Source organism: Onthophagus taurus, chromosome 11 (assembly GCF_036711975.1).
Source record: "Onthophagus taurus isolate NC chromosome 11, IU_Otau_3.0, whole genome shotgun sequence".
NCBI classification, from domain to species: domain Eukaryota; kingdom Metazoa; phylum Arthropoda; class Insecta; order Coleoptera; family Scarabaeidae; genus Onthophagus; species Onthophagus taurus.
The window spans coordinates 15,640,195-15,917,223 of record NC_091976.1 but is presented as its reverse complement, the minus strand read 5'-3'; the positions used below and the strand labels follow the sequence as shown (position 1 = coordinate 15,917,223).

The following is a 277,029-nucleotide window of genomic DNA, read 5'->3' as shown; positions in this document are numbered from 1 at the left end:
AGAAAAATACAATCTTTATTTCATAAATGTGTTTTATTTCTTCATAGCCCCGGTTTCTACTTTCATATACATATGTCCTAAATAGTTAGTGCTTGTTTGATAACTTGGTAATGCTAGGAGATTAAGTTAAGTTCAAATTAATTCAAAAACCTCCTACTACTACTACTCCTACGACTAAGGCGAGAAAAGGGTCGAACTTAAGAATATAGATGGCGACAAGGAACGTGTGTACCGCCCTCAGAGCTGGAGCGTTGAGATACCTTGTCATGAAATTTTAAAAGTATCAAAGACTGAAAGAAGAACTAAAGATAATTCTGGGAGACATAAACTCAAACATAGGTAAAGATATCCGCAGTTTAGATTCAGGCCATGATAAAGACCTGATAAAGAAAACCTCAAGAATGAGGAAGTTTGATAGCGCTAAATTAAGAAGTGACGAAAGGGCAAGGAAAGACTTTAAGAGGAAACTACAAACGAGATTGGAAGGAAGACAACGGGAGGAAACCGGAATAGATGAAACCTGGGTTGCTCTGAGGGAGGCAATATATACAGCAGCTGAGGAAACAGTTGGATATGAGAAGAAAGACGAGAGTGTATTGATTACTTAACAATATACTGAAGCCATTAATATAAGAAATGAAGCAAATAAGGTCGAAGGATGCTGCAAAGGGAAACTAGAGTGATGTTGTAGGAGGAAAAACGCTAAAACAAGAAATACATCATCTGCTTGGCGAAGTGTGGGAGCGAATGCCTAGTAAGCGGACAGTGAGCACTTTGATTATGCAGGATGTCCAATTAGTGCGAAATCGGACGATATCTCCTTACAGGGTGTCGCTAGAAGAAAATGTTTATACACTACTCTCCAAAATTATCGCACCACATAAATTATGCATTAAGTTTAAAGGTATTTTTTTTTTGAATCAACGGATGGATTTTGATGATTCTTTCTTCACGGTATAGGTTGATTTTTAAAGAAGAAATGTGTTGCTGGTTTCTGACAATTGTCAACGTTACTTACCCATATACGGGGTGTAAAAAGAAATTTATGTTTTTTCTTCTAATTTTGCAACACCCTGTGGAATTTATCAGAAAGAACCGCTACATTTCATTTACATTACGTTAGAATGGCAACCCTTCTCTACATTTTCGTTCAAGAATCATCTCGATATCTCTTTTATCAAGGAATATACACATTTTTTAAGTTTGACTTAAGTTTGTTGAAATACAGCGTGTCCCGTATCTTCCGCATCAGAGCATTATACGGTTGTAGAATACATTATTCTGAAGCGATCTTTCTAATAAAATTTTTTCGAAATGTTTATAATAACCGCACATATTTTATTACATTTTTGAATTACCCTTAAAATTCGACATACTATTTGTTAAGCATTACCTATACCAAAATTTTACCGTTTTTGAAATATTCGACATTTTGTGAAAAAATCTCCGTCTGCACGTGTCTATAAAAGAAAGCATACCCATTTTATTTAAGACCCTACAAAGCAAATCTTTTGTAGATTATTAATGCATAGTTACAGTAACTTCATGCCCCTATACAAATCTGGTAACCTTCTACAAGGTGTTCGTAATATTGTACTGAATATCAGAAACTTGAAATAGCTATATCTCATTTTTTTTAAATGGAATGCCTCATATTTTTTTATCTTAAATTATTCGCCAAGTAATAAGGTTTCTTTTTTACAAAGCATGTCCTATACCTATTTGTAATAGTTATCAAGTTATTTATAAGACAATATTAAGCCTACTTCGCAAATCGGAATATCTCCAAAACCGTTGAAGATAGACACCTTGATACCTGTATAAAACTGAAAGGCAATTAAATTTTACATCCAGTTATGCAAAAACTGGTATATTGTTCCATTTAATAAAATTAAGTTATCCATGATTAAAAAGTTCGAAAATTACAGGTCCCTACTTAAGAACTCTGTAATATAAATGCATAATTTTCTCTTTTATTGTTAATCCAAAACAGAAAACCAAATATTTCTAGCTTTCACAGTTTCGGCAATATTACCAAATTCATAAGACGCTGCAAATGTCATTTTTTTCGAAAATCGTCATATAATTCAAAAACGATACCCGTTAGACCTAAGGTATCCTTAACAAACTACCATTCAGTTATCTATGCTACCATTGAAATTTCACAAAGAATCCAAAAATGCAATAATATACAGGATGTTCCATTTAAAATAACCATTTCTGGTAGAAGCGGAAGTCCGCCATTACTGAAACTAATTTTAAAATATTTATTTATTTACTCACACGGGGATAGCAACAGGACATAGTCCCACATAAAAGCTACTCCACTGTAATACATTTTATATACTACAATAAATTGTATGAACACAAAATTGAAAATCGATCAATTAATTAATTAATGGCCTTAAGTCTTAAGCATATGTGATCAAATCAATACAAGGCAGAACTCAAGCCGCTGCAACGAGATAATGTACTTAAAATCGGAGCACGGAGCACGGCATTACGAATAATTTGTTTGAAGTTGTGCGGCGTGACGGCGAATATGTCCAACCCAAGACGGTCCACTGCCCATGCGAAGTATTGGGGAATTTCTATACGAATTTGTCGGCGCATAGAACAGAAAGTCATAGCGCAGCCGACGAGGGGGAACATGCAGATCAATGCGTGAAAGAAGATAGGAAGAATCACAGTAACCTGTGACCAACCTGAACAGAAAACAGGCATCACTGCAAGTTCTGCGCTGCTGAAGTGTGGGCATAAGATACATTTGACAGGCAGATTGGTAATCTGTATAAGGATGCCGGAATTTATACGAGAGATACTTCAGAAACCTTATGTGAATCCTGTCTATTCTGTTAATGTATGCGTCGTACTGAGGGTTCCAAGCTGTACTGCCGAACGATAAAATACTATTATTGTCTTTAAATATTTAAAGACAATGATACTATTAACTAAAGCATTGTATAAAGAAATAATAGGTCTAGGGCAGCAAAACGATTCAGAAGAGCGCATTACAAATCCCAGCATCCTATAAGCTCTGGCCACCACTGCGTCAACGTGTTGATCAAACAGTAGTTTACTATCTAAAGTAATGTCCAGGTCTTTAATAGTGTTAACTCCGCACCGGTAATCAAATTTAAAGAACTGCTTTTTTCTCGTGAAAGTAACAGTTCGACACTTCGATATGTTAAGTGACAAATTATTAATCTCACAAAAATCATAAAATCTGTTCAAGTCATTCTGAAAGTTAATACAGTCTGAAACAGCAGCAACAGGAGAAAATATTTTAATCTCGTCGGCATACATAAGACATCTTGAGGTAAGTATGTACAATATGATTCGATTTAACTTTAATCTGAAACATTTTTTGAAAAACTCAATCATAATTCGACTATGGACCGAGGCAACTTAGGTGGGACACCTGTATTTGAGTAAAATACTATACTTTGTCTATGACTATTGAAATTGATTCCATAAATTTATTTTTTTGCTAACTTTGAAGTCCTCTAGCGGCGAAACGAAGCAACTTTGGATATAGATAACTTAACTTAAATCAACCTATTTTGAGCCAAGGAATCTGTGGTCTTCCGTTGGTACACGCATTTCGGAGACACCTGTATATATATTTTTAACATTTATATTTGAGCTAATACATGCATAAATAACTACATTTGTTACTCGAAATACTCCAAGACAGCAAAGCGAAAGGAAGTTACTCTGGTGAACCATTTCTTTATTTATTCTAAATTGTTTTTTAAATAAAAGAAGCAATTTAATTAGTTTTACTTTAAACAACAAAAATTTACCTTTTTCAGCCATTTTATGGACAACCACTTCAATGTAATTGTTTATTTTCGAAAATTCACATTCTTCTTTAACAATAAAGTTGATTGAATATTGTTGATTGCAAATTTTATAACAAAATAGAAACAAATTTCATTTTTGTATATGTCATTTATGCACACAGTAGTACCACTACATTTATAAATAAAAAAATAAATAACTAGATTTTAATGAACGCTGCCTAAATATAACCTTAAAATTTTGACAAATACCTTTCAAAACAATCCTAAATCTTTATCAAATCAAGTTAATTAACAAAAATATAATAAAAAATTTCATCTTCCGACGATTCCTCTTCCCATACAACAATGAGACGACGCGTTGGAATAGGAGCAATCCAAAAGGAACGTCTTCAACAAGAAAAATACAAAGATAAAGGTAATGAGATCCAAGAAAATCAATTTGAACAAATGAGTAAACAACTAGAGGCATTTCGGGTTAATTTAGAAGATTTCGCTTCGAAACACAAGAATGAAATTCGGAAAAATCCCGAGTTTCGTCGTCAATTTCAGGAAATGTGTGCCTCGATCGGAGTTGACCCTTTAGCTTCTGGTAAAGGTTTTTGGTCCGTACTTGGAATTGGCGACTTTTACTACGAATTAGCTGTTCAAATTGTTGAAGTATGTTTATCAACTAACCATAAAAACGGAGGATTAATAAGTTTGGATGAATTAAGAACGAGGTTGATTAATGCGCGGGGTCAAAGTAAACATCATCAAGAAATTTCTAAGGATGATCTTTTAGCTGCAGCTAAAAAATTAAAAATTTTGGGTAGGGGTTTTAGTGTATTATCAATGGGTAAAGGACAATTTATGGTGCAATCAATCGCCGGAGAATTAAGTTTGGATCATACAACTTTGTTACAATGTGCTGATCAAAATTCAGGGTGGGTTAGTGTTAGTGTCTTGAAGGGAAAATTAAGTTGGAGTCAAGAAAGGGCGGAGAAAAGTTTAGAATTTATGTTAAAAGAAGGTTTAGCTTGGGTTGACCTTCAAAGTGTTGAAGAAAAACTTTATTATTTTCCTAGTTTATTTGTTGGGTGTGTTAATGATAATAATTAAATGATTATTAACTGTTTATGCAATGTTATAAAGTATTATTTTATTTTTTAATTAATAAAAATATGCTATTTAATATTAAACTTGCTATTAGCTCAACTTGCTAGAATCAAATTAACTTAATTTTTTTGGTTAATAAACTTTATTTGATGAAGTGAGTATAATGAAAACAAGAATAAGTATGGATTAGAAGAGTTTCAGTTGGAAATTTAAAAAAAATAATTTAGTAATTCTTCAAAAATGGAGTTCTAAGGAATGATCACTCAATCTAGCAGACAACCATCTAATATTAAGCACGCCTCAATATGATTAAGACTAGCTAATCAATTCTAAGTGCAGTAGTCTCTCCATTTAAGCAGTATTTTTATACACTCATTCATTTTATTATGGTTAAAGATTTAACACGAATAATTTAGCTTAACCTTTGAATAGACGCGTATGGGACTGGCAGTCCCATGCCTTATCATTTCTGTAATTACGTAAAAACTATTACAGCTACGGCTCTGTGGATTTTTGAGATCTCAAAATGATGTTTTAGGAACCCTTTACATGAGTTTCAAATGAAGGCTCAGTTTTATTACTTTGTAAACACTCAAACAATGCCGCGTACATGATTTGGGACTGAAAATCCCAATGCGTGTATTTACGTCTCCTTTTTTCAGCGAACGTTGATCTGGTAGTTCACGCACATATTCGGTAGTTTTATTGTTTAGATATCTCCTTTTTATTTACGTGTTAGTAAATTGTTTAGTTGTATATTTCTAATAAGTATCAATTTTATATAAAAATAAGAATAAAAATATATCGATCTGTTTTTGTGTTGCATTCATGCACGTATCCGATGGGAATCCCATGAATGGTGAAATATTTGTTTTATTTATTGAGAATGCAAATTACATTACAATTTAGGCGAAAACGTCACTATTGATGAGATGCTTCCAGCATTTCGTGGTCGTTGTGGTTTCCGGCAATATAACCGTCAAAGCCAACAAAATATGGTATAAAAATCTTTTGTCTTGCTGACGCAAAGCTTTTTTATACTGTCAACATGGAGATCTATTGCGGCCAACAACCTGACGGACCTTACAAAAATAGTAATTCTGCGGAAGATATTGTCATGCAAATTTCAGAGCCAATTTATGGAAGCGGAAGAAACATTACCGCAGGCAATTGGTTTACAAGTTTGAAACTTGTAAAAGCTTTGGAAAAGAAGAAAATATCATACGTTGGAACTGTCCGAAAAAACAAGAGAGGTTTACCACCAAGTTTTGCTTTGCCAAAACGTAGAGCACAGTATGACAGCATTTTCGGTTACACAAGAAACGAAACCCTTGTCTCCTACGTGCCCAAGAAGGGTAAGACTGTTGTATTGCTATCCACCTTGCATACGTCAAGCAATGAAGTGGCAACTAACAGACAACGGAAACCGGAAATTATCGAACACTATAATAGTACAAAATCTGGAGTGGATGTAGTGGACAAATTGTGCGCTACATACAACGTTGGTAGAGCAACAAGGCGATGGCCGATGGTCATCTTTTATCATTTATTGAATGTAGCAGCGATAAATGCTAGAATTATTTTTTTGGGCAATGGCAACGAATATATTTCAAGACGAGACTATCTAAAAAAATTATCTCTCAGTTTAGTTTCAGAACAATTGACGAGGAGATCGCTTATTCGGTCATTGCCAAATGAACTGAAAACCATGCTAGCAAAGCATAAGCCAGCAATACCAGACGACAACAATCAACTTGGAACAAGTCGAAGATTTGTCAAAAGGAAACGATGCGAAGCTTGTTACATAGAATCGAAGAAGGACGCCAGAACAACCTTTACATGCGAAAAGTGTAATAGCTATATATGTTTGAAAAAACACGTTAAATCAATTTGTCAAAATTGTCTTGAAGGTAGTAGTGAAAAAGACGTGGATAATAAAATAAAGATATACAACAAATGTGTTCGTACCCATGTGTTTTACAAATTATTAAATGTTAACTTTGATTCAAGCTAGATATTAGTTGCCTTTTTATACCCTAATATTTTCAGGTTTCAAATACTTTAATAAACCAACTTTTGCTGTAAAACATTTAATTTATAATTCAAAGTATGTATAATATAAAAATTGAGCTGTTTTCTGCTATGGGACTGATAGTCCCAGCGCATGTATTGGCATTACGTATAGAGGCGCGTCTACCCAAGGGTTAAAGCTAAGTTTCCACATGCATGGATTACTGGCGCCAGTACGAAGGGAGTTAAGTGACGCCAAAAGTTGTTTCCACATAAATGTTATAATTGTGTACTGGCACAGTCATCAAAATGGAGTCAAGTGATGTACAGGATGTCTAAATTTCGATGGGTTTGCAGGGTATCTCAGTTATTATGAAAGATAGAAAGTTGCGGCTTTCGCGAACCTGAGAATCCAATGGTACACGTAGAATTTTTCTAATCATCACCGTTTTTGAGTTATAAAAAGTTAAGTATTTTAGAAGTTGAGTATTCACTATTTGAGTTGTGTTTATAACTCAAAAACCGTGATGATTAGAAAAATTCTACGTGTACCATTGGATTTCACGTGAAAAAATCTATTAGAACCCGTTTTTACTTTTTTACTAAGTTTCCGGATAGCCGAGATACAGGATGTGTCTGAAAATCGTAAATTTTGAAACACTCCCTGTATATCAAACACGAAGAGGGCTATGAAAATTTGGTTTGGGCCATTGCAAGTTTCACAAAAAAGTAGCTCAGGTTCGCGAAAGCCGCAACTTTCTATCTTTCATCATAACTGAGATACCCTGCAAATCCAGCGAAATTTGGACACCTGTACTTCGCGCTGTCATCAATATGGTGCTCCAAATGTGCTCCTTGGAACTGCACATGTTATTAACAAAAAAAAGCGAAAACATAGTTGCTGGGTTAGATCGTCGATTGCACGTGGAAATAACCTGGGTGCATCTAGTACTTTAATTAGAGAATTATGCCATGAAGATCATCAAGCATTTTTTTATCATTTAAGAATGACTAAAGAGAGTTTCATGTTTTTATTGAGGCAAATATCCCCTAAAATACAAAAACAACATACGCATATGAGCCACGTATGCCTATCACAGTAGCAGTCCACTGAAGGTGAAAAGTAATAATCGGGGCACACCCTGGGGGAAGGAATCTCTTAGCTCCGAAAGACAAGAGGTCCAGAGGCTCCTTAACCGGGCCAAGACATTAGGTGAATGGGAGAAATATAAACAGGCATTAATGAATTACACCAAAAACATACGTAAGACAAAAAGAGAGTCTTAGAGGAGGTTCTGTGAGGGAGTGAAAGACACACCCAGCAGTGCAAGAATTCACAAGATTCTCGCTAGAGATCCGGCAGTATCCCTGGGCTCACTTAAGCCGCCTGACGGTAGTTTTAGGTACTCTAGCAGAGCCTCGTTAGAACTTCTCATGCAGACTCACTTCCCAGGAAGCTTGATGATGAGGGCTGATAATGCCACAGCGGGCTGTTCCTGCAAGCCAAAGCGTCCCTCAAATACGGATTGGAGTGTGACTAGAAAAGTCGTCACTTGCACATCCGTGGACCAGGCGATTCAAACGTTTAAGCCGTTCAAATCGCCTGGAGAAGACAATATCTTTCCTGCTTTACTACAGCAAGGAAGGTCATTGTTGTTGCCAATTTTGGTAAAAATTTTCAGAGCGAGTGTCGCCTGGAAAAATGTACCGGCAGAATGGACTAAGGTAAGAGTATCTTATATACCCAAAGCGGGCCGTTCGGTCCCTACTCCTAATACCTTACACAACTTAGTTGGTAGAGTATCCAGGACGCTGCAGGATAAAGAAATCTTGGTTTGTGCGTTTCTGGATATAGAGGGAGCGTTCAACAACGCAATACCACAATCTTTTGAAAGAGCTGCTCTTGACAGGGGAGTGGAAGCAACTATAGCGGGTTGGATCCGCAATATGCTTGATAGTAGAATAGTTTCTACTTTACTCCACGGTGATACGATACGCTTCAGGCCGGAAGGTGGTTGCCCGCAGGGAGGGGTGTTATCTCCCCTGCTTTGGTCCCTCCTGGTTGATGATCTGATTGCGATAGTCGAAGCCGTTGGTGTAGAAATACAAGCTTATGCTGATGACATTGTCGTTATGGTCAAAGGAACCTGTTTATCGTGGATATCTAAAGTCCTCCAAGTGACCCTAGATACCATTTGCGCTTGGTGTAAGGGAAAGAACCTCTCAATAAACCCGCAAAAAAACAATTATTGTGCCCTTCACCAGGAAACGAAAGTTGGATGGACTAATCCGCCCAACTATCCAAGGTGAAGAAATTCCTTTCTCAAAGGAAGTCAAATATCTAGGAGTAATCCTGGACAAAACCCTGTTATGGAATGGACATTTGCAGGGAGTTTTGCACAAAGCTAGACTATCCTTGTGGACTGGTCGTAGCCTTTGTCGAAAAAATTAGGATCCTACTCCTGAAAGACTGTACTGGTTCTATGTGACTGTGGTTAGACCTATGATCACATACGGAGCAGCAGCCTGGTATAGGCAAGACCGACAGACTTCAGTTATATTGGCAATCTCTGGTGCGAGAAGCACAACGCCAACTTTCATTTGCATATAGAGAAGGTGGCTAGAACTACCATTTACAGATTTAAGTAATATGCTCAAAACTGTTCCAACGTGTCCTATCAATGGGCTGCGGAAGACATTTCATACATTAACAGGAAGGATTATCATAGTCTACTATTACAAGCAGTAGTAAATGACAAAAAAAAATTTATTGATGAATTTTGTGGTGAGTCGGGCTCTATGCGTGATGCGAGGTTTTTAAAAAAATCGGAAATTTATACAAAAATAACTGAAAATCCCAATGAAATAGGGGAATCCTTTTTATCAGGAGATAGTGCATATCCAAATATGCACTATTGATTGCCAATAAATTGAGACATCTCTTTCTCAGAGTTTCTTTGATGTAGGTCCCAGGTCACTCTGGTGTCGCTGGCAATGAAGCGGCAGATGAGCTAGCACGAGAGGGCAGCGCTAAAGCGTTTGTGAGGTCAGACTATGAGCTGAAGAGAAAATTCGTCTACTATAGACCAGTAGTCACTGTCAAACCAGGGAATATTTTATTACTAACTAATGCTCATAGCAGCATTAAAGGTCTAATGGGTGTCTTTACTGGGCACTGCCGATTAAAGACACATCCCAACTTGTTGGGACTAGCCATCGATGCTGAATACCGACTATGTGGGGAGAACAAGGAGCCGTTTGAGCATGTTTTATGCCGCTACCCTGCTGTTAATCGCATCAGATTCTGGTTGATGAACTGATTGCGATAGTCGAAGCCGTTGGTGTAGAAATACAAGCGTATGCTGATGACATTGTCGTTATGGTCGAAGGAACCTGTTTGTCGAGGATATCCAAAGTCCTCCAGGTGACCCTAGATACCATTTGCGCTTGTTGTAAGGGAGAGAATCTCTCGATAAACCGGCAAAAGACAATCGTTGTGCCCTTCACCAGGGGACGAAAGTTCGGTGGACTAATCCAAGGTGAAGAAATTCCTTTCTGAAAGGAAGTCAAATATCTAGGAGTAATCCTACACAAAACTCTGTCATGGAATGGACATTTGCAGGGAGTTTTACACAAAGCTAGACTATCCTTCTGGACTACTGGCTCTATGTGACTGTGGTTAGACCTATGATCACATACGGAGCAGCAGCCTGGTATAGGAAAGTCCGCCACATTTCAGTTATCAGTAAACTTTCACGAATTCAACGAGTAGCTGGATTGGCAATCTCTGGTGCGATAAGCACAACGCCAACTCTAGCAATGGAGGTTCTGCTTGGTCTATCTCCTCTTCATTTGCATATAGAGAAAGTGACTAGAACAACCATTTACAGATTTAAGCAATATGCTCAAAACTGTTCCGACATTATAAGCTGCGGAAGACATTATAAGCACAGATACTGTGCTATCAATGCCGTCAGATTTGGCGGTATCACTATCAGTGATTAATGCTCGATACCAGATTGTACTGCCTGAGCGGCAGTCCTGGATCGAAAATGAAAAGACAGACATTTGCTTGTACACAGATGGATCAAAAACGCCTGAAGGGGTCGGAGCAGAAGTATACTGCCAGACACCTCGAATTAAGCAAGCTTACAGGCTGGATACGTACTGTACTGTATTCCAGGCGGAAGTATTTGCTATTGACATGGGTGCTAAAATCCTTCTTGAAAGAGGGGTGAAGAACATGACAGTACGAATTTTCTCAGACAGTCAAGCCGCTCTCCAGGTGCTGCAAGCCGTGAAAACGGTGTCGGTTCTGGTTAATGATTGTAAGAGAACATTAAATACACCGAGTTGTTATAACAGAGTTTCTCTGATCTGGGTTCCCGGGTCACTCTGGGGTTGCTGGCAATGACCGGCATATTAGTAACATCCGAAGTTCGACCTTTCCACTCTACACACTGCATTTTATTGTTAAGATAACTACGAATCATTTGATTTGGTAGACCTCTTATACCATGATGTTTCTTAAGTTTATTCAACAGAATTTCATGTTGGACGCAATCAAAAGCCTTTGACAAGTCACAAAATAATAAGTGAACATCCTCCTTTTCGTCAAACGCACGTGCCACAACATCAACCAAGCTAGTTAGAGCTGAAGTGGTCTTGTAGACTTTTGTCCCCGGTAACCGTGCTGAGCTTCATTAAATAATTTGTTATTTTCCATATACTCAATAAATCTGCTTTTTAATAGAGATTCGAAGATTTTTGATTTTATAGAAATAGGTTTATAGTTTTTATAATCATCTGGACTATCCGATTTGAAAACGGGGACCACTTTAAGTTCATCAGGAAATGTGCCGTTTGTAAAGCAATAATTCACCATGCTGGTAATGGGTATAGCTAACACGTCAATAACATTCTTAACAAGGTAGGTTGAGACATTGTATAAGTCACGGGTTTTCTTATTTGGTAGGGAAAAGACCGTTTGGAGAATCTCGTGTTCAGTAGTAGGCTTTAAGAAGAAGGAGAACTGTCGACTTCCGTTCAACATTCTGGAGACAAGTACACTGGGATTTAGAGTGGGACCAGGGATAGTTTCGACTGTATGTACTGCAACGCTGGAGAAATAACTATTGAAATTCTGAGCATCCAAACTGGAAAAGTAATTACTGTTGTTTTCTTTCTTTCCTTTTAGATTTTTGTTTATCAACTGCCATATAGCCTTTTGTTTATTGGTCGCATTATTGATGACTTCGACAACATGTTTTTGTTTTTCAGGCATGACCGCCGAACTATATTCTCTTCTAGTATTATTGTAAAGATCATTCACTTGAGCGTTCTTCGTTACTCTATTGATAGTACATAACACATTCAAACGTTTCTTAATTTCTTCAAGAAAGTAGTATCCCAATGCTATTTTATTACTGTTTTCTCGGGAAAAGCCGAAATAAAATATTTCATAAAGTGGTCATGAAAAAACGAATATTGCCGGTGTGGAAGCAGCAATGCCATTTCACACCAATGTACGCCCTCCAAAAGTTGTCGGAATTTGTAAATATTAGCTGCATTAATTTTTCTTCTAGTAATATATTGTTTTTTCTTAGTTTCAAATACATCCAGCAGAGTGAATAGTTGGGCCAAATGGTCTGATAGATGCGGTTATAATACAGATTGTTTCTGTATTATAATCCATTATGAGAGAGTTAATAAAAAATTGATCAATATATCTACTTGTTGATTCCGTAATTCTAGTAGGTTCTGTAAAAACATAACTTAAATCAAACGAAAGCATATCTGTATACAGGTGTATCTGAATGACGTGCCCAAACTTCAGGGGGTGATTCTTTAGGCAATTTTAAAGGTACTTTCTCATATAAACTATGAGCGATTTCGACTTCCCTGCGGAGTTACGCCCCTTCAAAAATGGCGAAAAATGTTGGTTTAATTTCTTTTTCTCGAAAACCATAAATACCAGGAAAATGAAATTTGGGAAATTAGTATGAAAAAAATAAGGATGAAAATATTCTAAAACTCTTTTTGTCTCTCTGATGTTCTTCGAAAATTTAATAGCTTCTGAAAAAAAAAATTAATTAAGCAAACTTTAACTATTAAACTGCAGGGTTGTTAATCGAAAATTGGAATGAATTTTTAATGAAAAAAATCTTAGTTAAGCTAAACTTATTCCCCATATTTCATTTATGAGAGTACCCTTAAAATTGCCTAAAGAATCATCCCTGAAGTTTGGGCACGTCATTCAGATACACCTGTATATTGCATGTTTTCCAGAATTGTCAGAAATAAAATCGACATTCCAATCCCCAGATTCAAATCAAGTCCAAATTTATGAATGTGGGGGTATAAAAAATTAATGTTAATGAAGTGTGAATTAAGTTTATCGTATGAGAGATTTTAATGAACTTTTAATCAAAAAAGAAACAACAAATAAAAAACATTTATTTACAAAATAGAAATATCATCTAAATTCTTTTTACTCTCACTTCCTCTATTAATTTCCTGTCTTCCTTTTTCCTGTAAATTAATTAATTCACCAACTTGAGTCTTACTATGTTCTCTTGACACGCTGGCGATTTTTTTAACATCAACACATAAATCGACAAGACGTTCTTTGTATATTTCCACTTGTTGTTCGGAAGCAGACAATTTCCACGATAACTCTTTATTTCTCTCTTTTAAATCCTTCGCTTCACTTTTAACTTGATTTAATCTAGTTTCAAGTTTTATTATGATATCTTTAATCTCATTCTTCCATTTCAAATTAAAATCAATTTGAACTTGAAGTTGATTTTGTAAATCACGATTAATCGCTAAATTTGTATCTTCTATTTCACGAATTTTATTGGTCCAAATTTTTTCTTTTTTTCTAATAATTAAAATTTATTAATACTCATTTTAAAGTCTCTTAAGATATTACTTATAAAAAAAAGAAAAAAGTAATTAAAATACACGTACATGTCGTTTAAAACAAATTGTTTTTTAAGCTCATCTTCCAATCCTTCCATTTTACGATTAGTATCGATAACTTTATTAGCAATTTCCGTTATACTTTTATTACTAAAATCCAATTCATTTTGCAAAGTTGTTACTTTTGTCTCTAAAAGTTTCTTTTCGGTTTCCTTTGTTAAAACTTCACGTTCGTATAAGCAAGATATCTGAGTGAGATCGCTTTTAACCGATTTATTTTCTGATTCCAACTGGATGTTTCGCGTTTCACTCAATAACTACAAATTAAAATGAATTATTTAAAAATTACTTTATTTTATTTCAATGAAACCAATTTTTGAAACGTAGTCTCCAAATTCTTCTCTAAAATCAACAATTTATTCGATACTTCAACATCGCTTGTAGAAACTTTGGCTAATTTTTCTTCCATCATTTTCATTGTTCGTAAATGAAAATCATTTTCTGTAGTTTTAGCTTTTAATTCAGCCTGAGCCGAAGTTAATTCGCATTTTAAACTGTCTATTTTCTCATTGTATATTTCGTTATTCGTTTTAATATCTTTTTGATATTCTAAATACATGTTTTCTAATTCTTTTGAATGAAGTTGAGACATTTGACCCATTTCCTCTTAATAACAATTAATTATAATCGTGATGTGAAAGAAAATAATAAAGAATCCTACCTTTTAATTGTTGTTCTCTTAATAAAGCAGCATCTTTTTCATTTAAAGCCGCTTCGACAACATGAACAGCTTCGTTTACTTTCATTTTTGATTGAGTTTCTTTGATTTTTAGATCATTTATAATTTGTGCGTTAGAAAAAATTTGTTTCTCCATTTCAGATTTTTTTTCTTTCATAACATTAAATTCCGACTTAGTTTTCATTAATTTTCCTTCAAGGTTTTTAATACTATTCAAAGACGATTGATAAAGCACGTTTAATTCATTAATTTCAAGATCCTTTTTATTTAAAGTTGTCCTCGAAACGTGTTGAACGTCAGCTATAGCTAACTCAGATCGTAAAACTTCCATTTCAAGTTGTTTTGCATTTTTTTCATATTTAATTATAATCTGAAATTGTGTTATAAAAATAATAAGAATATAAGTTAATTTTTTTTACCTTTTTAACTTCTTCTTTTGGCACAAAACCGTGTGTTCTTCCTTCGTAAAGTCTTAATTCCTCTTCTAAATGATCAATTGTTGATAAAGAAGTCTTCCAAAGTTCCATTGTTGAGTCTTTTTCAGCAGATAACATATTTATTTGATTTTTTAAATTTTCTATTAATTCCTCCTGGGAAGTTTTTTTATTAGAAATGTTGTAAATAGCTTCGTCGGTTTTTTGTAATAAATTCTTTGTATAAGACGATAATTGTTTATTTTCCTTTAATAACATAACAACATCATTTTTTAAAATGTCTTGTTCTTTCTAGAAAAATTATAAATCATTAAACATATATTAAGGAATAATTACAGTTTAGGTTGATAACACCGAATTTCCCAAAATAACAACAAAATGTATTCCAATAATATAAAGACTGTTAATTAATTACCATACCTGTTGTCGTCATTGCAAGTATGCAACCAAATACGCAAATCACGTATTGCAATACCAATACTGTGATACTGGTTGCATACTTGATGACGTCGGGTACGATAATTAATTAACACCGTGTATGTATCAATAGTATTATTAGAGTTAATGTATGTTTAAAACACTGAAATTTAGAAATTCTTTTCGTCATCCTAAGCCGAAAATAGAAAAAAGCAGAAAGACAGCAATCTTATTCAGCGGGAACAACACCCTCCACTTCCGCTCTAGGCACCAACCGAGCTCCCCCAAAGATCTGACTCGTCATGAGGAATATCGTAACAATGCTAGTAATGCAAAGATAGTGATGCTCGTAGAAAGGGCCAGTTAATACCATATCAGTATAAGGTTGGTACCAAACAACGTAGCGCCTCGGTAGCAAGCGACCTCGGTTCACTGAAGTAGGGTATATTGATTTTAAAAGTAAGTAATGTAAAATTTTATATTTAAATCAAGTGTGATCATCGCGTAATTACACTGTGCTGCAATATTTTTGTACAGTTGATGAGTTAACTGTATTTAGTTAATTTTGGGTTACTGATTTCAAATATGCCTTTCATTTTTCTGTAACACGTCAAGTTTTTTTTTATTCAGGTGTCTCACTGCTGCTGGGCACAAGATTTTTATTTGAAAAATACAATAAAATTTTAAAATTTTCTTAAAAATAGCGATGTTAGTAACAATTTCCGGTGTATCCGGAAGTGGTACAAACATGACACTACCACTAAAAGGTAGATCTCTTTACCTTATATTAAGGTGCCAAACATCAAATTCATTGCATCTATAATTTCCCTATAAAATCCTAAGTCGTTACAATAAAATGGAAGGCATATATGAAATCAGCAACTCAAAATTAACTAAAAACACTCAACTGATCTACTGTACACAAAAAAAAGTTAAAGTTTGCAGCACAGCGTTATTTATACATTATGATTATTTACACTGTTGGAAATAATTCACGAGCACACCCCTACGTAATCTGAACGCGTGAAGATAAATCCATATTTGCGGAGCATAAAGGTTTACTGTAGACGAGTTTATTCAGCGAGTTGCGAGTTTTTCTGTCGCGGCATTGTTGACTATACAGGGGATTGCACTAACACCCGAGCATCATCGCATACGTCACGAGTGGGTCGACGCTAGACGTTGGTGGGTTGCCCAGTGCAGGGACATTTTGTTTTCCGACGAATCAAGATTTTGGTTCGGTGGCGAAGTGGTGAGCGTCTACTCAAGCAGTGCGTGCAAGAATGCCCTATTCACCGCCAACCGAACATTATGGTATGGGGTACGATTACACATGGTGGGCGTACACGTCTGATGCGTATACAGGGTATACAGCAGACAATAACGGGTCAACGATACATAGATGAGGTGCTTCCCTACGTTGGGCGATGCCCACGTCTGCTATACATGCACGACAACGCCCGACCGCACATCGCGCGTTTTGTACAGACCTTTGTGGAAGAGCACCGTATATGAATACTTCCATGGCCAGCTCGATCTCCGGATCTGAATCCGATCGAACATGTTTGGGACATGAATGATCGGGGACTTCCATGTTATCCGGCTCCCCCGGTTAACGTTGAGGAGCTATGGAGCCGAGTTGAGACGGCATGGTTGGCCATTCCTCCCGCTACAATACAGCGACTTATCGACTCTATGCCACGTCGTGTAGCGAAGGTACGCGCTGCTCGCGGGGAATACTCTCGCTATTGATGTATCCCCTCCCAGCAGAGTTGCACCGTTCTCCATGTGAGGATAAGTTACACTACTCTAGTACTACTTCCATACCAAATTTTATTGCGCTAGACACGCGTTCAGATTATACAGGATGTGCTCGTGAATTATTTCCAACAGTGCATTATACTTCGACTATTTTACTACAAAACAAACGTGTGGTAGGCGTAAACAAACGTTGAGTAGAGAAGCGGCCATTTCAAATTTAGTTGTAACATTGGGGCACATAAGTCTTCTTACGGTCTCCTGCGCCCTAAAGGTGGTTTCAAATGTTCTGCACCACAGTGGACGAGGGCTGGATTCAATGTCAGAATTGATGGGAATGGGCAAGGGTGATGGAGGACGATGAATATATAAAATAAATATTTGTTTTTTAACTGTAAAGTCCTTAAGTTATGTGATTTCTTCAAACACTATTACCAGTTTTTTGTGAAAATACTGGTTAAAAATTAATTAATAACATTGACGAATTAATGACACTGGGGATGTACTGGACCAATGTGCACCAGCACACTGGGGCAAGTACAAACTATCAAAAAAACGACTATAATTATTTGTGGGTTTAACACACTGAACCATATGATATAACTGTATTATTATTATTGCTGCCGGGCTGAGGGGAGCGACTTCGTGATTTGTATGGTGCACATAATCGTCCATCTGAGCAAGCCATCCGTCGAACTGTTGATAGATTTCAAACCATATACTCTCTAAATGATGCAATAACACCAACATGTCGAAGGAATGTGCGCACTGAAGAGAATATCGCCGCTGTAAACGAAAGTGGAAGAAGATTCAAATTTATCGATTCCGTCCACTGCGTGGAAAATTTAGCGCAAAGATCTTGGTCTACACCTGTTTAAAATCCAGCTAGTGCAGGAATTAAAGCAACGAGATCATCATATTCGTCGTTCTTTCGCCGATTGGACTCTAGAGCAGTTGGAAACTGATCCGATGTTTTATCGCAAAATTGTGTTCAGCTCATTTTTGACTTAACGGGTTTGTTAATAAACAAAATTGCCGCATATGGAGTGAAACTAATCCACAACAGACCCTACAGACTCCATTACATCCAGAAAAACGCAGCGTTTGGTGTAGTTTGCACGCTGGTGGCATCATTGGATCTTATTTTTTCAAAAATGGTGCCGGACCTCGCGTTCCGGTCAATGGCGATTGTTACCGCACCATGATCAATGATTTTTTGTTTCAAAATATGGATGACATTGATCCGGGCGAGATGTGGTTACAACACGATGGCGCTACCTACAATACGGCGACCAATCAAAATTTGGCGATAAGTTGATTTCGAGAAATGGACCTGTCAATTGGCCTTCAAGTTCGTGCGATTTGGTTTATGCTGATAAACCAGCAACAATTGACGCCTTGGAGGCCAACATTGTTCGTGTTCTTCGTGACATACGGCCAGCAATGTTCGAAAAAGCGATCCAAAGTTGGACGTCCAGAAAGTGCTTCGTCAAGAACAGCCGCGGTGCCCATATGCCCGAAATCATTTTTAAATGTAAGTGCCATGTATTGATCTTTCTAACAGAAAACATTTTTCGATTAAAATTTAATTTTTTGTGATATTTTTTTTAATTTAAAGTTCTATCGGGCTTAAAAAAACACCCGTTATTAAGACATGCTAAGCGCTGGATTTGTGCCAGCCGTTGTTGTGCTGTCTTATGTTTTGTTTTTGGCCACCAAACCAGTGGGGCGTAGGCGACCATGGGTCTGATTATTGCTACGTAGTCCCAATGAGCCATTCGTGGTTCTTTCCTAGTATCCCAGTTCCTTCCTAGGAGCCTGCGGCAGATCTGGTTAGCCACCTTGTCTAAATGTGAGTTCCAGTTTAGTTTACTGTCTAGTATTACCCCTAGGTATGTAACTTCTGTTTTGAGGTTAATAGTTCTCCTTCAATGGAAAGTACTTTTAGTTGTAGCTTCCTTCTCCGAATGAAAGGGACTATTTCGATTTTATTTGGATTGATGGTGAGCCCATTGCTTCTGCACCAATATAACTATATTAACCCATTGCCTGTCCATTTAAACTACTAATGTTTCATACGTAAGTGTGTATATCATATGTGATGTACAGGAGAGGAATGCATATCAACACAAAACACATTGTAGCGTCTCGGTCGCAAGCGGTCTCGACTAGTTCATACATATTCTATAACATAAATTAAACAACAATTTACTGAATTTTTACCGTCTTTTTATACTTAAAGCGTCCTTCACACAATCAATATATATTGTCAATATGGCCAATAAATATTGACAAACTGTAATTGTCTCAGACTATCAATATTTATTGACAATCTACTTAGTTTTGCGTTGGCACTCAAAGATGTCATGTCATGTTTACATGTGTTAATGAACCATCTCCGGGGAGTTAATAGCACTTTCGTTCATTAAAGTATATCTGTCTGAATTCATAATTATATAATCCGTAATATAATCCTACTAACGTAGGATTTTCAATATCTCTCTCAGACTGTCAATATTTATTCCCAATATATCAAATATTTCCGTTTTCATCAAAGCATCCCATCAATATTTTTAATATTGACAATATGTCAATCTTTCTCCTCACACGTTCAATTTTGTCAATACTCAGATATTGACAATTTATATATATCGTGTGTAGGGCGCTTTACTTGTCGATGTTACGTCTCGAGTGCAAGCTACCTTGGTTCATTAAAGTTATGGTATTTTGCATCCACAAATGGTATGATCATGTATGGTTCTACAGCCCGTATCGAGCCTTGGCCTCCCTCAGCTTCTGCCTCCGTTCATCTCTGTCCCTGGCCTCTCTCCTCCAACTCCTACTCCCGACAATCTCCCTAGCATCCTGGTCGACTGCTTCCTCCCATCTCAATTTCGGCCGTCCCCTCGGTCTCACTCCCTGCATTCTTCTACCGATCAGTAGTACCGGCACTCTTTCTTTTCCCATTCTGATCACGTGGCCAGCTCATCTTAGGCGCTGGAGTCTGACGAACTGTGCCAGTGGCGGGTCTTTATAAATTTCATACAACTCGCTATTGTATCTTAATCTCCATTCACCCTCCTCCCGAACTGTCCCAAATATTCTCCTCACGATCCGTCTCTCGAAGACATTCGCGCTTTCTGTCGACTTGAGTCAGCGTCCCAATAGCATAGCTTACAATTGGTCTAATGATTGTTTTGTATATACACAGTTTGATTTCTTGGTCGATATCCCTAGTTCTGAATATCCAGGTCTAAATCCATAGCCAAGACTGTTCTCCTTCTGACTTTTTCTTCCTGTGTACCCCGCCCAGATAATTCTACCCCAAGTTATATAAAGTGAGGCACCGCTTCTATGTTGTCATCTATGTTTTTCCTCCTCTGTAGCAGTAACTTTGTCTTCTCCGTGTTGATCCTAAGCCCCACCGCTTCAGCACCATTCTTCAGCTTTCCATACGCCCACTCTGCCGCGCTTAGTGTTCGGCTCATTATGTTTATTTCGTCCGCATCCGCCGCCAACTGCACTGATTTGTTGACTAGCAAGCCTGTCCTCTCCAGCCCTTCCTTATTACATATTCCAGCATTATTCCAGGTTAAAGAGGGTGACGGCCAGCCCATTTTCTGCTTCAAACCCTACGATACCTGAAACACACGCTCTGGTGCCCGTAAGTGTGCTCTGAACAAGTTGTATCAACTTTGCTGCGATTTCAATGTGTTCCATGATCTTAGACAGCTGTTGTCTATTAATGGAGTCGTAAGCCTGTCTAAAGTCCATTAATATATTATACACGTCGATATCATATTCCCAGGCTTTATTTAGTATCTGCTTAACGGTAAATATTTAGTCTAAGGTGTATCTTCAAATTCTAAATCCTGCTTGGTACTCGCCTATGATGTTTTCGGCAAAAGGTTGCAGTCTTTGGTTCAGGATATGTGTGAATACCCCATTACAAATTGTATAATGGTATTAACAATATTTTGGTAGAAATACCATAATTACGGTACATCTGGCTTTTGTTTTCTCCTCCCTTCTCATGTTACTATTATTTAAGAGGACCCTGTACCTTTTAAATTTTACCTTCCTTGCTTACGAACACAAAAAATATATACTTTGTACTTCTGTATATCAACATAAACTGTAAACTTCTAGAAACTTAAAAAAAATTATAATTACCTTATAATAATCTAATTGTTCAGTTAAGGTTTTGATCAATAATTCATAATCTTTAATTAACGAAGGAATATCCCTTGAAAAATAAAATTAATCAAGAAAACTGATGGAATAAAAATTCTTACTTACTCCTCAAGTACCACGTCTTTGGGTATTTTTTTAGAATGTTTTTCGTCGCCTTTCTTTAACTCATTGTCCATCTTAAACTACAAATTTTACCAACAATTTTGAATTTAAAATGTGACACTTTACCGCCACTTTTAACACGAATGACACACAAAAAACGTTAAGTTTAATCATCCAACATCAAAATCGTTACAATTCTTATTAAAAATTATTAATAAGAAAATTATTTTACACGACTGTTAATATACTCATAACGTAAAAATCTACACTTCAGACCCGTACAAACACAAAGCAGGTGTGTTTTTAGATTAAAAAATCAATATGTTCAAGAGAAACATTTCGAATGGTGCTTTAAAACCACGTTAAACGGAAGAAAAATTTTTGTGAAATCTATTTAAATGGAGTAAGTTTAAAAGATTTTCGTTAATAAAAATAAAAAAGGTGTGTTTTAGGGATTCCGTTTACTTGGATATTAAAGATAATCAATGGCCCATTATCTATAGGGACGAATATAATGTTAAATTTTGGGGTTTAGAAAAATTACATCCGTTTGATTCACGAAAATGGGGTAGAGTATATCAGGTAATTAATTACATCAATTTTAACCTAAAATTAAATTAATTTTCTTTTAGTACTTAAAAGAAATCGAATTAATCAACGATGAAACGGTTACAACCCCAAATGAAGTTAAAAAAGAAGAGTTATTACATGTACATTCAAAAAAATATTTAAAAACTTTACAAGTAACTAAAAGTATTTATATCAACATTACATAACCTCACTTTTTGTGTTTATTTTTAGTGCAGTTTTAAAGTAGCTTTAATAGCGGAGTTAGTACCAATAATTTTTGTGCCAAATCGTTTCGTACAAAATGGTTATTTAAAACCAATGAGGTATCAAACTGGGGGCTCTATTTTAGCTGGAAAACTTGCACTCGAACGAGGTTGGGCCATAAATATAGGTGGAGGCTTCCATCATTGCAGCGCTACCAAAGGGGGTGGATTTTGCCCTTATGCTGACATCACTTTATTGATAAAATTCGTTTTTGATCACTATGAAAATAGGGTTAAAAATGTGATGATTGTGGATCTTGACGCACATCAGGTAAGTTTGAATTTTAAATGTCAAAATGTAGAAATACCAACTTAACCGGAGTCTGCTACTAATTTTAAAGTTCCTAGAGGTGCTTCAACAAACTTGGTGGTACCCAAATGCCAAACGCAGTCATGCAGCACACCGCCGTACCTGTTTGTCCTCTCTCAGCTGACACTGACACTGTACTTTTGACACAACTTTTTGGCCTCTTGGTGCAAAAATTCTTGGTATTTTATTGGGAACATTAGACATTCCAGTATCACTCATATTAAAAATTCGATAAGAACCGGCTTTTGTTTTTGTATAGCAGTTGCGCAGGTTCTCAAAAAAGCGGACTTGCTAAACTGCATTTTTCTGGATATCTTAAGGATAGATTATTCCTAGTTGCGAACTTTCTAGTCCAGTTTTTTTCAGCAGTCTTTTTCTCTTTATTGAAACGATGGGAGATATTGTTCATTTCGGCGTACTAGTATGCTAGTAGCATAACATCTTTTATAGTTAAGCCGTAAAATCGTTTCTCCAGTTCTGGTACATGTTCAGCAAGTTCTTCTTCCATCGCACTTGGCCAGAACTGACATACCCACATTTGATACCAACTGTGGCTAACCTCGGAATTATAAAAGCTCAGGTACAATATTGCCAACTTAGATTTTTAGTAACTACGTACTTAGAGCCCCATACACTACATTTAAAAATTTTTTATTAGAAAATGAAAATATTGACAAAAACAAACTTATTTTTTATTCTGTTGCATTTTTTACCGGTGTCGCTTTAAATGGCCATTTTAATATATCTTGATAAAAATTGAAGTATGGTTCTTCAATATAAGGAAGCATTTTCCTAAGATGTTCCAATTTGAAAATCAAAATTGGAACTTTATCAGCATAAGCATTAGTTGTGGGTATAGTTCCATAAAAATTAAGCAACTTCATTAAGGCGTTTATTAGCGATACCTTCATCATATATATAAAAATACCTTTGCCCATTCTTACAGTTATGAATACTGAATAGATTAATTGATAACTGAGTCAAATAGAACATTTCTTGAATAGATATTTCCGGCAAGTGGGCGTTTTGCATGAAATTGAAAGTTAACACCGCCAAATCGTCACGAGTTTTACACTCAGCAGTAGAGTTCTTCAACGATGTGAAAAATTTATTTGCTCATTGTTTATGTATCATCAATTCAGCAACTGCTGCACGCTTGGCATGTTCTCCTAAGGTTGAACTTTTTATTTTTATATTAAGTTCTTCACACTTGGAGCATGTTACTACTTGAGGACGACCAAAATGTAGATGATTGTAGTGGTCATGAAGATATTTAACATACTAACTGTAGCGGATACGAGTATTTTTATGTTTTTTTACGGAAAGATTATACATAATTTTCGGTACGTTTCCGGTAGTAACTGACAGTTTGTTGCAGAAAATGACTATCTACTTAGATACTTAGTACCTTTCTGCAATAAACGAAACATTCTCTCTCCACAATAAATGTTAGAGACTTACATACTGAATCATACTTCCTTTCTACACCCAACGATAGGTCTACAACAAAATAGTACGAACATACACGTATCTCAAAATTGTCAAAAATGTTACTTAGCCCCTTTCTGAACGATTCAATTAATTAAAAATCTTGATAATCGTTTTTTAGGGAAATGGATACGCTAAGGATTTTATAGGAAACGATAAAGTATATATTTTAGATGTTTATAATCGAAATATTTACCCTTGCGACAAAAAAGCTAAAAAAGGCATTGCTCGGATTGTTGAATTGGATAATTATACTTCCGATTCAGAATATTTATATTTAATAAAACAGTAAATTTTCAAAAAATTATTGGATTCAAAAAAATAATAATATCCTTATTTTAGAAACCTAAAACAAGCTTTAGATGAGTTTAGACCTGATCTAATGGTTTATAACGCCGGAACGGATGTTTTAGAAGGTGATTCGTTGGGTCGATTAGCAATAACACCTGATGGTATTATACAAAGAGATGAATTAGTTTTTCAAATGGCTCGTGATGCTTGCATTCCTATAGTTATGTTAACCAGTGGAGGTTATTTACAAGAAACGGCTATCGTTATCGCTCATTCCATTGAAAATTTGCATAGAAATCGACTCATAGTGGGACCTGATAAGAAGTAGAAGTTTTTTTCAAACAATTTTGAAATATATAATATTTTACTTTTTTAGACGTTTTAAATTAAAATGTAATTTGTGCCAAAGAAAATCTCAAATAAATTTAAAGAAAACTAATCATTAATTTTATTTTAGCTTAATCACTTTGTCTAATTAGTTTATATTTATACATGGAGGTAGCGATAGGACAAGTTCAATTAAGAGCTAATCATAACTATAGTACATATGTAATTTAACAAAAGGTACTACGTACAAAAACAAAACTAAACCTATCTGGGTACAAAACAGAGTATGGTGCTTCGAATAACACGTCTAAAATTGTTTGGCGTGAGGGCAAGTATGTCCAACTTAAAACGGTCTACTCCTCTTTCAATCCCCACGATTGGAGAATTCTTATAAGAACTAGTTCGAGCTGTTGGTGCGTAAAATAAGAAATATCGTAACCGACGAGGAGAACTTGCAAGTCAATCCTTGAGAGAAGATATGGGGAGTCGCAGTAACCATTGACCAACCTGAACAGGAAACGAACATCACTACAACATCTACACTGTTGAAGCGTGGCCTTCACGTCTGTATAAGGATGACGAAATCGATAGTAAAGGTGTTTCAGAAACCTAATCTGAACTCTCTCTCATTACATATCGGGCTTGCACCGCGACCCTATGGATCTATTGTATCTCGATAGATAACGTTATCAAATTTCACCGTGCAGTTCAATGCTCTTAACGAACATTAAGACCTTGCTCGGTGAAAAGTCATTCAGATCTTTTGGGGAGATAAACTGCGATCGAAAAATCGAGAATCTGATACGATTAACAGCAGGGCAGCGGCATAAAACATCACATTTATGTTCGAAAATTTCCTGGAGAAAGAGCGCCTTGTCCTAAAACTTTATATCGAATAGTTACAAAATTTCTGGACTATGGTAACGTGGAGGAAAAAAAAAACGAGCACGTGCAAGATCGGTTACGAATGAACAGAATAAATAGCTGTTTTAGCAGCTGTAGATGTTAATCCTCATGTAAGTTGCCGTCAATTGTCAAAAGATTCAGGCATTTCGCTAACGAGTGTACAACGGATTTTGAAACTTAATAAGTTTCATCCATATCATGTCTCTCTACACCAACAATTACATGGCGATGATTTCGAAAATCGTGTGCAATTTTGTACTTGGGCTATGAAAAAATTAAGATTGAATGAAAATTTTTTCTTCAATGTACTACTTGCCGACGAATCCTCTTTCACCAATCACGGCCAAGTAAATCGTCATAACATGTACTACTGGTCACATGAAAATCCTTGTTAGCTAAGAGAAGTTGATCATCAAAAACCTTGGTCAATTAATGTCTGGTGCGGCATTATTCGCAATAAAATAATTAGACCTTTTTTTATTGATGGCAATTTGAATGGCAGAAAGAATCGGAATTTTTTGTTGAACGATTTAACGGTTTTGTTGGAAGACCTTACTCTGGAGCGAGGACTTGCGCTATGGTATCAGCATAAATGATGTCCATCTCATTATGCTTTAGCCGCAAGAGAAGTTTTAGACGAAACGTTTCCTGAAAAATGGATAGGACGTAATGGACCGGTGAATTGGCCACCTACATCACTCCACTTAACTTCTCCCGATTTCTTTCTTTGGGGTTACCTCAAAGAGAAAGTTTACAACCAGGTACCAACAACACCAAACGATATGAAAAACCGTATCAGAGCAGCTTGCGAATCAATAACTGAAGAAATGCTTGGCAATGTGCAGAGAACGTTTTCAATGAGAATTCAGAAATGTTTAGAAGTGAATGTCATCATTTTGAGCGTTTAATCGATGTATAAAGGTAACTTTATAAATTTTAATCAATGTTCTAAATTCTAAAGTGATTTCAAAAATGAAGAAGAATTTTAGTACTATTTTACGATTAATTAAATCGTTTTTTATTAATTAATTTTTTTATTACATTTTGAAATATGTTGTTTTATTTTTCTTATTGTAGATATCTTCATAATGCAGAATTAAAGAAAAAAAATTTTTAAGCTAAAAATACTTAGTTTGTTAAGTTGTTCAAGACGTTGAAAGAAAAAAGGATATGTGCGATTTGAAAAAATTAAAATGACGTCAGAAGGGCTTTTAGGCAACCCTGAAAAAAAATCTGCTCATGTGTACCCTGTGCCCCCTTTTCACCAAAAAAAGTTTACTTGAAACTTTTTTCGATTAGAGTTTTGGTTTTCGAGATATTTGTGGTACGAAATGTTCACAGCAAATCCCTGCTCACTTGAATCGACCAGATGAGGTTAACGATTTCTTTATTGATTCAGTCCCTTCTTTGAACCTTGCAACGCGTTTCAGTTTTAATGACTTACCGCCTTTAAATTTGATTCAAACTAATTTTAAGTTTGTCTTTGTATCCGAAGATGATGTAATAAAAGCTATTTCCTTAATTTCTTATAGAGCTGCCGGTGCTGATAATATCAGTGTGAGTATGTTGAATATGTGTCTTCCATTTATATTACCCTACTTGACACATTTACTCAATGTTTGCATTGAAACTTCGGAAGTACCTGACTGTTGGAAGTTGTCAATTGCGGTTCCTACCCCAAAAAAACGTGACCCATCTGAGCCTAAAGATCTGCGGCCGATTAGCATATTGCCAATTTTATCTAAAGTTCTGGAAAGAATTATGTTTAATCAGTTGCATCAATTTGTTCAACTTAATAATATTTTACCGAAGCATCAATCTGGTTTTCGTAGAAACCATAGCTGCGGTACTGCCCTTCTCAAGGTAACTAATGATATTTTACAAGCTCGAGATAAAGGATTATGTACGTTGGTAGTCTTGTTGGATTTTAGTAGGGCTTTTAATAGTGTTTGACTTGCTTGTGGAATTGTTAAAGTATATTGGCTTCAGTGAATCCGCTTTAAACTTAATTGAAAATTATTTAAGTAATAGGCATCAGTCGGTTAGAATCGGTGATGCTTTGTCTGAATTTCGCTGTTTGAGCAAGGGTGTACCACAAGGTACTATTTTAGGGCCTATTCTATTTTCTTTATATACATTTCAAATCGTTAGGGGGTTAAATCATTGTGAGTACCATATGTATGCGGATGACTTGCAGATGTATGTTTCCTTTGATCCACGCGACTTCGCGTTGGGTATTACGAATATGCAAAAAGACCTTGATTACATTCATAAACTGGCTCGGGAATACGGTCTACATCTTAATCCGAGTAAATCCAATGCTATACTTTTTGGAAATTCCGCTATATGTAATGGTTTTCGGGAAAGTATTGATTTGCTAATTGATGGTTGTAACATTCCTTTGGTTAGTGAGGTAAAGAATTTGGGTATGATTATGGGCAACAGTTTTCGCTATAAGAAGCATGTCTCCAACTGTATATCCAGGGCTTATTATCATCTGAGGATGTTGTTTCCTCATCAACACTACCTTGGTATTCATCTGAAAAAGGTGTTGTGCGAAGCCTCTGTTTTGGCTCAATTCACTTATTGTGCTGAGGTCTACCATCCGTGCATTGACGTTAGCGATGTAACACGTATTCAACGAGTACAAAATTCGTGTCTTCGGTATATATATGGAATTAGAAAATATAACAGAATATCTTATAAACTGAAGGATGCGGGATGGCTAAATATGTATCATCGTAGGAAAGTGCAGTGTTTGTGAATATACCATAAAATTATAAACTGCAAGGAACCACAGTATCTCTACCAACTGATAACTTTCCGAAATGATGTCCGCCGAATAAATACGCGATTTCGCGGAAGACTGTCGCCACCCTTCTATCCTTCTATCGCTGAAGACACTGCAGCTAAAAAAATCCTAAAATCCTAAATCCTAATAAAATCCTAAGCGACCTTACTCAGATTGAATCTTGCTGCTACACAGGCCCTTCCACCATGCAACTGGATTCATTTTTACTACACTGGTCCAGAAGAATCTTTTTGCCCACAATTCATCATTTGATTTATAATTTGCCAAATCTGCCACTACATCCAAGTGCATTAACTGGGATAGGTTGTGTATAAATTCCATGGCGTCTATTTCCTCCGACGCCACGGTGACAAACTGCTTCGTTTAGAACAAGGATTCAGAAATGCAGCGGCAAGATCAATCGGACTTGTAGCAAATTCCTTGTGATTAAATCTTTGGTGTTAGGTATTATGGGCTTAAGTCAAAAATTTTACTTTTCCACAAAATGAGTTTGAAAGTTCTATAATTATTCGTAAATCGCATTATTGTTTTATAGAAGTAACAACAGCACCAATTCATTACCGAAATGGTAGTTGATAGCTAGGTTACAACATTTAAGAAAAAAAATGAATATTTACCTGAATTTGGTTGACTTAAGTCTTCAAGACCCTCTGATTAATAATTACCTGTATTTATTTTGTTTGACGTAAGGACTTAAGTCAAGCAGAAAAACGGCGCTGAGTGATTACATTTTTATTCAATAACAAAATGTTGGAATAATCAAAATAAAGTATATACACGAAACAAAAAGAATAACGACGCCAGCGTCCTTAAGACCAATCCTTAAATGTCTTCTTCTTCTACTTGTTCTATCAAATCGGGATCATTATCAATGGCAGTCTCAGAAGTTGGTAAATTTTTATAGAATTCGTGGAATACAGGTGGTACAAATCGTAATAATGCACACAAATCGTTTTTCTTATCAACCGAAATTGGAAGTGAACTTCTGTATCTTTGCTGGAGTGGATAATTCTTCAAGTTGTGGAGTTTTCCCCTTCTTAGGAAACTTAGCACATTAAAATCCTCAGTGTCGCTTAAATAGTTTTTGTAGTGTACGACACCTGTTTCTTTATATTGAAGCCATTGTACAAGCGGCCACAAGAATGGTTCACCAGATACATTTTTTTCGGCATACCAATACAGTCTTTAGTAAATGAGCAAAGTCAAAAAATTCGTTCTTTTCCATCTCATGAACCTTGAACTGGTTCTTTCTCCCTGTTCCCCTGACCAACTGGAACCAATCGTGTGGGTGGAAAATAGGTGTTTCAATTTTTTTTTTCTGTTTCTCTATCATGGAGTGATCGATGTCACATTCCATGTGAGTATGGCCTGGTACTAGGAACTTGTGATTGATTATAAGATAGGGAAATTCACTTTGCACTTTTAAGAACATGGCAGCAACATGACTATTTTTGTTCTGCCCTCCACATGTGTCTGAGTACAATGTGACTTCAGTTACGGAATCAGGTAATTTTTTAAATAGCTATATAAGCAGGAAGCAATTTGTTTGCCTCCCCTGGCAGCTAAAGCCTCGTGCCACATGTAATGCGTTGATTCGCCAGTCATGAACGGTCAAATTATATGTCCACAATTGCCTTTTGTAAAACGCTACCGAGGAACCAATAAACGGTGTTGGCAAACATTGATGGAGATCAAAACTATAGCATTTTTTTGCAGAATTGACTTTAGCTTCTTCTTTGTCTGCTTTTTTTGCCTCGTATGCTGCATTCGCTTGTTCTTGGTGTAACTGTAGATCTCGTTGTACATGGAGCTTCTCTTCCACATTGTTCGAGTTAGTAGCAACCTGTACTTGCATATGAAAGGTGTCGCATTTAGAACAAGTATCCACGTGCGGTTTTTTAAATGAGAGTTTCAACTTATGAAATTCTCTCTCATATATTGTCCTACCAACAGGATTGTTTCTTTCTTCCTTATATAAATCGTACATAATTCGCAAGTTTAAATGAGATGGAAGGTACTTTTTGTCATTCGTGCGTCTGGTATAATGACTTTCATATGAAGGAAACGATTTAATGTGTGCTACTACTGCATTTATTTCTTCCTCCGTTTTTTTGTTTGCGGAAGATGTTTTGCCTCTTCCATCATTTGTAGTAATACCAGAAGTATTCTTCGTTTTATTTCTGATAGCCATTCTAATAAATTTCTCTTTTTCATCCAAAGTCCTGCAAAAACAGTTCTTGCATACAGAAAACCTCTTGCCATTTCTTGCCACTATAACGTTTGAAAAATACGTTGTACTTTAGAAGAGTAATAATTACCTGAACGTCCTAGAGCTAATTGCACTATACAATGAACACTAAATTAATAATAGACTGAATTGCCAAAGCATGTTTGATATGAAAGACCTAAGTCAATTTAAGTCTTTAGGAACGTCTGCATAGTTTTAAATTGGTTGCTCAAAAGGGCTTATGTCAACTTACGATTATAATACCGTACAAGATAAGACGCGTTCTGATTTATAGCCTATAGACCGGTTTAAAATAGTAGCAGCAGTTGGTGTTAGACTTAAGCCCACAATACCAATCGAAAGGGAAAAACAAACTGACTTAACTCTGTTACTATATTGAAAAGTGCCATTTTGTGACTTAAGCCTTTTATACCTGACACTAGAGAAATGTCTTTTGAGTTATTACATCTTCTTCCTCAGATATGCAAAAATTTGAAATGTTCAGAGAGTGCATTGTGCATTTTGTATATCATCGGGGTGTTTGATTCTTGGGTAGTTATTAGTGAAACGATAGGATCCAGAATGTTACAGATTTGTTCCAACGACGTTGCCTTTTCGTGCACAACTAAAGTTTGAAGACTGACTTTGTTGGATATTAAGAATTCCATACAGTAGAGATGGCTTCCCCAGCGCGTTTTATATTCTAGTTTCAAACTAACTTTACAGTCCTTCGTTTCGCTTATTTCCACAAGTAGAAAAGATAAAATTTGAGATTGTTTTATTGCGTTAACTATGTGTGTAGCGTCTGTTACTAACTTCTGTATAAGTGGAAAATTTAAGATATCGTTGCACAGAAGATGAAGAGTAGGTATGAGCCATGCAACCCAGTGGTACGATATGAGTATAGTCGTCTTGTAGATGCCTGAATGATTTTTTCATATTAGCAGCATTGTATCCGATTACCACAAGGAACTTTTCGACGTCAAATTTATCAACAATCTTCTTTATTTCACCCTTAAGATATTCTGCTGTGTGTTAGCATATCCGCATATTCTGTATCCAAAAAAGTTGTGGATAATTTCTTTCTAGTTGGCAAATAAAAAATGTTTTAGTATCAATTTTAAATCAACGTTCACCAGTTATTTTCTAATCTTCCCTAAAAATATCGATCAAACTTTTCTATTGTATGTAGTTGTCGTTATGGAAATATACAAAATAAATTTTTTTGACTTGTTTTGGTACACATTTTTTGAAAACTTAAATGGCACCTAATCAAGATGATAAAGGCGCTCCTGTTCAAACTCCCAATGCCGATTTATCAATAATAATTCCAAACGATGATTTAACCTCAACGTCATCATCAAGCGTAAATGTACCAGAAGAACATTCGATATACGAAATTGTTGAATTACCCCAACCGCCAACACTAAAAGAACTCATTGTAAGTTTGTTATAACAAATACTAAATTATAATAATTTTGTGATTTTTAGCAAAAATATTGTGATTGTAAAGATGTAAGCAACATCACTAAAGTAAAATTAATGGTTATAGCTGTTGATGTTGGTCTTCAACATTTACATCATCACGTTCCAATGTTAACGGAATTAATTTTGGATGGAAGCGTGTTGGTTTCTTTAAGGGATTTGGGTTGTGCGTTGAAAAATTTAAAAATTTTGAGGGTGAATCGCTGTGGTTTGACTGCTTTGGATGGAACTTATGGGTTTGATAATTTGGAAGAGATATATGCAGCTAAAAATCAGTTGCTGGATATTTCCGAATGCTATAATTTGGTAAAATTAAAGGTTATTGATGCTAGCAAGTACACAATACAATTTAAAATAAAATCTTCTATTTTTTATAAATTAAAACAAAAATTTTAGCAATGTTTTAAAGGATATCCAAGCTTTATTCTTTTTGAGTCTTTGCGACAATTTAAAAGAATTAACTGTAACGGGGAATGAAAATATCGTATCTCACAACGATTATAGGAAGGTTATTAAAGAATTAATACCACAATTAGAAATGTTGGATGGAAAAGAATTTAGTTTTGAAGAAAAAATTAAAGCAAAAATTAACAATAATAATAATAGTACTGCTGGACCGGTTTGTAAATTGTGTAAATTTGAAATTAATTTTACGAATGTATTTTATTTTTAGAGTTTTCTGCCTCCTTTAGAAAGACCGAAATCAACTCAAAGCGAAGTTAATACTAGCAAAGAAGATTCGTTTTCAGTGAATTTTCCACCTAGAGCACTTTCAGGAAGTTCCCAAGGAATCTCTTCGGCGCGCGAATCAAATTTACCAAATTTGTCTAGCGTTAGAAGTCATAATAGGACTATAAAAGGGAAAAAAGTTCTACCAGAAATTAAGAAAAAATCTTGAAAATTCAGTTTTATTTTTGTATTTGTATATTTAAATGTATACTTTTATTTTTAAATATCATTTTGAAAATTTTTTAAATTGGCATTTTTCAGTTTATAATTAAAAATATCCTTTTAGTGAATTGTTATTAAAATAAGTCACAAAAAATGGCGATCGTAAAGCTACATGAGATTGTATCGAAAGCTAAAAATAGTGTTCAAGTTTTTAAATTGAAGGAAGTAAGTAATTGCAATGACTTAAATGGTTAAGGTTGCAATTAACTCTGTGCTGAATTTTTCAAATTTTTTCTTCTTGTTTGTTGGAGTGTGTTGTTAGCAAGATCCTGCAATATCTTGTGTTGGTGTAAGATCATTCTATGCGATGTTACCAGCTGAGTTGCAACTTCTGTTAGAAAGAATTCCTTCAATTCCATGCTGGATGCAAATTTTTCCGTAGAATTGAAGAAACAACACCAACGTTCTTTTTTTTGGCACAGAGGAGGAGAAAATGCATTTTCGTACGTCGATGGTACACGACGTACGACTAACAGTTCACTATCCAGTAAAAACTCCCTCTCTCTTCTCCGGGACAACCTTTAGGGTAGCGGGGAAATACAAGATGCTAGATGGATAACATCCAACAAGTCCATCTTTCTTACAGATTCCGACACGTTCATCCAATCTCCTCTTAAGTAGGCAGGTATTACAAGCAGGTAGATAGAACCCAGCAAGTATCGTCCCTGGTTTAGGTAGGTTTAAAATCAGATAGCAATAAAAACTTAACTTCCTTAATTCTCTTGGATCCGTAGGGGCACCCCTTTCGGCATCTTCTTGTAGCTACATATCAAACTACCTGTCAAGTGTGTCCATTTCCTTTTCTTCTGAACCAGAACTTGGGTCCCCGCACCTTTCCGCGGCTATTATACGGCCCACAATAGTTTATAATGTTATTGGTCCAACCTCGATAGCCAGTTTGTCCCCAGCCATCCTCCATCTATTACAGGTGAAGAGCGTGTTCTCTGCATCATCCACTCTGGCGTCAGCGTAAGGGTATGAAAGACAGTCCACATTTCCGATCTTCCATAGCTAGTTTCGGAAGTAGTCAAAAATTGCGTGATGTATAAGATTCGCCGTTCACCGTTCTTTTCGCATCAGTTGACCTTGCTATAGCATTGGCTTCATAGACATTTTTCCTTTCGGCAAACAGGAGATCTATGGAAGGAACCTCGGCAATCACCAACACGGCTGGTGCGTACACAGTTCAGTATGTACTGGCCGTGCGCAAAGCGCCTCTCCTCTACACCATGACGAGTCTTCTACAGTTGGCAAGTCCGATACCCCAAACTTCACAATCATACAGCATGATCGCTTTGATTTGACACCTCCATCTGTGGTTTGTTCCTGATTAAATCGTTAAAGTGATAATAGCCGAGGTCATCTTGAGGTGCTACATTGTACACCATTAGAGAGATAGTTGCTGGGGTCACTTGCAATCGAGGCACTAAATTTTACTGGCTATTAAGCGAGGTGCTACAATCTCCCTAGACACTACATTATACGTAGTCAGAGAGATATTTATAAAGACGATATACTGTACAGTCGTGTTCACGGGAAATGCGTACCGAACGTCAAGAGCTGTTGTGTGATGCGACATGTCGCTTACCTGGCCGGTACCGTCACAAGTTCCTCTCCACGAGCTTCGTGTGCGTTCGGCTCGGCTCGTTTAGCCAGCGGCATGTCGGATCTCACAACAGCTCTTGACCTTCTGTACGCATTTCCCGTGAACACGACTGTACATTGTTAAAATGCTAATAGTCGAGGGTGCATTCGGCTGAGGCGCTACATTATACACCATTGGAGAAATAGTGGCCGAAGCACTCCTCTTGCGGTCTTGAACCGTTACAATCTACACCGTTATAAAGATACTGACAATGAAAAGCTTTCCACTGTCAAAATCATAAAATTTCAAGTTTGGTGAAACATAGAGGATATTGAGATTTCATAACGGTAACGATAAAAGAAGTATAAGAACAGAGTAACCCCTTCGGGTTACACATCTTAAAGGGATTTTTTTACCAATTTTCTGCCCATTTCATAGGCTGTAATATTCCTTGTAGGTTCATATAAGAAATCTTAGTTCTAACGTTAATAGTTTCTGGGAAATATTTTTTAAATAAGTTTGTAAGCCGCAAACGATATATATTATATTTGTCATAAACTTAAGATATTCTTATGTAGCCATTACTGATATAAAAAAAAAACCTAATGGAAGGTTGGTCCAGAAGCGTTGCAAATACTATTTCAACCACCAAATATTGACATGAAAGCTTCGGCTTCAGACAAACTAACTTATGATTTGTGGAGAAACGATCGAAGAATTTTACTTCTTTCGATAAAAAAATTGTTAGTGGAATTAGTTATGGAACGAAAATCAGTAATAGAAAATCAAACTAAATAAAATATCCATAAATATGGTAAAAAAAAGCATGGGTTGAACAGTTTAATCAAAATTCGCAATATTTTAACACACATCATTGTCATTAATCACACTTATCGAGTCGATATCGGCGCTTGTTGCATGCGATAGAAATGTCAGAAACCTAAATGACCGATATCGCCATAAGCGCCTTTTACACCAAGAGTTTTTTCGACAGTTTTGGAGCGTACGTTTGGAGCGCACACAAGCGTGCATGTTGGACCGCGCTCTTGGAGCGTCCGCTCACGGCATATTTATTTATTTATTTACGTATACAGTTGGACACGGAAACGGGACGAACCCAAGGTACCGTGTCTCAAAGATAACAATAGAAAATATAAACGATCAAAACATATAGAATTTACTTATATAAAACTAATTATTGTGATCAGCTTTACACGCCGCAATTATCAAACGTTTAAACGCGCGTAGCGAGTCGCAAAAGACATCAACCCCCGCGCCACGATGTAAATGGTCGCATGTGCGCGCCATTCTCTTGACTTTTTCATATTATTTATATTTTTCGTTAATCATTTTTTTTTTGTATTATAAAAATACAGTAGTCGTAGCCCACTTTTTATAATTAGTTTTTTTTTTTAATATTTTGATTCACAACAACTTGCGCCCGGTGAAATCAGCCTTTTGATGGTAGAAATCTACTTTTCTGACATCCAATAGGCTGATTCTCATCACAAGTAAGCATTTGCCCAACTCAAGATTTTATGGTCTCTTAATTAAAACATTGGGCAAATAATAACATGATAAATTCGTCTAATATTTAAGTCACAAAACAATAACTCTTACATCTCAACATTATAACGAGATAACGAATCGACGTTGCCACACATTTTTCCAGGCTTATAAACTACCGTAAAATCTAACGTTTGTAAAGGAAGCGCCCATCTTAATAGTCTAGCGTTTTTATTACTCATTTGTTTTAACCAAGTCAGAGGACAATGATCTGTTTCAATAATAAAATGAGTTAAATATAGATACGGTTTTAATTTATTCACTGCCCAAACTAATGCAGCACATTCTAACTCACTTGCACTGTAAGCTTGTTCTCTCTCAGTTAGCTTTTTGCTTAAGTACAGTACAGGGTATTCTTTATTGTCGTCATCACGTTGGGATAAAGTAACTCCCATTCCTCGTTTTGAACAATCAGTTTGTACTATAAATTTTCTTTTATAATTGGGAGCTTTTAACACTTTACTACTAGTTAATTCTTGTTTTAAATTATTAAATGCGTTTTCCTTCTGTTCATCCCATTCAACCTTGTTTTTGGCTCCTTTTCGTAAAGCGTCTGTTAAAGGACTAACAATTTCTGCATAATTTGGTATGTAATGGTTATAATATCCAGTTATCCCTAAAAAGATTCTAATATCTTTTTTTGTTACCGGTCGTCGAAATTCTTTTATTGCAGCTACTTTTGCTTCAGATGGAGTTCTATAACCTTGTCCTATTTTATGTCCTAGATAAACAACTTGAGCTTTTCCCCACTCACATTTCTTTGCCTTTATTGTAAGACCTGCCTTATGCATAGCTGTAAACACAAGTCGCAAATGTTTCAAATGATCTTTCCATGTCCCGATCTGGATGTGGAAGAGTATATACAACCAACATCACAGTATTGGTATTACAATAGACAAATCGCATATACTGTGATATTGTTTGCATAGTTGCAATGATGACGTCAAGTATGATAATTAGGCCCCGTTCACATGACAATGATCTGACGCGCGTTTTTTAAACTGAATATATAACTGTTATAATTAACTGTATATGAGAAGTGTTCTGGGTGTGAGGTATTAGAAGTGGAGGGCTAGAGATAAGTAGGAATGGAGGGGCCTGATAAAGTAGGCCAAGGCCCGACATCAGGCTGTCGCGCCATAGAAGAAGATCATTGCAGTATTATTACAATTTACTTCTTTTCTTTTTTAAATATTCATTGATGTCAATGAAAAAGTAAAAGTAACATAAAGATTTACTTACGAAACTTATATTTATACCATAAAACTTACAAATACAAAAAAAAACATAATTTTCGTTTACATATCCTCTGTATCTGAATCAGAATCCGCCTCAATAGCTTGTTTTGCAGACTTCTCAGCTTCTGCAAACACATTATCGGGAACTCGTTCGTGTCTGCCTTGAGTTTCTTCTGAAACCCATGATAATTCCAGTTCAAAATTTTTATCCTTCAACTCATCATGCACTAAATAAATACTGAAACCAAAACAATATGATTAACAAACACAATACCCAAAGAAGATAAATTTACATCCTAGCAGCTTCTTTTACTAATTCTCGAGTTGTCATATTCCCTAACTTTAGTTTCTCAACTTCAGTTTTTGCTGATTGTTTAGCTTTTCCAATAGCACATCCATAATAACCCTTTTAATAAAAAAGAATTCATTAAAAACGCCAATTTTTTATTTTTTGTTTTGTTCTTACATATGAAACTCCTGATGGGTCAATCATATACATTTGGGGGCCATCTAATCTATCCCATGATCCCATAATCACACTACATCCATAAGGTCTTACAGCGCTGTATAATGTATATGCATGCATATACATACTCACACGTTCGTTTAAATATTTTAAAGGGACATTAACATTGTATTGAGCTCGATAATTAGAAGCCTCCTTCCGTGCGATCTCAACAATCTGCCTAGCATCAGCAATAAGCCCAGAAACGGCCATTCCAACATGCGAATCAACATTAAAAACGCGTTTGTTGGCACCCGCTTCGTAAAGTTTTGAAGTCACCAATTTTTCCACCGCGAAAACAACCCCATCCTTTCCACGGAGACCAATCGCAGTTCCGCTATTTTCCACAGCTTTAACTGCGTATTCCACTTGGAAAACGCGACCGTCCGGCGAAAATTGCGAAGCCGAAAGATCGTACTGCAAAAAAGTGAGGTTAGATATAGTGTTGTTTGGAATTAATAAGGATTTAAGAGAATTCTTTTAGACTTACTCCTGTTCCAATTGAACTCATTTTTGGGGTAAACTATAAAAGTGTTGTTTTATGCAAGTTTAAAAATGATTTGTAAGAGAATGATTTGCAATTTGGTTATGTACCGCTGTTTGACAAACGAATCTAGGAATTTTTGGTTTTAAAGGTTGGTAACAAATTTTAAATATTTCTATTTTATCAAAAAACATGGTTATATATTAAAGTGTTATTACTATTTTAATTAATTGTACCTAAAACTTTATTATTATTAATCAAATTAATGATTTTATTAAAATGTTGTGCTTTATTTTGAAAGTATTTTTTACGATTTTAATGTTGGTACTTGGTGGTAGTAAATCAAATTTAAAATGATCCACTTTATTATTAAACATTAATTATAAATAAATGAATTAAATTATAAACATTTCGGTACAATAGGCATACACATATTATAAAAAGCTTTTTTATCCCAAAATTCAACACCTTTCCACCCACAATAACCCTTATTAATAATTTTATCTAAATCTTCACCACCAACATAATGAGGATCTAAAATCAAAAACTTTACGTTTCCATTATCATGGTTGCAATCAACCCCCAAAATAGTATGTGCCAAAACACCTCCTCCTTCACAAAAATAAATACAAAATCAAATTAATTTAATTATAATTTAAAAATGAATTTTACCAATCATTACTGGGGATCCATTCGTTTTAAAATGAGTTAACAACTCTAAACCAATTGATCCCATTTCTGCTCCAGAACTGCATTGAAGGACTTTACTGGTTATTCCTAAAAGTGTTTCTAAGACAAATCCCACTTCCATTGAACCAATCCATTGTTTTGAGCCAATAAAATTTGGTGGTTTATCTCCAATATCTACTAAACACTTTTGGATGTCTCGATGGGTTGGAACTAACTTAGTAGAGTATCCTTGATGATTAAACCAGGAAGCGAGGGTTTGCAACGATCTATAAGCGCAACCCCAACCGTTATCATCCATTTTTTGTTGAGAATAATGATAATATTCGTAGTTTCCTCGAACTACAGCGATTTCACCACCTAAAAAAAAATTATTTTAAAAAGGTAATATTAAATTAATAAAAAATTTAAGGTAATAAAAGAGGGTGAAGTGGGTAAGAAATTTATTATTTGATTTTTTTTGGTTGTGGTTAAAAAAGACGGGATATTAAGGTGATGGGTAAACTAAGGTCCATTTTAAAAGAGTTTTTCTATTATCTATAAAGAAGAAAAAAATTAAACTATATTTAACGTTTAAAAAAAAACCCAAAAGCCCCTTTGAATAAAATTACCATTGTTTGTGTTTTTGACGCTTAAATGAGGACTAATTAACGGAGAATCATCTTCTTGGTCGGAATTAAAAATGTATCGATTTCCTCGTCTGAAAAATGGCATTGTTAACGGTAATAATAATTTATCTTGAATAATTTTTCGTTCTTGTTCTAAAAAAATTCGTCAATCATAATAATAATTAATCATTATTTTTGTAAATTGTACCTAATGATTCATCAGTCTCTCCTTTTCCAAAAACTCTAGTAACAAAATGTCCACATAAATTAGGATAGAAATGATAAATTTCCGGGTAGCTAATTTTGGAAAAGTCTCCTCCACTTTGTTGGAAATATTTTAAAATGGTTCTTTGTAATAAAAATAAATTTCTAAAACAACTAGCGACTAAAATTTCATACAAATTTTTTACGGGGAGTTTTTTGTGAACCATTGAAAGTGCGTCCAAGTTCAAAACCATGTTTAAAAGTTCAAATTTTTCTAAAAAAAAAAGTATATAAATACTCAAAAATACAGATATTAAAAAAGAAATAATTCAAAATTCCAAACCATGTTAATTTAATCTAATTTATTAACAAAAAATGAATTTTAATAAACTTAAAAAAGACTGGAATAATCATAATCCATACTTCAGCAAAAATTTAAGAATTATACTGGTGAAAAACCAAACTTAAGGGAATAGTCGGGAATACTCTGGTCAGAAGGTTAATTTGCAAGAAAAAGTCTAAAATTGCAATAGTTATAAATTAGACTTTAGCAAAAAACAGGAATTACATTGTTCAAAGTCTACATGAAGTCTGAAATTACTGTTCAGAGAAAACAAAAAATTGATTATAAACCAAACATGATTTTTCATGGTAATACTTATGTGTTCAATAAAAGAATGCGAAGAATATCAACAAGAAACCAATGGACTTGTCTTGTTATTGCACACGACAGGAAATCACGAATACGGAAACTTTGCCAATGCAGGATAAGCACAAAAGCAAAGTAACAGCTGCAGAAATGAGGTACCGGGTGGTAAAAGATCCGTATAGATAATAAAAAGATCTACTGCTTCTAAAAAACTAAATACTGCTTTCCGAAGACTAGATACTGCTCTGGAAGATTAAATACTGCTTTCTGAAGACTAGATACTGCCGACAGGTCTAAATATAGCATCTGGAACACTAAATACTGCTTTCTAAAGACTAAAATTGCTTTGTGGAGAGTAAATACTGCTTTCTGAAGACTAAATACTGCTGACAGGTCTAAGTACTGCAAAAGAGAGATAAGATATTGTTGGAGAAAACATACATAACGTTGGCAGAAGACTAGATACTGCTTCTAGAAGGCTAAATACTCCTTTCTGAAGACTAGATACTTCCGACAGGTCCAAATACAACGTCTGGAACACTAAATACTGCCTTCTAAAGACTAAAATTGCTTTGTGGTGACTAAATACTGCTTTCTGAAGACTAGCTACTGCTGACAGGTCTAAATACTGCAAAAGAAAGATAAGATATTGTTGGAGAAAACATTAAAAAGGGCACCCCTTGCACCCCCCGGTAGCGCCGCCTCTGGTCATTAAAACAGATAGCAACTCGTCACCAACATAAACCTTTCGGCAGCGAGCGTATTTCAATGTGACCGAACAATTCTCTCAACTCGTTGGTTCCGATTCAGTTTGCTGTATTAATTGCAACTTGAAGAGATTTCTGTAATGTACAACTCAGATTATTAGGAACTTAATGTTATTTGATGGATACCGCAGTGTATTACTAACATTTTAGTACATTTTGTTTTAAATAGTTAAATAACCACGGTAGCGCCCAACCACGGTAAGTACCCAATCTGTTGCTGCTGATATTATATTTGATAAAGGAATTGGTTGAAGTAATCCTTTAAAATATTAAGTATTGATTCGCTTTTAGTGTCGATATTCAAAGTTTTTGCGAACAGCACTTCTTCGTTCATAATAAAACTAACATATACTAATAATAATGCTTTATTGCTATGTAAGGTTGACTCATCCAGCTATATAGAGCTATATTTTATTATTTCATCAATACGCCTTTGAACTGTCTTGTTGCTTAAAGGAATTATTTTAATGATGTCAGATGCAGGTTTGTGACAGTTCTTAAAACTTCTTCAACGGCTGACAAAATCAACTGTTCTGGGATAGTATGCGTTTTTCCTGAGTTTGCTATAAGTAGCGAAATATTGTAAGGCGCTCGCAAAGAATCATCATTTCTTTCTGCCGTCGGAGTGCAAGGACGAAATCAGGGCCCAAAATCCACCTTTTGTGGGCCCGAGGCGCTCTATATTGTTGGGACCCAAAAAAAGTCTAATATTACTCTCCAGAATGTTCGACCATATAATTGTCAAGAAGACAAATGCAAAATTTTCTGTTTTTAAGAAGAGTTGAAGCTTCACTCTTACTTATGGGTTTTTCATATTCGTCATTTACAAATGTTGACAGTATATCACTAATAGTTTTGTAATTTACAAATAAAATATAAACAGAATCATGGCGTGCAGACCAACGGGTATCACTTAAACGCTTGGGAGTTGGGTTAACTTTTTGTGCTAATTTTTACCATCTATGTGTAGACGATGAAAAAAATTATAAATACCTTGCACTATATTAAAGTAATTAGCAACTTCTAAACACGACTTACATGCAAAATTGAACACTAAATTTAATGAGTGGTTAGTACAGGATACATAAATAGCGGCATAAATATTTTCCAGACATGTTGGCTGCATTGTCATAGCTCTGTCCACGACAGTTTTGAATGCTGAGGCTTAATTGTTCTAATTTACTTAAAGCTGTCTCTTGTTAACAATCCGCAGTTTAATGAATCCTACGAATCGTTCTGATATTTGTCCCTCATGTTCGTATCTTAAAATTAGACTAAGTTGATCACAATGACTTACGTCTGGTGTTGAATCGACGATAATGCCAAAGTATTTGGCTGCCTTAATTTCACCACTGAATGTACTTAACATTCTATCTCTAATTATTTCAATAAATTCATCACATATGTGATGAGACAAATAACTAACAGAACCTCTTCCCTGATTTATAAATCGACGTAAATGTTCTGCCAAAAAATCGTCGAAGTTGGCAAGGTAAACTAGGCAACTCAAATAATTGCCTTTGAAACGGCTACCTATATTTTCGCACGAACCTCTAAATGGTAATCGTTGTCTTGAAAGAAACTTTACAGTGGCTAGTATACGTTCTACGACTTTTCGCCCAAGGTTTATATATTAAAGGTTGTCTAAGTACCTATGCTGCAATACTTTGATTTAGTTTGTGGGCGAGGGGCAAGAGCAGGAGTGTTTCGTGACGTAAGCGATCACGGATTGCGCACGCAACCTCATGGCTATGTGGTGCTCCGTGCATTTGTTTAATTTGAATTGCTTGGCGGTATTATTTTCCACATGTGACGTAATGCGCAGTATGATTGCGTACGAATCTAGACAACCTCTTATATATAAACCTTGCTTTTCGCCAGTAGAGTTCTTCATTTTGAATTTGATTCTTTAATTTCATATCTAATGATGTTCGATGAGCAAATCTCACCATTGACTTTATATGCACTTTAGATTCTTCATGACTTTTTAAAGTCTTCGTAAGACTTTTCCAGTCAGAGTTTGAACTCGCATATAAGAGTCTCGCAGTGAAACAGTATTTTATTTTCATTTGTTTCTTCATAAATCAATAAATCAATTAACAAGTACAATCAAACGGGGTTACTTGAAACATTTTTTTAGCAGTTTTAAAAGATAAAAACCTTTACATATTTAATTTTCTTGATTTTCTTATCGGACGAAAGCCTATGCAATATCAAACCAGAACCGGGCCCCTGTGGGTGCAGGGCCTTGAGCCACGCGCCTCAAGCGCCTACTGGTTAATCCAGCCTTGGACGGAATGAAGCCAAATTTCAAATATATACAAAACCTGTAGCGTTAAAAACCGAAAAGAAGTTAAAATGACGCAATTGAATGCCATGTTTTTGAAAAATGCCGAAAGAAGAAACATCGCGACACTGACAACGCTCAAGAATACTCAAAAATAGCTTTTCCCATAATCAACAACCGTGTTTAAACTGTTGGGTTGCGGCTAGACATGTATGTTTAACCGTGGCTAGACATTAAACCTTTATCAACAACCTTGGTATATAAAAAATACAATCATGCATTCATTTATCAATATACTAATATAAATACTATACCAATATACAACAATATACTATACCCTAACTGTGTTTTAGTTGGAATAAATCAATGAATCAGTCAATACTGAAATTATGAACCGATCACTTCCTCGTATTGTCTCATCTACACACTGAACAAAATGATCAGTTGCCACTCTTCCGCCCTACGTCCTGCTTCAAAGTTACATACACCATTGCCGCACCTTGCTGTCACTCATGAATGTTTTTCCGTATACATTACTCGTTCATCGATGATTTTCGGCTGCAATGCACCCCTCAACATGCAGAAATCGAATGACGGCATACACTTCACACTTTGCGGGAGACTCTATTGTTCGAGGCATGTTTACTACTCACTCAGAATCGACAACTGCGACCTGACGCGATTAATGGGCATACTAAAGACACTCCGTAATACAACTACGCACAGTGAAAAAAATAGCCCTCATAGCTTCAACTACACATTAAACAAAAGGTGACCACCATGCAGCAATACTTTTTGAACGAGATGGCAACATTTCCTCCAATACAAATTGTATGCCAACAGTAATTTTTACTATCTAACTCCTTTAGCAGTGTTGCATTTAAAGTTTCCAACAATTTCTGGACGAACACAACAAGGAGTTTTTGGCTATATTCCGCACCTTCCTTGACGTAGCCCATTGAGAGAAACGGAACTCCTATCAGATATATACGTGTTGTATATACTGCAAGTAGGTCCCCAATTGAATACAATGAAGAACCAAAATGTCAAATTAACAGAGTAAGAGCTCCTGCTTTAAGAATTAAAATTCGATGTCGGACACGTTTTAGAAGCACAGAATGAACTTTCAGTATTCTTGTCGAGAGAACCTATTCTTGAAACGACCTTGATTGATCTAGGTTCTGATATTGACCGGATGTTCTCATCATCCATCTGGTAATGATCTAGGACACCATCTGATATTAACGCCCTACTGTGAAAAACTATAGCCTAACGACGACCATCTGGTCATAACGCAGCAAATGTACTTTCTGAATGTGGACCATGTCGAATCCTTCACAGAGAATTCTGTAGTAAAAAATGGCAAAGGCTATCCTGAAGAAGCAGACCAGTAGTTAGAGTTGGACGAAGAAATGAGACGACATACACTTTTGTTCTTATGCTAAACACACTAATTCCAAGCTGCTTTGGAAGCCCTACTTGGTCTCACACCACTCCATTTATGTATACAAAAGGAGGCAGCTTCAAGTGCCTTATTGTAAACAGTTTCTTCAATCAAGCTGATGCAGGGTAACCTCAGAGGACACCTCGAAATCCTCATGGACCCATGTCTAAATCACTTGATTGAAATCAAAATGCACCTTATACCGACAGAATACAATTTCAACCAGCCGTATAAGGTCATATTTAGAAGCAGGGATGATTGGGCAAAGGGTGGGCCTCAACTAAAAAGAGGAGCCCTAGCCTGGTACACCAATGCTTCAAAGACAGTTAGATCCGGAGTAGGCATGGGCACCAGTGGTCCACATAGCCACATTAAATTGCCCCTCAGCTCGGACATAACCATTCAAGCAGAAGTTCTTGCTATAAACTTCTGAACCGCTTTGAACCTACAAAAGGGACAGAAAGGTGCATCCATAAACATTTTTACAGACAGTTAGGCCGCCTTAAAGGCAATTAATTCAGCCTACACGATCAGTGAGTGTACCAGCATGTCACTCTATGGTGGATTCCAGGTTACAGCAACATTCAGGACAATGAGGACTTTGCAACGACGCAAATCGCAAATGTGTAATTGCGTCGCCAGAGGCCGTCTAAGACACAAAATTTTCGATAAAGCTCTCTTGACACCTACCAACATATAAGTACAAGACCTTGAGGCAATAGTAAGGTTCACCTACATCTGCCCTAAACTTTTGGAGGGCTAAAGTTGCAATAGATCTTATAGGTGGCGGTAACGAGGGGGGTTGTTCCCCTCAGCCAGACAGCAATAATCATGATAACACATTAAACGCCATGATAAGCATGATTACTTTATGCCTGTGATCTATAGGGCCAATTGAAGAATACATTCTTTAAGAAACAAAGTTAATAAATAACTTTTCCAATGTGCTTTTCTACCTTATACAAAGTCCAGTGAATATCAGTTTTAATAACATATGAAGCAAAATTAATAGCTAAAATTAGTTTATGTTGTTGCCATCTATAGTCTATGTGGTCTTTGGTATATTTCCAGATTGTCTGAAAATCAAACGAATTTGGACCATCATGGATTTTAATGGAGATAGAACAGTTGAGTAAGATGTTTTCTTTTTAGCTTGATGCAGGAATTAATGATAATCAATATACAATTAATTATTTTTTGTTTCCAACACTTTTGTGTAATTTCTCTGCATTGTCTAAGCTTAATTTGGTCAAAAAGTGATCAACATTTTATGCTTTGGAATTCTTTTAAGACATCTTACATATTTAATAAAGAAACATACTTTTATCAACCTGTACAATGGGTGCATGAACTCTTCTTTGTTCCCCATTTAAATTAGAAGTAACCTTATTAAACATAGTTGCTTCAATTACATCCTAAAATCCACAAAGACAAAATTGATTAAAAACCCAAACACCAAAATCAATTGAAACAAATCTTACCAGTTTCAAAACATCATTTAGATTTTTACTTTTACCTTTACTCTCATCTAGAGATGTTAAATACAATTCTTCAACATTACATTCAGTAAAACTACCTGTAACCCCATTTTCAGCATCATTTCCCAAAATGAACACGTTTGGTTTTGAAAAATAAAAAGCAACCATTCCATTATCAATGTTTCTTTTTAATTCTACTAAACCCTCTTTAATACTATCTTCATCTGGATTACACACCAATGGTAATTGGGCCCTCAATCTTATGTGCATAAAATCGGAATAAAGTTCGTAATCTTTTAAAATTTCAACTTTAGCTGCTTCCAATTGATCGTTTACGATAAAAAATGATTCTATTTTATTATTTTGATCAATAATAATTTTAATATACAATGGATTATCCGTTACTTGAATATTGGTCAATGTATTCTCAAGTTTTTTATGGTCAAATCCTCCTAGTGAGGTGTTAACTTCGAAAACACCACACAGTTCAATTTCTGTAGGAAAATATGGGGCTGTACCAGACGTTTGATCGTTATTATTAACAAATAAAGAGGTTATACATTGAGTTTTATTGTAAAATACTCCGTATAAGTTTCCTAAGCATGGTTCTTTTACAGCTGTTAGTCTCTAGAGAAGAAAAATTAAAAAACATATGTTTGTAAAAGTCAAGGTTATGTTTATAACAATTTTTTGATTTTCGTTTAAATTTTTAATTAGAGATTTAGAATACTTACAGCTACGACTGCTTCTGATAGTTTTATCAATGGTTTCATTTTTTGTTACGATGTTTACTTGAATAATTTAAAAGCTGTGAGCGTTTTTGAAGTTTTTTTTGACATAACCTAGAAATTAAATTGGGTGTATTAAAATTAAAAAAAGTAATTGATTTTATCGATTTAATTAGTAGTGTCGATTTAATCCTCAGAAGTAAAATCTCAAATGTTTAAATTTACATTGTAAAAAGAAAATTAAAAAAGAAATTTGTATATCGTAAGTTTCTTTTTCACCAAAATCAGATTGGTAATAGTTCTCCAACATAACCTCGAAAAGTGTCTTATTTAAAATTTAATTCTATTTTTTCGAAATTTTATAAAAATACATAAATAATGGTTCAATTGGTAAATTTAAGCCTTCTTAAAACATTCAATATGTACAACTTACCAAAAAGTCTTTAAAAAATCATCACCTTTGTAACTAGGTTAAATATAACCTAATTGTTTTCACATTTTAAAAAATGTTCATTTCTTTTTATATACACTAATATATACAATTTGTAAAAAAAGACTTAGTAATTATCATTATGTATAAAAAAGGGAGGAGATTTAAACTTAAAAAATAAAAAAGTCAGTTCATTTTTTTTAAATACACTAATTTTTATGAAACATCATACATTCTTCTTTTCCACCTTCGTTTCTTCAAAATTCTTTCTTCACCAAATCAATTCTTTCCATCCTAAAAAACTAGTCTTGCTAAAAAGATTTCGGCAGTTTTAAACTAATTCGTATTTAATACCAAAACTAGACAGAAATCTACTTCTTAAACATCCTAGCCACATACACATAAAAAAGAATATTTCTAATTCTTCCTCTTTTTTTTTACTTAGTTATTCAAGATAATTAATACCTATAACATATAATAGATATAAACGAACATTACTTAAAAACTAACTCAATCTTCTTTGACTTCTCATTATTATTTGTTTAAATTCAAAACTCTATTTTTTATGTAATTTTTGTATTTTCAAAAGTTGTTAATGTCTGGAACGATGAGATTCGTCCCTTCGATCGCGTTCCCTTTCACGATCCCTTTCCCGCTCTGGATCACCTCTTCTTGTTGAGTCTCTTTCCCGATAACGATCGTCATAATAGCCTCCTCCACCACCACCGCGTGATTTACTTGATGGTTCTGCATTTGGATCAACAACTTCCGGTGGTGATTTATTTCGCGATCGTGATACTCGCGAAGAACTAAAAAAAATTAAAAATAGGTTTATATAACTATTTATATATCAATATTAATTGTATTAATTGGTAGGAAAATGCAACGATATTTATTTCCTGTTATGTAGAGTAAGTCAAAATATTTCCACTAAATTTATTTGTTTTCGATTTTCATGTTCTCTGTTTCAGATAATCTATGTGTACCTTGAAAACGATACAACATGCAGAGTTACTGATATAAATTTAGCGGACTTCTGGAGATTTGCTCACAAGAACCATGAAGAACCACAAAGAACCTTGGATCATACCAGAGTTATAAAACTATTAGGACAAGATAAATATAAATCTAACAAGACATTAAACAACTACATCAACCAGTTTAGCTAGAAATGGAAAGTCACCTATATAGAACCCAAAAATAAATCTGCAAAATGCTCTGAGCAACAAAAAGGGAAATAAACGAAACACTGGCTCAAAATAACACATTAGCGGACAAAGAAAAGGTGACGCCGAAGATTAAAGACTAGAGAAAGCAGATGTCTATGACATAATACAATTCACAACGAAAGAAGTGGCGCTACAGATGAAACAACTAAAACAAGGCGAATCACCAGGTTCAACCAACATTACCAATCAGTTGCTGAAGTGGGGAGGAGAAAGCAGAATAACTCATAGAGCTGTATAATAAAATACTGCAGGACGTAGAAACTCCAGAGACTCTTTAAGAAAGGAACATCCTCAGGCCTAGAGAATTACCAAGGAATTTCCCTCCTAGACACATCCATGAAGCTATTTTTCCATGTCCTGGAACACCACATTCTGAAGAACATAACAAGTTAGGAACATAATGTTTTGAAACAAACAGGTTAACAGTCGACGCGATCTTCGTAGAATATAACAAACCAGCATACATACTTATGTTTTATAGTTTTAACGAAAGTGTTCGACAGGATACGACTGCAGAAAAATAATTATAAGAGTTGAGGCGTAAGGGCGTAAGTAATAATCAGACAACTTAATATAAAAAATATCACCACAATTAAAACAAACAGTCAAGATCAGGTATCATACAAAAAGTGCGTAAGACAAAACACCGATATAAGATGAGGGAAGATTAAGTAAAAATCATATGCTACGCCGACGACGTAACATTAATTGCAGACACAGAGGATGGACTGAGTAGAGGATGTATAGGTTTGTTGTATTAGGTGGCAGTTTCCACTAAAGGCATTTAGCGGATGACTGGACATCGTCCATTCAATGTATATTTGAGAAGGTATCGACTGAAGGAGACGAACGGGATGTGTGTGTGAGTGTGGGGTGAGTGAAGACACCCTGCAACATATCTTGCAGGAGCCTCCGGATGGGAGGAGAATAGAGAGGAGATGAATGGAACTGGTTGCCGGTAGGAATTGTGTTTGGTTATGATGAGGAGTATAGCTGGTTGGTAGGAGGAAGCAGTGAGCGGCCTTGGGGGTGGTTAAATGTCTTAGCATCCACATGGTGACGTTAAGATTATTATAAAAGGAAGGATGACTGGCAGACTTTCAGAATATAGCGGAAAAAGCAATCTTAGAACTAACTGTTAGCAAAATAAAAACTATGGTAATAGTTAGAAAACTGTGCAGATGAAAATTAGAAGTGAACAGCCACATAATAGACCAAGTAACTGACTACTCTTATTTAAACATAAGTTTGAAAAACTCAAGAACAACGTGAGAGCGTCAACAAACCAGCCAGAATAAGGAGAGCACTAAGAACTAAGGTCCGTCCCAACGAGATGTGTACCACTGGAAAATATAGTTAACAATATAGTTATAGAAAACATAGTTTAACATAAACGTCTGATATTAACGGCACAGCCTGCGTGCTGGAACTGCCATTTCACTGAAATCAACTTAATATTTCTTAATACAGACTTTCATTCGATTAGATTTACCATTATAACCTTGCTCTCTTATTCTTCCTTATTCGAACCTAGACCTAGATTGATACCTGTAAATCAATAGTGTACGGTAGGTTTCACGCCTTAGACTTTACGAATTTTGACAAATTTCATGTTCATAATTTAAGAAAAACGAAAATAAACTATTAACTTTAACCATCTGTATCTTCGTTATTATTAACAATTAGACTAAGATAAATTGGGTTAAATCGTAATAATTTAACGTAAGGAATTCACCGTTACCCTGTGTCGCATTACTAAAGAATCAGCCTGTATATTGATGTATTTACGCTTGAAATAAAAAAAATCTCGATGTTTCTAGAGAGTAGTTAATAGAGAAGAATAAGTAAAAGTTTTAGTTTTTGAAATATCTTGAAAATGAATTAAAACTAGCACTATCACTACAACTAGAATCTTTTGAGTTAAACCGTGCGTCTTTTGAAAAAGTGTTTGACGTTTCGGATGCCATGTTGACGATGAAAATTATTTATTTATATATGGTATCGGTGCTACATATGTTTCGAGATAATTTATCTCGTCATCAGGCACGACGTCAAGAATTTACTACAAACAGATCTCGATAGTATCATCATTCAAGTGGAAAGTCTTTTTTTTTAAGTTTTTTAAGAGGGATGTTATCAAAATTGTTTCTTCGAAAAATATTGTTGAAGTTATGAAATCAAAAACTACCATATTTAAAAAATATACAGCTTTGTTCAAATAATGCTTAAGAAACCATATTAAATTGTTAAATTAAAAAGTAAAACTCAACAAAAGGTTGGAAGCACTCACAACTCAATGTGTATGTAAGTGTTAGTTCAATTAACACTGGCCGTGAAAGCCTTCGCAATTATATCTTGAAAATTGTCGAAGATATGACTGCTTTTACGCTGCAGAAACGAGGCTTTAGTTCTTTATTCGGAAACATAAAACTGCAGAAAACACAGCAGAGTTCGTCAATCGGCTTATTGAACATGATGAACACTCTATCGAAAACCACCCCGGATCCGCTGACAAAATGGAAGAGGATGTAATAGTTGAAATGTTCCAACGATCCACATAAAGTGAAATACACTACCTACATTGGTGATGACGATAGCTAAACATATAAAATCGTTGTAGCTGCAAACACATATGGATATAGTGTGTAGGAGGATATAGTAATAAGAAAAAAAAAGAATGCATTGGGCACGTTGAAAAATGGATAGATAATCTCGTATCCACGCAACGTGAAAAAAAAAACAAAAAGGTATTAGTTGAAAAGATGTATTAAAACTCACTGCAGAAGTGATCAGTGACTTCCTGGTAAAGATTGCTGGTGTAAATGGCACCAAGCAGAAGTGAATAATACTTTAGATAGGACTGACTTGGAAATCACATATTAGTTGCAAAATCAAAAAAGCAATAATTGTACTGATCCAGTGTTGAAGGGCAATCGGGAATACTTGAGAATTAAATCCGAGAGTTACAATGTGGATCTACACTTCTGGGATAAGACCCATGATAGCTCACGGAGCCAGTTTGGTGCTCAGCACTAAAACATGCATATAGGGCTAAATTGCTGCATCAATGGCAACCATTGGCCTGCCTGTTAATTATGGGCGCCATGAGATCGCGATGAAGACTATGCTGAAGGTGCTGCCACTAGATATTTTTATTAGGGAGGTGGCCATGATGGCGTTGCTTCGATTTCGATCAGTGGACAACAAGCAGGTTGTAAAAATGGGAACAGTCCAAAGCGAGCCCTGCAGCGAGATTGTTCGTAAACAACCCCTCCTTGAAGCTCGCACAGGCTATATCACATCTACTTTCTTAAGCAAGACACACTTTAGCATTGAAATGATATCCCACAGCAACCTAACCTCGGGTAAAACGCTGTCCATCTACACTGGTAGATTAAAGAAGATTGGAGGCTCCGGAGCGGGAATTTTCTCGCACGATCTCCAGCTGCACCTTTCCATTTCGCTTAAGTCGTACTGCACGATTGCTCACGCCGAAATAACTGGTATAAAGATAGCAGCCAATGTGATCATCGACTCCAAAAAGGTTGGCAGAAACGTTGTAATCTGCACTGATAGCAGACAGGCTTTGCTGGCGCTTAGTAGGCATCGAACTACATCATCGTTAGTGAACTCCTGTCGGCAATCACTTGAACAGGGTAATGTTTATTATAACGTCACGATAAAGTGGCGAAAAGGACATATCGGAATTAAGGAACACGATCATGCGGACAGGTTGACGAGACGGGCGGCTAACAAGTCACCGGTCTCCCCTGAACTGTTTGTACCGCTAGCTTTTAATACTGCATCAAAGCTGATCAACTCCATCTCCCATCGAGCTTTTTGCGATAGATGGAATGAGACAGCAGTAGGTGCCTTTGCAAAGAAAACTGCTCTACCCTGACCGGAAGAGATCGACTCAGTTCCTAGGAAAATCAAAAAGTGACTTGGGGCTCCTCACCCACTTCCTGACTCTACACTGCAGGTTACGTGATCCCTCTGTAGAGGGTGTGAAATGGAAGACGAGCCGGTAAATCATATTGTTTGTGACGTACCTTTCTGTTCTATATATAACGTTCATTAAAACATTGGGCTGGTTTTTTCTGACCTTTGAATGAATTTATTAATTGTAGGGATGTACAAAGGGCCCGTTGGGGTATAAATGCTGTAAAAGAGTTCACCTCCATGTGAAACTACATACATACATTAGACAGTTTTAAGTAGAAAAGATCACCACTTTCTGCAGAAGTTCAAAAAGCTATTAAACCTATTTACCAAGATGTAACATCAGAGGATTTATTAGAATGGTATTTAGGAAGAAACACCCAGAATAGCAATTTATTATTCTGGCCTAAAGATAGTTCGGTTTGCGACGTATCTAGCATTTTAATGAAGGCTTTGGGTATCAATATTTTTGTTCCGTTCCGAATGGCGAGCATCAGATGCCACTAAACAGACAAGAACAGAAAAGAAGAAATTAGATGTAGAAGACCCTGGAATTTCTGACTAAAGGTAAATCACAATTTTTCATTTTATCACATTAATAACAGTATTTAAATTTTAAAGATGTTTTAATTTTTTTTCAAATGTGTTAGTTCAAGCTAGAATCAATACATCAGTGTAATAATCGTTTAATAAATTATTAAAAAATGTTGTTTCTGTTTGAAATATTTTTGAAAGCTACCTCAAATATGAGTTGAAAAATATAAAAAGATAACTCTTGTAAAACAATTTCTTTACAGCTAAAAAAATTCGTGAAAATGATCTCCAAACGTAAATATAATAATATGAGCTGTATAGAATATTGAGTCACATGAAAAATGTCCAGTTGCAGGAAAATTTTAATCAATTTTAAATGTTGCTAAATGTCAAGTCATGAATTTGGCATGTGTGTATAAAATTAACGTCAACTATGATGTGTTAAATAAGCAATTTTAAACATACTTATAGGATACTTCATGGAACTATCAGAGGCTTATGAAATACATTAATTATGAATAATTTTAACAGAATATCTCTCAATGGTCAATCACAATAAGTAATAATGTTAACATAAATAATTAAAAATACTAGAGCATAATTAAAAATAAAGTATTAAAACAATTAACTGAATAGATGAGGGAAAAACGCTCATCAATAGATGGTAGGTAATTAATTAAGAAAGGACAGTTTTAAAATAGTGTTAAATTTTTTCAGAATGTTTATAATAATTACAAAGGCTTACACAACATTCGATTAATTCCTGTCAATTAATTGTATGATAAAGCTATAGTTCGTTTTTTTCTATAATACTTGTCAATGTAAATTTTTTAGGGTTTCTGTTGGTATTATCTACGACCCTTGTAAAATATATGTTGTTTTCCTGATTTTTAGTAACATTTTCAGTAACTAAATAGTTGAGGTTAAAATACCAATAAATTTTTAGATAAATACGATTATAACGAAGTACATATTTGTTGTAAAAACGTGTTACAAAGTAATTAAATAGAACAAAACACTTTTTCTAGGTAAATAAATGGCAAATAAACACCCCACAACATTTTTTATGCACCTTTTCTTTTTGAATAACGAAACTCAAACGTCAGTGTGACATATTTATTTCAAAACATGATAAAACAAAACTCACTGTTAATTTTGCCAACTTTACAACGATTTCACAGGTATTATAGAAAAAAAAAAATGAACTGTATATGTGATCACTGATCAGATAAAGTACCACTTCTGTTTGCATGATCTAATTGAAATTTGATATCTGAATATTTTTCGTAATTATAAGCACACATTCAACATACTAATCAATAGTTATATATAATTTCAAACGAAAGTGTATATGATAAAGGTTTGATGTATTTAGGTTAAGTTTCAATTTGTAAATTGAAGCCTCTTATCGCTGATTTGACTATCATTGCATAAATAGCGTCTCTTTTATAGTCTTGATATGATAATATAAAATATTCAGTTTTGTACAAAAAATACTGATTGACTAAATTAACCAAATTGTATTGTATAGGAAAATATTTGGCTTTATACCTGTAACATTTGATTCATTTAAAAACTCAAAATAATTGTGAAAGGAATTAGTATACATTTTAGTTTCTACCAAATAATTAATTCTTACCTATCTTCAGCATCTCTATCACGATAATCCCTTTCTCTGTCTCTTTCACGATCTCCTCCACGACTTCTGGACCTTTCTCTGTCTCTTTCCCTTTCCCTATAGCTGTCAGCATAATATCTATCCCTGTCCCTATCGCGATCCCTCTCTCTATCGCGACTTCTTTCTCTGTATCTAGAAGGGGATCGATCTCGTCGTCCTCTTCGATGTCGATCTCTGGATCTCGATCTATCCCTCCTTCCAGAACTGTAACTCTTATCCTCAACACCTCTGAGTGTGTCTTGTAACGAACTAATTAAGATTTTACATCTGTCATCGTTCGCTACTTTTGACTGTTTAATCAGGGAAATTGCTGTCACTAGAGTTTCTATTGCGCTTGCATATTCACCAGCGGCGGCATCTGAGACAGCTCTTGCGATTGCTGAGCTTGAAACCGTTCGATTTCTAGACATGATATCCTCAAATTCCTGTTCGGAAATTTGTGGGTGATCGTTAATCGGTCCTGGATACGATTGCGTCATATTCGGAGGCATGTTATAACCGTGTGGCATCGAATTGGGGCCCATCGGAGGTCCCTGGGCCATTCCCGGTCCCGATTGCATGCCATGGTGATGGTGGTGATGGTTCAATTGAGGCGGTGGGGGTCCGCCGCCGCCACCTCCGCCGCCCTGTTGCTGCTGCTGTTGGAAGAAGGCTGGGTTTACGTGGGGCGCGGGGGGACCCTGCGGCGGATGGCCTTGTGGTGGCCCTTGGGGCGGACCGGGCGGTCCACGCGGTCCGCCCATTCCGGGCGGCGGACCGCCCTGGCCCACCGGATGATGGCCGGGTGGGCCCCCGCCTTGCGGTGGAAAACCGGGTTGCATCGGGGGCGGGCGCGGGTTCCAATCAGGTCGCGGCGGTCCACCCGGACCGGGCGGCCCGCCACCACCTGGTGGTCCCTGACCTGGCATACCCCTCGGTGGACCCTGTACTTGTGGCGGCCCTTGAAACTGCTAAGTTGAAGATGAACGAATAAAGAGAAAAAATTACCGAAACGCGAATTAACCTAATTTTTAAATCATTTCAAATTATTTATTTTTTCACTTACCATAGGTGGTCTAGGATGTCCAGGACCTTGCCCAGGTCCTGGTGGTGGTAAAGGTCCTCTCATTTGTTGTGGTGGCATAGGTCCCATATTAGGTCTGGGTGGTCCATTCCATTGAGGTTGTTGGAAACGCATTTGTTGACCACCCGGACCCATTTGAGGGGGTCCATTAAATGGTGGGGGAGGTGGAGGCCCACCTTGCATACGAGGAGGAGGTGGAGGACCGTTAGGGCCTACAGACATACCAACAACAGCATTCATGGGGCCTCCGTGGCGCATTGGAGAGTTCATTTGCATACGGGGTTGGAAATTCTGATGGTGGTGGTGATGAGGACCTGAAGGAATAGGATGGTTAGCTTGCCCGGGATGTTGACCGCGTGAGTTGGCGTTATTTGGAGGATTAGGGCGAGTTTTTGACTGACTTTCAAAGTTACTGAGAGCCTGTTTCGTAGGAAGGGTTACAATAGGAGCTTGCCCATGAATCGTAGTTTTTGGTAGACGATCCAAACATAACCTCATACTTGTTTCCGAACCCATCGAAATGACGCAAAACCCTTTTGATTGACCATTTGCGCGATGTTCAAAAAATTTTACTTCGTGAAAGTCATTTACACCAGCATCATGAACTGCATTTGCAATGTCTTGATCGGTTGTCCACTATATCATTTCAATGGAAGTTAATAATCTTATCGGTAATGTGAGATCCTTATTTAATGACTCACCCAAGTTAAATTACCAACGTAAAGTTGATGTCTTCTTCCTAAAGTTCCTGTTGATACATTATTCCCAGCTGGTGGGTATGTGGCCCCATTTGTCTCTTCTGCATTTGAATTATTTGCTGGAGGCGGCGCAGCTTCAGCCGCATCTCCACTTGGGCCACCTCCAGTAGCTGGAGTTGAAATAACATCATCATAGAGATCAACGTTATCACCTCCAAAATCGTCCTTAAAATCAAAAAAGGAATTAGTTTTACCAATAAATATTAATATTGGTTGAATATAACATTTAAAACGTCTTAATTTTGTTAGAAAAATGATGAGGTTTAGGTACCTTAAGGCGGTTAATGGTGAATTCGTTTTAGGAGCTAAAGAATTAGATGAACTGGTAAAAGAAGGTTAATTAACTTAAAGCGTACTTACCTGTGCGAAATCTTCTATATCATCAGCGTATAAATCCAAATCGTTCTCCGCCATTGTCCCAATACAAGAAGTAAAGCGACAACAACGTGATGGCGTCAGCTATGAAGTTAGGTTATTAAGAAAGAATGCCGGTGCCAACTTAAGATAATAAATTTTACTAAACGATAACAACAAAATTACTGAATTTATTATTTTATGTAATTATTTGAATTAAAAATAATACATTTTTAGAGTTTAATTATTATTAATGATTTAAAATCATTCTTTTATTAATTAAAACATTATTAACATTATAATGATATCAAAATTTATTATTAGTAGTTCAATAAAATTATACTACAATCTAACGTTGAAAAACAATTAAAATTAGAGCTAACACTAGCACTAGAGCTAAAACTAGTAACATTAGGGTTTAGCCGTCTTAAAAGACGCATGGTTAAACACGAATGTTTCTAGTTCTAGATCTGGTGTTAGGGTGTTAGTTCTACTTCATCAAGTGTTTGCCTCCTCATGGCACAATTGGATGTGTGGCTTCCACTACCCTTATGGAGTAAGGGAATTCACTAACTAAATGACACTCCAACGGTCCTGTCCAACCTATCGCATTGTGGCTAAGGACTTGCACGGAATTGTTATTATTATTATTATATTATGTGCTGAGTTCCAGCACGGGGGATTTGGCTTAACCACTTGGATCGAGAGGAAATAACCTAATCAAAAACCTCAAAGTCAAGGTGGAACGGCTTATGCTGAAGACTTTTATCGCTTTACAGCGTTAGCTAAAAGGGTAATATTTGGTTCCTAATAAACGGACTCTGGGAACCTCCCGTTTCAATAAAATCCCCTTGCTGCGGCATGCAGAGCTCTACCGTGGGCATTAAAACATTATGATCCTGGATATAGCCAAAGGGCATGGTAACCGGTCACCTTCCTATATTCATAGTCATAAAGTTATACCATAAGATGGGACTACTTGGCCACCCCGGGGCTACATGGACACAACGCATCCGTGTTCACTCCTGTGTCACGAAAGCGAGGTTAGATTATGTTTTTGTTTTCTAAAGGAAGTCACTGATTAAAAATGGAGCGCATGTAACACAAACCTCCAGGATCAAAATCCTACATGAATTACAAAGTAAAAGATTTGGAAAAGGCAAGGAGAAAAGCCGCAGAAAAGTTCAAGTGCCTCTGACAGCATTAGTACGGAAGATGCTTGAAAGGAATTTAAGACCCGTTGGACATCCAATTGTTTTAAGTCTGAGAAGCTGTTGATTTCTGAAACTTTGCCTGTTGTTGCGAATTAGGGGTTCCTCTTGACAAAGGCCGACATTTGAGATGTGGTGAAAAAATACCTAGATAAACAAGGGAGGCAGGTCAAGGTCTTCAAGAACAACAGTCCAGGTCCAGATTCCATCGATTCTCTTATCGCTAGAAACAACCTGTTTATCAGAATAGATCATCAAGCGATCCAGGTCGTCAGTCAACCGCGACGACACATTTTTTAACAACGCTAACCTTGCGCTTTCTTCAGTGAAAAGTGTAAACCTATATAATTATGATGTGTCCAAGAAGCCCCAACAACGGGGTTATTCGGACATCACTTTTTTGTATATTTGTTGTTGTTTGTATAAGGTATTTTCAATGTTTTATGATAGCCAAGGGCGTCGCCAGAGAGGGGCAGAGGGGGGCCACTGCCCCCCCTCGAGGTAGATTCGAAAAAAAAATTAAAATACAATAAATATACATCTCGAGTACTGAACAACTATCGAATGGGATGCCATATTTTGATCTGGAAACCAAGGAAGTTCAAGAAGAATTCCTCGGATTCGTCAAACTTGATGCTTTGGATGCGAAATGTATTGCAAAAGCAATAGATGAGTTTTCGGCAGAAGAAGATCTTGATCCGGACAAATGTGTTGGTTTAGGATTTGACGGTTGTTCGACGATGTCCGGGAAAGAAGATGGTGTGCAAGCAATCCTACGCAGAAAATATAAAAAAGCTTTGTGCTTTCATCAAAGGAAGGTACCATCAAAGATATTATTAAATTTTTTCAAGAATCAGTTTTGAGACGCAAATTGATACCAAATATTTCCAAGCTTTGCGAAACAAGGTGGAGCGAGAAACACAAAAATATTAGTGCTTTTAATGAGAATTTTCCTATTATAATGGAGGCCTTTGAAACCTCGTCACGGGAAGAAAATAAGAATAAATAACGCGACTAAAAAAAATAATTATCAGCTCCATGCAGCAGCTTCTAGAGTTTCGTTTATTCTCAGCTTTATTTTGATAGCCAAATACTCGGCTATGATGGCACCTGTGGTAAACTTGCTCCAATCCGTAGCTTTGAATGCAGTTAAGGCATCCCAGCACATTAGCTGCCTTTTGGAATTTATAAAAAACCACCGTAGCGGTCCAAAAACGTCACAAATGGAATTATTAGGGACGCTACTATCGTTGCAGAAAAACTTGGACTGGGAGAAGACATGAAATCCTTGCCCCGTATTGTTGAGAGACAACAACATCAGAACAATCACCCAGCAGCAAGTCCCTCAGAATTCTGGCGGAGGTCTTTAATAATACCATACTTAGACTCGATTATTAATTCTTTTGAAGTTCGCTTTTCTGAAGAAAACACCCCGTCATTTTCCTTATGTAAATTACACCCAGCTCAAATGTTAGACATGTCCCTTGAAGACCTCGTAGAAGCTGGTGAAGTCTTTTCCCAATTTTACAATTTATCAAATATCAACAACGAAATCGAACTATGGAAAAAAACTATGGCAAGATAAACCTGACTCAAAAGAATTAAGTGTTGTGGATGTCATAAAAGATGCCGACATTTTTTTCCCTGAAACGAGAAAAGCCTTTATAATTTTGGTCACTTTACCCTGCACGACATATACTGTTGAACGATCTTTTAGCAGCTTGAGGACAATAAAACCTGGCTTAGAAGCACTATGGCAGAATGTCGTCTCAATGGTCTTCCCATGATGAATGTGTATAGGAAGCATATTTGTGAAAACTTTGAGGGTTTTATTGATAATCTGGTTGACCAATTCGCGAAGAAGCCACGACAATTATGTTTTAAATAAATTGGTGTTATTTTTCAATTTTTTTGTCGTGCGCCCCCGTGGCCCACTGGCTGGCGACACCCTTGATGACAGCTCTATAATTCTGAAGGTTAGGTTGGTATGATGAACAAGTTTCTGTTGCCCTAACTTTATTTCTTCACTTTTAATCTTGAAAAATGCGCAAAAAACGTGTCTAAGTAACCCCATTTTACGGTACCGATGGCCAGATTAAGGGTCACAATGTTTTAAATATTGCTGCAATTATTTTGCATTCATATTTTTATTCTTTTGCAAAGAATATCAGTCATTTAATTTTTTTTAATATACATTAAAGATTGCGATATAAGAATCTTTTTTATTAAAAATATTGGAATAGTAACACAATAACAATTATTATGTTATTTTAGTCGAATAAACTCTTGCTGTGGTTGTGGCTCAATTAAGAATACTCATACTACTTGTTTGTCCTTCACTGTAGTAATGTTATACTTAAAACTGGAGACTCGGAAAATAATATGACCTTGTTGAAGCACAGCGAAACGTAACTCGAGTATAAAAAGGTGCATTAATGTGCTGTGCCCAGTGTTGTTGAATACCCGGGTATTTATTTTCAAGGGAAAATTCCCTGGATATATACCCGGGGGTATTTACCCTAGATGGGTATTTAGAGGTATTTATACAATTTAATTTAAATTGAGTTGATGTCAGTTTTGCAAGCATTTCAAGAATGCAGAGTCGATTATCGATACACCAAACTTATTTATAACATCTACAAGAGTACTACAATGACGGTAAAATTGCATGAAAGTACTGATCGAATACCCATTGGGCATGGGGTATGACAAGGCGATACAATGTCCCCCAAATTATTCATCATAGTCCTGAAGAATGCATTTAAATAACTGGATTGGACCCACAAAGGCATAAACATTGATGGCAAATACCTAAGTAATTTGCGCTACGCGGACGATGTTGCTGAACGACTTACAGGAGGTGTGTGCAAAAGTCGGGCTAAACATCAACGTTTAGAAATCAAAATTTATGACAAATAATAATAATAATAAAGATGTTTATTGATCAGATAAGAAACAAAATAAAACAAAGAGTAATACAAAGACAAATAAAATTAAGAAATTAATGAGATGTGTCTAAATCTGATTAAAGAGGGTCATGTCAGGTCGACCAAGAGCAATAGTCTCCTGATCAATCTGTTTTTCAAAGACGCTCATTTTGAATACAACAACAAAATCAAAAAGGTACAACCGAACGATTCAAGTCAATAAAAGAAAAACCAAAGCGACATGACTGTTCAACGGAAATAACTAAATTAAATAAAAAAAAATATTTTCTTTCCTGTCCTCTTCAAAAATAATAATAATAACAAACTAAAATCTATCATTCAACAGCTTACTCAAAAACACCTTAACTTTGCTCTTGAAGAAAATCAGACCAAGACCTTTGAATAAATCAGGTAGCAAGTTATACAAGTTAGGCATACAGTAAGAAAAACTACGTTTAAATAGTTCTGAGCGGTGGAGAGGTATCGTCAGTGTATGTTTATGCCTAACATTAATATTGTGTATGTCCGTGCGAAATTTAATCTTGTTATACAGGTAAGGCGGTTTCTTGAACAGGATAATTTTATGGTAGAGACACAAACAGTGTAGAGTTCTACGTCGCGTCATATTCAGCCATCCAATTTCCAGCAAATCTTGTTCCCAGCTCTAACATCAACAGCTCAAGTGGAACTGGCGAGTCATGACACGCGAATGAAGAATGAGCAGTGGACAAAACGGCTGCTTGGGTGGAGACCGCGAGCAGACAGATAAAATAGAGAAAAACTGCCTACACGCTGGACGGACGACGTCAAAAGAATGACCAACAATTGGATTCAGACAGCACAGGGTAGAAACGAATGGAACAGAATAGCCTATGTCCATCAATGGACGCAGAGGATTGCTTGATAATAAAATTACAAGTACAAAGATCACTAAAAAAATTCATACAAATAAAACAATAAACGCTAAATAATTTATTAAGTTTTATTCATAATGATTTGATCTAATCTAAATTACGACAGATTTCAACATCCATTTCATCTTCTTCTTCATTTTTTTCCCAATCTGTCATATTTTTACTTGTATCACTTTTATACAGAGTACGGCAGAATGCAGTCAAACGGGAAAAATGTTGTGGCGACGCAGTGGGCTTAAAACCTAAAACCATTCGGAAATGGATTAATAATGTAAGGGCGACAGGATCTACAGTTCCTAAAAACCCGTTGGGCGATTAAAAGTGTGCGAACACCCAAAAACTTTATGGCACTAAAAGCCTCAATTGAACTATTTCTAACCCGATCTGCGCGAAAACATGCTGCTGCACTTCGAATATCGTCCAGAACTGTAAGGCGAATCTTACAGTCAGACCTTCACCTGCACCCCTACAAGATGATGAGTGCACGGGAATTGAGCCCACAAGACTTTGTGAAACGTAGAGACGCACGTAGAATGCAATCCTAACTGCTGTTATCCCCGGCACTGTTGTGTGGACTAAAGGTGGCGATTTAGGACGTCATCGGTGGAATTTCGCAAGATATACTGGAAAGAGTGGCCGAAAGCCAAGGCCTCCACTTGGACGATATTACGTTTTAAAACATCGTGAAAAAAAACGGTAGTTTATGTACTTTTGAGCAATAAAACCTTTTTTTATTTATCTCGAACCGTTGTCTTACAATTAACCCTTCAAATCAGGGACTGCATTCTGCCCCACCCTGTACGTACAGTTTGGGTATTTACCCTGGGCCGGGGTAAATATCCGGATATATACCCATTTTATAAATACCTACCCACCGGGTATATACCCAGCGCCCATCATGGCCGTGCCATGTTTTATGGCATTCGGTTGATTTGTTTTGACATTTTCCGCCAACTTATGACGTCTCGTTGGTATTTTCTTTTTAATAGGCCTGGCTTTCGTCTAGCAAATGATATTGGCTGTACGTGAATTGCCTATTTTGTTTTAAATCTTAAGGCGCTATTGTTTCCGGAAGTATTTAAAAAACTCTCCCATCCATTTTTGGTTTTAATTGACTTTAATCTTGTAACAAACCTCTTAAAGCTTTGAGAGCTGGTACCAAAAACTTTATTGCTTTCTTTCATCAAATTAACTAGTGAGACAAATGAATCTTCACTTACAGTTTGTTCCATAAGGGACAACGATGTACTAGGTAATGAATCTTCTTCTAAATTCTGACACCTCTCCTAATAGCCTAATAGGTTTGATGTATTAATATGTTCTGACATGTTTTCTTAAATGGCATATGAAAACCCATGGGCTAAGCATTTTCTCCAAATGCACTTGATGAGAAGGTGCTACAAAAAGCGGCTATCATGAATGCCTATTTTCCCAACAATGCGGACGTGAAATCGATCGCGTTCTCAAGATCATTAAAGGTCAAAACGAAGGCCTGAACACGAACAAACGGAGGGTGCTCAAAACGACGACTGAAGAGTGGCAAGCCAACACCACAGCAGCTGAACCCAGTTATTTCTGGAACCTCCAAGGATTCCAACAAGGGTAAAAAAAGGCCAGGAACTGCCTAAACTGTCTGCTTTTGATTCAGTTCATCACTACGGATTTGGTAGCAATGTCACTGCCGACACTGGGAGTTACGCAAGAGGCGATTATAACCTCGGCCTACTTTGCCGCTGAATCAAACGTTCCACCGCCAAAGGAGGTGCCTTTGTAAGTACCTACCTTTACCAATACTTACTAAATTCAAATATAGATATCCCCAACAGAGATAACCAATCGACCTTTGTAACAAAAAGCAGATAAGAGGTGTTAGACATTAGTTTGGCTACTTCTCGACTCAGATCGCAAATCGCCTGTATATACCTATCACCTAAATCATTTTAGCGTATCATATGCATAGCGAATGAGGTTGATCATCAGCAGAGCTGCGACGTTGTCGGGCAACTCATTGGCGGCTCGTCGTCTTACGGTAGAGACTCGGGCCACATGGACCACATCACGCCACATGTAGTATACCACGCCACTGGTTGAATTTTAGACGGACAATCGGCCAAACACGTATTGAACGCTGCACCGCAGAGAACCCTCTCCAGATTTTGCATGGGCCAGCATTCAACCAGTATCGTTATGTTGCGGCACATCGATGTGCTCGATAGAAGCATGTTACTACTACGCTATAACCCGTTCGCTGCTCTATACAGATGGTGACATCAACAGCCCGAAACGTCGCGGCTCTGATCATCAGCGAGGTTGAAGAAATGAAAACTAATATTGAAAGCAGAGAGGATCTTGAAATACCCTCTATATAATTAAATGATATACATAAAGCATATTAATCAAATTGTTCAATAAAACATAAAAGAGCACGATTCAATGTGTCTTGGTGGAATAAGAACGTTGAACAACAACGGGTTATGGTTACAAGACTACATGTAAAATAAAGTCCGTCCTTCCAAACTCGTACACACGTCTATAGGAAATATCTAACGGAGTGTACCTTGGTACTCGAAAAGCCAAAAGAAAAACCTGACAAAGTTTCTGCGAAGGAATACACTCTGCTGGGGATATAGAGTTAATTGAGTTTTATTGGAATAACACGCTTCCACAAGTCACAGACAAACTCTTATAACTGAATCTGAGATTTTAAGCATCTTAAGGGGAATAAAATCTAACTCAACGGGTATTGATGGCATAACTGCTAAAATGATTGTTTTGTGTTGTCCCACTATTTTACCTTTCTTGTGTCACGTTGTTAACTACTCAATTCAGCATTCCGTATTCCCTGATGTCTGGAAATGTGCCTTGGTCACCCCAATCCCTAAAACTTCTAATCCCCGGGAGTTGAGTCATTTACGCCCTATTAGTATCTTACCCCTACTCTCCAAAGTGTGTGAAAGAGTCCGAAGGTAACAAGACGGCAATATTTTTGTAAATAAGTGGTGAGATGCATTGAAAAGATGTCAAACCGCCATTTTGGCTCGAAAACATTCTTCATGAACCGCGGTACTTTGTAAATCTAGGGACTTTACAGAACAGTAGTATAGCCTAAGACACAAAAGTTTCAGAAAGGGTTGCCTGACATCTACTGACATAAAGGAGCAAAAACTTAGAAGCAATTCTAAGGTTTGTTAAAGATCTATATCTGCCCTAAACCTTTTGGGAGCGTACGCTACAATAGATCTTATAGTTCGCAAAAATCATGTAAAATGTATGTCATCTAAAAAAAGCACTAAAACTAACACAACACCTATAACATTCGGGTTCAACCATGCTTCTTTTAAGACGATTTTTAATATTTATATTTATTAAGATTGTATTTATATTATATTTATTACAATTGTTATTATTGCCTGCAATATTTGTATTCATTGTTATTTGAAACAGCTAATCAACAAATGATAGTGGTAGTGCAAAATTAGAAATGTAAATTGCGCGTCCTGATGGTCTGCGCACGTGTATTGAAAGGTTAAATGAAGGCAAGGAAATTAGGTTTGGTTCGAAAAATAAATAAATAAATAAATATTTCAAAAACATTTATTTCTCGCATTCTAAGTAAAAACCGTAAATTAAATTACAACAGTTAATTTACGACTAATGTAATTTATGTATATTCGCAAAAATGATCGTTTAAACGACGCGCTTAAATAAAAAATACACTTTTTTCATTAATTTTTTTCTGTAATCATTTTTAATTAAATTAACGCTATCGAGATATATTTATATATATATTTATATGTATTTATTTACAATACGAGAACCGATTACGTCAGTAACTTACAGATTAAGTCTTTATAATTTATAATATCATTTCAATTTTAAATAAAATCCGTGTGGCATTTTCTTAATAATTTTTTTCCAATTGTTTCTAATTTAACATCGTCAAAGTTGTGTTCTTCTCACCCGTTAACGCCTTTTACTTTTAAAGGTTTTTTTTTATTAATTATAAACAGTGATACAACGAAAAAATCTAGAAGCTACAACTATTAAGTTTTTTTTGTACATTTAAAAACTGCTCCATAAAAAATCTTTTTTGATTTCATTCAACATTAAAGCAAAAAACGACAAAAAAATAATTTAATTTAATGCTTTAAATTTAGTATGTAGAATGTTCTCTTTAATGTCTTGAAAAGCTCACTTTCAATAAATATAATATAATTATATAATACAGTACATTCCATTTTTTGCTAGATATAATGTATTATTTTTTTTATCTTGTTAATTATTTCTTTATAATATGTTCAACATTTATACGATTTTTTTATATTTCGATATAGAAACTATGTACAACAAAAGTAAGTATTTTTTTTATTTACATGTTTTACGGCTCGGGTGAACGTAATTCTTGGCTTAAAATGTACAATAATTAAGCTATTTCTTTACTTTTTGAAAGTGTTTATTTTTTATAAATAGAAATAAAAAAATCGATTGAGATTAAATATTGCACGTTTATGTATTTACGTTTGAATGTATGCGTTATGCATGCGAGAGTATGTAGAATATTTATGTAATATCATGAAATTGGTAGCCATTTTATAAATTATCTAGTGTCAAATAAAAAAATTGTTTTATTCAGATTTGATTGAGTATTTTTAATACTTATTGCAATTAGTGCATTAATTTTTTGATTTAAAAGTTTTTGAGAAAAAAAATCAGATGTTGGTGGTTGAATATGGTGAACATGTTGTTGTTGTTGTGATTGTCAGTTCAATACTTGTTTATATTCGTTAAGAATAAAGTGTACAGTTGAAAGAGTTCACTGTGGTGGTGAATGTTAGGATATAAAGATAACTTAAGCTGTTTTAAAGATGTTTACAAAATCAAAAAAAAAAATCCAAGCAGCTCTTCATTGTATACATTTAGCTTGAAGAAAACTACATATTCCTGTTTATCCATTCTCAAAACAATGTTAGATAATGACCTTGACACAATTGGCACATTCCTCAAAGTGGACATTTCATGGGTTAAATAATAAAGTCAAACGAAGTAGTGCAACTTTAAGTTACAATACTGAACTTCTGCCTGAAGTCATAACTTTATCATGTTTTCCTGAAGACATTCTTGGCCATGCAGTTCAGATCTTGAAGTATCAACAGGACACCATGAGTAATTCCAGCAAATAATAATGACAGATTATAAATTGATCTGGATGATGAAAACTTTATTTCTATTTTTAATTCATGTTATAAAGATACAAGAGATATAGATGTATCTATAATAGCTTTTAAAGCTCTGAGTTCATAATGCAATATAGCTTCTTAAATTCTTAAGTTTGATATCTATCAAGTAATAATCAAGAATTTGGACTTGGGAAAAAAAGTAGTTCTGTTCTTTGACCATGTCTCTATGTCCATTCTATTATTTGATAAGCTAAAATGGGAGGTATCTCGTACGGTGCTATTATAGGGTGTCACAAAAGTCTGGGAGTTTCTTAATTTTTGTTGTATGAATGTGAAATTTTGCCCGCATGTTCATCTTATTGCTATTCCAAAAATTCAAACTTTGTTTATGATTACTTTGTGTGTTTTCAGGTAATGATGTCCCACGATTTTGAGACTGAGCCAGGGCTGGGAAGACTCAGAAGGAGTGCGGAAAAATCGGTTCAGGAAGCGAATTAGCATGGTCGCTGCGTTTACCTAAAAGGGTCATGCCATTCAGGTTATCGTTTGGGCCGAAGTGACTTCGACCGGGAAGACACTGCCGATTTTTATGGATCAGGGGGTTAAATCAACTCCCAGAAGTACCATGATGAGAAATTTCCACGTGCTCGGTCCGCGTTCTTGGGCATGAGACAATCACAACATCGAGTATCTCACCGCTACGTTCTCCAAGTGTCTACGGGTCTGTGTGAAGGTGATACGTGGATACTTTGAAGTTTGATTGTACTTTGTTGCTATTTAAACAAAATTTATGCCAAATTTTATGTCTTTATGTGGTTCCGTTCTATTTTTATCGACAGAAATATCGTGCTACCAGACTTTTGTGGCATCTTGTATAATAGTTAGAAAAAAGTTGTCTAAAAAAAGCAAATTTCATGAGTGGAGAGGGAAAAAGCAAGTGAGTACCAAAAAAAGTAGGCAACATTGGACGCAACCAATATTCGTAGTTGACTATGTAATAGAAATTAGTGGAATGAGATTCCCAAGCGTTAGCAGTGATAATGGGAAGGGGAGGGGGTACTCAGGGAATAGCATAAAGAGGTTGACTAGTCAATGGACGGAGTAAGTATTACTTGAGGAAAGAAAGCTGAAATAGACAAAAAGGAAGCAACTAAGATGTACAACAATTATGGAAGAGATGAAATAACAAGAATTGCTTGCTGCAACAAAAAGGAAAATAACGCATAAAAAGGAAAAAACAAAATGATGTTGCAGCAATGAGTTGCCTAGTTGTACAAGATGACCTTAGAAAAGAAAATAAGCAACGAATTTCCTCGAATTAAGCTTGGTGTTCTGGAAATACTTTAATTTCAGCAGTGTTTTTATGAAACCATTTAATTCAAGTCAAGGTTACTTCAAGATTTATACAATACCTTTCCCCAAATATTAGAAGATGTCTTCTTAAATAATTGGCATAACCTTTGGTTCGTTGCATTTTGAGATTTTTAAAATCGTTAGCATTAATGCTTATTTACATTATAACATTGTTAAACCATCTAACATAACCAAATATCTCACTTATATACCATGAAATCACACTCAATATCAACCCAACCCTAAATTGATTAACAAGAAATGTAACGCTTCGGCCGCAAACGACCTTGGCAGATTTTAAAGTGTTATTTAAAGTTATATCCAATCGAAACTGGTCAACACATATTATAAGGCTTCGGTTGCAAGCGACTTCGGCTAAATTTAAAAGGAATAATGTATAACTAAATTGGTTAATAAATAAAGTAGCGCCTCAACAAAAACCCACCATTTACTATCACTTCAAAAAATTCAAGTCTTGTTAATAAAGAAAAGGAGCTACAGGAAAAATACAAACTGAAAAGGAAAAGACAGTAATTATACGCACGAAAAGTATCTTTAAATTAGAAATGTTTAAAGTCTTTAGATGCAAAGTGTGTTAAGTCTGCTCGATTTACGCAACAATGACCAAGGATAGTGTTTCTCCGCAATTTCCACATAAGTTTTCATTTTATGAAGATGCTATAGTGTTTGATGGCAGCACAAGTTAATCTACTAGCATACATATGCCTACTTAAAAATAGGGTTCTTTGAGATTGAAAGGAGACAAAAATTTGACTTTAAAAGTTAAGGGTTAATGCAAATAAAAATTAAATAAAGCTGTTTAACACAAAACTTTTTGACACATTTGCATGAAAAACAATTAGGTTTTTTAATCTTTAAATAAGTTATGAAAATGGATGAAAATATGTCAGGAACACAGGTTTGGACATACAACAAATGTGTCACCCCTCCTTTGCATTAAAAATGATTCTATTTCCAATACAAAACATGTAATAATATGTACGCCATTTAATAATATTAATCTTCTAGTATTTGAATTTTGCATATTAAGTTTATGGTTAAATATAAGTGTGTTCGAACTGCTCGAGGAATGTAAATTGAAATAAGGTGACAATCAAATTTGGATCAAAATTAGATAAGGGGTTGGGTTGGACAACTTTCAAGTGAAATCTACTACTAAAAGAGATAGATCCAGAACATCTATGATGAAGTTTAATGTTGACCAGTATTTTTTGAAATCAACGACTATATAAAGATTTCCTGTAAGTCGTGGATATATAAAAATAAATTGTTTAATAACCTCCATAATGATTTTGACCTATGATCTCTGTAAATATCTAAATATTTTAGCAAAAAGAAAATATCAATAGTTATATTGAGAATGAAGCAGGTTTGATTAGTCATCTAACTATTTTATATTCAAAAAAAAGAACAAATAAACTCAGAGACCAAAATTTTCAACTTAATTCATGGGGCGAAATGATTTCAAATCATGACTAAAGTATTAGAGAGATGTGTTGTATTGGAAAGTCATAACCTTCGAAGATGATAATCAATTTGATGTGAAAACTATTTGGCCAAAAAAGAATTTTATGGGACTCCAGAGGAAATGTTACCATGCTTAACACGTTGACTGCCGCAATAATCACTAAAAGTCTATCCATTCTGGCCGGAACAATTTTAAAATTAAATAGGCATGAGAATCAACTGGTGCTTCTCATGGCTGGTGTGGAAATTTTGCCGTGCATCAAGTTACGTTTTTCCTGGCAGTCAATGTGTTAAACGTCTTGCCACTAAATTTCCTTAACCAAACAACATTTTCACTATTTTTAGTCCTTTTAAGTTAGTCTAAATGCGATTTTAGTGTGATATTGACATGATTCTACATTTTTATGATAAAATCTGACTAACCTTACTAAATAAGTTGAGAACTTCCGGTCTACTTAATGATGACAATTCTTGTAAACAAATATTCGGTTTAAATCCCTAAACTTGGGCTTTGAAGCTTTTCATTTTCTTATCATAACCTTTTATTAGTAAATAAAATGTTTTTGCATTTCATGGCGACAATAGTTATATTTTTGTTCTACCGGTTTCGTGTCTCAATTAGGGCATCTTCAGGAAAAAAAATGCCAGACAAAATTATGTAAGGATTTTTTTTTAATTTGTTAAGGTGTTCCTGAAGATACTTTAGATTGATTGCAAAATCGTTTTGTTTATTAAATCACTAAAAGATTAAGAACATTAGAACCAAAGACTAAAAAATTAAAACAATGATCTTTCTATACCTGTAGTTGAATAATTTAAGAGTGATGAGATATATAAACAACTAAAAATTGAGTAGAGTTTGTTTGATCCCAGTGTGATTGACCTCAGTCAATAGAAAATGAAAAAAAGTTATTATTTATGAACCTGAAGGTGCTAAGTAATATTTCTGTGAGCGTATTTCATGCATAAAAGTTTAGTTCAATACTTTTTGATTTTAATATGGTTTCTTCATATAATTATTTGATGGGACACAAATAACGGGTTTTATCTTTGGTTATCCAACTCATAATTGCCCAAACTTGCATATATACTGCATTTATTGGGTACAAAAGACTGGATTCCCCATTGAATGGAAAATTAGAAACTAACTCATGATTAGAATCAATCGTTTTTAGGTAAATAGAGGCACATTTCATCATTAAGTAGGACGCGACACCATTCTCCTATGCAAATGGAATGATAACAGTATTGCTTTAATAGTGACTAATTACTTAAACAGTTTTACCAGAAAATAAAGTTAATAGGCGAAAAAAATGTGAATATTAAACACCTACATGTTGTATAAAAATACAATGGGAATGAGGGTGCCAAAAGTGGTCTAAATAACGGGAAGTAAATCGAAATATTAAACGTTAGCAAACAATTGTGCAATTATAAATACCACGACAAATCATTGAAATTAAATTCAACTAAATTTTGTTGTTACGATTAAATGAATAAATTCATCATAAATTAATTTAGAATATTCAACAAGTATTAAAAGTACTCAATTTAACTCCAATTCAAATATGTTGTCATATAACACTAATATTCTACATTCTGCCCATAACATTTGGATGATTGTTTAAAAATATTTTTGTCTTCTTCTTTTAAGTACTTTAAAAATTAAATAATTCAACGTAAATTGACCGCTTAAAACGTTTGCTTTCTTTTTATTTTTTAATAAGATTAACCTTTTCAAGTCCATCTGGCACACTTCATCTCGTCATTATTTTTTTAACTCGTTATTCCTTACCACAAATTACTAAATAATTTTTTATATCGTTATTTTTTAACACACTAAACTTATGTATCACAACAATCGTGGAAACTTTAACCGCGTTTATTTTTTTAAAACATCGAGTCTTATTTTTTAACCCTCGTTTCATTTTTTTTTACTTTCTCATTTTTTTTCTTAATATTTTTTTGAGTAGTAGCGTTTAAAACATCTAAGTAATTTTCGATTAAATTAAAAAAAGGGGTGAGAACGTCGAAAAAATGTCCTTTGTCCTTTTCTTATCGTTTTCATTATTAATTATTATTTCATTCAACTAACCACACACTTTTTTTTTCTTTTCTCTTTCCTTCCTTCTCAATAAAATAAATTGTTTTCTTTTGGTTATTTAAAAAGGTGGTGAGATGTTATTGCCTACACTCTGCATTTAAAATATACGTAGTAAAAATCGATCGAATACTATTTTATAAAATGCAACAGGACGCTGAGCAACAACTACTGCTACCTCCTTTACTTTTTTGTCGTTGATCTAAAACAAAGGATAAAGGAGTTAACCCAAAAAATTGATTTAATTAATTTTAATTTAAGATATACATACCTTGTGAGTTAGGCTCTGGTAAATTTTCTCTAGGAACAAGGTGCATAACTGTTGTTTTACCATAGGGTAATCCTAATGCGCCCAAAGTAACGTTGCTATGTAAAAAACGACCTTGGTAAATCAAACGGAGGATTTCCGCTTTTGAAACGGCTTCTTGACCCCAATCTAAAACAATAATTTCAGTTATATATTTTTCTTTTAACAGCGATTTATTGTTTCGAATACAGGATGTTATAAAGATAGTGTGCTAATGAATATGTTATAAAAAAAAAACAGTTATTAAATAATATATCGAAATAATACTGATTTACAAGAATAACTTTGCGGATGATTGGGAAATGAGAACGCATTCAGAAAAGAGAGATAAGAGGTACGCATGGTATCAAGGCCAAAATTCAATAGCTTTACAATAGAAACTGTTAACGTATGAATTTAAAATTTGCAAAATAAATAAATATGTTTGCATTGAAAGTTTTGTAACCTAAAATTATTTCACACATATATATTTATATAAATATCCAACGCAAATAAGCACCGTATACAAAATTGTATAAATGAAAATTTAATAACAAAATTAATTGTTCAAACGTTCATTAATCTCCTCTTGTAGATTTATTATGAATGCGAATCATGTATGAATCAACGACATCAACTAAAAGCTGTTTTTTTTTGCATAAAACTCTTCAATCTTCTTCGCATGTTGGGGACACCACGATTCTTCCATCTTCCGGGTTTCTATTTACCACATGGTGTTTCATGACTCCGTACTGCTTCACTAGAATTTAATTCTCGATGATACGGAGGAATCTTGAAAGGTCATGGTTCGTATCATTAAGATAAATTGTTTATTACGTAACCAAAACTCAAGGTTTGCAGATTTTTATTAATTTGTTATCAAACAAATTTTCTTTCATCCATATGCATTGATAATTCTTAAAATTCATTTTAACGCGATAACCGCTATTTTTCATTTCCAGTACTTACAATTTGAAATACAACATCAGTCGAAGTTTTGTCAATGATAAGTGATGATTGGATGTATTCACCACAGCGAGATATATCAGGAACGATATCGAGAGAGCCCTAGAACTACAGTGTGGCCAATTTAAAAGCCTCATAAAATTTGTATTTATTGTCTGATTTTGACAAATCTTTTGCATTCCAGATCGTGTGTACGTTTTTAGGGGTGAAATATTGGATAAACATGCTAGAGATTTTTTACAAAATATCTGAGCAATTATGGATTAAGCACCATATAAAATGGATATATACAGGATGTCCGTAAAGTAACGGATATAAGCAATAAAATCATTATAAACGGTTTATGGAAAAATCACTGAAACGGGTCAAAAGATTTAAATTTTTTGCAATTGTTTGGTGTAGATTTTAAATTTCTTCCGCCATTTTTAAATGAGTTATGACGTCATCGATATTTTTTTCAGATGGCAATCCCCCATTTTTATTACGGAATAATGAAAGAGGATTTTTTTCTGAATCTAGTAAACTCAATATTACTATTGGCTACATAAGAAAATTTTCGAGAAAAATTACTTTAAAGTTTAACTACTTCAGATTTGTTGACATGATAAAAAAAGCAGAGTAACTATGGTAACCAATTATTTTAAACAATTTCCTCTTTAATACAACACATCCTGATCGCCAACTCCTTGGCCAAAGTATGGTGAGCCTAGCTGTGACTAAATTTAAAAAGAATTTTCTCGGAGTCTGGGCTACTAAATGTTTCAGGAGAAGTTCAATAAACCGTGGTTTTGACTGGCTAAGAAAACCCTCATGTTACATTACATTACATTGCATCGACTACATATCGGGTAGGCGGACTAACCAACCTTGCATCGCGACCCTAAGGATCTATTGTACCCCGATAGATATCGTTATTTCACCGTGCAGTCCAATGCTCTTAACGAACATTAATACCTTGCTCGGCGAAAGGTCCTTCAGATCCCTTGAGGAGATAAACTGCGACCCAAAAATCGAGAATCTGATACGGTTAACGGCAGGGCAGTGGCATAAAACATGCTCAACCGTCTCTGCTTCCTCCGCACATAGTCGGCATTCAACATCGTCGGCTAAACCTAACAAGTTGAGGTGTGCTTTTAATCGGCAGTGCCCAGTAAAAACACCCATTAGAACTTTTATGCTACTACGGGCAAGTCCTAAAATATTCCCGGGTTTGACAGTGGCGATGTTAATAAACACCTTAGCATGTCTCATTCCAGGAGAACTGGTCCACAGTAGGCGAAGTCTCTCTTCAGCCCACAGTCCAATCCTATATTTGGCCATCGCAAATGATACACCAACTGCTGGTTCCGGCCCCACAAACGCTTCAGCGCTGCCATCTCGTGCTAGCTTATCTGCCGCTTCATTGCCAACAACCCCAGAGTAACCCGGGACCCAGATCAGAGAGACTCTGTTATCACAGCTCAGTGTGTTTAATGTTCTCTTACAATCATTGACCAGAGCCGACACCGTTTTCACGGCTTGCAGCGCCTGGAGAGCGGCTTGACTGTCTGAAAAAATTCGTACTGTCATGTTCTTCACCCCTCTTTCAAGAAGGATTTTAGCACCCATGTCAATAGCAAATACTTCCGCCTGGAATACAGTACAGTACGTACCCAGGCTGTAAGCTTGCTTAATTCGAGGTGTCTGGCAGTATACTCCTGCTCCTACCCCTTCAGGCGTTTTTGATCCATCTGTGTACAAGCAAATGTCTGCCTGAACCAGAGAATTTTCATTTTCGGTCCAGCACTGCCGCTCAGGCAGTACAATCTGGTATCGAGCATTAATCACTGATAGTGATACAGCCAAATCTGACTTCATTGATAGCACAGTATCAGTGCTTATAATGTCTTCCGCAGCCCATTGGTAGGACATGTCGGAACAGTTTTGACCATATTGCTTAAATCTGTAAATGGTTGTTCTAGCCACTTTCTCTATATGCAAATGCAGAGGAGATAGGCCAAGCAGAACTTCCATTGCTAGAGTTGGCGTTGTGCCTATCGCACCAGAGATTGCTAATCCAGCTACTCGTTGAATTCGTGAAAGTTTACTGAAGTCTGTCGGACTTTCCTATACCAGGCTGCTGCTTCGTATGTTTTCTTGAAAAGCATATCCATTGCAGCGTCAAAGAGGAAACAGCTTCATGTTGTAGCACAAATTTTCACGATTTGCAGTTGGATGCACCGTCGCCATGTTCCTCTTATTCAAATGATTCAGATCATCATACTAATAGTTTAATATGCAACGCTGATTATTATTTTGAGCTGGAATAAAACAACATTTACTCAAAAAAAAACGTTTCTTGTTGGTATTTACAGTTATAGTAATACAACAATCAAATTAATGAGCGATGATTTTTTACGTTTGCATTCCAATAAAAATTTAACTGTTATTAATTCAATAACATTATCCGACAAGTGGTTATCGAATTACTGCATCGACGTGTTTGCGTTTTCTTTTTTGAAAAATATGTCTTCTTATATTTACTACGTCGATACTGTTTCAACTCAGTTTATGTTTTCGGAAAACGACACCTTGAACTTAAATATTTATAAGTAAAATTTAAAAAATTACAAATATGAATTGATTCCTTATAACGTGAATTATTGCCACTGGACGTTAATTCTTTTAAGTATGTCCGACAAATTAATCTACTTTCTCGATCCCGGACAAACAAACTTGGATAATAAAATATTTAACATGGTTAAAAAGTTCTTGCAGGTTTGTAACAGATCAAAAACTAATGAAAACAAAATCAGCATTAAAGGATGGAAATTGGTAACGTGTTATAAATATCAAAAACAATCAGACGACATAAACTGTGGATTTTATGTTATCTATTTTATAAATATTATAGGTCGCCGATGCATTGTCAATGACTTATTTTATAGTACTGAAGAATTAGATTCAGAACAATATCGACTTTGGGTGCAGACTTATTTATTAGAAAATTCTGACAACATTAAAAAGCACTGCCCTCGATGCGGACTCTATAATGAATCCAGATATATTAGTTGCAATCATTGCAAAAGATGGTTTCATTTTGAAAGGTGCTCCAAAGTTCCTACTAATATTTCATTTCAGCAAGCGTCCAGCCCCAGTTTCCTGTTTACTTTGCCCAACTTTTTCTCCTCTCTAAAATTACAATATTGTAGAAATCGTGTGTTCAAATAATTTTAGGTTGTAAACAAAATTAAAAACAACTTACAATGTGGTTCTACAAGCGCAACAATTTTTATAATAAATGATACAGAGTGTCCCAGAAAGGTGTACCACTCACTTGTACGATGCATGGGAGAAAACCCCGGATTATCAGGCGCCTAAACGTGGTGTTTAGTAGTGAAAATGACTATACTTTAAAAATTTACCCTGGCGTCCCTACGGTAAATCTGGGGATGCCAGAGGTAGGTTGCATACTACAGGACCTATTCGAATTATCTAGACTAGTCGCAGAGTGCGACACTCCGTGGGGTTTGAGAAAAATAATAATTAAAATGCATGTTCACTACTTGGTTGGTCAACTGTAATTTTAAAATCTGAATCTGTTGTGGATTTAAATCTGAAGCTAACTTCAGCCACATAATTTTTTTGATCTATGATGTTTCTTTTCAGCAGTATCCTCAATAATGGCAATTCCTATTTTATAAAAATAAAACCGTTCCTCAACTTTCCCCATTCAACCGCAGGTGGAAATTTTACAAAAATTTAAATACTTTAATAATAATTTTAAACTTTCAATATTGCTCCAAATTTTATTCAAGATTTTAGTAACAATTATAAATTTTCATTTTATATAAATACTAAGTATAATTTTTGTTAAAATTTGTTTTGAAACACGCAGTCCAAGAAATGACGTTAAGACCAAGTTTTTGTTAGCAAGGGTATATAAAAAAACCCGGATATGCTTTCATAACATTCTGAATTTTTCGTCAACATAATAGTATCGATTGTGACAGAATAATTTGTTGGTTTCGACATATTTAAAATTTTTATAATAAATTTTGAGTCGTGAAAACAAAACGCAAGTTAGCGGATTAATTCACAATACGATATTTTCTTCTGATAATAGTAATTATCATTTACGGAGTTTTCCGGATTTTTTTTGATCACGAAATAAAAATTTATTCGACGTAAAGCCTCGTTGAAATTGAGGTAAGATTTTCGTCATTCTTATTAAATAAAATACAATGCTTTTCATTATTTTTTTTGATGAAACTTAATATTAACGCATAGAATTTTCATTTGTCAATATAGACTTTTTTTCCACCATTTCCTCTGAAAGCGAATTATCATCTTCAAATTTAATCCACCGCCATCCAGAGGAATTAAAAGGCTGAGGATTCTGAGATCTTTCGATTTGAAGACGATACCATTAAGGTCAGATCGATTCGACGTATTTTTTATTATCCCTTTTTTCCCATTAAATACAAACAGACTTCGTCTAAGTAACAATATTATATTAATAGAATTCTTTTTTCAAAAAAAAAAAAGAAAACCATTGTTTAACACTTTATATATTGTCAATTCTTTAATTTTTTTATGAATCATTACTTTATGGGTATCAAAGCATTTTCTTTTGCTTTCAAAAAAAAAAAAAACCAATCCTTATATCGCCCTTAGAGTGTAGCATACTGATTTTTGACACACATACCAATTTGATGGTATCCAAAGCCTGGCGAATGCTAGGTTTTGTGAAGAGATTCACAGCTTCTTTTACAAATGTTAGTGCAAGCAAAGTACTGTATTTTGCTTTCGTTTACAGTACCCTTAACTATTGCAGTGTCGTTTGGTCCGCAAAGTAGCAGAAGTACATATCTAGGACACAAAGAATTCAAAAGAAGTTTGAAACAAATTATGTTTTAAATGCTCAACACAATACTCTGACTATGACTCTTCTTACAAACATTTCAGGATTATGACCCGTAGCCAGGCCATGTCCGTGGTGATGTACTCTTCTTTAAACTTCTATATTATACCTATATGTGATTCTCCTTCACTCCTTAGTGGTATTAATATGCATGTTCCCCCCGTTTATTGCGTTTTGAAGTTTTGTTCTTTAACCGACACCTCGAACCAACGCTTTCCAGAATTTCCCTATGCTTCGAATGGTGAACACTGGAGATAGAATTGATGCTATGAATAACCTCTTATTCTGCATACTGTGCCCGATTTTGCAATAAATAAATATTAAAACATCAGACAATAAATACTAATTTTATAATAGTGTTCGGCTTTTAAATGGGTCACACTATACAGTATGTCTGTAAAGTAACGGATATAGGTGATAAAATCATAATAAACGGTTTATGGAAAAATCCCTGAAACGGGTCTAAAGATTGAAATTTTTTGGTGTAGATTTCAAATTTTTTCCGCCATTTTTAAACGAGTTATGACGTCATCGATATTTTTTTCAAATAGCAATCAACCATTTTTATTAGGGAATATGAAAAAGGATTTTCTTCTGAATCTAGTACAGTCAATAGTAATATTGGATACATACGAAAATTTTTTACATACGAAAATTTACTTTAAAGTTTAATTACTTCAAATTTGAATAAATGATAAAAATAGCAGTAGCTATGAGTGACTATGGTAACCAATTATTTTAAACAATTCCCTGAGTGTCAAAAACTGATTTAGTAAACCTTCTTGAAGTGTGGTGGCGCGTCATCTTGTTGGAATATCGAACATGGAAGGAATGACATCGTTTTGAAAAAATTTAAACATCTCTTTCCAGTTAAGGTTTCCACAAATCTTTCGCGGATATTGGGTGTGCCACTTTCTTGGCTAATTTGGATGTTAGGTAGCTCAATACCGACAACTTTGTCTATTTACTTGTCCATTCAATGTAAATGTTCCTGCGTTGAAAAAATTATGTTTTTGACAAAGTCTTCGTCATCGTTGCAAAATTATTGTTAGAAAAACTACGATTCATTGCTCGTAAATAAATCGTATTTTGCGGGTTTTAAAATTTTGTGATCCGTTGATTTATTAATGTCTAAATTAGACCCAATACTTCTAGAGTAACATGAGGGTTTTCTTGCCCAGCCAAAACCACGGTTTGTTGAACTTCCGCTGAAACATTTAGTAGGCCAGACTTCGAGAAATGTTTCGAGACATGGCTATGCTTTTTAAATTTAGTCACAGCTAGGGTCACTATACTTTGGCTAATGAGTTGGTCATCAGGGTATGTTGTATTAAAGAGGTCAACTATTTCCTAAATCAGTTTTTGACACTTAGGAAATTGTTTAAAATAATTGGTTACCATAGTTACTCATGGCTACTGCTATTTTCATCATGTCAACAAATCTGAAGTAGTTAAACTTTAAAGTAATTTTTACAGCAAACAATTGCTAAAAATTTAAATAAACCGTTTATTACGATTTTATCACCTATATCCGTTACTTTACGGACAGACTGTATATCAATAGATGTCGACAAAGATGTTAAAAAGTATGAGACAAGCTGATGAGTAACATTTGGGATCAGTTTTGCCGTTTCGGTACAATTGTACTGAATTCAGTACGATTTCGTGGATAAAGTACGTGAAAGTAGCAATTCAGTACAAAATCCGTACATACATTTTTAGGGAATGCAGTACAACTTTTTTTAAATTTACCGTTTCGGATCTTACCACAATTTATTCAATCACAATTTTCAGTACTTCTTGCAACTTTTGTTTTACCTTATTACTAAAAAAAAGGTCTCAACATTTTTTTCATTTTCAGTACGAATTTTGGTACATTTATTTTCTTGCGTGCGGCAATACTGTTTGGGATAGTACTGGAGAGAGGTAAGTGATAACCTTAAAAAGTGTTACAGACAATATTGAAAGTAGTTAGGTACGTTGTTGAGCTATGACAGAGGAGATATCTAGGACTGAAAAAAGATAAGTGTGTTTGATAACCTTAGGACTTATCAATTGAAAGAAATTATGAAGGATGTTGCAAAATGTTAGTTAAGATTTGAGGAAGGTCAGAACAATATTGAGAAATGCCAAGGAGGATGTAGAAGAAAATAATAATAAAAACCAATGTTGTAAAGAGTATATTAAGGGATGTGCAGAGAGACATTGTAGGGTACCAAGGACAATGTTAAGGGATGTTCGAGATGATGCCGAAGAATGTAAAATCAATGTCGACAATGACGACATTGAGTGCTGTAAGGAACGATGTTGAGGGTTGTTAGAGACAATATTGAGGAATATTACTGATGTCAACGTATAAAGGAAATATAAAAGTATATTCGGGAACATATCGAGTAGTAAGAAACAGTATTAAGGGATGTTGAGTCTATGCTATGGATGATGTTGATCTGTGCAAGGACAATAAAGAAAGGCATTTAACACTTTGCCATCCGCACGTTTCACAAAAATTTATTCGCTTGGTGCCGGCAGAAAATTCAGATTACTTAGATCCATACGTAGCGAGCGACACCAATGTGGTGACGCCGGCCGTTGAGCGATACTTTTCGCGCGACACTACTGTTGTGTCGCCGGACGGTATAGTGTTAAGATAATGTTAAGAGTTATAAGAGACAATATTACGAGATATTAACACTATGTCGAGGATGACAAGGATGATATTGAGAAATCTCTCAGATAATGTTATCCCAATATTATCTGAGAGATGTGGAAGATCTGCTGAGGGACGTCCTGGCAGTGTTGAGAGTTATTAGTAAGACAATATTACGAGAGTTCTAAGTAATGTATTGTAGAATGTCCGGAATGATACTGAAGGAGGCTAGGGATAATGTTGACCTATGCAGAAACAATATAGAAGCACGTTTGAGACAATGTTGAGAGTTGCAAGGGATAATATTAAGGGATTTTCATCACACAGCTGCGATACTGTGTGATGTCCGGGACGATATTGAGGGATGCTAGAGATGATGTTGACCCATGCAGAAACAATATAGAAGTATGTTCGAGACAATGTAAGAGTTGCAAGGGACAATATTAGGGGAATTTGAGGCTATGTTGTGTAGCAGCTGCGATTTTGTGGGATATCCCAGACGATATTGAGGGACGATAGATTTGATGTTGAGGGTTATAAGAGACAATATTATGGAATGTTGGAGGCTATGTTGAGGAAGAACAGGAATGATATTCCCTAATGTCCAAGACGATACTAAGGAATGTCCGTTATGCTGTTAAGGGTTGCCAGTGACGATATTAAGGGATACAAATTAAGTTAATGCCAGGGCAATATAAATATATTTTCGTGGCGATATTGAGAGTTGTTTTAGACAGAGTTATATTCGGAATGATATTGAGAGTCCCAGGGATGAAATTAAGGGATGACCAAGACGAAGTGATGTATGCCAGGGACAATATAGAAGGATGCGTGGACGTTGTATCAGACAATAGTGAGAGTTGTTGGGGGACAACATGGATGATATTACATGATGTATGTCTGGGTCAATATGGAAGGATGTCTGGAAGTTGTATGAAACAATATTGAAGGTTGTTGGGGCACAACATTGATGATATTAAATGATGTATGCTTGGGACAATATAGAAGGATGCCTGGACATTGATGAGACAATATTGAGGATTGTTGGGACAACATAGATGATATTAAATGATGTATGCCTAGGTCAATATAAAAGGATGCCTGGACGTTGTATGAAACAATATTAAGGGGTGCCGGGTACGACATTGACGGATGTTTGAGACGATGTTGAGAGTTGTTAGACGCGGCATTGAGTGCGGTTCAAAACAATGTTGAGGAATAACTTCGTTCTTACTTCTTATTTTTGGCTGCTTTCGTTGTAGTTTAGTTTCGCAAAATTGTCTGATGAATCCTTTTCATCATAATCATTTCTAACATATTAACGCAAATGTTCTTGTTGTGTTTTAAGACTTGTCTCTCGTACTATTGTTAAGAGTTGAGAATCAAGCTTCTTCGCCCTTTTTAGTTACCTTCATCCGATTGCTCCTAAATTCATCTTTGGATACCTTCAATTCCATCCTCATATGATTATCATATTTCGTTTTGTGGGTGCAATTGGAAGTCTTTCGCAATCGTTCACTTCCAAGTATAAAAGAAGTTATGAAGTATTATCACACTCTAGTGTCGATTAATATGATAGTCCACTGCCGTGGTAAAATGTACGGTGAAAGTAATTGTAGGATAACCGAAATATGATTTGATAGAAGCACATTTAACATCCATAGTTGATAAGTCAACATCACATATGGTGACATAGAAGACGATCGAATCCACGCTTAGTGTTATTATACGCCAAAAAAAGAATCAGTGTGATAGTCGTGCACTAGAGCTTTTCAATTTTATATTTTGTTTCATATGCTCACTTTGTAACAAGGTTTGTATGTGTTTCAATGTAGGAGTTTAAAAAGGTATCTTAACCCAGTTGACAGTCTATTTATTTCACTTCTATTATGATTCTGAACAATATGATAATTAAACACTTCAACAACAACTTAATTACCACGTTCGCAATTACAGCAATACGATTTTTGTTCATAATTAAGAGTACCACTTGGAAATTTAATACTAATTCTCAGATATCTATATAAAGTGTCATAAACAAATTCAATCTAATATTTTTATAAAAAATTATTTCTTAATTTTGTATTCATTTAGCTAGTGTTCAACTTTTTAAACGTTCTGCATTTACAAACTTACCATCTGGCCAATTATCAAAAACGTGTTGAGCTATATCGCCGGCGGATTCGCTAGGACTGAACAAAAATTCCTTGGTTTTACCACTAACAAGGATGAGTCTTAAGTTAATCTGAAAAAAAATTTTAATTAGACAAAAGAAAATTCTAAACATTCTTTATCTTTAATTGAAGCTTATAATCTCTTTATTAAAGTGATATGCAGTAATTTATGGATAAATTAATCTCATTTCCGGGAAACTTAGCGTTGTTGTTGTTTTTACAATCTCAAATTTAAAAAAAATCGTATCAAGTTTATTTTTAAGAATTAAGAAATGATTTTTGGAGCAAATTACAGCTTACATTACATTCTCTTTTTTAATAGGATACATTACAATAATTGATAGGTACAGTAAGAATTCTTTACCACATGATGGGCTTTCCAGGTAATCGTTTTTTTAATCCATATAACGGTTCATCAAAAGTTTAATTGAAAAAATTGTAAAATTATTAAGTGTTTGCGTTTTATTTGCCGATTAAATTAATTATTAATTTTCCATAACTATTGATAGAAATTGTTACAATTTAGAATTAAAAGAATGTTTTAAATAACCTATTTTTACAGTTATTATGTTAGCTTAAAGATTGTTTTTCCAATTTTTTATTAGCTTACTTTAGCGAAAAACATACTTGAAAAACATAACATCATAGAATAATAAGTTTGTTATTTTTATGGCATTTTAGCAAAAATCATTTATTAACGTTAAGTTTTTGCGTTAAATCTCTTTGTTCAGACGTTATAAAATGATAATAAAACTAGGAACTTTATCGGAAAAAAGAAACAAAAATGAAATTACACATTTCTCCAATAATAGAAAAATTATTAAGTGAATTTGTCAAAAGTGAAATTATATTAATTCATCAACTATATAATTTGATCTTGGTTTTTACAAGAGTATGGAATTTAAAAAACATATGTCTAAAACAATGAAATCAGAACGGTGGAAGCGTTGGTTCCAAGCCATACCGTTCTGATTTTAAGAGATATGTTTCAAAAACGCCTAATATTGCTTAATTAATGGAATATGGAAGTGCTAAAGAAATATGAAATAATATCAAAAGACTTCATTTGATTCCGGACGAAGAGACACTGACCTCTAGAGAGATCTTTAGAATCCTGATCAAATAAACAATTATTTGTCCATAGTATTAAAGAAATTGTGATGCTTTCCCACGTTCCTAGAAAATATGTTATTGTATGATGTGCGTGCTTTACTACACGGCTTTGTTGTTCAATATTGTTTTATCGAACTCATATTCTAATTTATCTTATCTGACTTCTAACCGTGTCAATGAGGATAATTAGTATTGTTCCAGCGTGATCTAACGATTCTCGAAAAAAATATGAAAGTGGGTAATCGAGTAATCTGCCTTTCGTGGTGAATACAGTTGCGCAATTGCTATACTACAATTAGCTGACGAAATTCTGAAACACAGATGAGGCGTTTCTGTTAAAAGCTTCCTTTTTAAAGCTTTTAATACTGTTAATCATGTTTTGGGTAACATTTTCCTTGGATAAAGGGTGGGTTTTGGAGCGATGTGTTTATTGCATGATTATCTCAGTGAGAAGTAAAGATCGATGAGGAAGTTAAAGTCTTACATTATCATCCGCAGTAACCTAGAGAAACTTGTAAACATGTTACCGATATGATGAAAAAACATTTATAAAAACATTTTTTTATCTTTGAAAGTTTTTGGGAAACCATTCGGTTTTTGGAAAGCAGAATTTATTTATTTGCGATTTAATGTGTCACAAAAATGTTAAGAAACAAATACTACGAAACTGTCCACTTTAACAACTTATTGCGAAATCGTACGTCATCATACGTTTAAAAAATATTCTATTGCATGCCTAGAGGTAATTGAGAAATATCACTATTTTGTGTGTGTTAGTGTACTTTAAAAATATGTTATTGTGATCGCCGCTTTGTTTGGAGTTTCTACAATAATGCCTTAATTTTTTCAAAGTTCACCTTATGTACGATATTTTGCAGTCTAAACACAAGTGCTACCATCGTCCATTAAAATAACAAGCTTATGATGCAAGTGTAATAAAATATAAAGGATATATGGAATCCCTTAACAGATAATGTTTGCTAAGCCCATCAAAAGAGTATTCAAACTTTGACAAAATTTTCAAATGCAGACTTTATGACTGGCAAATAGTATAATTATGAGCAAGTATTATTATCCATACAAAATGATCATACATGGAGACAAAAAGCTGAATCAATATTTGTGATTAATTATAAATTATTCTTCTTTGGCAAAAGTAATACCACTAATAGACAGACACTTTTTACATACCACACTATATAGATCTTATTAGATAGCTTCATTAGATAGATCATCATTAGATAGAACGCAGGTATCCTTGGCAATACATACCTACAGACAAAACAAGCTCCCATCTTGCTAAAACCGTACATTTTCAAGTTTTTTCTTTAATACTGTAGAAATAAGTTTTTAATCATACTAACTTGCCGTACAGAACTCAGTTATGTTTTGCTGCTAAAAAAAATAATCCAATGCACAACAAACAATTCCGAATAAAACACTAGGAGCAATTAAAGTAGCGCATTGTTGCGTGCCGCTATGATTACAACGAACTACGCCAGAGTCTCCATATGGATGATGAAGCAAATGAAGTTTAAATGTAAAATAGTTGAGGACTGTATTAAACGTGCTTGGAAACAAAGTGCGAAGATCAATCGTTCGACGAGTGTCCGATAAAAGAACAACTGTATTCATAGATCTTGAAACCAGCTTACAGTTACTGAAAGGTGACGACAACCTGAACATACAAACGAAGAGAGCTACTTCAACCAGATTACAATCCAATAACAATATACGCTGGAAGTTCTATGAAATGGCAACATTGTTTCCAAACTGGAATCTGATTTGGTATTTTTACTACACAATCAAACAGTACCATAAGTTCTTTGTAGCTCACATCTAGGGCAATAGACCGCACAGAAGAAATCATTCATTTTTCGTTTTTTCGCAACAACATCTTTAACTATTCATCGCGCGTTCAAGGTTTGGTGACAAATACTTTGAATTTAAATCTCTGCTGGCAAAAGACAGAGAGGAACTTCATAATGCTGGACTTGCTGAGAGAAGAAAACTAAAACTTGGGATTAAATGAACCTAAGTAATACGAAATTGATGATAATAGACAGAGGCAATACTTTAACACAGGAAAATAGATTAGAAAAAGAGATGAGAAGACGAATAGAGATTGCAAAAGTTGCCACGATCAACTTGCCGAATATATGAAAAAATCAACAAAAATGGACAAAAATGGAAGTAGAACGCTTATATTCGCGAACTTCCTATATAATGTAGAATCCTGGACTATAAAAGAAGCCGATAGAAAAATGATCGGGGCTACCTATTCCCTTGATAGACAGACGCACTAACATATATATATATACTTAAAGAAGTTACCGAAGAATGGTTTGAACATAAAGGGTCTTTCATTAACCGCTTCCTATTTTTATTTTCCTTTGTTAAAACCTTATTCGTTTGAAAGGTCTATCAATGCCATTATGTGTAAAATAAAACATCGGGGAAATGTCCGCCGCGGCTTCGCTGAGTGGCGTGCATCCGAGATGTCCAATTTTTCATGACTCTATCGCATAAATCAGGCTGAATTTGCCCGATGACATGGATTATGTTGGCTCGGATTATGTTCTTTGTGGCTTATTCGCATAGACCTGCGACTTCAGAAAACCCCACAAGAAAAGTCTAAGGGGATCAAATCGCACGATCGGTGGCCAGTTGACATCCCCCCATGTGAGATGAGCCTGCCTTGAAATTGCTCGTGCAGAATATATAGTATGGCATGAGCTGTGTGGCATGTAGCACCGTCCTGTTGAAACCACATGTCATTGATGTCCATATCATCCAATGCAGGTCAAAAGAAGTTCGTAACCATCGCCCTATAGCATTCGCCGTTGACGGTGATGGCCTGGCCAACGTCGTTCTGAAAGAAATATGGACGGATGACGCCGTCAACCCAAAATCCACATCAAACAAGTCGCTGTTGACAGCGGCGATGTTTTCGGCAGATCTTGCGTTTTGTCGTCGTACAGGTGTTGCTTCCATGTTTACTGAACCAGTAGACTCAAATTTATTCACCACACTACGAATAGTCCTCTCGGTAAGACGATTACGATGACCGTAAAATGGGCGAAGCGTTGTCCGAACCCATTTTGATAAAACAATTTTATCATTTGCATGTGTTGTTGAACGCTATATCCGTCCATGATGATTTGGCAAAACAGACTGAATAAATCACTGCCAATCTGACAGATGTAGCTTCAGCAATATGGCCGCTACCAACTGTCACAGTTCAGAAGTCCCTAATGAAAGACCTTTATAATCAGAAGAGATGGAGATAACCTGGAAAAGTAATAGTCTAAGAAAAACTAAAAGGCAGAAGACCAAAGGGATGATCGCTATCGCTATATAACTAGGAGGCTTGGCCAGATATAAGAGACCCGCTTCAAGACGCATTTCAAGAAGCACAAGACCATCAGTTATGGAGGACTAAATTAAAAGAATGCACATAAACATGGAATCACTTCTCAGTTATGATAATGTGACGCAGAAGAAATTAAAAATTCCGGAAATAATTCTTCAACATCAATTAACGGTATTTATTACATGTAACGGCACTCTGCTACCCACTCAGTCTGGGTTTCGTCGAAAAAGTAATTGTTATTCTGCAACACTAATGGTGACTGGTGACATTCTTTCGTAAACAGATAAGGGAAATGTTACTCTGCTTGATTTTAACAAGCTCAATATCTTTAATCTTGTTCTTATTAAGATATATCTTCACTTTATTTCCAGTTTATTTTGATTAACGATAATTTAAATTTACCGCTCTTGGCGTTAATAATTTTTAGGAAAGTTTGCATTCATAGATTTGCAATTAGAGCTACATCTTAGTTTATTTATCGATGATTCAGATATCTTTCTAAAGCTTTCTATTCTTTGAGGTTATTATACCCTCACGGACCTTTTTCTCCTTTCAAATTAAAACAAACTTTATGTGATTTATTCGTACTTTCTCAATTTAATTAATTGATTCCTTCATATTAATTATTTTAATGTTATACACAACATGGTTTGAATTGGAAATTAGTTTAATTTGCGATGTGGAATCACAATTGTTTCTTTTAGTTTAAATTTTTATTGTCTTAATTTATTATTACTTAACTTCATTAAGACCTTTGAAACCAAGAAATTTTTTTATAGATTTTGAGAAAGAAGAGTGAAATACGACTACACCAATGTTTTTTAATCACTCTGGAGCATCTGTCTACCTTTTAAATTTATTAAAAAAATTCGATCCCCAAAGGAAAGTTTCATCGTCAAAGTTGTAATTAAACCATCATCTTTTACCTCTCAAATTTCTTCATTATTAAACTCCTATAATTTTAATCTCATTTTCTTCATTTTTTCAAAACCCTTGGATTACAAGGCAACTCTCAATTGATTACGGTCAAAATAACTAACACTAATTTTTTAATGAAACATTTTTTCTTATTAAAATTATTTTTTAAGTTACAGTTAATACAACTGTGTGAGTGTGGTATTTGGACGGTTATCGATCGTCCGGCTTCCTGATGGTTGTAGAGGCTGCAAAACGGCTCCGCCCTTCTGACCCACTGCTAAAATACTCGCCAAGTCGACAATATTCCATCTCCCAAGAGACAAATTCTATTTACTTAAAAAAATCGATGTAAAATAAAATTGTAAAAACAACATAATTAAAAAAATTAAACATTTAAGAAGAATTATTTAATTCGAGTCTACTTTCAAAGAATTAAAAATTATTTTAGTTGAGTGTTATAATGAAAAAATATTTATTGCAATAAAAAATAGGAGTTTTACTCAACGTCGTTTTGGAATTTGCGGTGGGATCTGTAGAGGAATGGTCTGATCCCCCCGAGGGAGTGAATTGTTGATCAATAAATGGATAGGAAAGGAGAGGGAAAGAGCTTCCCCGTTCCTCTTTTTCTACCACCTACTACGAACAGTTCGAAAATGAAGAACCATTTAAAGAAAGTGTTTAATAACAATTTATTTAACTAATTGATAAATTAAACGTAATAACACCTTCGATAGTCAAAGGATGGCACCTATTTACATGAAAATCAAACGGAATGGTTAATAAACGGGAGTCATGAATATTTGCAAAACGTATTTACATTTTACATGTATTCGCGTGTGTGTATAGTTGATTTGAGTCCAATATGTTTACTATTTGTGTTAACAAACCCGCGTAAATGTATAATATTACTTAAGTTGAACTTTAAACTCAATAATAAAAGCAAAAGTAAATTTTCGTTTCAAATTTTGTAACTGACACGTTGATTTTAAAAGGTTATTTCAGTTGGAGGTTTTTAAAACGAGACCATCCGGTTTTCTAAATTAGAAAGAAACTCTTGCGGTTCAATAGAAAAGCGAAAGCAAAACCTCTCTCCGCCCATAACATATCTCTCTACCTGAGTTGAGCTCAATTGTAAAGGTGGTTTTGGAGTTAAAATACCAATAGACTTTTGCACATTAATCACGTTTGTTGTCGTTTAACCAGAAAAAGAGGACAAAATGAAATTGACTATTGTAGAAAGTGACCGAGATTAATTTTTTAAGATAAAACTATTTCGTTTCAACAAATTTCTCTTACTTTTTTTAATCGAAATAAGATTTCAATAACATTTTATTTTCTGGCAACGTTTTGTATACAACTTACACGAATTGTAAGTTAAACTGAAAACAATTTAACTCGTTTAAAAGTCTTTAAAAGTTTTGTTGTTTGTTTAGAAACCTACAATCAGTAACTTCATCAATGATGAAATTATTTACAATTTTCCTATTCGGTGTTTTTGACGATTCAAACGCAATTTGTTGTTGAACTAACGCTAAATTATTCGCAGTTTACATTAGCTGTTTATATAATCCTGAATCGGTTGTAATTTGGTCAATGTTGCCGATTTTGTTTACAATTAACTCACTATGTACCCGCAAATGACCTCCATTTTGATTTTTCTAATTCTTAAATTAAATATACTCTGAGGATTTGTTTGTTGTTGATTTAAAATTATATTGTAAATAATAATTTCAGGTTATCCATCCACGCAAAAGCCCATTAAAACGCACAATGATTTATTGAGGAATGAATTCCGTATTAAGGTTATAAAGTTATAAGCTTGGTAAAGATATCATTATTGATAAAAGCTACCAAAAGGAATAATTATAATAAAGCTTGTGAATCTCATCATGTTTGCAGAGAATTACAAAACAATTCGAAGAAAACTCAGGATGTTTATAAGCGCTCCGAAAAAGATTTCCACGTTTTTGATAATTTATTTGATATAACACATGCTGATGCCCTTCAAACAATGAAAATAGAATAAAGCGGTGGAGATAAAAAATTTACGGAAAAGAGGTAGGTACACATAGGATATCAGAAGAAGAGAAGAAGCGACTTGGGTCCATGTCATGTACTTTTATACATTGCCCAACGCCGATGACAATTGAGAAATGATGTATACGAAATAATGATAATAACGAATGTGAATCGACTATAAGTATACGAAAAGAAAGTAACGGAGAAGATACAGGAACAAGAATCGGTTAACGGAGTAAACGCGAATATGCATAGAGAAACAATGGGAAAACATAAAACCAGCAGTGAAGGAAGCAGCAGAAGCTACTGTTGGTTTCAAGTACGGGAAGGAGCAAAAGGAATGGTTTGACGGGTAACTCAAAAGGGAAGTACCTGACAAGCGCAGAGTATATGGTATATATACGGTAAGACTGACCAAAGCACAGAGAGACAAATACGAGGAAGTCAGAAGAAACAAAAGAGCGGCAATAAATAAAAGAACAATTTCAAAACAATAATCTAAGGATAGAATATAGGGAGGTCAATATTTTCAAAAAGGGATACAAACCAAAAACTAGTTTAGGTAACACATGGTGTGGATCTTTGTTACCAATATACACTCAGTTCCAAAAAGAGTGACGCACTTGATTTTTGACCTAATTTTAATATCTTATATTTTTTAAACCAGTGGGCCGATTTTTATTATTTTCTTATTTTTTGATAGCCAATTCCTTTGTCTTTCAAAAAAAAAATTAAGGTGGAAATTTTTTCAATGACTCCTGGATGATAGTGGAAAAACTGGAACCATGTTTTTTTCCTAATTTTTGACTCACCCTGTGTATTAATCAAGTAATGGTATAAAAAGTGCTTACACCCTATATGAAAGACGTTTCTTTTATGAGCATTTTGTTTTTTTATTCATTAATTTATCAAAAAAAACTGAAATAAACTTATACGAATTTTTAAAAAAGTTTTATTAAACACTAAATTATAAACTGGGATAACTGCTTAATACAGTGTATTGCCTCCCCTAGCAACTCTAAGAGTTTCTAATCTAAGCGGCATACTGGAAATCAGGTTTCTTATCATTTCCATTGGTATACGATCCCATTCTTCCACTAACACATCTGCTATTTCTGCGAGGCATTCCTGAGGCCTCTTGCGAGAACGTACTCTTCTCAGTAATACATCCCACAAATGTTCTATAGGGTTCATATCGGGGCTTCTCGCAGGCCACTGTAATGTGGTGATACCCGTAGCTTCTAAGAAGTTTCGCACTATTACTGCGGTGTGTGGATAATGCCCGCATTATCCTGCATCAATATAAAATTATTGCCCACTAACTCTGCATGAGGTAAGATATACAGTTGTATAATGTCAATGTAAATTTGGGCCGTCATCGACCGCCTCACCGGAAAAACATGAAGGGGTGTCTTTCCATTCATTGACATCCCTCCCCACACCATAACCGACCCACCATTAAAACTTTCGCATTCTGTTATTAAATTCTGATTAAACCTTTCACCAGTCCTTCTCCACACTCTTTTTCTTCCATCCACCATGTTAAGGCAAATCCTTGACTCGTCCGTAAACAAGACATTCGACCATTCAGGAATATTCCATTCTCCATAATTTTGAACAAAATTTCTTCTAGCAGCACGATGTTCGGGCAATAATTTAGGACCTTTTGCAGGTCTCCTAGCTTTTAAATTAACTTCTTTTAGACGTCTACATACCGTCTGCTTACGCTAAATGAGTGGAAAACGAGTAGGTAGTATATGTCCGGCACACAAGAAAGGGGACAAACTCGATTGCAAAAACTTTAGGGGAATATCTCTACTCAGTACAGCTTATAAAACCTTCACCGCCATACTACGGAATAAACTGCAACCGATAACAGAAACCATAATAGGCCAATATCAAGCGAGCTTTAGACAAGGACGTTCAACAACAGACCAGCTTTTCGTGGTTAAACACGTCTTGGAAAATGCTGGGAGTTTGACATAGATGTATACCAGCTGTTGTTTGTGGACTTTAAGCAGGCTTACGACAGTATCCACAGAAAAGTTGTCAATATCATGATATTGACGCGTGAGCCTAACTATGAATGAATCCGCAGACTGGGTTAAAATACAAGAAAGACTAACTGAAGCTTTAAAGATAAACCAGGGTCTAAACAAGGATATGGATTAGCGCCGATACTATTCAACCTAGCACTGGAACATGCAGTAAGAAAAACGACAGTCGATGTCAACTCACATCTGCATACATAGTACCAATTCTGTAGAAACTAAAAAGAGGAATTCCATATTAAGCAAATCCAAAGTTGTGATGGATAATAATTTTACAGTGGCAGAATAAACCAACACGTTTCAAATTATCCAGTAGCTAGAAAATGAGCAAAAAAGCATCACAGCAAAATGTTTTTTTCACATGATGAAACAGGCACTTTGGAATGCCTTTGTATTGTACACAAAACAGATAGTTTCGATTACAAATTATCGATAAGTACGAGTATGTAGAAACATACCATAACCCTGAATTTTCATCAAAAAACGTTTCAAATAAGTATGCCGGCAATTTAAGATCCTCGCCGAAGTTCCATCACGCAGTTTTGTACGCAGAAAAGTGGAGCAAGACACGGAGCACTTAATTTTGCGATTTTGGCGCAGTTGCTTATGTATTGAAGTAAGAGTGCTTCAATAAGCCACTTCAGTGCTGAAGTGGCTTATTGATTTTTTTTTATTGATTTTGGCAGCACTGAAGCATTTAGTTACGCCTACGTCTTGACTTTTTAAGAAGTGTGCGCAATACGAAAATATTTTTGTAAAAAATTGGATTTGAGAACAAAGATTCGAATCTGAATGATAAAATACACTTCAAAGGTCCATTGTGCTCTTGGCATAACAGTACTTGTTGTGACTTTGACACAAAAATCCTTTTTTGCATGCCTTTTTTTCAAAAATTTAAAGTTAACTGAAGAAAAAAAAAATTAGAATATAAAAATTAGGTCCCCTGGTGCTATGCATTAAGCTGGTTGTTATCGTTACCTAAACTATGTGTTGAGTACCTTAACTGCGTTTTATGAGTAACCACGACATCAAAATAGATGCAATCTATTCAGTAAAAATATTTTAATTGCGTTCTCAGATTAAATAAAGCATCAAGATTTGTACTTTCTAAAAACATTAAAGGATTGCTAAAAAGACAAACCAATTTCTAAAGTAGTCTTAAAGGAAATTTTTCCCATCATTTGTATCATTTAACTGCATAAGTAAGATGTAGGACAAGGTTAACATCTTAAAAACGCGAAGATTTACCATCTCACATAAAGATGGAAAGTTTATCAGATTTTGTAAGAAGATATGTTACATCGAAGGAAAATATTTGCGCAAGTCATTTACATATTTATGTTTTTTATTGTGCTATAGAAATCGCTAGATTATTTTGAGTCAATTAAGAGGAAAACTCTGGTTTTTTCATCTATGTTTTGTGTAAGTACATAGACAATTGTATTGTGACTCTAAAAAAAAAACAGAAATTTACTTGTATAGAATTATACAAATAGTATATTGCACTGTTATTGAGAGTGTCAAAAAATAGTGTCTTGCAAAACTTGTCACTCCAGTTAAGCATTATTTGCATTTATAAGTTTGTTAATCGGAATAAGTACAGACCCTAGGATGTTATACGCTGCCCATGGAAGACATCCATCATCGCATAACACTATTCAATATCGCCTACAGTTCGAAGACCACTTTTGAAAATCAAGGTCTATGCAACACCTTTATTTTCAAAAGTGGTCTTTTAGGCAAGTTTAGTAACCAAATTATACTGAACTAGATTGGATTCAGGACACTGCAAATTTTGCAGAAAACGGCATAAGGTGGTGCCTAAACAAACTAAATGATTTAGAGTATGCCGACGACATATGTCTTGCAAACATGTTAACAACTATAAAATAGGAGAATGGTGCAGGCAAGTTGGGCTACAGATAAATACAGAGTAAACATTAGATCAATGCTCATCAACAAAGATAACGGTCAACTATTTACAATGTACAGCGAGAACATACAGGAGGTCGAAGAGTTCTGCCACCTGACAATATGGTAACAAAAGATGGATGAACAGAGGTGTACTTGACGCAGACATATGGAACACCTCCCAACGATGAACAGGGAAAGACATGAGAAGAAGTAAAGGTTCTAACTGAGGTTCACTAGCCAAATTGAATAAAAAAAATTAAACAGCAACATTCTAAGGAAGAAAAATATTATGAATCGATATAAAGTATTTTCTCGAATCTAATCCGCACTTTTCTTTACAAATTTTATATGCTCTAAAATCAAATGCGGTTTACAATCGGGTGCGGATTAAATTTGCAATCATATAGTTGCAATTTGGAAAATAGTAAAATAAAATCACATTATAACAATAACACTTTATTAAGGGTTTTAGAACGATATTTACATTTTGATGTATCATTTTCTTCCCATATTACGTCATCTTCGGATCTGTCCAAAGCATTGGTTATACAAAACTTCTTAAATGATGTTATAATATTGTTTTCAGGGATCGTTTTCCATGTGTGTTCCTGGTCTACGACTCCATACTTGTCTTAACTAAATTTCCTACACACCTCTTCTTTCCAGTGTGTAACTGGGAGGCATATCCAGATATACTGCCATTAAGCCGGCATTCACAGTTTGAGACAAATTGCAATTTTCTTGAAAATCATTAGGAACTTTTGGGAAATTGTAGTTCTGCGCCCCAACGATAACCCCATTCGGCGCATAAATCCCACAGTCCAACCTTTGCTAGTATTAAAAATTTTTTAGTCCCTCCTTTCGTTTTTCTTGAGAGAACCAGAAAACTGCCTCGTCAATTTCATGAAATCGTCTCTCCTTTAGCCCGGTAAATTTTTTGCACGATGCCTCACAGTCTGCAATAGCTGCCTTGTTTTTCCGCAACATTACTCTCATTAACGGCAAGCATTGTACCACCTTTTCGATTTCCTTCTTTTAACGCTAACTTAATAACATCTCTTTAAACTTCGCTGTATAGAAGAACCTCTTCGATTTTTGCTACTTTTTTCCATAATTACGCTGTTATATGTATAATTAAGCACACACCACGTTCGAGCTACTACGAGGACAGTATATGAACTGAATTCGTGCTAGGCATTACTATTTGTTTTTAAAATTATATTTATTTTCCAATTTCTTCTGGCTTGGTAAATTTAAAGTCTAGTCTAATAAAAACTCGTCGTAAAGAAGGTTTCTTTAGGTGCATCAGCAGGTGCATCAGCAGCCGTCAGTCAACGGAAAAAATATATATTTATAGTTAACAACAAGCATCGCATCGTTTTGGTGTTGTCGAATTGCTCAAAGAAAGACCCGGATTACATTCGAAAACTAAATTTTTTTACTACTATGCATTTTTAAAATCGGGGTGCGGATTAGATTCGAGTGCGGATAAGATTCGAGAAAATACGGTTACTACTTTCAATACAGAAGAAGATAGCAATCAATAAAATCACCTCATACAGCATTTTACTTACATTTTTACGTTTCAATCATCTATTGCTAATACAACTGAGATCATTAACTCAACTGAGATTTTATGAAATATACATATTCGAACATATGAGGGAAATTTTCACACTACAGGTTGTTCCAACAGTGAATCTAATTGGCAGTACAGACTTGCAGTAAACACATCGTATTATGTATGAAACGTCAAGGGATTAATTAAATTATATATGTAATAAATTGGACTGGTTTTATATCATTAATTTAACAAAATTAATATATTTTGAAAATATCAAATATTTTCATCTTAAAAAACGTTGACGTTTTAAACAAAAACTAGAACTAAAACACTGCACTAGAACAAGAAATTTTATTGGTTAAGCAGTGAGTCTTTTGACAAGTGAAAACAAATTGGATAAAAACTGTCTTTACTTTGAGGTCTTATATCGCAAATGCTTCGTTGGCCAGATATAGCGGATCAAAGTTTCTTTAAAATTAAACATTATCTGCAATAAAAAGCCCTTTTCTAAAAATATTTTCAACTCCACTGCTAATATTGTTAAACGGGCAGTATTTTCGTGTAAAGTGATCAATTATCTATCAATTGGTCTCTTACAAAACTTTGATTAAAGCAGTTTTTGCTTGAATTAACAAATTTTCTACAAACGTGTTTTTCTTAAAAACTATTGTTTTGATCAAAGTTTTGTAAGAGACCAATTGATAGATAATTGATCACTTTACACGCGTAGAGAGCAATGACGTAGACAAAATTTTTAAAAAAGTGCTTTTTATAGCAGATAATGTTTAATTTTAAAGAAACTTTGATCCGCTATATCTCGCCAACGAAGCATTTGCGACCCCATGTATATTAAGACTATTCATCTAAATTTTTCATGTATTATCTACTCTAGAAGTTTGTCAGCGGTTTTTTAAATCACTCTGTATACATATTTAATTGCGGCATGCGAAAAATTTCATTTTGAAAAATGGCTCGAACTATCAAGGAGCTTGACCACCCCTGTCTTATATCTTCCTATTGTATGGTTTTAGGCTAAAAAGGTTTTTTCAAGTAATCGTCGTCAATATCACGAGTGAAAGACCTTTCCGAATTCCACTTCCGTGACTTTATGTACTTAGTGGTAGCTTATGACGCCTTGAGTGGATGGAAAATCAACTTGATCTATTGCTAGTATCGGTATAAGTAACCATCGGAATATCTCAGAATGTACAAATATTCTACAGAAAGGAGGAATCAAATTTTCAAGTAATAACAACAACTTAATGGTTATAATGTATCATGAGGAGAAGTACCGCAGGTCTGTATTTGATATAACTTCAATATAATAAACTGCATTATATAAAATGAAGAGAAATTGTAGTGATATTGCAGACCATTTGGCCTGCATATTTAGTTCGATATCCCTATCGCAGAATGATCATTAACAGAACGTATATGCAGGTAAAATTTGTTACGAGTGTATTTATCTTATTCGCCGGAAAACCTACACATAAAGTTTAGACGGAAGTTTAGACTTTTATGATCTCGTGATATCATCCATGTTTAATCCTTAATTCAGTAGAACATCACGTCTTCTTCATAGGATTACCCAATAGAAAAATCCACTCCATTTCCAAAAGGAAGGAGGGAAAGTTAACATCACAAGAAAGCAATAACACAACAAAACCGCTGCTAAAATTCTTATGTTTGAGATCAGGAGAAAAATTAGCCTTTAAAGAAGTTCGTATTTTTACGCTAATAGGCCCAAATGTATCTAATAGCTTTAAGTATGTGAAATCAAGTACTTATTCCCGGAAGTCTATCGAGCGACATACTTAACTTTCAGATAACGATGACGAATAGTAAAAGGTGGGTATATAAAAATATTTGTTTCCGTGAACTCTAACACTTTGACACACCTTCAACGATTGCTATGATTTTCTAATGCAAGAAAAACTAATAGAAGTTTAATTTTCTGTTATTTCATAACTTTCATAAATCAATAAATTTAACTATGAGCTTATGTTACAATTTTCAATTTTAATAATAATGATGATACAAAAATTTCAAAAAAGAATGAAGGTATGAAGGAAAGAAGGAATAATAGAGTAGTTGAGCGCGTGACGTTTTCGAATTTTGCAATTAATTTTATTTCGTAGCATCAGATGACATTTTTCATTACATAACAATAATGCGAAAACGAATAAATTAATATTGTGTTGAAAATAGGTTGACTTTTCGGTAAAGAGCAAGGTTATAAAAAAGATTGCACATTTTGTATGTACCAACTACATTACAAAATGTAAAGAGAAAGAAAACTTGTAATAAAAAATTAAGGAAGTGTTGTTGATAACAGCGTTTTCATTCATTGTATTGACGGTATTATACAGGGTGTTACAAAAGTTTGGGAGCCTAACTTTGCGATGTTGTAACTTTGTTCGTTTTTGTTGTATGAATATGAAATTTTGCTACATTTTTTAGATAATGATGTCCGACATAGACCATACCACGATTTTAAGGCTGCGCCAAGCCGGGTAACTCAGAACGAGTTTCCGGTACAGGCATCCAATGCACAATCCGTCGTTATCGGGATATCGGTAGCATGGAGGATCGTCTCAAAAGTGGGAGTCCAAAAACTGCTGTGACAAGGTCCGCCAGAATTCCATAAGGAGTCTCAGAAAAATGGCTAAGGAGCTGAATATCAGCTGTTAATCTGTGCACAGAATCGTCAAACATCGTTGGGGTTTCGTAGCATCAATGTGCAAAAGACTCACACTTTGAGGGAATCTAATTCGCGTTCAGAGATGTCGAACTTCTAAAACGATTCACCGACGGAGCTCAAAGACATCCTTTTCACTGAGGAGAAGTTATTCACGATGGAGCAACATTTAACGGCCAAAACGACAGAATTCTGGCACGAACGATTCAAGAAGCGAATGAGCGTGATCGTTACATTTCCCAAAAGGGTCATGCCGCTCAGGTTTAGACCAGAGTGACGTTGACCAGGAAGACAACACTGATTTTTGTGGATAAGCGAATCAAGATCAACTCTCAGAACTACCTTGATGAGATTCTGATTAAGGAAGTGCTTCTTTGGAATAATTGACTGCATATGCAGTCGCTGTCCGCGAAAATGTTAAGGAATATGCTACTTCCTACAAGAATCTCGACAGACTGAAGCGCGCCCTTCAGAAAGCATGGGATGATCTCGACGTCGAGTAACCCTCTGCCACAGTGGATGCATGTGCTTCCGTTCTATTTTTATCAACAAATAAACATGCTATCAGACTTTTGTGACTTGTATACACCAAATTTGAAGCATCGTGTGACTTCATCGTTTACTTAATAGTTGTTTAAATTGAAGTTATTAAATTTGTTCCACGCGATATCAAGTTCAACATAAATATACTACTTTGAGGAAATATGATGAGCTCTGGGTATAAGTATTAAAGAATTAAATGTGTTTTGACTAATCGCAAATAAACCCAACTTCTCATCGATCAACTCAAAGCTTGCAAATATTTCTTTCCGTGGTTATATTAAAGAATAATGGTGAATGAATTGAAATAGAAACGATGAAAAACAACACAGAAAGGATAAGAATATGCGGATGTCATTGAAAGCATATCGATTAAAAGCTCAGATTACTGTCATCAACCCATTTTTATATCTGCAAGTGTATCTATGGTAAAATTCACGTGCGTGTGAAGTTCGCATCTCGTGTCAGTGCTGCTAATCACGCAGTCAAGCAGATGCCATCAAAGAGTACGTTAAACATGACTAACTTCTAAAAATAAAGACTTACTTTTTATATAAATTAAAATCTATCGAAATATAAAAGATATTAAAAGTTGCATACAAAATTTGAAATATCCTGAAATCTCAATTGTAGTTTTCGATGATAATTCTATTTGGGTGTACTTAAGTGAATTTAGATTTAAAATTAATTAAAACGTTATTTCATCAGCTGCAATCGACTTCACTTGTTGATTTAGCCAGAGCCATTCACGAAATTGTAGAATTTGATTGAAAATTTCGGCTAAATTGGATCCTTAATCTCGGTCGTTTATTTCGAGAATTTAGGTGGTACTTATTTATCAAATCGGATTGATCTTTATTTGCATAGAATAGTCGAAATAAATGTAGTAATTACTTAGTACTAATTCCGAGACATTATTATGATACTACTATCTTTGACAATTATGAAAACATTAAAGAAGGTTGCTATAGCATTCCACAAACCATTTGGCATGAGTTTACGGACGTTTAAAATTATAAATAAAGATTATAATAAAACAAATATTACGGAAATTTTGTCTCAACAAAGTGCCAAGAAATGAAGACTGCCAAAATAGTGGGTCGTACAAATGATAGTGATAACAAGAATGTTTTTAATGAATGAATGTGAGATTTTAATTTTTCACAACTGGAGAATTTTTAGTACTGTCGTATTGGTTATTCGCTATTGTTGAGTATTAAATAGTTATTGTAAAATCTTCCTTTATATGGATATGTAATACAGCTGTATTACTTAATGATGCAAATTGTCCACTTTATTTCAATAAAATGATAAGAAATATTAGATGATAATTTTATATAGACATGAGGGAGAGCTAATTTTAAGCGCCACCTGGTGAAAACTATTACCAGAAATACAACAATATATCGAAAATTAGATTAAAAAAATTGTTTTTGTCTATCCCAAAACTGATATAATATTTGATTACCAACCAGGAAGTAAAAAATTAAAAATAAAAGTCATTTTGTACCTTGTATCCGTTATCTGCCATTTCTGCAATTATATGATGAAGAAGAACGAACTCTTATTGTTTAAAAGGACAAATCAAATTTTGTTTCATGAAGATAAGTAGAACCCAGCTATCTTGGGCCCAATGTTCAATACAGGCTTTGCATGTTATAAGCAAGGATAAATGTGGAGTAATAAATGAGTAACACCTCAAGACCGGGGTTCAACTGGTCCGCCTGATAGCATCAGCAGTTATCCCGAGATAACCTCTGTCGTTGGGATAATCATCCACACGGGATATATAGACTCAGAGCAATCAAACGTGCCACGGAACAAGATGGGACAACAGGAGACGACTAGCGAGAAATAGGATAAGATTTGCAACATGGAATATCACATCCCTGCCGGATAAAGAGGAAGCAGCCAAAAAGAGAAGGAAATGATGGGACAAATAAAGAACCTAGGCAATAACAGGGAAGAATACAGGAAATGGGTTAATACTGTTGGGACAAGACAAAATAAGTGAGTAAGAAGAAAACTAGATACAAAGGCGAGAAAGGTTTTAAGAAGGAAGCGAAATAACGATGTGACTACAGCATAAAACCAATTAAATGCAGCATTAAACAAGGCAATGAAAAATAGAATAGATGAATCATAATTACGAAATATACAAACTTCTTTAACACGTCGGCTTTTTTTATGTTTACGCCAAAACAACCATGTGTACAACACAGACGTAGACCATTATTAGATAACGAACGTATGTGCTATTTCACCCACGACGTTGCTGATTTTTCTTTGGAATCTGATGAAGCAAAGCAACCAAATAATGAGCCACAAATAGCAGATGATGCAACACAGGAATACGATAATATAGAAACTAGCTCTGTTTTTGATGACCAGATAATTCTTTCCGCCTAATAATATGAGAAAATAGCTTTTTCGAAAAACACAGCAACAAAAAAAGAACTTTCACTAGATGACATCATGGTGTTGTAGGCACGGACGCCTAGCATTTAGATAGTACATCAAAAGGAAATGCCATAAATATAGCATCAAACTATATAACGCATGATTTGGCGTCAAAGCTTCTAAAGTTGTAATGAAGTTGATGAAAGATATGTTAAAGTGAATTAGCAAAAAAAAAAGAAAACAAAACTTAGTGTATGTTAACATTGAGGGCTAATCTTCGTAGGAATCCAAAGCAAATAACAGAAAAGAATTTAGGAAAGGGGAAAAAATATACCATTATTCAATGGAGTTGTCGAAGTAGAAAAATTAAAGGATAAACTGTTCGGTCCAAAATGCCTGCAGTTGATAATCAAAATCACATACAAGCGTGATATACCCTTGCGAATGTAAGACCATTTGTTGGTATAAAAAATTATTTATTATATATCATATGGTCAATTTGTACAAATTGTACCAACGATATGGTGCTGGCGCATGACTTTCGTCTGTTAGTAATATATGGGTATTTGAAGAGAAATTATTATCTCATGTAATTACCGAGCCATCTGCATATCGAGTTAAAATGTGCAGCATAAGCATTATATCAGAAAAGGGACAGATAAAGATGTTAGTAAAAGTGTAAAACGACAGAAATCTTGCATTTCTTGCGTAGAATGCATTACTTGTGTACAATTGAAGAAAAAGGAAAAAGGCAAACAATATACTGTACAATATACAATATATTGTGTAGAATGTTTCGATGAATATCACGAACTTTAAGGGAAAATTTCATATACTTATTTAATTTCTTTTGTACGAGTAAATATATAATGTAATTAAAAAATCTATTAGAGGTGGATCATCAAGTTATACAAATTTTCAAAAAGATGGAAGTCTGTTACAGATTATAGGATATCGTATCAAAATACACTAGTCACTATATTAGGTAAAATAATAAAGCCCTGATGTATTTGGATCGGAATTTGCACTTAACAAGATTATACAAAACTTGAAAAATTCAATACACGATTTATATATAGCTTGAAGTGACACGTGCAACACGCGATTCATAACCTGAATAATACAAGACAACTGTTGTATTTTGATAACCACAGCTCTTCCTACTTTCGGCATTTATCAGTAAAGCTAATTTACCTATATTAAATTAAGTATTATAAAGTTAAACATCTCCCTTAAGTATATTTTTAAAGTCTATATTTATTATTCTAACTCGACCAGTTTCCGGTTTAAAAATAGCCATCTTCAGGATCATTTAATATTTTCACATAACATAATTACTCTGTTGATGTAAACAAGATTTTATATTATATAAAACATAAACCGCTCTAAAGGTAATCATTAAGGTTGCTTCAAGATGCGATAATTTGGATTTTCACATATACATGATATATACCCACTTACGAGCCCTGTCACGTGTTATCTGTACAATTTTGCCTGTTGAATGGGTACAAAATTAGTTATTCATTGCAATTTATGTTATAAAATTAATTTTACATAATTGGTCTTATGATGAGTATTATTCAAAGTTGTATGATCTAACAACTGTGAACTTTGCAATTGTGTAAGAATGTGATTTGTAATGCATAGTTAAATCTGCATGAGTAAGTTTGTGGTGTATTTTGAAGGTAATATTAATTGGTTCTTTGTGAAGAGGAATATCCAAAATGATAATTGACGCATTATTTTTAATACTTCGAGTATAAATTTTAGATTGTTATGAAATGCATTAATATGTATTCATATTTCTTATTCTCCAAAAACATTGTTATTATAATTATTTAAACACAACTCTGCATGTTTGGTTTACCAACTATCCGCTGTGGGGAGAACAGCGCGTAGGGAAATTGTGTATATAGGTATGTATGTACAAACGTCTCCATTGTAATTACAAAAAGTATGTTATTAAAGGTGAATTCTTTATGGCGAAATTAGGTTTCAATAAAGTTGTTATTTACAAATGTAATAAAGAGTTGTGCAATTTGAATGCACGAAGCAAAGATGTTGAAATTTATTTCTCATAAAAATCCTAGGATTCATTCTTGTCTTGCATTTTTACCTGTATTTTAGACAATGTTTTATTATTACTCTTCAGTTTAATTTTATGGTCTTTTGTTCTTTTTTGTTTTAACTCTTTTTCTTCTTCAGCATTTAGCAGCTAACTATCTACTACCGTATCATTGATAGTAGATAGTATATAGTCTGCTAGTATTTCATCATTAGTGCCCATTAATTGTTTTTCATCAGTAAAAAATCTTGGTTAAAAAAAAAAAAATAGAAATAAAATGACAATATATGAAACACAAATATTGTTAAACGACACAGTAATGAAATATAACAGTAATACAATACACTTTTAAAAGACTCAAAAATTAACAATTGCGCAGCCAGCATAAAATTAAACAGTAATGTTGGCTTCAGCGAGAATCAACGTAATTTGTTTGCTGTACTATAAAAAAACTCGGAAGAGGATCGCTGAAACATGTTAGTGTCACACACAGCGAGCGAAATAAAATCTTTGTATTATTTAGTTGGTTACTGAGTATTTTAATTATGCACATTTAAATTAAAAATGTATAGCTCAGTGGTTCCCAATGTATGCGTCGCAACGGCTCGGGACGGCCAGACTAAACATGGAAGCCGATTCAGGGAGGCAATCCCGCAAACGCTGGCAGACAAAGCGGTCTGGAATAATAATAATCGATAATTCCAATAATGCGGTGTTTGCGAGTGTGTATCATGTATATCCTTCCTTTAAGCTAAGCTCATTATCATATCCCATTTCCTAAATAACAATCGAAGGTTAAATACTGAAGCAGAAAAGTAAATGATTTCTCAACAGTTCCTACTCGAGAAGCATCTCTTTGTTTCAATGTGTCGCTTTGTAAATTCGTAAAGTCGTAAGAAAATTAAAAAAAATTATCATTTAATAAGCATGAGTGTGATCAAGTATCAACAAGCGGTTGAGTAAAAGTAAACTTAAATTAAATTAAATATATTATTAATTTTGATAAAATTAAAAATGTTGGCTCTATTTTAATAGAAACAAACAATGAGTAGTATAGTTTAAAAGTTCTAAACCACAAGTGAGACACCACTTACTAACATGGGCAATTACACCTGTGGTTCACCTATACCTGCATTTAGATCAGAATTATGAATTCTTCTATAACAATCTTCTATTGGTTTTATCCATATAAAAGTTTGGGAACAATTTAACAACTTGACTTCTGAAACCAGACAGTGTAATACTTGGCTAAAAGTGTTGAAAACTTGTGGTATACCACGAATTTAATAGGACACTTGAAGCAGAAACACTTTAATATTTCCAATAGTGTCAAAACCAAAGATAATGATAGTGATCTTATGGATGTGCCTAGTAAGAAAACTGAGATAAGTAATGACGTAGGTATTTGTGGCGATAGCGCTCGCATTATGTCGGTGACAGCACAATCAGACATCCACAGCGCTTAAAATGTACTGGGATTTTTAGACATAAAATCTGAAAAGCGGTTAACGATAATGAACTTTAATAAATTCACAACTATCAGAAAACCACGAAAATATCACCCAGATTCTCTAGGAACGTCACCACTACACGTTGTGGTCATTCCTGAAACATAAATAAAAAAAAACCGTTGAATCGTCAATTAAAAAATCTTCAATTAATCTTAACGTAACGATTCATTTTGTTGAAAATTCTAGAATAATTTCTGCATGTTTGGGCGTTAAAGAAAACCGACTATATTGGTAATCAGTTATTGCAAATTTTAGAGACAGTGAAATTTCCTGAAGAAAACGTTGTAGCTAGTACAAAAGATTCGTAATGACTACAATGGTTTAAAAGAAGCGTTGGTGCAAGTGATAAATCAAAGAGAAATAAGAAACGTCTAAAATAACAAACAGAAGCAAAAATTCCAGGACTCCTCCTGAAATTCCTGCTTCTGGAAACATAGAACATTAAGCACTCCTGCTTATTGTCAAAAATGCATAAATAACACCGTATTTGAAACCGTCAATACTTCGGAGATGACTTCAATCGAGCTCCAATCCCTACTAGACGCAATTAAAATTCTGCAACTTCTGGAACGACTATCAAAAGAGCTATGTAGCTAAAACTTTGTGTTTTAGTAAAATAATTCCAAGAGTAGGTGCTTAATCGAAGAGTACAGAAAGTTGTATCTTAGCTATAGACCTGGGTAACAAAGGAAAGAAGCTGTGTTGAAGGAGCTTACAAAAAGATTTTCAAACATAAACAAAAATCTTGCCACAATTCTGGATTCCAGATTTTAAAAGATTCACTTTAAAGATGCATTGGCAATTGTCTTCACATTAAAATATTTGCGCGAGCAAGCAAAGATTGATTCTGGCGATGAACCGTCAATATCCGATTCAACTCCCACCAATAAATCCACCTTTAAATCTTTGGACTCACCACAAAACGTTAGATCATGCACGAATGACGACAAATCCAGGCAAAAATCCTTTTGTAGTGTGGGAAGAAATGAGAACAGTTTATCAAAACCTATATAAACTAGGCCAAAACTATTTAGAAGCATCCGCCACATCTCTTTCGAATGAAAGATTTGTCTCAAAAATTGAAATTGCATCAAAAGCTGGAAACAGACTGATTTCCAAAGAAGTTTCCAAATTATTACCATTTGTTTTCATTCTTCCATCATTTGATCATAGTTCGGATAATAAGCAAACAATAAATCAGCGGTGGTCCTCAGAGGTAAGGTATGTTAAGTCACAAACTCGAAATTGTTAAGGAGAGAGATTTGAAAATGACTTAATATTTAAACAAATACACATGGTGGAGATAACTCATTTCGCAAAAAATGTGACTTAACACACTTTACCTCTGATTGTAAAGGGAGAGATTTGAAAGTGGACTTAATGTTTAAACAAATACACATGGTGGAGATAACTCATTTCGCAAAAAATGTGGCTTAACACACCTTACCTCTGAGGTGTTGAAATAGTTTTCTGTCTATTTGTAAATCTTAGCAAAGTAGACTTTTTGTGTTTTATTGTCATATTGATAAATATATTATATAGCACCTATTATTTTGATTACTGTTTGATGTAGCAGCTATGATCACATATGTATTTTATGTATTATGTCCTTTTCTATACACCTGCACAGTAGCAGCAATCTTAGGCTACTCTAGGTGTGGTATTAGTTTTATCAAATGAAAATACTATGTTATTCAAGATGTAAAGACAACAAGCCTTAATAATATGGCAGAAAAAGTATTAAAATATGGGGAATCAAATAGACGACAACAAACTGATTACAATGTACTATGTGGATGAACAAGTTATATTGGTAGAAGACAAAATGAACCCAGAATATATGATTCGGAATTTGTATGAGGTGTATAAAATTGGGAGCTTTCAATAAATCCCAATAAAACAGAATATTTGGTCATAGGAGGAAATGGTAACAAGTAGTTTACTTGTCAATCGAAGCGATAAATATTAAAACCACCAAAGCCAATAAATAGCCAAGTGACTTAAAATCCGAATATAAAAGACGAAAAGTATAGGCATGTATGGTTCCGAACTATGGATCATAAATAAAAGAAGCAAATCAAGAATAACGTCGCTGAAATGGACGATGAGATGCTGTCAAAAAACGAGGATGGATCGAGTGAGGAATACCGATATTGTAAAGGAAATAGGAGCAAGAAACTTAGAAGCAAGAAACTTACGGTGGTTTCCGTCCAACAGATGAAGAATGAACGATGGCCAAAGAAAATGATAAACCAGATACCCTCAAATCGAAGAAAACAAGGAAGACCAAGGCGACCATGGAGAGTGGAAATTGAGGAGAATATGGAATCGAAAGGACTAAGTGAAAGCGACTACCATTCACTTTTAGAAATAATAAGCTTCTACGGTTGTGAAGTTAGCCATAGATTCTAGCCATAGATTTTAAAATCGAAAAATGACCGATCTTTGCAACTGAAAACGCAAATTAAAATTAATATTTGAGTTTACCACTCTTAGAACAACCCCTATACAAAAATTTACGGGGGGTGTTTTCATTTAAGGGAGTAAAAAAATCCCAAAGTTGTAAACATCGCGTGCGCTCGTATACTGTTCGATTAAAATCGAAAAATGACCAATTTCTGCAACTCGAAACGCAAATTAAAATTTATATTTGAGTTTGGCGGTCTTAGAATAACCCGTATACAAAAATTTACGGGGGGGTGTTTTCATTTAATGGAGTAAAAAAATCCCAAAGTTGTGAACATCGCGTGCGCGCGTATACTGTTCGATTAAAATCGAAAAATGACCAATTTCTGCAACTTGAAACGCAAATTAAAATTCATATTTGAGTTTAGCGGTCTTGGAATAACCCGTATACAAAAATTTACGGGGGGGTGTTTTCATTTAAGGGAGTAAAAAAATCCCAAAGTTGCGAATATCGCGTGCGCGCGAATACTGTTCGACCAAAATCAAAAAATCACCAATTTCTGCAACTCGAAACAGAAATTAAAATTCATATTTGAGTTTAGCGGTCTTAGAATAACCCGTATACAAAAATTTACGGGGGGGTGTTTTCATTTAAGGGAGTAAAAAAATCCCAAAGTTGTAAACTTGCGTGCGCGCGTACACTGTTCGATTAAAATCGAAAAATGACTAATTTCTGCAACTCGAAACGCAAATTAAAATTCATATTTGAGTTTAGCGGTCTTAGAATAACCCGTTTACAAAAATTTACGGGGGGGTGTTTTCATTTAAGGGAGTAAAAAAATCCCAAAGTTGTGAACATCGCGTGCGCGCGTATACTGTTCGACTAAAATCGAAAAATGACCAATTTCTGCAACTTAAAACGCAAATTAAAATTCATATTTGAGTTTAGCGGTCTTAGAATAACCCGTTTACAAAAATTTACGGGGGGGTGTTTTCATTTAAGGGAGTAAAAAAATCCCAAAGTTGTAAACATTGCGTGCGCGCGTATACTGTTCGATCAACATCGAAAAATGACTAATTTCTGCAACTCGAAACGCAAATTAAAATTCATATTTGAGTTTAGCGGTCTTAGAATAACCCGTATACAAAAATTTACGGGGGGGTGTTTTCATTTAAGGGAGTAAAAAAATCCCAAAGTTGTAAACATCGCGTGCGCTCGTATACTGTTCGATTAAAATCGAAAAATGACCAATTTCTGCAACTCGAAACGCAAATTAAAATTCATATTTGAGTTTAGCGGTCTTAGAATAACCCGTTTACAAAAATTTACGGGGGGGTGTTTTCATTTAAGGGAGTAAAAAAATCCCAAAGTTGTAAACATTGCGTGCGCGCGTATACTGTTCGATCAACATCGAAAAATGACTAATTTCTGCAACTCGAAACGCAAATTAAAATTCATATTTGAGTTTAGCGGTCTTAGAATAACCCGTATACAAAAATTTACGGGGGGGTGTTTTCATTTAAGGGAGTAAAAAAATCCCAAAGTTGTAAACATCGCGTGCGCTCGTATACTGTTCGATTAAAATCGAAAAATGACCAATTTCTGCAACTCGAAACGCAAATTAAAATTCATATTTGAGTTTAGCGGTCTTAGAATAACCCGTTTACAAAAATTTACGGGGGGGTGTTTTCATTTAAGGGAGTAAAAAAATCCCAAAGTTGTAAACATTGCGTGCGCGCGTATACTGTTCGATCAACATCGAAAAATGACTAATTTCTGCAACTCGAAACGCAAATTAAAATTCATATTTGAGTTTAGCGGTCTTAGAATAACCCGTATACAAAAATTTACGGGGGGGTGTTTTCATTTAAGGGAGTAAAAAAATCCCAAAGTTGTAAACATCGCGTGCGCTCGTATACTGTTCGATTAAAATCGAAAAATGACCAATTTCTGCAACTCGAAACGCAAATTAAAATTCATATTTGAGTTTAGCGGTCTTAGAATAACCCGTTTACAAAAATTTACGGGGGGGTGTTTTCATTTAAGGGAGTAAAAAAATCCCAAAGTTGTAAACATCGCGTGCGCGCGAATACTGTTCGACAAAAATAGAAAAATGACCAATTTCTGCAACTCGAAACGCAAATTAAAATTCATATTTGAGTTTAGCGGTCTTACAATTAGAACAACCCCTATACAAAAATTTATGGGAGGGTAATTGTAATTAACGTTTTTAAAATATATGCTTCGTTTTTGATTTTTTCTATTAATTCATCCTGAGAGTTGACTTGTGTAAACATGCACCTTTTCTTTCATGAGGTCGTCCCACACATAAAAATCAAGGGGCGTCAAATCAGGACTCCTTACAGGCTATGGAATTGGATCTTCTCTCCCAATCCAACCATCAGGAAACATTTTATTTAATGAATTTTCAACATTTTGGGAATAGTGTGCAAGGCATCCATCATGCTGGAAACCCACATTACATCTGTTTTCTAAAAGTACATGGTCAAGCAGGCCTATGAAATTGTTATGTAAAAATTCATTGTATGCTGCACTAGTTAAACCATCCGGTAAAAAATAAGGACCAATTAAATTATTTCCAATGAGCCCCATCCACAAGTTTAGGCTAAATTTTCTTTGATTGTTCATTTCCCTTGTTAGATGCGGATTTTGAATACGGTGAAAATGATTTAAGAATACAGTTCATTAATGGATGTCCGAGAATTGTTAAGAAAATCTAGTTACTTCCCAACGGACAGAGTACAACATATACTATCAAAACAAATTTTTTACTTCGGTCGATGCATCGGACTTTGATATTATTGCTCTCAGTGAAACTTGGATCAAGAAGAGCGTCCTAGACTACGAGATCTTTCCAGACAGGTATGACGTTTTTAGATGTGATTGATCTTTCCATAAGGGTGGAGAGATGTTACGGAAATATTCCGGAGTTGCTACTTCGAATATCATGATTGCCTCCTGTCCTATTGAATCCATTGACTTGAAAGCTGTACGGATTGACTTTAAAAAGACGAAATCGGCTTTTAACATTGTTGTCTGCTATTTCCCACCTGTTACACCTGGAGGAATGTATGTATAGTTACACCTTCGATTACATTGAATCAATGTTGGATATGTCTTTGGATACCATAGTCATGGATGATTTTAATATTGAAGTAATAATGACTTTCTGCAATTAAATAATGTAATGAATATCATTGATAGAACTCTTGATTTGATACTTGCTTCCTCAAACTTGAGTTTCAAATTAAACACTCAGACTTTACATTGGTACGAGAAGATAATTACCAATCGGCATTACTACTTACTATTGCGGTAATGGTGCCTACGCATTTGATAGCTCGAGATGTTTTCTTATCTGCCTGACATGTACGAGGCACTGCTTAATATCGACTGGACTCATCTATTTACGTTATCATCTGTTGAACAATACTGTAATGTTTTTTATGAAGCATTATACAACGACCTGGACGCTCACGTACTTAAATCTGAGGGCAAGCATGCAAGGTCGAAATATCCTGTATGGTATTCAATTAACCTAATAAGAATGCTTAGATTAAAAAAACACCACCATAAATTGTATAGAAAAATTCATTGCAGATATCATCGCACAAGTTTATGTCAAATCTCTGAGGGACATAAGAAAAGAACCAAAAAACGTTTGGCGTTTTGTTAACATAAGCAGAAACAAGATAATAAGATCTCCAGGCTCTCTTAAGTGGGCCGATGAAAGTGTGTCCGATTTGCCAACAGTAGTTAACTTACTTGCCGATCACGATTTTGAGGCTATGTACTGTCCTGCATCATTTGGTAACCTACTGGTAACGATCACGCTGTTTATGATAATAATTCTGTCACCTTTGGTATCTCCGAAGTCAGTTACGACGAAATGGTTGAATCTTTCAAAAAATTCAAGGCAAAGGCTACAATAATTGGCCTAGATGAGATTCCTACATTTTTAGTCAACGACTGCGCCCCTCTTACATATTTTCAACCTAATAATCAAAAACTCTGAATTTCCAAGCGCGCACGTGATATTCACAACTTTTTTGTATACGGGTTATTCTAAGACCGCCAAACTCAATTATGAATTTTAATTTGCGTTTCGAGTTGCAGAAATTAGTCATTTTTCGATTTTGGTCGATCAGTATACGCGCTCACGCGATGTTCACAACTTTGGGATTTTTTTACTCCCTTAAATGAAAACACCCCCCCGTAAATTTTTGTATACGGGTTATTCTAAGACCGCTAAACTCAAATATGAATTTTAATTTGCGTTTCGAGTTGCAGAAATTAGTCATTTTTCGATTTTGATCGAACAGTATACGCGCGCACGCGATATTCGCAACTTTGGGATTTTTTTACTCCCTTAAATGAAAACACCCCCCCGTAAATTTTTGTATACGGGTTATTCTAAGACCGCTAAACTCAAATATGAATTTTAATTTGCGTTTCGAGTTGCAGAAATTAGTCATTTTTCGATTTTGGTCGATCAGTATACGCGCGCACGCGATGTTCACAACTTTGGGATTTTTTTACTCCCTTAAATGAAAACACCCCCCCGTAAATTTTTGTATACGGGTTATTCTAAGACCGCTAAACTCAAATATGAATTTTAATTTGCGTTTCGAGTTGCAGAAATTAGTCATTTTTCGATGTTGATCGAACAGTATACGCGCGCACGCGATGTTCACAACTTTGGGATTTTTTTACTCCCTTAAATGAAAACACCCCCCCGTAAATTTTTGTATACGGGTTATTCTAAGACCGCTAAACTCAAATATGAATTTTAATTTGCGTTTCGAGTTGCAGAAATTAGTCATTTTTCGATGTTGATCGAACAGTATACGCGCGCACGCGATGTTCACAACTTTGGGATTTTTTTACTCCCTTAAATGAAAACACCCCCCCGTAAATTTTTGTATACGGGTTATTCTAAGACCGCTAAACTCAAATATGAATTTTAATTTGCGTTTCGAGTTGCAGAAATTAGTCATTTTTCGATTTTGGTCGATCAGTATACGCGCGCACGCGATGTTCACAACTTTGGGATTTTTTTACTCCCTTAAATGAAAACACCCCCCCGTAAATTTTTGTATACGGGTTATTCTAAGACCGCTAAACTCAAATATGAATTTTAATTTGCGTTTCGAGTTGCAGAAATTAGTCATTTTTCGATTTTGATCGAACAGTATACGCGCGCACGCGATGTTCACAACTTTGGGATTTTTTTACTCCCTTAAATGAAAACACCCTCCCGTAAATGTTTGTATACGGGTTATTCTAAGACCGCTAAACTCAAATATGAATTTTAATTTGCGTTTCGAGTTGCAGAAATTAGTCATTTTTCGATTTTGATTGAACAGTATACGCGCGCACGCGATGTTCACAACTTTGGGATTTTTTTACTCCCTTAAATGAAAAGACCCCCCCGTAAATTTTTGTATACGGGTTATTCTAAGACCGCTAAACTCAAATATGAATTTTAATTTGCGTTTCGAGTTGCAGAAATTAGTCATTTTTCGATTTTAGTCGAACAGTATACGCGCGCACGCGATGTTTACAACTTTGGGATTTTTTTACTCCCTTAAATGAAAAGACCCCCCCGTAAATTTTTGTATACGGGTTATTCTAAGACCGCTAAACTCAAATATGAATTTTAATTTGCGTTTCGAGTTGCAGAAATTAGTCATTTTTCGATTTTAGTCGAACAGTATACGCGCGCACGCGATGTTTACAACTTTGGGATTTTTTTACTCCCTTAAATGAAAACACCCCCCCGTAAATTTTTGTATAGGGGTGGTTCTAAGAGTGCTAATCTCATATATTAATTTTAATTTGCGTTTTGAGTTGCAGAAATCGGTCATTTTCCGATTTTAAAATCTATGGCTAGAATCTATGGCTAACTTCACAACCGTTAAAACTTGTACGTACATAAATATAGTAATAAATAGACCGAGTTGGCACCCAAATGAAAATCAAGGGAGCTTTTTAAGGATTATTTTTGGATATTTACAGAATATAAAAGCGTCTTAGTCATTTCCTTGCACAAATTTATTAAACAATTTTTCTGCGAGTTCATCAAGAGTGAAAAGCAGGATCGAAGCCATTTTTAAAACGTCGCTTTAAAACACACCATATGGCGAGTTAAAATCTCTTCTTTTGCAATTTTAAAACTTTCCGAAACCTTCTTAAGACACATAAAGTGCTGGTGGTCTTACGGTTCGTTTGGTCTTCTAAGATTTCACCTAAAGTGTCTCTTCCGTTTCTCAAGGTTTCAACAGCTTTTAGATTTTATTAAGAGATAATTTTTATGTTTTTTTTTCTACACCAACTCCTTGTATCATTTAGGTTTTTTTAAAAATAAACAGGATGTAAACCATACACGCGTAATTTCCGGTTAAGATATCATGTGAAATGCTCCTTGAATTACAATTTAAAAAATAGAAATCTAACTATTTCAGAAATATCTACTTTAAAATGAGAATTATTGTGGATATATTTATAAATTGTGTCATTCAGAGAACCGTTAAAGAACCCTATTAATCGGAAAAGCGTAAATAACATTATTAAGTTAAACTCTCTTCTATCATCAATTTCTAAGTGCATAAATGAGCTGTTTACGTAAGTAGCTTATTACGTTTTCTAACGTGTTCAATCGCGCTTGTTTGAATTTCCCTCATTTAAATTTTATAGCCAATTCAGTAAATTGTCCTTTAATTCTAAAATGTGTTGTGATTCTTAAAAGAAAGTTATGTATGCTATTAACTTTCTTTCATCGTTATCGATACCTACATTTTATTTTATGCAATATGAACCGAAAGAACTGTATATGTGAACCATGTATTTCTTATACCAATAAAAGTACTAAATAGCTAAAATATCGCATCGACAACTAATAAAGAGTTTCTAGTAGTCTCCTTCATGAATGTATTCTACTTTGACAGCAATATCACGATAGCAGCACAAGAAGTAAATACGTTTTTTTAAAGTGTGACATACTAACCTTCTTTGCTGTTTCCAAAGCAATTGTTGAAGAAATACTTGTATAGTCTGCTCAGAAACTGTTAACGAAACTACAATAGGAGGTTTTTGATTTTTGCCGTTTATGACATCAGTAGGATTAAGGTGTACATTCCAATACATAAACAGAAAGCGGCAGGAATTCAACCCTCACAAAACACTATGCAGAAACATGATGGGTCAAATAATTAGTGATATAAAAAAAATTCCTGAGAGCAATATTTTAAACTATAGATGAGTATCGAAACAGTGGTAAATGGGGATGAGTGCCAAGAAGTGGAAGTGCGTGTACAAACCCATAATAAGACCCATCATCACCTATGAAACATGAATTTTAACTCAAAAACTAATAAACGATTTTGAATTGTACCACCAGCTCAAGAAACCAGAGCTATCCAATTTCATCAGAATGCAAAGCCTAGAATGGGCTGGTCGTGTGTTGATGATGAAAGAAGACACTCGAGCAGAGAATTTTTAGAATGCTAATAAACAAAAAAAAGTTAATTAAAAATTTAATGAGTGAGACCGAAATGACGACCATAGAAAAGAAGGGGAACGACGGTGAATTGGAAGAAAAAAATCAAGACATAGGGAGGTAAATATGGAAGGACGTCAATGAAACATGTAGATTTTATCATACCAACAACACGAAGAGCTATACTCACAAGAACTTTGATGAGCTGTAGCTGCTTTTTCTTTCCCTTTCCAAAAAGGAATCTTGAAATCCGCACCCAACTAATTCTTGTGAACGCACGCAAATAATTTGGTAATTGTCCTCATTTTTCAATGATGAGGATTATGTGTTTCCGGCAATTAATTTGTTATTTAACACCATGCAAAGATATTCGAGATAACTTAGTATAGAAAACTCTAAGCTAGCAAATATCAACATCTCTACGCAGTAACATACGTAACTGCAGACTTTTGAAGAGACTAACATCGAGATATGGTGACGATATCAAACAAATATTGTCTAAACTAGATTACCCAATTGGCTAAATTTACCAAGTTGCATCTCTAACATCAAATTCAACATCTCCAAATTCGAGGAAATTCAATTCAAGTCCAATAAAGTGATTCCCTAATATGTATGTGTAGTAAGAGAGTATCACTGTATTCGACGAACTCTACGGCTCCCTATAACTACAGGGTGCGGAAACATAACTTCCTTTTTCAAAACTTAATAAAACCTATTGTATGAATCAGAAAATTTTTATTTGTTTTTTATAATGTAGGCACATACATAAAGTTTTTTTTGCACAGTTTTGAAGATCAAATCAGGTAGGTGACGTTCCCCATTATCCATACATTGAGATTGATAATTGAGATTAGAAGTTTTGGGAAGTGTTCCCTCAAAACAGCCATTGATGCTCTTGAAGTGTGAGCCGTTGCACCGTCTTGTTGGAACCAAATGTCCCCTAAGTCCAACTCATCTAGCCGTGGTGATCGCAACACTAAAGCTCTCACTGCCTCAATGTTCTCAGGTGCTCTAATGGGACTCCAATTCTTCGTCTTGTCGCACTTGTAGTTTGTGTGAACGTAGTGACCTACGTAACACCTGATTTCCGATCAGTCAACGACAGGAGCCAACGGGGTTGAATTTAAGCATTTACGAAAGGCGCACTGGGTTGCGATCACAGAATATCCGCTTGAAAAGTAGGCCTCAACGGAAAACGCACGCTCCTCACTGTTCCAACGCATGATGGCACCTGAACTTTTTCGGAACAAAACTTTATAGTCCACCCTCTCGAACGAGACCACTAGCGCTCCGCTACGACATCAACCGACTAAATGGCGCACATTTCAAAAATGGAAGTTGTTGTTGCTGCACCCTGTACATGAGGAACCATTTAAGGTATAACTAGACACTTAACTCAAACTTTCCTAAATTTTTATAAAGACGATCACAAATTAAATGAGACGAAAGAAGATTGCGTATCTGAAACCTGATTTGTCTTCGCAATAAGTTCAAAAAGTTTTCATACACGCCAAAGCTCCATATACTTACTAAAATGATAGAAGATGATTACGGCATAAAAGCTGTAAATGTATTACGAGAGCAAGGTACCTTATACTTACTTGATAACCTTATATTACTAAGAAAAACAAAACCCTAAGTTTCGAATTCGCTAACATAATCGCAAACATATCTGGGAATACCGATACCATTTTGAGTGTCTATAATATTTATGATGAAACTAAATTTAATGTATTTGAGTCTGATGAGAGAACTGTGATTTGGTGGAAGAAGAACTTGACGAGCACTTGACGCAAAAAAATTGTATGCTATTCTAAAACATGAAGGTTGAGCGATGCAGAGGTTGGAAAGTTGGTATTTAAAGATAAAATTATGTGTCAACCCAATATGTGCCTGAAAGTTCTGCAGGAAAACTTACATATAAGATTTCAAAAACTTAAACTACACAAGCCATTTATGTTCCTACAATCCAACCCAAACCCCGTCAAGAGAAGGACAAATTTTGCACAAGGGAGATAAACTGCAATAAACAGAGAAGACCTCGCTTACTTACGATGGAGAATCTATGACGTCTGATTAAGCTGAGGTATGTATATTCATCCAAAATTGGCTAACACATACCGAAGAGCTGCGACCGTATGTAACCTGGGCTAAAATGAGAATATAGGAGAATGTAAGATGTCACCTGATGTCTTGATATCAACCCAATACTGATCAATCACTATATTTGACTTCTAAACACTATGGAAGGTGTGCGTAATATCTGGATTCTGGAAACAATCATTACTGAAAATGCATATAAAAATTTGATTATGAAAACATGTAGATACCTGCATTGACCACAGTGCATTCAGTATCTATAAAATCTAGAGTATCTAATACCCATTATGTGTTGAAAATTGTAAGTGAAATTTATGATCATCTAAAATGAGAGGAATTGGGTGACTGGGATGTTGTTTTTATGAATTCGTGAAAATGTTTTAATATTTCAATAAAGAACACATTACTAAATCATCAGGTTTTTCATCATCATCGCCAATCCCTCGAGGGCATCCTTCAAACACCTTATCCGAACTGAAATATATTATTGATTAAGTATAGTAGCCTTTCATCCAATATTACTTGCCTAATCTGTTTAAGACCCTTTTATCCAACGTTATTAGGTGGATTAGAATAAACCCCGGCTAAATTATTAAAAAATTCATTAACGATTAAAATTTGTTGCACGTCCTAAACTGTTCACTTCTAATATTGTTCTAACTAATTAAATAATAATATTAAAAATATCTTTCAAACCCATTTGCATCATAAGCTCAGATATGAGCGGATTTACCCAATTATTATAACGAACTAAAACTGGAACTAACACTAGCACGATAACCTTCTTCAGAAACAAGTTTTAAGCGCGTCTTTCAAGACGGCTAAACCTGAATGTTTCTAATTCTAGTCTAGTATTAGTAATAGTTTTAGTTCAATACAAATGTATACAACAACGTGACGCAAACAAATACTAGATTTAGAATTAGAAGCATTTGTCTGTTTCATTCTGTCTTCCTAGTGATTAAAACATGCAGAAAAGGTAACTGTTTCAGTTTCCATGGTAAATTTGACCATGGGGTGTTGCAAGTTTAGGTAGGCTAGGAACTTCTATAGACGCTCTTTTTCATCCTGTCAGATCACAAAGGTGTCATCACGTAACGAAACCATAGCTTTGGTTTCCACAGACTCTTTCTTAATGCTTCTTCATCAACATCTCCATGTAGAATTTGGCGATTAACGATGACAAAGGTGATCCCATGGTTGCTCTTTCGCATTGCTCGTAGAATTCTCCCTTCTAGCTAAAATATGTCGATAAACAGTAATACTCAAGTCTTGGAATATGCTAAGGTAAACCTTCTAGAATAAGTTTCTGGCAAAGGCTATCGAAACTTACCGGGATATCCTGGGAATCCAACTTCATACTTTTGATTAATTCTACAAAATGCGTAGAATTTTTAACATATGACTTGTTTACTTGTAAAAGTAGGTCGATTCTTGGCAAGGATCTTTCCTAACTGGTACGTTGGAGAATTTATAGCATTGATAATATCTGATTTATGGATTTTGAGTAATCCATGAATTCTTGGTTGTTGTGCTGAAATTTCTGTAGATTTCATCTCCTTGATTTTCTTGTATGTGGCTGGATTCAAAAGGCAGGTTATCTTGTTCTCGTATTCTTTCCTGTCCATGACTACGTTATCATTCCCGTTGTATGCTGGTAGAACGATGATGTCATGATATGGGCCACTTAGTCTTTTCTTCTGAACGATGCAAATGGGTTAAGGGCGACATGAATAAGTTGTGAATTTCTCGATACTATATATTATCGAGGTTTGATTATTTATGCAGATTTGTAACCAAGTATATACCGAAGTATGTGATATTATGTAAATCATTGAATATGACTTTATTTATTGATTGTTGACCAAAACGAAATAATGTATTTAATGTCAAAATAGTATACCAACTTTCCAATTTAATTGTTTCCCAGTTAGAATTAATTAAATTACATGACTTGAAATCAGAACTGCCCATCAATTTTCTTTTTAATGTTTTAAAAAAATTCAATTCTAAACAATAAGAGAAAAGAAAATTCATCTAACAATTTTTAAATTTGAATTTAAGTGCATATTTATTATCCTCCGTCAATTTATTTTTATCATCCCTACAAACCATGTGACTCATACTAACATTAAAGACCCTCTTCGCAAGTGAACAATGACATTATCAAGTCAAACACCCTCATGTCCTTACTAATTTAATATACAACGAAAAGGACAATAAACTTTGTCACGTAATGAAAAATAAAAATGGAATGATTCATTCGTTTCTATTTTTCGATTTTAATGCGGCACCAATATTTACGTTTTTAAAATACGAGACAGACGCTGATTTAAAATGATAATTTTTAGCGTACGCTCGATAAATATTGCATTAGAAACTCTCCGTTCTATCCGTATCACGTTTAGAATATATTAAAATCTAATCAGATGTTAAGTACACAGATAAATGCGTTAACAATGTACCCAAGTTAAAAAAAACAATCTATTTATGATCAAATATTTAAAAACACCTCCTCTAAATTTAACGTACGTTCTTGTTAACTTGTTATTATCCGGCCAGATTCGAGTTATTCTTAACACAAATCTGTTTATTTGAATACCTCGTCGTCATGTTTATTTGTTTCAAATTTCGTTGTTTTCTGTGCGTCTTTTGAAAACAGTCAAAAGATAATTTTTCTTTTTCTTTCATTTTTTATGAGTCAGTTGAGAAAATGCGTTCTGAAGCGTAACCGAAGTGACTAAACTGATCGAATCCGGTGTTAACAAGGTCAAAAGTTGGAAAAGATCACATACACACTATAACCCACATTTCTACATCTCTCTCTCTTTCTTTGGCAATTGTGTTAACAGACTGTTCCTTTTTTGCGTTACAAAAAAAGGACGTCGTCATTCATTACAGTTAGAAATTACAGTTAGTACTCTCAAGAGGAATAAATGTTGCAAAAAAAATTATTTTTTTTTATCTCAGTAACTGTTTATGTTTACTATTTTATCTTTGCATATTTAAATATTTAGTTGTTTATAGATTGATAATATAAATGAGGTCAGATGTAAAAGGAGTAAAAAGATTATTACTCGTTGAATGTTTTTGTTGTTATTAACCTCTTGCTAATTGTGTTGCTGGAAAATGATTAAAATTAACGGTTATCAATTTTTATGCGAATTTTATGAATACGGTGTTGTTAAATTTTTTTGAAGAAATCAGACTGTTAAAAGTCTTTGTTTTTTTTCACAAATAGTTTCTATCTAACAAATTTAAAGTAGTAGGAAATAATCACAGTGACTCATAAGAATAGAAAGTTCAAGAAACATTGTAAACCTTTTTATCTCATCGTTATTACGCATACTTCATTCGGTGCTAATTAACTTAAATAATCCATTCTTTCGCCAAACAATGACTGAAAAAGGTAAAAACTCATGTTTTTTGTTTCTTCTCTTTGTACTTTTTTTTAGACATTAAAAATAAATAAAAAATTAGAGTTTCTAATTAATTTGATTTTAACGTCATCGTATTTATATCGTTGTTTATCCTAAACTCAGCAAAATTTCGTTAATAATTTAGTCATACGCGAATGATGCGACAAATAGTAGTTTAACTAGAATATCAAATATTCGGTCTAACTGTATAAACATTGAGGTAAAAGTTGCTCTAACAATAATTGTGTCAACAAGCATTCTGATTCATTTTCACTACGCTGAATCTGCATAAATAAAGCTGAAGGAATGTGAACTTGGTTTGCCTACTCATTAGTTTATCCAATAAGTTCGAACAAGGTGAAATAGAACATATATCCACGTACGATTAGCTGGATAGAAGAGAGCAGTTATATTATACATGCCAGAAAATGAGATAAAGTTTGAAAACTTGTCAGTGATCAAAGACAAAAATTGCAAGGTTGCTTAAGACTTTTAAGGACTTAAGGAGAAAACAATAGCAGAAGTTGAGAAAGATTTATTCGACACCATTAGGCATAAGGATCAGAAGAAGAAGCTTAAGACTTTTAAAATGAGGAACAAAATGTCTAATTCTTCCTAATAAAAGTGATTCCATTAAATCCTTGCAAGAATATTTGTCCACTCCGCCTCTGGAAGGAGCTGGGAGATTGAGTAGCCCAGCGACTACTAGTGCCGCTCCCAAGCCCGGATAAAGAAACAGAGTTAATAGGAGAAGCTAGCACCCTAGTTATTGTAAAACCAATACTCGTTCACAAAACTGCTAATAGAACCTCGCAATACATGATGGAGATAAGTAGACACAGAATCGTCATCTGCGCACTTTCGGAAGTAAAAAAGAAGGGTAAGAGTAATACCAAGTACCGGAGCTACATATTGTTTTAAGCGGAATGAGAAGATACTAATCTGTTGGAATGAGAAATTCGAGAGTTACATCAAAGAGGTACAATATGTAAACAGTAATATCATACACATCACCTTAAAGATCGATGGGGAGAGAACAAATTACATAAGTGTGTACGCTCCAGACATAACAAAGCCTACAAGATGTAATAGACGGACTCCCGAGAAAATCAAAACGGTCCGTATGGGTGATTTTAATTCTAGAACTGGAGATATCCCCATCCCAGGTGTAATGTAATGCTTCAATGAACACACAATCAACGACAACGAAAAAATGCTGATAAGCACATACCCTCAAAATGAGCCACGGATCAATAATACGTTTTTTGTTTATAAACAGCACCACAAGTTTACCTTTGGTAATATATGCAACTTCAGCTCGACAAACGATTATATCATAACCAGTAGAGAAGTTCTGACCAGCCAGATTCTAGATATAAGAACACTAATGCCTGCAAACGCAACATCAGAGCACGGCTTAGTTCTATACAAATACTGATTTAAGCCCAATCTCAAACAGAAACCAATCCATATAAAAAAGTTCAACATGGGGGACTCAACCAAGATGGTCTATTAGAACAGACTAAGGGAAAAGTATTTTGGAACCCAATTACAGAAAACGATTACCCAAACGCTGTATGGAATAAATTTAGGTCAAGAATAACCGAAATTACAAAAGGAGCACTCGGAACCAGAAAGGAGATCATAAATGGGAAAAGTATAAAACTTTTCAGCTAAGATGGAGCACGATTTGTACAGAGGGCAAAAGAGAATATGGAATATACTAAGAAATAGGAAGAAAGAAGTCAACGAAGCGATTAGCATACATGCAAAACCTATATGGTAGCCAACGGGATAACGGGGAGGATTTAAAACGAGAAGACCAAGAAGGGTGATGGAACAGCTAAATACGAACATAGAACGATAAAACACGCATAAAGACAAAAGAGGAGGTACCTATAACAGCAGGGTTCCAACAAGGCGACAGTATGAACCCATTCCTATTCAATCTGATTATGGACAAAATAATCTAAAGCGTCAACAGCGGATATACCAAAAATCTTTGAAAATCACATATTATGAGAACGACTTGCAACGATTGCTATTCTGTTGACTAAACATATAGAAATCTGAGGACAAGGCTGAAGCAATGGTGATATCGAAAGAGCCCGCCAGGTTCAGATTAGCAGTAAATGATCACCCCATTAGACAGGAGTAGCTGCAGAAATTTGCATCATAAGTTAGGGCACAAGTTAATAAATACTCTGGAATATCGTATATATATATCATATATATATATATGAAAGAGACATCGTATGGAGGTACATGTCCAAGGAGAGCAAAATCCTCATCTACAAAACAACAGTGCGGCCGGTACTGATTTATACATCGAAAACTAGGGCGAATACGCCAAAAGTGTGAGAGACTGAGTTCGAGGAGACCTGTCGAAAAGGTGGCACGAATGCCGTATTCAGCATCCTCAGAAAAGGCCTGATGAAGCAGAAAAACATCATAAATAAAGAGGAAGAAGAAAAAATACATATATCTCCAAGATTGAATACTGAAAAACTCCAGAAAGAAGTTTAAGAATGATTTATTTTATTCGTCAATCATATCTGATAAAGGTAGGATTGGTAAGATGCGACAACGCAAATGACTAACGGATCCATAGGTGATTTCTATGACGCACCAGTCGTGTATGATGTACAGAAAGGAAGACACGTCATTTTCCATGAGTGAACAAATTCAAACCGTCTAGCCTGCATTGAATCAGTTTCCGCAATTTTATCATTTCGTCGAGGTCGTTTCAGCAAATGTTGTGGTGAGCAAACGAGCGGTGTCTGTATTAGATTTAAATCATCAGTCCGATAAATTTTGTAATTTCTTCAAAAGTGGCGGGTTTCCATCTGTTTAATATCACATGATCAATCATTTCACGTTGATGCAGTATTTGCTCTGCATATCATCTATTTTACTAACAGGCTTATCGGCTTTTCGTGTAAGAATAACGAAAGCACTTGCTTTAACATCAGAAAGCAAAATCTATTAGAAGCCCAGCTTTTCCAGTGAACGGAAATGATTGTTTCCTGTTAGCGATTTTGTTCCACTGGATATTATCTAATGAATTATCAACAAAGTTCACTTCCTCTTCTTCGCTTATAGTAAGTTCTTCCAACATGTCCTCAAAGTCTTCACTTGCATATGATTACTACAATAAACATTTTGAGGATGATAAAGTCACTGATGTGCGTGTCACAACAAGTTACGTTCTGCCGATTCGTTCGGCGGCCGGATATGGGTCAGGTGAAAAACTCAGCCTAATCATGCTTGGCGACGAACGTGTTAAACTATGCATTTTCTGATAAAGATAATAAATTATAACAAATTCAGAGTAGATATTTTTTGTTTACACTTTTTTTGGTTGCTGTCAGTGCCAAAACACTGTATCAAGACACCTAGGAGTTCTCTCCTGTCCTAGAATAAAGGGAAAGACGTCCTCGCTGCTTCTTTAACCAGCTTGTCAGACTTTTCATTACTCACAATGTCTGTGACCTGGAACCCATCATAAACTAACTTCATTACCCCTGGCAAGTTTGTTCAGGTTATCGATACATTCTTTGACCAGTGCGGTTCATATTTGACCATACAAATTTTGCTATTTGTTTCCAAGTATTGTTTTCGTAGGTTATAGTTGAGACATCATAAACTTTGAAGCTGTTTCAATTAACTTTTCGCTTTCTAAAGCCGTAAATAACATTTTAAAACGCGATTCTTCGTACGCTCAATGCGGAAATTGAACACTATCTTTCCTGCTATTATTTGCCGGAAGCGCCTACACTATTCTTGAAAGAGTATAGAGGTCATAAGAAGCTTTTCCGTAAACTAACATTGAAGCATCATGTCAAAGAATAGACATAAAAGAAAAAGAACATCTATGTATAGGCTCTAAAACTATCGTAACGATAATGGGGTCAATCCATACGGACCATTTTCCCAAGCTATCTTGTAAGTAATGTTCACCAATTGACTAAATCTCTTTAGAGGAAGCTGTTAATTGATGATTTCAACAAATTTTGAACCGCTGCAACTTTTCTTGTGGACGTATTTCAAGGTGGAGGTGGAGCTTTATGAAAGGGACACATCAGAAAAGCAAAATTTATATCAAAAACAATGATTGATATGTTTTGAAATTATCTTTTGAGAGGGTTGAATCATTACTTTGTTACATCATTAGTCCTCGAATCTCAGCTTGTCAAAACTCAATGTTGATGGATTAAAAGTAAGCACATTTCTGCAAACTTTGCACTTAATCGCCCTGTATAAATTGAAAAATCAATAATAATAATAAATAATTCGTTGTTGTTGCATTAATAAATAGCACGTTTGATATTGCCAAAAATACAAGCAAAAATGACTCATTGCGAAGATTAGAAAGTAATAGAGGTTGTAAACGTTTTATCTCATTATTGTTGTGTACTTACCTTAATTATCTGATAATTAACTTTAATAATTCGTTTGTAAAAACAAAACATTTCTTTTTCTTCCATTGATGTTGTGAATAAAACATAAATCTTAATGAAAACCACAACATAACTTTGCACAAAGACTTCAAAAAAGAGAATGTAACAATTTCTTTGTATTGGATCCTAACCAAATTCTTAATTCTTTTGATGGTGTTAAATTATGCTTCTGAAGATGGTCTTTTGATTGAAACATGTAAAGTACACCTTCATGAAATGATTCTAATTAATTTTTTTCTTTTAATTAATTATACAATAAATATATCTAATTTAAAACACAAAAACACCGTGTTTGTTTTTGTATCTTTGCAATCCTCCTACAAAGACACAAAAAGAAAACTGTGAAGAGAAATTAAACTGAATTTTCAATTCTTTTGTGAGGGTTGAACTTAAGTAGGTCGACTTCGTGTAACGTCTTCTAGCAGAAGGATTAAAGTATACTTATAGAGTTATAAAGTGAGATGTAGGGTGCGGTTTTTAAACCTAAATTTAAGGCCCCCTTTCTTACCTTATCGGCGGGAATGTGCCTAGAAGTCATCCTAGAAAAAGAAAAACGCGGAAATCTGTTGTGGGTTTTTTCTTTTTCCTTTTTCCTCTTGTTTCGTTTGAAATTAATCCGTTTCTTGGTTGTTACGGAAGTTCTTCAACGGAGGGGGCCAATACAGGTCACTACACTACTACTACTCCGTGTACTCCATAGTGTGTCGGGATAAAAAAACGGCAAGAAACTGCACCCACAGCACTAAATTTTAACTGAATCGCGACAACATCTTCTCGACACGTTCTGTTTTCAACGTACGGCAATTTAATATCGTTTTAGGATGGATTCACTTAAACTTGGGGCCCTCTTTGCGATCGAATTCGACGATTTTTTAGTGGAACGAACCACAACAATGCAGCAAACAGACACTGAATGTGTGTGTGTTCTGCGCAGATGGACTTGCGCTCAAGAGAAAATCCAGGAAAGTTGTGGGTTTATAGAAAATATTCACTTTGATTATAAGCGCCATCTATTATTTAACACCGACAAACATCAATTCAATAAATACAATTAACCTCATTTTCTTCAACTCCATTCTTAATTGTACCAAAATTCATCATCAATCCTCAATATTTTAATTAAATATCGTATTCGAAACATAATTTTACATTAATTCATTAAAAACGACTCATTTTTTCAAAAAAAATTAATCTAATCTTGTCACTCATAGATGTCACTATTATGAATTAACAATATGTCAATTAAAACGTCAACATAACCTAACAAAATTCAGTGCAATCTCTCAAAACACAAAAAGTAATGTAGTTATTTTCGATATAATCGCACAAAATGAGCACGAAAGACGATGGTAACGTAAACGGTGATTGCACGGAAAATAAATCTGGTGATATCTTAAAAGATCTTAGCGTAAGTACTCGATAAATTGAACAGGTGTTCCACCCACACAAAAATCGTTTCAATTTAGGTTTAAAAATTGATAAATCCCTTTCTATTTAGGATAGGGTGGGTGCTTTATATCATTTTAGAGATCATTACTTTGAAACGCACGACCTAAAGGAGTCCGTCAATAAAACGCACGATGTCGAAGTAGAATTAAATAAAATCGTTCCCGTCTTCGATGAATACAAAGACTGTTTAGATAATACAACGCGTGCTAATTATTATTATTTACTTGGTAAAGCGTTAAATGTCGTGCCAAAATACGATAGGAAAGTGGAAGAAAATTTATCAAAATGTCTCAAATTAAATCCGAAATTGGTTAACGCTTGGAATGAATTGGGGGAGTGTTATTGGAAAAACGATAACTTAAAAGAGGCCACAAATTGTTTTAATAAAGCTCTATCATTAGTGAGTTACTTTTTAACTGTTAATTTTCCTTTAACATTTATTATTATTAGGGAAAAAATAAAATAGCTTTAAGAAATTTATCAATGTTAGCACGTCAAAATAGTTTTAACACCCAAGAAGAACGTATAAAAAACATTGAAAAGGGTCTAAATTACGCTAAAGAAGCTGTACAAATCGATCCACATGATGGTACTTCATGGGCTGTACTAGCAAATGCCCATTTAGCATCATTTTTTGGAATTACACAGAATCCGAAAACATTAAAACAATGTTTAAGTGCTTACAATCAAGCTGAAAAAGACATTGTAGCTAAAAGCATGCCGGATTTACATTATAATAAAGCAATAGTAAGATTTTTTCATACCCCAAATTAAAATAAGTAATTATTATTATAACAAATTAATTTTTAGACTTTAAAATATGAAGAAGAATTTAAATTAGCTTTGGAATCGTTTAACGAATCTTCTTTGTACGATCCTACGTGGGATCCTCCAAAAATAAAGCAAAAGCAATTAGTGAAATATTTAAAAGATGTTAATGAGTTGACAAAAACATCTGGTAAAATGAAATTAAAAAAACTTCAACAATTACTTCAATCAATTAATGAATCAAAGCAATTGGGCCCTTTTTCTGGAGGTAGCTACACATCTACTGTCACCGGGGCGACTGTTAAATTGAATGAAGTGAAATTAAACGATCTCCAACCTGGTTTAAATGAAGAAAAAGTCATTTTGGGTAAAGTTGTATGTTCGGTGCATAACGAAGATACTGTACCTTTGTAAGAAAAAGAATTAATAAGTTTAATTTTTTTGAGTGTGTAATTTTTTTTAGTACCTTTTGTATGGTGGATAATGTTGGAAGTTGTGTTGTTGTTACTGTTTATAATATAGCAGAAGGAAAAGGGGTTATAATTGGAGATTCTGTAGCAATTCCTGAACCTTATGTAACTGATGTTGATTTTGTATTTGAAGAAATGGTAAGGCTTTTTTTTATTAAATAGTTATTTATATAGAATGCTATAATTTCGCAGGCTTCAAATATTAATAATTATAAAATTATTCTGATTATTTTAAAATATAAGATATAAATTGGGTTCATATAATTGGCAGGTGATAACTAAAAATAATCATACCTCAATTATATTATTAGGAATTTATTGTTAGGTTATCATTTTAAAGGATTTTAATCAAGTGACTTTTTTATTATACTTAATCGATGATCTAATTATAACTATGATAAAAGTTATTAAAAAAATAAAACGTTTAAAATAAGTGAAAATTAATTAAAAAATAACCGTAAAAATAGCGTATCATTTTGATGTTTAAGACGACATTTCATTTAAAAAACGTCAAGAAAATATAATAAGTAATAATAGGTTTCATAAATGTCCTTCAATTAAATGGTAAAATATTCTTGAGCGAAATTCCGGTGACACGGGATTAATTCTTACTCATAACAGAAAAGTCGCATCAGATTGAGTTTTTGAATGAATTCAAATTTCGATTAAAAGATTCTCTTTTCAGAAAAGATTCAAATTCATTTAGAAATCCAAGACTGATATCGCAATAACTTTAGATCTATTTTCTTGCACTTGCTATAATAAAAAATATGGATTAGATTGATATCAAGCTGCTATTTCAAGTTTGTGTTTGCAATATTTTTAGAACTCAATTGACAAGTCTGTGACTGAATGATTTCACAACTCAAAGTAACAGTTATTGAAATGAAAATACAAATTATGACAGAAGATTAGTCATGAGTTGTTCAAAATTTTGAATAACAAACTTTTTAGGAAAAAGAACTAGCAATCTTTATAGTTTTTTAAAGAACTGATGCCGACATAATTATCCTAGAAGATCGAGAATGAGCGTTTTGCTCATTCGACGTTTTCATTAATTAGATCCTATAGACCCAAAATTCTTATAACAATGAATTTCAGATTCTTACTTTGCTTTTGTAATAGTTATTTACGATACAAATGCGGAAAGGCTCTCTTTTCACATGAGCATGCTAGTTTGCAGAACAAACGACCGAAGGGAGTGAGTGCTGCATTTGCGTGCGAAAAAATACTTTCCGCATGAGTATTGTACAATATTTTTTGTAACGAATAAAACGTCCCTGTGTGACGATATGAGTTGCATGTGGGGTTTTTGACAGGAAAAAATCAACCGAAATTCGAAACGTCAATATGGATTTTATTGATTGCAAATTGATTTTTATAGATTTTTTTAAATATTTTAAAACTGTGTTATCTGCACACGAAGGTATAAAACGTTCTTATTAACCTTTTCTTATAATCATGCACATTTGGTCATTAAATATTCTTGTTAGTTGCGGTAACAAAAAGCATTTGTGCAGGAAAACGCGTTTCCCGCACGTCCTCTCTGTGCGGGAAATAGGTATCTAGATGCTATGAGTTCAAAAAGTAATATTTCCATATCTGTTTAATCAGAGTAAGCATCGTCGTTGTATACAAAATCGACGTATTTTATGTTTCGGATTGTTTTGTGCTAGAAGGAGCTTTGTTGGGCGGAGTTTCTTGTATACCGACCGCATATGTTGTCAAAATGATTAAGGTATGTGCAGACACTTGACAAACAGAGAAATCTATGGTCAACGAACCATCTGAATCATCAAAAAATTTTCGGGTTGCGCATATCTTCCCATATTTTTGGTACGCGAGCAATGGAGCTGAAAATTTCTTTTGATGCCTGGCAAAGGTTCGACGATATATTTTATAGGTTTTAGAAAAATAGTCGAAAAAGTATATTGACAGACTGGTTGGAGACTTGCTAAAAAACAGCATCTTTTGTATGTTCAACACTTTTACATGGTAATTTAGAAAATTTGACTTACTGGGATATCATATGAAGAAAATAATTATGCAAAATGGAAGCGGAAACGTGATTTCCAATTTTATATTCAGTACTGTAGGAATGTGCTTTTAGTATTTCTCGATTCCCATACTTAAACTATATACAGGGTGTGTCATATGTCTGGAATATAGCCAATGACTTCGCCATTTGTGGTTTTAAAGAAAAATGTTTCAAACAAAAAAATTCTTTATTAATTGTGGCGTATTTTTTGACGATACTTGCTTGTTTACATTGTTCTTTGTTTCGTTGCTATGGCAACCAACATTGTTATTTTAAATGGGATGCATATGTTTTTTTTGCACATTTTAATAGAGAATAAATCTCTCTACGCGATGAACATATCAAATCATATGGTTGTATAACACAAAAATCGAGATAAAATGCGTTCTCTGAAAATATCAAATCAGCAAATTACAATCAAAGTAGGCGTCGAAATAACCAAACTTCACTTTGAGTGCGTTTTCTATCACCGTACCCATAGATTATTAATATTTGGATTCTTTGTCGTTCCCTTAATTGCGCCATATTTGTTTAAACTATCAATTTTTTAACATTTAAACTTGTCAACGTCGTTATTTCGGCGCCTACTTTAATTGTAATTAGCTGATTTAATACTTTCAAAAAACGCAACCATATGATTTGATATGTTCATCGCATAAAATATCGTTTATAGAAGTATGCAAAAAAAATATATGCATCCTATTTAAAATAATAATGTTGGTTAACATAGCTACGTAACAAAAAACAGTGCAAACAAGTAAATATTGCCAAAAAAATGCGCCATGATTAATAAAGAAACCTGTATTTGAAACATTTTTATTTAAAACCACAAATGACGAAGTTATTGGCTATATTCCAGACATTTGACACACCTGTATATTTTATATACAGTAATAATAACTTTTTCGTTTTTTGAGAGAGAAGAAGTTATAGGCCTTCTTTATTTTTCGTTTTTTTCGTGAATCTGAAAAAACATTCTTAAGGCAACTTTTTATGAAAAATGTCATGATACAACTAGAAATTAAATGGAAACACTTAGCGCACAAGTTACAGCCTCCTAATAAGATATTCTTTTTTATTAAATGAAATACATTGTGTGACATCAGAATTAATTATCCTATTTTTTGATGTGAAAATCGAATAAACGAAAAATAAAAAAGTTATAGGCAAAAACCGAAAAAGCAATTTTTTTGTTTTTCGGCAATATTTTAAAAAGTAAAACAGCTAGATCCAAAAACTTTGTTGAAAAATGATGAGCTCTAAGATACGCAACTTTGCCCCCATTTAACCATTTCTGTATATCTTATGGTTTCTGAGAACCCAATGGTGGGGGTCGAATTTGAATTATCCTGTATATGTATAATTATACAGGTTGTTTCATAACATATGCGCAGGACTTCAGGATGTGATATCTTATCCAAAAATTTGAAAAAATTTCTATCAATTACCTTCTAAATGCACCATTTTCGAGATACAGGATGTTGAAATTTAATAAAAAAAATCGTTTTTTGCGAATATCTCCAGAACCGTTTATCGTACAGAAAACAGCGTTTGTAAGCATTTTCAACTTATAAGAAGCTAAGTTTTGTGCGAGAAAAAATTTTTTTAAAGTCATAATTGGTGAAGATTTTGACCTTGGGGTAGTGGTTGGTTTTCTCCCCAACTTCTACGCCACTGGAAAAAGTACGGTTTTGAGACGCCCATTTGAACCGTCAATGTTTTCTACACAAAAAAGGTACTATAGGTCATGAGCTCTAAAGTTGGCCGTTTTCTAGAAAAATCAACTTTTATGTTGAAAAACATGGTCATTTTTTTGAAATAAAAATTTTATTTTACAATTAAACAAAATTTATGCAACATTAGAACAAGTATCAAAAGCAATTTGATTTTGTATTGATCAGGAATGTAGTAAACTTTTGCACAGGACGTGTCGAACTCTTAATGAGAGATGCCTAACAAACATAACGCATCACAAGGAAAAGTTAATAAAGATTTTCATAGTTACATATCGAGACCAAAAGAAACCGCATATTTCCGGTCACCAGTGATGAAGACAACGAAATAAATATTTTATTGTATTTTATTGCATTTCCAAATTCAATTTAATAACAAATTTATATTATATATTTATATTTTTATCCAAATCTAATTTTTGTTATTAATTTTTTGTTTTAATTGTTTCATTTATTTGATCTTCTGTTTGTTATTTTTGGTAAGTAAAAGCTAGTAAACTAAAAGATTACTAGCTAGTACAAATAATAATAGAAATAAATTAAAGGACAAACTATCAAAATATCATGGTCTTCTAATAACAATACGAACGGTTTCCTGCATGATTTGATAAATTTCCGAATATGACAGAAACTACAATAAATAGGTATAAAAATGTTTATAGATAAATTGTAGAGAATTAAATTCCCTTTCGGGTAGGCTAATAAAATATGGGGCGTTCCATTTAAAATTTTCGACTTTCTTGCGGTTGAACATGGAGAAACGGTAATTCAATTTTTGACCACGTGTATAAGATACTCCGATACAATAAATGATAATCTATATAATAACATCTGAAGAGTAATCGTGCCAATTTAGAGCTTCTTTGAATGAACGTTGGCTGGGATATGGGGTTTTAAAGAGCATGGTGAAATTTGCCAAAAAAAAATTAAAATCAAAATAACTCGAAAACGAAAGAAGCTAGGTACCAAAAATTTTTATGAAAGTCAACATATTTTTTTACTTATAATATGAAGGATCAAAAAATAAATTATACTCTGGTGATGACTTTTTTAAATGTTTATTTCTCTAAACTAGTTTCGGGCACAAGCCCTTCCTCAGTATAATTAGAACCTACAAAATTAACAAACAAAATATATTATAATGAAGTTACAAGTTTGTATGATTAAAAACAAAGTTTTAAGTATTATTTAATTAAATTGGATATATGGACTTATGTTATGTATTTTTATACAGGGTGTATCTGAATGACTGCAACAAACTTCAAGGGGTGATTCTTTAGTGAATTTTAAGGGTACTTTGATATATGAACCATGGGCGACTTCGGCTCCCCTAAGGAGCTACACCCCTCCAAAGATGGCGGAAAATTTTGGTTTAATTTTTTTTTCTCAAAAACCATAAACGCTAGGAATATGAAATTTGGGGAAGATGTTTAACTCATAATAGGGCACGTTTTGACCCTATTTGTACTTTTAACCTACCCTTCTAAACTACTAAACGTAACCACCCCCGTTCAATTTATGCCTAGATTTTTTTATGCAGATAGTAAATACATTTAAAAAAAATTTACATAGGTAGATGAAAGTATCCTAAAACTTTTTTGTCTCTCTAAAATTTTTCCAAAAACGACTAATTTTTGAGAAAAAAAATAATAAAGCAAACACTGCCCGTTAAACAACGAAGTTGTTGATCAAAAGTTGGAATGAATTTTTATTGAAAAAATCTTAGTAGGCTTTGTAATCTTTGTCAGAAATATTTTTGACGTTTAAATGTCAGTGTTTTTCTTACTATTATCAATGTTTTTCAAATAAAGTTCTATCGCATTTACGCTCGTTCACTCGACGTTTCACAATTTTAAATAAAACAATAATAATAGTAAGAAAACCACTGATATTTAAACGTCAAAAATATTTCTGACAAAGATTGCAAAGCCTACTAAGATTTTTAAAAATTCCGTCAACTTTCGATTAACAACCCTACAGCTTAACAGTTAGTGTTTGCTTAATTAATTTTTTTCTCAGAAACTATTAACTTTTCGAAGAACATCAGAGAGGCAAAAAAGTTTTAGAATAATTTCATCTATCTAAATAAAATATTTCCAATGTATTTATCACCATCATAAGAAAAATCTAGACAAAAATTGAACGAGGGTGGTTATGTTTAGTAACTTAGAAGAGTAGGTTGAAAGTACAAATAGGGCCAAAACGTGCCCTATTATGAGTTAAACATATTCCCCAAATTTCATTTTCCTAGCGTTTATGGTTGTTGACAAAAAAAAGTTAAACCAAAATTTTCCGCCATTTTTGGAGGGGTGTAGCTCCTTAGGGGAGCCGAACTCGCCCATGGTTCATAAATCAAAGTACCCTTAAAATTCACTAAAGAATCACCCCTTGAAGTTTGTTGCAGTCATTCAGATACACCTGTATATAGTGGATTCCCAGGTACATCGTATAATTCATAGAATTAAATCAGTGCTACATATGTTTCGAATCTAATGATTCTTCTTCTTTGGCACGACTAAAATTTAAGAAAAAACAACAGGAAATGACATACAGGGTGCCCATTATGTATGGAATATAGTGTATATCTTGGTAGGTATCAACTTTATAAAAAAACATTTTATGCAAAAGTTGTTTAATATTTTATTTACCATAATAAGACAGCATTCAATTGTTTTTATTTCAGAAAACAAATGAGCAACGAATAACATTTGAAGTTTTTTAAATAGCAATGTACCCTGTCGTTAGGCTCATTTAATAGAGATTTTTTTTCTCTTTACGATGCCGTAAAATTTTAGTACCCTTACATCAGAAAATTTTTGAAAAAAATGTAAAAATTGTTTATTAAGAAAATTTAACTAATAACATTAATCTAAATATCCGAGATCGTCAAGTACCTCGCAGTACCTCGAATTATTAGAGATGTACACTAATTTTTCGTTTATTTGTTTTATTTTGTATGTAAATTTAATTTACAGTAATAATTCGAGGTACTTGACGATCTCGGATATCTAGATCTGTTATAGATATCGAGATTATATTAATCTAGAAGATTAATGTTATTGATTAATTTTTATTAATAAACAATTTTTCCATTTTTCTCAAAAATTTTCTGATGTAAGGATACAAAAATTTTACGCCATCGTAAACAGAAAAGTAATCTCTATCAAATGAGCCTAAAGAAAAAATACATTGCCATTAAAAAAAATTTAAGTATAATTCGTTACTCATTTGTTTTCTGAATTAAAAACAATTGAATGCAGTCTTATTATGGCAAATAAAATATTAAACAAGTTTTGTATAAAATATTTTTTTATAAAGTTGATACCTACAAAGATATATACTATATTCCATACATAATGGGCACCTGTATAAGTATTACATAAAGAATTGGAGTTAAAATTATAAAATATATAATAAAGGTAATTTACCGTCAAAAATTAGGTTGTCTGATGGAACTGAACATTCAAAACCGTCTGTAAAACATTTAATTCTTAATAAAATCACAACGCGACAATCTTACGAAGAAAACAGGTATCACATCGAAGGTTAAAACACGATAGAATAAGAAAAGTGGAGTGCAATTGAGCATGTGCGGGGGTTACAGGTTTTTAAATTGATATTATTCATCGGGAAAATGTGTGAAAAGGCAGCTATTTTTATTTTTACAGGAAATTCAAAAAATGTCTATTGTTATTGGTATCAACGAAATCGTTCATTAGTATGTTCTTTTTGTTATTAATGTTAATGTGTAACTCTTCATAAAGGTCCATCTCTCTCGATTTTTTATATTATGCTATTAATTAATGCTATTATGTTAAGTAGTAAACTTTTAAATTACATTTAAACACAAATTTGTACATAAATCAAAGTATAAAAACATTATATTTGACTGAATTTGATTTTACGGGAACAATAACGAAAACACAAAACTAAATATGTACATTATAAGTGGTTAGCGAAAGCGGGAACAACTACCGAGCATCAAGGATGTGATACAAAACGCCAAAAATGACCTGTATTTTCATTTTAAAGTATGGAAAACTAGATATCGTTATAAGTATTGTGATCAAAGTCAAGTTAATTGAACTACATTAGGTCATCAAATAAAAATCTAATATCAGTCACAATCAGTTAATCTGATTTCTCTCTTTCCGGGTATGGATTTCTCAAATAGGTGTAGAGTGGTCTTCGAAGCGGGATGATTTGTTCATTAAAGTTAATGACTTCCGGATTATTTTTTATGAATCTATTGATCTCGTATGATTCGATTATTTCCATGAGGTTGCTTTTTTGTAGTTTATGTATTAACTTAACGTCTTTCTTTTCATCAAAATCGTGATTATTAAATAGGAGATGTCGTCCAAAATTTGACCTATTGCTGTTTTTGTGTTCTTTGATTCTCCGGGTCCGCGTAGCGCAAATTACTTAGGCATTTTCCATCAATGTTTATGCATTTTTGGGTCCAATCCAGTTGTTTAAATGCACTCTCCAGGACTGTGATGAACAATTTGGGTTCAACATTGTACCGCCTTGTTTTACTCGCAATCAGTAGTTATAAATAAGTATGGTGTATCGATAATCGACTCTGCATTCTTGAAGTGCTTGCATAACTGCCATCAACTTAATTTAAATTAAATTTTATAAATAACTCTAAATACCCATCTTGAGTAAATACCTCCGGGTATATATCCAGGAAATTTACTTATTAATCAGATTATCAACCAATAGCTTAACCAGATATATTGCTTTCTTATACTTGATAAGGAAACATCTCAATTCTCAATGACCTTTTATTTTAAATTTAATTACACCAATGCTATCCTTCACCTCTTCCTCAATACCATACATTTCATAAGATTGATTTAGTAGTGCTTAAGTCTATCTTGATTAAGTATGTGCTTACGTCTGTCTATTTCAAAGCCTCTATTATTTGTCAACTGCTTTATTGCAGACATTCGAACTCTTTAATACTTTTGTGAACAGCAGGACCAAGTATGCGTTGACGTTGCAATTAGTGCTAACCTCGCAATTTTCTCGCACACTCTCTTAACACAAGCTACTTGTAATATTCTAAATACATTGACGACACCATAAATCTTAAGAAGTATAAAAGAAAAGAGAAGAAGTCTTAAAAAGCAGAACCTACAGGTTAATTTATTCATGTAAAGTAAAATTGATTTTCTTGTAATCTGCAAGGGTTTAAGTAACAAGGATGAAATAGAAATTTATCATTGCTTTTAATAAAGAACATTTTTATAATGAACCAATATAGAATGTAAAATACATTATTTGTAACAGAATACAGTTGCTACAGTTAGTACAATTAGTAACTATTTCTGAATTTTATGCGTTAGCCACACACGCTTCATGTACATTTATAGAAATGTTTTCTTTAGAAATATTCGTTGGAAGAATTTGATTTGCAATTTTCGCAATGGAATCGTCAACATAGTCCTCAGCGTCTGTATATGATATTCATCCCTCGTGCCGTTTAATGGTCGTTAAATTTATACTTGAATCTGCCAATAAACATGTCGAAGATCGACGAAAGCAAAGAGTGGAAAATTCACTTGGCTTTGGCATTTCTAAATAAGCAGCAATTTTAGTAGGCATCTTTTGAAAAGTATCTAACTGGTTGAATTACTAACTTGATTTTGTCAAAAAACAACATTTAATTTGTTTAATAATATAAATGTGATACTATTTTATTTGGTGAATATTAAAAGCAGTCAGCAATATTGCAGCCTTCTTTTAATTTAAATTCTGATTAAAACAAATAAATCATTTGATTAAAATCGTGATCTAAATCAGCTTAATTAAGTTGATGTCATAAAATTCTTGAAAAACATTTTATATTTTGATATACTTTTTTAGGTATGAAAAAACTACACTTTTTTATGATACACAATAATTTATTTTCGTTTATAGCACATCGGTACGTTCTTAAAAATAAAAATTAATTTCTGATCCTTAAATACATAAGTAGTTACACTTTAATTTTCATCTAGGTGTTTTTGAATAACTATTTACATATTTCCCAATGATATTGTCTTAAAATTTACACTTGATTACAAAATTGGGTTCGCATCGATTTTCTAATTATAATTTTTTTAAATGTTTGTCCTAAATACATTCCACTTTTTATTTTTTCTTTCACATTAAAATTTATTTTTTCTAGGAGTATAAATTTCGATCGATTCGTGTGGAAACTCCATTGGTATTGGTTGTAAATGGTAAAAAACTGACAAGAGATAAACAAGCAAGCGTTCAAATGTCGATTACAAAGAAGTTTGAATAACAACAAAAGTGGTTATTATAATAATATCATTGTATAATGAGAGCTTCCAATGTGTTCTTTAAAAAAGTTATTACTAACAATTTTTTAATACCCTATAAAAAGATATTAATAAAAAAAATGAAAGAAATTATTTATTTAGATTTTTAGAAAAAGAGCTAGTTTGGACCAATAATTGTATTCCTAATCTTAATTAATATTAAATTAAATTAATAAACAAACACAATCACATCTGTTCGTAATAAACGCTTTTTTATATACGAAATAAAATAATCGAGTACAGTTCTTTCTTCCTTTTGAAAACTTTTCGTTCACTTCATTTTTTCCGTCTTCCTTTTTATTGTAATCCTGAGTTCATTAAATTTTTCACCGAAAAAGGACGGGAGAAAAAGGTAAAAAGGTTTTATGGAGGAAGCAAAATCCAGCAAAAAAAAATCAAACTTGTTTTTTTTTTATTATTCACTACTAAAAAATGATTATCACAAACACTTATCACATCCAAAGACGATTTTATCGATTTTGTGATCTTATCCATCACAAATTCACATCGTATAGGTGCAAAAAGTTAACCAACACCTCTTCGAACCACTTCCGTTTTGCTGGATCTTTAAAAGCCGGCGTAAGAGCTTTCATATCTAATTCGATGAGTGCTTCGTTTTGTAATAATCGATTTAATTCGCTGAGTAATTCAACGGAACCGTGTATTTTTAGTAAACTTGGATATGTATAGAAATAGTATTGGACTCGGAGATTTTTTGCAGCCCAATTTTCCACAGTTTTATTTCCGCTTGCAACTTTTACTTTTCCTATATGATGAGCATACCATGGACCAAAATAATTTGTTAACTCGGCGGTACTCATATTTGTTATTCCCTTTGTTTTTAAGCGATCTTTTATTCGCCGATAAATTGGTTTTTGATAAACGAATACCTGAAACAAACAAAAAATATATATATTAAATTTGCAAAAACAATAACTACAATATGACAATAACAAAGGGAAGCCTTAATATACGAAATTACAAAAATATTCAAAAAAAAAATTTTAAAACGACGTGTATTTTTAAACGTTGAAAATGAATTTATTTCGTTCGATTATTGATTTATATATGAGAAGATTTAAGGAATAAGACGATTGTCTTTGTTTCTAGACGATTTGAATGGATTTATGGTATAGATTATCGAAAATACTTTCCAAACAAGAATAAATCGCGTTTTCGTGAGGGGTTTCGTTATGAAAACGAGCCCATTCAAACGAAATGCCAGTCGTATTGAATATTTATTAGTGATAATCAATAATAGAGCTCAAACGGTTCATAAACTGATTGAACAAAAATAAAATGATATTTATACACAAGTATTGTGTTTTTAAAGTGTTTTTAGAGAATAATTGTCTTAACTCATTTAAAATCCGTTACATTACGGTATTATTTACACCTACATCTGCCGTGTATAGAGTTCTAAATGTTCTAATTCCCTGAACAGGCCCAATGTATAAAGTTCTCAAATAATTTCAAAGTTTCACATAAATATTCAAGTAGAAAGATGTTCTTTGAATTTTGCAATTGATTAAGTTATATTCGTTATTAATTCAAGGATGTAATAAAAAATTGTATTTGAAACTTTTCTTTATAAATAAATAATGTTTATGACCAAAAATTGTTAAATTATAAAAATGATCCTTTGATAAGGTAGCAGATAGTGAATTAAAAATGCAAGCAATGCTCTCAATACATATTATTTCAGAGGATGTATATTTAGAGGAAATATGCCCACCAAGTCAAAAACACGTTTATTTCTCGTAGAGAATGTTTGTAAAAACACGAGTATTTCAGTTTCTAGTTTTGATGTGTGTTTTATTTAAAATGTTATGAAGCGATAAATAGTAGTAAGTCCACGCGAACTATTCTTAAATTTTTTTTTGATTGAGAAAGATACTGCTAAAAATAATAGTCTTAAAAATTGTTAGTGAAAGAGTGTGTTAAGTGTGTAGGAGTGCGTTGAATCATGTGAAAATGTCAAATAACAGCGAAGGTAAATAATCTTGAATTAATAAATGGGTTAGGTTATGTCGACATTTTCATTAATATTTGAATATAAACATTTTAACTTTTTCAACACGCATTTAGGTAAAGTTGTACTGTACCTAGTGATCTTTTTATTTAAAATACCTATTTCATAAACCATCTTGTTTTCAGTCGTCTACTCCAAGGTGGTCTCCTATTAAATTAAAGGTCGTGATGATAGTTCTAAGGATTCAAACTGCTGTTAAACAAGCGACTGTCATTAACAAACTCACTTCCTTCGTCTGTCGAACGGACGTACTCACCACAGAAAGCTTCTGCTCCATATAAAACAATATATGGACCACTCACTTTCACTTGAAATACACCACCCATTTAGAATTAGAGTACAATTTTGAAACTTCGGTAAAATAATGCTCTATTATCAACTAAGAAAATGCTCGCAATACGCGCAGCTATGCATGCATTAACTCTTCTACCCATGCTCTCTATTAAGTGGTCGATGTCCTCCTGGGGTATATCGTTCCATGCAACCTCTAGATGGTGTCGAAGTTCATCCAGATTCTCAAGAGGCCTGGGTACTTGGCTTAGTCGTCGACCCATCATATCCCAGACATGTTCAATCGGCGACAAATCCAGTGACCCTACAGGCCAGGGCAAAATCTGCAATCCAACCTGCTCCAGGAACCTTCTTGTAACCACAGCAGTATGGGGTCTTGCATTATCCTGTTGGAAAGTGGAATTCTGTAACGTCTGCATGAAAGGTACTAACACCAGTTCCAGAACGTTGTTGATGTAACGACGTGCGTTTAATGTGCCTGGAATGAACGTAAGGGGTGACCTTCGTCCAGCACATATCGCCCCCCAAACCATAACCCCAGCTGTTAAGGCTGTGTGTCGTCGTTGAACGAACTCCAAATTCCGTCTTTCCCCTAAATGTCGCCGCACCCTTCTACGATCATCATGTACCCATAAACAAAACCTTGATTCATCACTGAAGACGATGTCATTCCATTGATCAACCCACCCTTGCCGTTTTTGACAACATGGAAGTCTGGCTACTTTATGGGGAGGTGTTAATGGAAGCCGAAGGTAAGGATAGTGTGAATGAAGCCCAAAGAAAGAAATTCTTTTGTACGCAGTTGCCATCGACAAGTGTCAAAGTTCTCGTCCAATCCACAGCAATCGACCTTGTTGTTTGAAATCGGTCCCTGGTAGCCATCCGCCCAGGGGTCGATCTTCAAGTGCGTTGCTTCTTCGGGCGGGTCTTCCAGCAGGAAGGCGCCTCTGAATACCTTCTTCGAACCATAAAGACCATATCCGAGCAACTGTAGTGTGGTCCCGATTCATACCGATAATTCGCCCCCCTATCAAAGTCATTGATATGGGCAAAATTTCGACGACGTAGCACTGGGGGCATTACAAGGTGTTTACTTGACAGTTTGACAATCAAATAAACTGACATTTTGTGATCAGAAATTCATTAATTGCTAGGAAGCAAAATATTGAAAGTTGGAGATAACAATGGTACAGGAAACATAACAGTTAAGTTTTTTCGGCGGAAACTTTTATCGTTTCTTAGTTGATAATAAAGCATTATTTTTCCGAAGTTTCAAAATTGTAGTTTGAATTTTAGTGGGTGGTAGATTTCATATGAAAGTGAGCATATTTATAAATTTTTCAAATAATTTACTCAGTAAAGGTAATGCAGATATTGGTCTGAAAATAATGAAATCGTAGCACCATGAAGTTATTACATTGTTGTGGAATACACAGTTGCCAGAACTATATCTAATATGTTCTGAAAAGCATTATTATGATGGTAAAATTATGTCAAGCCGCAGAGTGCCAAAGAAGTCATGTGAACAAGCTGTTTTGTCATTTGACACAGCGATGTGCATGTATATGCGGCACCCACTTCAAGTTTGGTAATAAAATACTATAAAACAGTGAGACAACCAAAAATATGTAAACGTTTATTTTTTTCATACGTCCGAGAAAGCATGGGCAAGACAGAATGAATATTGAGCCGTATTTGTTACAGAATATTTTTGCTTATTTTATCTATACGAACATAGACTGTGTTAATTAATTATCGTAACCGACGTCATCATTGCAAGTATGCAACCAATGTAGCAAGCAATATGACGTCGGTTACGATAATTAATTAACACACTGTATATTGCATATTGGCGAATTATACTTATAACATTTTTCGAAGTAAATGCATATTTTAATGCATATTTTCAATATATTATTTTCCAATAAGTTTCAATTTGACATAAAGTTACCGCAAAGTTACAGTTCTGTAAAGAAAACTATGGTAACAATGGTAATTCCCTATTCGGTCATCGGCCGGTGGATCTCCATTCTACCGGGTGATATATTTGCCGTAAAACATTTAGAGCTGTGAGTGTTCTTGTGTTCCTCGTGTGTGATAGAGTGATAGTATTATATATTTAGATTAGAAAAGAGTAAGTAGGAGTAAAAATGTGTTTGAAATTGTAGTAGTAGTACAAATTGGAAATTATGGTAGAATTATGCCGAAAGTGAAGTCGTCATTGTCAGGAAAATTATCCCAATAGATGCGTGAATATCCGGTATTCAAGACTGATGGTAACGTACTTTTTTGCTAAGTGTGCAACAAATCTGTGTCAGCCGAGAAAATATTGTCGGTAAAACAGCGTCTAGGAAGTTTAATACACATAGAACTGGAGAAAAGAAATAATGAGAAGTAAATTACTCAGGCTTTTTTGGTGAATGTTCCACATCCAATTCAAAAGATGTTTAATGTGCAGAAGATGTAGTGCACTAATTTCCACTGATATACCTCTATATAAAATGCGCATCAAAAAATTAGTATCGTTCCTAGAATCACACATAGAGTACAAAGTACCATCGGAAAATACAAATCGCACAAAATATGTTAAGGAACTTTACAAAAATACCATAAACCACAAACAGAAATACATGAATGGTCGCTTTTTGTGGACTTCAATCGACGAAACAACAGATGCAACAGGAAGATATGTCATTATTGGTATTTTGGATTATGATATTTAGTTGATAGCTAAACAACAATTTTTGTTTCATACTTGACAAAACGAATCATAAAACTATTGCAAAGCTTTTCGATGGTTCCATTAAGATTTTGGGTGACACTTTCAACAGAGACATGATTTTACTCCTTGTATCAGATGCTGCTCCCTACATGGTAACAATAACTCAGACCATACAAACGTTTTATCCAAAAGTGACACACTTAACTTGTCTTGCACACGGACTTCATCGAGTTTGTGAGCAAATTCGATGTATGTACACTAACGTCGACCGGCTCATCGATAATGTGAAGAAAGTATTTTTAAAAGGGTCATCAAGAGTAGCAATTATTAACGAAATAGTGCCTTACTCCACAATCGGCAACTACTCGCTGCGGAACATGGATTGAAGCGACAAACTACTATGCCACTAACTTCGAAATAATTGGGAATGTGTTTGATGCTTTAAATCAAGTGGACGCTGCGTTAATCAAAATTTCAAAGGACCTACATGACAATATGATAAAATCAGACTTGATTTTCATTGCATCAAATAATGGCTTCCTTAGCGCATCAATAAAAACATTGGAAACAGCAGGGCTTCTGCTTTCTACACAGGTTGAAGTAGTGATACAAACTCAGGACTTAAATAATGGCATAAATAGTGAAGCTGCTAAGTTAGTAAAGACCAAAATGGCTATGGTTATTTCAACAAAATCATGGTTTTTCTATTTTGAAAGAAATTTCTACATGTTCGAGTAAAGGATCCACAGAAATACCTCAGTAGAGCATTAGCATTTAAATTTGCACCTATAACTTCAGTGGAAGTGGAACGAAGTTTTTTAATGTATAAGAACGTTTTACGAGCAAACAGATATTGTAATTAAAATTTAAGCTAAATCTGTTTCTGTTTTATTTTCTATTTGTCTTTTGTGTTTTCTTCAATATTTTCTAATTCTCTTTTAGTTTTTATATCATTTTTCATTTACTTTGTTTAACCTCACCTACAGATTTAAAAGATATCCATATTTTAATATTTAATTCCAATTTTGTATAGAGCATATTTTCATACATAAGCAGCATATTTTGATTTTTATAGAACACTTTTTAAGCGCTCAAACTACCATTTTTAGAACATATTTTTGGTTACCCTACTAATCAGGCTATTTCGATCAATAAATAGTAGGAAATCGTTGTGCCGTCAGGTGTTAAATAGATAATGCAGTTAAGGTGCGAATTTAAAGAAATAGGAGATATCATATTTTAATAATTAACATGTGTCTTTCCCAAAAATGATCTTTCTGGTAAGGGAAAATTGGTTATTAACGCAGCATTTCGATGCAGATAATCAGTAGGCGTAGATCTGCTTTTAATCTTAGCAGCAGCGAGAAACGCATTTTTTTAAATTTGACAAGAGACCCGAACTACAATCATTTTCAAAACTAAAGCACGGGCATCAAATTTTCTGGACATTGGCGCCAGTAAGTAACACCTAGACAATTTGTACCACATCGCACTGTGTTTACTACGTGCACAACTTTTTTTCTGATATTACACGAAAATGCGAAACGATGTGAGAAAAGAAAAAATGAGTTGAGCGATACCTCATGAAAGGCCTAATTTGCGAAGAACATAACATCATTTACCAGAGTCAACACTACGTTGGCAAAAAACTAATTACAAGAAAGGGATCGAATTTCACATTCAGTGGCATGATGAAAAAGAAATTAATTATGTAATCAGATGGAATATGACATACTATTTTTGGTTTTTAGAAAATATTTTTGGTTTATTAGTACAGGGTCTAGTATTTCACATTCAGTGACATGATGAAAAAGAAATTAATTATGTAATCAGATGGAATATGACATACTATTTTTGGTTTTTAGAAAATATTTTTGGTTTATTAGTACAGGGTCTGTACTAATAAACCAAACATACCTCACCTACATAATCAACGTTTTGTTACTTATTTTCAGTAATATGTAAGTGACGTTAAAGCTAGGAATTTCCTACAACTTAACACGGAATCATCTATTTAGCAAATTTAAAAGCAGTTACCTAATAACCAGCATCATCCTGGTAAATAAACAAACACGCAATCATGAAATAATATAAAACTCTCAGTAAGGATAGGAGACAAACTTGGGCAAGTTACATTATTTTCTCTAAGAAAAATACCTTACCAGTTGGCAATAAAATGGTCTATATATTGAAGGTATCTGCAATCGTATCGTACGTATGGAGAATCCAGCGCGTTGGTTAAGGTTGAGTTGTGCGTTCTCGAACTTGCTCGAAGCAGGCTGCTATTCTGGTCTGGAGGTAGTTACCGAGTTAAAGAAGGTTTTCATTTGCATAAACAGTATATTCGAGCTTTTGACGCCTTAACAATCACAGTGAGTGCAAACCTTATTTTTAAAAACACAATACATTCACTATACTTTGTATATATTAACGTGTATACATCACGTAGATCACGTCCATTAAAAATCAGGTCAGCATTTGGCAACCATCTTTCTTGTTTTTTTTAGACCACATCATGAAGCAAATACTGATCTACTATCTATACTGATCCACGAGCATCAACAGAGATAATTATAGCATCGATTTAGTATCACCATGAAGTGGCAAGCGAAATTTATACCAATTTCAATCCTAAGCAGGTTCCTGGGTATGATCTCATCTCACCTATCCAACGCCGCAATTAGCGTCTGACTGGCACATTCAGAACAGTAGTAGTCTTAGAATCCCACTTAACTGGATGATTTTTTAGAATGCCATAGGAAAAGGCACGGGGTAGCGTTTTAGGACCGTTTATTTACTTATTTATGTGACTTGCCCACACACGGCTACGTAACCATAACAACATTCGATAATATGGCAATACATACTATTGGATAACAGTACAAGAAGCAAAACTGGAAATTCAAATTCAATGAGATGAAATCCTCCAACGTAAATAATTGTAAAATGGATGAAACACCTCAGTGTACATAAATAGTATTACATTGCTATATGCTAACACCGTATATTTTCTAAGCATGATTCCAATTAAGTGTATAGAACCAGATCTTTCAATCGATCTGGGTATACGATATTCAACCGTCGGGATGCGCAAGCGATAGTAACATTAAGACTAACCAAACGTGGCAAAATAAGTTACTACTGATGTTACTACATAACGACGCCTTTATCGATACCCAACGCACAGATTCAACAGCTACTTGACAGCACTCACTCATACCGTAGACTTAGGAGGAAAAAACCGTTCGAATAGATGCAGTGAGTGCGAAAAAATAGAGCACAGTGCGTGAAGTGACTCCTCGTATTAGCGTGTAAAAGTCTTTTAGCTACTGATGGACTGTCAGCCCATTGTTATTGAAAACTATCAAAAGAATTCTGAGATATAAATTGATAGTTGATCTTATTAATGATCAATTTTAATGCACCACAACATATTGGTGCTTAAAAAATAAGACCTTTGGCCATTGAAGATTGCAAAGTCGTAGACAGAAGGCAACAGTGGTTTAATTTAAGAAGAAGAATAATTAATAAGAAAGATAATTAAGTCCTTGATAAGATGCTAGTAAATAAGCTTCTAGAGTTCGGTGAAGTCGGAGATAGCATTTTATGAGAAGGAACATTTGGTCCAGACGCTCTATAATAGTATATTATCGTGTATTTGAGAGAATGAGGTGCAATAGTTGTTTAATTTGTATAATAGACAGCATTGTATATGAATAATGAGAGGTGCGCACTGAGACAGAAGTATGCAGATGATCCGATTATACATTTGAGAAGTGTATCTGCCAAGAAGGGAGAGATAAGAGAAGGAGTGGGAGGTAAACGCTAGGGTGGGGTATTGCTTAGAAAACAATTACGACGACTTAATTGAGAGGAAATATAAGAGGAAAGGCTATTTTTACATAAAAAAGTAGATGTAAATAATTCGGGGATTGTGGGCGGTAGGTAAAAGGAAGTAAAACCTGTTACATGCAGGAAGGATGGGAAACAAATGGATTTTGACAAGAACGAAAAGAGTGTTATGTGATAATAATAGAGTGGAAATGGAGTGTGTTTGGTTATTTGAGATTAGGGTGAAAGGGTGCGGTTACGAGTAAAATACAATATGAATGATTTTTACTGTTGTAATCATGAGAGTTAACATTTGATTCACCTTAAAAACTTTTCTTGTATCACAAAAAAAAATCATTATTAATTCAAATTCATATTTAAAAATATATAAAAAAAATTTTTGCGGTCCACATCATTTTTAGTTTCTATAGGTCGATTTTTAATTCATATTTTGTTGTGTTAAATGAAATTGTGTGTTTGTTCTGGTCTCAACATATTTTATATATAATTTTTTATTTATATATTCCCGACTAGATTAAAACATAACATTTTTCTTTTAAATTGTGATAAATTGTTGGTGACCAGTGAAATTTAAGAGATCCACATTGTTACTTCGCATAATTTACGATTCAATTGGGTTCATTGAAATTTACAATTGAATAAGTGATGCTTTTTTTCGATTAAAATTAAATTTATATGATCCAATAAAAAATGTCTGCTAAAAATCGCTTTAAAACTACCTTTTAAGCGAAAAATCTCCTTTTCCAAAGAGGTTGTTGGGTTGGATATAGAAAATGGAGAAAAGCTCTTGGAAAACCCGTTGGGGTGAGTTTAAGCACCGCAAAAGGAGAGAGCGCTTTTTTAAACCGCTTAGGTTATTCATCTCTTTTAATGACGTCGTCGTCGTTGTAGAGTCCGATATCTTTCGTACCTATATAGTTATAAGGGGGTGGCTGGCTCACTTTTCAATACGGACGGCTGGCTGAGCGGCAAACTTTATACGGCCCTCGAGGGGCCGCACTTTTCGAACTGGATCCGGAACTGATATTATGGCCATACCATCCATTTCGAAAGCCCAACCCAACCCCGTCGAACGAAACGTGGATCTTTTGCATTTTTATTGCTTTGACGAGCCACAAGAGGTGGCCGTATAACTGACGATTTTTCTGTGTAAACCACCCGGATATGCATATACCTCGTTTTTGAAGAATGTTCGAAATGGGATATGTTTATAAAAGAGTTTTGATAAAATCACTAGAGTGTTATGGAAGGAAGAAAGAAAACATAAAAGATATTACTTTGAATAAACTAAAACTAAGTTTTTTTCTAATAAACTAAAATATGATGAGAGCTTTAAAAGCTTTATGTGTCCACCTGAAACTCCTGGTAAACTGTTGTAAACTCGAAACTTTACAGGAGGATGATTCCGGCACATTAAACAAGAATTTACCCTAAATTTAGAGGTACTACCAAGCATTCTTCACGACTTACACTTAATCTAAAACATGAAATATTACTTTGAAAACGGGTAACATGTGCGCGAAAGCACATCAACGCTATTATATTTAAATTATAAAGTTGATGTGTTATAAAAAATTTTTTTTAAATATGCAAAATAATCAATTTTTATTTTGCAAACCACATCAAAACCGTCTCAACTCCATTACATTACGTTTATGTTAGAGGGTGTTTTTAAGGTAGCATCTGCTCGGGTAACATCGTAACAACCCTTCAAAGTACTAAATAAATTTTCTAAAGACATGTCATAAATTTCACGTTAAAACCAACCCACTCAAAGTGAAAACGTTATAAAACTTTCAAAATATCTTTTTAATATTTTAGATTTTAGAAATTGGGTTAAAATCGATGTTTCCCTCGGAATGATTTTCATCGTCGCTTCGATGGGGGTGGGGGGATTCAGTTCGTCTTAATTAATCGTTCAAATACACGAGGGGGACACAAACCGATATTGTTTGCTTTTGACGAAGGAATAGGGTTAGCATTTGGTGCTTTCGAAATGTTTGTGGAGTTAAAGCTCGAGGCTGTTTCCCGGCCAAAGAGGCGAATCGAACCAATAGAGACGACCATTGCTAAGACTTTATTTTGTTAAGGGATAAAGTTATGGGGTGAGGAGGTTCATCAAAACTTCCGATCAAGTCCCAAAACCAACCCCCTTTAGAACACCACCTGGACTAACTTCACTTACTGAATTTTAATTAGTCTAGTTATTATTCGAAACGTATCATTTTCAATTAAAACCAGATCTACAATACTAATATTAATACTTCGGAGATAGAATTTTGATTTGAAAAAAATGTATTCGTATTTTTTTAAATTTAATTAATTTATTTGAAAGCATAAAATTTATACGGTGACAAAGAAATACTTTTCTGATTCACTCTCGACAAAATAATCATTTCCATGTATAACAATTCGTGCTTGTGTTGGATCCATTTGTCCTTTTCCCCCCGGTGGTTGTAACGAACGGGGGGGTTAATTTTTCTCTTTCAACCCCCCCCCCATGTTTGTCGAGCCCTATTGTCTAAACGGGGGGTGGTCGTTCGAGTTCGTTCGATAAAGTTTTTAATTTCTCTTCTCTTCTCGCCTACGGTTTATCACGTGAAAACGTAGAGTTTTGTCCCGGAAAATTCCCGTATCTCGGTTAATTGGCACGTCATAAATTTAGAGTGGAAATAGTAAAACGGTTTTTACATATTAAATCACTTGTGCGTTTATATCATCGGGGAGGTTTGGCCTATTGCTCGAAAACTAAAATACGAGTTCTGTTATATGAAACTCGAATTTATCCCCTTTTGAAATTCGATTATAGTTAACTTGATCAATTATATTTAATATAATTTTAATAAGTTTTATGAAAATATTAAATAACGTCATAATATCGCTTTTTCAACTCATTTTAAAATGAACCGCTACATAATAAATCCATTTAATTGTAATAAATCAAAATGAATTAACGCTTAAATTTTAACATTTTACGATTTAAACGGGGTTTAGCTTAAACAAAAAATATTCCACTTTTCTCTTTTCTTCATCTTCTAATTTATCCTGGGTGGTTTTATCTTACGCCTCAATTAAGATATTGTAATGAGACAATTAACGCTCAGTGAAAGCGGGCAGACGATTTTATCGCAATCCGGGCACGTTAAGGCTAGATTATCTTCTCCTAAATTATGGTTTGAAAACGTGAGACGTTTATTAAGTGTATAACAATATATTTTTCTTCTTTAAACAATTACTCATTAAGAAAATATTATCATTTTTCAATGAAATCTTATGACATGATTCTAATATGAAGGAAGTAATAGTTATTGCATAGAAATAAAAGAAGAAAGTCGTTAAGATGTAATTGTTTCATCAAAAAACTCGAGAAGTGATGTCACAGCTCGTGTACTCGAGTAAGTCTGCAAAAGTGGAATTTCACAATTCTTGCTTTAATAAAGATTCACCTGAACAATTTAATTTAAAACTATTCGCTTTTCCCCCAATAACTTTTTTAACACTCCATCAATATGAAGAAAGCAGAAAATTACGATAACATTCTCGTTTTATCTCGGAAATCTAAACATGGTATAATATGTATAGGGGGAAGGAATTTATAATTGCAGTAAAAACAAATAGAACTGAAAGAGTATAGTTACCAATAACACTAGTAGATACTAGGGTAAAACATTACTAAGACCTATTGGCGAAAAAAAGGTCGAAATATGTGGATATAAGCAATACTATAATAAATGTACTGGGAGAAGCCTTAGAAATAGACAGAGAAATGTTAAGCCAGGCAGTCGCGAAACTGAAAAATGGAAAATTATGTTGTCCAGAACGAATAGCGATAAGATGTTGAAAAATGTAACAGAACAATTATTTGAAATAATAACACAATTACTTAATTAGTGTCTAAACAGAGAGTAAGTTCCAAAATAACAGAAAGTAGCCTATATATCTTCAATCCACAATAAAGGGGATAAGAAGATCAGCTCAGCAGGCTGTATGATAGAATACTTGGGGTACATAGAATGTAAACAAGTGTGAGAACGCATAATAGTAGATAATCAACAATTAATTAGTGTGGCTTTCGCTAAAAATGCTCTCTGGGACCAGAGAGATCCTCATGATTATAAACGAAACTTGCTCGATAAGTTATGGGATGCTTTGTTTTTTTCATAACCGCTGACATCAATGGTAATGAACCTATAACTTGCATCAGCAATCGCTTGTAGTACTATCGAAAAGATATATATAACATAGCCAGAATGCCGTCAACTGCACCCAAGCAATTCGGAAACTTCCATTTCTCATAGAATTCTTTAGCTGTGACTCTGAACATATCTTCTGTGGGTGTTTTCATATGGATTGGTTATAGTGCTTCCCAAATTGCTTTATAGCTTCTTTTACAACTAGTGTTATTGTGCAGTGCTCCATTGGAAAAGTAAAATTTAGACTATTAAATGTCGCTAGGTATCTGCACTATCATAGTTTTATGTCATAGATCTATTATAATACATATCTTTCATGAAAAATATTACAGTGTAATGTACCAAATACTATAATAGTTTAAATATGATCATATGTTCTCGTCAACAGAACATATTATGATATTTGGAACCAAAATGGCGTCTAACAAGTTTCAATGGACAGTAGCTGCCCCCAAATTATTAATTTTCGAGTACGAAACGAATGAAATGTTGTACTATGTCAAAAGTAATGACTATAAAAACAGAGGCAAGCATTTACTTGTTTATCAATCGATTGCTGAGGTTATAAATGATATTGTTGAAGCTTGTACAGCAACAGATGTAAGGAATGTAAGGAAGAAATCAATGGATGAATATAAGATTTACCAGTTGCTAAGAGTCTAAGTTTTACAATAAGGCGGTCTTCAACGCTAGTACTGTTTCTCAAATGTTATATAAATGTATATACTTTAGACGCCAAGAAACAAAAGCTCTTCTCATCCATTCCTACATAGTTCTCGTAATGTTTCGGGTCTTCACCTTTCAGTTCTCTTAATAAATGATTTTGAGTAATCTAATATAATTTTGAATTCCAAAATTATTACGATTTGCTACCCAATGTCTAACAAACAGACACCAAAAGCAAAAAACTGTTGTTCATCCATTTTGTATAATAATGTGATCACATTATTTGTCATGGCATTATTTCGAAAATATGTGATTCTCGAAGGTCAGTTTAGTGCTAGAAACAATAGTGAAAATTTACCAGGGAATTCATTTCAGGGTAATGTATTGGAGGACGGAATTGAAACTCTTAATTGAACGGTGAGCTTATTTTATTGTTGATTGTCCTATTGACAACCAACTGGAGAGTCAAGAAAAAGGAGCCGTAACTTCGACTACTGAAACATCTACACCACTGAAAAGAAGCGTCATGAAAAACGCCATGATATTGGAAAAACATTGTGTCAGATAGAGCAAACTAAACTAAAGCTGTTGGAAAATCAGTACTCTAAAGCAAAGAATGATGATCAAACCTGTTTCGTTAGTTTACTTCCTAACGTAAAACTATTACCAAGCGCAAATTCAAGATAAGGTATTAGATAAAATATTCTTTTCAAGATAAAAGTGTAAGAATTTTTATATGATCTCACCTACAACAATGAAAGTCAGCAACAACACCAGTCATAGTCAGCAACAGTCGCTGCTGATAGTACATAATGCAATTCTGCAAGAGTTGCAGAATTTTCCACATTATTCGAATACTCCGTCCACACCATCAGATTTAAGTAATGTCACGGATTATAGTAGACAGTCCCATTATTGATACTTTTTCATTGGCTTGTTACGTATTATGTATCTTTATGTATCTTATTTTATTGAAACGTAAGAACTCCATGTGTTAGGCTACTTTGTACACAAGCTGTACATAAATAAATATCCTGTTCTGAATAAAGTCGAGGTACAAAATGATACGTCAGTCTTCATGGGTATGATGAGATTATACAAAGAGATTAGATAAATTCAATGGGTTGACTATTGAAGATAGTTCTTTTGTTGATTAGTTTATGTTGTATTTTAGAAGAGTTCATACGAAAATATGAGTGATTTAGTACTTTGTAAATCTTCGTTTAAGCGATGAAATTCGCCATAATAAGGTCTATCTTTGTTTATATCGTCAACACTACAACTTCTTGTTTCATATTCTTGTAACTGATACCAAAGTGTTAATGATGATGTTTCCATTAAGAACAAATTATCTTTTTCTTTAGCAGCCATTCTGTACAGTGTTAACGCACGTGTGCAAGTGCAGCGTGCTGCGTCGCGGATGTCGACTCTCCAGTATGTGTGGTACTCGATGTCATCATCATTCTGCCCCTAAAACGCTTTGCTCTCTGCTTTGCTCGACTCTTTGCTCCACTATATACGTACCCTTACAGATCTGATGGAGGGAGAGATTGAGGAAGAAGAAAAACAGAAGTTGTTTAGAGAGGGATCATGCAGTGATAACAAATTTGTATGAAATAAATATTTGAAAAAGAAGCGTCACGAACCACAAAACTCATATACAGGTTTCCCAAAACTCCCGGGATGGAGTTATAAGTTTTGAACGAGTGAAGAAAAAAATGTGAAAATTTGGGGATTAATAAAGAGTCATAAAAGCTACATTATTAGATAGTTTAGAACTTCCATGGAATATGGAGTTTTTTTTTAGGGGATTAGCACCCCTACATTTTTAAATAGCAACCCCTGTCGAGTTTTACCTGGTTTTAAAGGTAATTAAAAGAGAAACACAACCCCATAAAACAAAACCCTATATCTTAATTCTTTCAAGAATTATCAGGGGTTGACTACCAAATGGGAAAATAAAATGTTTTCATGTTTTTTTGCACGTTTATTACGTTTTTTATAACAAATGTTCAAATTGTCGACCTTCTTCGGTTTCGCAATGACCCAAACGCTCATAAATGGAATTTTGAACCATCAGGAGCATATCCCTAGTGATAGTGGTGGTTCCCTAGTGATTGAAGTGACGAAAATCCACGTTTAATAAGAGCAGATCATACTCAGAGATCATAGAAAATTAATGTATGAGCTGGTATTACGGGAGAGAATGTAATTGGTCCATTTTTTATTAATGAAAATTTGGACGGAGACAGATATTTGCAACTGTTAGAAAATCAAGTGGTTCCAAGTGTACGTGCCGTATGATCTAATAGTATTGACAATAAGTGGTTCTAACAAGATGGTGCTCCTCCACATTTTAGTAGCGCAGTCCGAGACTTTTTAAGCAGCACGTTTCCAAACCGTTGAATTGGTAGAACAGGTGAAATTGAGTGGCCACCACGATCTCCTGATCTAACACCACTGGATTTTCTCTGTTGGGAGCTTCTGAAAAGTAGAGTTTATGCAACAAAACCAGAATCAATAAATGATTTGGAAAATCTCATATTTGAAGAAACCACCAATACCACTAGAGATATGCTCCTGATGGTTTATGAGCGTTTGGGTCATTGCGAGACCGAAGAAGGTCGACAATTTGAACATTTGTTATAAAAATCGTAATAAACGTGCAAAAAAACATGAAAACACTTTATTTTCCCATTTGGTAGTCAACCCCTCATAATTCTTAAAAGAATTAAGATATAGGGTTTTGGTTTATGGGGTTGTGTTTCTTTTTCCATTACCTTTAAAATAAGGTAAAACTCGATAGGGGTTGCTATTTAAAAATGTAGGGGTGGTCATTTCTTAAAAAAACTCCACATTGCACGGAAGTTCTAAACTATCTAAAAATGTAGTTTTTATGACTCTTTAGCGATTCCCAAATTTTCAAATATTTTTCTTCACTCGTTCAAAACTTATAGCTCCGTCCCGGGAGTTTTGGGAAACCCTGTATTATTCATAGACCTACCTGAAGAGTATGACAATAATAATAAAGTAGATTTCTTCAATTACTGTACGTTATCATTACAGTCCATGGATAACCGATACTATTAAGACTCTTATTGATTTGCGAAATGTAATAAATAAAATACAAATCTTCAAAAGATCCTACCCTTTTTATTTTATACAATGAATTCAGGAACTCCACCAACTCTACAATTCGACGTGAATGAAAAGGGTACCTAAGATTTCTGTTTTATAAAAAGGATTCTCGCAGGCTTTGGAGTGTCCTTAGATTGCTTGGTATATCTGGTAATAAAGGAAAGTCTATTCCACCCTCGGTAAGAGATGCTAACGATATAAATAATTACTTTCTTTCACCTCAAAATCAATCTGCTTGTGACCTTGATATTGCACTTTTATAGCAGTGGTAGATTATCGACCATTATAACAAATGCTGTTGCTAGTGATGGAATAACAAAGCAAATGCTTCTACTAAGTTCTCCGGTCATATTGCCCTATATTTACCACATAGTAAACTTTTGCATTGAGAATTTTATATTTCCTGATCAATGGAAGGGTGCTCTTGTCACATCTGTTCCTAAAACTAATAAGGTTTCTCAGTTGCAGAACCTTCGACTAATTAGTATTTTATCGGTACTTTTTAAAGTTATAGGTCCTTTTCAATTGAGTTTTCTATAATGATTTTTGATAAGACACTTCGTGGAGCGTTTTCTTAAAGCGTTCGATACTTTGCATCACCCGCTACTGGTTGCAATCCTTCGCTGGTTACACTTCAACATATACAGAACTATCTTTGCAACCGATCACAGCAAGTAACTTTTAATGGAGAGCTGCCTGGACAGAGTAGTGTCATGTCAGGTATACTACAGGGCTCCATACTTGCACCTATTTTGTTTTCGATTTACACTTCTTAACTGTGTTCGGTTCTGGAGTATTGTAAAGTTAACATTTATAAGACACTAATCAAGAGTCACCTAATATATGGATCGGAGACATGGAGACTAAAAACTCGAAATATGAATTGCGTAGAGGTAACTGAAATGGTTGCTCTGTGAAGATCGTATGAAAAGTGAGATACGAGAACATATGAGAACAAATGGGGTTGTAAGAGACAATAATGAAAGATATGGAGAGAAATAAACTTATATGGTATCCCCATGTATAAGGAATGGCGGAGGATAAATTACCGAAAAAGTAGTAGAGCGGATACCGTAGCAAAGAAGAGCGAGAGGAGAATTCAAGAAGAGCTAGGGAGAGGGAGTTAGAAGAGCGATGAATGACAGTAATCTCAATAAGAGCGAGAGCCAACTTTTTTTTCAAAACCTTTTATGAAAAGAGAACTGATTCACTGTTTTTATTCTACGACTGGTAATATTAGTGGTAATTTCTAGCTGTTAAACGACATTTATAAGTACGCTTGTGAACTACATCTTTGTAAATGTTGCGTATCTTGTGTGTTTATCTTTATTACAGTTCATTACTGACAGCTGTTTTACAGTTTTCTCTGAAATATCGTACGGTACACTAGAAATTCTTGAACACTTTGAAGATCACCGTTAGTGTATACAGCGTGTTTTATAATATATGCGCAGGGCTTCAGGATGTGATAGCTTGTCCAAAAATTTGAAAAAAAGTTTCTATCAACTTACCCTCTAAAATGCATCATTTTCGAGATACAGGGTGTTGAAATTTAATAAAAAATATCGCTTTTTTTGCGAATATCTCCGGAACCGTTTATCGTACAGAAAACAGCTTTTGTAAGCATTTTCTACTTATAATAAGCTAAGTTTTGTGTGAATAATTGGTGAAGATTTTGAAGGGGTATCACATCCTGAAGTCCTGCGCATATATTATGAAACAACTCGTGTAATAAATTTTGGTAATTATCGTAATGATATAACTGGATATAACTTCTATGTTATGAACCTAACAAGTTCACTTAACCGACAGAATTTCTAGTGAGCAAAATTCCTAAATGCAGTGAATATCATGAAATGCTTTTAACTAAACTCATATTTAAAGTCTTGGATAGAACATGGAATGTAAAATGTTTTCAATGTAACGACTGTAGTATTCAAATGACCGATAAATGTATTTCGAGAAATGTTAAAGGTCGAGTTATTAAAACATGCCCATATTCAATTATATTTTAACGTTAATTATAGTTTAACGTTCCAATTAACGACCATGTTTGATCACATATACAATACTTTGTATCTAACGCTAGTTAGCAAATTAGCGTTGAAAGCTGAGCGCGAAATCTGTTAATTTCTTTGTGATATGTTTACAATAGATATATTTAAATAAGGCAATGTTTGTTTCATTATACTGTCTATACCCTTAAGCAAAAACGTTGGCAGCTGCTGAGATCGCAACACAAACTTTATAGTGCTTTATAACATCGTCCTCAAAAATATATATTAGAAAATTCGATGATATTCCGATGAAGCAAAACGACGAGATTTCGAAGCTTGCGATGAAGCTACTCTCTAGTGGTTATATATCTAAGCAAATGGTTATATTAATCCAACATGTTTGACTCCTAGAACGCAGTTTTATCACAACCAAGATGTGAGAACTCTTCAACTAATTTCCAGAATCCAGAAAGAGAACGTGCAGGGATGAAAGGGATTAGTGGGTTAAAGATTCAACGGCTAAAACTTTTGATTGCTTGAAAGTGAACCTGCATTTCGCTAAGGCAGTTCTGACCTGTTTTAGCTTAAACCAGTTTGTTCGAATCCATATCATTCTCATGCAGAAATTATAACTGCAAATACAAGACGATTAAGTGGACTTGAAATTTGTTTGGTTAGATATTCTTTTCTTGGGATAGATCTAAACCTTGCATCCTTTTAAAGAGTAACTTTTAAGTTTTCATAATCTTACAGACCAGCGACCTCTGCTGTGTGGTTTCAGATTTGAGAATCTGAAATTAAGTTGCCTTTTCATCAAGATCAACGGAAGAAACTTTAAATATTTACAGGTTAATCTACAATACGTTAAGGCATAAACTAGAAGTCGATATTACCTGATATAACCATAACTACAAACATTAGACGAATTAGTGCACTTGTCTTAAAATGCAGCGATTTCTGTTGTATGATCCCTGTTCTAAAAATCCCAGGTGGAGAAAGTTGGAGAGGGGTCTTCGGCGTTCTTCCCAGGAACAAAATAATTCTTTTTGTAGCAGGCATGATATTTTGCCTTCAGTTAGTTTACGATACATCTTGGTTCAAAACACATACAATGAGAAAAGTGTGCCCCTTTTTAATTATTTGTGAGGGGATGTATTTGCTGTGTGTTTTAATGGAATATTCTTGTATAACTAGAAACTGAAGTGCGTATATTGAATAACTTTTAAACAATTCTAGAACATTAAAAAAAACCCTGCATCATGAATTTTGCATAATTACAATGTCTATAAATGTATGCTTTTACGTTATTGGAAGATCTTCCTTTCATACAGTGTAAATGAACAATGATTTCATTTAAACTTTTTTAAACTCTCTTTTGTTTAAAAGTTCAAATGCTTTGAGCAAATCGACAAAGGATACATTTGCAGGTGAGCTGATTTCAATGGATTTATCCTTTAATTGTTTCATAACGGATACAGTGTCAGTTTTGAGCGACCTTTTCTAAAGCCTTTTTGCTTTTCGGCCTTTGTAATAAGATATTCCAGCTTATTTTTTATTAAACTTGTAAACAACTTTATTAATGTATTTACAAAAGTAATTCCTTGGGTTAGTATTTTCACCTTTTTTAAATATAGGTATTGTCATACTGTTATGCTATTTCATTTGTATTTCTGATTGGCACAACACTCTCTTAAATAGCTGGGTAAACTCTTCTGCTAGCAGAAATAGATATCAGAAGCATTCGAGCGTTATATTTGCCCAGGTTTCACCTGTTATGAAAATGCGATTTACTGAGGAAAATCTACGTGAATTACGGGTCCTGTTCCGTAGCTCTGCTGATGAGCTCATGAAGAATGAGTCTTTTATGTCTCAAGTAGTTAATATTGCTAAGGAACGTCTAGTTGAGAGGCAACAACCATCTGAAGAAAGAGAACGAGTTACTTTCAAAAAAGTAGCAACTTGGAACAATATTCTCGTCGTAACAATGTAGTTGTTTGGTGTCGTCGAGAATAAAGGAGAAAATGTTGAATTTGTAATATTGCCAGAATTTATTATTATATTATTATTATGATTTGTAAGTGCTTGGTGTGCAGGAGAATGTCGACTCCGGATTGGGCTCTTTTTTGCTTAGACTTACCACTGTGTATAATTCTCATATATCGATCTCCCGTTCTTTATTCTTTTTTCGAAGATCGCACACATACATTGATATCATGGTTTCTCATTTCGATCATAATTTCTTAATCTCTTTCGTTCCAAGATGTTATGTTCCAACAGGCTAATCTTGTAATGCATTTACCACGCATTTACTTTCTCTCATCATCCTAGGCGTTCCTTCAGTGCTATGAGCCAAATTTAGGTTTTTATAGGCAGGGAGCTAACCTTACTTATAAATCCTTCTCCTTCGTCCTGACTTGCGACCGGCAGTAATACAGTTTTTAATAATTTAAGATATTGAACATCAGGCGGGCTTCAGACCAGGACGACAAACACAAGATCTCATTTTCTCCTTGCGCTGTATAACTGATAAGTGGATCAGCAGAAGGAGGTCTGCGTACCTGCCTTTCTTGGATACATTCTGCGTTTGATGAGGTGTCAATGCAAGAGGCCTGGAAAGCACTAGAGAAGAAAGAGACTTAGATGAAGCCATCTGGTCTGCGGGAGCGGTGAGGCTTAACGGAAACACCTCTACAATGTTCATTATGGAAAAAGGTGACAGTTACAGGGGGACAGTTTATCCCCACTGTTATTTGTACCTCTTATAGATGAAGTGGTAAAGAAATGCAAGAGAATAATAGAAACTTCGGTAGTCGGCATGCTCAACCTGAGACCGATCATGTGCCAGGCTCTGATATATGCACCGATCATAGCAGAGACTTGGAGAGGAAATTGCAACAGGCTATACTCGAGTGGTCAGAAACTCTAAAGGAGAGGAGCATGATGTTGAACAAGGCGAAGAACTTCTCACCCAGGTCAACAGCTATCAATATCTGACACGACAATCCACCAGACGGCTTACTGAACAGGTCATGAAAAGAGTGGCTACCAAAGGTTACTAAGCTTTGAGTCGGTGTGTGTTTGGAAAGGATGATATAAGCTAGAAGGCCAAGACAAGGGTTTATAAAGGGACATCAGTAAGGCTAATGCAGTCCAAATGAAATGCCTCCGGATATAGGGTTGCAGAAAAGACACGACGGGACAGAGTACAGAACAACCGTATTCGACAAGAACTCAATATGCAGCCTCTCATTCTCTCAATATTGAGAGATTGATTGATGATAGACAGCTGTCTTGGTCTGGCCACGTAAAACGAATGGGACAAGTGAGGAAACTACGGATGTACATCATCTACATGGAGGCCAGAGTACAAGGCAGGCGATGCATGGGAAGACGAAGAACAACATAGGAAGACTATCTCTCAGCTCAAGGATCTTGCTGGGGAGAGGGAAAATTTCATTAGATGGACCCGAGGCCATCCCCCAACGCCAAGATAGGGGCACACTGGGGAAGAGAAAGAGAGAAGGTTGCAAAAGATAAAGATAAAAACAACGAAAAGCAATGAAACTTCCAAACAATAATTAATGTATACGGTAGTTGTGTTCGAGAACACAGAGTTAATTTGTTGCCTACTAGTTCCAGAACTATGTGGCCTGTAATGTTTCAATTTCAATGTACATCGGATTTGATACCCATTTATTGTGTAAAAGTTAAAAATGTCTGTATTATTTTTGAATTTATTTTTAATCTTTTCTATAAATCCGTAAAAATAAAATTTTTCAGTTTATCAAGCTGATTTACATTAATCACTTGGTTAGGCAGAACCGGAGGCACTACAACGAAATGTACAAAACACAAAAACGACACACAGCACTTGATAAGCAGATTAGTATTTTTCGCTGAGTGGCAGTAATTTTTATTTCCTTTTTTATTTTTATTTTTTTTAACGAAACGCTGGAGGTTTCGCTTTACCCGAATCGAGTTCGTGAAAAGCCATTTTTTACATCCGGGTTTTCCAATCGAATCGCGTCCGATTGCTGCGCGCACCAACTAGTAAAAAAACTTTGCAACCCGGGCGGCAAGTAAATTATTGCTTTTGTCCGACTTTGGCCTTCCTTCCGGGGTTGCAATCAAACCTCGAACCCAAAAGAAACGGTTTAAGTAGAGAATTTCTCGGTAGAGTAAATTTCTACACCAGGTATAAAAGGTTGTACCTGGTGGTATCTTGGCCAATTTAACAGAAAAAAAGGGGGATGAGGAGATGGCGAAGAAAAAAGAGGGTTCAAATTGTTTTACGCTAGGTTTTTCTTTGTCTTTTCCATTTGGCAATCGTACTTTTCCCCTAAAAACGTAGCAATAGCGGTCAGTTCACCCCTCAAAGCCATACGTTTTGCCATTAACCAATTTAGGGGTTGTACGTTCGATGTATCGTTTCCCTCCCTTGGCGTTTCGTTTCGGCCAATAACGATTTATCTTCTTTCTATCCGGCCTCGAACGATGTTTTTTAACCTAGTTTTACCTCAATTTACGTGATTTCAAACATTTTTCGAATGTTACAAATTAAGGTGATTTATTTTTTACTTCTCTTTTTTTAAAAGGAGTTGCTAAAAAAGAAATCAATTTCTTAGAAGTAAAATCCCCGAGGTAACATACCACTTTCATAATTACTTAGATTTTCCAATAAGCTCCCTTGTGATTACTACAAAAAAAACTACAAGACAAGAATACAAGAGAAACACATTTTCCTAATGAAACTTTTTGAAAATAAACTTAACAAATATCTTTTATATTTTGAAGAAAATAATCTGTTTAAAATTTCCTTTGGATTTTATGAAATTCAAGAAAATATATAAAATTATTATTCGATATTAAATTCCAATAGATTTCGATTTGAATGAACGAGATGGAGATATCGATAGATTCCAAAACGTTCTCGATATGAGAATAGAACTGAAGCATGCAGAATTCCAAATTCTTTAGTTATAATCGAATGCTTTTAGTTAATTACACAACAAGACGAACCACGTCAAAAACAAGCGGATCTAATTATAACTATAGCAAATGAAATTCCACGTTTGTAACATGTCCAACAAACCTGCATGAAACATTAGTTACACAGTACAGTTTTCAAAAGTTTATAGCATAGTTTATAGTCTATAATGGTTATAAAGTTTCGAATTAATTTAATATCCGTTTTTAATTATAACTTTAAAATGTAAAATAAATCACTAAAACTATAAATTAAATAAAATACACCGAAGTATATTTAGTTCATAAAATATCTTAAATTTTGTGACATTGCTCGTTATCAAAACTAATACCCTGGAACATTTTCTCATAAATCAGCTATCACTCTTCAAGTATTCCATAGGATTAGTACATGAAGACCTTAGTAACGTCTTCTCAGCCACTTTTTAGGCGCATACACTCAAACCAATAATGAGTCTTTAATGCCATCGTCTGGTCATAAACTCCCAAATCAAATATCATATAACGATGGATTTGCATCAAATATGTAAATATTCGATACTATGGTCATGAAAATCTGAGTAAACACTTATAATATGCGTGATCCTTGTCCAACAGTGCAAAAGTGATAAGAATCGACGTAAAATGGCTTAGAAAAGAATGATAGGATAGGATAGGAGTTGGATGACAACCTGGAAGGCCGATTATATGGTGCAGGTATTGCAAATTAATGCTATATTGAACTTATCTATGTTTAATGCATTTTTTTCGAAACAGCAAATTTGGAAGTCTGTTGGCCGAAATGATACTTTTATTAATTTTTGATTCATTGACTTGAAATTTTTATCATATATTCAAAACTTCGACAGTAAGTACGTCCAATTTTATTTCAAACACGACATTTTTGCAAAAATCAATTAAAACAACTACTACGTACTGCTGCAACTGTTATCATACTATATTAAAATTTCTTTGGCGCATGATGAAGTTTCTGGGGAAATGCTGGGAAGCCGTCATTATGTTTTGTTTCAGAAAGGTCTTTTACCGAATTTCGATATGATGATCCAATTTTCATTCTTTCGAATGGTTTAAAGTGTGCCTCCAAAACTTTCCTGGTGTGAGTAGCAACGAAATAGGGCGGTTGGATTAGATAGAATTTTTTTTTATATGAACAGAAGTGATAATAGATCCCTTTGTTGATGAAAATGTTGAGTCGTTAAGCATTACTTCTACGCCAATACTTTAATACTTTAGGAAGTTAGGTTATGTTTCAAAGCATTTTATCGAACAATTGTAAGTTTCTAATAACTAGCGATCTAATAACTTTAATGCTTTAGGAAGTTGCTGATTCTCTATTCTGAAAGCGAATAGGTCACTTCGTTTTATAGCGAATCTTATCAAAAAGTTGAGTCCATAAAGTTTTTCGAAGAATAAACCGAATCCGATTAGAATCTTATATCTTAAGTCAAAGCAGGATCAACAAATCACAAGAAAAAATGAAAACTTGTAAAAAACACCTCTTGCAGTCAAAAGTTTATGCACACTTTCAAGGAACATACCTATGATACAGATATGTATTTCATAAGAATTCGTCACTACCAAAGCTTCAATCTCGAGTTAAAACTGAGATATGATTAGGTACCAACGAAGTTCGACATTAACATCAGGTGATTCACAGAATAATAAGTACGAACATTACTGTACCAAGTTTACCATAAGATTTTAAATATCATTTATAAACTTTAACAGTTATTCGACGGGTGTTCAAGAACATCTAATTCTACTGAAAATACTAACACATCTCCTAAAAGTAACCAACGATTAACATACATATTCATTTTCTTTAAACGACGTAAAACACATCAACGTTTTGTTTCAACACGTTTAGCTACCGAACATTGAAATATATCTTCTTAACAACAAACAAAACTTTCTGCCCAGTTTTACCCAGTTTTTTGAATTGTAAGTAATATTTGTCAAGAAGGCAGAAAGCACATGAAACTAAGTACTAAGACGACTGGTATTGTCGACAAATGTTAAAATAACTATAGTTTTAAAAATAAATGTTATGAAAGTTAAAATTTTTTAAAAATTTTAAATTTTTAAACTGTGAAATTTTAAGTAAAGAAAAAATGCGAAAAATCTAACAACAAAAATTTAAATCGGAATACAAGAATACGTCAATGTTGAATCCACGGAGCTGTACTGTACTTCGTATATGTAACCCATTATAAGAAGTGAATACAAACAGATGTGAAGTCTTTGACAATAAATTACTTAGAATATTGGAGTCATAGTCTCAATTAGTTTGAGAGCTTTAGAAATAGACTCCCAAAAGTTAATCACTGTCACTTATTGCGAATATCGGGTTATTCTACTGATCTATGTGGAGTTATGACACACATAGTATAGAAACACTCATACCACAGTCTTTTTCTTCTTCACGTGCCGCTTCCATTAAGAAAGTTGGCTAAAATCATGGCAATTTTTAGTCGATGTTGCTGCTCTAAACAATTTCTGAAATGACTGAATTATTGTACCACTATGTTAGATTACTCATCCAGGATATGCGCCTTCTTCTGTCCTGTATCTTCCCTTGAATAATAGTTTGTAAAAGTGAGTATTTCATCCCGAGTTACGTGGCCAAGGTATTGCAGTTTTCTGATTTTAATTGTGTTGACAATTTCTCTTTCTTTCTTCAATCTTATTAATATCTCCACGTTTGTTGTTTTGCTCAGCCAACCTATCTCAGGATTCTTCTATAACACTACATATGAAACGAGTCAAGCTGGTCGATATTATTTTTCTTAAGTATCCACGCTTTCATACCATATAAAAGCACTGAAACACATAGCACTTTAGCATTATATCTTGAGATGACCGTATCTTGAGATGGCTATGGTCGTTGCTGCATGATACGTTTTTTATTTTGTTGAATACAGTTCTAGCCTATCCAGTACTTGATCTTATTTCCTCCGTGTATTCATTGTTCTCATTCATAGCACTGGTTTAGCAGTGGTTTTGTTGCTCTAGATATAAGATTGATTTTGGATATATTTATGCTCACAATTCATGAAACTATCAATTATTTTGTAAGATTTGCTTTCGTTTTTTTTTAAATCTTTATTATTTTTTTATTATTATTTTACATTACAAAAATCGAAAACAAGAAACAAAATAACAGATATATTTGTAATGTCAGTTTTGTTTTGAAAAATTAGGATACATTGAAGTAAATAGAGAGGAAAATGTCGAAAACATATGTTATATTTCCATAAAACACCTTTTATAAGCTGTTCTTTTATAATGTTTCAGGGGACAATCTCTTTTTAAAGACCAGCAGTAATCTGCCATCATGTGACAATCCCATCGACCCTGATACTTTTCCTCCATCACTTTTAGATCCCGGTGGAACCGCTCTCCCTGTTCCTCAATATAATTTCCTAAATTATCCGGAAATTTATCCAGATGATTGCGGGATAGTGTAACTTGATACTCATATTTGAAATTTTCGACTACCAACACAAAACCTTTCCAAGCTTCACTTTCAGAAACAGTCATAACTTTAATAATCTGTGTCTTTCATCAATTGCCGTATTTGAGGACCATCAAATATTCCACCTTTCAACTTTTCCATACTAAGCTTCGGAAATTTTCTACAAATGTAATTAAAACAATATCCTTCCTTATCCAACGCTTTTACAAATTGCTTTATCATTCCTAACTTAATGTGTAATGGTGGAAGTATGATTTTGTCTCTGCTCACCAACGGCTCCCTTATTACATTGGCTTTACCGACTGTTAAAGAATTTCTTACAGACCAAACATCTTCTTCCCAATGAAGTTGCTTTGCTCTACTATCCCACATACAAATGAAGCAAGGGTATTTCGTATATCCACTTTGTTGACCAAGTAAAAAATTAACCATTTTCAAATCCACACAGATCGGCCATTGATGCTCCGAGTACTTAATTTTTTCGAAAACTAATTTTACATTTTCATATTCTTCTTTGAGTTTTGTTGAATGGGCAAATTTATTTCCATTGTGCAGTAAGACGCATTTAAAACTTCTTTTACAACTGTCAATAAAAAAGCGCCATTCAGTAGGTTTGTATTCTTTTAAACCCATGTGTAGAAGCAGCTTCGCGATATCATTACAGTACACCAGTCCTTCATTTTCACTAAAAAATTGTAATAACTCACTTCCTCGCGTTCTATGTTGCGAGAATTACAACATATTCTCGTATGTTGTAATTGTTACTGTTGGAGACAATAAATTTTATTCTTTCAATCTTGAGGCTAACAGTTCTGATCTGTGTTTTGATAAATTGAGATCACGTATTAAATCGCTGAGTTCATTTTGAGAAAATAACTTCGGCGTAGATGTTTCACCCTCCCATTCACTTCCAATAGTAGACTTATTAGTTTGTCAAGAAAAAGACACTAAAAACAAGAGCACATTCAGTGCTTGAAAGAGCACTTGAAAACATAAAAATTTGCAAAGATATCCAGGGCAACAAAAAAATTTTTTTTGTTGTAGAGCTGTGTAATTATTGTTCGTAAGTACTTGTACTTGCAGACCCTCTCCATTAATCCGCAGTTGTTCTTGTATCATTGACATAATCATAAATTTGGTCTTCTTAGTATTCAGAGTGAGTCCTTAGTCTTTACTTTTTCGTCGAGTGGTTCCTGTTGTCTCTCATCTTCAAAGAGTACCTAGATGTATTCTTCCCACTTGTCTAGGTTCTCCTTTGTATTTGGGATTATCTTACCATCACCCGTGCGACGATAGCAACAAACCTCCCAGCAACAAACTTTTACCCGTAATTTCCTATCTACTGTCTTAGCTAATATCTTTCTTATAATTAGGGATAGCGAAAAACTAAATGCACCACTTGAAAGCTTGAATCTTTCTCTATCTAAAACCGGGTTTTCGTCTGCCGATAAGTTGATATTAAGATCAATAAAAAATGAAGAACACCGCGCTGTACTTAAAATAGCTCAAAATTACCAAAGTTCAAGGCCTTGTGCAATTGTTATGAAACCGAATTTTAAAAAACTGTTATCACAGTCAGAAAAGGCGCTCCTTCAGCTATCTTAATCCGGGTTTTCGTCGGTCAATATCTATCGGCGTCATGCTTAAATCACCCTTAATGTCCATCCCTACACGCAGAAACGCTTAAATACTCTTCCTCTAAACAACTTTCTTATTTGATAGGGAGAAAACTCTAGAACCATATCTATCTTATCGGAAATTTTCTGCTCTTTCTAGTGGTGTATAACACGCGACGATCACGCGCTTGCACACGTACATTTTTGGCCAAAAACTGCTAAATTCACACGTTTTAGCCATTCTTAAACCCTGTTCGGGTCGATAACTTTCTTATATGAGCAGGAGAAAACTCTAGAACTATATCTATCTTATCGGAAATTTCCTGCTCTTTCTAGTGGTGTATAATACGCGGCGATCACGCGCTTGCACAAGTACATTTTTGACCAAAAACTGCTACATTAATACGTTTTAGCGATTTTTAAACCTTGTTCGGGTCGATAACTTTCTTATATGAGCAGGAGAAAACTCTAGAACCATATCTATCTTATCGGAAATTTTCTGCTCTTTCTAGTGATGTATAATACGCGGCGATCACGCGCTTGCACACGTACATTTTTGGCCAAAAACTGCTAAATTCACACGTTTTAACCATTCTTAAACCCTGTTCGGATCGATAACTTTCTTATATGAGCAGGAAAAAACTCTAGAACCATATCTATCTTATTGAAAATTTTCTGCTCTTTCTAATGGTGTCTTTTAATAACAATTATACACTTTAATTTAACAACAATTATTAATTAAAGTTATACAGGATGGTCAGAAATGTGCGTCAAATTTCCGTATCTCAAAAAGTTTATTTTTTTAAATGGCAACTCTACTTTTTTCCCTCACCACCGTATTATATGCTGAAAAATCAGGAGACTTTGTGATTAAATCTCATACTAGTAGAGTTACTAGTAAACATACTAGTAGACTTTAAATTTAGTTACTTTACCGTAGACTTTAAAATGCGCACACCCAATATCCACAAAAGCTTGAGGAAACCTTAACTGGAAAGACATGTTTAAATTTTTAAAAACTGTGCTATTCCTTCCATCCCGCTAATTTTGACCCAACTCAATTCCAACGGCAGTTATTCCAACAAGACGACGCGCCACCACACCTCAAGAAGCTACTAAATCAGTTTTTGACACTCAGGGAATTGTTTAAAATAATTGGTTACCATAGTTACTCATGGCTACTGCTATTTTTATCATTTATATAAATTTGAAATAATTAAAGTTTAAACTAATTTTTCTCGAAAATTTTCTTATGTAACCAATATTAATATTGAATGTACTAGATTCAGAAAAAATCTTCTTTTGTATTCCGTAATAAAAATGGGGGATTGCCATTTGAAAAAATATCGATTGCGTCATAACTCGTTAAACCGTTTAACGGGTAAATTATTTTTTCGTTTTTAGAAACGATTTAGTTATGGTAATGCAACTATTTGACCTTATTGATAAGTCGACGCTTCCAACGAAGACTGTACTAACTCAAATTTTTGGTTATTATTTTTGGTTTTTTTTATTATTTTAATTTTTTTTTATTTTTGGTTTTTAGTTTTACTTGATTTATCTCCAAAGTTCAAAATTTGAGTTAGTACAGTCTTCGTTGGGAGAACAATTTTGAAATCTATACCAAAAAATTGCACAAAAGTTAAATCTTTAGATCGATTTCAGGGATTTTTCCATAAATCGTTTATAATGATTTTCACTCAGGTCATCGTGACAGACTCTGTCACAAATGGGAGTTAACTAGAAACAAAAAAATCCACAACGTTAGTAGTTTTTGGCGCAAAACGTGTTTGTGCAAGCGCGCGATCGTCGCGTGTTATACATCACTAGAAAGAGCAGAAAATTTCCGATAAGATAGATATGGTTCTAGAGTTTTCTCCTGCTCATATAAGAAAGTTATCGACCCCAACAGGGTTTAAGAATGGCTAAAACGTGTGAATTTAGCAGTTTTTGGCCAAAAATGTACGTGTGCAAGCGCGTGATCGACGCGTGTTATACATCACTAGAAAGAGCAGGAAATTTCCGATAAGATAGATATGGTTCTAGAGTTTTCTCCTGCTCATATAAGAAAGTTATCGCCCCGAACAGGGTTTAAGAATGGTTAAAACGTGTGAATTTAGCAGTTTTTGGCCAAAAATGTACGTGTGCAAGCGCGTGATCGCCGCGTATTATACATCACTAGAAAGAGCAGGAAATTTCCGATAAGATAGATATGGTTCTAGAGTTTTCTCCTGCTCATATAAGAAAGTTATCGACTCGAACAAGGTTTAAAAATCGCTAAAACGTATGAATGTAGCAGTTTTTGGCCAAAAATGTACTTGTGCAAGCGCGTGATCGTCGCGTGTTATACACCACTAGAAAGAGCAGAAAATTTCCGATAAGATAGATATGGTTCTAGAGTTTTCTCCTGCTCATATAAGAAAGTTATCGACCCGAACAAGGTTTAAAAATCGCTAAAACGTATTAATGTAGCAGTTTTTGGTCAAAAATGTACTTGTGCAAGCGCGTGATCGTCGCGTGTTATACACCACTAGAAAGAGCAGGAAATTTCCGATAAGATAGATATAGTTCTAGAGTTTTCTCCTGCTCATATAAGAAAGTTATCGACCCGAACAGGGTTTAAGAATGGCTAAAACGTGTGAATGTAGCAGTTTTTGGCCAAAAATGTACGTGTGCAAGCGCGTGATCGTCGCGTGTTATACACCACTAGAAAGAGCAGAAAATTTCCGATAAGATAGATATGGTTCTAGAGTTTTCTCCCTATCAAATAAGAAAGTTGTTTAGAGGAAGAGTATTTAAGCGTTTCTGCGTGTAGGGATGGACATTAAGGGTGATTTAAGCATGACGCCGATAGATATTGACCGACGAAAACCCGGATTAAGATAGCTGAAGGAGCGCCTTTTCTGACTGTGATAACAGTTTTTTAAAATTCGGTTTCATAACAATTGCACAAGGCCTTGAACTTTGGTAATTTTGAGCTATTTTAAGTACAGCGCGGTGTTCTTCATTTTTTATTGATCTTAATATCAACTTATCGGCAGACGAAAACCCGGTTTTAGATAGAGAAAGATTCAAGCTTTCAAGTGGTGCATTTAGTTTTTCGCTATCCCTAATTATAAGGAAGATATCAGCTAAGAAAGTAGATAGGAAATTACGGGTAAAAGTTTGTTGCTGGGAGGTTTGTTGCTATCGTCGCACGGGTCTTACCATCCCTGTCTAGTAAAATACTGCTTTTATGTAGATATCAGTCATCATGCCTCGTTTGCAATTCCTCTATTTCCATACATTTCTTCATGTTTTATTGGTTCTTCAATTGTGATAACAAATTGTATATAAGAAACATATTCATGATACATAGATATCTATAGGGATATTTATGCATAACATTAGGTAAGATTTTACACTAAGATAAATCGTTCCTTTAGACACAAAAATAATTTCAAAATGATTACCCAAAGTTTTATAATATTTTAGTTCAACAACAAAATATTCCTATACTTCCTAATAGTGTATCTGAAAGCTTTGTGGTAGAATATTGTAACTTATTAATGTATATCCCATTATGAAATAATTTTTGGAAAACAAAGAAGATTAAAAATTTCCACTTACTGTACATTTATTTTTTATGTCCATCTTTAAAGTACGCAATTTGAGACATTTAAAAATTTATAACGTTTTAAGTTTTCACTCGCGCTATTTACTAAACTAAATATAAAATGCAGTTTTCGTCGCGCTTATCAAACTTTAAACGTTCCTGTTAAAGCTTTCGTCTATTTTCGAAGCCCATTCTCCCTGGGTTTTAGACGATGTTGTCTAAAACTACTAACTATATCGATACAAAATTCAAAGGGCTCGGATTAGTTTCCGGTTAAAACATGTTTCGCAGCTAACGTACCTTAATACATAAAATAATCGAGCTGAACGGGTGCTCGAAACGATCGCAAACGAACCAATTATGGGAATCAAGAGTGAAATACACACAGGCGAGATGAATTACGGTGGTGAATTAGGGACGAAATTGGTTAAACGGAACTAAATTAGGTTTTGCTTTTGTGCTAAAGCGTTCATTTAAACAACAATAACATGTAATCAAGTTATCATCAACAATAATTAGCCCATTTAATTAAAAAAGGAGTTTTAAAACAACCATTTGAATCAATCTGAAATTATTGCATTTAAATTAAAAAAGCACTTTTACAATGTAACACACTTTTTCGAGTAAACAGGGAAATTGTAGGTTTCTGTTAGCAATTTTCGTTATTGTAAAAGGGGAAAAGGGGAAACCGTCGTTCCATCTGACATTTTCAGCGATAAAACTGAAATATCCAAGAACTCGTCCTCAAAGGCAGCGACGCGTATTCTATTTAATAACGGTACAAGATTTTACAAAAGGAGGCGGCCGCCCGAACTCCTCCGCAAGAAGAACGAAGTAAAAAAAAAGAAAAAGGACAATTCGTCGACGAAATGGTAAAATTCAATGATCCGATAACAAGGCCGAAGAGGCGAAGGTTTCCAAGCGAACAGAGAAAATCGGAAATTTCTCTCGTCGAGAAACCCACCGACGCCGACGGCTAAAAAAGACTATAAAAAACTTTCAAGAAAGAAAAAAAACTTTATGAATAGTGCGAACGAAAGATTAAGGTGACAATTTTTTTAAACAAGTTTTAAACAACATTTCTTTGAAATTGTATCACAAAGAGAGAATAAAATTACCGTACAAAATACCGAGAATGGTAACATACAGAAAGGGGGCTGTTTTTTGCAATTACGACATCTGAAAGAGGGTAGAATTCGAGCTTTTCGTTTGTAAACAATTTCGCATGAAAATTTTGCCGGCTATTCAAACGTAAAGGTATGCTTTTAATTCGATCCCTATATCCATGAAATGATCATGGAATTTCATTTTTTTTTGGCCTTGGAATTAATCCATTCACCGGATTTAAAATCACGCTCGATAATAAAAATACAAGAAATCAAGATACAAAAAATATTTAAAAATTAATCCATCAAATACCCTCTAAATCACGCTTAACAATTAAATCTTAAAAACCACAAATAAACATGATTTATTTAATTAATTACATTAATTGCATAAAGACCTGTTCTATTCTCTCAACTAATAATGTTTGTTTTCGAAAACTAATAAATCTATTTAGAATGCTCCAAAACAAAGCACCGCGCACATGTTTAACGTTAATAAATCAATTTGTAGATTATCTAAATGGGTTTAAAACAAAAATTATGGTCGTCGAAACGTGTGTTTCCGTGCAGTACAGTTCAAAACTAAAACTAAAACACAGAAAACATAGAATTCGTGCCTAGGATTCAATAGATTCGACATTTCAATGCTTAATTTAACTCGTTTAATACTGTATGTAGTCGTTTTTCTTCTCGAAGTCATCTAAATGTTATCAAGATTCAACATTGATACAATCTTATTAGAACAAAATAAAGTAAAACTATGATTCGTTTTTAAAAGATTAATTCAATTAATAAACTTTGTTGTTATCAAACTTGGGGTTATCTTGTGTTATTTATTTTTGGTGACTTTGAAAATCTTTTTATTAAGATAATACATATTGAGGTTAATTTTGTCAATTAACAGTTGTTTTTAATTAAAAAAAAATAATGCGCAAAAAGAAATCTATAGGATGTTTCAAAAATTGTATAAAATAAGATGCAAAACTTAGTTCAAATGTGGAGATGGTGCAGAAGAGGTAATTAATATGAGAGAGCCAATATGGTTGAATCACAAACTAATTTTATTGTACTTGATGTATGGAGAGTGCTGAGGAAGCAGGTCAAAATGAAACAAATTTGGCAAGATAAGTTAAAAGATTCATAATTTTTAAAATTGACAGAAGAGATTGAGAGGAATTATTGAGCTGGGTTAAGAAGTGGTATAAAGGACAACAGTTTGGTCATGTATTGTCAATGTTGTGATAAGAAAAAAGAAGAGACCGTGGTGTTAATGGGTGAGAATAAGAAGAATATGTGAGTGGTAAGAAATGAAGATCTAGCAATTGAATATAATCCTTAATATTGATGGTGGAAGTCATAAGATAAAGTATATAAGAAAGAAACCTGTTATACTGGATATATAAAAGGGATGAAAAACGTTGAATAGCAATAAGGAACAGGTAGATGATTATTCAAACAAGTTTAGGGCAAGGGAATCTGTGAAATACATTCACTAACCCGTAGAGGTAAATTTGACGAAAAGAAGTACATAAGGGATAAATCGGAATTAGAAATAACATCTTACAAGGAAAACGTGGAGAATTGGCGAAGAATTATAGTGGAGAATGAGGAAAAAGACGATTTGAGGGACGCTGGAAGAAGATTGATGCAATGGTGTTGTGTAGGAATGTTTAATATGCATGTGTTGAAATATTTGGTAAAAAAGAAGTTGAGTTCGAACGCAGGAAAGTTTTTTTTATTGATTCGAACGCACCGTTTAACACGGTGCGCAGAGAGAAGTTGTAGGAGGAGATAAGATGGAAGGAGATTTATGGGCAGTTAGGGAAGACCAAAGCAATATTTTTTGGATGTCGAAGAGGGTCGTGGAGTTAAACAAGAAAGGTCCATGTGTCAGCTTACGTGGATAACATAGTTGTGGCGGCAACATCAAAAAAAGGGAAGTTTGATATTCAAAATAATGGAGATCTGTAAAGGAGGAAGGTAGAAGTGGAGGAGAGAACGCATATAAGAAAATTGACAAAAAGTACGTATAGAGTAATGGAATTTTTAGTTGGGGACAACGAGTATATGGAAGAGATATTTGGAAAAGGAAAGCAATATACTTTCTTCTTAGAACTAAGCACAGTTGCTCATGGTAAGCAGATTATTGCCTGAAGAACGTTTCTATTGTTTTCCATTGTGTTGCAAATTAAAGAAAAAAAAGGCGAAATTCTATTAGCCTACTGCAAACTAAAGAGGAGAACCTGCCAAATTTTGCAAGGATTGTGGGAATATGGCCAGGTTAGGGATGCAAATATTATTGAAAATATATAAAATTGAACCATGCAACAACTGAATGTTCAAAATAAAATCAAAATATTACAAATTCGTTAAACAAATAAAAATCGTTATCTGTAATGGAGAATGTAGTGCATCTAGATATCAATATGATCTGTTACAGTCATATGTTGTGTGACTAGGACGAAAATTATTACCTAAATAGCTATTATCAAGTCCAAGCGGTAAAATAGGGCCATTGTAGAGATGGTCTATCCATAACTGTTAGATCAATAAGTGCGAATATAATGTTATAAAGCTCACTTGGCCACACTAAGACCACTGAAAACAAAATCAACGGATGAATTAAATTTATTCTTGTAGAAACAGATTTTACCATACAAAATAGAACAAATAATCAACCTTATTAATCAACCAATAATCACCTTCTTTGACTCGATTCTGTACCAATTTCTATAATTTCCAAAAAAACTGCGGAAAAAACGAGATGTCTAGCTACAAATACTAACACATTATATAAAATAGAGAAAAAGAGGAAAAAAGTAGAAAGCCAATTTAGAGATTAATTAGATTTAATTGCTGATAAATTATAACAAGGAAACGGAAACCAATTATGGAAGCGCGGCTAAAAAATTATTTTCTAATCTTTCTTGTAGAAGAGATATTACAGAGGTAGACGAGGAAGTAATTGGTAGATTTTGTATCATTAAAACTTTAGCGAGTGGAAAAGCTGTAGAGGGTATAGAAATATATTTGGTACAACATGCTCCCTGCTGTATAGAAAATATTTATTCATGGTAAAAGCAATATGCGATTTGTTGCATTAAGTTTCAAACGATGCACAAGAAATCAAAATCAAAGATTTTAAAATGTATTGTTTGAAAAACGTACGAAATTGTTGGAACTTTCTACTAATCAAGATGTTTTGAATACTTTACCGTACACATCTGATCCATACATATCATCAATTAGTTAAAATTAATGCGGAAGAAATTAATTTGTTAATGTAAGTATTTGATAGAAATTACGCTATATTTCGTAATTTCTGTTATTTTAGTATAATCGGATGTTAAACTGAGGATAGTTTTAAAGTAGTAGGGTAATAATACAGTCTCAAGCGCGGGAGTGCGCCTCCTTGCGTTTCCTTGTATGGCGCGAAATTTAAAAGTATCGGAAGTGACGTCACATCGAGATGCGCACTTATCTACGTATGCGTGGATTTGAATACGGGGCAGTTTCTCATTGTTAGATAGAGGAATTAAATGCCAACGCAACGTGCACATTACTACACATGTGTGAATCGAAATACTGTAAGATCTATCATTTTTGGCCAAAAAGAAAAATAATACTATTAGAAAATACTAAGCAATAGTCAAAATAGTTTTACATTCCGAAAATCTAATAAATAAAGTAATAGTGGTCCAAATTCCTTAAAAAACTGAGAAACGAAATTAGCCCAACTATTTACCACTAATTTTCAAGAAATGAAGTGACTATACATCTAGCAATTATTTGTGAAAATCAATGGCTTCGAGATCTTTGAGAGTGTAATCAGGTTCAGCTTTAAATAAATATGCTTCTTCTTGCTATTTATTATGGTAGATATTTATGATTGGAAAATTTAACCATTTTGAAATTCATTAAGAACGTTTACTAACGTTGTTATATTGCTTGAATGTGCCAAAGGCATTTGTAAGAAACATTTTTACATTATAAAAATTTAGGTTTTAGTAAAATTTAGGGTGGTAGTTCGAAATAACACAACATTAGTTAAAATATTTGTAGTGGTATAGTGAACGTAGGTTTGTTATATGCAGTGGTTACTTTGTATTTGTATAAGTGCTATTTAAGATAATTGAAAATAATTACGGTAAAGTATTGCTCTATACGTTAGCATATTTCTAAAAATGGTATATTTTTAGCAAGAGATATTTATAAAAGAGGTGTACTAATGAAAAACTAAATGAAAACTACGCATAGCAATTACCCAATGACTGAAGTACGATTTACTTATATTTTTAGTGAATATAAAAATATTTTAATCCCACTTTTTTATCAGTAGACGATATTAGTACAATGCGAAACCAATCTACTGTTTCTCCAGACATTGAAGATGGTACTCAACTAGACGCAAACATGAATATAGAAAATGATAATCGTGTATGGAAGGACTGTGATCATACAACCAATATACCAGATTATTGGTAACCAACTGGTGTGGTAGAAGATCATTTTTGGGATTGTCATACAGTGACAGATATTTTTATCAAAGTTATATGCAGTTCAGAATATCCAGTCACTTGATTTATCAGAAGTAGAATTGAAACTATTTCTGGGAATAAACTTACAATACAATCCTAAAATACCAATGAAATGAGGCTATCAAATTTGGTGTTTGGCTGATAAAAAGTGGTATACCCTAAAATTTCAAGTATATCAAGGGAAAAATGATAAGTGGTATCAGGATTACAAAAGTTACGATTTAGGAGAACGTATTGTTTTAGATTTAGCAAAAACTGAATTCGAAAAAAATAGAATTCTGTTTCTTGTTGAATCTTCATTTCGTCTTCTTGAATAATTAAAAACAGAAAAAATTTTATCATGTGGAACGATAAGAGAAGATAGAAAGGGAGGTCTTAAAAGACTTGGGAAAAAATAAGATGGCAAGAGGAGAATTTATATATAGAAAATCAAACACAATCATAAGTTGTTACAAGTAGATGGATAACAAATCCATTTTCTTAGCTTCTAATTATCATGGTAACGAGACAACAAGTGTGAAGAGAAAATCTAAAGATAGAACAAGCCAAGAAGTTCGATGTCCTGCAGTAATAATTAATTTCAATGCCAATATGGGGGGTGTAGATCTCGCCGCCCAACTACAATCATACTACAGTGTGTCTAAGAGGTCTCGCAAGTGGTGGCACCGGTTGTGGTAGGCACTTATGGATATCACTTTTGTTAATACCACTTAAAATATCACTTATCGAATATCGTAGAAAGCTTGCCCAAGGATTAGTGAATACAGTAGTCCAAAGAAATAGACACTACGTATGTGTCAAAAAAGCGAAGGAGATTCAATTGCAGCGTCAGTGTTAAGCTCGCTGCGAAATGTGTTCTACAAAAGGAATTCAATCAAATTTTGATACAAAATGCATGTATAAAATGCTTCCGATTATGTATGGAATAAAATAATCGGCAAATGACTCCGACTGTTCTGAACACAGACCCTTACGCTTTTAATGAAATTGATGATAGCATCCTTGAGTTCTGGAATAGTCCGTGGCGTATCGACATAGACGTGAGATTTCATAAACTCAGAAATTTAAGACCACATAGCTATTTCAGGAGATAATTCGGTCCGTAAATCGTTCTTCCAATAAATGCATTGTTTTTTAGATTCATAACGTTCAGATGAAGCTACAAGAACACAGTTATCATGTTGATGTAAAGCGCACAGCCGATACAGCATTGCTTCCCTCATTTAAAAAAAAATTGATAAATTCCAATTAAAGAATTCTCGGTGAATATGACTTTTTGCGAAAAATCGGTATTCACCTCATTTTTCTGTTGGTTTGAGCTCTTGAGTCAGCTGAACCTTCTAGGGATGAAGATGGAGGTCCTTCGTCAAAATTAACTTTTTGTACATAGTCGACTCATTTTCTTCAAATTTATTGATTATTCGTCGAATCGTTGACATATTTGATGTACTGTCATAACCGAAAATTCCGCGAACTAACTTTTTCCATTTTTGGAACGGCTTTTCACAATGATAACGCGTTGTTCCTTTGTGTTACGATCTATATTTTGATGCTGCCAAGCCAAAACGACATATACTTGATTTGTTAGGAAACACAAAAACTTTCATCACGTAATCTTTAAACTAATATTGTAGCGATTATGTCGCTTTAACTATTGGGTGCAGATTTAAATATCCTGTTTTAACGGTGTAGCTAAGTAAAAAGTGACCTTTTCTGACATTTTTGCAATTTTGACTTGGCAGCGTCGAATTAATAATTGGAACAATCGCAGATGGCAGCTGTCATATTTCAAAGCTATTATTTGCACAAAACAATAGCGCACAATTCAAATTGCAACATCCTTTAAAATGTCAGATAAAATTTATGTGGTGGACCAAGTTCTCTTATCATAATAATAATGTATTGGGAGGTGCTGTATATCATTTTTCGGTGTTAAAATTTTATGTTAATGCATACCATCAGCATCATCACATCAAAGTACCGATGTCTGAGGAAATGCTTATTATGTCATTGTAATAAATGGTAATAGTGATTTTGCAGTATTCTAACGTATGTAAATGATAAAATTTTTCTTAGTTTATGTATTATTAGTTTCATTATTAGTGGCTTCATCGCCATTGTAGAGTTATTAACATTTAACTGATATATCTCCGCATCTTACGAAAATACCATAATCAACTATCACTACCAATTCGTTGTATTGATTGCTGGGATACATTTAAAACATAAGTTTGTTGTTGACAATCCGTTTGCACATTATTGCACCACTTTCTGACACTAGGCTCATGCAGGTCCGGAACCCGATGTACTTAAATACTCATTAGCAAACTACTTCACAGCATATTCGGAATTAGATTTACGTTACGAGATAACTCGATTATTTGTTATTCCACAAACTTCACATAATCGGTTTACAGATGTACTATCTTCAACACACACTTTTACTTCACTACATTTTAGTACATTATCTCGTTTGGTGCTAGCACATTAGAAAGTAACCTCACCATTATGCGACACAAAGGAGGAATTATTCCCTCGTTAAGTTGAGTTATTCAAAGGCGGAATGTAAACATCAGATATAAATTACTGATCTACCGCTGTGTATCAATACAATATCCAACTAAATTATTAACTAATTATTCGGTATGTTACACCATCCACTGGAGTTTTCTGATTAGATGCCACTAAAAAGAGTGTTTGTAGTAGCCAGAACTAATCCCACTAAAATCCAGACAATCGTACATCTCTTTGGCGCAATAATTTATTTAATATTTCTGTCAAAAGTGTGCTTAACTATTCAGTCTGCAAAAATGTCCAAAAAAATGGGAATGAGAAAAACCTACGTATTTCTATTTTCTATTCTTTGAAATGAAGATCATTTTTAATTAAGTCCTTCAAGAATACGCGATCTCCTCGTTAAGAACGAAAAGTTATCTAAGTGATGATCTGTTTCTAGATGATGTAAAGAAAAGCTGTTGGGGAAAATGCCAACAGATACAGAGACAACAGATATTGGGGGGACAAGTACATCTCCCCAGTACTTGTTTCATAAACCTACATCTCGCACTATCTGCTTTCGTAGTTCATTCTAATTCCAAATACCCAGAACATAATAACATAATAAGGTGTACCATTTGAAAAAGTTCAGCCCCTCCTTAAATATTAAAAAGTCGGCGCTTCAATTAATAGGAGCTTGGTCTTTTTGGTACAACATTTAAGTTTTTAATTATCTTTAATTGATTTTGATATTCTTTTTTGTCACATGTTATGTACAATAGCATATTTTAAATATTGTTAACAGTTAAAAAAAGTTCTTTCAATTTGTTTTAAAATGAGGTTTTCTATATGCAACATTCGTTTACCACAATACATTTCAAACACCATGTATTTTGAATACAACAGGTGGTTGATTCTTTTCGAAACTAATTTCCATTTTATTGTGTAACCCTTGAATATATATTTTTTATTTTATTTACTTTTACCCCTTCACGTCGTTTAAACGAACAAATAGCTTTGACGCGGGTTGAATTTTAAAAAGATTCCGAACCACAATAGGAGGGTTGAACAACAAGAACGCAACCTAAAACAACCCTCTAATAAAAACATTTAAACGCCAAAAAGGGTTGGCATTTTTTCAAGTTTTTTTTGGTCTTCTATTTCAAATTAATATAAACATTTTCTTGTTTTTATTGCAGAAATTGGAACGAACTTGTGCTTTCGATACACATACACACATTTTAAGTACATAAATAACGTTCCCCTTCAACGAATTTAGTGACTTTAAAAGCTTTAGACTCATTTTTCATTCCAAACAGGGACGAGAAATTGATTATATTAAAAAAAACTTGGTGCTTTAACATTTTCGGAACAGATCGGTGATTTATGATTTAATAAAAGTGTCCAAGACTTTTTTCTTTAAAAATCTATCCTTTACAATATTTTCATATTTTTTGCTCTTTTAATATCAAAATGTTTCACGTCAAACATTTTTAAATGAAACATTTAAATTCGTCGAGTTTCCGCATGTTTTCCTGAAACAAAGTACGTTTTCAGATCAAACGTAAAGCGGAGGCTAACGAGACACATAATTTTCACGTTTAGTTTACATAAAAATAAACCCGGAAAATGTTTTAAAAAGGGACGCGAAGAGAACACGGTTATCTTTCAAGTTATACTAGAAACGGTAATGAGGGTAAAGTTAAAAGTTAGGGGAGTGGAAATGTAAACTTTCTGATAAAAAAACGAAAAATGAAGAAAAACTAACAAAGTAATAATATAAAAAACCTTCTAAACTGACTAAATTCATTCAAGAGTAACGTTATTTATGTGCTTAAAACGTGTGTAGGTGTACCGGAAGCAAGAATCCGTTGTAAAATTTATCGCTTAATTGTCAAATTGACGATTAAAAATACAAGATTTATAACAGCTAAAGATTTATGGCAAATTAAAAAAAACTCGCAAGATTGAAATCACCCGGAAAATTAGTTTTAAAAACACCCATTGTAGTTAATTCACCATAAAATGTTTTGAATTGGTTAAAATCGATTACATAAAGAAATTTTTCATTTGAACAAAACATTTTCATCTAAAGTCACTAAACGAAACCTAATTGAACTAAATCATTCATCCTTGAATTGTTTCAGTTCACTTTAACAACTCAGATCAACAAATCTATTAAACCCAATCAAAAAAAAAATTTTAAATATAAAACTTTAAGCTTTAACTCACCTGATATAAAGAATTTCCAGTAACATACGAATTAATATAATGCGATCCGAATTTCTTAATAAATTTCCAAACGCTTTCTGTATCTCCAACAACGATTTTATCTACTTCTCTAGCGACCAAATCGTCTAAATTCACATCGAAAGGAAGCGGCGACAGCTTAACGGTGTCTCTCAATCGACTTAAACGCAACAAAACGTAACAGAAATCACCGTGAACATACGAAGAGTTTATTCCCATGTTCCTGGCGATGTGATCTGGTTGCCAACTGCTACTGAATGCCCTCCAAGGACGATCCAAAAGCTCAAAGTTGTAATCGCGAAAATAAGCTTGAAGAAGTTGCTTGAGATTATCGCAAAATTCCATATGAAAATCGCCGTCGAAAATCATCTTTTTTGCGCTACGCGTTGAATGACGACTTGGTTGTGGCTGGACATTTGTAAAAACGTCTACTGTTGGTTCTCTGAAGATCCAATTTGGACGATCTAAGTTGGTATCATTACGTTCAACAACCTGAAATGAGAGGTTAAAAAAACGAATGTAAAAAGATAAAAAAAAGAACGGAATCGAGAATAAATTAAGTTAATGATCTATGATAAAAGAGGAGAATTGTTTGTTTTCGAAAATACTATTTGATTGGTTTTTCTTAGATGAGAATTCCGAAAGTGACTTTTAAAAATATCAAGGTTTTTTAAGAGATTTATGACAAAAATTTCCATAAAAATGTTAAATAACAATTTAATTTCTTGCAAACAAACACAATTTTTTTCTATAACAACAATTTGACGATTTAAATATGATAAGATGAAAAGTTTTAGAAGATATGAAATTAAAATTGAATTAACATAATGACACTTCCGAAGATAAGTAGAGTTTTTATAATCATTATTTCATCGTTTATTTCGTTTTAAGATGATATTTTCCAAGGTTTTAACTATTAAGGTTTCTTTTAGGATTTATAAAGAAATGCTAAAAATCGCATCAACGTCATCAAGTTGAAATAGTGCGAATAACATTTTTAATTTAGAATCACTAGTATTTATTGATTAAATAATTTTTTTTGTTTATCTAAGTTTTTGAAAAATTTATTTGAGGATATTGGTCGAAAAATAATAATAATACGAGTTATTATCATTTTACGTTGTATTCTTCCGTTCTATTTTGTTCATAATCACGATACACCAAGCCGCTGTCCTCTTTTTCATTGTTTTCTAATATATCCTTCAAAATAATTTAATTATCAAATATTTAGGGTCATATCATTTAATTAATATCGTTTTAAAGAGTTATCAATACAGGGGGCCCATTCTGTATGGAATATAGAAAAAAATGATTATTGCAGACGGAAATTAAATCAATGTTGACAATTAACAGGCAATTGTCGAAACATAAGCGGAAAAATAACCCAACTTTGCTTATGTTAAAAAATAAATATTTTAGAAGAAAAAATATATTTATATATTTAAAAGTAAATAATTCGAAAACCGATAGACTTAGACAATCTCAATAAGAGTACCTTTTTTATATAAAATTGAATGCTCTTTGTGATTTCCAGCTCTTATTGGTCGTAGCTGTCTAGCAAAAAAACTTATGATTTGATTTATCAAACGAGCAGCGTGTATCTAGCGCCCTCTACGAGCAATAACAAAACAAGTTTCAAATTCGTATTTCTCATGCTCGAAAACATAAAACTACCAAATTTTATGGTAATAGTACAAAAACATTCAAAATTATCAAGAAATTTCGAAATAAGAATTTAACTTTCAACACCCTATGCCTCGAAAACCACTGACATTTGTATAAGAGATGTTACGTTAAATCATCATATTTTGGTGTCTAGTATCTCCGGTATTCGGATTTCCCATTCTATCTGACTCACCCTGTATAGATTAATGGTATTGATCAATTTTTATTAATAAACAATTTTTACATTTTAATCAAAAATTTTCTGATTTAAGGGTACAAAAATTTTACGCCATCATAAAAAGAAAAGTAATCTCTATCAAATGAGCCTAACGAAAGCAAACATGCCATTTAAAAAAATTTAAGTATTATTCGTTACTCATTTGTTTTCTGAATTAAAAACAATTGAATGCAGTCTTATTATGGCAAATAAAATATTAAACAACTTTTGTATAAAATGTTTTTTTATAAAGTTGATACCTACCAAGATATATACTATATTTCATACATAATGAGCACCTGTATATTCGATTGCTGCTAATTTTATTGCTAATATTTAACCTGTTTCCGAACTTTTTGATGTCATCGGAAACGTGGGTGTGATTAAATCTATTGGATTCTTTGTTTGAATCTACATTCGAGTGAATACATTGGAAAACCTTTGGGGTTGAAGGAAGGAAACTCTAAAATTGACGATTTCGTTTTGATGTAGCAAATCCAGCGTGTCGCCCATAATCGACCTCAGCGGATTGAGGGTAAGTGTTTTCTTATAAGAGACTTGTATCCTTAGATATCCAAGATATGTAAGGAACGATTTTATCCCAAATCGCCGAGATCACTTGCGGGCGAGGTGCTGCATTTGGTACGTTTAGCACGAGATCATCGGATTTGGAGAATTCTAGCGCCTCGCCCGCAAGCGACCTCGGCGGTTTGAGAATAAAAGTCTTCTTATAAGAGACTTTGTATCTTTGCCAAGATATATAAGGATCGATTTCGCCTTAAATCCCCGAGGTCGCTTGCGGGGAGGCTCTAGAATCCTCCAAAGCTGACGATTTCCTGTTGATGTTTCAAATCCAGCGCCTCGCCCACAAGCGATCTTGACGAATTGAGGGTAAACGTCCTCTTATAAGAAACGTTGTATCTTTTTCAAGATATATAATCAACATCAATTGTCTTGTCAATTATCAACAATAATCTTTCTGCTGTTGCTTCACTCTGCGAACTTGGATCATCTAAAAGGTTGGTGGCGGCGACTGATCGACATTATTGCATTTAATAATTGTAAATATAACATCTATGAGTAAAAATGATGCAATCCTGCATGACCTCAATTTATTTTTTACGTTAACAAATAGTAGAAGTGTTGATTCAAATCTTTTTAATCGTTACAGCCTCTATTTCACCAAAGACCAGTTCAATGGACACTCCACATCGATAATAATCCATTGCAATCAAATCGCAGCTTCTAAACAACTAGTTGGAGTTACTATTTCGGCTAATGTCAGTTTCAAAAATAGAGATCAAAACATCGATTGTAGCATTGCCAAGTTTTCATTGCGTGTCATTGCAGTGCCATTGCGAGTTTTTGCACATTTCAAAGGACGCCTTCTTATGACACCTTTGAACCATGTTCCACATCACGCAGCCAATTATTAGTATTGGTAGCAACTTGGTGAATAAAGAAGCAATTTTAGTAAAGACGCTCATTCAATTCTTGAATTAATTGGAATTTGTAGATCTTCTCTCCTACTTAATTCTGACTCTTACCTCCAATCTGGGGAACTCCGGAAGCCCGAGCAAATAATGATGCAAGGTAGGTGAGGCAAAGATGTGGGTGGTGACACAGAGGATGACGTAGAGGTGGTCTCGTAAGTCATATATCTTGTAGAATGGAGCTGGAGCTATACGATGAAGAGTACTGCTGGCCAAGAAAGTTTACTCTGCAACAGTATTTAATCATCTCTAAGAATATACATTCTTCAGAATATACAAGTTCCGGATCTATAAAATAATTTTAAAGCCTGTAATGACACAGCTATGAGACCTAAACTCCTGAGAATTCAAGGATACCGAAGCAACTGCTTAATAGGAAACTGCACGATGCGAGATTTAGGGAAAGGCCGAGAGCAAGATGGGGGACAAGACGGGGAGCGACGCTAGTGATATGTTTGGGTCCAGAAACTAAGGGAGGTCAAGAACTGATAACGGTTTGTGACAAGAATAAGAAGTATCTTCGCTGATGTTAAATTCTTATGTATGATGTCGGATGGAGATGCTCGGATATTGATGTATACTTCCAGCTAAGCTGCAGCAGCAATTTTTTCTACCGAACAAGCTGCGGGGTGATGCTAAAGGTCTATTAACATGCCAGGAAAACGATCTTTCTTCTTCAACTTCCTTACACTATTGTTAGATGGTGCTTCATTTCTATCGAATGGCTTGCATAAGTTTTCAATATTGCTCACTGTTCATCAAGCATATATCGACGCATTTCGTTAATCACGTAGTGTACTGAATTTCTATCACTTAACAAATGACAGTTGAGTGATACAACAACCACAACTATATAAAATACTATACTTATACGTGTTTCCTCTAATATAATTAAGACGTAACATAAGCCTCTCTGTGATACTCTTGACAACGTTGCTATTATAGCTGGATCTCGACTTATATTTTTTTCCAGATTTTTTGAGGGGTAGTTCTTCATAAACGCAATAATTAAATCGGTTGTAAGGATTAAAGATGTCAGTGTTTCTTCAATCTTATTTAAGGTATTTGAAAGAGTGATATACATCTAGGTTACTGATCACGTCGAGTCTCATGCTATTTGTGAGCCAGTTTGATTATAGCTTATATTATAGACGATTAGTTTATACATGTCGGGTGGATAACAAACAGGTGAATTGAGAAAGTAGACTATTTAATAAACTTTTTTGTTCTTTTTCATGATTTTCTAGCATGCACGGGTGATAATTAGACATGATATGTTGCTGATGACTGACAGAAATAACGAGACTGTAAATAAATTGCTAGTGTCAAGCTGTGTCTGATTAAAAAAAATTGGGTCAAGCCTTCATTTCCTCAATTAGTTGTGACGTCCTAGCTTGGTGCAGAGAAGGCTATAAGATTTATTGCGGAAGTTGATTATCGGGAAGATTACACTGAAAATTTTGATACTTCCCTAATCATACATTAAGAAATTTTTAAGATGCTGCTTTTTCAAGAAAGACTAATTTGTTACTCACTAGTGTAGTTTCTATCAACTGATTGTGAGTAGAATACAAAAAAGTCATATACATATAAAATTTATTATTGTTGCTGATAAAATATGTTTCAAGAAATTATTGCAGGAATTTAGAACTAAATAGTGATTTTTGAAAAACCAGAAATGCTTTTAACATCAACTGAAATAATATGCACACTTTGTAAACTTCGTGGTTCTAATAATAGTAGATATAATTATTTTATCTTTACGCAGCTATTAATTCTATACTAGGACCATAAAACATCTCGAATCGTGACCACATTTTTTCTTTCTGGTTTTCATATGCTCCTTTCGGGCAATTTAGCCAATCATCAAACAATGCTATAATCACTTCGAGAGTCCTTGAAACAATTGTTATGAATTGATGCATTCTACTTGTGTCGTTTGATAGATGACAGTAAAGCTAGGAGAATCAGACGATAGCAAGATTGAAACTCTGTCGATTTTCACAGTGATTTGTTAATATGTTATTTTAATCTAATATATTTTTGTAGGTATATTTTTTAGTCGACATATTATGTGGAAGTTGTAACAGCTATATTTTCACAAATGTCGCACCTAATCTTTTCAACAAAAAAGCCGATATACACTTTTCTTGGTCATCTAAAATCATGTTTTAACATTTTTCATGTTATCGTTGTGTTGAACAACCACTATCTTAAATTTAAATGTTTTCAAGTACTTAAAGAGTGCAACATCCGCTTAAATTACTAGTACATGTTATAAAGTGTTAAAGTTTGTCGTGTATGATGCCGCACCAAAGATAAACAAACGTTGATGTTAAATTTTACATAACCAGTGTGGATTTCCCACCTTGCAATAATTTATGTTGTCACCCGTCATGGTTTGTGGTCGTCGAAGAACATTAATTTGCAAAAAATACGAATCTGTATTGTGAGTCTATCAAATGGATTATTAAATTTGTTGCCATTGTTTTTTCTGATGCATGAAATCATGTTAAGGATGGAATTTGCTATGATTCAGTATTTTTTAAACCCTAGTAGAAGAAAGAACACAATTTCTAATACCAAAATATTCGCTCATTTTTTATTAAAGATAACTACTCTAATATTTATCTATGTATTAATCGAAATAAAATGAATCCATAAAGAAACAAAACCGGAATTTCTACACACATATTGTGTATTCTACGTTACTATTACTTCCTCTAAGCTTTTGATCGATATCTTCGTTTTGTGGTTAAAATTGTTTCCTACTCCAACGGTTGAATAATAAATGTGGTGTTTGAGTTCAAAAATGATTTTAGATGTAGGAGAGCGGGTCCGTTATACAACACCAAGAAAAAGTACATTTGTTGAAAAACAACAATCTTTGATAATGTTTGTGGCATAATGCCATTTGAGAGTTATAGTTCGATGATACATTAGGTCTTTAAAAATTATTACCTATAGATTTATGAGATATGCCAATAATGATCCAATAATCTATCAGCATTGTAGCAAAACAGTGATGAGATTTTCTTCATTCACCTTGCCGATTTTTCTTCCGATTGAAACAAAAAAAATCCTTTGAAATTCAAATAAAAAAATTTTTTAATACTTTCTGTATTGCATACTATATAAATTTCGTATCAATGTACCAATTTTTATTGAAAAGGTTCATTTCGTGTACTTAAAGTTTCGGTATAAATTAAGAATCCATGCGTCATCAAAGAGCATTACAAGTATGGAGTGTTGAGTATACGTTACTCACCCCATAGAGTTTTGTAATAATGAACCTATTACAACATTCCTTAGTTGATGACGAAACATGGACGATCTTCCGAGCTGTAGACTGATGACTAAATATTTTTCATGAAGAGTGCGACAAGATTTCAACCTCACTTTAATCGCGATTTTTTCTAAACGACGGTACTATAGATTGGATTCTTCTATGAGTGAGTTATATCATGGCCATATACACATTATGACGGAATAGAAGACAATCTAAGCTTGCGTGATGTCCTCTTCTGTGTTTAATAAATAGCTGTAACCTGTCCGAAGTCTTCACACATTTACTATTGATCAATTAAGCTCATTTTTGCTTGGGAATGTATACATGAAGATCTAGCCAGGCTTGTTACCCGTACATTTCAACATTGTTTTAATATTAATGCGAAAAAATCATTGTAGATCCTATTTGGAATGGAATAAGTATGTTCTTTTCATTGTAGTTACTAACCATCTTTGGATAGTTTATCACGAGGATAGTAAAAGTGCAAGTAATTTAACGAAAATTTATCTATATCTAAATACTGTGTCAGTGGTGGTACAACTATGTCTACCCATAATTATCTAATAAGAGCTATAAGAACTGATATCTATCCATGAGAGAGCAACATCATAATAACTGATTGAGAATTACTATAACCATCAAATTTAGTATTCTTTTCTGTTATTAGGGTAACAATATCAGGTTTCAAGCAGTTAGAAAAAGTTGCCAGAGCATAAAAAACTTATGATTAATTATCGGTTAACGATAGTATGATTACATTTTACATATAGTATGTTTAATCTTCGATTCTTAAAAATAAAACTCAAAGATTAATATTTTTAATTAATACAGATCCACAGATACCATATTGACATTAATCTAACTAAATGAATTTCAAAATTCGTCGGGTCTTATAAACACTCAGGCAGAGAGCCCAACTAATCAATCACGAGCCATTCTTTTTAATTTTGTCTCCCAAACGATATTTTTCTTCCCTATTTTTCCTTGTTAAATTTATTTTTAAGAATCTGCCATTTTAGCAATTTTCAGCAATTGGTTATTGCTTTTTCGACATAGAGTTTCTGCAATATTTGTGAAACCTAAGATGCACGTAACTGATAAGAATTTTAATGAACGCCTGTGGTTCGATGGGCATGTTCGATTTTTTCTACAGGAAACTTATTCAACCATGAGGTTACTTTACAACAACAGATATTTTTTGACTTAGCAACTGCAAACGCAACAATTCGATGTTTTGGTGTCGTTTATTTTCAACTACGCTGACGTAATCTGACAATCTTGTAATTATCGCTAAAATCTAAGGGTTGAATACGCGTGCTTACGATTTACATATAGTATCTGAACATGCAGTAGCAAGAACTAGAAGGTTGAATATCGCGTGACATAGAATTCTTCACGACAAAATTGTTTTGTATGAGTTTCCGCATTACTTATATGATAAAATTATATCCTACATACTGATTACTACTTTTAAGATTAATGGTAAACACAATACATTGTTGCTCTCGGAAAATTCTGGGGAGTTGCGGTCCATATCTGCTAATGTATATGGAGTTGAATGAATGAACTCAATGAACTCAACTGTGAAATGTTTTTCGCATTTTATATGGTACTGATAGACTGACAAAATTGACATAACATCCACATAATAAAGATTAAGTTTCTTTTACGTATTCTGTACGTATTCTGAAAAAGTTTACTTTCAGGTTTCGTGATTTTATTGAAATTTTATATTTGAATTTATATCTGAATGTTTCATGATTATAATAATTAAGCAAGATTTAAATCATTTATGATTAAAATCAGTTAAAGCACAAATGTATACAAAAAGAAACTGTTTATATATTTAGATAATAACCATTTGTGGTTACGCGATTTACATAATATACATATTTATTGAAATATCACATATTTTACATAATAATATTCCTAGAATTTGAATATTATTTTTAACGAATTCTTAATGTTGTGTTCAATATGCATTAATCTCTAATTACGTGATATATATCCTAGATTTTTTCTCAAAAATTAATAATGGTTGTCAAAATCGAATTTCAACGTTAAAGAATATTGAAAATATTTTTGTTAGCTAGCACCGCTTGTTACATGATGTAACCAAGCGGTGCAAACAGGTGGATAAAAAAATTAAGTCGGTTTATTCTAAATACAATTAGTTTACAAGTTTACAAAGTATACAAAGTTTTAGTTCAGTAAATATTAATGAAATAAATGAAATTCTTATGGAAACATCATAATATGTAAAAATCGATAAATCAAGTTTCATTTTTCTTTGAGTTACCTCCTGATTTTTATACTTCATAACTGTGTGTACGTTCTGGTATACCGAGACTAAACTAATCCTTAAATCCTATTTAGATTTGCAACTTAAAATTCTTTGGTAACTTGGCTGGTTAAACAAAACTCGATATGTCTAATCGCGATGAAACAAAGATCGATAAATCCATTTTCTAGGAATTATTCTGTTAGATGGTTTGATAATACTGGCAAAGCAATAACGCCGATCGATTATGATGTATGGAATAGTCGTATCTATTATTGGTCAAGTTGTTGTATTGTTCCTTTGTAGAATTAAGTATCATTGGTGAACGTTTGTTAAATCATGACGAGAAAAGTTTTGCTTGGGCTAAAATATCCTTGAACATTAAGCCAACATTGATAATCTACATTGGACAAAACTGCACAAGACATAAAGTTAAGTTACAAAATCAACAAGTGGAACGAAAACGAAATTTTAAGGAAAACTGCATAACTCGTGAGTTTAGTGCTTTGTATTATTTAAGTCCAAACGAATTTAAAAAGTGAGTTTCTCCGAACTTCTTTATCGAAGCATTTTGAATAAGTAAAGATCGTGTTAACTATTTATGTACAATGAGGAATAAACAAGAAGTTCTTAAAGATCGTAGAGGGGGTGATGAAATTTCTCATAAATCACAAAGTATATAAGATAAAATTATTTCTTTTTCTGGAAATTTAAGAGGTAGTGAAAATCACTCAACCGGTCTAAACTCCTAGCTCAACTAAACATAAACAAGCTACACTAATATTATAACTCTTAATGTAGTTATGCCGCTGATTATTATAGCTTAACAATGTTAAACTAATATTTCGCACTAAATTTAATAAAGGATTTTCTACACTAGCAGCTAAATCTTGTGATTTAACTTAAATTTAAATTCATCGATTCTCCGATTATTATTGGCTATTACATCAATCACCAGTATAACCAATATTCAGGTAGCGGGTAAGGATGAGTATCTATCCTTATCCTGATACATCATAGATCTACTTCAGAGATGTACCCTTGACTAAGCGAGCCTTGATTTATCTGCCAATACCTTACGGGGAAAACCAGTGTTCTATCCTTAGTTTTCCTATCCAAACCTAGAATGTCCTTTCTTATATACTGCCTCCAACCCGCATGGGTAGCGTAGAAGATGGTATATAGACCACAACACAATTTATATAGCTTCTTATAATACTAGAGCTCTACCATCGGATCATAAACTATTAAAAATGGAAGAACTCCGAAAAAGGAGTAGAATTTATAATTCACAAGAAACATATATCTGATATTGAGACTACACTTCCACATCAAATTTGGAAGAAGAAGAACTTGACCCATTGTATAATGACATGGTCCTGCAAAAACAGCTTGCTCACTATACGCTATTGACAGGCGACTTTCTCATGTAAAACTGGGAAAGAAACATCAGTCGCCTAAAACCTACCAGTAAAGTAGACTTACATCCTCTGTCAGAGAACATCAGTTAAGAAAAGATCTAAACATGAACACAAATGAGGGTTATGAGGAAATTTTTCCAGAGTTGGTAAAAATGCTGGAATTGAATGATTACTCTATGATGTTAAAAAAACTAATCTTCTTCTTCTTCTCCCAGCACTAAACTTCTCAGTTCACTTTGGCTTGTTTTACAATACGTTCCATCGTTTCTTTGGCGTTCCTCTAGCTCTCTGTGTCTGTGTCTTCAATTCTCTGTCTCCCTGCAGCTTTTCCAGGTCATACTATGTCTGCACTATCCACGAGCTACTCCTATTCGTGATTTAGACTTATTCTCAATATTCCAGCATCATCTTGTATCAGTCCATATATCTTGCGTAAGATCCCTCTTTCAAAGACTCTTCATTTGTTTTCATTTGCTTATCGGTCTTATAATAGCACGATTAATCTTGAGCTGCTTTGTGCATTTTGTACACGTTCAACAAAATAATTTCCTTTGTTGGTTTTAGTTTTGTTGTTTCGTTAGTTATGAGTCCTAATTTTGAGACTTCTTTTACGAGTTGAGAAAATGTTTTCCTCAGTTCTCCTTTGATGCAGCTTAGGATTACTATGTTATGAGGACATCTCACAAATAGTTTTGCTTGGACTTAGACATAGAAAATTAGGACAGAATAAACATTTAATACCTAATGATATCCATGCTCATCGTTATAGGTAAGATAAAAAGATGTTTAGGTTAACGATGATATAATTTTATTATTCGCAATTGGTGCTACAAATGTTTCGACAGCCTAGCTGTCTTCTTCAGGCACGACTAAAACCATAAAGAAAAGGTATATCATGCTTATCCTTCTATTTTAATATAACTATCCTTATCTCACTTTCTTGAGAACTTCTTTATTACTTAACAACTTACGGTTTGATTGCACCGTTCCAAGATTTAAGGTTTCAACCACCCTTTAAGTACAAACCAATGTATCTTGTAGCATACAATAACATACATCATGAACGCTTTAAAAATTTTCGTTTTTTATCTGAAGACTATAAATATTCCACTAAAATAAAATTCCGTCTACAATGTTTCGAACCGTTTTTGGTTCTCTCAATAATTATAAATTTTTTCCTATAAAATAAAATGTAGTGATTCCATAAATAACCACTAAAACACATTAACTAACAATATGTGTACTTGAGCTTTTTTAGCCATCATCAAGGTTATCGTATTTAAGATGTGAGTCATTACGTTGATAACACGCCATCTAAAAAAGCAAACATTGTTGTATAAACAGCAAAATATAAATATGATACCAAACCAAATAAAAGACAGCATTAATTCAAAAATTAGACAGAGAGATACCATAAATAACTCAGGAGGAAGAGGTAATGATGGAAGAGGAATTATCTTTTTACTAAAGAAATCGACATGAACAAAAGGAATGAAACAGAGTGAAGTTTAAGTTTAGACATCGAGGCGCGACTGATGATTCACATCGAAATGAGAAGTTGCTAATGATTTTTGATTAACATATTCTCAGATTAATGATAAGGTGGAGTTGAGACATGGCAAAATTCTTTGTTTGATGATTGGGACATTTACTGCTTGGGAATAAAGTTGAGTTGAAATTTTTTACAAAATTATTTCCACCATGACAAATTTTTGAATTGTTTATGAAATTGGATTGATACACACTCATTCAAAATGAGGTTAAGTAGAAGAATCGAAATGATATTGATTCTGAGGGAAGTGATAATTTAGTGATATGCAGATTAAATTGTGATGCTCTTTAGTTGATGATGTGGTTGCTTTGAGACATTTTTGGACTTATGATACAGCTGGTTTCAAAATTTGGAAAACAATCAAGCAAACAATTGCTTGTGAGGTAGAGTTGAGACAATTTTGAAATGAGAAAGAGAATGTTATATCATTATTCTTACGTCTTATAACGCTTCAAAATCCATCTACAACAACAATAAAATTATCTTACACCATTCTTGAGTATTTTCATTCGAGTTTAAGAAAATGCCAGAAATTGTAAATGTTACAAGTTGTTATTTGGGTTGAGGGATGAGATTAAGTAGAGATGATATTGAAATGATTCGGTTGTGATATGGTTGGTTAGTCATATTCTTGGATTGACTATTGTTTGTGAAATAGGGTTGAGACATTTTTAGATTGAGAACGACAATGCTATATTATTATTGTTCAAATCAAATCATGTTCTAACATTCTTGCTTTGTATACACAACAACAACTGAGGGATTATTAGATTGTAACAGTTATTATTAAACTATTTATAAAATAATCTAATTTACTTGATAGAAGCTTGCTTTGGATCATGCCCCAGAAGTTTCGCGAAAATAATCTATCCTTTTGGGCAACTCTGAATGAGAGATTACTGCATCTATAACATGTATTTACAATGGCTTTTAACCCAACTTGAAAAACAATCAAATTAGATTGTGACAGTATTGGTTTGCATGAGGTCAGATTGAGATGTTCGTATATTTTGGAATGATTCATTTTTAGATGATTTAATTATTTAAGCTGCCTTTTGGACGTGTCTCAGAGATTTCGTACAGAATTGCATCTTTTATGGGCAACTCTGGGCGGAAAATGAGTAGATGAAAATGCTCGCAACATCTATTTCACAACTTTACAACTTCAGCAACAATAAAATCATGATGTAATATTATTGGTTGCGTATGATGTTGGCTTTAAATATTGTTATAATGTGAAAACATATATTAAATGATTCATTTCAATGTGAGATTACATTATGCAAAACAAACAAATCTAGTTGACAGAAGCTATATTTTGTTGAGCTGCCTTCTTTTTTGGGAAACTATGAACGAGAAATGAGTTCATGAAAACACTGGCAACATGTATTTCGTAACCTTGCGGTTGGTTCTCAAACCAACCTTAACAACAATCCAATTAGAAAGTCACATGTTTGGTTTGTATATAAGGTTATCGTCCACTGCTCACCATTCCGGCAAGAATGGTACTGTCGGTGGCAAGTGACAGATACACCATGTGTATTAGTACCTCACGTAGTGAAGAAGAAGTTGTACTATCCCCCTTTTTAGCCAAAGAGGAGACTAAGAAGAAAAAATTTGATATTAAGTTCATTCTCGTCGTTATAGCTATCAAAATGTTTCGTGCCATAGCTGGAAGGTAATGTTTGAGAGCAAAGTAAAGTAGCATTTTGTTAAGACTAAAATTTGCTATAACTTTTATTCTAAAAGATATTTTGTAGCATGCTCCAATACCCGAGTGTTACCATTAATAACTTAAAAAAGCAACAAATTCTCATATTTTCGTATTTTACTCGATATTGACGCATCTAAGAGTACAATATTATTAAGAATAAAATTTGCTATAACTTTTGTTCTAAACGTTTTTTTATAGCATGATCCGATCCCGAGTTTAACCATTAATAATTGGAAAAAGCAACAAATTCATAAAATATTTATATTTTCGTATTTGACTCGGTCTTCACCCATCTAAGAGCAAAAGTGCAAGAGAGCAATATTGTTAAGAATAAAATTTACCACAGCTTTTGTTTTAAAATTTCTTTTGTAAAATGCTCCGATTTTCGAGCGTTAGCCTTAATAACTTAAAAAAGCAACAAATTTGTTAAATTCTCATATTTTCATATTTTTCTCGATAATAACGCATCTAAGAGCTAACGTGTGAGAGAGCAATGTTGTTAAGAATATAATTTGCCACAACTCTTATTCCAAAAGTTCTTTTGTAAAATTCTCCGATATCCGAGTGGCTACCCTTAACCACTTGAAAAACAACGAAATTCAAAAAATTTTCATATTTTCGTATCTTTTTCGATATTGATGCATCTAAGAAGAAAAGTTATCATTGATTCTACGAATACTTAGGTTGGCAATGCTGGTTGGGGACTAAACATTTTTACTATTTCAGTAATCCAATCAAACATTTATTACCGCTTTTGGAGTACTTGGTATTATACTTCTGCTACTGATCTTGTACTTTTTTTGGTTTCACGTTGGTAGTAGAATTTCTGTAAATATTTGGAGTAACATTTGGTTATGGACATCGTCTATAACCTGGAAATACGAGAAGAATCATCCACTTGACTGTTTTCTTCTTTGGCATGAATATCTATATTCAATATTCCCAACAGGGTCTGATCGCTGACTAATAAAAAAATAATTACATGCCTAACTTGTTCGACAAAATCCGACGCGCCCACTTGTCCCATCCGTCACGGTATCTTCCGTTTTTTTGACAGAAAGGACCGGAGACCAGCAATCCCATATGTCAACGGATGGCATGTGCCGTAATGTGCTGGTCTAGTAAGCGGATGTTAATTCATGTGGCGCCGAAAGGGCTAAGTGGACTAAGTGGAGACGGCTAACCTTTACATTGTATATCTGAGGTTTCTGATAACGCTATTGAGGTGGCAATCTCGAAAATAAAAATGAATTCTTGTCGACCTGACGGCACTGATTTGAAGTTTTTTAGAATACGTAGCTCTTTTATTATACCGGAGATCCGACACATTATTAAGCAATCACTGGTTACACCTGTTCCGAAGATGTCGCAGCCGAGTGGGTTTAGCGATCTTCGCCCTATCAGTATACTGCCTAAAATTTTTGAACGTGTGCTAGCTGATCAGTTGTGTGACCATATACAGGGTAATTCAAATTCGAACCCCACCATTGGGATCTTAGAAACCATAAGAGATACAGAAATGGTTAAGTGGGGGCAAAGTTGCGTATCTTAAAGCTCATCATTTTTCAACAAAGTTTTTGGATGTAGCTGTTTTAGTTTTTAAAATATGGCCAAAAAACAAAAAACCTTTTTTACCTATAACTCCTTTATTTTTCGTTTTTTCATGAATCTGAAAAAACATTCTTAAGGCAACTTTTTATGAAAAATGTCATGACACAACTAGAAATTTTCTCCGACGTTTGATTTTCGTGAAACTATTATCAGGTTTATTCTTCTGACATATCATTGAAATCAGAATTAATTATCCTATTTTTTGGTGTGAAAATCAAATATGGCGTTGATAAGAAAAAATAAACCTGATGATAGTTTCACGAAAACGAAACGTCGGAGAAAATTTCTAGTTGTGCCATGACATTTTTCATAAAAAGTTGCCTTAAGAATGTTTTTTCAGATTCACGAAAAAACGAAAAATAAAGAAATTTTAGGCAAAAAACGAAAAAGTAATTTTTTTGTTTTTCGGCCATATTTTAAAAACTAAAACGGCTAGATCCAAAAACTTAGTTGAAAAATGATGAGCCATTTAATCATTTCTGTATCTCTTATGGTTTCTGAGATTCCAATGGTGGAGCTCGAATTTGAATTACCCTGTATACAGGGTGTATCAGGTATGAGTAGAAAAAAATTGAGGGGTTATGGGTCTCCTCTTTCTGAATAAAAAAATTCTTATAATACAATGTCCCATTCTTTGTCCTTCTTCAGATATGATACAATAAAGTTAAGGGTTCACAAGTTTGAGTACTACTGGTTAATGAATTATAGTAAGCAGACATTGCTTTGCAATTTGTAATTTGTTTCTAGTTTTGTAATTTTGTTGTTTTTAATACAATAAGCAAGTTTAGTTATTAAAACCAAAATTTTTGTAAATTTTCACATTACAGAGTGATAAAACAGAAGTGATAAATTTATTCGTATAAAGTAAACAACCTCTAAAAAGTATCTCAAAAATGACTTTTATGTGTCAAATTAAAGCTATATACATAAGCAAAACCTGCTTAGTATAATTCTTTATACAGCAGTACTTAAACTTTCAAACCCTTAACTTTATCGTATCATATCTTAAGAATGGTAAAGAATGTGTTATAAGAATTTTTTATTCACAAAAAGGGGACCTATAACCCCTCAATTTTTTTCTACTCATACCTGATACACCCTGTATAGTCAAAATATTTTACCAAAATATCAGTCAGGGTTTCGCAATGGATACTCTTGCGAAACTGCACTTACAAGTGTCATTGATGACATTCATAAAGCGTCTGATTTAGGGCTTGTTACTATACTAGTAAGTTTACATTATAGTAAACCATTCAATACCATTAAGCATACGATGATGACTGCTATTCTTCATTACGTCGGATTTAATAACAATTCTGTTAAATTAATTGAAAGTTACTTAAAGGGTAGAACTCAGACGGTGAGGATCGCTGAATGTATTTCGCAGCATGGAGGTGTTGCTTCTGGTGTGCCACAGGGTTCGATTCTTGGGCCGCATTTGTTTTCGATATATACTTCGTCTTTACCTGATTGTTTATCGACTTGTAAATACCATCTGTACGCGGATGATACACTTATCTATCATTCATTTCCTTTACAAGAGGCTCAAGACGCTCTTAAACTTATAAACAATGACCTTGATCGTCTAGCTAATCTATCTTAATCGCATTATTAAGTTTGAATCCGAATAAATCTTCGGCTACAATTTTTGATAATGCAAAAGTTCGAAAGTCGTTCAATAGTGACAATATGTTGATCAAGATAAGTGGTATAAACATAAAATTCGTTAATAAAGTAAAAATTTTGGGTCTTGAGGTTGACAGTGATTTACGTTTCATCGATCACGTTAATACCTTGGTTAGACGATCATACGGCAAATTAAAAATGCTTTACCCCAATAGACATTTGTTGAATAAAGATGATTCTGTGTGATTCTTTGGTTCTTTCATTTAATCATTGTGATCTTGTTTATGGGCCTTGTTTGATGATAAATGATGTGCAGAGAATAGAGAGGGTCCAGAAGTCCTGTCTCAGGTACATTTGAAATGAAACCGTCATGAAAGAATATCGTATAAGCTGGCTAGTGCAAATTGGCCTATTGTTTCGAATTGTAAGCCACCTTACCTCTATGAAAAGATTACGTACAAAACCAATGTTCATCATTTAAATTTGAGGCGTAAAAACTTAATTTGTTTTCCCAAACATCGAACTCAAACTTTTAAACATTGTTTTTCCTATATCATTGGATCGGTTCTCAACAACCTTCCTATTAGCTATTCTGATTACAGCATGCAAATATTTAAAAAAAATACAAAAACTATCTTGCCTCATTAGGTGCCAGGGCTGGCGATAGCACTGACCAATAAGATTATGTGATCGAGAGAGAATAATGTATTTTGTCTTGCAGTTGTTGTATTGGTGATGAGAAAGAATATTTGAGTTTTATTTTGGAATTATAAATAATTATACAGGGTGTCACACAAAAAACGCCCCAGCTGTAACTCTGTCATTTATATTCCGATTTTCATGACCGAGGCATCAAATGAAATGGTTTGATAAATACTATGGTTCATGCTACAAATAAATTTTTTTCAAGGCCATCTTCAATTTTAAGCGATTATTAACGTTTGTTTTTCAAATTGCTCCATATATTTTTCTTCATGTCATTAGATAGAGATTGTTTTTCTGAATTCATTGATGTGCAATACATCCATTTTGAATGTAATTTTAGTAAAAAAAAGACACCTGTATATACAGGTTGTCGCACAAGAACGCCGTAAGCTGTAACTCTGTCATTTAACTTCCGATTTTTATAAACGAGGTATCAAATGAAATGGTTTGATGAATGCTATGATTCATGCTACAAATAAACTTTTTCCAACGCCATCTTCGATTTCAAACGATTATCAACTTTTGATTTTCAAAATGCGTGGTATATTTTTTTTCACGTTATTGGATAGAGATTTTTTTTCTGGACCCATTGATGTACAATACATTAACATTAATTGTAATTTTAGCAGAGAAAAACAATTAAAACATTTTCCGAACATTGTCTGTAATACTGCAGTGTGCCATGGAAAAAAATAACACGCAAAACTGATAACAGTCATTAAATGCTATGTCAATGCCCGAAGCAGTTGTAAATGATACTTATAAGTTGTTTTTTCATTTATCCCGTGGCACACTACAGTATAATACAAGTGACTTTAAGAGAATGTTCAGAAACTATTTTAATGTTTTTTTATGCTACTTTTAACATTAATGTTGATGTATTGTACATTCAAAAAAAAACTCTATCCAATAGCGTGAAGAAAAACATACCGAGCAATTTGAAAATCAAATGTTGGCTAATCATGACAACTCATGACAAATAATGGCTAATAGATGAAAAAGATTGTAGTAAAAGATTTTTGGTTTCCTAAATATCCGATATATGCGGCGACATCTAGGTTAAGGTGCCTAGATGACCTCAATGCTCTTGATTTTTGCTTTTGGGATCACTTAAAAAGCATAATGTACGACACCGAAGCTAATACTGAGCAAGGATTGCGAAATTAGATACAAACTGCTTTCGAGACAATATCCTGGTTTATGCCGCACTATCATATCATCTCCAAAGCGTACAGTCTTTGTTTCCAGAAATCATCTTACACAGCAAGACCAAACTATCTCATCTGTTTAGAACTGATACCACCATACTTATTTCATATTCTAAAAAAATTATTTACACACATTTGAGTGTGTCGTTTGCTCACGTCCTTCTGATTGCAAGAGTTGACTACACAAATGATGTCGGGCAGCCTTCCTCTGTTTCGTTGTTCTAACCAAAACGTTCGACAAAGTAAGGATAAAAGAATTAACACAGGGCAAACATTACAAAGTATGTAATGTAAACTGTGGTTACACTATGAATGATTACAAAATCAAGATTGTGTTATGGAGATGATGCCGTCCTCTTGGCTGAAACTGAAGGTGGCATACAGTGGTTAACACAGACATTTAACATTGCAGCTGATGAAGTGAATACTGAGGAGCTTAATACTGAGCAAAGATTGCGAAATCAGATACAAACTGTTGCGGAGATAATCCGCCAACACTCTGATTCAGGCCGCACTAGTGAGACATCGTGGATTTAGCGAGCCCACTTGTGTATAGAAAATATTGGAAACAGCTTGGAACACTTGCTTTAATGTCATTATAAAATCTTATAAGTATTCTTGATTTAAAAGTAAATTTCATGGATATCTAGGAAACTACAAAACTTTTGCTTCAATTTTCTTCACTCATTATTTGTCATGAGGTATACATCCCCAAGTTTATGCGTATAAGTTGAGAATCAGCCTGTATATAAGGTTGGACTAAGACATTCGTATATTTTCGATTGATTAATTTCTACACGAGGGTCCAAAATAATCTAATCTTATTGACAAAAACTATCTATTTGAACGCACCTAAAAGTCTGGGCCCAGAGTTGCTTCACTTTTATGGACAACTCTGGGCGAGAAATGAGTACATGCAACATGTATTCATGTATACTTACCCTCAACAACAATCAAATCAGATTGTGACATTCTTGGCTTCCATATGAGGTTAGATAGTGATATTCTTATATTGATGTGAGGTCATTTGAGGCATTTGAATATTTTGGAATAATTAATTTCTAAACGATAGTACATCACGCAAAACTATTTAATCTAGTTCACCATATTTAACTGACTCTGGAATGCCTCTCAGAGATCTGCTTTTTGGGTAACTTTGCCCAAGAAATAAGTACATGAAAACGCACGCAACATGTATTTCGCAGCGTATATCGCATAATAAATCTTCAATATTCTACATGATTGATAAAAAAAAATTGAATACTCTATCTATTATGGATGTTACTATTAGCTCGCTATCAATCGCGATGAATAACGTATCAATACATCGGAAATAGGTGCCCTCTATTTGATTCAGAAAAACGGCCACAATTGTAACAAGAGAAATATTAATGGCACAGCAAAAGCTTTTTGACGACGAGGAAGCCGTCATGAATGGTTTTAACTTGAAATATTATGAAGTGTTAAACGCATTTTTCTTGAATCCACGTTTTAAATTTTATCTTTCTACTTAAAATTAATGTGTTTTTAATTTGACAACACGTTTTAGTTATAATTTAAAATTTTATGTTTTCAAAAAGCTTTCAATAGCTAAGAACAATTTAAACTGAAAAAAATGTTCTTCAACACGAAACTCTGAAGATATCTTAAGTTGAAAGATAAAATTTATTGTTATATCAAATTACTAACGCGAAATTCTAGGAGTGTTAACTTTTTGAATAAATTTTTTCCAAAGAAATTAATTGGTTGTTTAATAACTGATTCAAATAAACTTTGATGAACTTTATGTTCTAAAATCTTTCAAGTTAATAATGAACTTGATTTTGTATCTAAATGATTAGATTAGAGATGATTAGAGAAGTATAAAACAATTTGAAATAACTTCTTAAATTAAAAAATTAAATAAATAACTCACCTTCATGGTAATACTAAGATATCCGTATCTAGTAAATAGATTAATCGCATGTCCGACCTGCAGTTGCGATTCGGGAACCACAGCTTCAACTGAAGAATCAGTGTTTCCACCAGAAGATCCTCCAGCTACAACTTGAGAAGAAACTTGTCTTTCCCTTCTTAAACTCCTAGAAACTCCAAACGATTCCAACGAACTATCCGAAAAACTCAAAGTATTGGACGTTGGATACGAAACAGCAGCCGAAGATGATCCAATAATAAGGAAGACTGCGTAGATCGTTGCGGTTAGCAGCGCGAGCGACGCGACCGCTCCGCTCCACATTCTTGCCGCAACTGGCACCTGCAGCAGAGAACGGTTCAGTTCAATTTGGTTTCGTACTCTACGTTGCGCGTTTTATGGAAAAAGGGAGAGAGAATCCGTCGTTTTTCGACGACGTCGTCGTCGTTGACTTCATTCGCGTGTTCGCGCAAGCTCAAAAAGTCACTCACTGGGATAAATAAATGTGGACAGGATGTTAAAAGACACAAAAAGTAAATTCTGGGTGGTTTAACAAAGTTTGCTGTATGCTCTTAAAAAAAGATTCTCTAAGTGGTTTTAGGAATGGTTATAAATTAAATACTTTAACACAAAACAAAATAACTATTTCGGTTTGGAAGTAATTTTTAAAATAAATCAACTGCATTCAAATTAAATATAATTGTTGCATTGTTATTTCATTAATTGATTAGTAACTTTGGTAATTGGATAAAAATGAACGATAGTGAATAGCCGATTAATTAATATAAATAACATGAGGTTCATGAATTATTAAATTAATTACTCTGTAAATATTAACGATTTTTTTTTTGATTATTTGCGGTTTTATAAGAGATTAATAATTAATGTAAAGCGTTATGAATTAAACGCCAACCAAACATTTAATTAAATAACTACAAACTTTTAAGATAATTACTAGATTTAGAATATAAATTGATAATTAATAATTATAGAAATTTTAATACTAAGAAAAATATTTGAATTAAAATTCCGATCAATTAATCGTCTCGTTTGTTTGTATAGTAGTAAACGTGAAAGCGAAAGAGTTTTTTTATAACGTAAGAGTTACGTAAAACGTCTCAGTGGGTCAATACTAAAGTTTACGACACCACAAAGTTCTACATTGACTACAAATGAGAGAAAAACAACATTTCTCAAAAGATAATAATAATAAATTGGAATGGATGCTTCAAAAATGTTACAAGTATCAACTAGCAACATTTTAACAAATACTGATTGTGACTATAAATAGATAATCTAACCACAAATGCTTGTTGAATTAAAAGAAAAGACCTTGAACGTTTTTATTCAACCAGATTGATACAAAAAACGAGACAATTTTCAATTTAGATTTTCAATTCTATTAAAAATTTTATTAATAATCATTGTGGATATAAATGTCTAAAGCATTTATCAATAAATTTTGATTACTACATGGGATTACAATCTTTGCCATTATAACTTATAGACCTTTTTCAGAATTTCTATAAGAGATATTGGATTTGTTTTCATATAAAAGATCATACTTGTTCATATTACTAGAATCTAAAAAAACTATTTCTAGCCTTTAGGATTTTTTGTACACATGATCTAAAACCCTTCTATGATAAGGGTTGTAAGTTCTAAATGTAAACAATTTAAAGTTCATAAGTTTAATAGTGTCTAAAGATCTCACTCATGTATACAAAAGACGTACTTTTCTTAGTTAAAGAGGTGCTTATTATGTTGAAAATTGCTCAATGCCAATTTCCGTGAAAGGTGAAGAAACAAATTGTGCTATCTAGCTTTGCTTTAAACTAGAAATTATTTCCACATTCTGTTTACTGTTACATTCTGTCGGATTGCAATGAATGTTGAATTTTCAAAACTCAACCTTTCCTATAAATGCTTGTACATCTGAAATCATTCTTTGCCTCTCTCTTGACGTTGTAAATGAAGTTCATTTAGTTTTTCTGTAAGGTTCACAAGAAATCCAAAATCTTCCAACCAGATTGAATCTTTCAATTATTTCCATATGTCTCATATTTTCTTCACTCACAGTAAAGAAGTAAATTCCCGCATTGACAGTCCATTTCATGGGTCAAGTTTTGAATAATCTTCTCTGTAACGCATCCGCTTTGATCTTATTGACAATTTTTACAACTTCGTACAAACATTTCATAACGTCGTTTAGTTTAAGAAATTTTCTACATAATGCTTGTAGATAATACAACATAAAGAAAGTGTAGAAAATTTTTATCTTTGCGAAATAATGCCACGAGACCTTTATCAGAACCCGCTGGAGAACTATCGATCAACCCTACCATCTTAAATATAGGTAGTTTTTAAGACGAAATAATATTTTTCTAATGAAAAAGCAAGTCCTGTCCATTAGTATGCCCTCTTAATAGAATAAACTTAAAAAGTTCTTCCATAATTGGGTTCTTCTTTTTTTGGCCATCCAATACTTCCTCTTCCGTTAGGTGGTTTGTCTCTTGCTACTCGCACAAGTCTGTTGATTGCGATTCTGTTGATGTGTTTGTTCCATTCTTGTTTTCTGTTTGATACCCATTCGTTAATATTTCCTACATTGCATTCCTTTCTTATCTTTCTTATCCTTTCTTATCTTCACTTCGCTCTCTGTCCTCAAGCAGTATTTTTGTTTTTGACGTATGTAGTCTTGTTTCCGCTGTATAAATCATAATAAGCGATCTTGTTTTAGTTGTTCGATTAATATGATTGTTTCTCCAAATCAGTTGCTTAAGGCATCCCACTATTTTATTTGTCATTGTCACCTATCGCCAAAGTTCTTCTATCTCACCATAACTTGTTATATTCATACCCAGATAATGAAATTTCATTGGTTGCTCTATTACCTTACCATCGATTTATTGCATCTACGGGGTTCTTTATACATTTTGTTTTTTCCGCGAATATTTCCATATTATATTTTCTCCCTGTTGTAAATGTACATGTACATGTAAGTCTCGACCTTTCGTTTTTCGTTATATTTATTTTTTGCTTACCACAAAAGTACCACGTTTGTTATCTTTATAAGGTTTCCTCTTTTGTATGTACATTATTTGCGATAATTACATGATGACTCTGTGGCAGCCTTATTTTTGTCAATAGTTTAAAAAAAGGTCTGCTTCCAATAAACTGGTTTTTCGATTACTTCAGCATTTCTTTCTTGCGGCAGAATTCAAACGGAATGGGTTTTTAAATGTTGGGTCGACAATTCTATGATGCCTCTCAATATTTTCCTTTTTGCCAATGGATATAGATGCATTACATAATAAACAAACACTTTTTCCTTTAATTTCTGTAAAGAAGTATTGTTCTTATAGATCTCATGGATTTGTACAAATTTATGTTTAATCTTTTCTATATATACTTGCTCTTTAAGTAGAATACATATATGCTACAACCACATTATTGAAAGATTCATTGATATTTTGAGTTTTACCTTGCAAACATCTTTCCAAAAATTCTGGCTAAAAAATCAGTTAACATTGGTTTGATAAAAATAATAGTTTTCTTGAAAAAAAAGGATTTTGTGCTCGAAAACTTCGATTGAGTACAATATGAGATTGGTCGGGTTATATTCGCACAATACAAATTCATCCATCCAAACAAAGTACAAAGTCCATACTGTAAGTTTCATCTATTTTATAAAATACATAATTCTCCTGATTACTAAGTCATAGTAGATTTGCAGTTAATTGTAAAGCATTGTTGAAGAAATCCACCTAGAACAGGTCAATCTGGTTGCTTTTCAGTTTTTTCCCTTGAGCTTTTTTGATTCAATCTGGCCCCCATCCTGTTCTCAATACGACCAAACCGATCGACCTCTTTTATGTCTATGTATTCACCATAGAACACCCCCGAACATTTTCCATGACTAAGGCTACCTGAAGTGGGGCTTCTTCTACAAGTACGATACTTATACAAAGTAACATTACCGTTAATTTTTCCAGTGGTTAGAGAAGTCGTTAAAAGTATGCCTTTTGTGGCCATGCTTTTGGTCTACAACTTCCTCGATAGACTTTTCCATTAACTCATTATTTTACAGGCCTTTTTAACAATAATTCCAAGATAGGCTTCATAAATTCTAAGTACTAACAATTGTCGTAGGTTTCAAGACACCACAATATCTTCAACTGTAGTCTTGCCTAAACCTATAAATTCGCATACCGTAAAGTGATTTAGTATTAAGACCATAAAATATACACTGAGCATATACTGTAGAGCAAGTTCCCTTGTAAGTAAATTACTTGCGTTGTTCTTCTTATGCCCTTCGTTATCATATAAGTTGTCTTCTTCTTTGGTCAGTTTGCTTGCTCTACACCAACGTTGTACTACGTTCAATGTCTTACTTGTAATCTTTTAAATCTTTGTCTTGCTGTATGCCTCTATCATAATCAGCAATATCGTTGTCGAATTATCTATATTGATGTATAAATATCGATATTGATAATTTTGCCAGTCGTTAGAGAAGTCGTTTAAAGTAAGCCGTTAGTTATCACGGTTTTACCAGCTACAATGATAATCTTGAATTATTCTATTCAAAGTTTTGTTCTTAGGCTTTCTCGATAGGCTTCTTCAAATATATTTCTAAGGTAGACATCATAAGTATGATGGGACAAGGTAATTTCTTTTTGTCATCTTCAACATATTTAGGCTAGTATTTATAACATATGATGCAACTCCGTAGCATAGTTCTACCGATATTTCTCTTGTTTTCTCTTGTTCTTTGTCCCGCAATATTGATTATAAGGGCAGTATTGATGAAAGGGTGAATATATGATAACTAAAACGGATCGATTTCTGCACTCTCATTTCATTTTTAAACTTGTGATACAGCACAATGTTTATAATGAAGTTGTTTTCAAATTTCCAATTTTGACTCATTTGTGTCATTCATTTTATAAAATAATTCAAATTTTCCTTTAATTGCAATACGATTTTTGTACATTTATTATAATTTGCATTATTTAATTAATATAGTTTATAATTAGTTATGTAATATAGGTAATTTGAATTTATTAATTTTATTTTACATCAGTGCGACAATTATTTCTGCCAATAACAAAGCCTTCACCACGCGCGATTGAAATATAACAACAAAAGCTTTTTCATACAAAAATATTATAAAGGAAAAATGTGTAAATTTATAATAATAAATAAACAAGCTTGTACTGTTTTTTTGCTTACAATTAATGCGAAGTAACTATAACCTTTATAACAATAAATAAATACATAAATTTGTTATTTTTGCAATATTTATATAGAATATTTTGGAAATTTGTAAATCAGTCGCGCATGATGGAAACTGTATAATTAGTCGAAACAATTGTAGCACTGATGTAAAATGAAATAAATAATTTCATAGTTTTCTGTTTTTAATTTTCGATTGAATTCAACTGTGTTAGCAAAGCCATCATTTATTGATTTGTACTTATTATTATTGTATTACTTACAGTTAAACAAACATATAGATATTGATTTTTATTTAAAGATAAAAAATGTTGTAGATAGATTTGAATCTATTTGCAACAATTTTTCTTTGTGTTCAATTTTAAAGTGTAATAGCCTCCAGCTCCATATCGGAAGATGGAGGAGATCAGTGATTGAGTCTAGGATTGATCAGCGGTTTTTCCAGATCATTGCAGTTTTAGTCAATTCTATTCACTTCGGATGTCGCTCTTACTTGAACCTATGTTATCAATATATCCAGCCTAGGTACATGATCTGGTCTATGATTTGAAATTGGTGTAGAGCATCCGTCAGTTGCAGAACATCAGAACAATCGACGATCATAGTTTTGGTTTTCTCTGCGTTAATCTTAAGGTTAACGTTAATCTACGTTAATCTATCGTTAATTGATAGCACCAAAAGATAAAATTTTAACTTCCAGGAGTAGGATACAACCCTATAACTATCCGGCTGATAAACTTTTCGGGAGGATAAAGATATTCGCTGTTGTACAAACTGTTTTTGTTTCGTTAAGATTCGGTTGGTAGAAGTTTTTCCCCATATCTAGTAATTTGTGCCATAGGTTGGTAACGTTAATGTCTTTCTTTGAAATTTGAACTATGATTTTGACAATAATTAATAACAATTGTTTAAAAATTTTTCCACGACACAAAACTGACACAACGAACGTATAGGATGTTATAGGTCAACCTATGCAGTAATAATACAACGGTTTTATATAAAATCCTTGGTAACCATATATATCTGGCGAATAACTGTCTTATCGACACCGCTGAGTACTCAATAAGTTATCCTACCGATAATCTCGCCAACAAAAATATCCGTACATTGTAATACAGGATATTGTTACAGGAAAATTAATCAGTATATTGTACAACCGGCCCTAAGTGAATAAAACGAGTATATTTTCAGATAATACATATATCAGATAATATCAGCATGGTAATATAGTTATTTTATTCACTTGATCCTCCTACTGGAACTTAAAATTTTGTCTTTTGGTGTTAATCTTATCTTCTATATCTCCACTTTTATTACTCTCAGTCGCAAATGGGTTTAGAAGATGCATCTTTTTCTCTTCTGATGCAGCTATAAAAGTTATATCAACAAGTTTTTAATTTCCTTGCCAGCAATTGAGATCCCTCCGTTCCATTCATCCAATTCCTTTCTCATTAAGTATTCTTCATTAAATTTTAATATACTCACAATTATATGGCATTATGTACGCAATTTTTAATCTTCCAAAGGGATTTCTTGGTAAATTTTTATTTCTGACGTATTTTATATAATAAATTTAGGGCTTTGTATAAAATAATTCAGTGTTTTGTGTAGTCTAGTTTAGTATTTTATTGAGGCTTTAGCGCGTCTAGTTTATTTTTTATGTCGTTAATGTGGAAACGTAACGTAGAGCGTGTTAATTAAAATGGAATGAGTCTACAGCCGTTGATACTAGAAAGATTAAAAGTGCAATTTTGTCTAGCAACACTTTCTAAACAAAGTCAAAAGTATAATTGCATTATTGTGTAAAAATCGTTAAAAAAATCATACCGGATAATTGACTTGTAGAAAGCAATTCTCTTTAAATAACGAAGGTTCGGCACATTTCGTATTCTTTCATATTCTATGAGTTACCTGAAGATGACCCAAAAATTTGAAGGTTAGCGATTTGATTTACAAGTGAAGAGTCGATAACATAGTCTAGAAAGATCTATTCGATCTAATAGCTTCCATTGGTAGCATCTTCTATTCTGCCAGCAATATCTGTTTTTTGTCACTAATATATAGACTTTTGCAAGCAGTGTTTACATTTCTGCTAGCATTGTCTGATATTAAGTATTCTTATATTAGCAGTATCTAGTTCTTCGCCAATGATAGTATTAAAGAAAGTTGAGTTTCACGCTTGCTCTATGTAGTAAAAGAGTCTTCTATAAATATTATTTACTTTTTCGTTAGCGGTTTTGGTTATTGATGTGCTGTTGTATTGTTATCGTTGCTTTTAACATTGTTGAAATGAAACAAATTTTCCTATATATTGGTCTGCTAAATCACTGCTTGACGTTTCAGATGTCATACATCGTTCGAAGGCAAGTTGAAAAGTTGTACGAAATGATTCACTATTCATTAATTCATATAGATGTTTGTTTCTCGTCCTACTTGTTTCTGCATGTACAAGAACTTGACATTCAATTACAGATGTAATACTTAGTTCAAAATATCTGTTGCAACTAATCCTCTGTTCCTTTCTTGCTCCGTTCCTAGTGATATATCATGAATCACAATATGTCAAAATTGGACGATTTTCTTAATAAAATCAACCATACCGTCAGTACTAAAACTGATGGGAAAAGACGTTATGAATAAAAAATATTCCTAATGCATCAAGAAATCATAATCCATACTTATTTTACATTTATCTATCATCACCAGTTTCTGATGATATAGCATAAGTCATAACATGTCCAAATTGGACGATTTTTCTTAATAAAATCAACTATAACGTAAGTACTAAAACTGATGGGGAAAGATGATATGAATAAAAAATATTCCCAATGCACCAGGAAATCATAAACCAAACTTATTTTATATTTATCTATCACCAGTTTCTGGTGATATAGCATAAATAACAAAATGTCAAAATTCGACGATTTTCTTAATAAAATCAATTATAACGTAAGTACTAAAACTGATGGGGAAAGACATTATGAATAAAAAATATTCCTAATGCATCAAGAAATCATAATCCATACTTATTTTATATTTATCTATTACCAGTTTCTAGTGATATAGCATAAATAACAAAATGTCAAAATTGGACGATTTTCTTAATAAAATCAACTAGTATGTAAGTACTAAAACTGATGGGGAAAACGTTATGAATAAAAATATTCCTAATGCATCAGGGAATCATAATTCATAATCCATATTTATTTTATATTTATCTATCACCAGTTTCTGGTGATATAGCATAAATCACAAAATCTCAAAATTCGACGATTTTCTTAATAAAATCAACTAGTATGTAAGTACTAAAACTGATGGAGAAAACGTTATGAATAAAAAATATTCCTAATGCATCAAGAAATCACAAGCCATACTTATTTTATATTTATCTATTACCAGTTTCTAGTGATATAGCATAAATCACAAAATGTCAAAATTGGACGATATTCTTAATAAAATCAACTAATATGTAAGTACTAAAACTAATGGGGAAAACGTTATGAATAAAAATATTCCAAATGGATCAAGAAATCATAAACCATACTTATTTTATATTTATCTATCACCAGTTTCTGGTGATATAGCATAAATAACAAAATGTCAAAATTCGACGATTTTCTTAATAAAATCAATTATAACGTAAGTACTAAAACTGATGGGGAAAGACATTATGAATAAAAAATATTCCTAATGCATCAAGAAATCATAAACTATACTTATTTTATATTTACCTATCACCAGTTTCTGGTGATATAGCATAAATCACAAAATCTCAAAATTCGACGATTTTCTTCATAAAATCAACTAGTATGTAAGTACTAAAATTGATGGGGAAAACGTTATGAATAAAAAATATTCCTAATGCATCAAGAAATCATAAGCCATACTTATTTTATATTTATCTATTACCAGTTTCTAGTGATATAGCATAAATCACAAAATGTTAAAATTGGACGATTTTCTTAATAAAATCAACTAGTATGTAAGTACTAAAACTAATGGGGAAAACGTTATGAATAAAAATATTCCAAATGGATCAAGAAATCATAAACCATACTTATTTTATATTTATCTATCACCAGTTTCTGGTGATATAGCATAAATCATAAAATGTCAAAATTGGACGATTTTCTTAATAAAATCAACTAGTATGTAAGTACTAAAACTGATGGGGAAAACGTTATGAATAAAAATATTCCAAATGGATCAAGAAATCATAATTCATAATCCATACTTATTCTATATTTATCTATCACCCGTTTCTAGTGATATAGCATAAATCACAAAATCTCAAAATTTGACGATTTTCTTAATAAAATCAACTATAACGTAAGTACTAAAACTGACGGAGAAAGACGTTATGAATAAAAAATATTCCGAATGCATCAAGAAATCATAATCCATACTTATTTTATATTTATTTATCACCAGTTTCTAGTGATATAGCATAAATCACAAAATTTCAAAATTTGACGATTTTCTTAATAAAATCAACTATAACGTAAGTATTAAAACTGACGGAGAAAGACGTTATGAATAAAAAATATTCCTAATGCATCAAGAAATCATAAACCATACTTATTTTATATTTATCTATCACCAGTTTCTAGTGATATAGCATAAATCACAAAATCTCAAAATTTGACAATTTTCTTAATAAAATCAACTATAACGTAAGTACTAAAATTGACGGAGAAAGACGTTATGAATAAAAAATATTCCGAATGCATCAAGAAATCATAATCCATACTTATTTTATATTTATCTATCACCAGTTTCTAGTGATATAGCATAAATCACAAAATCTCAAAATTTGACGATTTTCTTAATAAAATCAACTGGTATGTAAGTTGTAAAACTGATGGGGAAAGACGTTATGAATAAAAAATATTCCTAATGCATCAAGAAATCATAAACCATACTTATTTTATATTTATCTATCACCAGTTTTTAGTGATATAGTATAAATCATAAAATCTCAAAAATCCACGATTTTCTTAATAAAATCAACTATAACGTAAGTACTAAAATTGACGGAGAAAGACGTTATGAATAAAAAATATTCCGAATGCATCAAGAAATCATAATCCATACTTATTTTATATTTATTTATCACCCGTTTCTAGTGATATAGCATAAATCACAAAATCTCAAAATTTGACGATTTTCTTAATAAAATCAACTATAACGTAAGTACTAAAACTGACGGAGAAAGACGTTATGAATAAAAAATATTCCTAATGCATCAAGAAATCATAAACCATACTTATTTTATATTTATCTATCACCAGTTTCTAGTGATATAGCATAAATCACAAAATCTCAAAATTTGACAATTTTCTTAATAAAATCAACTATAACGTAAGTACTAAAATTGACGGAGAAAGACGTTATGAATAAAAAATATTCCGAATGCATCAAGAAATCATAATCCATACTTATTTTATATTTATCTATCACCAGTTTCTAGTGATATAGCATAAATCACAAAATCTCAAAATTTGACGATTTTCTTAATAAAATCAACTAATATGTAAGTTCTAAAACTGATGGGGAAAGACGTTATGAATAAAAAATATTCCTAATGCATCAAGAAATCATAAACCATACTTATTTTATATTTATCTATCACCAGTTTTTAGTGATATAGTATAAATCATAAAATCTCAAAAATCCACGATTTTCTTAATAAAATCAACTATAACGTAAGTACTAAAATTGACGGAGAAAGACGTTATGAATAAAAAATATTCCGAATGCATCAAGAAATCATAATCCATACTTATTTTATATTTATCTATCACCAGTTTCTAGTGATATAGCATAAATCACAAAATCTCAAAATTTGACGATTTTCTTAATAAAATCAACTAATATGTAAGTTCTAAAACTGATGGGGAAAGACGTTATGAATAAAAAATATTCCTAATGCATCAAGAAATCATAAACCATACTTATTTTATATTTATCTATCACCAGTTTTTAGTGATATAGTATAAATCATAAAATCTCAAAAATCCACGATTTTCTTAATAAAATCAACTATAACGTAAGTACTAAAATTGACGGAGAAAGACGTTATGAATAAAAAATATTCCGAATGCATCAAGAAATCATAATCCATACTTATTTTATATTTACCTATCACCAGTTTCTAGTGATATAGCATAAATCACAAAATCTCAAAATTTGACGATTTTCTTAATAAAATCAACTAGTATGTAAGTTCTAAAACTAATGGGGAAAGACGTTATGAATAAAAAATATTCCTAATGCATCAAGAAATGATAAACCATACTTATTTTATATTTATCTATCACCAGTTTTTAGTGATATAGTATAAATCATAAAATCTCAAAAATCGACGATTTTCTTAATAAAATCAACTATAACGTAAGTACTAAAACTGACGGAGAAAGACGTTATGAATAAAAAATATTCCGAATGCATCAAGAAATCATAATCCATACTTATTTTATATTTATCTATCACCAGTTTCTAGTGACATAGCATAAATCACAAAATGTCAAAATTGGACGATTTTCTTAATAAAATCAACTAGTATGTAAGTACTAAAACTGATGGAGAAAGACGTTATGAATAAAAAATATTCCTAATGCATCAAGAAATCATAAACCATACTTATTTTATATTTATCTATCATCAGTTTTTAGTCATATAGTATAAATCATAAAATCTCAAAAATCGACGATTTTCTTAATAAAATCAACTATAACGTAAGTACTAAAACTGACGGAGAAAAACGTTATGAATAAAAAATATTCCTAATGCATCAAGAAATCATAAACCATACTTATTTTATATTTATCTATCACCAGTTACTGGTGATATAGCATAAATCACAAAATGTCAAAATTGGACGATTTTCTTAATAATATCAACTACTTAGTATGTAAGTACTAAAACTGATAGGGAAAGACGTTATGAATAAAAAATATTCCTAATGCATGAAGAAATCATAAATCGTTATACAATATACTATGTATACTATACTTAACCTCTACCTATATGTAATACTAGTATGAGTAAAGTAGACCGTTATCATTAAAACCGCGGCTGCAAAGTGTTATTTTATAAATATATCGGTTTTACTATTATCTTTTAATTTTAGTAACTGTTCCAAGGAACAACACAAAAATACTTGTTTAAGTATCGGTTAACACCACTACATTCAGCTTATGTACAATTTTGGCTGTGGTATAATATTAATACTTTTCTATTTTGACGGATTTTAGGCTGTGATCCGTGCTCATTATAAGTGAATGCCATAACATATTGGTAGTCGTTTTTATGTTGGTAAAAAATCAAAATGTTCTTTCTATGATGGAATTGTTAAACTGCAACTTCCATATTCCCAGACTTGTTTCGTTTCATGTTTAACACTTTTATGTTAGTATTACAAATAAAAAGTATTGAATTGTTTACACTCAGATTATTAGTGTTGATATTTGTGTACTATTTAATAGTACACAAATATCAACATATATGTATAATAGTAACTATTATGCATGTTGAATGTTAACATAAATACAATGTTGAATACTTATTCGTTCTTGATGGCAACTTTCAACATAAAAGAACCGCACCACAACTTATTCGCAATACATCATCAACTTTAATGCTGATTACTATAGAATTAAATGTTTCAAAGAAAGTTGTGCATTTTCTAAACATTTTGGTGATATCAAATTCATTTCAAGAATTTGGAAAAAACCTTTAAACATTCTTATAACAATAATTATCCAGTTGTTTTTCTCCTATAAATGATAGCTAATAATCCCTAACCCCTAGTCATAATCCTGAATTTCATTATTTCATGATTATAAGTTATTATTTACTCAAAATTGTTTACTTTTACATAAGCAAACAAAAAAATGTATAACAGTACAAATTGATAAATTAGAAAGTCCAACGGTTTTTAAATCTATTTTTATCTTAAATGTTTTTTAAAGATATCAACCCTTAAAAGGACAACGGTGTTCTTGTCACGTTACGAGAGTTTAATTTATTTTTTTATATAGTGATGATTCAAGGACGTCCACTTAGAAAAAATTAGTCACAAAACGAAGAACACCTGTGGAATTCTTTCGAATTCGTTGGTGATGTCCTTAATGATGCAACTAGTTTAGAATTTGGACTCTTAAAAAGTCTTTTAGATATCAACGATCTAAGAAAATATCAACCTCTTAAAAGACACTAAAAGGTTTTTCTCTCTTAAAAGATTTTAGAAAGCTTTAAACTTGAATATATTAAAATATTTCTATTAAAACCAAGCTGGGAATTTGAAAATAAAACAGGACTTGAAGATATTAAATAATAATAAAAATGCGAACGTCCGGAAGTAGTCCCGGACGTCGTTGTCCTTAAAGAATGTCTGGACGTCTTACAAGAATCTAGAACGATCCGGACTAGATCTTAGTATTCGGGGCTTTAACCGGGTTTTAACCGGAGCTTTTATCGTCTTAATTCCTACGGGAGCAAGTTCTTCTTTAAAGGCTTTATCATTATTCTTACCGCGGCAATTCCCCAACTGGCTTTTGATCAAAACCTTGTCGCCAGTTCGGATCCATTTTTGTTTCGAAAAAGGGTTTCTTTCTAAGTCACTTCCACGTTACAAACGTTTTTAATCATTACACTCAAAGTCTTTGATTAAAAAACACTTTTTTTTGACAAATTAGATTGAATAAAATTTGACGTTCAAATCAAACTGAAGTTGATAGCACAACAATTATGTTATTTATTGTTATGTTAGTAAGGAAATTAAGATATAAAATGATTAATTTAATTGGAAAAACTCTAATTTAGATATTTTATTTGAGATATTTTTAAATTCTACATGTCATGTTTCGAAAAAAATTAATATCAAAATGTAACAATGAAATAACTGCAAATCAAAATTGTTTATCAAGTCCGACGATGTGTAACGAATTAAACCAATAGGTCCAGATGTTTTTCCCCAATTTTTCCGATGTAACACCACGTAAAACCGAGTGCAATCAAAATAAAAGGCTAGCAAATAAAAATCATCATTTTCATTGTGTCAATTGCAAGCGAAACCAATTTTTTTTTTGAAACATCAATCAAGTAGGGAAAAAATGAAACAAAAATTAATTCATCAAGGATTCTTTTTGTTAAATTAAATTACTTTTTTATTTTATGGTGTTTTTTTCAGACTTTGAAAGTGAGATAAATCAAGCTAAAAGATGCAAACAGGAAACGGTCTATTTTGCACAGAGACATAAGTTGAATCGTCGCCGTGACGTTCCTATCGAAGGCACCTCCACGGTCCGGATGTAAATTCGTACCGATCCTTCTTAAACATGGTAATTTATGCCTTCCGATAAAAGCAGAATTCGCAATTGATCGAAATTAGAAGCGAACGGAACGAACGAAAACCATCCTCTTTTTGGCCTGCAGCATCTGGGTTTATAAAATCTCTATCCAGACATTTTTTCTTTTTAATTTTATTTCTAAAATTTTACCATTTCAACTTTTTTTAATTGTCTATCTTTTTCTAATTCATTGTGCTCTCATTTTTTGTAATACTCTTTAAAATATAATTTTTGTTTATATGTAATACTCAACATAGAAATATTTACATACTTTACTTACTCAATGTTGATGAATTGGCCTTGTAACTACAAGATAAACTTGTTAAGCATACAATTGAGAATCCAATGAAATGCAAACTAATACAGATTGAGACCGGTGAAATAAGAAGAAAGTTTACAAAGTTGTTGAAATACATAATCTAAAATATTAAATAAGATAATGGACTGTTTTTGTAATAAAATATAATCGATAACTCATTTCAATTCGACTTTCTCATCCAATCAGCTTTTGTTAAATTAACTCAAATGGCTGAGGATAAAGACATCCTCCAAAGACATTCACCAGATTAGCTTGATTGAAAGCATACAAAACTCTTGGGTAAGACAACATGAAAAGGAAAACCTTAGAGATGTTGGATCTGAACATTAGAAAACCTCTATTATCGCATACATTCCCAAAAATGTTTCTTTGTAATTCAATCTTATCCCTGCTCACCTAGAGCCTTATGAGGAGATCGTGTCGTGTTAATTTAGATTCCAAGCAGGCATATTCACGTCGCTTGGTGATGCTTGTATCAAATTTCTAAGATGCTTGTTACAAAAGACGATAGTCTGCCATGGTTGGAAATCATACAATTTTGATAATTTGAAAATCTCATTCTAAGTGAGTTGAGGTATAAGTCATAACAATTATTTTTCTGTTTCAAAAAGAAATGCTAACGAAATCTATAATTGTCGTCGTAGGTGTCCGTCAGAAAGGAAGTTCACAACAAATAGATTTGTGTTTCTCTCTATAAATTTACGGAATGCGATACGCAACAAGCTTCAACAAGTATCAGTTCACAGATTAAAGTCATATCGAGTCACCAAGATAGCAAAAGACCTATCAGAAATACAAGTTCAAAATTCTTGCCACGTGAAATTGAAGGTGATTGTTTCTTAACATTAGAAGCAGCAGTTTTTGGCATCTACAGATGATGTGGTGGTGGTGGCAACAGAGGCTAAAGAGTTGAAAGAAACGATGAAATCGATGGAGACAAACTTTAAGGGGAAAGATTTGAAGGTGAATGTTGAAAAGACGAAGATTATAGAATTCTCCAAGGACGGGAGACGGAAAAGGGAGAAATGACAATGGAAGTGGGAGAGAGGTCTTCCACTAAGAGAATTTATGTATCAGTTCACAAGCTATATCGAATCACCAAGAGAGCAAAAGACCCATTAGAAATACAAGTTCAAAATCCTTGTCACGTGAAAGTGAAGGTAATTGTTTCTTATACATTAGAAGCAGTTATAGTGGCAGCAGTTTTTGGCATCTACAGATGATCTGGTGGTTAAAGAGTTGAAACAGACGATGAAATCGATAGAGACAAACTTTAACGGGAAAGATTTGAAGGTGAATGTTGAAAAGACGAAGATTATAGAATTCTCCCAGGACGGAAGACGGAAAAGGGAGAAATGACAATGGAAGTGGCCACTAAAAGAAGTTATGTGTCTGGGTGTTACCTTTCGACCGGATAATGGAGTGGAGGCTCATATTAGGTAGACAATTAAATTATTGGGGCAGATATGGAGCTGGAAGCAGCGAATATCTGAAACTCTATGGAACCGAAATATGGTGGTGGAAGGAACATAAGATGGTGGAGGAGATCCAGGAGAGATATTTGAGGGGGGTCTTGGGGTTAAGCAGGGAGACTGCGGGGTATATAGTGAGAGAGGAGTTGAAGTTGGAGAAGATAAGGGTGTAAACAGGCAGAAGGGCGATAAAATACGAAGATGGGTTGGAGTAGATGAGTGACTTGTCATCATGTTGACTGTTTAGCAGGACTATAAAAGACACACTTTGATATCGATATACAACATACTGCAGGGAAAGGTTTACTTTTAAATATTTTTGTTTCGATATAGATGTGTTATCAAGTGTATTAGTTTTCATTTTTATATTCCTAAATGGAGACAAAAAGTTTTGATTCTGGTATAACATGGTTGTATAGGTCCGAAAGTTTAGGTCCTGTCTATTAATAACTGAATCTAATTCCCTTGTGTTTAATAACCTATAGTTTATTTATGGGTTTGTATTTCTTAAAAGCTGATAAGCACTCCATACAAAAGATTGACATTATTTTGTTTTATTTCGTGAAACTTATGAAGGATTTGTACTTTTTAAGTAAACCTTACGTTGGACAAGGAAACTTAAAAATCAACTCTCACAGTTTCTACATCAATGTGGTTTAACCAGTAGTATATCTGAAAAACACCTGCCTAAAAGTGAGGTTTACAGCATTCGAGAACTTTATGAAGTTTTAAACTATACATAATAAACAAGAGAGGTCTCAAAATTGAACGCTATGGTATACTTGACATTAAGCAGCGCATATTTGAGGCAGAAGTACTAACCGAAACGATCTGGTCACAATTTTTTGAAGTCTTTTTATGTCACTTTCTAGGAATTTCATAAATTTACAACGATCACCATCAAACACTAAATTCCAGATATGCATGTACTTAGAGTGCTCAAAAGCATTGGATGATTCACGTGATATAACATATCAAGTCATTAGTCAAGATGGTACAATTACATGGTACAATTACACATTTTTCAAAGTATAGTAAGACAAAGAAAGGAAACGACAATATACATATAATGCTGATTATGAATTTTGAAATTTAATGTTTATAGTTATTAAATCAACAATTATCTCTAAAATAACAGAAACAGTAATTTGGCAGGAAGGTCCGAATTCCAGAATCGCATATTCTCTATTTGCATATTATTGTTACATATTATTATTATATATCTACTCATATTACTCTATTTGGAATTATAAATATTTAAAACTTGTTTAAAAATACCTTCGAAATCATAATATTTTCCTAAATTACAATGCAATAAATGAGTGTAAATTTCGATAAAACATTCGTAATCATTATTGGAACTAAAGTAAAGAAGTTACAAGTGCTTCATCGAAAAGTTGTTAGAAATTGAGGATTTGAGTTTAAAATACTCAATATCCGCAATAATCCGCATGTACAAGACCTGCGTAAGAACTGTTCTGTAAGACTCTACAACAAAAAGAATCATTTGAATAGCAGAAATGAGGACCTTACGATCCATAGCAGGCTACACTCTGAGGGACCATAAGAGAAGCGAAGTATGCAGATTCTACAAAAAATACTAAATTGTTGCCAAAATTGAAAGAAAATTGTTTTCGGTGATCAATTCAAAAAGTATCCAAAATCACCAACAACAAAGGTTTTTGCGATTTTAAGAATTCATAACTTTATTAATCATGGAATTAGAATTTCTCATATGACATCTTCTATCCAGAATTTTAAAATCTAAATTTTGTAATAAGTATAAGTTTGCTTGTATGAATTTCGTCATAACATCATCTTCTTGTATCAATGAAGTAATATTTTTAAAGAATGGATTATAACGAGATCAATTCTCAGATGTGATCTAAATTTATGCAACTAACACAAAAGACGGTTTGTAGCACTAAGATTTGATTTCCTTAATTCATGGTCTTGTCCAAAAGACTTATCTTCGTGAAATCTCTTCTGATTTGATTTGATACAGAAATCTATTTTTTATACAAAAACAGAAATGATTTAGGACAAAGAAGTTACGAGGAGTGCTAGGATCTTTGTACATAAAGAAACTGCAAGCGTAAGCGTGAGAGGATGAGTATATGTTGTCATTAAATGACAAGACCTTATACACCCTTTGCTTCGTAGATAATAAAATAGTTATTGCACAATACTACGAAGCTCGGGAAGATATGAGTAGAACACTGATAGAGCAATATACAGGGTGATTGAACTTTGACATATGATAGCTAATCCAATTACCAACAAAAAAATGTTAATGAACCTATGTCCTATTTCAATTATTTACGAAATTATAACACTTTAAAGTTTTCTGCAGCGAATTTATTAATAGCCAGTAAAATCAAACATTCAACAAAAACAAAGTTGTCATTGTAATAAGTCAGTTTGCTGTAAGGTTTACTTATTACATACAAGAAGAAACTCAAAATGTACGCTTATAGCACTGAAGAGTATGCTGATATAATTTTCGTGTATGGTTTTTGCAATGGAAATACTCGACAATCAGTACGAGAATATCAAGAAAGATTTCCACAGCGGCATTTTCCATATTATTCAGTTTTTAGCGATTCTTTCAGAACACTTCGAAAAACAGGTAATCCTGCTCCAGCAATTCCAGCTATTCGACCGCATGTAGTTAATGTAGAGGACGAATGCTGTCATTGATAATCCTTCCATCAGCACTCGAAGAATAGCAGAAAACAAACATGTCAACATTTTGCATGGCGGGTATTGAACCTCGAAATCCTTCATCCGTATCGTAAACAGAATGTTCAAGCTCTAGAGCCAGGAGATAATCAGCAACGGTTAGCATTTTGTGAATGGTTATTGCAGCAACATGCCCAAAATAATTATTTCATTTCAAATATTCTCTGGACAGATGAATCATGTTTTACACGAGATGGTAGAAGAGTAGTTGCCGAGTGGTTAAACCAATATTTCCCAAACAAGTGGATTGGTAATAATGGTCTATTTGTTTAGCCATCTAGATCCCCCGACCTTAATCCATTGGATTTCTACTTATGGGGTAATATGAAACAAATTGTGTATGAAGTGGAAATGAACACACGAGAACAGTTATTAAACAGAATACAAATGGCTGCTACTGAAATAAGAAATCAACTAGACATTTTAATTCCGCTGAAGAACTCCTTAATTTGTCGTTGTGAAGCATGTATTCTAGCAGAAGGAGACTATTTTGAACAATATTTGTAATATTTATGTGATTTAAAAAAAAATGTAGCAGTTAATTATGATATAAAAATTAAAACTTTAAAGTGTTATAATTTCGCAAATAATTGAAATAGGACGTATGTATTTATTAACATTTTGTCTTGGTAATTGGATTAGCCATCATATGTCAAAGGTTGATGGTGAGCTAATAAATCACGCTGTATATGAGTAGAAAGCTGATAGAGCAATATGATATATGTATAGGGATTTCACAACCCTACAACACATTTTTACGAAGAAATATCTCACCCACCCAAGTTCCACAGAAGTAGAGGTAAAAAACAGCCTTAAAATCTACACTGATGGTTCAAAGAGATGGGAAGGAGCTGGAGCCGGAGTCTTCTTGTATGATCTCCGACTCCACGTATCTGAACCTCAAGGTAAAAGTACCACCGTCATACAGGCGGAGTTAATGGCCTTACAACTTGCCGCTGATGTTATTGTCAGGTCCAACTTGGTAGGTAAGACTTTTACAATTTATACTGACAGTAGACAAGCTATTTTAGCCCTGAGTAGAATAACAATTACCTCAGGACTTGTTATGGGTTGTCATCTAACATTGGAGAAGGCCGCAGTGCATAACTGTGTTATACTTCAATGGACAAAAGGACACTCAACTTGTTCAGGTAATAAACACGCTGATAGGCTTGCCAAAAGGGCTGACAAGCGAGCGCCATGTTCGCCTGAACCGATAATCGCTCCGTCCTTATCAACTCAGATTGAGATAATTAAAGATTTTACCCACAAAAAGTTTATGAACTGGTGGGATAGGGTTAAGGGCTGCCATCTGTCTAAGGAAGTATTACATTATCCCTCAGCAGAGGCAGCCTTATCTTTCGTAAGGCTTGGTAGAAACGCTCTACGAACTGTAACGGGACTTGTCACGGGTCACTGTAAGGTAAACAAGCATCTTTATAACCTTAAGCTTGCTGTTAGTCCCCTCTGTCGCCTCTGTGAAGAGAGCAAGGAGACGGTCCGACACATCTTGTGTGAATGCCCCACTCTGCAAGAGCTCAAAATAAGAGAATCCGGAGAGGAATGGCCGACCACAGATGGCATCAGAAACACACTCTGAGCTGTATCCTAGCCTTCGGAAATTCCTTAGGCTGGTTGATGTAGCCGAAGAGAGTGCAGGAGGATGTACAAGGGGCCCGTTGGGGCCTAAGTGCTCTATACAAAATCCTAGACTCAGCAATTAAAGAAAAAAACACTTTAGGAAGGAAGGTAATAAAGATAATGAATAACACAATATGGGATCAAAAAATATCAAAACTAAACAAGCAGAAAATATACAATACAATCATAAAAAGTATAGTCTCATATAATGGTGAAGTATAATATAATAATATAATAAATTAGACTGGCATGTTGAGTGCAAAAATATGGAAAATATTTTGAAGCCACAGATCATGTAGAACGAAACGAGAAAAGATAATAAATTTAAGAATTCCGTAAATCATGGATGTTAAGCGCACCATAGTAGATAATATAAAAATTAACTGCGCTAGTTTGACCATGTCCAAAGGATAAATGAGAATCGACTTCCTAAACAGATTTTAAAGTGAAAACCGCATCGTCGTAGAACGAGAGAAAGATCATGGACCAGCTGGAGAGGTAGAACTGATAAGGAGATGAGAGAGTTGGAGAAAGATCTGTGAAAGTACACAGAGTAAGGAGACTAGGAATCGGAAGACGTCGGAGAACGGTTTGAGCGGAAATATAGTATTAGTTAGGGATTTGATTTCTCATAGGGCTAACAATTTCTAGTTCAGCAGGAATTACTTTTCTTATAATTTCCCAACAAAATCCTGCCAACATCAATGAGCCTCATTAATGAACCACATCAGTGTTCTGGCATAAAAAGCAGAATCGGGCAGTGACCATATGAAGGACTTCTAACTTTTCCAATTTATTAATTATGTATTGAATGGTTATATGGACAATTTGAAGAGATTTTGTTTCACGAAATTCGTAAATATTTGAAAAATTTAATTTTTCTAAATAATAGTAATAATTTATGATGTATATCAAAAAAAAAACTGACAGAGAAAACTCCAATAATGCATGCCATCTCCATTGTGAAATAGTTATGGATAAACTTAACAAAATTGTTAATTTAACTATATAATAACGTTGAGTACATTTTTAACGCATACTAAAGATTGAATTCGATTTGTTAATTAAAATATTTATTAAAAATCAATAAGTATTAACATTTTTAATGATTGATAGTTGATGGTAATGAAATCTAATGACGAGATCAAATCCTGCGTAATTGGAACCAGGGATTGCGTTTGTTAACGGGGAGATAGAGAGATGCCTCTTCGCTTTATTGACACGCGAATGCACGCGTTCTAAATTTATCGAACATCATCGAGCTGTACCATCCAGGGTTCGTCGTCGCCAGGCTGTTGGTGGTCGTGAGTCACGTTTGCTATGTCATAATGTTAGCATCCACCGCATAACTATAACGTTCTCGGGCCGCGGGGATTGTACTGAATCGGAGAGATGTGTTTGTTGAATATGGTCGTGACATTTACCAGTTCCAATAGAAATTGCTCACAGGTTTAGTTTGCTAATATTAACTATTAAACTTGAAACAAGAGTTGCTCAGATTATCGTTTAACAACATCTACTTTAAAATAGGCGAGATAATAATTTGTGCAAAAATTAAGAGTTAATTAATGAAAATTTTCGGAGGAAATCTGCGCGTAAATTGGAATTGCAAAATTTATCCATTTAATTTCGGGGCAAACTACCGCAACCGAGAACGTTTAATAGGTGTTATCGTTGAATTAATAGGTTCTGGGTCGGAACCGTATGGTATTTACTGGACTTATCTACTTGAATTCACAACTTAATAAATTCTATCTTTAACTCAATAATTTTCTTTCATATACTTGTTAATGAAAAAAACCGTTTTTTTTAAATATCATGTAGGTTCTGCACGTTTTACATTTGGTTTCCCCCGCATTTCTAAATTATTATAGCTATTATTGTAATTGATTGACAACAGTTCCTGCTTCTAAATTACCTAAAATAAATAAATTAAAAATTCATTTTCAATTTATTCTATAAATCACATCTATTATTAATGTCCATGGGAAAATTGGAAACTGGTTGTAATTCAGTTTTGAGTAAATAAAGACCTGAACATATGAAAATACAGAACATATGAAACGAAAATCTATCAATAATTATTCATATATTATTGACAATAAAGTTAGAAATTATCAAATTATCAAATTGCTAAACTAAAAAACCTAAAAATGTGCCTCTGCATTATAAGTTAGACATCCCATCTGGTGATAACAAAATAGGCAAACCAACTGTGATGGTAAACCAGGTATCACAAAAGTTTCTCGGATGGAGACATTTTTGGGTTGTCTGTGCTCAGTCTGTGGGGAGAGAAACTCTTTGTTCTTGGGGAGGATTACCTAAGATGAAGGAAATGACTACGTGGATACTTTAATCTGCTCCATTATGTCTACTATACAACTCTAACTTTAAATAGAAAAAATCCTCATCTCGATGTGACGAATTGGTATCTGCTACAGTCGGAGAAAAAGAAGATAAAGATGCGATCCTTATCTTTATGGCATTTGAGAAGGCTCCCGACTGACTCAATAAGTGTGAAAGCAGAAAGTTCAGCATCATCTTCACTCGGTTGTTGTGTATTAGAATCAACAGGGCTGAGGCTGAACTGATATCATCGAGTCTATTTGATTTCGTACTCCAGACACCAAACTGTTCCAATCCATCAGGGATCCTAAGTACTCAAATGATTGAATCGAAATATGGTTATGATTTAATGGTTCTTAGTGGTGGAAAAAGGTGAGTTTAGACTGCTGCATACAAATTCCTCTAAGGTTCTTTAAGTTTTAGCAAAACAGCGGATATTATTTGGGTAATATTTGGTTAAGTGAACCTTATTTTTTTAATACTGGCAAAGATAACCATGGACGATTGCTTCGAATTACAACGATGAGTAATGATTCAATTGATAAGTATTTCAATTGGAACAATTTTATTGATTGCTTGATTAACAATTTTCCAATGAGCTAGAAGAATTCAAATGATCCACACTTGGTGGCCTTTTGTTATGAATATTCTCCCATTAATTTATCGAATTTCTTCCAAATTCTCCAATTGGAAATATATTATTGGTTCATCCTTGAGTTAGATTTTTTTTTAAATTTTTAAAAAACCCTAAAGTTTTATTATTATTGTGATCTGATCATTTATACGATCAATGAACAACTTTATTCCAACCTAATTTACTACGAGTATCTTAAAAGTAGGGGTTTTACTCGGTAGAAGTTCCTTAGATTGTACTAATAAAAATAAACACTAGCACTAAACATGCTTTTACACTTAACACTCAAATAACTAGCTCAAAAGGTCTCATTCTTTTGAGTCTTCTCGTCTGGTTGGTGTTATCGAGGAGTTGGATGGCGTCACTATTCACGTGGTCTAAGAGTCTCGTGTTCATGACTCTTGGTAAATTTGTTGATCGTCTGGCTGACAGTGTCCATCCCCAGGACCCGGTGGGTGTCACTACTACTTCGAAAGTACCAGGGTGTATCAACGATGTTCCTTAACACTTTATTCTAGAATCTCTGGATGATTTGGGTGTTGCTTTCGCTGGCACATCCTCATAGTTGAATCCCATATGTCAATATCGGTTTCAGGATCTGTTTATACATAAGTAATTTATTATAGGGTGCATCAACGATGTTCCCTAACACTTTTATTAACAGTATCGTTTTCTAATTTAGGGATGTCATTAGTGTACAAGAGGTATAAGACTGGTCCAAATACACTTCCTTGTAGCACGCCTGCATAAATTTCTTTTAAATCTGAATAAACATCGTCTTGCTTTATTCTAAAGGCACGTCTGATATATACAAGTCTAGTAGTTGTGCATACTGTTTAGGCAAGAGTTTGTTCAGTTTGTATTTGAGTCCCTCATGCCAAACTTTATCAAATGCCTGAGCCACATCCAAGAAAACAGAAGAACAATCTGTTCTTCCTTTCCTCTATCGATTTTCTATGACGTCAGTTATCCTATGTATCTGGTTGATGGTGGAGTGTCCCTCTCTGAATCCAAACTGATGTGATGGTATCAAATTTCATTCCTCTTCAACGTTCTTTTGAGTTTTCTCGTCTGGTTGGTGTTATCGAGGAGTTGGATGGCGTCAATATTCACGTCTAAGAGCCGCTGTTCATGACTCTTCACAAATTTGTTTATCATCTGGCTGACAGTGTCCATCCCCAGGTCCCGGTGGATGTCACTTCGAAAGTATTAGGGTGCATCAACGATGTTCCTTAACACTTTATTCTAGAATCTCTGGATGATTTGGGTGTTGCTTTCGCTGGCACATCCTCATAATTGAATCCCATATGTCAATATCTGTTTCAGGATCTGTTTATACATAAGTAATTGATTATATGTTGACAGAATGGATTTCTTCCCCAACAAACAATAAATTTTCTTATATCTGATTCCGAGCTCTTTCGGTTCTTTTTGATATGAGCCTTACAGCGAAATTTGGCATCCACGGTTAATCCCAGATATTTTGCTGTGTTCGCATATGGTATCTATTTATCATCTACTGTGATTGGTACATATTGCTCCATTTTGTTTGTAAAATTAACATGTACCGATTTATTCTTATTTAAGGTAATTCTCCATTTTTTGGTTCAGTCATTAATTTTATTAATTTATGTCTGCAGTCTATTTACTGCTTCTTCATGATTATTACCCTTGTCATCAGCAAAAGTAGCAATAGTATCGTTTTCTAATTTAGGGATGTCACTAGTGTACAAGAGGTACAGGACTGGTCCAAGTACACTTCCTTGTGGCACGCCTGCATTAATTTCTTTTAAATCGGAATAAGCATCCTCATGCTTTATTCTAATGGCTTTCTGATATACATATACGAGTCTAGCAGTCGAGTATTGGAGTCCCTCATGCCAAACTTTATCAAATACCTGAGCCATATCCAAGAAAACAGAAGAACAAACTTTCCTTCTTTTCCTCTAGCGATTTTTCTATGACGTCAGTTATTATGTATCTGGTCTATGGTGATGGTACCACATTTCTTTCCTCAAGTATAGGATTTAGTCCTTTTAATAGTATCTTCTCAAATAATTTTGATATCACTGGTAATAGCGATATTGATCTGTATGACGAAACTTCGTTTGGTGTTCCCCGGTTTAGGGATCATCATGACCTCAGCAACTTTCCACGGGGTAGGTAATACTTGATTCTGAAGGCTGTATTGATAATATGTGTCAGTTTGACTATAGCTTTCCTTGGTAAATGCTTTAAAATTTCGCCTGTAATTCGGTCAAAACCAGGAGCTTTCTTCGGGTCGATATTTTCTTTGATTACAGTGGATATCTCCCTTCTACTAGTGAAGGTTATTTCCACAGTGTCTTGATTTTATATAATCAGCTCTAACTGCTCTTCTCCTGCGGTGGTTTTAAATGTGTTTGCTAAGTGTTCTGCAAATCTATATGCTTTTTGCTCATTATTTCTAGCCCAGCTTCTTGTGTTAGAGGGCAACTAATAAACGTGATCTATTCTTTTCGAACGGAGACGAAAATAATTATATATGAAGTCGTCCCATATTCTCTGATTGTTATCTTGGAGCAGCTTTTCAGAATCTCTGCATAACTCACTGATTATAAATAAATTTTGTACGAGTTTCTTAAAGACCGTTTAGCCACAATTAAACATAGTCTGTCTTTTCCTGTCTCTGGTTCGTCAACATGGATAGGAAACAGAATGAGCCAGTTATACCCTCCACCTGGTTTCAAGAGTTAACTAATATATCAGTCTCATCATCATCATCATCAGTAGCATGACAGCCCTCTGTGGGTCTTAACCTGCAAGTATATAGCTTTCGTCATTCTGTTGTGTTCCACATCAAGCCTTTTTTCAACCGTCGGTCACCTATTTAGTAATTATCTCAGGGGTTTCTTCGTCCCTCATTCTCCCAAAATAACCCTTCTAACGGAAGCCTTATATAATTATATGACTAAGTTATAAAGTCTTTGCACCATCACGCTTCCAAGTATGTGTCGCAAGATCTGTCTTTTGAATATTGCTGGCAATCTTGCGTCGTTCTTGGACATAACCCAAGCTTCAGATCCATACCTCAGAACCGGTCCAAACTGGTATTCCACTTTTATATATTTGACAATCGTGTCAAATTTTAAATATTCATGTCTAAAACACAGATCTTAAATGGTCATCAGACCGTAGGAAGTTTATTTCCTAACCGAATTCTTCTTTCGATCTTTTCATCGATTGATCGTGTTGTTATCTGAAATAACCAGTGCACCCAAGTATACAAATTTTTCCACGGTATCGACGTTATGCTTTCCTACGGCCAAGTTTTGCAAATATCGTACTAATGCTTTCTTCATTCCTTTTTATAATAGACAGAAGGTTTCTATGTCGCCCCTTCTTGACCATGCAACGATGTAAACATCATCTGCAAACGCCAGTTTTGAAACCTTTGGTTCATAATTGTGTATCTCGTTGTGATACTCGCATTCCGTATGATCTTCTCGAGTGCAACGTTGCAAAATATGCATGATAGGGCATCACCCAGCCTCAACCTTTATTTATTCTGAATCTTGGTGTTATTCTAATTTGTATTCTTACTGCACATTTCACCCTCAGTTTTTATTCTAATAGCAGAAGGAGCACTAAACTCCAGCATGCCTTTTATTAAAAATTTCTGCCCTCTGTCTGGAGAAGTCGCATTGGCAACTACTTATGGTATCTTGTCGGTGTAGAGTTTTAGTTTTTCGCATAGGGCAATAAATAAAATCTTGTCAGAAGAGTTCAACGAACTTGTTCTTTAATTTGAACACGGGAATAGATCACTTTTCTTGAGTAATGGCACTATCGCTAGAGACATAGTTCATGAAGTGATTGATTCTTCTTCTTTTATTACTTCCACGGCGATTTTATCTTCTTGTTTCATTCATGTCAGTCTCATCACAATTATAAACTGCGGTGTTTGTTAATTTATGATTACAATTTTATTCAAACTCCTGGACTTTTCTTCAGTCTTCTTTAATTCAATCCATTTCTATACATATATCGCAAATTTTTCATTGTAAAACCAAACAACCTAAAGCCCATAGTTTGTAGATAAATAATTAAAATTTCTTTATTAGAGTTGATCGGGATGCTCTCAAATCCCACCCTTCTCATTCCCCATCCCCAGAAATCTTGTTTAAATTACGGTAACGCATTGTAACTACGATTAAATTCGAGTTAAGCTCATTAAACTCACTGTGAACAAATAAATTAAAAATAATCAACAAATCGAAATTTGTTCAAACCAAACTTTTCGCTCGACACATGTATTTTAAATTGGATACACGAAAAGTGGAACCTCGTTGCGCCCCAGTAACTTTCCCAGATTTATTTAGTTTTAAAACACTATACCTAAATTTAATTTTACAATAAAATCCTAATTATTCCCATTTCTCATTATTGTAAGGATCTTGTTATGATTTTTAGGCCGTAATCTAAAAAAATGTGGAACGCTGCTATGGATTGTCCTACATGCTTAAACGATCTATCTCAATTAAAGGACATTAATTCCAAATCAATGACAGTTCCTTCGGGTATATGCTAGAGGTATATTTAGATTGAATGTTTAATATCTATGGTACACTCTCATTGCTTAATGTGTGCTGACGATCTAAAGCTATTCACGTTTGTGTCCTCCGCGTTAAATTATCCCTTTGAATATGTGATGTGAATTACGCGATTGAGAGTACTGACATGTGCAACGTTACATTTTTACTCTACAAACTCTCCACTATTACAAATTTCTATATATAAAAGCTACTTAATCCTTGCTTTTGTCATGGTACTATTTTTACAAATCAATATTTTTTCTGTTAGTATTTCCTCCCATTACGGTTGTTCTGACTATAAAGGCATGCTCTATGTCAATTCGCAATAACGCAGTAAATCGAATTGATCAGATTCGTTGTTCGAATTAATATTTCTACTAATTTCAATTTCATCCCCTTTTGACAATTTTCACTGTTTGAAATCCATTTCGATGAATAACATACAATTAGTGCACATTCTCGGAAGTTCGATAATAATTATCAAACTTATTGATGTATTTGTAATTCAGCAATAACCACATATTGTTTAGAACTATTTGCTATAGTCGGAAATTGTTTAAAGCATCATAAAATTTTAAAATAGTAAATAAACTCATATTTTCTAACGTAATTGCGGAGTAAACACGCATTTAAATCGACTTTTAAACTACCAGCAACAACAATTCTAACTATCTACACACAATACCCCAACACATAAGTGTTACAGTTCCTGTTCTATCCGGGTTTATCTCCAACTGTTCGTCGTTTAAACCCACTCCGTATCTCTCTCCATCCCATATTCTCCCATCCCCTCAGTCCTCAGCGAGATAATATCTCTTTAAATAGTTTGGGTGTGTTTAACTAACCCTACTTAAACAATTCCAATTGTTCAAGTGTCAAAAAAAACCTTTATTAAAATATTTCCTTTTTATTTTTTCATTATTTCGTTTTAAATGGGAATAGAGGCAGAGTTTTAGTTTGTTCTAGTTCGGTTACTGAACATAGCGGGGTTCCATTTATAGAGTTATAGTGAAGGGTGTACAGAGGAGTTGGAGTGGTTCAGTGGAGGAGTAGGAGAAGGTCGAAATGGATATGGTCCGAAATTAGCTAGATACGGTTAAAATCAATCCGAAATTGGAACGAAATTCGTTCAAATTCCGATTCGGGTCAATCCCTTGGGATGGAAAGATGGAAAAGTTGGTGTTTAAAAAGAGAACCAATCAAAATTGGATTAATTAAGATAAAGTAATAAAAAAAGGGAACGAATTGGGACTTAAAAAGAATGAATCAAACTTATTGGGGTCTAGTCACTTTTTTGATGTAAATCTAATTAACACGAATTTTTTACTTTTTATTCTAACGACACAATATTTTATAATAGCGTATTTAGTGTGTGGAAAATTGTACAAATGAAATATAACGGTCGCGAGAGTTCGCGAGTGCACCCTCATAAATTAACGACCGTTCCATTGACCCGGGTAATATATGCGTACGATGGTCCTAGTGGGTAGCGAGAGACAACAAGGGGTACAATTGCAACCCGCCTGAAACCCGACGCCCTTTGTTTGATAGTCCAAAAATCGGCCACAACCTGAACTTTGATTAATCGCCCTTTGCGGAAGTTGTTTGTTTCGCGTTCACGTTTTGAATTTACCACACACAGCCACACGAGAAAGGTAATGTTTAAAAGCTAATATTTTCCGAAACTTATAAATTTGTAAATTTAAATTTACATGTTGTACACAAGAGTAATACAAGAAAAATTTTGACGAAAATATTGTTTTTGAGGAGGAAGAAGAAAGTCTTGGCACGAGTTTCAATTTAAACAGAAACATGAAATTATGCGCATTTCATTTTATTTAAACGTACAAAACAACCTGCTCACGTAGTTTTAAGCAAATTTCCATAACAATTTTTACTGGTTTTTACCTTTAAAATTTAAATTATAACGAAGAACCGTTACATTTTACAAAGAATTTCTTTATTATTAGATTATATCAGTTGATATACGTTAAATTATATAACATTTTCAGCGACGGTACGAAACTAAGGTTTAACAAGATAAAAATAGTCGAAAAAGTCACTCATGACTTTCACTCTAACTGTATTTGTTAATACGCTGAATACGGGAATATTGTTATAAATATACCCCAGATGAAAAAGAACAACGCGGAAAAGAATGGTAGAGGACAACAAAACAGAAAATAAAAAAAAATATAATACTCTTTGAAGGTATTCGAGAAGTAGTAGTGACAAGGGTCAAAAATGTTTCAAATGTAGCATCTCGGCCGCGAGTAAACTCGGCTTATCTCAGTTTTATATTGTTATAGTATCAATCGTCGCATCTTGACCGTAAACGGCCATGACATAACTTAAAATAGAAAATGAACGCTTTCGCCTGATTGAATTATGGCCTATTGCGGCCGAGAAGCTACATACACAACATTGCACAATACATATTGCTGTATTTAATAAGACGACATCAAAGTTTTTCTGTTCTAGTTAAGCTAAAGATGCTTGGGGTCAAAACGCTGCAATACGTTTTAACCTATTTTGGGTTGTCATGTTATAAATTGCAGCGTCTTGACCGCAAGTGACCTTGATTTATTAAGGCGAAATAATATTTTGTCCTTCTTACTTAAGTCGAGGCGCTTTAATTAATACCAAATAGACACAATATTGAACAACAGCGTTTACCTTGCAGCGTTTCGGCCACGAGTGACCTGGAGTTATTGAAGACATATTATACTTTCTGCATCCTAGCTACGTCAAGGTAGCTTACGGCCTGGGCGCTACAATATATGATAGGCCTAGGCAATATTGTATCGATGTAGTAACCACTGAAATGTCACCACGTTGTCATTATGGGCGGTGAGTGTATGCTTATGTAACCACTTTTCTGTTTATCTGGAATCATTCGTAGCATCTCAACTGCAAAGCGACCTTAGCTTAATAAGGCGAAATCAAATTTTGTTTCACCTAGTCGAGGTTGCTTGAGGCTGAATACCTATTACATTAATGTTGAAGCTAAAGCTTTGACGAAGTCATTACTGAAATAGTCAGATTGAATAGATCGGTTGTAGAATGTATGGCTACTATCAATAGGATATATTTGATCTTGCTCCATTAACATTTTGTATTAAAACTCAAAATTACTCGCAACAAAATTCCAGAAGAGCGGCGCAAAGTGTATCGGTCCCATATTTAAGAAGAAAAAAATGCTGGCCCCAGCGATATTGCGTAATAAACTTCCAAAATTCAGTATGAAAACTAATGAATAAGATAATAGCCGATGAAATTACACATACAGGTATCAAAGATCAACAGATCATACTTCGTCAGATTCCAGAAAAATTCATTGAATGCGACAAAACAGCTTTCATGAGCTTTATGAATTTCATCCCAGCTTTCAATAAGGTGAGATTGACTAATTTACTAGAACTATTGAAGAATTAGAATGTAGACAGACACATTCTAGCAATTATGAACAACAACAATACAATATATATATATATAAAGGGCTAACGGACTAACAAACAAAATACCAGTAAAGAGTGACAGCCTCAGTTACATATTATTCACCGTCATCATGGACAAAATTATCAAGAATGACAAGACAACTTGTGGCAGGTACATAATGGAAAAAAAATAAATGGTTTAATACTCGAAATAACTGCAAAAACATTCGGCATGACCATTTCAATTCAAAAAGCATAACCTCGTACAGTGTTTAGAAAAGCAAGAAGATGTTAATTAATGATATACAATCAAAGTGTGGAATACGAAATGAATTTCAAACCACCTGGGAGCCAGCGTAACCAGAAATAGAAACTTGAGAACAGAAATATACTATCAAACAACTAAACGAGCGAATATATTGGAGTATATACACAACGTAATATGAAGAAACAAACATTGGAGCATCAAAAGTAAGGCCAGAATATATGTAACATGCATAAGACACATCATAATATACGCCGTAGAAACAAAAGCGGAAAATGCCATAACGAGAAAGCTTTTTAGTACTACTGGGCCTACTACAAAAAGGCTTAGAAGACCTGTTCCCGGTAATACTATCCCTATATATAGCTAACAACAACCTTAGCTATATACCCACACTATGGAGGAAAGTAAAGGTGGTCTTCATACCTAAAGGTGGTAGGCGTTCAAACTCCGACCCCAAGGTATACAGACCAATTAGCCTAACTTCATTTCTCCTCAAAGGGATGGAAAAGGTAATCGATCAATACCTTAGGAATGGAGTGTTTATCACTAATCCACTCCACCGATACGATCATAACTCAACTAATGCAGAAACTTACCGGTACTTGGTGTAGAAGCAATGGACTCAGCGTTAATTCAAATAAAATCGAAATAGTCCCTTTTACTCGGAGAAGGAAGCTACAAATAAAAGCACCCTCCATTGAAAGCAGAACTATTAACCTCAAAACAGAAGTTAAATACCTAGGGGTAATACTAGACAGTAAACTAAACTGGAACTCACACTTAGACAAGGTCAGGAAAAAGGCCATCATAGCAAACCAGATCTGCCGGAGGCTCCTAGGAAGGAACTGGGGTCTCAAACCACGAATGGCTCATTGGGCCTACGTAACTATAATCAGACCCATGGTCGCCTACGTCTCATTGGTTTGGTGGCCAAAAACAAAACATAAGACAGCACAACAACAGCTGGCACAAATCCAGCGGTTACCATGTCTTAATATAACAGGTGCATCGAGGCTTATCACTGAAAACAGTTTCTTCGCTCAAGTTGATGCAGGGAAACCTCAGAAGACACCTCGAAATCCTCAAGGACCCATGTCTAAATCACCTAATTGAAATCAAAACGCACCTTATACCGACAGAATACAATTTCAACCAGCCGTATAAGGTCATATTTAGAAGCAGGGATGATTGGACGAAGGGAGGGCCTCAACTAAAAAGAGGAGCCCTAGCCTGGTATACCGATTCTTCAAAGACAGTTAGATCCGGAGTAGGTATATTAAACAAATAACCACATTAAACTGCCCCTCAGCTCGGACATAACAATTTTCCAAGCAGAAGTTCTTGCTATAAACTTGTGCACCGCTTTGAACCTACAGAAGGGACAGAAAGGTGCATCTATAAATATTTTCACAGACTGTCGAGCCGCCTTAAGGCAATTCAGGCCTACACTTGTGACTCCGTACTGATCAGAGAGTGTACCAACAACCTGAAAGAACTCGCTAGGGGCAATGATGCTACCCTATGGTGGGTTGCAGGTCACAGCAAGAAGAGACAAGCTGGCCAGAGAGGCAGCGAACACGCCCTTCACGCCCCAACCTGGTTGTGGACTACAAAAAAGCCACCTAAGACAAATAATCAAAATTTGGAAGGTCTCAAAGGGCTACCTTACGCTGGAAAGAACTTCCAGGTCACAGACAAGTGAAGAGTATGATAACTCCGTCGCAAAACAAAACCAAAGAGATTTTATGCCTCTGCAAGGGGATCTAAGGACGCTGTCAGGTTACCTGATCGGCCATGCGCCCCTAAAATACCACCTTTTCCACATTGGACAAGCTGAGGATCAAACTTGTCGACTTTGCAAAGACGAGTCAGAAACAGCTGAACTCTAAGACACAAAATTTTCGGTAAAACTCTCTTGACACCTACCGATATGAAGGTTCAAGACTTCAGGGCAATACTAAGGTTCATCAAGGACCTACATTTGCCCTAAACTTTTGGAGGGCTAAAGTTACAATAGATCTTATAGGTCGCGGTAACGAAAGGGGCCGGTCCCCTCAGCCCGGCAGCAATAATAATAATAATAATAGGAGCATCAAATGTAAGGCCAGAATATACAAAACATGCATGGGACACATCATATCATACGCCGTAAAAGCAAAAGCGGAAAATGCCACCACGGGAAAACTTTTAAGTACTACTGAAATAAGAACTTCAAGAGCCATTAACATCGTAAGATAATATATATATACAGTGTGTCCAAGGATAGATGTTACAATAGGTATAATGACCTAAAAAATTTTGAATTTTGTTTTAAGGATGGGGAATTAAGCTCTGCTTGGTGTGGAGAGAATTTTAAGTATATTTTCATATTTTGAAAATCAACTCGGAATTGATAGTCAAGTGAAAACTATTTTTAGTTCAGGTAAAGTAAGTTTTTTGTTTATGACATGGCAAAATTTCATTAAGAAAAGTTGTCCAGAATGAGAAATTATGGCACTGTGCAAAATTTCAGAAAGATCTACCTACATTGATTAAACCACCATATTTTAGATTAGATCAGAGTGAAGAACAACAATGAAAAATGCCATGAAAAAATGTATTATCCCTCAGTTTTAGTTCACATTTCAATTACTCTTGCATTATGTTAACATTAGAACAGAAAATTTACGTTGTGCAATGTTTAGAGAATTTAGGCATGGTACAGAAAATTGTGCAACAATAGGTGGATGTTATGTTGAATAAACGACAATTATATTTACGTTAGATTTTTTATAAATAATATAAAATTATACAATATTTATGTTATTTAAACTCTTCTTCTCTCCTTCTGAAATTTTGTATAGGTCCATAATTTCTTATTTTGAACAACTTTTCTTAATAAAATTTTTATTAAGTATCTTGAACAAAAAGGTTACATTAGCTAAACTAAAAGTAGTTTTTGATTCACTGTCAAAGCCGACTTTGTTTGCAAAATATGAAAATATTCTTAAAATTCTCTTCACACCAAGCAGGGCTTAATTCCTCAGGCTTAAAATAAAATTCAAAAATTTGTAAGTCATTATACCTCTTGTAACATCTATCTTGGGACACACTGCATAAATTGATCTTAAAACATTTGAGGAATGTAGTGGGTGCCATTAGACAGAACTTTAGTAAAAGAAACAAGTAGTTAATATTTAATATAACACACATAAATTTCATTTTAAAAATAATAACATAGTACTTATTATGAAACTTTGCTTCTCTTTGATACTAAACATCTGGTTAATTGTGGCGCTTTATAAATAGTTCAGAAATAAGATCTTACAGGTTAAGTGCTTCCTTAACATATTCTTTTGTAGTTTTTCATTTAAACGCCATTTCTTTCTTACAAAGAGCCATTTTCTCGGCAAAATAATCAAGAAACTGGAAGAATATGCTGATTGTAATTTAAATCTTTCTAGGTAGTTTTTTTACACAAGAAAAACAGCGTGATATATTGCTGGTTTGTCTACTATCAATAAGATATAATTAGGACACAAAGTGTATCGGTTCCATATTTAAGAAGGGAAAATGCTAACCACAACGATATCGAGGAATAAAAATCCACAATTCACTACTAAAACTAATGACTGGGATAATAGTCGATGAAATTGCACATATAGGTATCAAAGATCAATAGGGTTTCCGAAAAAATAGGTCAACAATATTCATAAATCATCAGATCCCAGAAAAATTTATTGAATGCGACAAGGCAGCTTTTATGTGCTTTGTAGATTTCACCCAAGCTTTCAATAAGGTGAGATTAACTGATGTACTATAACTATTAAAGAATTTTAATGTACACAGACATATTCCAGCAATTATGAACAGCAACAACATAACGTATATAAAACAGGCTAATGGACTAACAAACAAAATACTAAACAAATTTAAAAGCACGTATCTCAAGAATGAATTAAGACATCTTGACGTAATAACAAACATTTTAAAGCAAATTTAATCTAGGTATAATGTGCCAAATTTCGTTTCTTGTTTTCCATAATCTTTCTTGTTATGATTTTTAAACTCAATTGTTCTTTGATTGTTGCTGATTTTAAGAATTAAAATTTAAAAGATTGTATCTCCAGAACAAATTGAGATACAACGACGTAATAACAAACATTTTAAAGTAATTTTAATCCAGGTTTAATGTGCCGAAAATCGTTTTTTGTTTTGCATAAACTTCTTTGTTGTGATTGTTTAAACTCAACTCTTGTTTGATTGTTGTTGATTTTCAGAATTAAAATTAAAAAAATTGTATCTCAAGAACTAATTGAGATGCAACGGTGAAACAAAAAACATTTTAAAGCAAATTTAATCAAGATTTAATATGCCAAATATAATTTATTATCATCCATAAACATCGTTATTAAGATATTTTAACTTAACCTAATCTTGAATGTTTGGTTTTGCAGATTTGAAGAATAAAAATTTAAAAGATCGTATCTCAAGAACAAATTGAGATACAACGACGTAATAACAAACATTTTAAAGTAATTTTAATCCAGGTTTAATGTGCCAAAAATCGTTTCTTGTTTTCTATAAACTTCTTTGTTGGGATTGTTTAAACTTAACTCTTGTTTGATTGTTGTTGACTTTTAGAATTAAAATTAAAAAGATCGTATCTCAACAACTAATTGAGATGCAACGGTGAAACAAAAAACATTTTGAAGCAAATTTAATCAAGATTTAATATGGCAATTATAATTTATTATCATCCATAAACATCGTTATTGAGATATTTTATGTTAACCTAATCTTGCATATTTGGTGTTGTAGATTTGAAGAATAAAAATTTAAAAGAACGTATTTCAAGAATGATTAGGATATCATGACGTAATAACAAACATTTTAAAGCAAATTTAATCCATGTTTAATGTGCCAAATATCGTTTCTTGTTTTCCATAATCTTCCTTGTTATGATTTTTAAACTTAATTCTTGTTCGATTGTTGTTGATTTTAAGAATTTAAATTTAAAAGATTGTATCTCAAGAACAAATTGAGATACAACGACGTAATAACAAACATTTTAAAGCAATTTTAATCCAGGTTTAATGTACCAAAAATGCTTCCTTGTTTTCCATAAACTTCTTTGTTGGGATTGTTTAAACTTAACTCTTGTTTGATTATTGTTGATTTTCAGAATTAAAATTAAAAAGGTCGTATCTCAACAACTAATTGAGATGCAACGGTGAAACAAAAGACATTTTAAAGCAAATTTAATCAAGAAGTAATGTGCCATAAAGAATTTCTTAATATCCATAAATTTCGTTGATATGATGTTTTAAACCCTATTATAAGTATGGTTAGTTTTACGAAGACATGATCATTCAACCGAAAAAAAAAAAATTTAAACAATGTTTGTAAAAATTACTATCTCAGATTCTAATTAAGATTTAAAGACTTCAATATTAAAGGTTAATTTACGTGGAATGTTTATGTGAAATTTCATTTTTATAATGTCTATAGATTAGAAGATGACATTATTAAGATGAACATGTTCAAATTGTGTAAATGAAAAGGGATTGCTTTAATTTATAAAAGAAATGGTGTTTAATCATTAACTTTAATTAATTATGATAAGGTTACCAAAAATAAACAAAAATATTATGTTATATCGAAAATTTAAGAACGAAATTTCTATTTTGTATAATGTATTTCGTTTAAGTCACAAGTCATCAGAACTTTTAACTATTTTTTTGTGTTCGAAACATCGTTACACACCCCAGAAAGATTACCTTATTTACTTTGTTAGGGAGGGTTTTCGAGAGAGAGAACCAGGCAAAACCCAGCTCATTCTGTGGGGCGTCTAAAAGTGCTTTTACAAACACACACACCTGTTTACTCTACTGTATTTAGGCGAAGTGAGAGAGAAACACAGGTCGTGTTTGCGTGTGTATTCGTGTGTCTCTTGCGTGTTTCATGTCGTCGTGTCGTCGACGTTGTCGTTTTCGTGCTGAAACACCAGCAGCAAGAGACACACACCAGAGTCTACTACGGTTTTATCACGGGGATTAAATCTTGTGTGAGAGAGAGTTAATTTTTGTAGCATACACATTTAGTCTAGTTAAAATGTAACTAACAGAATAAGAAAAGAAATTGTAGTATAAATACCAATATTTAATTGGTAACAATTCTTTCTTGTTTATTTATAATATTAAAAGGATCGAACAAAAAAATTTTTGACCTTAAAACTTCGTCATTGACACTCCCATTAAAAAAAACCAAGTCTCTTTTTCAATTCCGGTTGTACTCTAGTTCTTGAACTACTGTTATTTCAACAACGTTTAACAATTCACGTAATCATACTGTTTGTTTAGAAAATTATTAAATTAATTTTAATACTCACGAGAATTGCAATCATTAAAAACTTTTTTGCACTATTTTTGGAAAAATTGTTTTGAGGTAATTTCGATTAAAGCTTACTTTAAATAAAACGGCACCAAACACCCGAAAAAGATACACACCTGCACCTGCACTTCCTTTATACTAAAGTGTGACAACGAAAACACGTTCGAGCCTATTTCTACCTTTTTCGAGGTCGTAAAAGTGGGGCCCTCCCGGTGAGAAGCCACCAGCCCCAAAAATTCTTTTACTGTTTTCTTTTACTATTTTTTTTTGTGTGCAAAAATATATTTAAAGCGAATAACTTCTTGGGTTTAAAGAACTTTATGTTTGTATTATCTCAAATTTTGATCTTTTAACATGAATTTTAAGATGTTTTTTAATTAGTGATTCTCTCATTCGTGACTTTTAAAATGGATCGAAATTTGCATCGAACTAAGAATAAGTTTGATTAAAAATTTAGTAAGTATGGTAATTGAGATTTAATAATAATAAGTTAAAACAAGTGATGGATATAAAATAAGTCAAAATTATTAGCGACGTCTCCAAGCATTTCCACAAGGATACACTCATACAAAATTTATAATTCCCTCTTATTTATGGATACTAAATACTTCGATTTGACACAGAAACCTTTCAAAATTACACCTACTCAGAAATTTATTACGTTGCGTATAGACCTTTATAATATTCAGAAAATTCACTCAAGACTCGAATTTACACTTGAACCATCATCTAGTTCAACAATCATCTATACAAATCAGGTCAAGTGCTCACCATAACAATCTAAAGAAGCCACATCAAAAACTATTACTAAATTCCGAATGCGGATTCTCAGTTTTAAGACTTTATATCAAGAATTAAGTAAAATATGTTGGGAACTCGTATTAAAACATGCCGAACGTCATTTCTCCCCCTGGTTTCGTATTTGTGAATATCATTATTCTTTTCATGCTGACAATGATGCAATAACATGCATTTTAGGCGTTCCAAAATATATACTAAATTAATAAAAGTAGAGCGACAATCATCTCTGTAATTTAATTTAGCAATATTACGAATGGCTCTTCTTTGTAATTGATTGTATGAATCCATGTTGCAAGTTATATTATATATGGGAAAATGTATATGTATATATACATATAAACATTTAAAAATTTCTTACTTGCTTGTATTTTAAATATTTATTGGAACTGGTTTCGACACATAAAGGTCATCATCAGCCAAAATCTTTGTAAGCGAAAAATAAAAAAGAAAATCACATCAAAATCTAATTTCGTTATAAAAATTATATAACTTACGTCATAAATGAAGAAAATGCTAACGTTAAATTTTATAAAAATAACACATTGAATATTAAAATATTAAAATTTAATGTAAATAAACTATGGTAAAATGTTAAAATTAAATAAATATGTTACAAATTAAAATGAAACGTACGACAAGACGAACACAGCACACAATAATGGAAATTCTACATGAAAGTAAGTACACCACCCGAATAAACCGGTTCCATATTAAAATCGGTTAAATAAAGCGATGGTAAAATCGGAAAGTTATTATTTTATTTGTTTAGTTTTTCTTTTCTTGCTTTTTGATAGGAAGGAGTATAATGGGGTGTAAAAAGTATCAACTTGATCGTTGAGAAGATTTATTCATTTATTTTTCCTATGTTTATCGATTTCAAATGTTTCCAAAAGATCCAGTTTAAACCCTTTCTCGCATTTATGTAAAAACTTCGTGTTATCGAAGTCGATAATACGACCAGTTAATTGACTGTGTTTGAATATGTTAGAATTCGTTTTTGTTTTATGTTCCTGTAGTCTTATATCAACTCTACGACCTGTTTGCCCAATATATAAACTATTACATTCTTTACAATTAACTTTATAAACTCCAGAACCTTGGAGATTATTTTTATTATGATTTAAATGATGATTTGATAACAACTTTAGAATTGTTCTTCTATTACTATAGGCTAATGTTATACCATATTTAGCAAGGATCTTATGGGCTTGTTGAGAAGTATCATTAAAAGTAATAGGTTTGTAAATGTTATTCTTTAAGGGTTTAGTATATAAAACATCCTTAGTTATTGTAATCTTATTTAAAAGGTTGTTAATTATATTGTTTGAAAAACCATTTTGTTTAGCTAAGCGATAGATATAATTGAGTTCTTTATTTTCTTTTGACAATGGGTAATCCAGAGCTCTATTAATTAAATAACGAAAACTTGCTATTTTTTTGGGAAAAAGGATGTGCAGAATCTTCAGGAATAATTGTAGGAACTGTTGTTTGTTTTCTAAATATATCATATTTCAATTTTCTTCATTAGTCAACTTTAGGTCTAAAAAGTTTAGTTCCTTATTGATTTCTTTTTCCACCGTGAACTTTAAATTTTTATGAATATTGTTAAGGCACTCATGAAAAAGATCTAAGTCTGCATTGTTAATTTCCCATATTATAAAGATGTCATCTACATATCTTATCCATTTTATGATATTATTGTTGTAAGGATTATTATTAGATATTATATAATTATTTTCGATATAATCAAGGTAGATTTCTGCTAAAATTCCAGATAAGGGCATCTCCATTGGTAAACCTCCATTAATCTTATAAAAGTTATCGTTAAAAGTGCAGTAGTTTTGTGTGACTATATGTTTTAAAATATTATTAAGTTGTGAGGTTATGTTATTATCTTTGAAAGGACAATCTTCTTCTAATCTTCTTCTTTGAAATGACTTCTTTGTAAGCCAAAAATTCTTTTACTCATCGGGGCATGTGCCCACGCAAGTATACCGTAGCTAATATGAGTTTGGAAAAGAGCAAAATAGGTTCAGTAGAAGAAAACTCCGAGAGACGCTTTAACAGAAAGACAGTGGAATTCAAAGTCAGGCCATTACTAGCAAACCAATGCTTTGCCGATATTTTTTTCTTTTTTTTTTAATCTCAACAATTTTAGACGGAAAAGCAGTCAGAGCCGCATCTTTCAAAATATTAAGTAAAGTTTTAAACTTAATGTTTGGTTGCACAATCACATCATTAAAAAACTAAGGTCAGTTCCACAAATGATATCAAAAAATATCTCAAACCCATCTACCGTGGTTGGACAAAAAGTTTTATGTTGTTTACCGATATTACTTTTAGGGGCTTTAAATTCAATTGAAACGGCTAAGTGATCCGAAAATAATGTATCTAGCGCACCATATGTGGCAGATTCAGTAAAATTAACAAACAAATTATCGAGACAGTTCTGTAATCTAGTAGGTTCTAGACCTCAACTCGAGAAAATCGAGTATTCTTAGAGTTTTCTTCCCGTTTGTACCAAAGTGAACATTAAAGTCACCCGCCATAATGATATTGTTCTGTTTATTATTTAATGACCTCTAAAAAGTACCTCCTCAAAGTTATCCAAACTACCGGACGGACGACGGTATTCGCCAAGAACAGTCAGTTGAAGAACAGGTATATAAATTCCAGCTACTTCATATTCCATTTTTTTAGAGAATTCAGCAATAGGTAGAGGAAGACACTCGACATCAGTACGATAGAAGACACAAATTCAGGGTGACGCATCTCTTATGGTGAAATGTTTCTGGGTTTTTCGAAACGTTCTTGCTGTGTTTTGGTAATTTTAATGTTATGCTTAGTATCACGGAAGTAGCGTTCATTTATGTTAAAATTTGGCAGTAAAACTTTATTACCAAATAATTACTTTACGACTTTTACCACAACATACTATTCCCCATAAGCTAAATTCCCCATATTTTGAAACTCATTTAACACAAGCTTTAGTAAACAATTATAATGATGAGTGATTATTTGTTATTGTCTCTGTTATAATAACATCTTTCATATATCTTTGTGGCGAATGTTTGGCTTAATATGTTGCATAATCGCTCTTAAGTCAAATTCAATTCTAATATTTGTGGCATATTCCTTGATCTGTAATGATATGAGATTTAGGTTGTTTACACTACTTAATTCGTAATATTGCAGTGAATGAACAAAGCAAAATCATCACCAGAAGTTGTAAAATAACTGCGTATAAATAAATGGGTCAATACCTCGATCCCCAGTTCTAAAATGTTCTAAATTGCTTTTACATTCCCAGGTTGGGTAACGGCGTATTCAAAGACTAAGCGAAGGTGGTGTGACAATGACAATAGAGTCAGACAAAACAATTATAGTCCCAATTCATATGCTTTCTTTTATTCTTCTTTACTACTCTCGTTCTTCATTTCTTTATCATTCTTTCTATTGTTAAAATAACGTTTTGTTTAGTTTTACGGAACAGTCGATGTTTTAACCAACGTTGTGGTAAAGAATTTCCGACCAAGGTTGTATGAAGCTCATTTACTATAAATATATAATTTTTAATATCTGCCGATGTCTCACAGTCAATGACTTACAAGACTATAGATATTCAGTAGTATTGGAGGTGATGATTTACAACAAATATAAAACTATAAAATGCTTTTTGAATTGCGACAATATAGGTTATGATAACATATTTAAAATTCAACTTCTACTGGTTTTGCGTGATAACTAGCTGTAAATAACCAATTTATCATAACAAGCTATAACTCAAACCACACAATCCTAAGCAACCTCATAAATGAAGGTACAAAAATTTCGTTTTAAATATATCTTATTTTTCTGCTTTATAACCAACATTTTTTTTAGTCCCTAATTGGTTGCTTACAACTGAAGGTTTGCAGAAATATCGTCGATAACTAAATCAATAACCCTCTTTTAGATTTTCTTTTAGGAAATGTGACAGCAATGAACAGTGCCTCTATCACTACATCTAACCCAACGAAATATCACTCCAACCCATCCTTAACCACTCGCTAATCTGTTTCGTCAGCATGGCGTGAAACGACCAAAAATCCTTCCATGGAATACATCAGAAGGAAAAGGCTGTTAGTCCTCAGCAGGCCAGAAGCAGCTTGTTATGGCAGCGTCGAATCAGGTTGATGGTTAGAGCGTGCTAAGAATCCCATTGAATTGGAAGAGAAAATCATTGGCAACAATTGAGATGTACTGAGCTTATGCCAAGTCAGAAGGAAGCAAGAAATATGCACCAAATTACCGCCACGAAATACTTTGTATGGTGCCACAAGTATCAAGACCAATAATAGTAACATAGCACGTGTAAGCATATTGTTACAAAAGAAAGGCGGCAAATTAGAACTAAAAAACTACCGACCAAAAGTCTCTTGTGTCAAGTATATAAATTCACGGCTAACGAACAAATTCGAATATATCAAAGATCTATACTTAGCGTTTATTGACTGTCAAGGCCTTTGATTCAATTGAAATATGGGTAAAAGTAACTGCACTGGAAAACTATAAAATTGATTCAAGATATATTGAAGTTATTGAAAACATCTATAACAGAGCATTTATGAGTCTTCTGGAACTATAAAAAGCGTTTAAATACATTTTGATAATTTCAGAAACTCATAGAAACGTCTGAATTGCTAAAGAAATGTTTATAAAGTTTCTGGAAACTTTTTAATATCTATAAGTGTCGTCTTGGAATCTCGAAAAGTCGAATCAGAAAGCGTTTAGACATTCTTTGATAATTTTGTGTGGAATACATATTCAGGAAATTATATTGGGAAAACCGTGGAATTAGTATCGAAGGATAAAGACAAAATAATCTAAGATTCGCAGATGATTCACAACATATGGAATTAATGAATCATAAACTAAAGGAAAGATCACAAGAAATAGTGCTGACAATGAATATGAGCAAAACAATTTTTATGAGAGGAACATGGACACTCACCAAGAAATCTATGAGTAAGATACAAGCTAAACCACTGGAACGAGCTACATTACATATACTAAATCAATGGTATGGGTAAGACAACGCACCAAGATGGAAGACGTAATGGATACAATATTGAAACCGAAATGGCGTTGGGCGAGTCACATCGATACAATGGAGAGTACAAGCTGGTCAAGAAAAGCAACTGAATGGAAACCGTGGAAAAAGAAAAAAACATAGATGACAGCAGAATATAGAGGCGACACATGTCCGTACATGGACGAGAAATGCTGAATAGGTAGAGAGAATTAGAGTTTATTATTATGGGAAACCATTCCTATTCGATTTTTAAGATAAAATTAAATTATCTATATTCTATATTGTAAAAATACAGTAACACAAAATAACTTTTTATGTTATAAAAACGAAATTTTGAAATAAAATCTCAATCTCAAGATGAAACTTTTTAAAAGTAATATCGAGATGTTTTTTAAATTAGTCATTCTCAATTCAATTCAAGTATCTATTCTAAAAACAGCTTCGTTTAATAGATTTAATTCTTAAGTTATCTAAGTAGTACTAAGAAGTGAAAAGAAAAGTTTTTAAAGATTCTTTTCAAAGTATTTTATGAATGGACGTCCCAAAATACGCAATTGCAAACATTGTCCGGTTGAAAATGGGGCCATTTATCGTTGCTTGAAGCTCGAGGAAGAAGAAGTGGGGTACTATTATCCCATTGAGCGTGCTGTTTGTGAATGGAATTTACGGTTTTAGAAGTTTACGTGAGGAATTTTCACCCTAAAAAAAATAAAGCTTGAAAGTCGTTCAACCCTTTAATTGTCAAAAAATACGTGATCGAAACAAATAAAAACAAAAATTAAAGGTCATTGAAAGAAAACCATAAAAAAAAACCTTCAACAACTAAAAGAAAAAAAAGTTAACGTTCTTTTTTTCTTTTATTTTATTTTTTTTGAAAGGTAATTTCTTTTACCTTGGAATGTTTTTTAAAAGCTTGGAGCGTACAATATTGGAATAATTTAAGCAATTTTCCGGTGATTTAAACATTATTATGGTTGGACAGGTAAAAATAAAAACGTTTATTAATGTATGTTAATTTTTTTTAAATTCCGTTCTATTTTCCCCCTATTATATTCTATTTATTGTTTTCTTATTGTTGAGGTTTTAATTCAGACTATAATCTGTTTATCTTGGCTAGGATTCCGTTCTGGCTCCTTTTGTTCTTCGATTGCTTACACTGAACGCTATTAAAATCGAGATTCTCATCCCGATTTGTCCCAAACTGTGTATTTATCTAGGGAATACCAACGACGAATCTAAATCTATTTCTAACGTGAATCCAAAACTTAAAATATTTGTGAACATAAAGTACAAAAACTATGTTTTTTTAAACAATTTATTGGTTTCTAATCAAATTAAAGTTAATTGATCACATTTTAAGATATAATTCTTTGAATAAATTGATAGATAAAATTATAAAATTTTTAAGTTATCATATATATTCAGATATCATGTAATCGCTTTAAATCATTTAGAATGCTTTAGGATAACAAAAAACATTTTTAAACCTTGGTGCATGTTAAACAACATATTTTTCTCATTTTGACAGTAGATATAGAGTAGCCAGCGTAGCCAGACAGTAGGTATACGATGTGTGGGTGTCATCGACTCGTGTGACGTAAACCGATTTTACCTGTTGTGTTATGAACAATCTGCCATTGATATAGTAGTTAGTTAAATGACTAAAATGTAACGTTGTTGTTACGTCACGTGAATCAAGGTCACGTAATTATGCATATCTAATTAATATCCCAACTATATTTTAAGGTCATCAATTCTACTGTAACTTCCTTTTGAGTGCACAACTGACTTTTCCATTTTTCAATATCATAGACCTTAGAAAAAGATGGCATCGCGATATTACTTTAAAAATACTGAGAATTAGCTTGAACACCATGTACATTTTGTTCTTTAAATGATAGCCCTCAAATGTTGCCTTAGGATCACCCAATAGAGGATAGAGACCTGAAATAAGGAAAAGCTTCTTCTTCTTTCCGTTTTTCCTTATACCTTATGGCGTGGGGTCATTGATACATTCTTGGTACTCTTTTCTATTCAGCGCTATCCCCTTTAGTTAGTTACCAGGCTCTGGAAACCCAGAACGGGGGGTATAACGTGGTTCAGTTGTCGCATTGCAACGGAGCTCACCTTCGTGAGGTTAATCGCCTACAAGGCGAATTTAACGATTCAAAGAACAAACACTAGCCTCGGACATGGATGGATGCACGGAAAGCGACCAAATCGAGAGCAACGGACAAGTTATGGAACACGAAAAAGTTGAGTGAAAGAGAGGTAGAGCTGATAGAGGAAATGTTAAGGTATCAGGTCAACATATTGGGGTTATCAAAAATAAAGAAAAACTGAAGTAAAGAAGTAATAATGGACAAAGGATATAAACAATCTAGTTAACTAAATAACTGACTGGTAAGCTATGAACTTATGAATAATTATATTACATATGGCGCTGAAGTGAGAAGGTAATACTCATACAAACCTACGCACCAACAGAGAATGGAGAAACCACAGAAGAGGAGTCGTTCTATACAAGCTTGCAACAAACTTGGGACAGGGCTAAAAAGAGATCCAGACATGTAATTGTAATGGGGGATTGAAATTGGCCAAGAAGAGGAAATGGAGTATTGGGGAATTTCTGTAGCGCAAAGATTACAAATGAGGGTGGTAACAGAATGATTGATTTCTGTATCACCAACAGACTGTTAACCGGAAATAGGTAGTTTAACAATAACGAGATACATAAGATTATCTTCACAGCAGACAACCGAAATGCTAAAAGCACAATAGATTATTACACCTAAAACCCAGAAACCAAATATGCTATACTAGGTATAAAAATCGTTAGAGGAGCGGAAATAGACTGTGACCACAAACTAGTCGTAGCAGATACAAGATTCTATACAAGAAAATCAACACCACCAGAAAAGGAATACCAGAGAATAAGGACTGAAGAACAAATAACAGAACGGGGAAACGTGGAATACCAGCATAGAATCAATGAATTGTTAACGAAACTTGACAGAGAAGAAAAACAAGGGGAACAATGGACAATAGAAGAAGGATGAATAAAACTCAAAACTATAATACTAGAAGCAGTCGCAGAGATATGTAAAAAAGGTATGTAATCAGCAAAAACTTTAAAAGAAGAAAATGGTGGAGTGTGGAGGTGAAACTGAACGTCAAAGAAAAAGAGAGGACATAGAAGAGGTGTAAAAGAAGATAGATAGTGGTAATGGGTAGTGCTTCACGGATGGAGAAGTACGTGTTGTTGTGCAGACCTTTTGCCTTCCTCAGTCTGCCATGAGACTACGACAACGCATTGAAGACGCCAGGTGAGGTCTTGGCGAAACGTCTGCGACTTTCCAGGGGGAACCATAACCACAGGAAGAACGGATAAAATCTCGGATCGACCACAACAACAGGAAGATAGATAGAGCTACATAAAGAGGAAGAACGAAGCAAGAGGAGTAGTCAGAGAACCAAAGAATAAAGTATGGAATAAAATATAGTTTTGGACGACAGTTAAAGATCTAAGACGAAAATATGGCAAAACAGCATGGTGTATAAATGATAAGAATAGAAATATGGTAACATAGGAAAGCAAAATACTGGACACAGGGCGTCAATAGGAGAAGATTACAAGAATACAGGAGAAAAATGAGGAAATTGATCCAAGGTATATGGCAGTAGGCGTATAGAGAAGTCGTACCTAGAGATTGGGAGAAAAATATCATCATCCAGTGTAAAAGAAGGGAAGCACGAACGATTGTGATAACTATAGGACCATATGCCTGTCATCATGTATACAGAGAAAGAAGCTTTGATAGTAAATTTACGAAAAACTAAGAAAAATTGATTTGGAGTCTCTCCGCGCTTGATAAAAGATTTAATTTATGCATTGCGCATGAGATAGAGTTTCAATTAACATCAACATGGGTATTTTCAGGGTGACCATTGCTTAACTAACGGATTGATTATGCTATAGCCTTTCTTCCGTAGATGTGGTTCAAAGATATGCAAGTGTTCTTTGTCTGCTATTCAAATGGAGACATTCACTCTGCAGGTTTAATAGCTGCTTTTAAGCGATTTACTTGTATAGCAAAGAAATTTATTCAACGTTGTCCGGTGATCGCGGCATGAATTTTGTGAATGCCTTTAAATGAAAGCAAATAGTTTATAATTTATCAAAGCGATGGACATTGTACAAATTCAACACTTTCTTGTAACTATGGATTATCAAGAACATCATTCACTTTTGACTTCTTTGTCCTTTTTTGCTCCAATCAGTAACCTTCTAATTTCTTAGTACTGGGAAGTCTTCAACGTGAATCGTGGTGAATCAGTGGACGAAATATTATCTTAAAAATTGGTTGTAATAAAACATGCACATCTCTATCTAAATTGTGAGTCCCGACTTCATCATTGCAAGTATGTAACCAATATCACAGTATTGGTATTGCAATACGCGATTTTCGTCTTAATAAGACACTGAATATGCACTGAACTCTTCCTAGCGTTCATAGACCTAAAGGCAGGTCTATTTTATTACTTTAAAATTATTATCAATTCTATATTTTTTCATCAGATGTCGGAAAACACATCTAGGAAGCGCTCCAAGAATTACGAATGACAAATAAACAAACAAAAGTAATTAAAAGCCTGTAAAGCAAGGTGAAAGGAAAGACTCAATGGGCAGGTATCCAAATAACTCCACATGAATAATGTAGTAAAAAGGTGATGGACTGAGTCGCCTTTTATTTATAATCTACATAAACCAGGTGAGCATCAAATGTTAACACGAAACAAGAAAGGAAACATCGGATAGTTATCAATAACAAGGGACCATTATATGCAGATGACATCCACCTAATAGCCAAAAACCTAGTATTCATACAAAACGGAGTAACGTAGTATGTGCAAAAAGCAAAGTAATGCACATAATGAAGAAGCAAAATGAAACAGCTACCGAAACGAGAATCGATGGAAGGACATTAGAAAAGGTAGAAATATATGTATAAGTATCTAGACACACAAATCAGCAAATATGGGCGCATTGTAATAGATAGAAGGAAGAAGGCCTAGAGGAAAGCCTCGTAAAACCTGAGAGAACAACATAGAGGAAGTAGCCAGAAAGTGAAGGAAAACAATGGAGTAAATAAAGAACCTAGCCAACAACAGACAACAATACAGATTTGGTTTGGTTGCATTGATTTGGTCGTTCTTGAGTTATTCGAATTTTTCTAGAAAAATCTGCTCCAGCAGACATTTGTTCAAAAAATCAGAGAACACTCGATTTTTGAGATATCAATTTAAGATTCAGAACATGCTTAAACAACATGATGGAGTATGTTTTCGCACTCCCCACATTTTGTTACTTAGTCGTCTCTTCGGTGTCTCATTCTACATCTTTTATATCCCATATGTCCCACACCTAACATTAATAGTTTGGGAGATAATTAGAGTTTTTTGAAAAATCCTCACATATTATCAAGTCGATAAGATTAAGTAATAAAATATGGGGGGTGTCATTTAAAATAATCAAGTTATGCTACTTCCAAATTTCGAAAAGTTAACGTGCCGTAGTAAAGTGACAAAATGTTCTAGACAGCCGTTCTCGGCATCAAAACATACTCCATCATGTTTCTTAACACTTTGTGTCCCAAGAAGTCAAAAATTTTGAAACTTTTTGACAGAATTAAAACGCACAGTATACAAAATACACTCAGTAAAGGCCTTTGGAATAAATTTTCGCAAAATATGCAGTCCCCCCATTCCAGGGGGATAATAGTACTTGAGATTACCGTCAAGCAAATATATTTTAGTGATGTTGCAGTATACAAAAACTTTTATTACTAATATACAAATAATACATCTTTTATTACGTTACAAAATAAGCAACACAAGTGTCAAAAGAGATGCTAATTTAAAAAATCCTGGAAGTCGTATTTATTGAAATTAAGGAATGAGACTTACTCTAAATTAAAGCTCAATGCTTTCTCTTTAAAATGATGTATAATAATCGTTATGTTGGATCACAAAAATGTGGAGAAAAAAGATGTTGCAATTGAACTTACATTTTCGTTTAACCTAAAAATGTCAAAAAAGATGCTAATTTAAAAATTCCTGGAAGCCGTATTTATTGAAAATAAGGTATGAAACTTATTTTAAATTAAAGCTCAAAGCTTTCTCTTTAGAATGATATATAATAATCGTCGGGTTGGATTGAAAAAATATTGAGAAAAATTATGTTGAAATAAAACTTACATTTTCATATAACCTAAAAGTCCCAAAAAATATGCTAATTTAAAAATTCCTGGAAGCCGTATTGAAATTACGGAATGAGACTTATTCTAAATTAAAGCTGTTTTTAAAATGATGTATAATATCTATAATGATTGTTGGGTTGGATTGGAAAAATATTGAGAAAAAAAATGTTGAAATAAAACTTACATTTTCGTATAACCTAAAAATGTCAAAAAAAATGCTAATTTAAAAATTCCTGGAAGCCGTATTGAAATTACGGAATGAGACTTATTCTAAATTAAAGCTCAAAGCTTTGTTTTTAAAATGATGTATAATAATTGTTGGGTTGGATTGGAAAAATATTGAAAAAAAAATTACATTTTCGTATAACCTAAAAATGTCAAAAAATATGTTAATTTAAAAATTCCTGGAACCCGTATTGAAATTATGGAATGAGACTTATTTTAAATTAAAGCTCAAAGCTTTGTTTTTAAAATGATGTATAATAATTGTTGGGTTGGATTGGAAAAATATTGAGAAAAAAAATTACATTTTCGTATAACCTAAAAATGTCAAAAAATATGCTAATTTAAAAATTCCTGGAACTCTTGTTTATTGAAATTAAGGAATGAAACTTATTTTAAATTAAAGCTCAAAGCTTTCTCTTTACAATGATATATAATAATCGTCGGGTTGGATTGGACAAATATTGAGAAAAAAAAAGTTGTAATAAAACTTACATTTTCGTATAACTTAAAAGTGTCAAAAGATATACTAATTTAAAAATTCCTGGAAGCCGTGTTTATTGAAATTAAGGAATGAAACTTATTCTAAATTATAGCTCAAAGCTTTCTCTTTAGAATGATATATAATTATCGTCTGGTTGGATTGGAAAAATATTGAGAAAAAGAATGTTGAAATAAAACTTACATTTTCGTATAACCTAAAAGTGTCAAACAATATGCTAATTCAAAAATTCCTGGAAGCCGTGTTTATTGAAATTAAGGAATAAGACTTGTTATAAATTAAAGCTCAAAGCTTTCTCTTTAGAATGATATATAATAATCGTCGGGTTGGATTGAAAAAATATTGAGAAAAATTATGTTGAAATAAAACTTACATTTTCATATAACCTAAAAGTCCCAAAAAATATGCTAATTTAAAAATTCCTGGAAGCCGTATTGAAATTACGGAATGAGACTTATTCTAAATTAAAGCTGTTTTTAAAATGATGTATAATATCTATAATGATTGTTGGGTTGGATTGGAAAAATATTGAGAAAAAAAATGTTGAAATAAAACTTACATTTTCGTATAACCTAAAAATGTCAAAAAAAATGCTAATTTAAAAATTCCTGGAAGCCGTATTGAAATTACGGAATGAGACTTATTTTAAATTAAAGCTCAAAGCTTTGTTTTTAAAATGATGTATAATAATTGTTGGGTTGGATTGGAAAAATATTGAGAAAAAAAATTACATTTTCGTATAACCTAAAAATGTCAAAAAATATGCTAATTTAAAAATTCCTGGAACTCTTGTTTATTGAAATTAAGGAATGAAACTTATTTTAAATTAAAGCTCAAAGCTTTCTCTTTACAATGATATATAATAATCGTCGGGTTGGATTGGACAAATATTGAGAAAAAAAAAGTTGTAATAAAACTTACATTTTCGTATAACTTAAAAGTGTCAAAAGATATACTAATTTAAAAATTCCTGGAAGCCGTGTTTATTGAAATTAAGGAATGAAACTTATTCTAAATTATAGCTCAAAGCTTTCTCTTTAGAATGATATATAATTATCGTCGGGTTGGATTGGAAAAATATTGAGAAAAAGAATGTTGAAATAAAACTTACATTTTCGTATAACCTAAAAGTGTCAAACAATATGCTAATTTAAAAATTCCTGGAAGCCGTGTTTATTGAAATTAAGGAATAAGACTTGTTATAAATTAAAGCTCAAAGCTTTCTTTTTAAAATGATGTATAATTATGTATAATTGATGGGTTGGATTGGAAAAATATTGAGAGAAAAAATGTTGAAACAAAACTTACAATTTCGTATAATCTAAAAGTGTCAAAAAAGATGCTAATTTAAAAATTCCTGGAAGCCGTATTAAGCTCAATGCTTTCTTTTTAAAATGATTTAAAATGAGTATTTAAAACCACCGGTACTTTAAACTACCGTCAGGACGCAAAGGGTTAAGCATGTTCTCAATCCTAAATAGATATCCCAAAAATGTGTTCTCTAATTTTTTGAACAAATGTCTGCTGGAGCAGATTTTTCTAGAATAATTCGAATGTCTCGAAAACGGCCGAATTAAATTGCAAAAAGTAAAGTTATTCATAAACCTTAAAAACAGACAAAGCGAAATATGTAAAAATATACAGGTGTTCCATTTAAAAAAATAAAGTAGGCGGCGACTTTCGGTATAACCGGAAGTGTTAGAAATATGAAAATATTTTAACCGAAGAGAATGCAATTGATAATACTTAAATCTGAATTCTCAAATGTTTATTTTGGCCAGAACCCCAGAAACGTCTAATGGTCGGTCTCGCTGGGACATCCTGTATGTATAAGTAGGTATGTCATGTGGCCAAGGCGCTACATAGATATCATTTTCATGAAGGGATCGATTGTTTTCAAACAGGTATAATTTGATTAAGCCGAAGTTGCTTGCGACCGAGCCCCTACTTTGATACTATAACGTTGAGAAGGTAGTGGAGAGTTTTCAAGGATAGACTGAACTACACAGCTCATACACAAGTGTTCAAAATTATCTTATAATCGTAAAAAAATGGCGAAAACCCTGTAAAATCAGATGTAACCGATGAAAATGAATTTAAAAAGTGCTCATATTTATTATTTATAATATATTTACTTTATCGTTTAAAATCGTATAAAGTAGGTAAACGGTCTGAATGCAATCAGAAACCATTAAAAGCTATTAATATTTCTTATTAACTTATTGAATAATCTAAAATTGTCGAAAATTGATTGTAATAAAATCGCCTAAATTTGTTCAAATTGTTTTAAATTTAACATATTTTTTGTTTTGTAAACGTTTTGAAGAAGAATTATCATTAAATTCTTTTAAATGATCTTTTTAAATAGATTAAAAAAATAAAAACAAAAACATCCATCTTTATAAATAGACCAGAAAGTTATTTAAATCTAAATTTGAAACATGACACTTTGAATTATTGTTCGTTGAGTCGTATTTCTGACTCCCGCAAAGACTTTAAATTGAAATGAATCTTTAAGTATTTAAAAAAAATTTCTATTTTTAAACCCGTCTTAATCTTTTAACTACTACTTAAAAGTTCTTCATTTAGAATTTAAAAGAAAAAAAAAGAACTCATTTTTTATCTGTTTTTTTTTACATTTTTCGAGTATCTCTTGTGGTTATTAACAAGATTAAACATTTTAACAAGTTTTCTGAGGAGTTTCAAGAGAGTTTCTTTTCTCATTTACATCCAACCTTGACCTACTAAAATGTAAAATACCGGCACTCAGAGAAATGAAATAAGAGACGTGATTCGCTTTAAGTTTCAGTTGTTATTTTCAATGATTTATCTCCATGTTATTTATCATTTTACGTTGTAAATAGGAACTAGAAATTGTAATCAGGTTAATATTGACCCCTAGAGTTGACGTTTCATTTATTGCAAAACTCAAGTGTATTTGTGCTTACATAACATGTTTTCATTTCCGCTGATGTTCAATAAAAAAAATGTTAACTTATCTTATTACAGTAAAGAATTTTTGTATAATTACCATTGTGTGTGGGTTGTATAATTATTTTTTGTTTCGATTAGAAAGAAATTTTCTTTTTATGTTTATGTAATGAGTTTATAACGGTTTTTATGTAATGTTGAGGATAAAATTATTTATTAATGGAGCAATTTTAAATAGTGACATAAAAAAATCTTAACCATCATTTTAAAGTATGCGTTATATCACGTGCAATTATAAAGAAAAATTTATCTATTGTTTAAAAATGTTTTTCTTGATCCTAATCTAATTTACTTACGAGTTACTTTCTATTGCCATCTATTCAAATTTATTATCAATAAAACACCGTATTTCATTATTTGCCTGATGAGATGGGTTTCCGTATTACAGTCTTGTCAACAAAAACAATTCTCTTTCGATTATTAAAAAGTATAATGAAAGAATCAGGAACCATTTAACAAACTCTTTATTAGGCGAAAAATTGAGTTTTGAAAACTCATTTTTTGTGGGTTTTGCGGATTGAGAGATTCACGCATGAGGTACGATCCGGTTCTGTCGATTTATGCAAAATCGAAAACCTCGAAAAACGCAAACGTTTTGTGCGCCAACTGCTTAGGGCTGTGTCCCTCGTTCGAAAATCTCTATTCGCAACGATCTACGTATCGAATCGATCTTGGTAAAGGCTATATATAAAACCTTTACGTTTCCAATTTTATCCCCGTTTTTCTCTCGACAGATAGACTTGGTTTCGTTTAACTTTTCAAATAGAAGCATTCATTCATTTTGTAATCGACAACTAATTATCAAGTTATGCTAAAAGTTTTGATTACATTTCTAACAAAAACACAATTCTAAAACGTTTATCATATTACCATGATAATAAAATGAACAATAATTCAAATGTTTTTTAAACAGCCCATTGAAACCAGATAGTGTTAACTATAAAGAAATTGAAGTACTTCATAAAAAGTTATAAATTCGATTTCTTCGACATTATTGAAATAAATTTCTTTAAATTGCAGAGGTAGCGCAAAGAATAAAGAAAATCAAAAATTGTTTGGAATGTTAAAGAAGATATGGAACTCTTCCCAACAATCTAGGGAAGCCCAATTTCTTGTACGGAAATTGTACGGAAACGAAACACCCAAAATATAGAAAAGAAGATACAAGTATTCATGAACAAGTTTTAGATAAGTATTACGAAAAAATGGTCAGACTTTGTACCAAATCAAGATCTCCTTTGACAGGCGAGAACGAGAGGAAATGAAATTAGACATAAGGAAACGCAGAACAATGTCGCAAAACAGGCACTAGACTGGAATCCATAGGAGGAGGACTATGATGAAGGAGTTGGACGGACTGGGAAAGACACTAAAGCTGATGGAACGAAATAGATGCCAATGGAGGATGTTTGTCAAGGCCTTATGTCAAATCCCTTACCTCAAGATAGGGAGTTAGAGGATTTTATATGTAATATACAGGGAAAATGATGACGATACATGTAAAAGAAAAAATTAGTAAATGTCTTCAAATTTCAAAGATACAGGCCATCAAAGTTAGGAAATTTAAACACATTTTTCCAAATATCTTAAACACTATTTACAGTAAACCGCTGAAATTTGGTACAGTAAATAAATGTGATGTAAAATCGTTAGGCAATTTATGAGTTGGATTGGTCCGCGGGAACAATGCTATACAGACTGTTCCTAAAGTTTGTTTGCTCAGAACTTTTTTATTCTATCATAACCCTACATTTATTTTTACAGTTTCTAATAGTAAATTTAGTTTTGAAACTTTTATTACTCTTAGATAATATCGATAAAAATCACCGTTTTCGTGTTAAATGTAAAAATGTTGGGCTCCGATTTCAATAATAGCACAAAAAAAAAGAAATCTAAGTTTTTGAACATTTCCTTTAGTATTTTTTATTACTTGTCTTGTTATTTTATGTACTTTTTTTATTATTCCTGTTAGTGTTGTCGATTTTTTGTTAATTTTTAATTTATTGTTTTTGGATTAAACCAACTAAAACAAATTAAAAATGTGATTTAGCTAAATCTACACTTGGACAGGTTGCATACATAATAGTTATGACAGTTCAGTTCGATTTTCACTCGTCATTGCCAATTCAGATTATTTATTTATTTTTTTTTAGTGTTACTGGATTCGGAGCCTAATATTTTTGTATTTAATACGAAAACGGTTTTTATCAATATTCTCTAAGAGTGATAAAAGTTTCTAAACTAAATTTACTATTAGAAACTGCAAATAAATGTAGGGTTATGATAGAATAAAAAAGTTCTGAGCAAACAAACTTTAGGAACAGCCTGTATAGCATTGTTCCCGCGAACCAATCCAACTCAAAAATTGCTTAATGATTTTACGTGGTATTAGTTTACACTGTACCAAATTTCAACAATACGCCTCAATACGGTTATTGTTGAGCTTATTTACAGTCTTATTGGATCAATTTTGCTGCTGTAATTTTGATGCAAATTTTTACCATTTTAGTAAATGATACAAAAATTCTGTCCATGATTAGAGTTGTGCTCGTATATAATTAGATTTTTGACAATTTCTTTTTAAACGATTGTACATAATAGTAGACTGTAGAGTCTCAGACTCTACAGTCTACTACTATTCAGGTTGAGTTCAAAAATTATTATCTCAAAAACGAATAGAGATTTTCATGTACGGTTTTGTTCGCTAAAAAGTACATACTTTCTTCTATAAATCATAAACATTCATGTTCATGAAAATCTAGATACTTCATAAACATATCATCAAGATGTCTTAAGTATTCGATTTTTAATGTTTGTTGAAAAAATCATGGTGCACAGAATATTAAACTAAAACTAGAACTAACACTAGATCTGTGAAGCGACTTCGAAGTGTTCACTTCGAAATTGTTTCTGAAGAAGGTTGCAACATGACATCCGAAACTTTAAACATTTTTTTAAAAAACGCACGGCTTAACCCGAAAGTTTCTAGTTCTAGGTCTAGTGTTAGTTCTAGCGATAGTGCTAGTTTTAGTTTAATTAACACCGGCCGTGGAAGCCTTCGTACTCATTATAGAATATGTCAATTTTGTAAAGTAATATACAGTGTGACCCATTTAAAAGCGGAGTAACCTCGTAAAATTTGTATTTATTATCCGATTTTGACAATTTTTTTTTGAATTGTGGACCGTAAAAAACTGTACCTTCGGACAGAGTCATATTTTTCTTAGAAAAATCAAGGCCTATTATTTCACTTTTTAGGTGCTAAAAATGAAGAAATCATATTAGGAAATTTTTTACTTTTAAATTTTTATTTAAAAATTTGAGTAGGCCTTGGTTTTTTCAAAAAAATATGACTCTTTGTCCTAAGGTACAGTTTTTTACGGTCTACGATTCAAAAAAAAAATTGTCGAAATCGGATAATAAATACAAATTTTACGAGGGTGCTCCGCTTTCAATGGGTTACACTGTATATTCAGGTTGGCCTAAAAAATTATTAGATATCTCAAAACCGAAAGAAGATTTTTAAGTCCAGCTTGGTTCATGAAAAAATACATACTTTCTTCTACAAATTATAAACATTTCATCAAAATATCTTAAAAATTCGATTTTACACGATTTACTTAAAGCGATTGTAAAAGATTGTTGACTTCACCATATCAAAGAATACAGGTGTGCTTCATATTAAACTACAATAATAACTACTTGTATGCCAATGAAATCCAATGTAATCCGCACAGAATTACAGAAACGCTGCGGCAATATAAATTTTCTTTAACCCTTGGGTGGACGCTCCTCTATATGTAACGCCACCACACGCGATGGGACTCCCAGTCCGATAGTAACAAAACAGCTCAATTTTTATGTTACCTGTTGTATTAAAACCTAAAATGTGTGATAGTATGTTGGTTAATTAACCTTTTTACAAAGTGCTTTCACGTGTTTTTTCAAACATACATCACATTGTTTTGGCGTTTTGATTGCTTTTGACAGATCTTTAGTTTGGTCCATGTTGATCGTTGTCAGCTGATGATACTGGCGGCTTATACTTTGCATGTTTTTCAGTTCATTTAGCAATGATTAAATAAGATCTCCTCTTCAATTATTAGATGACTAAGCTTAGAGATCTTTTTTAGATTCTTTACGATTCTTCTTTAGATAGTCCCTCCAAATCTACATCCAACGTTTTATGTAACATTTTGTTGGCTTTGACGGTTTGTACCAGCGAAAACCACAATGATCACGAAATGCTAAAAACATCTCAATGATGACATTTTGGTGTAAGTGATAATGTAATATGCATTTTTTGCAATAAATAGAACAACTAACTTTTAGTTTCACGCCTTTCTTGTTCGGGGAAGCAAGGTCAATTGTAATATTGATTATCTGAACATGTTGACTTTTAAATCATGAATTGCCCAAAAATCCCAAATATTTTGATGACTAGTTCAAACATCTCCTGCATACTTGGCAGGTATAACTCCAATAAAGGTTGGATATGCGATCATCTCATTTATTTGTGGTCTCGTTATCAAATATACCAGAATATTATATAGTCGTACTTGAAGTAGTTTTAGATTATCGTTCTTCATTGCGTTTCATTTTTATTTATTAAAAGATTTTTTTTGTAACGAAGATAAGATAACAACAGATTCAGGTCAACAGGTCTATCTTTAATGTTATCTTTAGTTTCTAAGTTATCATCTTCTTCCTGCTAATATGGATATCCATATTGGTAGGCTACTGCCTCTTCGTTGTCAAAACGTCCTCCCCGGGAGATGAGGTTCAACATTCTCGCTATTGTTTTGGTGGTCTTCCCTGCGATCCTTTTCCCATTAGGTTATTCGTTTTTATGATTTTAACGATTTTGCCATCTTCTATTCTTTTTATATGTTTGCCCCAGAATCTTCGTTTCTCTTTCACCAGCCTTCCTATGTCCTGTATTCCGCATTATTGTCTGATATCTTCATCCCGTATTCTGTCGTGTAGAGTTTTGCCTTGTTTCTTAGAACAGTTTCTTAGTGTTTTCATCTCGATTAACTAAATCATCTGATTTTTCGAATCAGGCAAAACCATTTTTCATCAACTATTTCAATGACTAAGTGAAAACTATGTGTAAACTAATTGATATATATCAGCAGCATTATCAAAGTCATGGACAACGCTTTATGTCCATACTTATACACATACTAACAAATAAAAAAGTAGTCTAGAAACAGCATGCCGGATATGTTCCAGAACTGTTCTCGCTATTGTTTATAACTTTATTAACATTTAATCCTTTCAGGATTGCTGCCACCGCAGCTAGCACAGTAGTAGTGCTAACTACAAATTTAAAATTAATTTTCTAAATGTCTACTAGTTTGTAATAAAAACATACAGATGTTAGGTTGATATCTTTTTGGAGCTTATTTCAGACTGTCTATACTAGCGATGTGCACGTGTCAGATTATTTGTATCGAAGTTGCCTCATAATTGTATGTTGCCTCATATTTTAAAGAGTAATTTATTGGAAAACATGGCCTTTGATAGGTAACATAATGAGTATTTTTAATTTTGTTGAGGGATAAACATTGTTTCAATTTGAGTGCACAATTTCCAATAAAATAAAGACAAAATTTGTTTTTAGCTAGGAAAAGAAAGTTGATTTGACAGAATTAGAAAATATGACTCAAGACGAAGTATATACCCAAAGACATAGAAAATGACAAAAAGGAAAGTGAAGATGGAAGCAACTACAAACTTCCAAACTAGCAACTACGGAGTTATAACTTTAATGAAGATTACTAACAATCGAGATTATTAGTTGTGCAGAATGGAACTGAGGGATAGCTCCGTCGATATCAACACAATATTTTCGTGGTAGCTTACTAATTTGCATCTTAATGTTAATACATTGTAGGCCAAAATAAATACAAATAAATTACGATAAACTTGACAAACTTAGATACCTGGGCAACGTACTATCTGAATCTTTTATTGCATCATTGGAAACTAGTGAACATCAAACAATACTTTGATAACTTTAAATTTTTAAATTTAAGCAATCGGGTTTTAGCACGTTCATTACCGCATCACCCATATCCGTATGAGTCTCGTCATCGAAATATGGATGACGTTCTTCTTGTTTTGTTGCTGTCTAACATCTAACAAGAGGCGTCTGTATTAGACCCATGCTAATTATCAGTCCGATAAATTTTGCCATTACTTCAAAATTTCTTCATTTCATGTTGATGCAATTTTTGCTCTTCATATCTATTAGTCTATGTGATTAATATTACAAGGTAGATTGTTGCTCAAAGTCTTCATTTGATTCTTCATCTTCTAAATCTACTAACTAGTTCGTGATCACTACCCTCCAATTATTTGTTTACGCCATCCAATGAATATTATGAAGATGAAAAACTCGTACGTCTCAAAAAATGTATTGGCGACGAAATGAATTGAAGATTTGGTAAGGCTGATTTGGGTCCAGCGAAGAAACTCTCATCCTAATCATGCTAGATGACGAAAGTGCTAAAAAAACCTACCGAGAAACTTAGTTGAAACTTTATTTCAATGATTATTTCTGTCAAATTGTAAAAGAGCTCACTTACAGAAAGTATTTATTCTTCTGGCACGGTGCGGAAAGTAAGAATATATCTGATAAAATTGAAAACAGACTAAGAATTGAAGAGAGAAGATTCGGACTGGTAGGTATCAACTGATGGTATTGTAACCTTGATATTGATGGAAAATTATAGTGTACTGCTTCTTGCAAATTATGTCATTCACTTAAATAACCTACACATGAGATATGTATACAAGTTTGACATGCTACTCTATAGAACACGTAGAAAATTCCATAAACGGTAGCATCGCATTTTAGAATAACGGTAGCATCGCATATGTTTCATTCTAAAACCGAATTAAAAATTAGATGTCATTGAAGATGTTTTGTTTTGCTGCTGCGAATGGTCTAATTGGGTAAACATGGTAGGAAGCCAAAAAAAATTGCAGAAAATAACCACAAGAAATGTCCCTTACAATAAGTAAGGTATGGTCAGCACAGCAAAAGAAGTGTATTAAACTATTTGGAAATGCTCCACTTGCAATATGAGCTTATGTCTAAACAAAGGCAGAAATTGTTTTTATTCTTCCAAAGAAAGTAACTAGGTATCGCAAGGACCTATTGGTTACTAGCGCTAACCACATTCTGGAGGATAATCAGGACACCTACCTGATTAAGTTCCTTTCTGTAAATTTATTTATACAGCTATTTGTAACTAATTTATCAAAATAAATATGTGTTAAGTCAAATATTTTTATTCCGCCCTCAAATAGCTAAATGATCTTCTCGATGAAGTCTCTCATACAATAAAAGGATAAGTGTGATGTAATTACTTAAACAGTAAGTTTCCAAATCGATGGATTGGATAAGAAATTAATCATGTATGGTCCCGTCAATCACCCGATTTAAACCCTATCGATTTTTCTATCTACACCTAGACACATTGGTGTATAAATTATCATTTCCGCAAGGAAGCTGAAGTCACTTATTCTCAATTCTTCAAACACACTAAAAAGTCATCTTCTAAAATTTGACTACGTTATATCAAAACACCTGTATACTTAATTTTTATATACAGCGTATCCGTAAACTAATGAATATTGTACAATAAATTGATTAAAATCTATTTAGTTGATTAAATTGTCTAAAATTATTTAAAATTATCGAAATTGTTGGAATCGTTCAGTCAACATCCAAAAATAATTATTTAAAATATTTCGAAATTATTAATAAGTTATTAAAAATGCTAATATATTTTTTAAAATTACCTTTATATCAATAATTATAATATTGAAAATATCAGTAAAAAACATTCGGAAACTTTTAAGTAGGAAAAAACAACAATATCTTACAATGAAGCCAAACCACTCTTTCCACATCGAGATTTTGCAACAGAAAACCTTCTTAAATGTCAAGTCGTTCGTTTTAATCTTGATATTACAAATAAAAATACCTTTTTTATTCCATAATTCTTCTTAAAACTTCACCAATCCACATCACCATTAAATAAATTTTTTCAAATAACAATAATTTGAAATTTCCCCAAAAATTCCTTTTCAAACAATGTTATGTACAAAAAGATTTTTTAATCACAAAAGTTAACACAAAAAATAAATAAAAACTCACAAAACTTGTTTTAATCGAACGCGAGTTAAGTTTATTTGTTTTTAATTCAACGTGTTCAAACTATCGACCACTTTACCGTGTCTCCTGCTGGTTAATAACACCGCGTAAAGTGTCCAGGTGGAGTTGAACCGCGTGCAGGATGGAAACGAAAACGGTTCGGTTTTACTCGAAAAAAAGGGGGGAGTTACGCGGGTTGTTTTTAACACGCTCCAAGAATCAAGAATAGGATACACTTTCACTCTCTCGATCGATATTATTTCAAAAGTGTGTCTCGTTTTTGATCATAACAGAAGGAAAAAAAACTGTTAGATAAGAAGTTTTGAGATCAAGTTGAAGTGAAAACAGAAAGAAAAGATATTTGTTGCAATCTAATCTTAAAATTGGAGTGTTTGAAAAATCGAGGTCATATGAATTAAATTTTAAATTGGGTGATCGTAATGATTTTTTCTGAAAATTTGACATCGGCAGTTCGGGGTTTAATAAATTTTAATTTGGATGTTCTAGTTTGGGGACATGGTTTAAAAAAAAAGGGGGTTATAGCTCCCAAGAGAACGATCAGTAATTTATCAAATTGAGTCATAAAAGTTGACAAGTATAAAACTTCATAAATTTGATGCGTTATTTTTTGGGAATAAGCGATTTAATAATCCCATTAGTAAAATAAAAAAGTATAAACAAAAAACAAACTTTTTTGAATATAATCTTTTTAACATCGAATAAATTAAAAATGTTGTACATTTCCTTTTGGTGTTATTTTAAATAATTAATAAGTAATTATGGTTTAATTTATAATATTTAATTTGAATTATAAATCGTGTCTAAGTTAATTACCTACTTGTTACGAATTAAATTCTGTATAAAATATTACTAGGTTCTTGTTACTGCTTTGCTGTAATTTTACTCCGCGCCGAGAAATTTAATACACAATGTAATCACATTTTTAATTTGTAAATGTACACTGTAGGTATTCATAGTCTGTAAAAATACGATAAATTTAGCATGTATCTATAACAATAATAATCTTTTTATTGTTTTATATACATTTGAAAAAGAAAAGATAAATATATTTAAGAAACAAGATTCTTTTTTTAGACTTTTAATACTTCCATAATCAATCAATCATTTATTTCAATAGAGTACAGTAGTACAATACATTCGTCAAAACAAAAAAACAAAATTTCAGTAAAAGAAAAGACTATACCAAAATACATCAACGATTATTTACATACATATTTGTGAGATATTTATTATAATCTAGTACACTATAAAATTCACCATCTAACAATTGTTTTTTTATTTCGGTTTTAAATTTTTTATTACTCAATGATTTGATATTTCTCGGCATAGATTGAACAATTTCACTGATGCATAATTCGGATTATTCTGCGATTTACCTATCCTATGAAAGGGAAGAATAAGGTCATCTCTGTACCTTGTGTTATATGAATGTACTTCTGAATTTTTTGTGTAAGTATAGACACTTCTATGTAAGTACTCCAAACATGTTAATATAAAACAGCACGGTAGGGTTAATATGTTTAGGCCCACTTTTACACCTCTTGATAAATTTAACCGATAGATAACTTGGCGCTCTTAGGTTCGTTACTACCATCTTCTGGTTAAGCTATCTAAGGGATTATTACCACGGTTACGGCTATTTTGCGCGCTATTATTGGCTAGTAGATGGGTTTATCTATAAGATAAATTTAACTAAAAGATGGTAGTAATGGACCTTAGCCAATGAGAGCGCTTAAAACCGCTGTAACCATGGTAATTATCTATCGGTTAAATTTATCAAGAGGTGGTAAAAGTGGGCCTAAGGCTCGTTACTACCATGTTCTAGTTAGGCTATCTAAGGGATTATTACCACGGTTACGGCTATTTTACGCGCTCTGATTGGCTAGTAGATGGGTTTATCTATAAGATAAATTTAACTGAAAGATGAAGATCAAGTTGAAGTGAAAACAGAAAGAAAAGATATTTGTTGCAATCTAATCTTAAAATTGGAGTGTTTGAAAAATCGAGGTCATATGAATTAAATTTTAAATTGGGTGATCGTAATGATTTTTTCTGAAAATTTGACATCGGCAGTTCGGGGTTTAATAAATTTTAATTTGGATGTTCTAGTTTGGGGACATGGTTTAAAAAAAAAGGGGGTTATAGCTCCCAAGAGAACGATCAGTAATTTATCAAATTGAGTCATAAAAGTTGACAAGTATAAAACTTCATAAATTTGATGCGTTATTTTTTGGGAATAAGCGATTTAATAATCCCATTAGTAAAATAAAAAAGTATAAACAAAAAACAAACTTTTTTGAATATAATCTTTTTAACATCGAATAAATTAAAAATGTTGTACATTTCCTTTTGGTGTTATTTTTTGTAAATGTACACTGTAGGTATTCATAGTCTGTAAAAATACGATAAATTTAGCATGTATCTATAACAATAATAATCTTTTTATTGTTTTATATACATTTGAAAAAGAAAAGATAAATATATTTAAGAAACAAGATTCTTTTTTTAGACTTTTAATACTTCCATAATCAATCAATCATTTATTTCAATAGAGTACAGTAGTACAATACATTCGTCAAAACAAAAAAACAAAATTTCAGTAAAAGAAAAGACTATACCAAAATACATCAACGATTATTTACATACATATTTGTGAGATATTTATTATAATCTAGTACACTATAAAATTCACCATCTAACAATTGTTTTTTTATTTCGGTTTTAAATTTTTTATTACCCAATGATTTGATATTTCTCGGCATAGATTGAACAATTTCACTGATGCATAATTCGGATTATTCTGCGATTTACCTATCCTATGAAAGGGAAGAATAAGGTCATCTCTGTACCTTGTGTTATATGAATGTACTTCTGAATTTTTTGTGTAAGTATAGACACTTCTATGTAAGTACTCCAAACATGTTAATATAAAACAGCACGGTAGGGTTAATATGTTTAGGCCCACTTTTACACCTCTTGATAAATTTAACCGATAGATAACTTGGCGCTCTTAGGTTCGTTACTACCATCTTCTGGTTAAGCTATCTAAGGGATTATTACCACGGTTACGGCTATTTTGCGCGCTATTATTGGCTAGTAGATGGGTTTATCTATAAGATAAATTTAACTAAAAGATGGTAGTAATGGACCTTAGCCAATGAGAGCGCTTAAAACCGCTGTAACCATGGTAATTATCTATCGGTTAAATTTATCAAGAGGTGGTAAAAGTGGGCCTAAGGCTCGTTACTACCATGTTCTAGTTAGGCTATCTAAGGGATTATTACCACGGTTACGGCTATTTTACGCGCTCTGATTGGCTAGTAGATGGGTTTATCTATAAGATAAATTTAACTGAAAGATGGTAGTAATGGACCTTAGTCTTTTAAAATATGTTCTACAACTGAAGACCTTGCAGCAACAACGAGTCAGCTGCATTTTAACAAATTGTTCAGGAGGCACAAAAAACTTTTCTGTAATAATACCCTAAGTCTTTTGCAATTAGTTATTTTTCTATTAGGTGTAATCAAAGTTTCACACCCATTATAATCATGTTCAGCAAAACTAAACTTTCAAAAATTGTCATATATTATACAACAAGACGATCGAAAATACTCGATAATACGAGACGTATTGCCTGAAACACCACGAGAACGAAGGTCGAGTGGTGTTTTTTAAGGCAATACGTCGAGATTCGAGTATTTTCGATTGTCGTGTTGTATATGGCTAGACTATTTCATGAATAAAAAATATACATATTTTTAGAATTTTTATATTTTTTTAATAAATTACATTGATTGTTATGGAAACATGCATGGATGTCTCGAAATTAATTAAATGTCAAACAAGCGATAATACAAAGGTTCGTATTATCGTTCTCCATGGTTACGGCCAAATAACCGCTGAAATACTCGCAATTGACGGAAAACCGCGAATTCTTATTGGCTGTTAACGATATGAATGAAATAGTCACCAATTTACACAAAAAAACTATTTTATCTACAAGTATTGAATTATTTATTCGTTATACAATTGATTTTTGACGGGTAATGACACGCATTACCCATGACAGACAAAGTGTTGAATAATGAAGCCATTATTCCACAGTTCTGACACGGCCTACCAATCAAAAAATAAAATATCAACAGAAATGACAGCTTTCTTATATTGAGGTTATGTCTGAAATGTCTATCAAGATTATTTTTTTTCCTTTTTTTGATTTTTTTTTTTAAATTAAATAGTTGTAGATAAAGTATAGTATTCAACTTGCGTATAATGGATGTTACCCACTCAGATTACAACAACTTCATCTTCGTGGGTAACAGCCGACATTATACGCTTGTTGAATAATATACTATTATCTACGACTGCTTGGATAAGTCATCATTACCGCACTCATTTGAGGTGATTTGAGTTACGTAATGAAGTTCATTACCGCACTGGTTTCATTAATTACTTTACTGACTTAATTTATTGAAACGAGCAACAATACAAAAGAAAAAGTGCTATCTACTTACAGAGAAACAATACTATTTATTATAAACATTAATTGTTATGTTTTTACATTTCAAAACACTTATTCATTAATCATTTGAAAATGTTTTTATAAATGTCAAATAGACTTTTCTAAAGAAATTGATTTTTTAGTAATTTTTAGCAGTCGTAGATAAAGCGTTGTATATCACACGTGGGCTAGAGCATAATTACAGTACTCGTGTGATTCCACGACTAGATCTACGACCTCGTCGTGCAATTCTCCACACTCGTACTGTAATTATGTTTCTAGCCCACTTGTAATATAAATAACTATAATTATACTCTGTTTTTAAACCAGGAGGAGTAAACGCGAAAGTCATATTTACACTAGAAAAAATCACCAGAAAATATCACTAGATATTTTGGTACATACTTACACTGTTTAATTTTTGAAATTTTAACGGCAGTGGTGTAGAATATGCAGTTGCAGAAGGTTCTACAAAGATGTGTCCAATAATTATAGCTTTTTGGAAATCTTTAAGAATCAGCGCAGATATTGAACATTATGCTGTAAGATATTAATCTGAGTTTAGATGTAGCAAATTTCTCCTTTTCCTTATTAGACGTCATTTTCTTGAAATACGATTTATAATGATCAATGAAAATCAATGTCATAGATTTTTTTACGGGTATTACTTCGAAGTTTTTTGAGGATTTCTTGTAATTACAGATATTCATTTGGATATACAGGGTGATTCTCAACCTATGCGCATAATAGTGCGTTTTCATAGATATCTGTGATATTTACTTTCAAATCAAGAATACATAGAACATTTTAAAATATCATTACAGCATGTGTTCGAACTTATTTCACATATTTTTTATCAATTGGGCTTCCTGAATCTACGATATCCCACTAGCGCAGCCTAAACCAGGGTGTTGGTGGATTGTCTGGGAAGCAGCATCTATCTGATTTTGCAATATTTGCTCAGTGTTAACTTCCATGGCGTTTTAGACGGGCGATCACGATGGCCAGGCCATTAAACCATCTCGACCTATCCATCTTCCAGGAAACACATTATCTAGATGTCGCCGCATATATGAGATATCTAGGAAACTAAAAAACTTTTACTGCAATGTTTTTCATCTATTAGTCATTATTTGTCACGAGGAATAAATCCCCAAGTTTATGCGTATAGGTTGACAATTACCCTGTATTTGGTATACACGTTCTATTTTTCTCATGTATTTTTCGAAAACTCCAAAAGATTTGTCACAAGGCAGAAAACTGTGGCCAGGCCCAGGAAAACGATGAACCATTTTTTTGATTTTGCCAAATTGTAAAGAAAGAAGAAAAGTTTTTATTTTGCATAGCACAGTTGTCGGAAAATAAACACTATCTTTCAACATTTTTATCCTGTATGTTTGTAATAAAGTGATGCAAAAAACTTACTGATTCATTTGGTGTCTTTTTATCTTGAGCTTCATGATACATATAAAAATATGGCTTTCCGAATTTACCTGAATATACACAGAAATGAAACATCCAGAGTTGTCATAAGCAGAACGCATCGCGTAGGGATTTTAAGCATTCTGTTCAAAATCAAACGAAAATGTGTCAACTGTAGGATCATTTCTCGCCAAAGTCTGCTTAATTTTTAGATCATCATAAAAAAGTTGGCATTTATTGAGATGTAACTTTGCTTCAGTTCTAGCTCATTCTTCTGGTCGTCGGTTAACTCCTTATTTTTAATCTTATTTTCTAATCTATCACAAATTTGGCACGTGTCACTTCTAGGGTGGCCAGAAGAATAGTTTTTGAAGTTTGATTTAAAATATCTATAAAATAAGTCATAAAAGACCACAGGCTTAATACTCAAGGTGCCTTGTTCGTTTTTTTGTTTAGTTTTCAAGTCACTATACAAATTTTTGATTAGACGCATCGTTTTCGAGTTATTCATAAAAAGATTTAAGATCATTTAAAAGATACCCGTTATTAAACTTCTGTCTTCAATTTCCTGTCTCACGTAAATGTGTTTCGATATTTAGAAATGTTTTTCTATTAGATTGTCTTTACTTACAATTTGTTTCCATATTAATGAAAACATTCCAAAATCGAGGTTGTATCTTTTTGCAAATATCTCGAAAACGATGCTTCTAATCAAAAATTTCTAAGAGTGAAAATAATTTTGAACTGAAATAGGCTTTTAGATCCAGTGGTTCAATATTTCCAACAGTGATCTTAAATGATTTCTTACAAACATTGCACTGTTTGTCAAATTTAGTCTTTCTAAGACAAACCTTATTGAAAATATTTAAGAAAATGTTTGAAAATATCTTAACTTTGAACGCCCATATCTTAGCCATTTATGGGTTTAGATCAAAAATGTTTACACATGTCATCATTTTCACTTTAGCATTTGTGATTAAAATTATGCCACGACTTACAGAAACAACTTGTGTGGTGCAGGTTCATATATCTTCAAGTGTAACTCATTCAGGTGCTGCCTTGTTGTTACAATAATTTCAAGGAGTATGCAGCTCCGATTAACGTTGCCCTACCAGGATTCCATTCGGATGGCGCCTCGTTGTTGCATCAACTGATGGTTACTATTTGATTGGATGCAACTGTGTATTTAAATAATTTTTGACAGAAAATGGAGCTGCCTCGTTCTTGATGCAAGGTGTCCAACTGTCCCTAGGTGGCAGCGCTGTCTATATCCTCATCGCTATTTTCTGTAGATTAAAAATGGTTTCCATGTTATTAGAAGTTCCCCATGCTATTATTCCATACGTTGCTATGTTATGAAAATAAGCGACATAAATGTTTCTCGCATCAATGTAAGCTACGTTCTTTATTACAATTTTTAGGCAATATAATGAATCTTTTTAGATTAGTGATATGATCACTTCAAGAAAGAGTTTCTGAAAATTTAATCCCCAGAAAATTCATAGTCTGATTGGTCATATTATTATCCCGTTATGTTTTCTGTTTCCGTTTCTGTGGGTCACTAGATCTATTTATGAACGACGTATCATTAGCTTATAGACACATTGAAAGTGTATCCACATTTAGAACTATATCATTAATATATGTCAAAATCAAAAGTGTCCCAAGCACAGAACCTTGAGGAAACACTCAGAACAATATCCTTCCATGTCGATACTGATCCTCTACAGTGTACCTGTTGTTTTCTGTTTTGAAGATACCATGTAATTTAAGTTGTTATCCATGTTGCAAGATTAATAATCAAATAAAAACCATGTAAAAACTTCTAACTTGCATTTATTTATATAAAGTCGTACTAGTTTCGGGTTCAGGATCATCAGCGACAAAGTCAACGAAGCTATAATAGGTGTAGACTGGAAATCAAATGAAAATAAAGCATTTTGCTATCTGATGGATAAACAAAATGACGAGAGGTGGGATGAGATCCCCTCATCTCATCCCACCAACACATCTTCTTAAAGATTTACTTGATTTTCTAATTTTTAATTTCCTATTTCATCTTTTATCTTCATTTCGTTTATCCACAACACAGTATCAAACGGTTTACTTAGATCACAGAATGCAATATGGGTATCTGCGCGCTGATACAATCCTTTTGTTATTTCTTCTAAAACTTCAAGAATTGCAGTTATTGTCGATCTCCCGGGTTGATAGCCATGTTGATATTTATTCAGTAAATTATTTTTGCATCAATTTATTGCATATTTCCACTTTATACATTTTTGAGATATTTTTGAGAATTTTCTTATTTTCTTCACAGGCACAACTTTCGCACACCTTAATTCGGATGGAAAAATGCCATCTTGCAAACTGTTGTTTATTAAAAAACATAAATGTTTCTCTATCACTGGCATTACATCCAACAGTAATTTTACAGAGGTACCATACACACCTTTCGAATTTTTCACTTTTAATTTCTTAACTATATTTTCAAAGCTTTCATTGCTTATACTGCTGAAGAAAGTATTTAACTTATTTGCATTCAGCCGTCCTTCAATTTTGTCACATTTATTTGCCTTGCCTGTCTCCTTTTTTACTATATTCCAAGCCGCACTAATTTTATTCTCAGCTTTATTTATATATTTAAAATAAGCCTCTTTTTTTGGCTTCATTATTTTTGTCTTTATACAACACTCTTAGTTCTTTAAAAGTTTGTATGAGGTTCTTTTCCTTAGTTACTTCAGAAACGGTATGTAAAGCATTCAAATGATTTTTTGCTGCTTGTAAGTCCTTAGTATTCCAGTTTAGGTGAAGGCCATTTATTGGTGTTTTTGTTGTGATCTCTTAGACAGCATAATTATAGCATCTCATTAGTAGATCAGGAAAAGCAGTATTACACAACTGTGCATTCCTAGTATATTCCATATATTTATATATACGTAAATCTATTTATAAGTGGATCTTTTTATAAATAGTGTTACGATGCCGATTTTAGGCTATAAACGAATAATGAATGGCGAAAAAGTTACCTCAAACTTGTTGAAGACAAAGACAGTGGCTGAGAGGGTGACACTGAACGCTGAAAGTTTTGCATTTTGATAAATTGTGTTTGAGATTCGGTGAATAAAGAACTAGGCCAGAAAGAAAGAAATTAAAATGGATTTGGCGAAGGACTCGTTTATCTATCCGCATCGAACGGACCGCGTGTCACATCGCTTTGACATGGTGTTTGTGTTCGGGTTATAGTGCTTGAACCTATTGTTAACAATTGCTTATTGTTAGATTAAATGTTAAAAGAAGAAAACTTTCAAACCATAGAGGTCATGGTTAACCGCTAGGAAATTCTTTGTCACATGTAATTGGAGGGATTTCCGATGAAAATACGAAAATACTTGTGGATAGTGTTCCAGTATAATTTAGTACTAGATTTACCGTTATTAAATCAGAGTGCTGACGAGAAAGATCGTCTTCTTTCCACTGTCTTAAGTAGTAGTTCTTTTGCACTACATTAGCGATGATGTTTTACCTTTTAAGTGTAATTTCTTTAAATGGAATTCATAAACAAGTGATATCTTTTAGTATGTTTTTATTACAGATGAAACAACTTCGAAAAAGTATCCAGTTTTGCGACGGCGAATTTCTAATTGGAAGAAATTGTGGGAAAACTTTCAATCTTTCGATTGATTACAAGCAAGATTTTCGCGGAAATCAAACAGCGTACTTGAGGCGTGATGAAACGATTGGAATATTTTAGATGTGAACCTTTCTTTGAACTTCTTCGTTCGTGGGTTGCTTTGAACGATTTCAGAAAATATATTATGGTCCACAACCCATTTGGATCCGCTGTTAGAAATTGTTCAGCTTATCAGGAAACGAGTAACGTCGGAAATAAATTATGGCCGTTTTCGACGAACGTTCGTACCGATCGCTTTAGAAATCCAAATACCGGGTATTTTGATAACAATACGTACACTTCGTATTATGGTAAAAATGCAGATATTTCAAATATTTGTTGGGTTTTATGGTGTAATATCGGATCTGCGTAACAAGGATACTGCATCTTAATGATGATTACCAACATCAGCTAAACTGTATGCACGATAGATATTTTGGAAACCAAAAGGATGATAAACAAAGCTTGTACTAGCTTAAGTAAACTTGTTATTCGTATGTCTGCCAACTTAATTCGCGTTATTACCGTAAAAATCCGGTTCTTGACCTACTCTTCTATTGGCTTTATAGGTAAGAATCATACGTATCCGATGTATTGAATAATTTAAAACTGCACGTGTAATGAATAGAGTTTGCAAATACCCAAATGAATAAATATAGCACCCAACCTATAGCAATGGGCATTTCTTAATCAAGAAAGTTTACAATATGTATTTTTATGAAGTTGAGTATCAGATACCCTGTCATTAGAAAAATGTGAATTTATCTTATATTTTTTATAGCATACTTTATTATCCCGTTATCTTATATTTTCTACTTTCAACACTTTACGGTTTTAGAGGCTGTTTGAAGTTCTATGTTCGTCCTAATGATTGTCACAAAATTCTTCATACTTCCTCAAATCTTAGATCTTAAATCTTTGTGCCTCCAAGATACCTCTTTACAGGCTCCCAGTTTTTTTTTGTTGCTCCCGAGCTGAGGGGAACGGCCTCTTTCGTCACTGCGATCTATATCTATTATAACTTACGCTCTCCAAAAGTTTAGGACAGATCTAGGTCCTTAATGAACCTTAGTATTGCTCCAAAGTCTTGTTCCTTTATGTCAGTAGGTGTCAGGCAAACCTTGCCGAAAATTTTGTGTCTTAGGCGACTTCTGGCGACTCAGTCACACTATAATAATATTGTAGAAGAATATGTCTCTGCAACAATGTCTCTGTGACCTGAAATTACCTCTGGCAAGTTTTCTCAGGTTATAGGCACATTCTTTTACTAGTGCGGATTCACACGTGTTAGCCTGAATTGCCTTTAGGGTGGCCCGACTGTCCGTAAAGACATTTATCGATGCCCTTTTCTGTTCCTTCTCAACGTTCAAAACGGTGCAGAAGTTTATGGTAAGAACTTGAGCCTGAAAAATGGTCATAGTTGAGCTAAAGGGCACCTTAATTGGTCCGCTAATGCCCATACCTACACTGGATCCAACTGTCTTTGAAGCATCGGTGTACCAAGCGCCCAGTTGCTTCCTTTGTAAATTAATGATCCCGTTCCCCAATACCGAATATCTCTCTGAACTCTTCCTATCATCACCAAAGACACTCAGTATATCTCAATGGCTCCCATTGCCCCAAATGATTTCAGAAAAGCTCTCAATTGCCAACAATAGCTCTCAGTTATTCACAACAGTTCGAAATTGCTACTGGTAGCTCAACATTACATTATGTTTTTAGTGCAGGAGAAGTTTACTGTAGGAGGTATATAGCAACTATCTACAGAAAACCGGGAGCAAAATTAATATCCGTAAAGGAAACGATTAAATCCATGGATTACAAATACACAACGAAAGTTCCTGTTTTCTAAGACCGACTGACACTACAGAAGTCAAAACAATAGTGAAATGTTTTAAATCACAAATAACTGAGGACATTTATGGAATGTCTGTTGCTTTTTTGAAAAGAACTATAGAAGGTCTATCTGCACAATTAGGGTATCTTATTAACGTGTGCCTCAAACATGGCATATTTCCAAACGAATTGAAGTTAGCAAAAAATCCCATCCACAAAAAAGGGAATGTAGAAAAGCCAGAAAACTACAGGCATATTTCAATTCTCCAAGTAACTTCGAAAGTCTTCGAATGTGTAATAGCAAATAGAATTTCTACTTTTTTTGAAAAGAGAAAGTTTTTCACTAAATATCAACAGGGCTACCGCAAAGAAAAATCTGTAGACACTGCTATACAAGATACCGCAAACAAAATACTGGAAGCAATACATAAAAGAAAATTTGGAGAGTTGGTAGGAGTTGATCTATCAAAAGCGTTTGATAGTGTAAACCATGCTCTACTCCTAGATAAGCTGTATTATTACGGTATTCGAGGTGTTACACACGACATTCTGAAGTCATACTTGAATGCTAGGATGCAAACCGTGGCGGTGAACGGAGGAAGGTCTAGTGCTACAGAGGTCTCAGTGGGTGTTCCTCAGGGTTCGGTATTGGGTCCTCTGCTATTTATCATATACATAAATGACATGCCATGCATTATACCATATGGAGACTTTGCCTCTATGCAGACGACACAACTATCGTTTCAACGGGCGAATCAATAACAGATGTTCAAAATAACTTCAGCAAGTCCATGCTCGCTGCAAAAGAATGGTTTAATGATAATGATTTAACGGTAAACGAAGAAAAGACGCAATTCATTACCTTCAACAACAGACATACCAATACCGAAAATAAATCCCTAAAATATCTAGACGAGGAATTCAAATGGTACACCCATATAGATAATACTGCCAAGAAGCTAAATGGCGCAATTTACTGTGTAGGGAGAATGAAAGCTATCAGTACCATAGAAGCGGCTAAATTCACATATTATGCCAGTTTCCACAGCGTAGCAACGTATGGCATTCTGTTTTGGGACATGTCTTCAGCAGCAGAGCGAATTTTTCTGTTACAAAAGAGGGCAATTCGAGCATTTCTCAATCTAAAGAGTAGAGATTGTAGAGAACATTTTGAA

The 277,029-nt window shown here is 33.6% G+C and overlaps 10 protein-coding genes across 14 annotated transcripts; 4 read left to right on the top strand and 6 right to left on the bottom strand.

The window, feature by feature from the left end:
* Positions 1-4,027: 4,027 nt before the first annotated feature.
* On the top strand, positions 4,028-4,984 carry LOC111418522 (vacuolar-sorting protein SNF8). The gene has a single exon (XM_023051063.2). It carries the CDS (start codon positions 4,152-4,154, stop codon positions 4,902-4,904), a length of 753 nt encoding a protein of 250 aa, XP_022906831.1. The 5' UTR covers positions 4,028-4,151; the 3' UTR covers positions 4,905-4,984.
* Positions 4,985-13,351: 8,367 nt separating this feature from the next.
* Positions 13,352-21,667, bottom strand: LOC111418523 (sodium channel and clathrin linker 1-like). Of its 2 annotated transcripts, none has more exons than XM_023051065.2 (7): positions 21,483-21,667; positions 21,357-21,429; positions 14,994-15,299; positions 14,557-14,944; positions 14,206-14,501; positions 13,884-14,152; positions 13,352-13,794 (listed from the first exon to the last, which is right to left on the bottom strand). In XM_023051065.2, exons 1-7 carry the CDS (start codon positions 21,551-21,553, stop codon positions 13,371-13,373), a joined length of 1,827 nt encoding a protein of 608 aa, XP_022906833.2. In that variant the 5' UTR covers positions 21,554-21,667; the 3' UTR covers positions 13,352-13,370. The 2 variants fall into 2 exon arrangements, with proteins under 2 accessions (XP_022906833.2, XP_022906834.2); XM_023051066.2 differs by having other exon boundaries at positions 15,003-15,299.
* On the top strand, positions 21,625-24,840 carry LOC111418524 (Histone deacetylase 11). Its single transcript, XM_071200065.1, has 6 exons — positions 21,625-21,882; positions 21,932-22,061; positions 22,112-22,222; positions 22,281-22,583; positions 24,232-24,398; positions 24,453-24,840. Exons 1-6 carry the CDS (start codon positions 21,878-21,880, stop codon positions 24,727-24,729), a joined length of 993 nt encoding a protein of 330 aa, XP_071056166.1. The 5' UTR covers positions 21,625-21,877; the 3' UTR covers positions 24,730-24,840.
* Positions 24,841-31,862: 7,022 nt separating this feature from the next.
* On the top strand, positions 31,863-33,134 carry LOC111418525 (uncharacterized). The gene is made up of 4 exons (XM_023051069.2): positions 31,863-32,114; positions 32,165-32,493; positions 32,555-32,777; positions 32,832-33,134. Exons 1-4 carry the CDS (start codon positions 31,935-31,937, stop codon positions 33,054-33,056), a joined length of 957 nt encoding a protein of 318 aa, XP_022906837.1. The 5' UTR covers positions 31,863-31,934; the 3' UTR covers positions 33,057-33,134.
* A 4,359-nt stretch (positions 33,135-37,493) lies between these two features.
* LOC111420860 (proteasome alpha7 subunit) lies at positions 37,494-38,619 on the bottom strand. Its single transcript, XM_023051061.2, has 4 exons — positions 38,494-38,619; positions 37,965-38,420; positions 37,792-37,904; positions 37,494-37,736 (listed from the first exon to the last, which is right to left on the bottom strand). Exons 1-4 carry the CDS (start codon positions 38,512-38,514, stop codon positions 37,559-37,561), a joined length of 768 nt encoding a protein of 255 aa, XP_022906829.1. The 5' UTR covers positions 38,515-38,619; the 3' UTR covers positions 37,494-37,558.
* A 215-nt stretch (positions 38,620-38,834) lies between these two features.
* On the bottom strand, positions 38,835-47,477 carry LOC111420859 (UFM1 specific peptidase 2). Its single transcript, XM_023053906.2, has 7 exons — positions 47,346-47,477; positions 46,615-47,238; positions 46,455-46,548; positions 39,991-40,260; positions 39,786-39,935; positions 39,160-39,534; positions 38,835-39,099 (listed from the first exon to the last, which is right to left on the bottom strand). Exons 1-7 carry the CDS (start codon positions 47,382-47,384, stop codon positions 38,888-38,890), a joined length of 1,764 nt encoding a protein of 587 aa, XP_022909674.1. The 5' UTR covers positions 47,385-47,477; the 3' UTR covers positions 38,835-38,887.
* Positions 47,478-47,493: 16 nt separating this feature from the next.
* On the bottom strand, positions 47,494-57,443 carry LOC111420858 (cleavage and polyadenylation specificity factor subunit 6). 2 transcript variants are annotated; one of them, XM_023053904.2, is made up of 5 exons: positions 57,334-57,443; positions 56,917-57,138; positions 56,198-56,851; positions 55,114-56,102; positions 47,494-48,578 (listed from the first exon to the last, which is right to left on the bottom strand). In XM_023053904.2, exons 1-5 carry the CDS (start codon positions 57,385-57,387, stop codon positions 48,362-48,364), a joined length of 2,136 nt encoding a protein of 711 aa, XP_022909672.1. In that variant the 5' UTR covers positions 57,388-57,443; the 3' UTR covers positions 47,494-48,361. The 2 variants fall into 2 exon arrangements, with proteins under 2 accessions (XP_022909672.1, XP_022909673.1); XM_023053905.2 differs by having other exon boundaries at positions 55,114-56,099.
* Positions 57,444-72,525: 15,082 nt separating this feature from the next.
* On the bottom strand, positions 72,526-126,543 carry LOC139432239 (ubiquitin like 3). Its single transcript, XM_071200688.1, has 4 exons — positions 126,057-126,543; positions 83,437-83,545; positions 72,770-72,934; positions 72,526-72,700 (listed from the first exon to the last, which is right to left on the bottom strand). Exons 1-4 carry the CDS (start codon positions 126,084-126,086, stop codon positions 72,636-72,638), a joined length of 369 nt encoding a protein of 122 aa, XP_071056789.1. The 5' UTR covers positions 126,087-126,543; the 3' UTR covers positions 72,526-72,635.
* Positions 126,544-126,632: 89 nt separating this feature from the next.
* LOC111416189 (tetratricopeptide repeat protein 5-like) lies at positions 126,633-138,583 on the top strand. The gene is made up of 6 exons (XM_023048150.2): positions 126,633-126,956; positions 127,047-127,397; positions 127,448-127,744; positions 127,808-128,175; positions 128,229-128,373; positions 138,185-138,583. The coding sequence occupies exons 1-6, from the start codon at positions 126,879-126,881 to the stop codon at positions 138,302-138,304; spliced, it is 1,359 nt and encodes a 452-aa protein (XP_022903918.1). The 5' UTR covers positions 126,633-126,878; the 3' UTR covers positions 138,305-138,583.
* A 153-nt stretch (positions 138,584-138,736) lies between these two features.
* Positions 138,737-264,503, bottom strand: LOC111416190 (membrane-attack complex domain containing protein torso-like). 3 transcript variants are annotated; one of them, XM_023048151.2, is made up of 4 exons: positions 264,232-264,503; positions 201,992-202,330; positions 181,277-181,786; positions 138,737-139,231 (listed from the first exon to the last, which is right to left on the bottom strand). In XM_023048151.2, the coding sequence occupies exons 2-4, from the start codon at positions 202,310-202,312 to the stop codon at positions 138,836-138,838; spliced, it is 1,227 nt and encodes a 408-aa protein (XP_022903919.1). In that variant the 5' UTR covers positions 202,313-202,330; positions 264,232-264,503; the 3' UTR covers positions 138,737-138,835. The 3 variants fall into 3 exon arrangements, with proteins under 3 accessions (XP_022903919.1, XP_071056788.1, XP_022903920.1); XM_071200687.1 differs by lacking the exon at positions 264,232-264,503 and adding an exon at positions 240,380-240,443; XM_023048152.2 differs by lacking the exon at positions 264,232-264,503 and adding an exon at positions 215,759-215,948.
* Between the last annotated feature and the right edge of the window lie 12,526 nt (positions 264,504-277,029).

Coding starts and splice junctions, on each gene's coding strand:
- LOC111418522 (XM_023051063.2), top strand. CDS start 4,152: ATGAGACGACGCGTTGGAATAGGAGCAATCCAAAAGGAACGTCTTCAA.
- LOC111418523 (XM_023051065.2), bottom strand. CDS start 21,553: ATGGACAATGAGTTAAAGAAAGGCGACGAAAAACATTCTAAAAAAATA. Junction 15,300..21,356: donor AACAATTAGATTATTATAAG/GTAATTATAATT, acceptor TAATTTTTCTAG/AAAGAACAAGACATTTTAAA. Junction 13,795..13,883: donor CAATTTGTTTTAAACGACAT/GTACGTGTATTT, acceptor TTTAATTATTAG/AAAAAAAGAAAAAATTTGGA.
- LOC111418524 (XM_071200065.1), top strand. Junction 22,584..24,231: donor TGGATCTTGACGCACATCAG/GTAAGTTTGAAT, acceptor ATCGTTTTTTAG/GGAAATGGATACGCTAAGGA. Junction 24,399..24,452: donor TATTTATATTTAATAAAACA/GTAAATTTTCAA, acceptor TCCTTATTTTAG/AAACCTAAAACAAGCTTTAG.
- LOC111418525 (XM_023051069.2), top strand. CDS start 31,935: ATGGCACCTAATCAAGATGATAAAGGCGCTCCTGTTCAAACTCCCAAT. Junction 32,115..32,164: donor CAACACTAAAAGAACTCATT/GTAAGTTTGTTA, acceptor TGTGATTTTTAG/CAAAAATATTGTGATTGTAA. Junction 32,494..32,554: donor AAGGTTATTGATGCTAGCAA/GTACACAATACA, acceptor CAAAAATTTTAG/CAATGTTTTAAAGGATATCC.
- LOC111420860 (XM_023051061.2), bottom strand. CDS start 38,514: ATGAGTTCAATTGGAACAGGA. Junction 37,905..37,964: donor ACCCATCAGGAGTTTCATAT/GTAAGAACAAAA, acceptor TTTTATTAAAAG/GGTTATTATGGATGTGCTAT. Junction 37,737..37,791: donor GTAAAAGAAGCTGCTAGGAT/GTAAATTTATCT, acceptor TTTTGGTTTCAG/TATTTATTTAGTGCATGATG.
- LOC111420859 (XM_023053906.2), bottom strand. CDS start 47,384: ATGAAACCATTGATAAAACTATCAGAAGCAGTCGTAGCT. Junction 47,239..47,345: donor TATCAGAAGCAGTCGTAGCT/GTAAGTATTCTA, acceptor TTTCTTCTCTAG/AGACTAACAGCTGTAAAAGA. Junction 39,936..39,990: donor AGAGACTGATGAATCATTAG/GTACAATTTACA, acceptor GAATTTTTTTAG/AACAAGAACGAAAAATTATT.
- LOC111420858 (XM_023053904.2), bottom strand. CDS start 57,387: ATGGCGGAGAACGATTTGGATTTATACGCTGATGATATAGAAGATTTC. Junction 56,852..56,916: donor ACGTTGGTAATTTAACTTGG/GTGAGTCATTAA, acceptor GAAATGATATAG/TGGACAACCGATCAAGACAT. Junction 56,103..56,197: donor GACATCCTAGACCACCTATG/GTAAGTGAAAAA, acceptor TCTTCAACTTAG/CAGTTTCAAGGGCCGCCACA.
- LOC139432239 (XM_071200688.1), bottom strand. CDS start 126,086: ATGACTTCTAGGCACATTCCCGCCGATAAG. Junction 83,546..126,056: donor GGCACATTCCCGCCGATAAG/GTAAGAAAGGGG, acceptor ATTTTTTTTCAG/ATTAACTTAAGACTCATCCT. Junction 72,701..72,769: donor ACCAGAGCCTAACTCACAAG/GTATGTATATCT, acceptor CCTTTGTTTTAG/ATCAACGACAAAAAAGTAAA.
- LOC111416189 (XM_023048150.2), top strand. CDS start 126,879: ATGAGCACGAAAGACGATGGTAACGTAAACGGTGATTGCACGGAAAAT. Junction 126,957..127,046: donor ATATCTTAAAAGATCTTAGC/GTAAGTACTCGA, acceptor CTTTCTATTTAG/GATAGGGTGGGTGCTTTATA. Junction 128,374..138,184: donor ATTTTGTATTTGAAGAAATG/GTAAGGCTTTTT, acceptor TATTTTTTCTAG/GAGTATAAATTTCGATCGAT.
- LOC111416190 (XM_071200687.1), bottom strand. Junction 181,787..201,991: donor ATCTTAGTATTACCATGAAG/GTGAGTTATTTA, acceptor CTCTCATTTCAG/GTTGTTGAACGTAATGATAC. Junction 139,232..181,276: donor CTGGAAATTCTTTATATCAG/GTGAGTTAAAGC, acceptor TGTTTGTTTCAG/GTATTCGTTTATCAAAAACC.